Raw genomic sequence first — 223,953 nt, forward strand, 5'->3', positions numbered from 1 at the left:
AAAAACGTATCAACTAAAAAGAATCGAAGGAAATATTAATTACTATGCTTGCTTTACTTCAAAGGAGATCTTCATAAAACATGAAAAGGAATATATACTTTGCTCGACTCCCTTGGATTATAAAATTAAGTAGATCTTTTTATTTTTTTTTCACTTTACAAGTTTTTACATGGCCTACCATATACCAATCCAAGTTTACAAGTTTACATTTACTTTTGTGGTATCTTTAGCATATTAGTATGAAATAAACACATGTGTCCAAAAAAAAAAAAAAATTATTAGAAGCATCTTGCCATCTTTTTATTTTTTTCACTTTACAAGTTTTTACATGGCAAACCAACTACCAATCCAAGTTTACAAGTTTACATTTACTTTTGTGGCATCTTTAGCATATTATGAAATAAACACGTGTGTCCAAAAAAAAAAAAAAAAAAAAAGAAGCATCTTGCCATCTTTTTATTTTTTCACTTTACATGGCCTACCATACTATCAATCCAAGTTTACAAGTTTACATTTACTATTTGTGGTATTTTTAGCATATTATGAAATAAACACATGTAAAAAAAAATGCTACTTTGTTAGGCGCCTACGCCATGTATGTACTAACTTAAAGATCAATTAATCCATCACACCATCATTATATTTGTGTATAGAAATAAATGTGTACTGTGGAATGGAGTAATTTAAAACAAAATTTCATGATTCCATTTTTATTTATCAAAACAACATTTCATGATTCCATTTTTATTTATCAAAACAACATTTCATGATTCCACTTACCTCCCTTATATTCCTTGCCAATGATAGATACTTTTTACAAAAGAAGACCTGGCCTCAAAACAAATTTATTTCATGAAATAAATAATACCTCTTCCATTTATCTAATACTTCCTACTATATTAACTTTGGACATTATTCACACTATCCACTTATAACCTTCTTTAATCAAATAATTTGACAGCATATACTAATTTATAGTATGAAAATCATATTCATGCGATGAAAACTTTGTAATTAAGTACGAGTACATTTTAAAATATATCATGCATGGGGTACCTTTACAACACGAGGTCACTAAGAATCTAATTAAGACGGTATATAGTATTATCTTCATCTGATATAAGCTTAACTTAAATAATATTATATTTTTGAAAACACAAAGTTTTTTATGTGGTTGGCTTGATCGTATGACCGAGATTACTTGATTAGGAGTTACTCGTCAATCGATCAAGGTTACTTGGTCAAGGGGCTTCCAAAAATTAAATTATCTTTTTGGCAAATTGTCACTTTGTGTCATTTAATTTTGGTGTTGTCTAAGTGATAATTTACTTCTATTTTTTATAATTTTGGCTCTTAATTTAATTTAAGCATATTTATCAATTTGCATTTTAATATGGAGCTGTCATCGGCTTATAAAAATGCAAGAAATATTAATTTAGTATGATTCCCTTTTCACTAATAAGAGTATTTAGGTTTTTACAATATTATCTTACAATTATATAGATCTCGAATTTTAATTTCTTAATATATTATTTTTCTAAAGATTGAAATATTATAATTGTTTATTTGCATAGGAAAATAGACAAAAAATAAATGTGACAAATAATATATATATATATATATATATATATATATATATATATATATATATATATATATATATATATATATATATATATATATATATAAAATACAAGAACAGCAGTAAACATTATTTAGAAAAGGAAAAAGAAAGGAATATTTAATGATAATAAAACTCAAGCAAAGCATTATTCTTTGAGAAAAGAAGAAAATAAAGTATCCATGACTAGAAAATGTTGAGTGAGCAAAACAATTATAAAAAGCATATTCCATGTCCTACATTCTACTTTAACGTTTTTGAAATTCAAGAACCTCCCTCTGCCTTATATATATACCAAGTACTTCTTATATCCCTTACATTTACACACGAATACATTACAAAATTTACAATACTATTGAATAAACAAAACTTACTACTACACTTCATAATAAACAAAAAAAAAAAGAGAGATGGATGTGTCAGGAGGCCTTTCTTTGGTGCAAACTGTCGTTGAGAAACTGGGTTCTCCCATTTGGACAGAGATCGTTGGTATTTTGGGTGTGAAGACCCAGCTTGAGAAGCTCAAGGATACCATGTTCTTCATCAACAACGTCCTTCTTGATGCTGAAGAAGAAGAGCGGCAGCAGCAAGGTCGTCGCAGCCATGTTGAACGTGGTAGACTTGAGAAGCTTAAGGAAGCTCTTTACCAAGCTGATGATTTGTTTGATGAGGTTACCACTCTTGCTAATCGCAAGAACATCATGCCCGGCAACAAATTGAGAAAAGAGGTATGCCTTTTCTTCTCTCGTTTTAATCAGCTTCGTTTTGCTTTCTATTGGTCTCATGAGATCAAGACTATTAGAGAGAGGTTGGATGATATTGTCAAAGATCATCAACTTGCTGCTGGCAACCGCCAAATTGTTCCCGAGTACAGTTGGGTAAGAAGTAATCCTAGGGAGACTCACTCTAATTATGGCCAGGAGAATGATGATAAGATTGTTGGGAGAGATGATGATAAGGGGATTGTGATTCGTATGTTAGTAGACGACAATAATGTTAAGGAGAATGTTTCTGTTGTGAGCATTGTTGGGATTGGAGGGTTGGGGAAAACTACTCTTGCCCAACTTGTCTTTAATGATAAAAAGGTTCAGCAAGAGTTTCCTTTGAGGATGTGGGTTTGTGTATCGGATGATTTTAATGTCAAAGCGCTTGCTGGACAAATCCTTGCAGCTGCAACCAACCAGGCTAATCAAAGTGGTAGCCTAGGAATGGACCAGCTTCAGAAGAATCTTCATCAAGCACTTGATGGGAAGAAGTATCTGCTTGTTTTGGATGATGTTTGGAATGATAATAAACCTGAAGAATGGCAGAAATTGAAAGATTTGCTGGCTAAAGGCGGGAGGGGTAGCAGAATTTTGGTTACTACGCGCTCTAATGAGGTTGTTAAAGTTGTGGGAAGTTCGAAAGAATTGACACACGAATTGAAGGATCTCTCACACGATGACTGTTGGAAATTGTTTGAGAGAATTGCACATCCAGAGCAACCACAATTAATTAAAATTGGAGAACAGATAGTCAAAAAGTGTGCCAAAGTTCCACTTGTCATAAGGGTGGTTGGAAGTCTTCTTAGAGGTCAGGGAGAAAGTAGGTGGAAATATATGGAAAACGCAGACTTGGCACACGTTACACAACATGAGATCAATAGCACTGTGCCTGTGTTGAAGATCAGTTACTATGATCTTCCATTTCATTTGAAGAGCTGCTTCAGTTACTGTGCTATATTCCCCAAGGATTACAAGATTATCAAAGAGGATTTGATCTGTCTTTGGATGGCTCAAGGCTTCATTATTCCATCGGATGGGGAGAGTTTTGAAGATGCTGGTGAGGACTATTTCAAGCAGTTGCTGCAAAGGTGCTTTTTCCAAGATGTAGAACGAGCTGAAGATACTGAAGAAATTGTATCATGCAAGATGCATGATCTGATTCATGATCTTGCCAAAGAAGTAGCAGGGACAAACATATTGTCGTGCACCTACAGTCCAAAATGTTTTAACGAAAAAACACGCCATGTATACATTGATGAAAGTACCCCTGAAGATATTGTTGGTAAGTTGAGCGATATGCATAGGATGCGTACATTTCTATATAGTAGAGATGAAAGCCTTGTTGTGAAGGTATCAAAAATGAAGTACTTGAGGGTATTGTGGTTGACTGGTACTTATAGAACGGTGCCGAGTGGGATAGGTGAATTGGTGCATCTAAGGTATCTTGACCTCTCAGATAACTGGCTTATACGTGTGTTGCCCTCATCCATTACCAATCTTTATAACTTGCAAACATTAAAGTTGCGTGGGTGTCGGAATCTACAAAGGTTGCCAAGGGAGTTGAGGAAATTAGTTAATCTTAGGCACCTTGATATTTATGGTTGCTCGAGTTTAACACATATGCCTCCAGGGATGAATAGCATGACCTCTCTGCAGAAGCTGACAATGTTTGTAGTGGGTGGAACTGAGACAAGCAATGCAGCTTGGAGTTGGAGGTCAAGTGGTGGTGTTGGTCAGCTTGAAGATTTGGATGGTTTCACCAATTATACTCGCACTATGGATATTATAGTTAAAAAAGACGTGAGAAACGATGCAGTAGGAGGGGGAATGCTATTAAAAAGTCCAAAATTGTGGGAAATTATGTACAAGTGGGAAACAGAGGAGAATACTAATGCAGAAGTATTGCTGCAAGGCTTACAACCCCACTCTAATAATCTTAGAAAGTTAGAGTTGTTGAAATATCCAGGAGTGAGGCTCCCAGCCTGGATGATGACTCCCAGTTGTTGTCTCCCAAATCTTGTTCAAATTAAAATCAAGATTTGTACAAGATTAGAGCATCTCCCAATGATGAGTCGACTGCGTCATTTGAAAGTCCTTAAATTGAAAGGTTTGAGTGAAGTGGAGTATATGGAGAGTAGTAGTAGTAATATTAATAGTGGAGATGATGATGAATTGGTATTCTTTCCATCTCTTGAAAAGCTGACGCTTGAAAAGATGGCAAAGTTGAAGGGATGGTGGAAGCCATCATCATCAGAATCAGGGGAGAGTGATCGGATACCACAAGCACCACTGCTTTCTGAGCTTTATGTATCTGATTGTCCATATTTGACAACATTGTTTCTGGGCTCATCAATGAATCTCAAAAGTTGTCTCCCAAATCTTGTTGAAATTAAGATTAAAGATTGCAAAAGGTTGGAGCATCTTCCATTGATGAGTCAACTGCGTCATTTGAAAGTCCTTAAATTAGAACATTTGAATGAAGTGGAGTATATGGAGAGTAGTAGTATTAATAGTGGAGATGATAATGAGTTGGTATTCTTTCCTTCCCTTGAAGAGCTGTTGCTTACGAATATGCCAAAGTTGAAGGGATGGTGGAAGCCATCATCAGAATCAGAATCAGAGGAGAGTGAGACACCGCAAGCACCAAAACTTTCTCATCTTGAGATAACAACATGTCCAGAATTGACAACTTTTCCTTTGTGTCCGGAACTGCAACAATTGGACTTAAGAGATTTTAATGAAGAGTTGGGCCCAATTATGAAGGAGACTAGTCAGCAAAAGGAGGAATTGAGGGAAGTTATGATAGATAACTTGGCATATCTTAATTCTCTACCCATCCGATCTTTCCACCATCTTTCGAATCTCTGTATTTGCATTGACCAGAAAATGGAGGAATTGAAAACAGGAGAGGTAGGTGAGGTGTTCCGAAGCGGCCGCCTGTCCTCTCTTCGCTCCCTTGTAATTAGTAGTTGCAATAATTTGAAGAGTATAACAGGACGAGGAGTGTGGGACCATTTCACTGCCCTTGAGAGTCTTACATTGAGGTGGCTTCCTGAGTTGGAATTGGAGGATGAAGATGATGTCATCAACAACAAAAGCACAGAAGAAGGAAGTGACGCAGAGATGCCATGGAGATACCTTGCTCCCACTCTCCGTTCCTTGATATTAGTGGATCTCCCAAAGGTGGTGAAGCTGCCAAAGGGGATTGGATGCTTATCATCCCTTGAGAGTCTATCATTGAAATCCCTTCCTATGTTGAAATTGGAGGATGAAGATGATGTCATCAACAACAAAAGCACAGAAGAAGAAAGTGACGCAGAGATGCCATGGAGATACCTTGCTCCCACTCTCCGTTCCTTGATATTAGTGGATCTCCCAAAGGTGGTGAAGCTGCCAAAGGGGATTGGATGCTTATCATCCCTTGAGAGTCTATCATTGAAATCCCTTCCTATGTTGAAATTGGAGGATGAAGATGATGTCATCAACAACAAAAGCACAGAAGAAGGAAGTGACGCAGAGATGCCATGGAGATACCTTGCTCCCACTCTCCGTTCCTTGGAATTACATAATCTCCCAAAGGTGGTGAACCTGCCAAAGGGGATTGGATGCTTATCATCTCTCCATTCCCTTCAAATTTTTTACTGTGATAATTTGGAAAGCCTAACACCATCAATAGGCGGCTTATCATCTCTCCAATACCTAAAGATTATGTGGTGCGACAATTTGAAAAGCCTAACACCATCAATAGGCGGCTTATCATCTCTCCAATCCCTTTATATTGGTTGTCCAAACTTGCAAAGAATGCCAGAAGAGATGCGCCACCTCACCTCCTTAACCGAACTTCATATATGTGAATGTAGCCCAGAGTTGATGAATGAATGCAAGAACAAGAATGGTGCTAACTGGTCCAATATCCAACATATCCCCAACATTAAACTAAGTATGACAGATAAAATAGGGGTTTTTATTATTAATGTCGTCTTTTCACTGTTCTTAATTTTGCAACATTTTTGGAAAATGAATTCCTTAGTTGCTTATCATCTCTCTAACACCTTTTTCATACTTGCTTCAGATTGGTTCTAAAATCAGCGCCCGAAAGAATTCGTTTACTCAATGTTCGTTTATAAAAAACTCGACTGGTCAAAGGTAATAATGTCTACCCATATTATTCAAACTTGGATTTCAACTTTTGGGTTCATAGCATAAGATGCCTTGTCAATTATCATGTTAGTAGTTTTGGTCACGCATACTTTTACACGAAAAGTTTCATTGTTTTCACGGTTGACTATTGTAATTAATACAACCATTTTTTCATGATTAATCTTCTGAGAGAAGTGATAAATTGTATACCCTTGTACATAAAACTATGTAGATGATTAGATCGAATTAGAATATACCTTATAATTCAGACTATATTAGACCAGATTTCTTATGGTCAATTATCTGAAGTTTCATATGTATTATGAGAATCAGATATTTGGTAATTTGGATAATACACTTTTAAGACATTTAGCAGTCTCTTATGGATTTCAATATAATGAAGCTTATGCTGGCTGGTTACCATAACATGGGTTATATTATATGTGTGGGTTTTGGCTGTCTAGTTTAACTCACCATATATAGGTGTTTGTGTATATACGTGTTTATTTACAGTATGATATTGTGCAAAACAGAATATTATTTATGAAGCAAGGGAGGATGGATATTACCTCATGCTTGTTAATCTTGGCGTTAGATGGATATCTAGACACTACACAACCCTTAATATTAACTCCTTGATGAAAAGTACAAGTTGCTAATTGCTGCTGTAAGTATACTCTGATTTAACTCATTAGTAGAATCAATAGTATTGCTATTAAAAACTCCTTTCACTATGTTTTGCTTCTATGAGATGACCACATCCTATTGCATTGAAATTAAATGTCCTGGTCCGGTCCTATGGCTCAATCCATAATACATAGTTATTTTGTTCAACCTCAAAAGTAGATCCTGATGCTGCTTGCTTCATATTTCTTACTGTCATGATTTTTCTAGTTGACAGGATTCATATAATGTAGAATAGGAGTTTTGCCGAACTTTCTACTAAACCAGGATTGTTGCTTAAATTGCAATCAAAGAGTAGCTTAAATGAGATGAGAGCATAACAAGGGAAGGATGATTCTTGGATTCCAGTCACTGGGATCTCCAGTTTGTGAGATTCGGTGCTGCTATATTTAGCACTGCAGCTCTACCATTGATCCACTTATCTAGTATCTATTTCAAATGGGCTAAAAGGTTTCAAAGCAGGGAAGGAAAAGGTAACTATCTGCACTAGCTATGAAGTAATAGAGTTGAAATTATATTTTATTGTTTCTGCATTATGCAGCGTGTGAATTTTGTATTCCCACATCAATTTATAGTAAAAGGTAATGGCCTTTATGATTGCCAATTTATATCTGGCTAGTAAATTTCTTGTTACTCAGTTGTAAACCTTGACAAAGTTTCTTGCATCTATTGTTCTTTCATCAGTGCTACATGAAACATCTTAGGCCTTGTCATTTAGCTATACATGTCATTCTTTTATAGCGCATTTATTGAAGTGTTAGGAAGACAAATGAGTCTAGAGGCCTTGTGTTAATAGGTTAATGCATCCCGAAAGAGGGTCTAAAGCTGGAAATCAGGATTCATAACTGAGGCCATGCATTTGTTTTTGAAAAGTTCCATGATAAGTAGTTTGTTCCTGTTTCATTTGTACTTTCCTTTTTAGTTCTGAAGTTGCAATCTGTTAGGCATTCAAATTAAAAATTTCAAAATTGAACCATTTTAAATTTTGTCAAGCTATATGTACTGGTAAATTATGTAACATGTTTATTGTTTCTTCCTATTGTGTAAGCATTATGCGATTGCATACAGCTTGCTCTAATATAGGTGAATCTGAGAATTGATGTTAGCTGATGAAGGTTTCCTGAAGAAATGGCCACTTAATCAAGCTTCAGGTTCTCATTGTTCTATAAGATGCTTCTAGCTGGGTCATTTTTGTACACAATTACCTTCATAAACACTATAATTCCCAGTTTTGATTTAATCTCTGTCTTAAAACAGGGGAGTCGGCTTTTAAAAGGGGAAGAGTTGCTTGTAACACTACAGGGCACAGCATGAGTTAATATATTTTCCTTTCAACCATCGTTAATCAAGGATCCTTAAGGTTGGTGGAGTCAATTGTAATTCCAAAAATGCTTAAAATTTCTAGTAATTCACTTGTGCAGAAAATTTCATGATTACAAGACTGACAATATGGACAATCTATTACACTCTAGTAAAACTTATGTTGTTGCAAGTTGTAATTGTTGTATTGATTTGGTCTATTGCAATTGCTAGTCTTCTAATAGTGTCTTCAGACCAAACATGGCTGCAGCAAAGTTTTAATTTTACTGTAGTCATTCTGGTAAGCTTACATGAGTTGAATCACTGTATTTGGAAAATAACTAATGATGCAAATTTTCTATGACGTCCACTTGAGAGTTCTACACTTAGGAGTAAGAGGAAATCCATCAGATTTACAATTTACCATTCTATCAGATTATGCAATTAAAAGGACTAGATGATATGGTTCTAAATGCTGTAAGAGGAAATCCATCAGATTTACAATTTATCATTCTATCAGATTATGCAATTAAAAAGACTAAAGAAACCAACCGCTTTTACAACCTTGTCAAAGTTCTTGTTTATGTCTTTATGATATGGTTCTAATGCTGTACTATATCTTTTTTCTTTTCATTTTTTGGTCAAATACTTGTCATGCAGAAAGATTATCTCTTGAAGTATTTGACTTTAAGGAGACTCGATATAATACTCCAGATTCCAGAAGATAGCTTCGTTCAATTATTATCAGGTAGCAAGGAATCATTTCTGAATGCTATTTTTCGTTGTGTTCAGCAATTTTTAGCTTTTGCTATATCTTCCAGCTAGTACGCTATATTTAAAGTTAAATCAATGTAATTCTGGACTAAATGTTCTCTGTGGTGTTATGTCAAGATATGGAGTTGTAAATTGACTGAATGTTTTTGGTTTGTTTTTCCTTACAGTTGCCAATCTGAAGGGCTCTGAATTTAAAATTAAAAGTTGTGGTTCTCATCTTGTTGTTTTGCGTGATATATCCTGATACCAGTTGGTACCAGAGAAAGGTTTTAACGTGAAGAGGACTTCAATGCTGCTTTGATGAACTAACTATCGGAAACTCCCCGTATAACCACTCTGAAGTTAGGCAGATTTCCAATGTCAGAATATCAACATCTTTTCTTTAACTTAGCAAGGTGTGAAAGGTTTCCTTGGTGAAGGAATGCATTGGTTGGATGCTCTGGTTCCAGAAATCACATGTGGCTACAATGCTACATACACCTGGGAAATGGTTTAACAAGAGAAGGTGCTCTATCAGATCGTGTGATATGTATTGCAGCAGCTACAGGCTTTGTTGCTCTTGCTATATCTGGAAGGCTACAAATTACATGATTTTTCTGTCAAAAATTGAAGTATAAGAACAAAAGTCGACTGAATAATGTTTCAGGGAATAAACCCAAGAGAGTTGTGTTTATAGAGCCGTCTCAATTGGCTTAAGGGTATTTGAGGAGAACCCTACCTAGTAGGTGGCTACTCTTCCCTTAAGCCCTAGTATAGAGTTGTAAAAAAATTTCTCTTTGCAAATGAGTAGCCTATTTTTTATATATGTTCTCTTCAACTGTTCTAGATTCCAAAGAGAAACAAATTTTTTTTCCAGACTTCAGAAGTTATGACAGGCATCATTATTAGAATGGAGTTAGAAACCCCAAATGTATTAAGGCAAGCAATTATTATTCCATTGAATGAGGTGGACAAATTACAAACCTGAGACTTGCTCAAAGCTATTTTACACATCTTGAAAGGGAACAAAAAAAAAATGACATGATATTACAAAACATCATAGATCTTTCTCATTTTATACAAAAACGTATAAAAAGCCATCGCAGATCATTTGATGAGGTGCAACCTTACTCCAGAGTGTGAATATGAAGGGGCTTGAAGGGATCCAAAATCACTTTGCTGTATGCTATATTAGTGGGCAGAATATCTAGTCAGTTCTATAAGTTAACTGCAGTATCTGGTGAACTGGTTGTGCTGGATTTGCCATTTTCTGTCTTCGGACTAATTAGGTCTAGGCCATAGACATGACCCATCTTCTTACGCTTTGTTTCCAGATATCTCTTATTCTCACTAGTTATTGGAGTGATAAGTGGCACTCTCCCAGATACAGCAAGACCATAACCCTTCAGCCCTATATATTTTGCCGGGTTGTTTGTCATCAGCTTCATTGTTCTAACCCCCAAATCCCTTAATATCTGCATTCATGCCCAAGTTTAATTAGGTCAAATTAACATTCAAACCAAGCAAGTTACTCAGACAAATCATAACAACGTGCTTAAAAATATATTTAGTAGAGATGATATAAAAATGGCCAATCCAGCTAAATTTAGAAATTTTCCTGCTCGATAGACTAGGCAATTTTAGGAGTGCAGCCTGACTTTTGTATACCATTTTGGCCTTTACCCATAAGATTACCAGGTTTGAGCAGATTTTTAAGAGATGAAAAATGAAACATTTCTCTTGGCATCGGCGCAGCCTGACACATGGTTAGCTCTTTTTAAAGAATCTCACAAGCAGTAACACATTCATATGCCAAAAATCTATGGAATTAGTTTTATAAAAAAAATTAAAAATCAAAAATCAAGTTACCGAAATAAAATTGGGAAGGAAATAGCAGAAGTTACCTGTGCACCAATTCCATATTCTCTTGAGTCAACCGGTAATCCTAGTTCTTCATTGGCTTCAACAGTATCACGACCAGCATCCTGCAGATTATATGCACGAAGCTTATGGCCCAAACCAATTCCTCTGCCTTCATGCCCGCGAAGGTAGACCAACGCTCCCCTTCCAGCAGCCTCTATTTGCTTCATTGCAAGTGCAAGCTGGTTTCCACAGTCACATCTAGCTGAGCCAAATATATCTCCTGTAAGGCATTCTGAATGAACTCTCACTAGGATATCTTGTCCATCTCCTATTTCTCCCTAGTTATTGAAAAAAAGTAATAAAAAAAAAAAGATATCAGTTGCAGAGCAGATTATTTAGTCAAGCAAAAACCCGATGATTGTTCCCCAAGTGCTACTAGTGCTTATATTACCTAAATTCTGTAACATTCTTATCGACGTTATTATTTTCAAACCCAAGGAAACACACCGAAAGATCTTAAGGTGCAAACAAGGCCAGCAAAAGGGCAGAGCATCTAGGTTTCTTTTTTAACATTTAATTCCTTGAGTAATACTAAAATTGGAATAAGGACAAAAGAGGTTATTTACAATTGACCAAATCCAAATATAAATTAACTCACCTTAACCATTGCAATATGCTCAATGCCATCCAGGTATGACTTGTAACAATAAGCTGTGAAAGGCCCCCACATTGTAGGGATCCTTGCAGCTGAAGAACGTTCAACCAATTGGGCTCTTTTTCTCCGGTACCTGCAAATCATAACATCAACTAAATCATTTAACCAATTTTAGAGCCACCACTTTGCCTCAAAATAAGAGAGACGAAAAGAGATGCAGGTTTCATTCAAGTCCCCTAAATAAGGGAATGACCTGTTTTCTGATTTTGTGATTGACAAAAAAAAAAGGAAAAAAAAAAGTTTCCAGCAACAATCTGCTAAGTTTAGCTTTTATTTCCAAACAAGCATCCTTTTTTTCACCAGAACTGGCAGGCTTCGTACTAAATTTTGGAAGAATTATATCAACCACAACATCAAACATTAGTAGCAAAATAACAAGAAGCGAAGGCAGCTTACTTAAGGAGAAAAACTGTCTTTGACCCTTTTATCATAGATTCATAGTCGCAGAAAAACCTTTTAGAATGTATTAGAAATATAATTAAAGCTTATGGGATCAAAAAGTTGAAGAAGAGGTTTGAGAAAGAATGCAGTAGCAAGGTGACAAATAGCTTATGGGGTGAAAACCAGAAAATTAGGCTTAAAAGCATTGGGGGGAAAGAATGTATACACAAGTTATAGACTTTAGATAATGAAGATCTGGAAAAAGTAAGCTTGTGTTGGTAATACAAATGGAATTCTCACCAAGTCACCAGAATGTTGAGCTTCACCACCAAAATTATTTTTAATATATTCATCACTGTTGAGATAAGAGTAATTAAGATCTAGCCTAGTGCCCACAAATAATACACAAGTATACTGAATAAATGAGCCCCATTACTTTTCCATTTGTTTTTTCCGAATTCCAATTGAGTGAAAAATCCTGAGTCATACTAATAATCTAACAGCTATGGAGGCTGTTTCTAAACACTGTCAAATTCACCATGCGAAACAAATTTTACAACTCCAATTCCATCCCCCTGCTTAGCAGAACTTCTACCAGCTCAGAGTGTACTAGTATGTAGCTAACAATAACATTAGTAAAAGAAAATAAGATCTGAATTCCTCTAACTAACACATACAGCATGCCCTACTATGTCTGGATTCCTCATTTCTTTACAGCAATTTTATATAGGTGAAGTCTAGATACATCAATAATTCCTGTTCTGCAATTATTCTTGACAGTAGATTTATGCTTTACCTTGCACATATTTACCAACTATTGATCTCTTCTCCAGCAAATTCTAGTAAAGACAAAAGAATACTCTGTTCAGTGCTCACCAGTCACCACTACAAGGTTGTTCCTAATCTCTAACATACAATTCTACTTGGTTCTTTTGGTTTTTCTTTTTCTTTTTTTTTTTCCGCATGGGAGAAGAAGATAAAGCACAGAAAAATAAACTCAGTATTAAACTACATAGATTAGTACGAATTTCACTCATTGACCTCAGTCTCTTCTACATATGTGATATCAGTGTAATTCCACAAAGAAAATGTGAAACTGGCTAATTGGCTATAAGAGCAATGATCAAGATTAAAATTTGTGATAAAATACCTTATTAGATCTGCAATAGAGACTATTTTGAGGTTTTCCTTCTGTGCAAATTCACGAAGCCTAGGCAATCTAGCCATCGAGCCATCATCATCCACAATCTCACAGATAACTGCAATGGGATTTAATCCAGCCAACATGGCAAAATCAACAGAAGCTTCAGTGTGTCCAGCTCTCTTCAGAACACCGCCCTCTTTATACTTCAATGGAAAGATATGGCCAGGGCGGTTAAAGTCCTCAGGCTTGGAGTCCCTCGATGCCAGGGCCTTTACAGTAGTTGCCCGATCACGAGCTGACACACCAGTGGTCGTACCATGTTTTGCATCCTAAAGATTTTCATAGAAATCCAAAGAAAATCAGAAAATATGTGTTTTCCGAAACAGTATTACCCCTTCAGTGAAGCCTGCAATATCTAGCCAAAACTAAATTCTCACCAAAGGTTGTTCAAACATGTAAAACCATAATGCATAAGAGTACATACCACTGTTACTGTAAATGCTGTGCAAAGTTTGTCCTCATTATCTTTGACCATGAGAGGAAGCTGCAGTCTTGCCAGATCATCTTCTTTCATGCTGACACAAACAATCCCAGTTCCATGCTTCACAAAAAAGGCCATAGCCTCAGGTGTTGCTAACTCTGCAGCCATTATCAGATCTCCTTCATTCTCCCTGTCTTCATCATCAACAACAATCACCATCTGCAACATCACCAAGGCAACAAACACCATTCAATTAGTATGTCATACCTAAACAAGCACAAATTCTATACATATATGTTATCTACAAACCCATCTAGGGCCAAACCTTTCCTTGACGAACATCTTCAATAGCCTCGGCAATGGAAGAAAAACCTTCAGTTGGGCGATCTAAATCACACTCATCATTCTCTGCTGCAAACCCTGCAGACGTAGGTGCAGTATCCGCAGAAAGCGCCCCCAAAGATACAGTATCGGCTTGCCTCTCAATTCCAAGGGACTGATCATTGTCAAATGCATTTTGGTTCAACATACCATTGTTGTTGGAGTAAGACAATAAATCACCTTCTCCAGAAACAATAGCAGCCCTGGTTCTAAAATTTCCCTTGACTTTGCGCAATGATTTATTCCCTAAACAAACCATGGCTAAATTCGATTTCAATCCTCCAGCCAAGCTAACCTTTGTGCTATACAACCCATTCCACGATTCATAGTTTTTACTAGCTCTACATCAAGATAAAATCATCCTCATCATTTCATTATACGCAATAATTTAACACGAAAACAAATCAAGAACCTATGCTGCATTGGTCCTACAAGAGTATGTACCCATATAACTTCAAATCAAATTTATAGCAAACAATCAAAAAACTGTACATTATTGCATAAGTTTAACTAGATCATTGCTTATAAAGCTAATTTTACCTTCATCATCTAGTTCACTACCAAATAAAATTAATTCGGCAAACGAATAGAAATCTAAACCCAGAAATCTTTCACCCACCAAAAATCTCTATATCATCAACCAATTTCAGTATATATCAGCTCCTTGTACAAATTTCAACATACTCACAAATCATATTAATAACAGCAACCAGAAATTAAAATTTTCCCGGTAATTCAATCATAAAATTAACCCAGAAACAAAAAGACGAAAGATTAAAAATTAAGACAACCCCAGAAATTATTACAGCCAAAAATCAAAACCCCACAAAATTCCAATGCAAAAATCAGTTGAAAATAAGAAACCAATCACAAATCCAGATTAAAAGTGCTGAATTTTCAAGTAGCCATCAAAGGGAGGGAAGAGAAAGAGAACATACTGTGAATTGCAGAGAGCAGCAGAAGGAGGAGAGAGATAGACAGAAGCCATGATTGTTGGAAGAAGAAGCCGAAAAATTGTAGGAATATCCAATCCTAAACAAAATTGAATAAATAAAAGTTGAAAAAGATGAGTGATTTGGTGATTCAATCTTGCGGGTATATATATAAATAGGTGAATCGTGTTTGAAGAGGATTTGGTGGAGAAGATTACAGAAGAGAAGCGGAGAAAAAACAAGAGATTTTTTAATAAAAAAGAATGAAAGAAAGAAACAACAGCGAAAAAGGCATGGGTCAGAACAAGCGGCTTTTAAGTTTTGCCTGCTGCTGCTGATTGTGATGTGATCTCATGCGTCAAAATTGGATTAAAAGGTTGTGTGTGTTTTACTTACATCATGAGTTCATGACTAGTCTAGATTCTAGTCAATCCGTTGGATATAGCCATATAGCCCAAATGTGGCAAGATTTGAAACAAATGCCCACCAACCCCCTTCCATAATAAAAGACCTGAGTAGAGTACTTTTTATTTTTGAATATTCGTTGGGTTAGAACGAGGGACTTTTTATTAAGTTATGATAATTATGCGAATTAGTTTAGAGATAGTCTTAATGTTGATATCTAAATATTGTTATTCTTGAGATTAATGCATCTTGGATTTTGTTTCAATTTATTTGTAATGATGTGACATTTATTAATATTTAGATATAATTTATTTGTGAGTGGTAAATAGAGAGAGAAAAATAATACTCCATGTGATGAAGATAGAGATAAAAAGATACAATAATTAAGTAAAAAAGAAAGAACATATTTGTTACAAATAATGTTTAGTATTCATTTACGACCTAATTAATGTTGCAAATACATTAAAACTAATGTAACATAAAAAAAATTGAGGTTGTAGCTTAACTATTGAGAGATTTTGTGACTCGAAAAAAAGTCGAGTTTATTGCTAATGTTGTTACTGTGTACCAATTTTTCCATACTAACCTGAATTTGTTCAATATTATATGTTTTTTTTTAATTTCAATTTTATAAATCATGCATAGAATTGATAGCAGGTAGCAATAATTATTCATGTATATATATTTGAATACGATATCACTGACAATTTGATATGAACAACAAAAGGCATGAGCCACGAGGCACAAGTAGCCATTCCATGACCCCTCGAACCCCAGGCCCCCAACTTCCACATTTTTTTTTAGGTGTGCAATTAAATTGCCAAGCTGTCATATAGTGCCAGCAGTGATTTAACTACATTAATGTTTTGTCCAGGTACCATTTCGACTTAAAGAGGAAAATGACATGGATAAGGTTCGTTGATAATTCACTGCGTTCTATTTGAATATTTAATGATAATTTGGGTATGTATGTTGCTAGAAATAAATAAGCTTGATTCATGGTTTGCTAAACAATGCAAGTAGTATAGCTTAAAAAAAGCTTGATTCATATGGTTTCCTAAATAATGCAAGTCAATAACCTGAGTCATCAGTCCATCACTCATTGAGTCATATAGCCCCATTGCATGCGTGATTGAATCCTATTGCAATGTTGCATGAAATGCCATTGTATCATTTTGTAACTTGTAATGTTTGTATGGACTTTGTTTGGACTGATGCACCACCAACTTGGAGCAAATTTTATAGTGGAAGTATTCGTTGTTTAGGTTTGGATTGAATAATCGTCCATTGATATATGACTGTACTCTACCTATCTGAACCATGCATCATGGTCGTTATTTGAATCTCATCTATGTCAATCGCTCAATCCCACATATTTGTTTTTCTTCTATGAATTAAAGGAACAGTTAGTATATTATCCTTCATCCTACATAGTAGTACTTGTTTTTCTTTTATATATTAGGTCCTGTTCTTTAGAGTTATTCTGCTCTGCTCTGCTGAAATCTGCTCTACTCTGCCCTGCTCTGCTCTGCCCTATCCTGCTCTGCCCAGAAGCTCAAAAGAACAGGGCCTAAATTAAAGGAGCAGTTGTGTATTATCCCTCATTCCTTCTCATCCTTACCCTCTTTGTAGCAAGTTGAGGAATTGCTAATTTGCTATAAGAACTAGAGAGAAGACTTTTAATCCAAAAAAAAAAACACTTCTCTGTTAATACTGGCATATCTCATGAGTACTAAGTTACCAACTAACTTATGCATATATAGAAATTAAGCATGATTAATGCTGAAATCAAACATAATAGATTAATAGTGTCACTGTCTCATTTTGTGAAATTGTGAATGCATAAAACGTGCTTAATTTTATAGGCATCAGCTTTGGGCCTACAATCGCTGTAATGATTAGACCAATTAGAATAGCCCACACACAATTGTTCATGTAAATATAGGCCAAGCTGCATTGGGTAGAAATTATTGGCCCAAGTATATCACTCTAGTTCGGCCCAAGACTGAAAATATGACCCTTTTCGTAACATAAGTGTTTGTTTGATAGAAAAAATAAATAAATAAATAAATAAAAACTGGAACTGTAGTTTGTTTTAGGCTTTGGTTTGTTTTGATAGAAAATATTTTTGTGAAAAATGATTTTCCTTCATTTCTCCATAAGTGGAAAGTTACTTTTATGATAAAGAAAACCAATTTTCTTTTGTAAGGAAGATATGTCTTTATTTTCCTCTATTCCTCAATTCTTTGATTCCTGGCTTCTATCCATCCCCTTCCTTATACTTCCACTTTTTTTTCACTCTATGATTTCCTATTTTATATAATGAAACCAAGAAAAATCCTTTTTCACAATCATAATTCCATTGAATGTTTTTTTAGAAAAATATTTTCTATATGTGAAATATGTTTTCCTTTCATTAATACGAATTGAACATTAAAAATGAAACAACAATATGTTGACAGAAAGAAGTGAGAGTGTAAACCTCCGAGAGAATAGGAAATTTAATAACTCACTCGTCACTCCCATGATAGCTCGAAATTCTCATCAATTAGTTGTCACACAATATAATTCAAATGCCTCTAATTACTCTATGATTTAAGCCAAAAGTCTAAGACATTTCTCAAAAGAAAAAATCCACTTATTATTGTCATTTTCCTTGGGCGAAAAAAAAGTCTACAATCACTAACACTTCCTCTTATCTCCCATTATTCTTCTCTCTCATAGAATCATTCTCCATCAATGGCTCAAAACATGGAAGTATCCCAACAACATTCTTCCTTCGATAACAACAACAACAACCAACCAAATTCCATAAATACCCCTATTCTCCCAACCCGACTAATCTCCCGGTTCCGAACCCGGTTCCATTGGCATGGAGTCAAACCCATCCCTCTCCTATTCGCTCTCACAACCGGTCTAATCCTCCGGTTCGCCGTACCTAAACCGGCCAACGTCACAACTCGTGCATGGACACTCCTCTCCATCTTCCTAACCACAATCACCGGTCTAGTTTACGCTCCGTTACCGGTCGGAGCATGGGCATTTGTATGTTTAACAGTGACATTGATCACGAAAACGCTGTCGTTTGAAGAGGCTTTCAGTGCTATGACAAATGAAGTAATATGGTTGATAGTCGTAGCATTTTTCTTCTCACGTGGGTTTGTAAAAACCGGTCTAGGAGATCGAGTTGCAACGTATTTTATAAAGTGGATGGGTCGGAAGACTATCGGTTTGGCTTACGGTTTGGTGCTGAGTGAGGCTTTGGTTAGCCCGGCTATACCGAGCTCGACGGCTCGAGCCGGGGGTGTGTTTGGCCCGGTGATAAAATCGGTTTCGGTGAATAATGGAAGTATGCCATTTGATAAGAAGTCGGCTAAGAAGATCGGGTCTTATCTAAGTATGTCACAATTGCAGGTATGTACGTAAAATGAACATGTAGTGTTGTGTTGCATATTGCATTACTTTGCTGCCTCCCTTTCTATGTCATCTAGTGTACAAGTGTCGCAGTGATAATTCATAGTATAAGGTACGTACATTAACGCATGTAATGAGGGAAATCCAACAAATGGAAAATCAAAATATGATCTTTACTTTCATTATAAGCTTTAAATAATTTTTTGTATATGATGAATGTGGACTGTGGTATAAGAAAAGAGAGATATTTACAATGAAAAACTCTTTATATCAGATTCACTACATTATTATTTTAGTTAGTTTTATTCATGTAATTGTCCTGATACCTCGACTAAAAATTTCATACTACTTCGTATTACCTAACTCATACTGGTACAATTTATGTAATATGGGCTTTTCACGAACTATTTCACTCTCACACAAAAGGTTTACACAATTTGCTATCGAGGGCAATAATTTGAGAAGCAATATAGAGTATTTGAGTCAATTTGTGTTGTTACTTTGAGTTAGTGTGTGATCCCTTATTAATTTCCCCTCACGTACTCCATAGTGTATAGTGTATACTAGTACTCACTGACTATAGTTGGGTTGATCCTTGTACAGTTTCAACTCAATAGAGTTTAATTTACTTGTATTTCATATGATGAAGTAGGAATATCTTAATTTACATCAACTTGTGTATATTTATGGTATATTTTAATTTCTCTTATGCCATATTTTGATCAATGTATTTGACTATACAAAATGAGTTAAGATACTCAGTTAACGTAAGATTATTTCAGTATACAAATATACAATTGTACAGAGTTTGTTATCAAATTATATACGCCTCTATAACTTGCCTGCCTGCCATGTACAGATAGATGTACTAGTAACTAACTAACTATGTTAGCATCACCTTCAGAAGTTGGGCTGTCCATTTTATCAATGGGCTACAAAGTTAGACCCACATATCATCTGCTATTTCATCACTAGTAGTGCTTTTTTTTTGTTGTTAATATCTTCCACATAAAATTAAAATAGATAACTAGAGGTTTTCTTTTTCACTAAAAAAAATAGAGGCCGGGTTTTATTCACTAATTTGTTTTTTTTTTTTTTTTTTTTTTTTTTTTTTTTTTTTTTTAACATCACCTTCTATCTTCTCATGTCTTGTCCATCATTTCTTTCATTTCCACTTTCCTTTTTTCTCAATGATTTTTCTAGGAACACACCTACCATTCTACCAATGAAAACTTATTAGTCGTATTTTAACCATTATTGTTATTACTATCATTATTAATATACACATTCCTACAAAATCAAAATACCATGAAAATGTTATTTTAGAAACATATAACCTACATTATCAAACCAACAAGAGCAATAACTAAAATTAAAAGGTAATACACAAATTTGGCCAATAATTCAGAAAACTAACTTTCAATAACCATTGTCCAAACTCTAATACCCATATCCTCAATTTCTTAGAATATTTATGCATGGTAAAATTGCATGCACATCTTTTTTTATTACTCATATTTGTATATAAATTTGTGGACGAAACCTAACTCAGGAATCGTAACCAACTATAACCGAAACTTATGTACCTTAAATTCATGGTTTCCAAATCATTGAAATTGTCTAGTACTTCATGTGTTGTTATTGTGTGTACCTTTAAATCATACTAAAACCCCCCCCTTTGAACAACTCAAGCGTCACTATTTTTCACAACCAACAAAAATACACTTGAATAAAAACATCCCAAACATGTCCTAAATCGTCACATACCCTTCCCAACTCCACAATCCCGACACCTGGCATTCTCACATTAATCCCACTCAAATCTTTCCCAATTTTTTTTATTTTTTTTCAGTACTCGTAACATTTACGGCCTTCCATTTCTGATTTCCCTCCTTCCTCACATCGTTCCCTCCGCAACTTTCTCTCTCCTCTCCCATCACAAAAAATGGAGAGCTTATTCCTCCACCCCACTCTCTCTCTCTCCTCCACCACCACCACTAAAGCCACCGTCAAAACCACCGCATTCCTCCGCTCCACCACCGCCACCTCCCTCCACCACCGCCGACCCATCTCACTTTCTCTCTCCTCCAAACCCCTCCTCGCCATCAAACCCCTCAACGCCGCCGCATCCTCCTCATCATCCTCACCCGCACCACCACCTTCCTCCGCCGCAAAAACCACCGCACCACCGCCTCCCACCGGCGCAAAACTCATCCCCTTCATAATCTCAATCTCAATCGGACTCATCCTCCGTTTCGCAATCCCTAAACCAGCAGAACTAACCCTCCAAGCATGGCAACTCCTCGCCATTTTCCTATCCACAGTCGCCGGACTTGTCCTCAGTCCTCTCCCCGTCGGTGCTTGGGCTTTCCTCGGAGTTACCGCCTCCGTCGTCACGAAAACACTCCCATTCCCCACCGCGTTCTGCGCGTTTACCAACGAAGTGATCTGGCTTATTGTCATCTCCTTCTTCTTCGCTCGAGGATTTGTCAAAACCGGGCTTGGTGATCGCATTGCTACTTACTTTGTTAAGTGGTTGGGGAAGAGTACTTTGGGTTTGTCTTATGGACTTACTATTTCTGAAGCGCTTGTTGCTCCTGCTATGCCGTCTACTACGGCTAGAGCTGGAGGCATTTTCCTTCCGATTATTAAGTCGCTTTCGCTTTCTTCCGGGAGTTTGCCTGGTGGGGAGTCTAGGAAGAAGCTTGGGTCTTACCTTATTATGACTCAATTTCAGGTTTGATTGCTTTGGTCCACTCAATTTTATTTGGTTGAAATTCGTATTTTGTGATTGCTTGTGGATCTTGATCATTGGTGTTAAGTTTAGTGATGCCTAAGTCTTGTGAAATGGATCGCTGTTTATAATAGTGTATAGGTTGATTATTGTGGATTGATTGGTTTGATTTTGATGCAATGCTAAGCAATGTAGTTTGGGAGATTTGATATCAGCCATTGTAGAATCTATATGATTTAATTGGAGATTGCAGCTACATTGAGCTTTTTTGTGGTTTGGTTTTATTGAGTAATATGCTGAGAACAGATATGTTTATGAGATTTAAGTATGGGAAAGTAGTTGGATTGATGAAGTTTGATAAAGTTTTAGTCTTGATTAATGGTTGTTATAGAAGGTGGGTTTTGGAATTTATGTGTTATATGGTAAAATTTATTATCTGGCTTGTTTGACCGCAAGAAACGCTTTTATGCTTGCTGTTATGTTGTTTGGGTGAAGAATTAAGATTTGTTGGAGAAGTTGGATGCAGTTTTGGAAGCCTGACTCGAGCTTTATACAATGTCTATGAATGTTGACAATGAGTTTCTTTCTTAAGGAGGGATTGCTGATTTATTTTGGAGAAACTTTATGTGGTTCAATAATCCTGAATAGTGAATAGTGCTGCCTAATTTAAACATGTGAATTGGTATGTGGCTCATACATTGATACTCTTTTAAAAAGATAACTAGGAAGCAAATCTTCCAGTACCTGTTCTGCACAGAAAATAATTCCGTAATTTAGGTAACATGATCCTGAAACTAGGTAATTACAAGTATAACTTTTGGTCAGCTTTCTTTTTTTGTGCTAGACCCATCAATGTTGAGGTTCTAGAGCTCATTAGATTCTACATATGCAATTACTTAATGACAACTTTAATTGGGGTGTTCATAAGAACTCAGCTCTCCTCTGATCAACTAACATATACAGTATTATTTTTGTAATCTGAATGATAGATGATGAGTGGAAATATGAGCTTTGTTCTTGAGAGGTTTTGCTTATACATCTCTAATATGTAGCTATGCTTTCCCTGTTTGCATGTCCTGGTTCAATTGGACTATTTGTGAACAGTGGTGTTATAGGCTGTTTTTTTTATTTATTTTTAGTCCTATGTAAAGATTGGTGGTTATTAATTTGCTATATCAATACATTTAAACTGTTATATGTACATTTTCTTCTTTCTTTGTTTTCTTTTTTGTTACTGACATACATCAGATTTTTAGTTAATGTGAGTGAATCTTTTGGTTTCTCAGTGTCAATTTCCTCAATTACAATAAATATGTCCCCAATGTTGTTTCACCTCTTGTATTCTGCACACTATTATGAGATATGATACGCTTCAAGGATTACATAGCTGATCTACTTTGGTTTCCTTAGGAGTTAGAACCCCAAACATCTGCATATTCATACCTTTTCATTGTTGATGGTCATTACATAGTTGGTCTACTTTGATCTCCTTAGGAGTTGGAGCTTCGATGTTCCACCGGCTAGAAGATGACCAAAGCATTATTGGAGATGTAATATGTAAAATTGCTACTTGTTAGTAGTTGGTGGCCTTAGTGCCTTAGCTATAGAGAGAATTCTGATAATTCATAGCAGCAATTGCTTATTATATCAATGGTTGGATGTGGAGAATTCTAGGTGAAAGAAAATATTCATGTTATTTATCTGGACTCATGAAACATGACAGCATATTTTCTTCTGAAAAATCTTAATGTTGTTTTTCTTTAACTTAGCAATATAGTGTAAGGTGTGTAGCTTAATATCATCTCGTTACTATTTTTATCTCTCAAAGGAAAGTATCTAATGGAGAAACAACATTACAAAGGTTTTTAATAGGTTTCACTTTTCAAGTATTTCTATATAAATCTTATCATTTGCAACTGGATCATTTCTTGTCGGTTGTATATGAAAAAAAAAAAGAATTATGCTGTGAACATCTTCATAGCATTCAAGTGTACAGTATACACATTTAAGTTCCTGTTGTCGGTTTAAAGAATTATTTTGATGAAAACATAACTGAATTTTTGAAATTATTTTTTCTTACTGTCAAGCTGGAGCCTGTCCCCATTAGCATAAATGTATAAGCTTGAGTATTGTATTATTTTTTTTGTCAATTAACTTTCTTAACCATCTACTGTAAATTAAAATATACTTGTACATGATAGATGGGAATCATGAGATGGACATGTTATAACTATTGATTCCTTGTGTGTGCATGACAGTCTGCCGGTAACTCTAGTGCTCTTTTCCTAACTGCTGCAGCTCAAAATCTGCTGTGTCTCAAATTAGCTGAGGAACTTGGTGTGAAGATTGCATCTCCATGGGTTTTTTGGCTTAAGACTGCCAGTGTACCAGCTTTTGTCGCACTCTTGCTTACTCCACTTATTCTGTACAAGCTCTATCCTCCTGAACTTAAAGACACCCCAGAAGCCCCTGCTTTAGCTGCTGAAAAGCTCAAGAATATGGGGCCTGTCACAAGAAATGAATGGGTGATGGTTGGTACAATGCTTCTTGCAGTTTCGCTCTGGGTCTTTGGGTGAGTAATATGATCGCTTTGTTTTCTAACTTTTGCCTTTTCTTATACCACTATAGTGTGTGGTATCATTGACATGGTTGTCGCACCCTACTTTGATTCTGTATGATTAAAAATGCTACTTTGCACACAGATATTCCTGTGCGTGATGGAGACTGTATTATTGTGTGGTCATTGTTCTGTTTCTGATAACTGTTAAAACGACTTGAAGTAAAATAGTGGGAGACAAATTAGTGGTGGATTTCATTATTTTTTCTCCCTGGCGAAATTCTTGTTTTTATCTACCAGCAAAGTTTTTTGTTTTTATCCCAGCAGCACTTACAATGGTCTATAAAATTAAGTTCATGGACTCCATATGTTACTGGTTTCTGTTGGACCATTTGGACATTTTTTTTTGGTTTTGTCTGCTTGCTGTAAAAACAAACCCTCAAGTGATGATTATTTTGCTTTTTTCTTCTCTTGCAGGGAGCGAATTGGTGTTTCAAGTGTTGTTGCTGCTATGCTCGGACTGTCAGTGCTCCTGTTGTTGGGAGTATTGAATTGGGATGATTGTTTGAATGAAAAGTCGGCATGGGATACTCTTGCCTGGTTTGCTGTGCTGGTGGGTATGGCTAGCCAGTTGACCAACCTTGGTATTGTATCCTGGATGTCTGGTTGTGTTGCCAAGAGCTTGAAGACAATGAATTTGAGCTGGCCTGCTGCATTTGGTATCCTTCAGGCAGCATACTTTTTCGTCCATTACCTATTTGCTAGTCAAACTGGCCATGTTGGAGCACTGTACTCTGCCTTCTTGGCCATGAATATAGCATCTGGTGTTCCTGGTGTGTTGGCGGCTTTGGGCTTAGCATACAATACTAACTTATTTGGAGCACTTACACATTATAGCAGTGGCCAAGCAGCAGTATATTATGGAGGTGAGAGTCTTCCATTAAATCTTTGTATATTTTGTTTAAGCTACACTGGCTTTGGCTAATAATGCATTTGCTTCTAACAGCTGGCTACGTGGACCTTCCTGATGTATTTAAAATGGGTTTCATTATGGCGCTCGTAAACGCTGTCATCTGGACTGTTGTCGGGGGATTTTGGTGGAAGATAATAGGTCTCTACTAACATTACTGTTTTGTTAAGAGGTTTAATTTCCCCCATGTATAATGCCCCATTTCACAGGATACGGATGGTTACATTTGCTGGAAATACCAGCCACATTCTTTTTGAGTCTAGTCAGAGTTGGATTATAGTTTCTTGAATGGTGGAGGTTTGACAAAGATGAAGCACTCCTGATGTAGAATTTCAAATGTTATCAGTGCGGCGATTGTAATGAGAGGAGAGTTGCTTTTTCTCCCCCTACTAAATTTGCATTCGTGAATTAACTAGGCTTAAACCCTATTTACTTATAGCTCAATTCTTCCATCTTATACCTTATATTAGGATAATTTAATACAATTGTAATTAAATGAAGAAATAGCTTTCAGAATATTAGCAGTTCAAGCTCTGAAACATGAATCTCCAGCCACCCTTAAAACTGCGTTTTCTGGTGCACAAATGTCACCTGACGCCTACGATTGAAATTACATGCTTGCGCATACATTAAAAAATATGTGCTATATAGACAAGTTGAGAAAGTAGATAGCAACCTAATCACAGTCAAGACAGAAGCAAATAAACCTGCTTGATACATGTGAATGTGTGATAAAATATTCATCCATTTAAGCTCCTCACTGCAGGAAATTCATCTACCAATTTCAGTTTTTCAAGGATAAACTTTTCCTGGTTGGCATATTCAATATCTGGGTTTTCTGTGAAATTTGAATGTAAAGCATTCCCAACACTATCAACTATTGCTGAAGTAGTCATGGACGATTCTATACATAAGATAGCAGCAATGGCATCCAACTGAGTCACCTCGTTCCTGAACATTAGCCTTGCATGAGCCTGTGCTAGTCGAATCAGACTTTCTAACATTCGCACTGTGATCCTCGCCGCATTTTCTGTCCCTGATCTCCTTTGCAGTTGGTAGTAACCAGAAATTACTCTCTGCTTCCTTAGTAAGTATTGGCCTAAATTTCCCTTTAACATAACTAATATACCTCCTTAACATAGAAAGTGACCAATAATTTGTTAAATCTTCGGCATCTTTTACTCTGCCTGGTTCCTCCTCTGCAAGAATATGGGATGAAACGACTTTATCCCATTCGGGGTTTTTGGTATCCAACAGAACCAAAACTATATCAAATCTGCTCAGTAAAGGACCAGAAAGTGTAGTATTGACAGATAAAGGTTGGCTGGGATCATACTGTCCCTTTGGATTTGTCGCCCCAAAAACAATGGTTCTGGTACTAAGAGTTGTCACAAGACCAGCTTTTGCAATACTTATTGTTTGTTGTTCCATGGCTTCATGTATGGTGGCTCTGTCATGTTCCCTCATGCTGTCAAATTCATCAATGCAGCAAAGCCCTCCATCGGCTAATACAAGTGCCCCGGCTTCTAGCATCCATTCACCAGAATCTTTCACGGCAGTGACAGTCAAACCAGCACTTGTGCTTCCTAGTCCAGTAGTAATAACAGCTCTGTTGCTCAATTTAGCAGCAAATTTCAAGAATTGGGATTTTCCAGTACCAGGATCACCCACAAGAAGCAAATGGGATTCTCCTCTAACCTTTGTCCCAGAAACATCAACATGCTGCACACCGCCAATAAGGGTTAATGCAACTGCCAACTTCACAGTGAACAGACCAAAAACCTGGGGACAGATAGCCTTAAGAATTGCATTTCTCCCTTTCAAAGGGGTACCGCTGAATTTTTTCCAGAATATCTTGAATTTATTAACAATGTCATCAGGGATGTCAATCTCGGATTTTAGCTTATTGGTTTGTCTCACATGATTGGCAACCAGAATAGGCTCAAGATCACATCTGACGTCTTTCAAATCTGAAGACCATTTTGCAGTCAAAACACCAGTTATAATCACATCATCTCCAGCCTTAACAATGTCAACAAGGTCATTTTGCAAGATTACACGAATGGAACGTGGGATGGATCCAACACCCAACAGCTGGGCGCTTTCTTGGATCTTGATTTCTTGGTAATCATGGAATTTAGAGCTGTTTTCTACAAGCACAAACTTGTTGCCTTCACATTCCTGGGACTTGTCTGAGAGGCATGCCAATGGCGGCCTTATAATGCTTCCTGTTTCTAATTCAGGATAAACCGGGAAAACATTCTTGCATTTTTTACATTCATATCTCCTTTCCCCTTCAATCGTCTTAATTCCACCTGATCGTATGACAGTCCCTTTGAGTGTCAGCAGTATGTTACTATGCCGCACCCTCACCTTCCCTATGCTTGGAAAAGTCTCTACACACAAACACAACAATCAACCACCCAAACAATCAATATCAACAAAACCCCACTTTGACCCATAAAATATAAGCATATTCAAAAGGAAAAATTGAAAAGAATAATCCCACAAAAGTATGACTATACAATGCAATTTAATATATAATCTACCATCTAAATTAAAACCAGAAATTCACTGCAACACAAAACAATCAAATTGAACTTATGACTGCATAAAATACATCTATTTCGCTATCAATCATGCTCTCCATTCCAAATTTGCAACGTGTTGCTGTCCACCAAACATTATACTGTCACCTCACCTCACCATTTAAAGTTAGTAATTTGCCAGAAAACATATCCAAATGCAACAGATTGAACATAAGCCAAAAAAAAAATCGAAAGAAGGGAAAAACAAACCAGGTGATTCAAGGGGAGAGCCCAGTATATTTACACGAACATGAACATTTTCTTTAATAGTGGAAGTTGAGCCACCTTCAGAATCCTTCACAATCAACCTCTGCACAGTAAAACCCAGAATCCCAAATTAGAAATATACCTTCAAAATACAAACCCAGATAAAAATCTACCTTCCAATTGCACACCCAGATAAATAACCTCCCAAATTACAAAAATCAGCCAAATTCACGCCTTAAAGCCGATGAATTTTTCTGGGAATTCGAAGTAAATCCTTACTTGAGCAGAAACAGCGGCATAATTAAATTTGGGCAAATAATCGGTGGGTTTGGCGAAGATGAGCTGAGCAACTTGTAGATGATCGTTCATAAGCTCTGCAAAACTGGAAATGGAAGAAATTAATAGAATGAAAGAGGAGAGAGAAAAGGGGATAAGCGAGGAGAGAGAGAGAGAGTATACTCGATGAAAAGAGGGTAATGAAGGCGAGAATCAGGAGAGAGAATAAGAGAGCGAAGTTGGTCGGAGTGGTTGGAAGTAAGGAAGGTCACCATGTCTCTGTAAATTTCATCGTCGGCTGTTAACTCCGGCAAGTACATTTTCTGGAATTGTCGTATTTTTCGGGGGGGTTTTGGAAATTAAGCGGGAAACATATCGATTGCGTTGGGGAAATAGTTTATCGGGGCAAAATTAGTTTATTTGAGTAACATTAGCTTATTGATTTCTGTAGTTGTTTGTTTCATATTGATAATCTCATTTTGATTTTTATATATATTCAAAATTTTAAAATTTTGATGAAAAACTAACATTAATATATATAGTCATATGAAATATTGTTAGATTTATCTCGATGTGTAATTTTAGAATATTAGTTTTTTATATTTTTTGTTATTTGTATATAATTGGAAATTTTCATTTATTAATCTCAATTTTTGTCAATTTACTTTTAGATGCATGTTCTTTCTTCAGTCCTAAAAATCGATAACATGATAAAAGGGTTAATTTTTTTAAAAAATATCTACTTCATTGACTTATCATATTCATTTCATAGAAATTTATATGTGAAGTTTATAAGAATTCAAAATGTTCTAAATTTTCTGTGCATAAATTAGTGAAGAATTGGATGAGGTAGTGAGTATTCATATTGTTACTAATATGTTTTACTTTTAAAGGTATACCCAACAAAAGTACTTTTCCATATGAATGATCATGATAAGGAGTAAGTGCTAACGTGTACCAAATACTGATATTTTTCCATATGAATGATCATGATAATTCGAGTTAACTGTATTATAGTTTACAAATTGTAAAAAAATTGAGTATGAGGAAGATCAGATCATAATATTATAGATCAGTTGTAACTTTGAATTTATCTAGGCGCTAATTCTTATTCTATTAAACAATAGTCAATAATATAAGAGGATTTTCTCCTTATATGAACGATTACGTTATTTCAGATAAATTGTAACTTTGAATTTAGTCTACAAGTTGTGATAAGAAATCATTGAGTATGAATAATATTTCAGATCAATTGTAACTTTGAATTTAGTCAACAGACTGTAATAAGAAATCATTGAGTATGAATAATAATTTAGATCAATTGTAACTCTTAATTTTGTCTACAAATTGTGATAAAAAAAATTAATAATATTTTGTAAAATAAATTTTAGATGAATTGTTACTTTTAAGGGTATATAATGAAATATTAAGTCCATCAATGGTATAATGAAATAATGAAAATTAAGTCCATCAATCTTTTACCATAAATTAATAATATTTTGTAAAATCAATTTTATGCCTAAGTTCAATTTAGCAAAAATTAGTTTAGTTAAATTAAAATTAGTAATTTTAAACAAAAATATAATAGTAAATTACTAAATTAGTAAGAATAAATTTTAATCAATAAAAATAATTTCAAGTCAGCAAAAATACGGTGAAAAGAATATGACTTACATTATGCATAATAAAGGTATTAATGTGTTGTTCTAATAATGTGCTTAATAATTTGCCAGAAATTTTCTTTAAAAAAAATGCCAGAAATCATAATGAATAATAATGCATGTTTCAAATTCATTTTCTAAAATTTTACTTATCATTATAACATTATTAGCTTCCTTATATGAAGATTATAATTTTTTTAAGAATGGACACATGGTTCAATTCCATATGTTTTACTTTATTCATCAAAATGACAATAATATATATCTTTCCTTATTATGTATCAAATCATAAAATATTCGAATCTATTGTGACTTTGAATCATGATCTGACAGCACATAAGGATGCCAGCTAGAGATAGCTTAGTTGGATAAAGTTTCGCATTTGGCAAGACCTGGGATTGAAAATGAATTACACTTGGATCTTATTTTATTCACCTTATTTTTGTTGAATTGAAATTATTTTTTATGATTAAAACATATTTTTCACTGATTTCTTATTTATTTTGTCTTTAATTTTATTGTTTTTCACTGATTAAAAATTAATATTATTAAACTGAAATTATTTTTATTAAACTAAATTTATTTTTACCAGAGAAATAATTTTTACTAAACCAAAATGATTTTATTGACTATTATCTTTTAAGGTGAAGAGAATAAGGCTTTATTGATTTTTTTTCTTCATAAAACTAATTGAAAGTGATTTATCTGTTGAAATTAAACTAAATGATATAGTACTTAATACGATTGAACCAATTGTTGTATTTGTTAGATGAGGTAACTTATTTTTATATATTAAGTTTTAAGGTGAAGAGAATAAGGCTTTATTGATTTTTTTTCTTCATAAAACTAATTGAAAGTGATTTATCTGTTGAAATTAAACTAAATGATATAGTACTTAATACGATTGAACCAATTGTTGTATTTGTTAGATGAGGTAACTTATTTTTATATATTAAAAATACTTTTTAAATAAAATAAAATTGATTTGAAATATTTTAATTGGCTGATATTTTTTATTATATTAAATAGCGTATCAATTTTAAAAATAATGAAAACAAGGTGAAAAGCAAATGAGACTATTATGTGTGACAAAAATAACATATTAAGCTGATATAAACTTAAATAAAAAGTGAACTTTTTTCAATTAAAAAAACCACATATTTATGTGACTTAGGTTTTGTTCTCTTTGCTCGAACAAGGTATTTTGGTCTGAATTTTCTGAAGTTTGGTCTGGTATAATCTAACTGTTTAATTTAATTAAACTTTAACCTATATTGTAAATTAAAGTATAAGGAAAAAAACATTATAAAATGAAAATATGGTTTTTCAACGAATCGTTTATTTTTCAAATATTCAATTTTCATAACTTTTAGAAATGCATCATCCAAGATACATGACAAGAAGCAAACAAAATAAAGAAAATATGACCTAGTTAGGCTGAATTTTTAAAGTAAAATTTAAAACTTTAATTTCTTTGATTATATAACAGTAAAAAAATGAAAATACGGAGTAGTGTTTAAAGAACAAACGTTGCAATATTAAAAGAATGGAGAAAGTACTAATTTTAGTAATTATCGAAATACTCTGTATAAAACAAATATGGAAATAAATCATATTGATATGCCCTACACAATCTTCCATTCTTTTTATAACCCCACCTTGAGCTCTCATTTCTTCATTCATCAACCTCTTCACTTGTTATCAACTTTTTCTTCTTCTCACAATTTCCCTTCTTTCACTATGGCTAGTCAGCCTACTCCTCCAAAAAAAACTAGAGGCCGCCAAAAGATCAAAATGGAGCGTATGGAGAAGGATAGCAATCGACAAGTTACCTTCTCCAAACGCCGCTGTGGTCTTTTTAAAAAGGCTAGTGAGCTGTGCACCTTATGTGGTGTAGATGCTGCAATTATCGTCTTCTCACCAGGGAAAAAGGCCTATTCTTTTGGCCACCCTTCGGTAGAGATGGTAGCCAATCGCTACTATTTTTCAAAATTTTCTCCATCCTCATCATCCTCTGATCAGGATATCAAACCGCCCCTTGGGGTTGGGGTTGGGGTTGGGGTCCATCGCAGCAGTGCTGGTGTCTGCGATCTCAACCTGGAACTCACCTTAATCAATCGTCATATGGAGATGGAAAAGAAGAGAAACGAAGAGATGACCGAGACCATGATGGATCTTCCCATCGAGGAGCTTTCATTGGAAAATTTGGAGCGTTTCAAAGCTTCCTTAGAAGAGCTTAAGAAGCATGTTATCCAACAAGGTAATAGCCTCGTGATGATGGAGGCCGCCGCAAAAGCTCCAACTACTACTACTACTCCTCCTCCTTATCCAATGCCTTTTATGGGGGTTAATTATCCTGTGTTTGATACAAAGGATGGTGCCTTGGTTGGATATCGACAGGATTATTACTAGCTTTGCATTGCATGGGAGTATTTAATTTGCTGAGGAATTGAAGGAAAACCATACATTAAATTTCATATTTAACGTATGATGCAGTTAATCTATCGCTTGTTTCACATTTAATTTGATTGTCAAAAAAAAAAAAAAAAAAAAAAAAAAATTGAAGTTGTTGCACCAAAAAATAAAAACATTTGTCTTTATTTCGTTAAGTAGATTATTATGTGTGTTTTTTTTTATTATTATTGTCATGGAGCCGCAGTTATTTTCAGAAAGTGTTATGGAATCAAAGTTGAAATAAATAAAATTTTATGTTATTTAAAAAATTATGTGCAAGTCTCAAATACATTATGTTTTCCTTCCATTATTCTTTAATCTACACCCTATGCTTATAAGGGATAACTTCGAAATGTCTTGTAAAAGACAAGAAGTTTTGTTGAAAATATTCTCCACTTTCTTATTTGAAACACAATTTTTTTGGCATGTAATTTGGCAAAAAATGTCTTAATGTCTTTTTTTGTCATGTAATTTCGCAAAAAAGACTTAGAACAATGAACCTAATAAAAATACTTAACCCAGGCCATAATCTTTTTTTTTTTTGACAGTAACCCAGGCCATAATCACATTCTCTTTTTCAACAAAATGCAAATTTGATCTTGAGAACAATTATATGACTCAATTATTATTTTCTTCCAAAAAAATATATATTTATTTTGTTGATATACTTCGTATCTCTCAGGGATGCATGATATACAACCCTAATATGATTGTTCAACAACTAATCTATATTGTTTAAATCGCATGTTCAAATTCTTTTTCTCCCAGTTGTAATTTAATGCCCTAATATAATGACTCATTGCATTAAAAAAATGCTGAATGTTCTCATATTAAGAAGTATTTTAAATGGATTGAGTTCAGGTATTGTTTTTTTTTTTTTTTTTTTTTTTTTTTTTTTTTTTGACGGCTGAACTATTGCCAAGACTAGGAATTATGCACTTAATCCTATTATATATATTGCCGGGTCGCGTAGCTCTCTCTTAATTAATCACACAAAAATAGATGATAAATAAACAATTACCATAATGGAAGCTTTTTAAACAATTATCAAATTTGATCTTTTTTTTTTTTTTTTTTGGAGGAAATATCAAATTTGATCTTAAGAGCAATTATATGGCTCAATTATTATCAATACCATATTTTGTTGATTTGTTTCTCTTTTTGTTTCCACTGTCTATTCTTTTTCCACGTCTTGTGCTTTGATCATAGAAAGTAAAATGCTTAAAGTAAGGCCCCGTTCACTTCATCTTATTTTTGTTGAAGTTAAATTATTTTTACTGAAATAAAATTATATTTATTGAACATAAATTATTTTTACTGAACCTTAAATTAATTTTACTGAATTGAAATTATTTTTACTGATTTTCTATTATAATTCTTTTTTAAGAAAACTAAACTTTACTGAACTGAACTTATTTTTACTAAACTGAAATTATTTTTACTAAAGTGGACTTATTTTTTACTGAACTGAAATTATTTTTTACTTAATATTATTATTTAAGGTGAAGGCCTAAATATCATTAATGATTTTATTATTAGGGGCATTATTGGTTGGTAAAATCTTTTTGCAATCCTAATGAAAAGATTTACTTCCTTAATTATTAGAGGCACTTATTGGTTGTGTATCTCTATAAACCCAAAAAGAATTAATTATTGCTTTGAATTCTTTTTTTCTTTGGTAAATTCTATAATTAATTTAACATTTCCCTTTTCGTATAGATCAACTTATTTTTACTTATTTCAGAAAAAAATAAGTTCAGATCAGATCACATCATAAAAAAATAAGTTTAAATCAAATCATCGTAAGTGCGGTATTTTTATAGCTAAATAAATATCTTTAATTAGAGCGATTTCCGTAGATAATGCTAAAATAAAAAATAATTCCGTGTATAGGTTGCTGTAAAAAATATTTCCCACCATACCGTCCACGTAGGCTCGGGTTTTTGGTTCGTTTTTTGCTAGTAATAAACCGCTAATAAAGATTGCGGTTATACACAAATTAGAACCGTTAATGGTATTAGAGGTTCTTTTGTAATGGTTATTGGTTCTTTAAATAGAACCTCTAATGGTATTAGCGGTTCTATTTGAAGAACCTCTAATACAATTAGCGGTTCTATTTGAAGAACTTGTAATGGTTAAAGGTTCTTTAAATTAGAACCACTAATGGTATTAGCGGTTCTTTATAGCCTCGGATTTTACAAACCTTCACTAAGCCTATGTGTACGGTATCACGGGAAATAGTTTAAAACTCACATAGAATTAGTTTTTATTTTAGCATTATCTATGAAAATCGCTCCTTTAATTACGTATTGAAAAAAATTATAAAAATTACATCACCACATCTAACAATACCCTACTTGATATATTTTTTTTATTTTTTAGAAATTATCATTCACATAAAATAAAAATTAGATCAAATCATACCATATCAAATTAGATCAGATAATAAAAAAAAATAAGGTGAACTAAACAAGCCCTTACAACACTTCTTATTTTACGTTTGTTGATGCATTTTAACCGTTAATATCTTCATTTTCATTAAGTAATTTTTTTTTAATTAGGGTATCGTACATGACTATATTTTCCCCAAATCAAAAGTTAGGCTAAATATATGAGTAGTGGAAAAGTTAAAAAAATAATAAAAAAAATAAGGGAACTATAATATATCCACCACCCCTAAATGTAATATAATCTAATATTATTAGGGGTGTTCAAAATAGGCACGGACTGAAAAAATGGACCGGACCGGACCAAATTAACGATATGATCTCATACATTTATTTTTCCGGTCTTCGGTCTGGTCCGCTCCTAGCTAAACCTTGTAAAAACCGGTCTTCGACTGGACTGATTTTTTTGCTAAAATTATACATAAAATCTTAAAAAATGATTAAGAAAAACATTAATAAGCGTAGAAAACTTTAATCGTACGAGTAAGAATTTTTTTTAAAAAAAAACTTACAATAAAAAGACGTTAATATTTTTTTAAGTTTTCCATAAAAATATTAACAAGTTAGATTTTTTTTAAAAAAAAAATTAAATCGGTCCAAAATAGTCCGATCCAGGTTTTGAACAAGTTTTTTGATCCGATCTTCAGCTTTGGAATTTCAAATTTTCAGTCTTCAATTTGGTCCGATCTTGGACTGATGAACAACTCTGATCTTAATTGATTCTGGTTTATAAAATTGTCATAATTTATTTTTATTATGACAGTTTAAAGCTGATGTAAACTACGATGGCTTGTAAAACTATTTTTTTTTTTACGACAGTTTTTAGCCATCGTAGCTACTCCCTCTGTTTTTTTTATAAGAGGGAGTTGGGATTTTCCACTATTCATATGTTGTTGGATTGATTATAATGTCTACTTTTATAAATTGATTTTTCATAATTTTAACTAACTTTTAATTAAAAATATTAATCGTTAAAGTTATGTCTGACAAATGTGCAAATCCAATTCTAACTTATTAAAAGAAAAAAACAAAGGGAGTACTTTAATTTTGTTTTAATCGAGTTTTTGATATCTTACAACGGTTTTATTGGCAAAAAACTCCCGTAGACTTACGTTAGTTTAAAAAACTGTTATAAAATTACGATGGCTTACAAAAAGTGTGATAGCCTTATGACGGTTCTACAAATCGTTGTAGAAAAACTGTCGTAACTTTCTCGTTTTTAATATTGGTTTAGATATTTGCCTGAGGACATTGAAAAATTAAATGCTTGGAGGGAAAAAACTTACATAGACCTGATCCACAAAAAAATAACTGTGGACCTAAGGTTTATACGTATATTATTGACGTTATATTGAAAATAATGACCTTAATTTAAATATAATAACCTTAATTTTAACATGGTAACCTTTATTATAACTTGTATGACCTTTAATATTATTGTGAACTTGAAGTACGACATTATGTTTAACATAGTGACCTTTATTATTCAAATTGATCAATATATAAAAATTTTCATTTATAGCCTTTATAATGCCACTTTAACTTTAATTTAAGCATAATAACTTTTAATTTAATATGGTGACCCTTTTTTTATTAATAAAATAACTATACTGTCTCTAATGTTAGGCTTTGTTTTGTTCACCTTATTTCCACTTATTTCAGGTTTAATAAGTTCAGATAAGGGTTAATAAGTTCAGAAAAAATAAGTTCAGATAAGTTATGATGACGGTTAATCAGGACTACCCAAGTTTAAGCTATAACTAAAATAAGGGTTAATAAGTTCAGATAAGATCATATAAGTAAAAAATCAGGTGAATTAAGTGATTTACAATAAATTAGTGTGAGCCATGTCTATATAAGAGTTTGTAAAGTAAATATACTCAATAATTTAATAATTAGAGAAGCAAAATTGGTTGGTAAAATCCCTTTGCAATCCTCTTGAAAGGATTTATTTCCTTAATACTTGTGTAATGGAATCCTCTCATAGTCTCACATTAGCAGATGATCTATGTTCACATTATAACAACTGAGTTTTACCTAGATGAAATCTCACATTTTTGAAATAATTATAATGATATCTCATAAGTCATAGAGTTTATCCAAACTAGTTGTCAGTGTGAATCTGAGTTGGCTGAGATTTAGTATTACCTAAGACTAAGATGGCCAAGACTACCATTTTTAAGAAGGAAAAAAAAATAATGAAATTTGAGCTCCCTCTTTATTATTTAATTGTAATTAAGTTCTTCCAATTCACAACTCAGTCCTTAAAATTAAAATTATTAGAGAGAAAATTTATGTATAATTATTAAATATTCTTATAAATACTTATAAAGAGAAACTTGCAATTAAAACTCCCTTTTGAGATTGAAAATATAAAATGAAATAAAAAAAAATAGAGGGATCAATAAGTTATTAATTTTATTATATGACAAGGAATGGTAGTAAATTTGGGGTGCTTCAAGGCATTAGGAGAGTCCCCCCTATAAATATACTAGTACCCTACCCAAAGCCCATCACATTTCTAAAGCTAAGCCAACAAAATACACTTAAAGATACATATATTTTTTTCCTCCTCAAAAGAGTTCACATTTCTTTGTTCACCATGGCTGAGAATGAGATTGAGAGGAAAACTAGAGGAAGGCAAAAGGTGCCCATGGTGCGCATGGAAAAAGCTACTAATCGCCTAGTTACTTTTTCCAAGCGTCGTTCGGGCCTTTTTAAGAAGGCTAGTGAAATATGCACCTTATGTGATGCACAAGTTGCAGTCATTGTTTTTTCTCCTGGAAAAAAGGTCTTCTCTTTTGGCCACCCTTCGGTTGATGCTGTCATCAACCGTTATTTGATGGTCAACACTAATCTCAACAATGCTAACAATAATGCCCAAAGTTTTGGGACTTGTATTGATACAAGTCTCTTAAACTTGCAAATTACCAACAACAACAACCATGCTGATTCGGAGAGGAAGCGAGGTGAAGAAATTCTTAAAGAACGAGAGGGAAGGGAGGAAGATTTCTTGTGGATAAGCCCAATTGACGCTAATTGCATTGAAGACCTAAAAAAGATTGAAAAGTCAATAGAAAAGGTTACAAATGATGCATACGGAAAGCATCATCAATGTCTTCTAAGGGCTAAACAAGCAAGGGCTATTATGGGACTTGCCTATACTTCTCCACCAGAAATGGTGGAAGGGCAGAACCCTATCGCAACCCATTATGGGGGTCACCCTCATCGATGGTTTATGGTCCCAACTGACTTGGTTGATGGCCATAATAATGACCCTTCTCAGATGACAATGATGAGCTCATCTCCCATGGGAGGAGTTGCAAATCCATCATTAACAATTAATCACCTTAATACAAATTCTAATGTTGTTGTTAATGCTAATGTTAATGCAGGACCCTCAATGCCAAACCCCATAAGTTTGGGTTATTCTACCCCAAATTTCATGCCATCTTTCCTAGGGGAAAACAATCCCATGGAAGGTGGCCAATTTGATGGGCATCCGCCTTTGCCACCATATCCCTTGGAAGGCAATCAATTCGGTGGGCATCCTCCTTTGCCATCAATCAATCCCATGGAAGGTGGTCAATTTGGTGGGCATCCTCCGTTGCCATCAATGAATCTCATGATAGGTGGTCAGTTTGGTGGGCATCCTCCTTTGCCACCAATGAATGGCATGGAAAGCAGTCAAATTAATGGGCACCCTCTATTGCCACCAATGAATCCCTTGGAAGGTGGTCAATTTGGTGGGCGTCCTCCTTTGCCGCCGAATATGGAGGATATGGACCCTATGCCAAGTAATATCCAAACTTTCATTCCTTTGCAATTTGGGGTAGGAAGTGGCACAAATGTCCCGGTTAATTATCCGAGCAGGTTTGGATTTGGTTATGACAAGTTTCACTAGTTTCCTAGATCTACCCTTTTTTGGAAGAGGAGGGGGGGGGGGGGGGTTCAAGAGTAGCAAGGGAGAGGGGAACATGTTTTCTCTACAGTAGCTCATGCCTGGGGATGAAGCATTAACACCCACCACTATTGCAACTCTCATGGATCTTCCTATATCTTCCATGGAAGCTAGGGTAGTTCTGGACGCTTTATGTTTGTTTCATCTATCCCTGTATTGCCCATGCAGATTATATGCTAGGGCTTTATGTTTTATTTCTGTTTGTTTCTTGATGCAATGTAGTGCTTGTTGTCTTTAGTTTCTTCTAGTTTTCAAGTGCAATGTAGTGTTTGCAGATTATATGTTAGTGCAATGTAGCTCTCTCTCTATGTTTTAATGAAAGTTATGCAATTATCTTTACCAGCTATTTTAATTAGATTCGATCTAGCAATTTATCTTCTCATAATTTGCTTATTAAAATGCCAAAAAAATGGAATATATTGGCACTTTAAACTGCAGGAATTACCATCTCTGTAAATTATGAATTATAGAACAATTGTGGAGCATTATCATGGTAAACTGATTCACAAATAAATTGGCCCGGGTGTTACCTTCTTCTACCACAAGAAAACTTGATTGATGAGCAGAAATGAAGTTTTGGTGCTCTAAATACTTCTGCATGAGTTACAAAGTCTCAAAAGTTCTTTTGCATTAGAAAGTATGCCAAGAGCTCCATTCACGTTATTCTGAAACAAAAACTACTCATTGATTTCTTATACTAAGGTCAAATTTTAGGTTGATTTGCATGGTATACCTATTGTCAGACACAAAAACAGTGCGGTAAAATTAAAAAGAAAACCTGTATTATTGTTGACGCCAACGGCAGGAAAGCACCTGAAATTTTAATGAAAAAAAAACTTGGATTACTTTGCTGAACCTGACATTAAAAACTCTGAAAATAACCAAATAAAGAAGATTAACAGTTAAATGGAGTGGAAAAGGCATTAGAATCAAAAAAATTCGAGAAAGAATGAAATATTAGTTACTGCCAAACAAAGTAAAGAGGATGGAAATGAATGAGAACTATCGCAGGTAGTGGGTATACGTTATATAAACTTATAATACACAAATCTGAAAGAAATTACCCTGATAAAGATATATAGAAGGATATGCCCTGTATAGAGTGGCACCTTAGTTGCAAATCAGCCAGTGCCTATTAAGCAATGAATGAAGCACCTTATACACCTGCCGGAAGCTTATAGATTCGGTAAATATCCATTGGAAGAATTTTCACTGCTCTGATAGCATAGTGCTGAGGATCTGTTCTTACTGATGAGCAGAAAAGAGTCGACAATATCTACTCATTATGGCTTATGCCAACTCCAACGAAGTATCACGGAAAAATAAGTCTTGGAGAGTAAATACCAAATCTTCTGGCTGCAACCAGCCCAGCAGCCAGTGCTGTTCCAAACAAAGCATGCAATCGAACACAGTAGTATTTTGCCATGAAGATCTTTTCATTATCCTGATGAACATGTTAATGTATCAGAAACTCAAAATGAAAACTAACTACCCTGAGGTTCCATACTCTACCATTGTTTAAAATGACCAATTAAAGAAACTAGCACAAAGAACACATGATCTACCATCTTTAATGAGATCTCAATGTCTCATACAATAAAATAAATACAAAACTTTCAAGATAATTTCCACACAAAAATTCTGACAACTACTCATGACTTTGAGAGAGGAAACAGTAGGGATGGTAGATAAGAATTTTACAAAACCTCTCAATGACAAAAGAGGTGAACAAGCCATATGCTTTGCTCTGGAAATTATGAAAAGGCAGTCATGTGGAATGGTAAGCAATTTGGAATCACAGTATAGTAATTAATTGACTTAAAATGTTTTAGGCTTTTCCCAAGGAGGCGTGCCCACATGAGTGAGATTATTGCCAAGAAAATTTCCATACCAAGATTCAAAAAGCCGCGAGCAAATAATGTTTTCAAAAAGAAAGGAATGTATTAATTAATGATAACCCTAGTGTGAACCCTTCCATCCTCCCCCAACCCCAAAAATGTTATCTGGGGGCCTAGGACACCTACTTCTACATAATTTTAAAAAGTTGCAGCTATTTTTAAAACGCTGGAATTATAGTTAGAGCTTCAGAAGTAGCCATTGTAGTATTGTACCAAACTGTGCAACTTTATGGACCGATTGGATCTGGACCCGTGGATATGTTCCCTCCGTATCCTATAAATATTTTTGGCAAATTCTCATTAGTAGCCTTGTACCTTTGAATTTCACCATTAGAAGCAATTTTTTTCTTCTAATAATCATTGGTAGCCCTAATCTTTTAAAAACATCCAATTGAATTTAACTTATTTCAACCAAGGTTAGCTTTGTTAAATTTAAAAAGGATAGAGGCTATAAGATTTCAAATAAACTTCCCTTTAGTTCCTTTCCAGATTTTTATTAACAACTCCTGCTAGGCTGCTTTCATGTAAACCAATAATAAACTAAGGAATGAATGTCACAGGGAAGTGGTGTTCAGGGTCACATAGGTCCTCAATTCATTTAGTGGAGATCTATTCAGGCACTATTGTCCAATACATTCAAAATTTTAAATCGTCTTTTAGGCATAGATCATAGGCTTCAACTGGGGCAATTATGACTTGGCAATTATAAGTACATTGGGGCACCACTATGGCTCCGGGCCTCCAAGAGGCCTCCTACTACAGACATCCAAAAAAATATTTCAATAATGTGAATTCATAACTTTGCAAAAGGGCCTTTTTTGGGACAACTTAGCACCAGAGCATCTACATTCCCAATAGCCAATAATTCAACATGCTTGAAAGCCTCGTAGAAATACTATCTTAGAGGCATACTTTGTCGGCAAATGGTATCAACTCAACAACAACAACAATAGTTGAAGCCTTAATCCCAAATAGAGGTTCCTGCAAACCCAACTACTTCATGTCCTTAATTCTTTCCATCCAAGCCATCATTGGTCTACCCACTGCTTCTTTTGAGATCCCCTTGATCCCAACCCTCTACTTTCCTCACATGTGCATCTTCCAATCTCAGCCTGACATGCCCAAACCAACGCAACCTGTTCTCCATAATTTTATCCTTAACATCCGCAACTCTAACTTTCCTCCAAATATCTTCATTTCTAAGGTGTTTACCACACATCCATCTCAACATATGCATCTCTAAAACTCCCATCTTCCTAATACCTGAATGCCAACATACTAGCCCATATAACACTGGTCTTATAGTCATCCGATGGCACCTCTTTACCATCCAATGTTAATATATCCCCACTTGACTTCCTTGTATTGCTAAAATTACATTCATGTACTTAGTCTTGCTCCAACTTAGACTAAACCCCTGATATTCTAGATTTTACCTCCATTGCTCCAACTTAGTTTGAACCATTGCTCCTTTTGGAGGTCTAGTATAAGGGTCAACTAGGGGCAAGGCAACTTTAGCCATATATCAGTATCATCTACCCTCTGGCCACTTAAAAAAGTAGGGTAAATCGTAAAATCTCCCCTCAACTTTTATTTGAGATTTTTCACCAGCCTTCAAGGGTCTTTCAAGCAAGTCACAGGATTAGATTTGAAACAAGGTATGGTGATATATTTTAGGAACATGATTATCATGGGTACGAGTTGTAGAAAAAAGAACAGGTCACCTTGGATAGCAAATAACATTCCAAGACACAATCATAGTGCTAGACGCCATTAGACCTAGAGCCCTAGACAGTCCATAAAGTATTACTCTAGCATGACCCCCTGGTAAGTTTCCAGCATAAATAATGTTACAGGTCTATCTTATCTCAAGGCTTCATCAGACAGAAGTCACAGACCTATCAATGGTGCATATAAACTCTCCAACCACCTAGACAATTCTAAGCTAAAAGATTTTCAATGGTTAAAACACAAATTACAATCCTCCTAATCCTTCAGCACTACATCTTCCTGAACCCAACTATCCTTTTTTTTTTAAAAAAAAAAACCCCACACCTGTAACATGTAAATAGCAAAGCAACTACACGACTAAAATTGACTTTTAACTCTTGACCGTACCCATTGCAGGATATTACTTTGTCTCAATTCAACAGAGCTTAAAATTCTGCTACAAATGGCAACTACTCTGTCTAACCCATAGTAATTAAAACATAAAGAAATGAAACGAAGATTGAGAGAAAATAAGTGTGGATAGGTGTGGGAAACACTCAATGAAATAGCTTGTTATAGGTCATGCTAAGAAATGCTCTACCAATTAATCAAAGTCTTAATCCCAAAAGTGGGGTCGACTACATGAACCAAAAGTAATTATTCCGTATAATCTCCAAAAATCTTCCTCCTCCATCCCTTACGATTAAATGCCTCATTCTCACGCAAATACATATGCTTCATATCCTTCCTAACTCCTTCCAACCAAGTCATTTTCGGTCTCCCTCTCCCTCATATTTAATCTTTTCATGGTCCCACTCTTCTACCCTTCACACCGGTGCACCTTCGAATTTCCGTCTTACATTCCCAAACCAACGAAAACATTTTTTCCTTAGTTTGTCTGCAATGCCTGCAACACCCACTTTCTTACGAATAACCTATCCCACTTGTCTGAAATGCTCGACCAATAAGAAATGCTTACTCTCTAAAACTCAACTCTTTCACACCACTCCACATCAATTACTTCATGTTTTTTTTCTGGTTTTTTTTTTATTGATTTTAATTTTTTCCATAATCACCTAATTCATGAACAAAAAAAAAAAATATCTCCCTCCCCTTCATACACTTTCACTCTTTTACATAATCTATTTCAATTATTCTTTTGCATCAGAATATGTCAATATTGGTGTCTATTTGAAGCACCCAAACAATTATCACTGTTGGCATATACTAGTATACCACCTCCTCCGATTTTTTTAGTTGCACCATTTTCTTTTTTAGGAAGTTGCGTATTAATGCATTTCATACACTATTTGTTTTTGTTCACACACTAAATACTCGAACCTAACTTTACTCACATTTAATATTTACCCTTATTACCTCACATTTACTCTCTTTCTTCTGTTTATATTCACAAGGGCATTTTTGTAATTTAATTCCTATCTTAATGTTCGTACCCAACCCAAACGGTCTACAAAAATTAAAATTGGAGAAAGTATTCATTTTGGACAAAATAAATTTTTTAAAATATAGTTCCTCATTTCTTCTTACATACAACGCTTCTCACTTCACGTTTGCCAATGCATTATTTCAATCCCTAATTCTATTTACTTCCTCCGTTTCATATTATTTGAACGATTAGACATTTTTCCTCTCTACTTTATGAAAAATCGTTGCAAACAATATGAAACGGAGGTAGTATTATAGATAACTAAATCTTATATAAAATTCAATATTATGAAAGTATGAAAGAGACGAATCAAACAAGTCCACAATTCTCTTATTTTATTAAAAATAAATCATCAAAGTTATTCAAAGTAAATTATGTGAATGCGTTAAAATATAAAAATAAAATAAAATATGTGAATAGTGCATAAGTCAAAGTGTTGCAAGTAAAAAGTAACAAAGTAATTATTTATCAAAAGTGGACCCCGTTTTGCACAAATCAAACCATGAAATAGTTCAACTTATGAAATAATGATGAGCCATTTTTTTTTTTACAAAAAAATTACTACCTTTGTTTCAAATAATTTGCAACGATTGAACATTTTCTACTCATACTTTATGTCACATTGTTGCAAATACGAAATGGAGGTAGCACTTCACAAAATACTTTTAGTTAATGAATGTGAGTGCTCCAAAGAGGTATATGTCTCACTTAATATGAGAAATAGGAAATGCAACTACAAGATGCAAGATTCATTTTCATCCCACTTATACGGAAGCCTTGCCTAGCCCCCTACTCCCCCATATGAAAAGGAAAAAAATTGCTCTATCTTATTCTTTAAATTATATTAGTGCCTAGTAGCATAACAGAAAATTCCATCACAACACAGTAACACACCATTAGTTAAGGGAGATCTGAAAGGGGAGGGGCTGAGATGCAGACAACTAACTGGTCTTTAATGCTAGATAAAAATTATACTGCCCTTTGTAGTACAAAGTAGAGCAAGAAAAATACAACACACACTGTGCAAAAAAGCGAAAATAGGCATTTAATAGTTTCAAGGGTAAAAAAGGAAGAAATTAAAGAATACTGAAATTCATTTAACAGCACATACAAAATACCTATCAACACTGGTGATTTGCACTAATAGTGGGGAATTCATGATAAGCACCAACCTCAGTTTGAATTGGGAATCTTACAGGCAATGGCTTATATTCAACTGCTGAGCTTATACAGTCTACTTTAGGGAGAATAGAAGAAATCTGAAGACACATATCTTGTTGGACAAAGAGAGATATGATGCTATATTTGAGCAATGAAGCAAACAGAGGATGAAGACATTTTACTGATATGTCACTTACATGGTAATTCTTCTCCACGTAGCTTACAACCATGTTTCCCATTGGTACAGTTAAGGCACACAAAACCTGATGGCAATTTTAAGGCATTATTTATAGAAGGATAAAGAGGAGTGGGAAAAAGAAAAGCAAAACAGGAGTAAGCACCAGCAAGTAGCAACGTGCATGTCGTTGGAACACTACTCATGGCACCCAAATAGAAAATGTTTACTTACAGTGCTAGTCAGCGGAAGAGCTTTTCCAATTGATAGAACAAATAAGGCAAAGTATAGTGCCACTATTGCAATTTTGACGGTTTCTGATCCAGCTTTCTTGCCTATTTGGACCTGCATACAGACGATCACCTATTACATCACGAAAGGCCCATAATTCAAAATACAAGTTCATGACAGTCCAATCCCAATGGAATTACCAATGGTGAAAATTTACCAACTGCTCTATCACCTTCCACCTGAAATGCATAGAAGGACCTTTAAAAGTCTGTACGTATATTATTGTTAAGAGAGAAGGTAAGTAAAGAAGATTTAACCTGGTGAAAATGGCTACAGAATAAGATTAAGGTGGTGGTGCAACCAACAAGTATTGATGCAGAAAGTATGGTGCCCGTTATGGAACAGGGGTAGCTTAAGTTGCTGCCAGAAGAGTTTAGGGGTGTTAAAAGTCCTTTCTGCTCAATCTCACAGGCCATTTTACATGAAGCTAGTGAGTTTTAAATTACTTCCTCCGTTCATTATTAGTTAACACACTTGATTTTGGCACACATATTAAGGAGGTGTGAATTGTGTGATAAAGAAAAAAAAGGACAATATTACTTCTACCCATTTAATATTGGGTGGGGGTAATGTGGGATATTAAAGGTAAAGTAGGAATTGTAACAAACAAAGCTCTACCATAAAAGAAACATGACAACTAAAAAGAATTATCAAAAAAGAAATACTTGTCAACTATAAAAACAAAGGATGTATATTTACCGTGATGTAATCTGCATCATATAGAATGCTGTAGTAGCAAAGGGGCCAAATGCAGCAAAGCACAATGGCTCTCCTAATCCTTGGTAACTTAACCGAAAAGGTGGGCACTGCAATAAGAAGTAAGTTAGCAAGTATTAGATGAAGTTCCACATATTCCAGCAGTTACTTAAAATGGACATGGACTAAGAACCAGTAGCTTGTCTTGATCAGCATCTTTTATGTTTTATTAATTAATTAGCATCTAGGAAGTAAGTAATAATATCAAATATTTCTTATTCAGTAATTAAGGAATCCAGACATGCCTACCATGTGTAACAGGTCCTCATGCTGATATGCATTCTGAATGACAACAGCAATTTGAAGGAACCATCAAGGTCTAACAGATTTCTAGTCAGTTGATATCCATATCTAGCAGACATAATTGCAAGGTACTGCAGAGTATAGGCTGGTATAATGAATGACCCCAAACAGAAAACATATATTTTTTTCCAGCCAAAAATAGAGGGGGGAAAAAAGAAAAGAAAGAACGCAAGCTATATACTTAATCCCATAGAAACCTAGTCTCCAAAGTCCAAACTGCACATACTACCTGGTAGTATACCCGGGTGCCTCACAGCTCCCTGTCGTCTTGTTGTGAGGAATTGCTAGGATGGAAACAGTTGGGCCTGGGCCCCACTAATTGGCGGAGTGGGTAGGTCTTAAGGACCATACAAGCAGACAATCTTAACGAAAGGTTGAGCTACAAGCTAATTATCACTCAAAAATTCTAAAACATAATTGTAATTAGTGAAGGATCCTGTACCTGGTACACATAGCCACATATGACTGCACATAACAATAGCAATAATGAACGCACATTTCCGGCCACGGAAGCAACCCAAATCAGACCAGCAAAACCAAAAGCCAGTAGCAAATTGGCAGCAACAAGTGTCCCTGTCCGGCTACCATATCGTGAAGCAAAAAGAGTTAATTCTACCATAAGCCAATAAAAATAAGCTAAACAACAGAGATGCATACAAGTTCAAAGGTTACAAGCACAAGATATCGTCACAGAGTTACACACCTTCCAACGATGTTCACAACTGATTCTTTCTTGTTTTTATCAGCTCCTGTGTCAAAATCATACACATCGTTGCTGCCGAATTTGCATATCCAAGAAATTTGTCAACAAAATTGAGAAAGTGAAATTCTGGCAAGAAAGTAACAAAACCATAACTGTGTTGCAACATTAATGAAGGCAAGACAAATTTGCAGAAAAACGATAAACTACCCCATCAAATGATATCAATTCAATGAAAAAGGCAAGCGCAATATTTTAATTTAATTTTTTTCGATTGTGGAATAATAATTATTGTGCAGCAAATGGCTGTGCTAATGACCAATCAAAGATGAAAAACATCACATTTATGATTCGATGAAAACCAATAGCTAGAAATTAAATTTCTCAGTTGCAGCCAACAGAATCAGAAGCCCTATATAACTCCAAGACTAACTCTTCCTCATGAAATCCAATGTAGTATAAAATATATGAAAAGACCTCTGATGTTCAATTGATACTAATAAAAGCTACTATGTTGCATTGTTATAGTTGAACCGCTTAAATGTCAGATCAAAAGAAATAAATTTGCTAAAATAATCCATCATTTAAATCGTTAAGAGATAATAAAGTGTAGGTTTAAGTTTAGGGTCGCACCTACATTTAAGTTCTTTATTTAATTTTATTTAGGTGGGTGGGATAGGTTGGATGGTTGAAGAGACAGGGTACGGATCCTTGAACTCATAGAAGTCTATTCAAAAATCAAAAGATGTTGGCTTTAATGAAAGCCTACATAATTTAATAACTCTAGTCTTCCCCTCTCCAATGTCAATGTTAGTAAATAGAGAACAATGCAAGAAAATAGCAGCTAAAAACAAATGCATAGTTTTCCATTTAGCTATCTCCATTTTGCTTGTAATTTTAGGCGGGCATTAATACGTGGATTCCTAAAACGCTTATTAAACAAATACTAAATATACCCTCTTGCAGGCACAAGTGTAAATATCCTACACTACTCACTTGTTTATTTGCAAACAGATCAGTCACCTCAATGGCATTTCAAAATATAATCCTGAGTTTGATGTGCATGTATTTTTATGGTCTCTTACATACGTATTAAATTTGAAAAGCAAATGAGCATAGTCTTTTAAATTCAATGATAACAGACTTATAACTAAAAAAAGGGGGAACTAAAAAAAGGGGGGGAAATCCATATATAGGAGAAGCTAACCTTAAATTAAGCCATGTGATGATAAAAATGGACGATATCAGAAGCACAAGGTAACGCCTCACCAAAAATTTCCCTGTTTGCAAGTAAGCAGCAGCACTGGCCACCTATTTATGAGCAATTGGACATCAATAATAATTTTGGGTGATGGCAATTAGATGGAAGGCTGCGACCAATCAATCAAGAAAGAAGAGGTGTTATGAAATAAATAATTAAAAAAAGTCTTTCCCTTTGTACTGGAACATGGGAAGGTAGATAGTCTAGATACAGATCAATCTACAAACATCTTAACCTAGTTTGACTTTAAGTAAGTTATTATGAGAATCAATACTAGCTTAAGTTTCTATGAAAAAAAACGCAAGAATATATTCAATATGTAATATCGCTGACATACTATAATAGTTTGTGTTTTCCCAAAGCTTAAAAGATCAGTGACCAAGAAGAATAGAAGATCAAAGAAAACTCAGAAACAAACATTTTTAAATTTCATATAAGCTCATAGATCATCTAGAAAACTTACAGTAAGAGGAACTGCTGCGACAGAGTAAATTGGTAATTTTATGGCTCTCCATATCAAGGTAGCTTGAGATACATCTTTCCTTTCTTGGTCACGACTCTTGTTAAGATAACACTTGACGGAAACCCTACGACATCTTTGAGAGATTTTTTCTCTATATACTTGTTTGACAATCCCAGAAGAGTATCTACTCTCATCAACATCTTTTAAACTTAGATGGGAAGCATTTGGACAAGACCTGACATTAGAGTGAATGTTACAAGAGTCGGCGATAGGTAAAAAAAAAACACTCACATCTGGAAAGATAATCCCAAGATCCCAACTAATTAACTTTAAAATATTAAGCAGATACTTGTAAAATCTAGGGAAGGATTTTCACTTATAAATCTATTTTCTTTCTTCCTTTAAGATATTAATTTACACATGTTGCCCTTTCTGGATCACTGGATGTACCATTTTATTCAATATGTTCTCTTTTTAGTAAGCTTTCATCAACTTTTTCTTAAGTAGGGGTCTCACATCCGCCCACCCATTTATTCTTTTTACTGTTTCACTCTCCTAAATTTCCATGCAAATTTCCAAAGCATAGCAGTATATATGGGACAGACTACAGAGAGAGTAAGCAATTTGTAGTTTACATCTTATAACTAGGTCCACAAGAGAGCTACTAGCCATCATTCCATTCTAATATACAAAAACAGTCTTCAACATAAGAAATTTAGTATTTCATCTTTACTTAATTTCTCATGACTAGTGCAATTTATTGCACAGCTATTATAACACACCCCTATAATGAAGATCCTATTTTATTTACTCAAGGAGTTAACTTATGTGTAAGTGTGTAACACACACCAATAGTGTATGAAAATGAACGCATGAGCCTATCCGGAAGTTGCATTTTAATCTTCAACAGATACCTAATCATATGTGCATAACATAATAAAGTTTTGAAGAAGTTAGCTATGTTGGCAAGTTAGTTCTTAAGGATTATAGAAATCGTTAATTCAAAGCCCATCTTATTGATTATTATATCTTCTTTGGGAAAATATAAAAGATTAGAGGTACGAGGTAAAGCTTAAAATTTGTCCAGTTCATATCTTTCGAACCCCTTACTCAAAGCAAAGACAGGAAAAGACAAAGATACTATGTCCCAACAACATTACTTAATTGAATAATAAATGTTTAGCACCAGAATGTAGAATTTAATATCTCATCTAAAGAAAGACTTTCTCAAGTAACCTGGAAGCCTTTTACCTAGATACAATTGCAAGTGTAATAATTTCTTACTTGAGATTCCATTGTTGCCATATAAGCAATTTTAAAAAAAAAACATAGCAATATATTGAATGATCGGATGACCTAAAAATCTAAAATATCACTAAACACTCCATAGTCCCTCCGCAACAAGCATTAAGCAACAAACAAGAAAATGTGTACTGAAAACACAGCTCCGCTACTTCCAATTTTAAACAGACTCGTTGCACAAAACACTGCCAACAAATTGAACCTATTACTCATAGAAGTACCTCAACACAACATTCTAAATATTTCCTACTAGGTCACCACTGTTTGGCAGCAAACACTTGTAAAACCAGAATTTTTCCAAGAAAAGTGTCCCCAACTAAAGAACAAATTCATTAAAACAAACAGCCAGATAAGCCTATAATACATATTAATGCAATGAATTATAACTACTATTGAACAAAATAACAGCAAATTGTGAGCTACATCAATGATCAGAGAGACTAGGGGGTAAAGCACTGTTTCAATGCCGGCCGCGAAAAAAAATCACAACAACTGTCAATTTAACACCATACATTCCTTTAATCACTTGTTCCCCAGATCATTCCAAGTAAATTACATTGCAGACAAATGTATAATGTGATTTTCACCTTCGAACAGCAAAAATAGGAAATGATGAAACTTGCCCAACACCCAAAATTGGAACAACGCCGCAAATTCCAGCCATTGAATAACACCAAATTTTACTGGAAATTCACAACATGACCTACAACCCAACAAAAATTATACTTCAATCAAAAACTTACCATATAAATTGATCATTAAATGGGTTCAATTCTGCTAAAGTACATTGTATAATCGATTTTAAATACATAATTGAAGAACAATGATGAATTTGAGTAACCAAAATTTAAAACAGAATCAATATAAACCGAAAAGCTGATAAAAATAATACCTTGGTAGATTAAACTGGGTTCACAATCAGGAAACTCAGGATGTATGATTCGTAAAATGCATGTAAAAAACAAATGTAAGTGAGAATTTTAAGTAAAACTTTTGCGCAGGTGAGAGAAAATAGAGATGGGTCGGTGGAATTTTGTAGAGATAAGAATTTAGGGTGAAAATTCTTGAGACATTGACAGATTTGAGGATAGAGTTTTCAATCTGAGTCACACTGGTTGTATATCAAACTTACCTACAGAAAATAAATATAATGGGCCCTATATAGAAATAATTTATTTTTTATTTTTTGAGAAATAGAAATAATCTAATAAAGTAATAATACAATTAATTTGTTCCCTTAAAAATATAAATATACCATTAATTTGTTACCTCAAAAAAAAAACACTATTTATTTGAGTCTTGAGGATCAATGAGTGGAGGGACGATTAGTCCTTTCATTCCCCCAAGATCCGAGTGATAGGTCTTCGATCTTCATCTCCTTCTTATGATAGGAGGGAGCTACTCATATCTTATCATTTTAAAAAAAAAAAAAAACATAATACTATACACTAGGTTTACAAATCAATAATTATTAGACATTGATCCTATCTATTGTTACCTTATTTTCTCAACAATGAAAATTGTATCCATCCTTTATTCCTTTGTAAAGAAAATAATGTTTCCATTTTCGTTTTTTATCGTAATGTAAATTATGACCTTTTTTGACAAATGGATCACTTTTTTTTTCTTTATCATGGAGTTAAGCATGTAAGGTCTTGGCCATCTAGCTTTTTCCCGGAAAAGATTCATATAGTTTAATTTCTTGGATGTTTATTAGTGAAAAAGGTATGGAGCTTTTAAGTTTCAATTGTTTCTCTCAATCGAAATTTAAATAATTCGTTATGCAAATATCAGATTGGCTATGCCTAGATCAGAATCCAATCAGATTGGTAAACTCGTTCCAATGAAATTCTCTTTCCATAACGATATGGAGTTTTGAGTATTGTACTTTCACATTTTTCTGTATAAAAAAAATGTTTGTTATATATCTAAAATAAGCTACCAAGCTAAGTATTGTTTATCTTGGAATATTTTCATTTACATAGTTTACATGGGGACATATTTGAAAGTAGATTAGAAAGGTAGGGCAAGTAATGATGTTAATTAAATTAAAAGCGAAAGCTCATAAGCAGTTTCAATGGAGAAATCAACAATGGAGGAACTAGCTAGGGAAGGCTCACAAGCAAACAACAAGCACCTAACATTTGGGTACTAACTTTATTCCAAAATAACATGAGTTGAAATTAATTTCAACATAAATTGCACAAGTTGAGATTAAATTTTAAAACGAGTATGTAGACTATAAAGGACTTAAATGCATTGGTTGTTGTATCTAAAATTATAACCATACAACTCCATACTCTTATATAGTACTCCAATAACAACTCCATTCACTAAGAATCAAATTTATTTGCTCTAGTTTCTAATAGTCATGTTATACATTATGCTTCAATACAAGGTACACTTAAGACCTGAGATCGAATCCCGTCTAATAGTCAACCTGAACCACTTGCTTTTGTGATCTTCTCGTCAAGGCTCTTATCAAAGGTCTGATCTTTTCTGAAGTCTTGACAATGATTAAGAACAACAAACGGTACAAAACCACCATACCAAGTAGTATAGCAAGATCGATCCATTTAGAATAACTCTCTTCAACTTGCCATGTATTTTTGAGGATTTTAACTCCTGAAATCATACTATGTGAATGCCTTTTTTCACTACTAGGGAATTCCAACCCTATAAATTCATTCTTAAACAATCCTTGAAATGCATACTTATGAAAGGAGATGTAGTAAAGAGGGTATCGCCAAAAAACGTCCGGTAGATCGTCGGGTAACCGGAAAAATCCACCAGCTAACAACATAAAGCCTTGAACTCCAGAACCAGTGATGATTCCCATCAGAAAATTAGGGACTAAACTTGCAACTATCATCATTAGGCTTTCAACCAACAACATACAAGCAAAAAGTACTAATATGAAGTATAAAAAGTTATGGTAATTTTTTTGAAGCCCTGGTAAGAAATATGTTATTGCTCCTGGAATAAGGGCAACTAGTAGCAAGAATGGTACGGATGATAGAGTATTGCCCACCACAAATGAAGTTGTACTATAATGCCCATTTAGCCTCTCTCTTTTAAATACCTGAATTAAAATTAAACAATTAAATTTTGATAATGTTCTAATAAATCAAAATCGATTACGTTATTATTCTATGGCTCATAATAAAACAAACATTATCAAGAATCTTTAACACTCGTTGTTTACAACAGGTAGGTACTAGGTAGCTATTATATGTTTCAAATCCAAAATCTTGATTAATCGAAGAAAAAAAACGCCGTACCTTCATATCTTCAACAAAGGAAGGAAATCCACCAATTGTCGTAAAAGTCAAGTATGAAGCAACATACATAAGCAATGACCCTCTAGCCTGAAAACAAACAAATTTTGGCTTTTGTAAAATGTACACTATTGTCTCTAGCTTAGCCGCAAATAATAACAAAAACATGCAACAAAAGTGTGAAATATATTATAAATCTTACCTGTATTGAGCCATAACTATGTCCTATATCAAAGAAGAGGGTGCCTAATCCGATCCCCAATATGATGTAGATAGCAAAGCGCAACCAATAGTAACCCCAATCGCGGCACATGTTCACGAACGACCTTCTAGTTAGAACTTGGCATTGAGTAAAGAAACTAGCACGCTCTCTTCCTACCACTAACCTTTCTCCTTTCTGTGAAGCATTATTTAAGATGAAGATCAGGCGATCAATTATCATACTGTGCTCTAAAATCGCGTTTTATGATATATAGAAGCATAGTTTTTAATTTATGTACAAGTGTGACCACTTACGTACCATTTTGCATATTCCATAAATTAGATCTTGAACTTGTTGGTGACTCTCGGATGACTTGTACGAGTTCACCAATTTGTTAACGATTTCTTCTTTTGGTATCTTGGATAGGCCTTGCTCTATGTCCTAGAATTGAAGAAACCACAAAATATATATATAAATGTTAGCATAAGTATATACCATCATTTTAACCAAAAAAAAAAAACATAAAAAATAATGTTTTACCTCATTAAAGTCTTTGTTTATCATTTGAAGGAAGTGATCCGAAGGGTTTTGAAAAGTCGGACATGGAAAACCATTTACTGAAAAGAACTACATATAAATAAAAACATAAGGTAAGTTTCACAGATCTAGTATATTCAAATTCGAGGTTAAGACAGTGCGACAACTAAACTTTTCACCTCAACTGCTTCTGCTGCAGGACCAAAATATACTGTTTTACCAGCAGATAGAAGACACAGATGATCAAATAGCTCAAAAACTTGGCTACTAGGCTGGTGAATGGATGCAATGATCGTCCGCCCGTATGCCCTTTCGCCGCCTGCAATTCCCCTCATCACATAGTATGAGGCTGCACTATCAAGTCCGCTTGTAGGCTCATCAAGGAATAGAAGCTTAGGATGAGTCAATGTTTCGATGCAAATACTAAGTCTTCTCTTTTGTCCAATATTCCGTACACCGGAATATTCGTTATTTTGCAGGTGTCCGAGTCGTTGTCAGCAGAGCGTGACCAGTATCCGAGGGAATCACAAAAAACCCCGAAACATCCACCACTCAAGCCTTTAACACCCCATCCTCCTACTCTAGTGTTAACTGAATCTTGTAATCCCATCTCCTTTATGCAATCATCTGCCCTCTTTCTCTTCTCGGATTTCGACATGGATGAGGGTAATTGGAGCTCACTTGAGTAATACACTATTTCTTTAACTGTTAGGGTTGTTATTAATATATCATCTTGTGTCACGTAAGCCTATATTCACAAATCATAAAGAAATAATTTAGTCTTAGCTTAAGGATAAGTTATGATCATAGTTAATTAAAATTAAAATTTATGTATGAATTATATATAATGTGAAGACTGAATTTATATTAAGATGAAGCTAATAAGCATACCGATGTACCATAAGCAAGAGCTTGCTCGGCGCCATTAATGAGTATTTGTCCACTTTGGTTCGTGTTTAAATCCAATCTTCCTGAAATAATCCAAGTAATAACTCATCAATTTGTAGCATATTTTTTTACAAAATTGTCATATCTTGCACGATGAACTATCAATTTATCAAATTAATGTTCTAGAAAAAATAATTTTTGCACAAACAATATAACATAGAAATATTCTCCTCAAAAAAAAATATAACATAGAAATAAATAATTCATCATTATTAATTATGTATTGTACTATATATAGTATTCTCTAGCAATAATATATGTAGGAAGCTAAGATATGATGCTTGTATATATACATACCGGCTAAGGCGTCGAGGAGAGTGGACTTGCCACAGCCGGAAGGACCCATAATGGCTAAAACCTCACCAGGGCAGGCATAACCATTAACATTATGAAGTATATTTTTGGTACTTTTAGCTTCCTTATCAGAAACTGTAACACACAAGTCTTGCCATGTTATACATACACCGTCATCATCTCCGAATTTCGGGGAATTTAGTTCTCTTGTATCTCCCATTGCCATGGGACTTTGCACTTCTAGAACTGATATACGTTGAGAAGATGCCATGAAAGAGAGTGTTTGAGATTTTTTGTGTTATGTTGTGGTATGTAGTTGGCTTGATATTTATAGTAAGGAGGCCATGTATATATGTGTACGTACATAAGTACATTGTTGCCCAAATAACCAATATTTTACTACTCCCTAGCTTCAATTCGTGTTTTAATAAGTATTTCAGTTTGACCGACACATAGTTTTAGCCAATTTAATTGACTTAAATAAAATAAGAAGTAAGTGAGGTAATTGGAGTATTAAAAATTTAAAAGAAAGATAGTGGGATTAACAATTTATTGAAAAATAATGTAAGAGGAAAAATATAATAAAAAAAATAGTAATGGATTTAGGTGAGGAGTATGAGAGGAGAGAGATATAATAATTATTAAATATAGTTTTTTGTAAAAAAAAAAAAGTGTAACACTTATTAAAACACGGAGGGAGTATAATAATATGTAATATAATAATATGTAATTATGTACAAAATTTCACTTAACAAATTGTCAACGTCAACCCTAAAATTGAAAAAGGGATATTATGATTAACATGCATTTGGTGTGTTTAGGGAATTTATTTTGATTCCTCAAAAAAAAAAGGAATTTATTTTGAGGTTGATTAGTAGGGCAGGTACGAGTAGTAAGGAGTATTTAGAAGAAAACACGGCACTAGTTTTTTCGATACCATTGATATTTTTGTCTAGTCACTTCATACGTAATTACGAGTAGTAAGGACTAAGGAGTGAGAAAAACATGGCATATGTCAAATGACGATGTATATTTTTGTTTCACACGCCTAATATTGAAAAAAATACTCGTATTTGACAAGGTTTGGAAAATAAATAAATAAATAAATAATTACAAGATTAATCATATTCATTCATTAATAATAGGAGTAATTTGCATTTTATTAGTTTAATCCCACCTGTAAATATCCCACATTGACTAAAAAGAAGAGATTATTTCACTCTATACAGTAGAGGAGTTACTTCTATTATTTTCAATTAGTTTTAATTTGTAACCTCCTTAAATTTCCTACATTAAAGAAAGAAGATATGGTTTACTGTGTGGTTAGCCACGAAGAAAAAATATTAATGCTATAATCTTTCAACTTGAAAGGTTTTTTGCACTTCCTTAAAATGGGCATCTAAAATTTATTTAATTATGGAAAAAAAAATTTGCCTATGATCACAAATATTAAATCGTTTCCTTTTTCTTCCTTTCTCTTTCTAAAATTAAAAGAGCTCCGAACCACACAAATTACATAATAGATGCATTATTATTAGATGGTCAAGCCCTACTAGTCTACTACCGTATAAAATTAACACACGTAAAGGAATGAAGCCCTGAAGAAAATAGTTTCTTATCGTGGTCATCTCATCACCGTTATTGTCTAAAATAAGGTTCAAAATGTAGATTTTATTGAGGCGATGTATGTGCATAGCTAACATCATTCTGTGACATGTTTTACCGGAAAATAAACGGATGTTTACCAAACACATTAATGCTATAAAGAGGGGAAAAAAATATCAGCTAGAATGACTGGTAAGGGATGGATCAGCTCATGGATGGCGACTAATAATAATAGACCACTTATTTAATTTGAACGAAAATGTTGATACCATGCAATACGAGAAAAAACATTTAATTCATTTAGTACCACATTAAAAGTTACAGTAAAACAGTTATATAGGTAGTAGGTAGATCCGTAGATGATACATAATACGGAGTAATTTTTTTTTTTTTTACAATAAATACGGAGTATCAAGGTACTTCCAAGTTCCAACTTAATATTGCTCATACTATTCAACGTAATTAGAAACACTTGTGTAGTTGTGTGTGGAAAATGAAAAAATCATGCAATGGTCAGAGGTCACTGAAGTAAGAATTGACATAATTGTTGCATAGGCATGTGGATACAGCGATGCAGCTAGTCTGCCAGGATGCATTTTGTTTGAATTATACATAAATGTGTACTAGTTAGGATTATTTTCTTGGTTACTTTGTAAGCATATATTAAGGACATCAGTTGATTTAAGTTGACAAAAAAAATATACACCCTTGATTAATTACATAAAATAAAGATCGTTGATTTAAGTTGACAAAAAAAATATCCAAAAAAAAAAACTATTACGAAAGCCTCCATTGATTTCGCAAAGTATGTATAATCAAAGAGCCGCACTCAACATGAAATCCCTCAATTATTGCAAGAATGACTAGAGAGAGTTTTCGATTCCGTTAGTTCAACGACTAGTTTCAAGGTATTGGCATCTCCAAGGCCCGGTTACTGTCTTTCCTTATGGTAAGGAATTTTGTGTTTTGTTGTGATACTGCTGAAGATACGGATTGCCTGGATGCTAGAGGATGGGTGCACTTTAAAGGAAGGAGAAGCAGAACCATCAGAAGAATATGTACCACCACCACGAGAAGCCCCGAGCCTCCATTTCCACAACGGTCTTAGACAGGGTGATCCTCAGTCCCCGTATCTATTTGTGTTGTGTATGGAGGTGTTGTCGGACACTCTTAAGCGAGCGGAAGAACAGGCTTTGTTTTCTAGTATTCGTGTTTCTAGGGGCAGTCCTTCGATTTCTCTTCTTTTCTTTGCAGATGATTCGCTGTTATATTTCCAGGTTTTGCCCCGGGCGGGTGACAATGTCATTGCCATTCTTAAAGCCTTTTGCTCTACTTTGGGTCAGATGATTAATCTTCGGAAGTCCTTTGTCAAGTTCAGCCCGAATACTCCTCACGACTATCGTGATATTTTGGCTCGCAGTCTAAAGCGACAATCGAAGGCTTCTTTTGGTGCCTCTGGGTCTTCTTGTTGACCTTGGAAGGAGTAAAGTTTCAGAATTCAGGTTTATAATTGATAAGGTTGTTAGCCGGTTATCTACTTTTACTTCTAGCTCTTCGCTTGTCCTCTTCGCTTGTCGACAGTAGCGAAACTAGTTATCATAATTCATAATTTCGGTGTTGGTAGCATCGTTTAATCATATCTTGTCGGTTTCAAGATACTTTCTTTTGTAGCTTTTCAACTTGACAATATGCTTGCCAGTTTCTAGTGGAGATCGTCTGGTTCTTGAAAGGGTTTGGCGTTGCGCTCAACTTCTCTACTTCCCTTACCCAAAGGTTTGGGGGGTTTGGGTTTGCGTAACATTACCTGCTTTAATTCAGCCCTCCTTGCTGGTACAGGGTGGAGGATGATTTAAAATCCTCAACTTTTGGTTTCTAGGCTTATGTTTTCGAAGTACCGTACCCCTCTTTGCCTGTCACCCCAGAAGCTCGTATTTCTCAAACCTCCTGGGGTTGTTGTGGGTTATTACAGCTACTCTTTCGGCAATTTCTTCCGGTGTTCGTTGGAAAGTGGGTAAAAGTATAGGGTATGCATTACAACTGACGACTGGGCTCCTAGGGATCCAGTGTTATTCAAGGATGGTTTTTCTCAGTCAAATCTTCCGACTCATGTGTCTGATATAATTGATCCGCGTTCTAACGCGTGGGATTCCTCGAGAGTCCATCGGTTTTTTGATGGCCCAACTGTCGTCCGTAGGAACTTATGGAGGATTTTGTATACTGGAAATTTACTAAGGATGGCTCCTTTCTACAAAGTCTGACTATGCTCTCTTACTTCAGCAGACTATAAGGTGTCCTCCTTCGGGGTCCTTGCCTGCTCCCTAGTGGAGTAAATTTTGGGCGCTTCCCCTTCTTCCTAAATGGAAGATCTTTGGTTGGAAAATACTTTAGGCTGGTTCGAGGAATTTCTGTGGATTCGGTTTGCTGCTTCTATCGGATGGAGTGGAAGACGGTCAACCATTTGTTTTGAGACTGTGATTTCGTTGCTTCTTTGTGGGTTCGCAACTCGTTTCATTTCAATAGCCAGGGTCTTCTTCATCTTCCTTTTCTCCAATGGTTTTCTGTTATGGTCTCGTTGTTAGCGGCTACTAAGGACTGGGAGAACCTGGTACAATTTTTCTCCTTTAATTTCATTGGGCTATTTGGTTGTCCTGTAATAATGTACGTTTTCGGCAACAGGTTGTCTCTCCTTATGACCCTACACCGGGGTTGGATATTTGTTTGATTTGTGATGGGTCTTAGTCGTCCTCGAACAACTCAGCAGGTGCTTATTGGGTTTTTCGTGATTGTGGTTCTCCTTCAATCTATGGGGGAGGGGCTCGCGCTTCTCTCTCTTCTTCAGCCTTATAGTCTGAGTTACATGCTTGTTTCTAGGGGTTACGCAATGCCTTTTCTCGTGGTTTTTGTAGGATTCTTATTTACTCGAATTGTGAGTCTTTGTGTCTGATGTTAGATTGTTAGCTCAACAACAGAGGAACGAGGTTGCTTTATACTGGTTACTTCGGGATATTCGGGTTCTTTTGTCCACCTTTATTTGCAGCTTGTAAAATTCTTAAAGTTTCTCGGAAATGGGTGTCTCCTGCACACTAGTTGGCTGGGAAGGCTCGTGCTCGGGAGTGTCTCTTTTGGTCTTTTTAATTTGTTGCTTATGTTTTTTGTTTCTTTGTTCTCATAAAAAAAAGACTAGGGAGAGTTATGGAGAGCAAAATAGAATTATTATGAACTGTTTTTCAAAGTTAGGCAGTTTACCATTAATTGTTTGATTATAATTTAATGATTAATCTAATCCATGTTTTTTTTAACACACAATCTAATACATGTTAATTGTTCCCCATACCTATTTAATAGAGATTAAGGTTGGAGGTTGAACATTAGATACTTGGAACCTCATCAATGACAGCGACAATATGCAAGCAGTTTTTTTTTCTCCAAAATAAAGTATTTTCAAAAATTATTTTTATTTTGTTTTAATTTAAAAGTCAAATATATGAATTGACAAGATTAATCTCTAATATTTACATGGTTGAGATTGAAAGTGGTTACAAACTTACAATGGCTACATGAATAGTCATCCTATAGTACATACTCGCAATTGATATAATCCCATTCAAAGAATTCTAAAACTATAAATTAAAATACAGTGTTATCTAGGACGTAATTTTAATACAACTTATTGGGAGTATAAGCTATACTAACACCAATAAAGGAACACGTGAAGGAAATTAGTACACTCCAGAATGAAGGTTACTTGTTACATTAACCAAATAACCACTACATACAGCACAATTCATTGTTTTTTTTTTTTTTTTTTTTGACAAAAAATTCATTGTTGAGTAAATTCCACAAATTCTAGATCAAAGATTTTCTTGCCACCTATTCTATGATTGATTGAGCTTTTGATAATTAATTAGGATCTTAATTAGGGAGTTGTAATGGACTAATGATGCGTCATCTTGCTCCTTAGGTTAATATTTGCCAACTTATTCCAGTCCAACTTAATATTTGGGTTTCGACAAAAAAAAAATTAAAAAAAATCACTTAATATAAGACTTTCCGCAAAAAATAATAACTTAAAGGGTTTAATAAAACTTTGTAATATTAGGCAAATGAAGTTCAGGGGCTTCCATCAGTTTAAATAATTAGGGATGAATATGATTACAAGATATATTAATGGAGAATGCAAGTCATCCCCCATTTTACAAGACTAAGAAAGTTCCACCTCAAAATCATATGACAATGAGAAAAGTAGCTCCTTGGTATTATATAGTGGTGGTAACTCTTGAATTCTTTCAATGTGGGATTCCATTACCACTACACTCCCCTTCTAGTCTCATTAGTGTGGGACAAGAAACGCTCACATGTGGATTGTGTTCATGGACTCAACATAGTTACTTGATTTAACTTGTTCGTTTACATTGTATATCTTTATATTTTGTTTTTTAACATGTGTGTTGTTGTTAGACAAATACTCGTATTTCACTCCCCTCCTTCACATCCTTGACACATTTATAGTGATGAAATTTGTGATCAAACTCATAGTACAGAACAATATATACTCCTTCCGTTTTTAAATACTTACTCCACTTCTTTATGCGCAGAGTTTTAGGAGAAATTGGAGAAAGTAAATAAATAGGGAAGTAGTGGGGTTGGTGAAGGAATAAAAAATTGTAAAAAGTCAAAAGTAATAGAGAGAATTGAAGGAGAGAGAATATAAATTAGTATTGTTGGATCCACTTGGTGAGAGAAATTAATTAAATATTGTAAAAGCTTTTTAAATAAGGAAATGAAACAAGTATTTAAAAACGGTCAGAAAAGAAAAGTGGAGCAAATATTTAAAAACGGAGGGAGTACTACGTATACGCTAACTTTTGTGTTCACACCAAACCACCCAAAGTGCATAATACCGGGAAAAAAATTGTTCACACCAACCCACCAATTTTTCACCTTCAAAAAAAATTTATATTCTTTTTTTTTTTTTTTTTTTTGAGAAAAGACAATTTTATTAATCACAAATCAAAAAGTACACGGAGGCTACTAAGCCCCTAAGGCCTAAGCACATATGCTTGGCCCAAGCCAACTCACTAGCTCTAACTTTACAAGAAACTATACTAGTAATACTACTAATCCTGTTATATACATCAAGACAAAACCCATTAATAACAAAATCTAGTCTAAAAACTCTAGCATTCCAAACAATTTGATTCCTCTGCTGCCATATACACCAGCCCTGTACACAAGCTCTGAAGGACAGACTTCTTGAACCTGTTCTTAGCTTTCCAACACCAGGCATAACACTCTTCTAGATTACAGAAATTCAACTGATTTGCAATTCTTCCCTACAATAGATGCTTCAACTGATTACTATACTTGCACTCAAAAAATAAATGCAAGTTTGTCTCCACAGCTTCTTGACAGAGAGGGCATTGATCATCTTCAACTGCCCCAAATTTCTTCAGCTTATCCCTAGTACGCAAAATTTATATTCTTGCTTATTTGTTTTCTCAATACTCATAATTAGAGGTGTCAATTTGGATAACCGGATGGAGTTTGGGTCGGGTCAATTCGGGTCGGGTATGTTCGGATCTGATATATTCGGGTCAAATTTATTCTTTTAACTCGGATCGGGTCGGGTCAAATTCGGGTTGGATCAAATTCGGGTCATGGTCAATTGATTCCGGGACGGATATGGGTCGGGTCAACTCCAGATCGGTTCACTTTCGGTTTGGATGAATTCGGATCGGGTTCAAAACGGGTTTAACCGGGTTATTTTGGGTCGGATGGATTTGGGTCGGGTTGATTTTGGTTCGGATGATTTCGATTCGGTCAAGTTCGGTTTGATTAAGATAAGGTTGATCCGTTGATTCATTAATTCGTCAATTTCGATTTAATTCATTTATGTGTTTGGCTGAATTTTGGTCGAGTTGACCAAATTCATATCCAAATAAGGTTATTTTTAAACTAGAGTTATTATTGAGTTTTTACCTTACTATTAGGTTAATATCACAGTCGTATCATATATTTTTATCGTTTGATTATTAATTACGAATTACGAAGTTTTAGTTTTCTCATTTGATCAAGTTATGTGTAATTTTTATCTTTGAGGCAAATTGAAATTGAATAATTATCGATGACTTATCATACCTATATAAGTGAAACGATAAATTATGAGCTAGTGATATATTGACAAATGATAGTTACATATGGTGGTATATAGTATACAAATAAGAATGTCATCTTTTTAAAAATCTTCAATTGTACAATCTTCAATGTCATCTTTTAGATGAGACGAATATAAACCTTAGAAAGTAATTTTATATAATTGGTATGTACATGAAGTAAACTTGTTACTCCGGATTATTTATTTGTAGTAAAATAAGTTAACTTATTAATAATTATTAAATATAGTAGTATAAGAACTGGAATAAAAAAGTAGATAATTAATTATAGACGGGTTAAATTCGGATCGGGTAAAAATCAAATCAAGTTAAAATCGGGTCGGGTTGATATCAGTTCGGGTCAAAACAGATCGGATTAGATCGGTTATTTTTCGGATCAATTTCGGATCGGGTTGAGATCGGGTCGGGTCAAATCGGTTTGATTTAAGTTCAGGTCGGGTCAAATCGGATTCGGGTTGTGTTCAGTTCGGATCAAATCGGTGCCGGGTTAAGTTCAGATCGGGTCAAGTTCGGATTCGGGTCGAGTTCAATTTGGTTACAGATCGGGTTTGGGTCTTGATTTACTCGAATCAAATCGGATCGGTTACAATTCGAAACGAATAATTTTTTTCGGGTCGGTTCGGTTTTGACACCTCTACTCATAATGGTAAGTATTAAGGTCCATAAGGTCCATTTTACCGTAGCTAACTTCTATTATTACTCTATTTGTCCCCTTCTGTTTGTTTATATAATTCCATTTGTAATTATTAGGGCCTGTTTCGATTTATTAAAAACAACTAAACTGAACTAAACTAATTGAGGTTGAACTGAATAGAACTGAAAAGAATTGTTCATGAGACAAGGAAATTAGGAATTTAACTGAACTGAACTGATTGGAGTTGAATTGAACTAAACTGGACTGAAATTAAGCTGAACAAAACAGGCCCTTAGTTGAATGGAGTTGATAAGTGATAATGTGACATATCATCACATATATATATTCAGATTATTGTAATCAACGTATAGAAATTTAAAGGTAACAAAGTTACTTCGTATATTCTATTACATTCACTAGTCTGGTAATGCAACATATCATCACATATATATATTCAGATTGTAATCAACGTATAGAAATTTAAAGGTAACAAAGTTACTTCGTATATTCTATTACATTCACTAGTCTGGTAAGACGACCATGATGGATGCAATAAATGCATCCATTTCTCCTATCATGCATTAGTAGTAAGTTATTAGTAACTAAAAAATGGTTAAGTGCATAGAATAGAAGTTTCACCATCAAACCTTGTTGGCTAATTGTTGAATCATCAATGACGCAAAGCTGAGGAGTGAGGACCTCAATCATTTAAGGATAGAGTACGAAACTGCACCACAAAATATCGTTGTTAGCCTATCAAGTAGGGTATTACCATTCCGGGACTGGTGCAATCATCTGTTTATCACGGAGGATGGTGATCGGAGCTGCTCAATGACCAGCACATGCCGCACACCGACAGTTTCTCTAGTTGTATGGTCTAAAAAATTTACTAACATTATGTACGTATGATACAGATCCCTAAATATTGAAAACCTACCAAATAACAGCAATGTCAATGTCAATTAAAGTTGAACTCGAACTACTAGGGCTTTATGTTAAAACAAATTGGTGAAAAAAATTGTCCAATAGAGTAATAGAACTATAAATTAAGCATACTCCCATTTTTATAAGCAGAAGATCTGAGCCCAACTTAAGGAATTGAGTTGTACATCATTTTTATCTTTAACATTTTTTATTTTCTTAAGATTTAACTTCAATGGTGGGGGTCTTTAAAGACCCCCTAAATAATGTAATGGGCTTCTTCCTTTTGGAAGTACCCTTAAATATAACAGAAATATACCCACTTCATTATAGTGCAAATATAATTGCGGATGTTTATAGGGAGAAAACTTGGAAAAGGCTTAAGAACGTAATTAACTAATAACATCGAATTAATACAATAAGATCCAACACAATTTTTGAAATTAAATTTATTGCTTTAAAAATTATATAACAATGACCCAAGAACAAGATCAAATGTTCAAAATTAATGTTGCATAATCAGAAACTTAGTAATTGACTGAAAGATGAGATAAACGTTTTGCTAAACTATTCCATTTCAAGATGTACTTAAAAATAACATCAATAATCCCACATCAATTAGAAGAAATTGAAGCAAAATTTACTGACAAAGTCAAAGATGATAAAAGATGCCGACGTTTTTTTTTTTTTTTAACCGGCAAAGTCAAAGTCTTGTACGATTAATTAATGGTTGACAATTACCAGCAAACATGATACAAATCTCATAATATAGTTTCCGAAATTATACATCGATAATCCAAGAACAAGGATATCAAATTCCTTGCAAAACAAGATTAGGATAATGGTCAAAATACAGACATATATAATATACCTTCCAAATTGAAGAATCTCAATTTGTAAGTAGTGCCAACAAGATAATTAGGAGACAAACTCATTCTCCTAGAGGGATTTATTGAAGCTAAGACTGCGCTGTGCTCCCAGTCTTCGTCTACGAAGACGCTCTGCAATATTGAATGCCAGTTCTAGAGATTGGGAAGCATTGAGTCTAGGATCACAGTGTGTGTGGTAACGAGAGCCCAGATCATCGTATGTGATGGTACGTCCACCTCCTACACACTCCGTTACATTTTGACCTGTCATCTCAAGATGGACTCCTCCAGCATAGCTTCCTTCTTGATCGTGAACATCAAAAAATGCTCCAACCTCGGCCTTGTCACAAAAAGCACATACATCACTTTATCAGTTTCAATACAACTAGAAGTTTAGAATCAAGTATAGCCATAAATCACAATGTATAGGCAGTATAGCAACACTTAGCTCAAAACTTTGTTGTCATGGTTGCATAAACCATAACATAAACAAATACAAATCCTAGAAAACTTAAGATAAGTTTCATTCGAATCATGTGTGCTGACACTTAACATCTGATAAGAAGTCGAAAGTAGTCTTAGGCATTAGAATGAAAGAACAATTCAGGTGGCACAATCATGTGATTGTTTATTCTATGGTTCATTACCTTCAAAGTTAGATATATCAAGCAACTATCATGCTTTTCCACAGCTCACGGCATAGCTTTTTTAGGGATCTAGTATGCTAGTACAAAGTTCATCTTACGATTCAGAATTCCCAAAAGGGATGTACAGATTATATGATTTATAGTAGCATGATAAATACTTGTAATGGTACTTGTTCTGTGCTTCTGTCCATAATTATGTATCTAGGTAACTACAAATAGGGTCAAGCTTCACGGAGAGCATATAAGACTAGTACTACAAAAGAGTTTGCACTTATTTGAATTGCAAAAATAAAACAGTACATACCCTAATGGAATCAAAGGATCGGGTTTTGAGTCCAGAAGGAGCCTTGATGGTGTTTCCGTGCATCGGATCACTGACCCAAGTAACAATTTGACCAGCACGGCGAACTGCCCTAATAAGTTTTGGAAGCTTTACCCTCATGTTCTCAGCTCCCATCCTGGTAATCACTGTAATCCTCCCAGGCTTGTTTTGAGGGTTCAAAATGTCAATGAGCTTAACTAGCTCATTAGGATCCATCTTGTCACTCACCTGAACCATGAACAATAATTAGCATCATCAGCATGTAAAAAAAATCAAATATATTGTTCATAGAAACATAGAGATTTGTGTAATCACATCAATAAGAACAAAATTTAAGGAACAAACAAAACAAGATATGTTAACTTTATGTCAAATGTGCACAAGAACCTTGTTTGATAGGATGCCATGGCTAAAGGATGAATTAAAAAGAATTTAACGTATAGCTCCAAATACCTTAATGCCAAGAGGGTTAGCAACTCCTCTCAAAAACTCAACATGAGCACAGTCAAGTTGTCGCGTACGCTCCCCTACCCAAACCATATGAGCAGAACAATCATAGAACAAGCCAGAAGTTGAATCTTCTCTAGTAAGAGCTTGCTCATATGGCAAGAGCAAGCACTCGTGCGATGTCCAGAACTCTGTTGTTGTCATGATTGGGTGATCAAGGGGAAGTCCAGCCGCCGCCATGAAGCCAAGAGCTTCATCAACTCGATGTGCAAGTTCACGGTACCTATTGAAAATCAGCAAATGTCAGTAAAACAAATAATTGTGTTACTAGCACATCATTTCAAATAAAGTACATTGGCATACATACTCTCGTCACAAAGACAGGTCAATGCATATATACATGGAAATTCCATTTGATAAGTGAGTCATGAGTGAAATCCCAAATTAGTAGATATGGAACAACAGTGACTCAGTTAAACAATAATAATTAAGGTTTAAAAACTTAAAGTCAGACACAATACTTGTTTCAGTTATCAATCTTTGTCAGACCAGATTTTCTAAATAACATCAATAAAGATGAATAGCCAAGTTGACAAAACCTTCATGAACACAGTCAAAGCGAGCAAATACATGTAAAAGGTGATTCATTCAATATTTAAAAGTGAGGATTTCTGAAGTTTTTTAAATACCATTTTCCAACAACTAAGAGAACATGTGACATGAGCTGATGAGCAGATAAACCAAAAGCTCCTTCTTATGAAGACAACAAAGCATGAAATACTGGAAATGCAGGAGAGATTCAATATATAGCTAATGAAATTGCTCTCAAAGTAAAAACATGTGGCTATGCTGATATTTGGAAGGAGAGGGGGGGGGGGGGGGGGGGGGTTGGAGTATACCTGTCCCCTTGCTCACTGTGGTCTGTGAAATCGAGATTCCAATGTGTGACCCGTTGCATGGCAGCATACCCTCCAGTAGCAAAGGCCCTAAGAAGGTTCAAAGTTGCCACTGATTGCGTGTACGCCCTTATCATCCTATGAGGATCTGGAATCCTAGCCTTTTCCTCAAAGACATCACCATTGATGTTGTCACCCCTGTAGCTAGGCAATTTCACTCCATCCTTCTCCTCAAACCCATCTGATCTTGGCTTGGCAAATTGACCAGCCATTCTTCCCACCTAAACAAAACATCATCATCGTCAAACCTTCAATATCATTGATTCACATATAATTCCTGATGCCAATTGCAATCACCCTGCACAGCCAAGGCTGCTATATGATAAAACTCCTAATGCTAATAACCCAGACTCATCAACTCCCATGCGAAAATATAAAAGTACTCATTATTAGACTCAATAAGGTATAACAAGAACACTTAAACCATGAAACATTCACAAGAACTATATTAACTCCAACATAGAAGCAAAAGTTTTAATCCGATAGACAAAAGGTGCATGAACTTGAACAACTACACTACTTAATAATGTTAAAATTTTCCAAGCCTAAAGGCAAAAATTTTCCTAATATAGGCCAGCTAAGTATCCTACTCCATGTCCCCATTCAAAAAATATGAGGAATGTCATCTGTCATCGACAACAACCTAACGTGATGCTTTTAAGTTTGTTCTTATAAAGTATAAACTGCATCAATGCTTGGTGAGTCGGACTAAGTCTTGAAAAACTAACATCTCTTGTGTGTTATACTATACACTGCAACATGATCATAAGGTCCTTCAATAGTTCTTTATCAACTGTAATCAATATTGAAAACTCAGATAATGCAATAAGAAGACATACTCGATATTCTAAACACAACAAAAAATAAGCAAATTTCATATAGGAAGCCAAATTATCACAACAGCTTTGGGAATTTAAGTCATGCCTTTAATCATGTTAATAGCAACAGTGATCATATTGCATTAGATATTCAAAGCATGCATCTTTGGATTTAAGTATTGATATAATCTTCACTAGACCAACCTTATGCCCAAATCTTCAAATTCAACCAACAAATTCCAAAAATTTATCACTCAAATTAAAGTATCCAACTACCATAATCATTAATAGCCAAAATTTGCATCACACATTAAAAAAAATCTTTTTTCCAACCATACAATTGTTCCACCAACCCAATCAAAATCACTACCCTACATCCAATTAAACTCCAAAATAAAGTAATCAACCACTCAAACAATAATAATCAATTATTTACTCTTAATACATCCAATCATTTTTCGGCACTAGTCAAAGATATGCATTGGAGACCATAAAAACTCCGTTAGTACGGAGAATCGAGTAAAACAAAAGAAAACCAATAATAATAAGAGGGTAGTCAGAATTGATACCTTAACAACAGGCATTTGACCACCAAACATAAGAACAACACTCATCTGAAGAAGAACCCTAAAAGTATCCCTAATATTATTAGCACTAAACTCCTTAAAACTCTCAGCGCAATCTCCACCTTGTAACAAAAACGCGTTTCCCATTGCAGCTTGTCCAATCCTTTCCTCAAGACTTCGAGCTTCACCCGCGAACACAATTGGGGGAAACGATTCAAGGGTTTTGAGAACCGAATCAAGCTCATTCGGGTTCGGGTATTCGGGTTGTTGAAGGGCTTTCTTTGATTTCCAGCTTTCTAATGACCATTTTGGGTCTGGGGTTCGGGTTGTGGTGGTTGTTGAAGGAGATTTTGAGGAAGATGAGGCTTTGATTTTGAGGAGAGAGAAAGTGGGTTGATGGGGTTTTGGAGAATTGAATTGAGGGGAATTGTAAAGGAGAGATTTTGTTGTCAGAGATGATGAACTTGTTGTCAGAGCCATGTTTCTGGGTTTGGATTCCCCAGTTATTCCCCTGTTTTTCCTCTGTTTTTTAAGGTTTAGAGATTTTGTTTGAGAGGAGAAGAAGAAGGCGAGGGTTGAATTAGATAGGAGTTCTGAAGTTTGTGTTTTATGTACCCAACTTTTTATTTTACTTTTTGTAATTTTATTTTATTTCATTTTTTGTGTTACTATTTTGTTTGTACTTGCATTTTTTAGTTTATGCTATTAGTAGATGACTAGATGCTAGGAGTAGGTGGGATTATTGTATGGTTGGAAAATTGGTCAAATACTCAAATTTGCCGTCAAAAAAAGTAGGAATTATTGTGCTCCTTAATGGGAAATAATTTAATCCTAAAGTTTTTATAATCCTAGATTTTCTTTCCTAATTGAGTAAGAAGTAATTTTTTAGTTTGTTATTTAATTTCTATATTATATCACTTAATATCCTTAATGGGTCATGTTTAGGTAGTATATTTCTATTATTTTATCTATAATAAAGATTATCTTTTTATTAATTCTAAACATATCCTATTTGAACTTATAGCTCTATCCTATTCAATATAATCTAATTATTTCCCTTAAAAAAATTCCTATCTAAATTATTTAGATAAGTGAGACAAATAAGCATTAAGATGACAATTATTGTACCTATTAGGCTTTGAAAATATGATTATTTATCTTCTCCACTCTTAATGGGCCTAATATAATCCGGTAATTTGATTGGGTTGTACCATGTAAGGTCATGGCCCAATATCAATTTATTATTGAACAAAATCTTGAAATCCTCAATACCTTGGAATGAACAAGTAATCATTTAATCATTGACTATTATACACGATTGACTATGTTTCCTCTTCATTCACAATAATAACATACTTTTGTAAAAATTGTTAAAAACATCTTTAGAAAACAAATTCCAAATTTTGATACAAGACACCTTCTTCAAAGGGTAATGTTAAGTGCTACTCTAACTAGCCTATTTAGACAATTGAGTACATACCATTATACCAATGCATGTTGAATGAACCCCTAATTGGAAGATTCAACTTGAATTAATCACTTGTTTTGGTGGTCTCATTACAAAGGCTTTGATAGCAGGCTTAAGCTTCTCCGAACCCTTAATGATGATTAAGAACAACAAACGATACAAAACCACCATTCCTAGCAATATAGCAAGATTAACCCACTTTGAATAGCTTGTTTCCACTTGCCACATATCCTTGAGGATCATTGTACCAGATATCATAGGACTTGAACTCAAACTCGAACTTAATAAACCCGAATTTGTTTCTTGTTTATTAGGGATTTCTAACCCTTCAAACTCATTCTTAAACAACCCTTGATATGCATACTTAGTGAAGGATATGTAGTAAAGAGGGTATCTCCAAAATGGTTTAGGTAAATCACTTGGTAATCGAAAAAATCCTGCACCTAATATCATTAAACCTTGAACTCCTGCCCCAGTGATTATGCCCATAAGAAATGTTGGTACAATACTTGCAACTATCATCATTAAGCTCTCAACTAACATCATGCAAGAGAAGAGAATCATAGCAAAGTATATAAAATTATGGTAATCTCTCTTTAGTCCCGGTAAGTAGTATGTGATTGCTCCGGGAATGAGAGACACTAGAAGCAAGTATGGCATTGATGATAGAGTGTTTGCCACAACAAAGGATGTTGCCCCGTAATGCCCATTCAATCTTTCGCGTTTAAACACCTGTACATGTGTGTTTAACAACATGACCAAAATTAGAATGATATAATATTACTTTTCAATTTTAAATATCAATGCAATAACTAACAACTCTTTACATCTTTAAAAACACTTATACAGAAATGAATTGAGAGAGTATATTCATAGTTTTCATGTGCTTTATACCTTCATATCTTCGACAAAGGAGGGAAATCCTCCTATGGTCATGAAAGTTAAAAACGAAGACACGAACATAAGCAACCAACCTTTAGCCTGAAATATTCAAACATGTATACAAATTACATGTTTACCTTAATTGAAGCATACTATAAATTTAAAGATGCAATGCATTAATTAGGAGCAAAATTCTAACCTGGATTGAGTTGTAATTATATCCAAGATCAAAGAAGATGGTGCCTAATCCAAAAGCCAAAATGAGGTAGACCAAAAACCGCAACCAATAATAGCCTAAATCACGGTACATGTTTACAAATGACCTTCTTGTAAGAACTTCACATTGAGTAAAGAAACTAGCACGCTTTTTTCTCTCCAATTTTTCACCTTTCTGCAATTAATTTGAATATTAGTTTACTGAAATGCAAAATAATGAAAATAAAAACAAAAAATTCAACAAGAAAATATTGAGTACAATGTGATTCATGCACCTGTTCGCATACTGTTGAAATAATTCCTCTAACTCGTTTGTAATTTTCAGATGACTTGTATGATTCCAACAAGATATTGACATTTTCCTCTGTTGATCTTCTTTCGACTAACCCTTGTTCAATATCCTAATAATAAAAGTATTAGTATTTAATCTTTCACAAAAAAAATTCCAAGATTATGTACAAAAAAAAAAAAAAGGTTAGTTCATAGCGTTGTACCCAAAAAAAGCAAAATTAATTTGGATTAAGTGTTCTACCTCATCAAAGTCTTTGTTTATCAATTCAAGGAAGTGATCCGCCGGGTTTTGAAGTAAAGGGCATGGGTAACCATTGGTTGCAAAAAACTACATCAAAAATTTCAATTAGTTATACAAAGTAATTCATTTCATAACTTAAATATTCTACATCCGCCACTAGTCACACGTCTTTTAATCTTTGTGCAAATAGTCGATGTTAACTTATCATCCAGTTATCCTAATGACGGCGTAAATGATAAAACTCACCTCATTTGCTTGGTCTCCAGCAGGGCCAAAATAAACTGTTCTACCAGCAGACAAAAGACAAAGATTATCAAACAACCTAAAAACTTGACTACTTGGTTGGTGAATTGATGCAATAATAGTCCTCCCATTTCTTCTTTCATTGCCTACTATTCTACTCATAACATAGAATGAAGCTGCACTATCAAGCCCACTCGTTGGCTCGTCTAGGAAAAGCAGCTTAGGGTGTGTTAGTATCTCAATGCATATACTAAGTCTTCTCCTTTCGCCGCCACTTAAGCCTTTGATCCCCCACCCTCCTATCCTTGTGTTTATTGCTTCTTGTAATCCCATCTCCTTTATGCAATCATCTGCCCTCTTTCTCTTCTCAGATTTTGACATGGATGCCGGTAATTGGAGCTCGCTTGAGTAGTACACAGTCTCTTGTAATGTTAGGGTTGTTACCAATGCATCGTCTTGTGTTACATAAGCCTGTTTAGATGTAGCATGTCAACTATTAGTCCAACAATAATTTGATCATTATTTATAATTTACGGAGTAACAATGATCAATTTACCATTCATTGTTGTTTAATGTTTCTACTTTTAACTTCTTATTATCCATAATCCTTAGAAATATTGGCGGTTGCAACAAAATATACTAGGGTGGGGGCGGACCAACAACAGTTGAATTCACGAAAATGTACACCAAATTATGTAAATTTTACTCAACCAATGTATGAAACCTTTACTTGCAAAGATTGTCATCAACAAAGCTGAATTTTAAGCTACTTGTTATTCTCCTATCAAATTATATACAGTAGCAATCATTAATAAAAACTATTACTTCGTATATTAATTTATCTCACCCCTACCTAGGATTACGTTTAGCATTTTCCACACAGCAATATAATCTTTTTTTTTCCTTCTTCCTCTTTTTTTTTTTTTTTTTTTTTTTTTTTGCAAATGAGCCCCAGGAAAAGAAAACAAACCAAAATTAAACTAAGGAAGTACAAACCGTGACATAGCCGCACCTACTACATTAAATACAGCAATATAATCATACATCAAACTTAAAACTTAAAACTTATAACATACCAATGTGCCATAAGTAAGAGCTTGTTTGTAACCATTGACAAAAAGTTGTCCACTTTGTTTGGTGTTCATATCCAATCTTCCTACAATTAAAAACCAAATCACCAATTACATTGATAAATAAATGTACATGGTACAAACTCTCTAAAGAAAGAAGAAGAAACCAAACAACAACAAACCTGCTAAGGCATCAAGGAGAGTGGATTTGCCACACCCGGAAGGACCCATGATAGCCAAAACCTGACCAGGGCAAGCATAACCCGAGACATCTTCAAGTATATTTTTAGTACTACCTTCTCTATTAGAAACCTTAACACACAAATCTTCCCATGTTAAGTACACACCGTCATCTCTACACAACTTCGAAGGTGGGGGTGGTGGCTCCATTGCATCTCCGGCTTTAGTATTCATCGCGGCTAGAGAAGAAAGAACGAAGTCTTAACCACCACAAACGCTAGCTACTTATGTAATCGACGAGAAATGGCTATGAGGAACAATGCTATGATGCTAAATGTGACAATGAGAGGTTGGTGTTGTACAAGAAGTTGTTTTGTAACTTTTGTATGAGATTAGTGCGCAAATTATTGCATGGTTTGTACAAATATTGTGACTTTGTTAGAAGTTTGTTACATATCTTTTGATGTGCTTTCGGCCTTCAATTTAGTTGTCTGCCTTCGGAAGTTCGGCATGTAGATTGTCTGTATTATCTGACTCTGATGTTATCATTTTTCTTTTTTTCTTTTTTTTGGTAAGAGATTTTTCTTTCGTTACTCAACATGCCAGCCACAAAAGACCAAATTATTTAATGTAAACCAATAAAATTCAAATCTTAGAGGATTTTCTCCATTAATTGGATTGAAAGAGTTATTTTTTTCAAATGGAAAATAAATTTTGTATCTCTTTAACTACTTTGATTAGCCAGCCGGTAATTGAAATGTTAATTTACTGGAAAACTAATGAAGTTCTAATCGATAATGATTTAACATGGAACCGTAAATAGATTTAGGCAACATAATAAATCAAGAACAATTTATCGAAGTATGTCTACATTAAAATTAGCTTATAAAATTACACGTACTATATGTACGAAGTAGTATCATTTGTTGCCAAATAGATACTCCGTATTTTACTAATTTAATCAACTAACACTATGTAAGCATTAACGACTCATGTAGTAGGTTGTATTAATGAGCTTATATATAATATTGTAAAGAAAGATTCACGACAATGTCAATAGGTGTGGTACTTAATCCCCAAGTGCATATTTACTACCTCAAAAATGGTTGTAGACGATTATGAAAAATTCATTAACATTATTATAATTTGATGCCGTGAATCAAGCAAGCTAGTGTAGCGTATGAGTTTATTCACCCATTTGGCTATTTCCTCCAAATACGTAGAGGACAATATAGGAGTCTTGGAAAATAACAATGAACACTTTCTAGACATCTAGTACTTGATATCTCACCTAAACGACAACAGTAACGTTGACAAATCAGACATAGTCACAATTTATGATGGCTTCTTATTATATTTTGGGGTCGATCAATAACACTTTACACTTTGAAATTGAAAAAAGTTTGAAAATTAAGTTGTCTTCTCATCAGTAGATGTTTCTCTCACATTACGCTTTGAAAATTCAACTTCCATGGAAAATTCAGCATTATCAATGGCAATGATTTACTTGTGATTAATGCTAAAGACGGCGACAGCGAGTAATGATTCATTTAAGTTTATGACTGATGATTTCAGAAATCACAATTTGTATGTATTGAACTATCTTAGGACCACTATCTTAAACTCAGACTTTATCTTCCTAACAATAATTTTAAAAAATACAACCTCAAACCAAGTTTGTATATTGTAACCAATTCGATGTTCAAGTTTTACTACGGAGCATTTCTTTTGAACTTGCACCAGTACTGTGCAAACAGGCATATCCTAAACAAGAAAGCAAATCCAAATTCATAGAACGGTAGTGATAGACCCTGATAGCGTGATTGATATGTTTCAGCCTTTGGGGCTCTGTAGACCAGGCAGCGATCCCCTCCCCTTCCCCATTTTTTTCTCTTTCAAACGCAATTCTAGCTGCTTATCCTAGTAGACCCAAAAATGGAGAGAAAGAATACAAGGCAAGAAAGACCTACGCAAATTATATCATCCTCAGAAAACTCAAACACATAATTACATTGTTGATCATAAAATTCATTGTTGCTGCAATCAAAAAGTTCCTCAGAGAGTCCCCAAAAGAGTCACCAACTCTAAGGATGATTGATGACAAGAGAGCATCACGATATATATCCTCCCAATTACCATCTCAACAGTCAACAACTTATGTTCTAAACAAACTCAAGCATAATTTTACTAATAAGGACCGTAACGCATTGGCATTCTGAACCTCGGGGCTTTTCTGCAGAAAGGAAACAGAGATTGTTTGAAAACTGACAACATTCAATCTCGAAAGCTAAAATTACTCTGTATTGTAAAGGGGAGGGGGGGGGGGGGGGGTAGGGGATGCAAAGTGAAATGTGAACAAAATAAATAAAATAAAAACATTTTGTTATCTAATTATTTAAAGGAGAAATTATACAAGAGCTTTTGATCCCAAAAAAGAAAGACGAAAAAAAAAAAAAAAAAAGGTTATAAGAACTTACCCATATCCATAAGGTGAGTAGAAAAATGGTGGTGGTGGATATGCACCCCTAAAACCATAGCCTCCCATATAAGGACTGGCGACGCGCCTAGGGCGAAACTGCTTCATTCCTGGAACATTGGTTCTCTTTGCTGTCACCTTCAGTCATATCAAAGACAAATCAGAAAATGAAAAATATTAAATAAAGGAAGCCAAAGGACAATCAATTCAGAATTTCAGACAATGGTATGGCAATAGTAGTAATTCAAACTAGGGATTTCTGACCTTCAACTGGCGACCATGCAGAACAGATTCACTCAACCGAATTGCTTCTTGAACAGCCTCTGGCTCTACAAATTCCACATAAGCATATCCCTTTGGTTGTCCGAATTTGTTAGTCCGAATGGTCACCCTGTTTACAGTTCCACACGACTGAAAGTGCTGCTGCACCTCTTCAGGCGTGCAAGCATAATCAACCTGCAATGTGTCTTTAATCAGGCTACAATAATTTGACCAAAATAAGATTTTCCTGTAGAATTATGTAAGTCTCTTTACCTAGTATTGCTAATAAGAAATTCAAATACAAACGAAGTGCTTCTTTAAAATTCAATAAGAAAGCTAAATGACACTAGAACAAAAGCATTAAACTCACAAAAAGTTTGAACAGGATGGGCTTCACAATGCAGAAACTCCCGCTCAGCCTTTCATCTAAGCAATCAATCATAGAATGGGAAGAAAGCAAGGTGGGAGTCAGCTGTCACTCTGTCAGATAGGTTATCAGAAGAAAAAAAAAGTAGTAGATCCATCCCGTGCGGCTTTGTTAGCTAGATTAATCTGAGGGCTTTGATTTCACATGCTTCAGTTTTGAAACGATAAGTTAATGACCTGAGCTCAAATGTTCAAGGATCAACTGCCACAGGAGCTAGGCTGGTGCTTACAGCAATCAAACCCTAGTTGGTAAGTTGTAATGACTCCATACCAACAAATTGTATTCAAAGACTTTAAACTTCACAATGATGCTGGTGGACTCTATGTAATGAATTATCCAGTTGCTCCCTCTGCTCCATAGTCCAAAAATATAGAGATATTGGCACAGCATTTTAAAAACAGTTGTTGAATTTTAAAGAGGGTCAAGATGAATAGTTAGAGAAAGTGTTGGGGAAAAAAAAGAGAGATTGATGCAGTTGAGGAACAAAAAGAACAAGTATGGAAAGGAAGTATGAGGTTCTTTATGGAACACTCCAGAATCCAGATAGAAAAGTTTGAAGCAAATGTCAGGGTGGAAGGGGGTGTTGAGGCTTGTGAGATACTGAATATAGGGATACAAACTCTTAGGTGATAGCCAATTTCTGTCTAGCTTTTGGAAGGGGTGAAGAGACTGGATGGAAGGATGAGTCCAGCTGCAACTAAAATCGAGATGTAAAGTTGAGTGCAGATCACCCACTTCACTGAAGAAAGGTTTACCAACAGATAGACGGCGGCAAGAATTTACTTACTTGATTTGGGAAGCAAGAAATGTTGTCTCACTGTGTTTCAAACGAAAGTTGTTTCCATTTACGACACATTGGCATGACTATTGCAGCCTATATTACTGAGATATGGGTATAAGAGACGCATACAGATTACATTTAAATGTCACACATGAAAGATATAATGTCAAACAAGGAAACATTTTTTGTAATATATGGACTCAAGTGAAAGGCCAAGAAATTCAGAAAACATAAGTATTCCCATTTTAGAAAGACTTTTTGGATGTGTACAATGCGTACACACACATTTCCCATAGATTTGTTTTGTTAATTCTTGTTAAAATTAAGTTGTCCACCCACTTGTAAGCATATATAAGCAAATTCCCATAACTTCCCTTCTCCTCTCTCTATTACAACTCTCTCAATCAATTTGTGGTTCAAGATAATAGAATTTGAAGGTCTGACGTCTGAATGAAATTTGGAATTTTGGGTAAGAATTCAAGATCTTGAACGGTGTTCAGTGTCTAGCCCAGGTATGTAAAGACAAAATAAAGAATTGGAATTTCAGAAATTGCAGCCATTTGAAATGTTTTCACCTCAGATATTTTTTACAAATATATATATATAAATGGAGGAAAATCTAAGGGAATATACTGTTTCATAAGAGCAACTGAGCTTTGCTCTCAGTCAATTACCACCTAGCCTTCAGGTTCAGGTTTAACTGTTTAAGCCCTCAAAGGAATTTACCCCAATAATGCTTTCAGCGTCAAATGAAAACTTTAAAACGCTCATAAGCATAAATATTCCATCATTGCTCATTAACACCAGCCATTAACTTTGATGTGCCTAAACATCTGAAATGTTCGCATTTCTACTCCATTCCAAAGGTCTCACAAGTAAAAACAAACAAAAGTGTTCTGTTTCAGTAACCGTTGTTAAAATGAAATTATAAACACATTATTTCCATATCTATCACTATTCACTAGTTTCATCTTCCATCAACATATATTCATTAAAAAAAAAAAAAAAAAAAAAAAAAAAAAAAAAAAAAAAAACCACATCGCATCCAATCCTATTAAACCTCAAATATTACAAAAGGCCCAAGAAATGTACAACTGCTGAAAGTCTGAAACTACACCATCACATTCAGTCATTATAAGAATTGGGTTCAAGGTTTCTAGCCGCAAACCTTTTGCAATTGTCTAAGTCTATAATTCAAAAGGTTTGCAATATTGTTTTATAGAAAGAAGCCATTAGTTGGTCGAACTGGATCACACATCCATACCGACAATAATACACTATACAATCTAACAAGGTAGGATTTTGTTGTTATTGTGCCATGAGCCCATGCTACCTCTCTTTCATTTGAAAGAACAATAAAAAATGTTAAAAGGAAGCTTATGTTCTAAATCTTTGTGTTGTTTAAATACATAAACACAGCAATATTGTTTATCAATCTAGTGAATGGTCTCCAAAACAAAGAAGCTTCTTTAGGGTACACATAGAAGCATACTACTTTTAATTCAAATATCATCAGTAAACTATTAAACTGACAATAGAATTCTGATGGGCAAGAGATAAGAGTGAAATGTTTTAGATTGAAAGTTGCATGTTACAGGACAAAAAGGACTAGCAGCAGAAAATAGACGAAGAATAGTAATTGCATCAGAAACGCTCCCTATCTTTTAGCCAGAGCATCAACCATGATTGTACACAGATAGTCTATTTTTCCCAACATGTTATTTCCACTACAACTTCTACGGTTCTACCACTTAAATATATAAGTCTAATAATACTAGAATGCTATTCATAACTTGACAATGTGAACTTTCAAATCAAATATTTTTAAAAAAATATTTTCAGTTAGATTTCACAAAACTTCAGGAGCATACAACAGATGTGTCAAGTAGGATAGTATTGATTTTACATGATAATCCAACAATAAGGAAAACACAGAAGTTATTGAGCACTTATGCTAAGCTTTTTCAAGCAGAAGCAAGACTTAGCAAAATAACTAAAATCTACAAGGATTACTACAAAATACGGACCCATGTGATTAACAGCAACCTTTTTGATACCATAAAAATGGATCCTGATAATAATCATCATAGAAGTAAAATTAAAACAAAAATAAGAAAAACACATCCTTAATCATATACGAAGTATAATCATATAAATATAGCCAGTCATGTGCAAGAGTTTGACAATGAAATTCTTTGTTCTTGGCTATCATCTCCAACCCTTATATTATAAAGGAAGCATGTGGTTCTGCACTCCATGGGAAACCTCTGTTGGGAGCTTAGCCAGCTAGGTTGGCAATAGAGGACTAGAAATTATCAGCTTAGCCAGCTTGGTTGGCAATAGAGGACTAGAAATTATCACGATGCTGGATTCCTCTTCCAGCTCGGAAGGTATTATAAACTAGCTAGTCAGGCAGTCAAAACAGATTTCTGCAGATGTCATTCATAGTTGGGATGTACTGCCTAGTTGCCTATCCACCTCACGCCTCAAATAGTGAATGTGAGTTATGTGACATCCCTGATCTATGGATAAGACCTCAAATTTTCAGGAGGGGTTTGTATGGTCAGTGAGGATGTCATGAGCGCACAGAAACAATGGCAGCATATGAACATATGAATATGCTAATAACAGCACGATACAGTCAAGCACAAGTATAACATAATCAACCTAATAAGTTACAATCACATACTGTATGATTGCAAGTACAGAACGTATGCATCACAAAAGGTATATCATGAAAATGTGTCTTGATAATCTATGAAACTGGTAATAGGAAGAAAAAAAAAAACTCACATTGCCCACAAACACTGATCGAGAATCAACTTCCTCTCTGTTTGCTTGGTCAGCAGCCGAAACAGCAGGATCTGCAAGACACAAAACTCTTAAAGAACTGAAACTATTGAGTCATGAAATCAACAATAGCAGACTAGCAGCATGATTGCTTCCAAACCAATTAAAAGAAAAAATTAAATCAAATTGAAATTACACTAACGTATTTTATAATAAAGAAATTTTTAAAATATAGGAATCATTCCATACTTAACTATTCCAAAACTTAAAAAGTAAATTATTAAATAACTTCCCATTTATGTTCACAATTTCCTTTATGTATATTCTTTTAATAATAAGGTGGTGAAGCAGCCAGTAACAATGTATGTACTTGAAGCTTAACAAGTGCCCATGGGAACTCCTAAAACAAAGGGGCTGCAACAACTTCCCTTTCCTTCCTGTATTTACTGCTGAAAGATTTACATTTGACTGACATCTTTTATTCATTAAAGCCAAAATTTGAGTCAAAAGTCATGCCCTAAATTGCAAAGTTAAAGAGTCAAATGGATGTAAAAGTTTGTATATGACCACATTGCCAACAGATTTGCAGCCATGAATTTCAAAACCTCTAAAGCACCAGCTCATCACAAAAGAACAAGCTGAAATTCATCGCATAAAAGATCTATCACAACACACAACTACTTACACTTCATTACATTAGCAGGATTACATGACAAAGAAAGAAGAGTGAAAATGTAGCAAAACTGAAAAACATTTCCTGGACATGAGATATCCGACGATAAGTAACGGTCTACAATTCATACATCACGCAATAGGCTCAGTGAATACTCTGCTACACATGGAAAAAGCTCGCATGATAGTTTATTCAATCTACATATCAATCAAAAGCTTGATCAAAACAAACAAATCCAACCAAAATCATACAACAGGAGCCTCTAATTTCAACATAAGATAGCAAATTCCATGATCACAACATAAACACAATCCACACGACATTATTTTACGTTCAATTAAAATTCCACCATGATCACCAATTAGAACCCTAAATTATTCAATTCCAGCAACAAATCGTCTAAATAATCAACAACAATAATTCGAAAAAATACAGTAATTTTCACAAAAATAAATTTAAAAAAAAAGGAGAAAATACCTTGAACAGAACCCATCTCCTTCTCAACTTTGGCCTGCATCTCACGAAGAGCAGCGGCTTCATCTTCCATTTCCTTTAACCTCTTTTTCATATCTTCGACATCCTGAAATCAAATTATCACACATTTTCCGCCATGATTAGGGTTCGAAGAAAACTCATCCAACCAATAAAAATCAGAAAATTTTCAAAAAAAAAAAGGAAAAAGAGGAGAGAGAAAGTAGAAACCGCAGAAGGTTCAGCGTCGTTGATATCGGCAGCAGAAGTCATGTCGACGACTTGCTCTTCCGGCTGCTCCATTGTCGTCGTCGCTGATTTTCTCTCTCCTCTCTCTCTCTCAGCTGCCTCGAGACAGCAGCGGAGGAGCCGTTTGGTGTGTGTCAATGTGGAATTATTCTGATTTTTATTTTTTACTATTATGACTTATGAGAAATAAATCTGTTACTACTACAGTAGTACTTTTTACTATCATGTCTATCAACATTTGTTTGAGATGGGCTTCCAATTACTGCCAGTTCAGCCCATCAAATAACTTTTATAGTATGACTCTTTGATTGGTGGTGAATGAGAGAGGCTATCATGGTTCGGGTTGAGTCAGGTCAAGTTAAGCCTTTTGATATTAGCTAGGATCAGCGTTTGCACTTTTTAATTTATGGTCTTTCTGAATGAAACTAGTTGTTGTTTTGGATGAGATAAGCACAACCAGCGACTAGTGATAACATTATAGTTGTAAGTTTGCAACCCAAGATTAACTTTGTTTGACCGACTTTTCTAATTCATGACTAGTTGTGATCATTATATATATAACGTGACATCTAACATCAATGTGTTTGGGGCTTATAATAACAAATTTGAATTATTTATAAGGTATATCATTTACTGTGATCAAACACGTTTACACACTTTATCGTTCATCATTCTCCCAAAAAAAAAAAAAAAAAAAAAAAAACAAAAACTCAAATCTTACTTAAACGTTGGGCGGGCTTTCTTGACCTTGACCCCTTGTCCCCGAGGACAACTACTCACTCCCCTCAGACACCGCCAAACCATCGACTCATCTAGTCCAACCTTCCTAAGATAACAAATGCAAGCTTCAATCATCATTTTCAAATACATAATCATAAGTACTATGTATTACATCTTTATCTTTTTGTTATAAAAATAAAGAAATACAATTATAATTTCGGAAATTTTAACAATTGTTTTTTTGATTTAAAGGAATTGATTATTTAATTTCTAACGAATAGAAATAGAATAATCCCAAGAAAACTAGACAATTCAAACAAACATTAGCTCTTGCAAAGAGTGACTTTAGAGCATAGATTCTCTTACAAAGTAGAAGTATAGGTGATAAGTTAGTTTTTTTTTACCGTATCTGTTTTTTTTATTAGGTTAGACTAATTTTGTATGGACAATTATGTGCTTTCCAAAACCTCGGCACATAATGAGATTTTATCTCAAAACCAATTGCTAACAAAAGAAGTCATTTTCGAGCATTATAAAGTGATTATTTTATCTTATTATCTATAGTAATGTACTAATGTGTAACTAACTCAGATGTAAATAAGGGCAAAATAATTTCAAGACTCTTACCTAAATAACAATGATTATGATTGATCCCTAGTGATATCATGTCAAAAACAAAGTTTGGAAGATGTTGGACACAATATGTGATCATGATTAATGAAAATAAACTTATTTTTTAACAACAAAACATAAAAAATTAAATCAAAGGACACTCTAATAGTACTTTACTTAATAATTCGAGTCAGCCAACTGTACAAAATTTTATCCAAATGTTATTTATTTGTGTTTTGAACTGGTCCAAGTATAAACCACGTCCAAAAATCCAAAATAAGAAAAGAAAAGGAATAGCAAATAGTTTCCCCAATCTCCATCGTCATAATGTTGTCCTGCTTCATTATTGTTTATTGGACGTTTTTCTTGTCTTATTATTTCCTCATATTTTTGTGATTCTTGTTTCTTAAATACCAGGTGTACAAGCTAAGTATTGGCCAATAATTTCTCATGACATGCATAGAAAATGTTTTGTCACCTTTCTCTTACAAATATTTATCCTTTATAATAGGTTCAATTTTGATATTGTGTATGTCATTGTGTTCCACTCGTTCTCAAATGAAAGTCTCATTTTGCTTTTCAAATCTTGCTTTAAATCGTTTTTAATTTAGTCACTTTTAATCAACCAAACCTATTTATCTTTATAATATGACTCTTAATTATCAACCAAACTGCATTGTTTATATTCATCTTTAATTAACCAATTGACTATCTTATAAATTTATTTTGTTTACCTTCATAAAAACTAGTGCAAAAAACAATTGAGACCTTAAATTGAAGACAAAGGAAGTAATATTAACGTATTTTAGTACAATATAACTTATATAGTTGTATGCACTACGTAGGTACATGAAGAAAATATGCTTTATAATGAAGAATATATTTAGATAATGATTTTACCCTTGTTCTTTAATGATATAAGGATGTTGATATTTTAGTTTGCTTAATTTTGAGGGAGACTTTTTGTATTTTTTTTGTTGGTTTGGAAAAAGCTAAAACTTAATATATAGTGCAACAACTTAATACGCCGTAAGTCCGAAGTAGGAGTACTGATGGGTGATGGCCAACAATTATTACTATAAAAACAAACGTAATCCATGATTATCTTATGCTAATCTTATTGGGATTATGATATTGATGAACATGCAATTATGTTACAGAGTACAGACTACACTCACTACAGAGTACGATTTAGTTGATTCTTGAGTGGAACTGTGGAAGACATAAAAATCTAGAGTGATGTCCACAATCATAAACTCAATTGCTACGTTTTAGGAGAACTTTTCTACCAATGTTTAGATATGATATGAATGGATTATTTTATTTGTTGAACTTGATTAATTAGGAAAACTCAACTTTCTTCTACCAAATGGAACAAGGACAGTATGATCTTGTATTACATGAGATGGTAATGATACTTAACTACCAAATATTCCATATTGTACAATAAGTCTACTAGTGAATATAGTCTTGATTCGAGTTCATGTCACAAAGTTTTAAGTGTAACCAAATAATAGCTAATCTAAAACCTTTTTGTTATACACTTATGGTCATAAATTTGTTACATGAGTTAACATAAAATCCAAATTTCAATATCCGAACATTTACTCCATGTATTGATGATATTGGTCATTTTTGTTAAAGATAGTAGTGGTTCTTCTGACTAGTATGTATATCACCTAATTTACCTTATGTTAAAAAAATAAAGTAGACTATTCCTCCATCATTTTTTCCATAGTTCCATACAAATATAAATCTTCAAGGTACTCGTAATAAACAAAGCACAATCTTTAACTTTTTCATCATTCAACTTGTTCACTTTATCCAGAACCAAATATACATTTAATACAATTCGACAAACTACACCCCAAATTCCATAGTAGATAAGATTATCTCACTAAATTTAAAAAACTTACTGTAAAAATAACCCGAAATATCTACAAACATCTTCATTTTTCAAGTAGTTTTACGTACTCTTACAATATTCACCCCTAACCTTTTTTTTTTTAACCTTTTTCACAAAACACTTCATGTTCTTTTTCACCCCACTAAGGTAAAATCAAATAAGAGTTGAACAAGCAGAGCTTTGAGGGTCCCACATCGCCGGAAGCAAGTACTTCCTCCCATTAACCCCATTTGCATTATAACTCGCTCCGGTAACTTTATCCACGGACACTGTCCCTGGGTACCCGGGGTAAGCGCCTGCACCGAATATCCCGGTACAGGCGCTTACCGCCTCAAGCGGGGCTGTTGGCGGGCCCTGGAAGTACCCGTTTGAGAACGGGTTTGTTACAGTGCCCGCCAACAGCGTAGCCAAATTAATAATCATCCCATCAACACCAACATCCCCATTTGGGGCCACCAAGGGCGGGGTCTGTGGGCCATACATGGGCTGATAGAAAGGCCAAGCACATTGACCCGGACACTGGGTCGCAGAGTTCCCAACCCAAACATAAGCCCGTTTAGCCCGACCCGATGACCCGTGGGACCCACACCTCATACAAAACCCCTCAACAACCACATCTTGGGCCGTGAGAATAACATCAATCGAATCAACCTTATTATTAATGGGCCTTGAAGCCAGCCCAATAATATGTGAGTTTTTAAGCTTTTTTCCGAAAGGGTAGTTCTCGTGTATGATTTGATTTCCTACAACGAGGGTAGAGGCTCCTCCTCCCTTGTACTTCTCCGTAGTCCTCCACCAAGAGGCAACCGACGGATGTGGAGCGCGCGCTGTCGTTAACGACTGAATAAAATCGACAATGATGGAGCGTTGAGCTGGAGTGAACTTGCCGTACCAAATTAAATTGACGGAGAACTTCCCCTTTAAAAGAGGGCCGTTGTGGTATTTGAGTGTGAGAGGCTGCTGTTTGACTAGAGCAGCGGAGGAAGGGGTGGTGGTGAGGTGTAGAGTGAGAAAGAGGAGAGAGAAAGTGGCAAAAGCGTAAATTGGTGTCATTTTAGAGGGTAGTACGGGAATATTGTACGGAAGTGTTGGAGAAAAGGGAGTAAGAATGAGAGGAGTGTTGGAGAAGGATGGAGTGAGGGGGTTTGGTATTTATACTGGGGTTGAAATGTGACCATGCGGGTTGACAGCTGTTGGAGGGAGAGATGTCGTCATCATATGAGTCCACGTGGGATTTTGTGATTCGTGAATGTTAGATGAGGTTATTTATTTTTCAAATGTGTTTTTTCCCTCATTTGTTCTTAATGATAAGAGTCTAGTTTTGGATTTTAATGTCTTAATGATTTTGACTATTAAGTAGCAAAGCAAAGCAGATTTTAATAGAGTTGAGCAGCTTTAAAGAACAAGGTCGTAACTTCGATTCAAATTATTTGTAACAATTTGACATATAATATAAGTTAAAAAAAATATCTAATTATTGCAAATTATTTAAAACCTTCACGTAGTTTGTAGCACTTGCATCATTTATTCGTTTATGGTATAAATTTAAGTATGCTTTTCTAATTGAACATGAGACTATAATTATTTTATTGTTTTTCTTTCCTTTTAACCCTATTAATACTCCATGCTAATTTTTAATTGTCTAATACCCTCACAAACAATTTTAAAAAACTAACTAAACCAGCTTACATGTTAATTACTCCGTAATTGATTTTCATGCACCACTCATGATTCTTCTTACAATTGTGTTAAAATTAAAGTGTTGTACGAAGTACGAGTAGCCATTTAAGAACGAAATAATTATTGTTAAATAAATATGGAGCAATTATTTGAAGGTGAACAAGCTGTGAGGTTCGTAGGTGAAGTGGATTTATATAAAGTCTAGGCAGTGATGGTGACTTGTGAGGGTTGATGAGCAGTGCGTTTTGACGTGTTAAGATAGTATGATTATTTACAAATTTAGAGCATAGCCAGAGCTCGAATTTTTAGGCGTAGGACAACTTGCTACGCATATACAATCATTGTACGTAGTCGCTACATACAATCTTAATTTGTCATGTTTTTATTGGTTAGAATTATGGGTTCAAGTTTCATTTGAATTCAATTTATATTGACTTTTAATTTTCTCTCCTTTTTAATGATATGTCAAATTTCTAATGGTGTTGTATGTAGGAACCACATACAATGATCGTTTGTGTATCAGCTCTCCGAAGGAGTACTCCATAATAGACCTAAACCTAATAGTGGGAAAAAATGATTAAACCTTTAAAGTATATTTTGATCAAAAAATGTTTGAAGTTAAAAATAAAAAGCACAAGTACTTGGTATATGATCTATTCCTAATTTCCTATTAATGGTGCAACACTGCAACTAGTCCTTGTAAAAGTAAATGGCATAAGTGTAACGACAACAATGCTAGAGACTTAATCACAGTCAAGAATATGGTGCTTACTTAACATAAGATGTTTTTATCTATTGTAATCGACTGATCGTCAATATCTACACAAATGAAATTGATAATGGTTAAACAATAATACTATGTAATAGTTTAATTCATCAACATTTTGAATATATGCAAAAATGCAAACATACATGTTTTCAACATTTTTATTGCTATGAAATCCTCTATCATTACGAATCCATCTTCCTATTCATTACCATTACAATAAAACTCTCTTTGCCCCTTGGTCACGGTTTTTCCTCTACCTTTTCAGAGATATATACGAAGGCTTGTAATTTAAACTAGTAACATACTTAAATTTATGAAGGTTCGATATCAAATTAAAATGGTAACTTAAAGTTCCAACACTATTCGTATTATGTATGTTTTATTTATAGCACATTTTGATAATTGATAAAATTTGTCACAAAACACAAATTACATCCATTAAGTGTTTATATTGTTAATATCACATTAATTTCAACTTATTTTCTTGTCAAAACATTCGTACAACCATGTTAATATGATAATAGGTACGCCGAACAACTAAACAACTTTGAATTACGTAGTACGGAGTATTATCCGTACTACGGGCTTGTTATCATTTACTGAATCGAACTGAACTGAACTTATTATATCTGAACTGAACTGAACTTAAATGAATATTTTATAAGATAAAGAAATTAGGAGATGAATAGAACTGAACTGAAAATAATCGTATGAGAACAGGTCTTATCTTATTTTAAGAAAAAACATGATAATAATGTTATTCGATGTTACAAGTTACAACTTTTACAAGATACTGCAAAATTGAATGCTCACTCCTCCACCAATTCGCAATATGATGCACCAACAGTTAAATTCAAATTTAGAACAGAAAATAAGAAGAGAGCAATCAAATCAATAAACAAGAACCATTGAACCTACATACAAACATTTCCACATCATCGTAATAAATTAATCAAATCAAATGATGCACCAATTGGAGCAGAGGTGTATGATGAAAGTGTGGAGTTGCAGAACAGAGGAATAATGATTCCAAACACTCCCTGAACAATGGGGCCCACTAGAGCCCTAGTTAGCGTAAGTAGGTGATAGGCTAGGCTATTATTATTAAGTGCTACGCAGACTACTGAACCTGATTCCGTCTTTCTTATGATTGGCTTAGCCCAAAAATAAGGGCCCAATTAAATTTTAATTAAGCTATTAATCAAATTAGTATTATTGTTAGTTTCTGATTAAGTTCTACAACCAAGTGGGCTTAGGCGCCGTTATTAATGACATTATGATAATGTTTGTACTCTTATTTTAGTTATGAGAGATTATTCTTCAATCTTGCTTTAGATTTTGGGTTTTTATTCAAGTGGAGTTAGGTGATCCCAAAAGTAATATCCAAAATTAAATAAAAGTTTGATTCTAAAGTTAGCTAGCAATTTAGTGAATGCTTAGTTTTCATTGTTTCATGGGAGGGGTGGGGTGGGAGAATATGTAGATTTAATGATTGACATGAATGAATGATAATGTTGGGTTAAACAAGTTTTAAGTTGTGTTACTTTCACTTTTACAACATAAAGGTTTATGAAAAATAAATTACGCTAAGACAAATTCAAATGAGGCATACTAAGATCAATTCGATCATAACTAATTGATATAAGGTTAATTGTGTTTAAATTGAAGTTTTATCGATTTGTGGAGTGATACAACAAAGTTGCAATCAATGTTTTAACCTCATCAATTTATTATATTATTAAATTGTGTTAGAAAGACTCATAAGTCAACTTACATTTTCTCAATCATGGAATTCTTTGTCGTGAAAACCCACTCATTAACAATAAAATCATATATGTAGTTGAATAGGTAGAAAATTATATCAATTACAAGAACGTTAACATAAATATAAACTCATTTGTTATTGTGTACACGCTCTACATACTTGCGTGATTTGAATGAACTTGTATTCTTAAAAATCTCTTATATACATGATTGAATCACCCATTAATTAGGCACCATCATGACTTGAGAAGTTAAAGTTGAAAGCAAAGTAAGACTATTTCAAAGTTTGGAACCTATACCAAACATGAAAGTTGACAGCCCATTGATAATAATTTATAACAAAGATCATGAAACCATATCTACCTAAACCCATGCACAAACATTTTGATACTTCAACTCAATATTAGTAATATGCTTTTCTTGTCAAAATGGATATAAAATTCATTGATGACAAAGACTCGCAAAACAATCTACAAATAGTTTTTTTTTTCTTCTTCTAAAAATCAAAGAACCTAGACACAAATTAGATTCTCATCTTGTGAAGTAAAACTAAAGACACCACAATCAAGTTTAAGTACTAATTAACTAACAAGTCACTAATTTAGTGTATAGTTTAATAGACTATTAATCATAATCATGTTTAAAGGCTAACAGACAATTTATTAAGATAATAGTGCCATGATTCGTGGAATATAAGGTAAAGTTTTGGCATATAATGATGGATGCATGAAAACAAAACATAAGGAGGTGGTGGTGGTACGATTAGCAAAAAAATACACTTGGTGTTACTTTTTATCATAGAATTATAAATTTATGATATGAAAAATATCACATATTATAAAGTTGGAAGTTTTTAGTGGTTCTCGTATTTCACGAGTATGGGAGACACGAAAAAGTTGGCCGGCGAACAGAACTTTGGCTTGGGGGTTGACGATTTCCCATATATTGATACAATGCAATAGCATAGTGGCCTAGTGGGAAATGGTGGCTACCGACCTTGGTTTTAAATTAGTTTATGATTATAAGACTATTTATATGGATAAACCTTAATTAAATATATTTATCTTCTATTTAATGAATATAATTGGTAATAAGTTGAAGTATTTTGTTCTTTTCGAAGAGATATGAAGTTACTATATTTGTTTGTCAAGAGACACAAGTTGATGACGGCAAGTGTTTGAAACCTCTCATTTTTAAGTAGTTTAATTTACTCCATATTTATTAAACATGCCGTTTATTCATAATAATTAGGAAAAAATACTTATATTTAACATGTCGTTTACTCATATTGAAAAAAGTACCTATATCTTCAAATTTTAATTTGCAAGGCAACAATACGATGAATCATACTATATGACTAGATCATATCAACATGGTCGAAACTATGCTAGAATGAGTAAAATAATTCTATTAGTCCGTTCGAATTCTACAAATGGTTATTTAGTAAATTAGTAGCAATGATACTCATCAAATACATATTAACTATATCTCAAATCTCTACATACTTTAATTTGTTTACTTAATTGATTTGTATAACTTTACTCCATAATAAACATTATTGTGACTAGATGATTTTGCAACTGGTTTTATATGATCAATATTCAATAATTGAGTACATCCACCCCTGTTATTATTAACACTAGTCACTCAAATTACGTGATCAACTGGTTGAATTGAATGCAAAATTTACGCTGTACACATTTTTTTATATTTGATGAAGTTTACTTGAAGCAAAACAGCGTGAAGTTAGAAAATAACAAGTAAAGATTTCTTCACTTCACACAACCTTTATTCTAAGTTGTTGAAAATAAGCACTTACGTAGTTATGTACTAATCCGTACATAGTTAAAGACAATGAAAATAAGCACTTAGTACACAGTTAGACACAGTGAGTTAAGATAAGAATTCCTAGCATATGAAGTTGCATGCAAACCACTAATAAATCTATATTGCGCCAGTGCTAGTTCTAGGAGCTAAAACAGTTAAGTTGGTGTAGACATGCAATCAGACATTCATTGCAAATAAACCAAAAACATCTAATCAACTTACGTGGAACATTTATGGCCCTAGTACCAATCACCAACATGTTTTATTTAGCTAAGCTAAGCCATTATCTACCTCAGATCATATGTTTACAATTACTTCCAGGATATTTTTATTAAGCTTTAATAATACTTTCTCCATTTTTTATACTTGTAATACTTTGACTTTTACACTATTTATGTACTCCACTTTGACTGGCTTTGATGATTTATAGCTAAGAAAAAATATAGTCATGTGAGATCTTGTTAGATTCGTCTCGGTTTATACTATTTTAATATCTAAAATTTATAATTTTTACATATTGCTAATTAAAGATATGAACGATTGAAATAATGCATCGACAAGCGTGAGAAGAGAAGTGTTACAAGTATAAAAAAAAACAGATGAAGTACGAAGTATACTATATGTTCATGATGTTTTTATTAAACTATCGTTCTTTGTGTTATATACTACGGAGTAATGCTATATTACTATATAAGATGTGTAATGTAACTAATGTTAAATGGTGACTTGGTGAGCCCGAGTGTATGAAATACAAACATGTGCCAATATATACAAGTATACAACTATACAAGTTACATGTTAGTGTGTGGACATGTGGTACAAGCGTTATTGTGCATACAACATACTCGTACTATATGGGATATACTCCATGCTTTAGACGACTAGAAGTCATGTACTGATGTACGTAGTATTTTTAATTTTTAAAGTGCATGTTATTACTCAATTTATTTGTTGGGTACTTATATATATGAGTATATGATTAAATGTTATTCTAATTAAACTAAAGACACACTTCAATTAAATATTTCATACTCCTTTTTTTTTTTTAGGGAAACATATTCCTCCTTCCAATCCAGATAATTGACTAGTGTTAATCAATGCATCCTTGTACTATGACATCCTATAAACGATAATTTTTTTTTTTTTTTTTTGAATGGTCATATAAAAGATAATTTATTATGAAGTTATTTATTACAAGGATTTACACATTTTCCTACTATGTAAACTAGCAAATTGTTTTGAAAGAGAATCATTAACGTTGAAAATAATAAATTAGATGGAGGTCCTATTTATTTTGAGATACAAGTAAAACATTTTTCTAAAAATAAATTTTCTAAAAATCAATTTTCTACTATTAACGTTGAAAATAATAAATTAGAATGAAAATCAATTTTTTCAAAGGTGAAAAATAGTTAAATAAGTGAGAAATGTTTTCCTTTTAAACGGAATGGGTCACATTTTCCTTGGGCAAAGCGTTAAAGGTTGTGATTTGCGAAGTATGCGAAAGCTCACGTGTGGGTAGACTTCTTTGGACCGTCGGCATGGACAACAATTCTTTGGTCAACTTTGAGTGACTTTCCATTAATAACACCCATAATATGAGAATGAAGGCCCAATTTTCTTAGACTTTTCCATATTTCCGATCCGTACACATTTCTCTAATTCATTAATGCTCCGATCAAACCTCCGACCTCCAGATCCTTTATATAAAAGAAATTAGAATTTAAGTGGTGATTAGTAAGTAGTAACCCAAACAACCCAAATGTAGTTTGGGTTTTATCACTTGACCCAATTTTTAATTCAAATTCATCCATTTACAACATGCTTGGTGTCAAATACGGGTCTGGACCGCACCTGCAAACCAAGAGAGAGCGCTCACTTCACAAGTCTAAGGAGGTTCCATCCCAAAACCATATGACAATAGGAGGAGTAACCCCTTAACCTTATAAAGTGATTAACTCTCTCTTCTTCAACCAGTGTGGAACACTACATGTGGTGATACTTGGGAGGTTTATTGTTCAACACTTGGTTCTTTTTTTTCAATCAAAACCTTTACAACTTGTTAAAAAAAATAACAATTGATTACGTGAGATTATTTATAATAACTAATATTAAATTATGGGTTTTGTTATTGATATGTCTATTTTATATAGTGGTTTACCCCTATCCCTTGGTCATAATTGGTAGTGTTTTTGGCTCTTTAGAGCCACTTTTATTACTAATTTGTGTATTATAGTGTTTTCGTAGTTTTGGTTGAGTTTTGTAGGAAATTGCACATTTGGAGCATTTTCCCGGGATTATTTAGAGCAACTACGAGCATTGGAGGAGCACGACCACCTTTCGTAGCCCAAGGCCGGTTAGAGTCATCAAACCGGTAATTAAGGGCTCGACATATGAGATACCGATGCATTGAACCGAGTTATCAAGTCCCAAAAGAGGAAATCCGGATTGGGCTAAGGTTCGAAGCCCAATCAAGTCCAAAGAAGTGCCCAAGATAGCTTGCCCGGTTCAAGGTGCTCCGCCCGAAGGCGCGCCTGACTAGGCGGGCAGATGAAGAAGAGAAGCACTCTTCGCCCGAGTTCGCGCCCGATCGGGCGCGAGAGAAGCGTACCTGATGAAAAAGGCGCGCCCGACCGGGCGCGTGTTTTTGGAGGAAGTTTAAGCGTCGGATTAATTTGTTTAAGCTTAGGATTTTCTAGCTTAGTATAAATACGCTTTTGTTAAGCAAGTTGAGGATCTCTCTCTTTTCTACCTCTCTTTACTTCTTCTTACTTTCTTTCTTTCTCTAACTTCTTTCTCTCTATAACTTCTTTCTCTCTCCTCTTAATAAAACTCTTAGATTTATCTCTCTTTTCTTTCTCTACACACTTGGTTTATGCAATTTCATACCTCTTTCTTTTGGTACTATCTCTTCTCTCCCTTATTACTTATTTCTTGCTTTGATCTTGATCATGACTTGTTTAATTACTTTGATTAGTTTAGATTTAATTATACGTGAGTAATTTTCTTTCTAAGGTTTGTGGGGATCCATAAATAATATGAAGGGGTATGGTAATTTATTGTTGTTGGTTGTCAATGCTTGATTAATTTCCTATTGATTGATTTAATGCTATGCAATTAGATTTGCGCAGATTTAATTTGTATGAGTTTAGCAATATTGATTCGAGATTCGAGAGATGAGAATTGATGTTTAGCCTAGTTTCAATAGGCAAACTAATTTATAAATGGTTAAGTCGACATTCGAGAGATGAGTTTTAATACCGGTAGATTAACCCTGTGATTGTAATACGTAGCGAAAACCCTTTACGATTTGATTAATTGGTGCATTGATGATTGATTATTATGTTTTACCCTGGAATATTATTTATTGGTGAACCTATGCCCTAGGTCTTTTATTCATTGATTTCCTCTATTCTTAACCTTCATAATTTAGTTATTATAATTCAACAAATTGGTTACTCTAGTAATTTAGATTACTTATAATTAATTAGGATAAATTAACTTGTTTCCCTGCGGTTCGACCCTTCTTCCCTATTTGCATAGTTAGAGGACTTAGGAATTATTTTTGATAAGGTGATACGACTTTAGCCTGTCAGTTATACATAGCCCTAAGGGCTATACATAAAAAACAACAATTTCATAGAATTAATGCTCGTTTTCTTATTCCAATGGAATATACTATTATTATTGAATGTAGTGTTATTAATAAAATAAATTGTCATAACACTACATTTAATAATGCATTGAAACTATTTTTTCTTTTTTTTAATGACAGAAAATAACCACTAACATGATTTTAAATAGAAAAATTAAACATAATAAAGCTAATTATAAAGTCCTGCAACATTTCTAGCTAATATCCTACCATTGTTTTTAAAAAAATATTCTGCCTAACCATCTATTAAAAAGTATTGTACTCCGTATTACATAAAATACAATTATGTCTAATAGTCCTCCCATGTCTAGTGTCTGATCCATCTTTATCAAATCACGTTTAATAATCCTCCCATGTCTAGTGTTCAAATGATTTTTATGAACAACAAAATCATGTTGTTTAGCATACTTGTTACAAAAGACTAATGCCTCTTCTTGAGTCTCAAGGTTTGGCTAATAAAAGGTTCATCATTATTTTCCTCTTCAATCAAAGGTTTATTCAAATCAAAACCAACCATTGTACTTCGTAATATATAGAATCAAATTCTGTAAACAAAGTCATTCAACCAAGCAATAAACCTGAAAATAATTTCTACAGCATGTATTATCCCCAAATCAATCACTTTTCATCCCAATTTCATGTAGGTTTCATTGAATTGAGATTATGCAAAAGAAACAAATTAAAACAAATTTATAACTGAAACTATACAATTATGCAAAAGAAGAAAAGAAAAAAAATTGAGTTTTGGCAGAAGTAATACCTTCAGTTAAAGGGAAGCACGAGCAATGCCGAAAAATCATTGATCGAATGTTATGGGTTATTGTTTTATACTTCATATTTATTATGGTAAAGATGAATTGCAAGTTGATGATTGAGTTTTTTTCTTGGAAAATGCATTTTTATTGTAATTAATAGTATAGGTGTGAATAGTATTAATTATATGTAATTGGGTAAAAGTGTTAATCAGTTATATTCTACATTTTCTAGAAAATGTAAGAGAATAAAATCTGTAATTATATATAACACTTGCCTTAATTATTCATATATTAACAATAAATTTTGTGAGATTATTTATAATTAACAAATTACGCGAGATAATTTATAATTAATAAATTACGTGAAACTATGATTAGCAAATATTTACATAATTATTTTTTCTATGTTAAATAGTACAATTTATGTTTTTTTTTTCAATTTTTTTTTCTTTATAAACTCAAGAGCTCTCTATTTTTTTTTTCATTTTCCCTCCATTTTCTCTTCATTTCTGGAGCTCTGAGGTACGATTCACTCTTTTGATTTGTGATTTGTGATTTTGATTTCTTGATTTTGATTTTCGATGTTGACAAAAGTTCGAATTAGGTTAAATGTATTGGTTTTATTTTTAATCTAATTAGTTTAAATGTATCTCACTACTGATGTAATTTTTTTGTATTGTTTGTATTGTGTTGGTGATTATAATTTTTTAGATGTCTTAATTTTAAGACTAAGAAACGACGAAATTCTCCACTTCATTATCTCTCTTCATCTGTTTAATTGATTCTATATTTATGTAAGAATTTTTTATCTCATTTTTAGGTTCCAGTTATTCCTTAATTCCGTGAGTTTGCTACTTCGTTGAATTTATTGTTTGAAGATTGATTATGTTGATCTGCTTCGATTCTTGAAGTTTCTTGAGATATTTGATTGACATTAAATAGTTGATTACTAATAATGGCTGCACACTGATTTTTTGAGTGATCCATCCTCAGATCCTACTTCTCCTTACTATTGTCAATCAAATTTGTGTTTAGAATTATGGCTGAACAAGTTGAACCTGAACTTGGATTCGTGGAAGACCCTGATCCAGATCCCAATATTGGGAATGAGAATATACATCTGCTGTGGAGAGATGGCAATGTGTTACATTTCGTAACACATGTTGAGCGCAATTTGCTTATGGAATTCGAAGATTTTAATTGTGTAACAATGGACATAATCAACCCTATTCTCATGGAATTTGGATTTAATCCAGATTTCTTCTCAATCTCATATCAGATGCCTTTGACCGAGCTGGAACGAGTGGAAGACTTTGGTGCGGCTCCTTATATACATTCGAGGATAGTGTAGATGATGTTCGTCGCATTGTAATTGTCCAGGTTGATGTTTGAGTTGCAAACATTCCTATGAACAAGCTGTAGAAGGGTATAGTCTGATTTTGTTAGGGTATAGTCTGATTTTGTATTTTTGATTGTCCAAAAAAAAGGTGCACATATTGACTTGAAAGTGACTTGTTAGTAGGATATGGGTAGTTTTAAGTTGGAGGACTGTAGTCCACAAAGTCTCCATTCGGGTAATAGATATGGCTAGTATGGAGAAATTTGGTTCTAGTTTGCACAACTCCTGCAGCTATGACAATATATATGTCTGCAAAAGGGAAAAAGTGGTCTTTTCTTCTTTATTTTTTCCATTGGTCTTAAGAATGATTACTGATTTTTTCCGCTTCCACCCCTTCCCATCCCCTACAAGTAAATTTCTTTTCATTAGTGGTTGGTTTTGCTTGGTTGATGTATCTTCAAGCCGTTTATATATGTTTCTCTCAAGTTGGAAGTTGGTTGCTCGTCTTTCCAAATGAAAGAGTGCTTGTTGCCTTTTATGCTACCTAATGTTTGTCTCTCTGCATTTTGCTGCTGATGCGAGATTATGGACATTACTTTTGGGCTATATTGACTAATGTTGACATGATCAAGATCGGAAAAATTTGAGCTCGATTTGAATTATATAGATGATTTTCCTTGTATGTGGGATGTGACTTAGGTTGTATTTATTCCAGTTATTATCTTGTAATTAATCCTAGCCTTTCGTTTTGTATGGTTTAGATTTAACTAGTTTAGTCCCTTGCGTTGCACGGATTAATTAGATACAGAGTATTATTTGTTGAGAATAGTTCTCAACAATATTCTATATTCGAAAAAGTGTAATCATAATCTCTTTTTGATTAATTTTGAAAGAATTAGTCTTATAACTAGGAGGAAAAAAATAAAGAACATAAAAATGATGATGTCAAAAATAGTTTTGGTGGGAAAAAATTTCATAAGAAGTTCACACGTGTCCCTTAATAATGTCAGCATGTTGGTTTAGGGTTTTATTTCATGTACTAGTGCCTCCCTATAAAATGAATTACTTTATGATGTAAAAAAGGAGACTTGTTTTGAATATTAAAATTATGAGAGTTTTTCTCTTCTTTGAGTTCTTTGTGATCTCTCCTTCGTGGTAAAATCTCAATCTTTATCAAACTTTGTGGTTGATTAGATTGAAACCCTTGTTTCTCTAGACTGTGTGACTAGTGAATCAAGTGTTTTTGCTAGATCTTACTTGGTGTTGATTATTTTAGCTTAGATTTTGATCCAAGATCACATCTTTATTTATCTTGCACTCAAAAACTCACAAAAATTCCTCAAAAATATATCTTTGTTCTTCTTTTCTTATCGAATGGTATCAGAGCCAAAGGTTATTAACCTTTTGATCCAGCCAAATTTTTTTTCTAAAAAAAAAAATACTTCGTATATATGTGATTCAATATGAACTTCAAAATTTGTAGCATAAACCAAATGACACGAATACTATGTAGAAGTATATATCAAAATATTTGATTTAATTCCAACTTCAACGTGTGTTTCCTTTACAAATCTCAAGTTAGGCCCGAACCAAGAAATGGCTTAATTTTAAAGCTTTGTCCGACCCAGCCCGCCCATTGATTAGGTCTAACATCTATCATCACTAATTCCTTATTTACCATCCAAGATTTTTTTATATCATAAATAAATACTTTTGTTTTTTTTGAAAGATCATAAATAACAATTTTTTTTTATTATTCATAATTTTTTTTGGTGTTTAGAGAACCATAAGGACGGGTGAGAATCGATCCCAAAATCTCCTGGAACCGGAAGAGAAGCTCTAACCACTTGAGCTATGCCTCACTCTCTTTATTATTCATAAATAAATGTAGTACTTAGGCCCCGTTCTCTTCACCTTATTTTTCCCGAACTGAAATTATTTTTATTGAAACAAAATTATATTTGTTGAACTGAAATTATTTTTGCTGAACTGAAATTATTTTTACTGAACTGAACTTAATTTTATTGAACTAAACTTATTTTTACTGAACTGAAATTATTTTTACTTAATACTTCTTCCGTTTCTATTTACTTGACCCATAGTCTTGGGCATAATATTTAAGAAGAGGAGAGAGAAATTGTAGGTTTGTGGCCCATGTTGCACATGACTTACCTTATTACCCCTAAAAGTTACCCATGTGCACTTTTTAAGGGTAAATTAGAGAATTTATCCATCAAAGGCTTACCACATATAGTATGAGTCAAGTTATATGACATTTCCATTTAAGTAATATTAGTCAAATAAATAGAAACGAGAAAATATTATTTTTTTTAACGTGAAGAAAATAAGGCCTTAATAGTGTTAGTACCTATTAGTGTTTTGTAATAAATTATATAAAAAAAAACTTAGTAAAAAACAGGAACAATGGAAAATTCTGAGCTTTGCGCCCGCCATCTGCAATCAAATGCAATTTACAAAGGAAAAATACACTTTAATAATCCCAACTATGAGCGATTTACTTCTAACAATCCCAACTACAGTTTATTTTTTAACAATCCCAACTATGGGGTCAGTTTTCCTCCAACAGTCCCAATTACTGGTGACCTGCTAAACAAGTTTTTTTTTTTAACTTTTTTTTAATCGCCACATGTCAACACGTGAATGGTCAGAAATTAAAATTTAAAAAAACATTTAAAACAAAATAACTAAAAATAAAAATAAAAAAAATATTAACCAAAGTTTCGGCCACCCTTAATTTCCCCACCCCCTAACCTCGCCGGAACCCTAACCCCATCCCCTAACCTCGCCGGAAATCGGTCGTCCAACACTTCTTCACCACTGAAATTAGCGGCCGGCCTCTACTACCTATCTCCGACCCCCATAACCACCCAGCCAGCCCTCCTCGACCCCCAAAACCACCATGAAAATCCCCTTAATCTCATTGAGCTCATGAAGAGATTAGATCGAAATTGGGGTCTGATTGAGGGTGGCTTGCGGCTGGAGTTGCAAGCTGAGTCGCAGCTGTCGTTGCTCTGTTGTTGCTGTGATGAGAAGTCGGTGGATCGGAGATGGCTAGTTGCAGGAATTCGTATGGCAAGGCTGAGGAATTCGTGGCGAAAGTTGTGAGAATTCGTGGTTGGAGTGCGTGAATTCGTGGTGAGAGGTAGAGGTGGCTGGTTGCACGAATTGGTGGCTGGGGTTGCACGAATTGGTGGTTAGAGTTGTGAGAAATGGTGGCTGGAGTTGTGGAACCGGTGGCGAGAGGTGGAGATGGCCGGTGCTTGGTGGTGTGAATAGGTGGCGTGAGGGAGGAGGAACGCTGGTACTATTTGGTGGCGAGAAGTGTGTGTGGTGAGCAGGGAGGAGGTAGGTGGTGGACTGCAAAGATGGTGAACGGTGGAGCAGGTGACTGGTAGGGGGTGAAGAGAGGGTAGCTGAATTTTTTTTATTTTTTTATGGGTTTATTTTTTTTTCAATATTTTGGACCACTAACGTGTTGACACGTGTCATAGTCACCTGTTATAACAGGTTATTGACTTGTCGTTGACCGGTTGGGACTGTTGGAGGAAAACTGACCCCATAGTTGGGATTGTTAAAAAATAAACTGTAGTTGGGATTGTTAGAAGTAAATCACCCATAGTTGGGATTATTCAAGTGTATTTTTCCATTTACAAAATGGATTTCTCTTTCCTTTGCTTACGTCCTCGCTTACACACACATCCAATTTTCGAATTTTTTGAACCCCACCATTTTTATGGTGATAAAGAGGAAAACTTTCACAGAAGAAATAGGTAAAAACAAATGGGGTGGAATGGAATTCTGGGTTTTGACTATGGAATTGTGCAGGCCCCACTCGGTCCCGACATTTCTGGTCCAGAACTTGTTGCTGCGGTTGCTAATGCTGGTGCAATTGGCCTTCTTCGAGCCCCTGATTGGGTTTGATTTCTTCCCAATTTTTTCCAGTCAATTATTTAATTTATGGCTGATTATTTGTTTCTGGGTTTTTAAGGGTATTAATCATAATTGGTGATTTGATGATTATACGTAGTTCTTAATTTAACCATAAAAAACCTCCAAGGAGGCAATTTCTGGAGTATATGTTATAGATAGTGATCAAAATCAAGTGTAATTTAGTTTCTACTTGATTTGACTCTTTATTTTTTTTTTCTGGTGTTTGAGAAAAATCAGAAATTTGCTTTTGGGTATTTGTAGTTGATGTTGATTTATTAACTGTAAATCTCATGATTGATAGCTAGATGGATGAGTTTGTTTTATTTAACTGTTTTTCTCAATATAGATAGATGGATGGGAATCATAGGATGGATGCTTTGTTTGAAGTTTGATTTATGTAAATGATTTAAGTTATGTTTTTGATTGATTTAATTAAGATTGATTGGTTGGATGGATACATAGTTTGAAGTTGATCACTTTGCTCACCTTTCGCTTATTAGTGGTCATGTTAATTATTGCATTATGATGTTAATTTAGGGATGATAATGATGTGTGTTGTTGCATTATGTAGGGTGACTTGTTAGAGCTATAATAATGAAAGTGTATTAGGGAGTTTGAACATAAGATCTAAGAATATGTATTGGGTAAGAGGAGACTAAGGCTTATATGAACAACTAAAATTGAATTATTCAATTTGACCCACTTCCAAACTCATGGCTGCCTGATAAATTTGTATGGATTCGACTCCTTGAAATCCCTAAGTGAGTTTGAGCCTTTAGATGTAAAATTGTAAGCGATTTTCAATAATCAAGGACTAATACTGAGGGTGAGAAGTTGATATGAATTATGAATTGATACCTTTATATATTTTAAAAAAGGTAATCATCAAATTTTATGAATTTGTATGACTACTATGTGAGTATGTGTTTCCCAGTTCCCAGTTCCCAGTTCCCAGTTCCCAGTTGTAAATTACAATCAGATTCCTTACCTTATAGGATGATAAGTCAAAGTGAAGCAAGAAAGCTGTCATCCTCATATTGGATATTTATTTGGGCTGGTGTGCAGGGGAGAGTAGGGCTTGAATTATCGAAATATCTACCATATTTTGTAAGCTAGGAGAAGGCAAAAAGTTTTTGCTCATCTTCATAGAGCTTCCAACTAGCATTATATTAAATTTGGTTCAAGCTGGAATCTTGAGTTTTAGCAACTTGTTATCTGGTTAGAGCAAGTCTATGTTTCCTTTAGATAGTTGCTATTCCAAGTTTCATTTTCATATTTGTATGTTTCTTTATCTCTATCATGTTGTATTTAAGCTGAGAATAATAAAAATGAAATTAGTCTGGCCTTCCCTTATTAGTATAGGCCAAAATAATTTTTCTTGTTGACATCACCATGGTGGATTTTCTCTATCAGTTTCTATATACTGATGTGTTTCCCAGATATATAATAACCACGCTAACCACCTATGTTTAGAAAGATCATTTTGTTACAGAAACTCAGGAAAAAAAAGGATTTTTTTTTTTTTGTAGAGAGAAAGAGATGATAAGTGGAATTAAATAAACAATGTGAACATATATTTCCCTCAAAAAAAAAATATTTCCCTTTTTTTTTCCCCTGATGTTAACTATAATGTTACATAGAAATAATGGTCATTACTCCATGCAGACTTAGTTGACACTCTTGACAGTTTAGTATGATCATTTTTGGCAGGAATGCCCAGATTATGTAAGGGGGATGATAAGGAAGACTCGGACCTTGACTGACAAACCCTTTGGCATTGGTGTTATTTTGGCATTTCCTCATGAAGAAAATGTGAAAGCTATACTTGAGGAGAAAGTGGCTGTACTGCAGTTATATTGGGGTGAAGTATCTGAAGAGCTTGTTCATAGATCTCATGGCGCTGGTGTCAAAGTTGTTCCCCAAGTAAGTTTAGATGTTCTTTTTTTTTTTTTTTTTTTTTGTTTTTTTTTGCATATTTTGGTATGCAGAGTTGTTTTTGGATATTGTCATATATTTAAATTTATTGTGCTGATCCTCAAAAGCTATAGAAACACATTAAAATTTGTTGGATCAAGTAGTCAGTGAGAATAGATGCAAGTACTTTTCCTGGTGACCTATTGGTAGTCAATTTAGTTCGACAATATCAATGTATAGTTGGCTTAGCTGCATCCTAATTATACCTAAAAAACATAGACTGGCTGAATTGCAATACCACCCAATACCGTTATCAGTGATAGGAACCTGATATGTCAGATGTACACCAGTAGATCTTGGCTATGCGTAAGGAAGTTACTCACAAGTCACAACCTACAATGGGGATGGAGGGTCTTTGGGTGGTTTCATGGGGTTTTCTTTTAATTTGCTCTCAGATATTAGGTTAGACCAATGTATTGACAGCCATTTGCAAGAGAAAATAATAAAGATTATTATTTATTTAGACAGCCCCTCAGATGTATACACATGAAGTCAAGGGTAGCCAATTCAGGTCGCCTGAATCTTCCCATCACCTCGTCCCTATTGCATGTTAGGTCTCTTGGAGGCCTTAATTAACTCTTTTGAAGTTTTGAGAGCTTAACGTATACTGTTCAACCTCCTGCATGGGCTGCATCCAATTTTCTAAAATTTGTATGCTATGGTATATTGCTAGAAGGTCCTCGAAACACATAAACTAGTGATTTGTGTCTTACCCAATGCTGGAGCTCTCAGATTGAAACATTTGGGTCGCTCATAGATTTCTTAGAGTGTCCTTTAATGGTATGCAGGCGATGTTTCTATCTACTCATTTACTACAGAATTCTCCAATTTCATCTCTGGATCGTTCCTTTTTGTTTTTCTTTGATAAGAATCCCTTTGTCATTCTAATTCTTTTGCTTTGTTTTCTATATGTTTTTTTCTTGTTTTTGTGAAAACTAGCCTCCTGGACCTTTGCTGGTTTAGAAACATGGCTTCATGAATTGGGATTTGCTACATATGCTTTGTTTGCATTTATTTATGTGGAGGTACTTGCTGAGCTATGATCATGTGGTAGTGCAGTGATTTGATGAGTTAGTTGATTCAGTTGTCATACTCTGATTTTAGACTTTGAAGGTTCATGTTCTGAACTTCTGATCTTTTAAATTTTGCCACTTCCAAAGATCCACAACTCTGAGATTTAACCTGTATAGTCCAAGTTCTGTAGCTCTAGGTCCAAGAGTCTTGTCTTGTGAATTATTTTCATGACAAAGATAACTGGGTATATTTTGCTCCCATAATTATGTCTTGGATTTAATTTGCCATCTGTACTCACTTTCGTGCATACCCCATCCTCCTTTACTTGGATGTAGACAGCCGGACTGATTAATCCAGAGGATTTCTCTGATGATTGACTGTCGAGCTGCTTGTGTGAACAAGGTTGGGAGTATTGAAGCAGCAAAAAAGGCCATTGATGTCGGAGTAGATGCAATCATTGTTCAAGGACGTGAAGCAGGTGGGCATGTGATAGATCAGGTAACTACACGTGCTTTGAAGTTTAGCTACTTGTTGGATTGAAGGTCAATTAAAATAGCGCCTCTGTCATTATAGATGAGGTTATGTATTTCACTTCCCAGTTCCCATATCCTGTTCAAGGTGAGGATTTTTAGAGGCATTGGGGAAACATTGATTTCAAATTGTCATTGTAGTTTTTGGCCCTGTATTGTAGAAAATTATTTGTGTGACCATTTCTGAGTTCTGACCTCTGTTTTTGCTTATGGTAGAAAAGAAGCAACATAGCATGTCTAATTATTTGCTTGCCTTTAGCATTTCAATTATCGTGTTGTCTTATAGATGATGTTTAGAAGTGGTAATAATTACAGTTTGTGAACATTTATAATGGTTTAATGCTATACAAGTTGTTGACTCCTTCATACGTTCCAACTTTCATGTTGATGCTGTTGTACTCTCTGATGCGTCCCATTCCCATATTAATAATCTGATTCTTTCTACGTCTAGTTTTCAGCAAAATCTTCTTTTTCAATTTTGTTTTTTTACAGGAAGGGTTAATTGCTTTGGTGCCTAGAGTAGTTGACCTGATCGGGGAACGAGATATTTCAGTTATTGCTGCAGGTGGCATTGTGGACGCGCGTGGTTATGTTGCTGCTTTGGCCCTTGGGGCACGAGGTGTTTCCCTTGGCACTAGGTATGAAATAATTGGTATTTTTAGTAAAGCAGAAAGACTTACTTTTAAGGAGTCTATTGGGTTTCAGAAATACAAAGACTTCAAACTTAGTTCACCGAACTAGTCAATAAATATTAATGAAATTTTTTCAGATTGCAAGTACGGATTATCATTGATCACTATGTGAACTGGTTGATTGAACAAACAATGTTATCACCTCCTGAAAGCTTATGTTCTTTATCATTTTTTATCTTGTCTGATGAAACTAATATCATCTGCATGGTATAGGTTTCTTGCAACTGAAGAAAGTTATGCTCATCCTGTGTACAAGAGGAAATTAATTGAATGTTCCAAAACAGAGTATACTAATGTATATGGCCGTGCAAGATGGCCTGGAGCACCACAACGCGTCTTATTAACTCCATTCTTCAGTGACTGGAGATCTCTTCCTGAGATTGAAGATGAGACAAACCAGCCTGTCATTGGGCGCTCAACAATACATGGAGTGGTAAGAATATTTCCCACCTCCCTCACTAGTCACTCCTACAACTGCTATTAGGAAGTGTGAAAAGGAAAGAAGGAATTTAGATTAATACAAAGGGATTTAACTTCAGCTGACATGTAACAATCTGAGCTGCTGTCTAGTTCTTCTAAGTTGACAGGTTCCCTTGCCATTTGCAGGAAAAGGAGGTAAGGCGTTTTGCAGGAACTGTGCCTAACAAAACAACAACAGGTGATATCGAGAGTATGGGGATGTATGCAGGGCAAGGCGTCGGCCTCATCAAGGAAATTCTACCTGCTGGGGAAGTGGTGAAGAAGCTTGTTGAAGAAGCTCGGTTGTTGATACAACAGAAGTTTAAGGATGTTTAAGTTTCAAGTGGGAGAAAGAAAAGGTGAGGGGTTAAGCAGATCATTGTCTGAGTGATGAGGTTAGAAATCTCAAATTTCAGGCTGTTTTTAGTAAGAATTGAATCTCAAATCTCGTTAAATCTACTCCAAACCAGAACGGATTGAAGTGTAATTAAACTTGAGAAAAAAAAAGGTTTTAAAGAAATTCCTTTAACTCCAATAATTGAAAGTTCAGCATGATCTTTGGCTCCTTTTGTTTATAACGTGACTTGTTATATTGTTAATGCCATTTATGGGTTACGGAGTAATTATAATTTTATTGAATGGTGACCTTCATATTCAAGATATATATTAGAATAAATTCTTATTTTCCTTCTTATTTATTACTTGGTAGCTATATCTGTTGAATTGTTCATGATTGACTTGCGATCACATTCATAAAATTTGTGTGCGGTTACACCTAGATAGATCTACAATTTAAGTATTTATAATTACCACCTATATGAAATGCATATAATTTGTACTTCTAATATTTGGCCCTCACAATAAAGTGTAACTAGTGGCAAAATGCACGTTTTTATTAATACTATTATTCCGTATATATATTTGGAGTATACCAATAAGCCAATAATATATAGGTCCTTACAATAACCCATATAAACGTTGCAACTTGCAACTTGCAACTTGCAACTTGCTAGTCGCTATAAAATCCAAAGCCAAAAGCCAAGCATTAACAAAAGCTAGCCTGAGAAAAAATGAGTAAAAGAGGGCATGCAATATGTGTTCCTTACCCAGCACAAGGCCACATTACTCCTATGCTTCAATTTGCCATGCTACTCCACTCCAATGGCTTTCATATCACCTTTGTTAATACCATCTACAACCACAATCGCTTCCTCCACTCTCGCGGCCCTCATTCTCTAGATGGCCTTCCTAGCTTCCGTTTTGAGTCCATCCCGGATGGCCTCCCTCTGCCTTCTGAAGGCAGCGTGGAGGCCACCCAGGATATCCCCGAGCTATGTAGGTCCACTAGTAAGACTTGCCTCAGCCCATTCCGGGACCTTATTACAAAACTCAATAAGGAAGGCGGTCCACGTGTGACGTGCATCGTGGCTGATGGTTGTATGTCCTTCACAATGAAGGCTGCTGAGGAGTTTGGGATACCAGAAGTGGCGTTTTGGACAACGAGTGGTTGTGGGTACTTGGCTTACGTCCACTATCGGACATTAGCTGATAGAGGATTGACTCCTTTGAAAGGTACATTACACACTTGCATATATTATTGTTGCTACTCAACGTTTTACTATTGGAAAATTTGCATATTATAGCCATTTAAAGTTCGTATTTTGCAAATTGCAGCCATTATAAAAAAATTTTGCAAATTGCAGCCCCAAAGTACGTATAAATTGTAAATTACAGTCCAATTCAACTTTTTCATCGGTTTACATGTCGAAAAATTTTCGGTTAAGGTTTTAGGGGCCATTTTAGCCCTTAGGGGTCCGAACTGAGTTCGTAATTAGCAAAAAAATAACTCAAGTGCCTCGTTTTGCGTAACAAAAATGTATCGATTTGTGGGAAACTGTAAAAATGAGACACGCTATTTTTTTTGCTAATTCCGAGCTCAATTCGGACCCTTAAGAGCTAAATAGGCCCCTAAAACCTTAACCGAAAATTTTTCGACATGTAAACCGATGAAAAAGTTGAATTGGGCTGCAATTTACAATTTATACGAACTTTTGGGCTGCAATTTGCAATTTATTTTTAAATAGCTGCAATTTGCAAAATACAAACTTTAAATGGCTGCAATTTGCAAATTTTCCATATTATCATATGAAGTACGGAGTAAATTATACGGAGTATTAATTATTGGTAGGCCTACTTGCCTCAAAATATTAGACCACGTACTCTTAAATTGAGATTTAGAGAGGAAAGATCTCCATTAATTACAAGGTAGATAGGAATTATTATTATTATTATTATTATTATTATTATTATTATTATTATTATTATTATTATTATTATTATTATTATTATTATTATTATTATTATTATTATTATTATTATTATTATTATTATTATTATTATTATTATTATTATTATTATTATTATTATTATTATTATTATTATTATTATTAAAGGCATTAACCAATTCTATAGTTAGGTTTTGTCATATTTGTGATTAAATTAAATTTAATCAAAATATTCAATTTAAAATATGTGTTATTAAATAAAATTTAAATAAAAAATATTCTATAGTTAGGTTTTGGCATATTGTTTTACGAAGTAATTTAAACTATAGCTCAATAATCTACTAGTAAATTGTTAAAATACCTTTTTAAAATGACGGATATACATGTAAAACTAATACTGAACTGATTACTAGCTACTTGACTTCATGTCAAATAACTATTAAAATATCTTTCAAGAGAAAATTACAACCTTATATTTATTTATTTTTGTTTGTTTAAAGAAAATTTATATGGAGTATAAATAAGTTTCTTTCAAAAAAAAAAAAAAAAAAAGTTGACGTCCCTGACCCAAGTCATCCAACCGATCAAATTATTTACTGTTCATCACAAATATTTAGTACTCTGTACTAACAATTGCTATACCAAATTTAAGTTAGTAATGAAAAATTTGTAAAGGAAACACAGGTTGAAGTTGGAATTAAATCAAATATATTGATATATAATACTTGTACATAGTTTTCGTGTTATTGAGTTTATGTTACAAATTTTGAAGTTCAAATTGAATCACATATATATAGTTTAGCTAGTGTTATTTAGGTTATCTTACAAATTTACACATCATACTAATTATTGTCGTTATCAATTTATCACCATATACAACTATCTTGGACACCGCCTATTAATCGAACTTTAAATGTAAAGTTTGACTTGATAGTAAAGTAAATAAGTACGTAGAAGAAGTTTTTCGTTGTGGTAGTTGAATTTCTTTATTGTATTATTAAAAAGTTGTTTAATATGGAATACTCCGTATTCATTAATAATAAAATTGTACTCTTACTTCTCTATGAAAAGTCTCGTAAAAAAATCTCTATGAAAAGATTATGATTTTATGAATGCCAAAATCAAAATAATTACGGATTCTTTCAATTAATTATAATAAATTGATATTACTAATTGTTTGGTTTGTATTTCAAATTTTTTGAGTTGTGTAGTCCTATACATATTAATTAGGAGTACTATTCTTGACCTAGCTCCATAAATTGTTATACTGTCTCGAAAAATTAAAGTTAATTGGCAACGTATGTGATACGATCATAATTTAAAAGCAAAGTAAAAAATAATTACTCCTATATATATATTTAACCTCTAATGAATTTTAAAGGTTTTTAAAAGCAAAGTAAAAAATTAAAGGTTTTTCTATAATTAATAATATTCGACTGTTATATTTAACCTCTAATGAATTTTATATGGTTTCGGCACTGATTAGATGAACGTTGCATAACGAATGGGTACTTGGACACTGAAGTAAAGATACCAGGAATGAAGAACATTCGATTAAAAGACTTACCTAGCTTCATTAGAACAACCGATCCAGATGATATTATGTTCAATTTCTTCGTTAATTCCGTGGAAGAATCTTCTAAGGCTTCGGCTATAATCATGAACACCTTCGAGTCCTTAGAACAACAAGTCTTGGATTCTCTACGTTCCATGCAACACTTACCACCTATTTATTCAATTGGCTCTCTTGAACTCCTCATTGATCAAATGATTCCCGAACACGACGCAATAAGATCCATCAATTCAAGCCTATGGAAAGAAGAACTCGGGTGCATTGAATGGTTGAACAAGAAAGAGCCTAATTCTGTTGTGTATGTCAACTTTGGAAGCATTGCTAAAATAACACAAAACCAACTAATAGAATTTGCATGGGGGTTAGCAAATAGCAAGAAGCAATTCCTTTGGATTATAAGGCCGGATATTGTTGTAGATGAGAATAGCCCTACATTACCTCGTGATTTTGTGGTTGAAACTAAGGAAAGAGGTATGTTGGCTAGTTGGTGCTCTCAAAAGGATGTTCTTAAGCACAAGGCGGTTGGAGGGTTTTTGACTCATAGTGGGTGGAACTCGACTCTTGAGACTATTTGCGGAGGTGTGCCAGTGATAAGTTGGCCTTTTTTCGCTGAGCAACAGACTAATTGTAGATATAGTTGTGTCGAGTGGAAGATAGGGATGGAGATAGGGAGTGAAGTGAAGAGAGACGAGGTTGAGAAGTTGGTGACTGAATTGATGGAGGGAAAGAAGGGTAAGGAGATGAAAAAGAGGGCAATGGAGTGGAAGATAAAGGCTGAAGAGGCTGCTAAAAAGCCTAGTGGTTCCTCATACAAGAACTTGGGCAGGTTAATAGAGGATGTGCTTTTGCCACAAAATTAGATGGTTAAAGCTATAAAATTTCCTTTCATGTATGTGTTGTAATAGAATTTGATGCATTCTTTACCCAATAAAAGTTACTTCCTCCGTTCTTTTTTACTAGATCCGCTTTGACTTTTACACTATTCACCACCCTTTCTTTGACCATCTTTTGTGAATTACATGTAAGTAAAAACATATTCGTGTGAGATCTTATTAGATTCATCTCAATAAGTACTATCATAATATATAATTTCTATAATTTTTGCTTATGAGGAATTAAGGTTATTGGTCGTTAAAGTTTTGCATTGGCAAACGTGATAAAAGAAACAGGTCAAATAAAAGGGAACGCAGGAAGTAGTTGTTTGGAAATAAGGTAATACTGGATGCTTATTTCTTTGAACTTGGAAGCTTTTATACCCTTGTATAATTCAATCGTGCCCTATTACTCAATTGATATTTTTAATGAATCAAAATGGATTATTACTGTACTATCAAAACAGCATTGTATAAGTTAAACATAGTTCGACTTCTCACTTGATTATAGTCCTAGCTAATTAATACGAACATGTATACTCCATTTGTTTTTTTTAGAGTGGTACACTTTTTTGGCAAATAAACTAAATTCCGTATTATATTTCTCTCCGTTAATGGTTATTACTCAGAGCTACTACTATGGATTAGAGTAGGACAGTAGGTTAATTGTGACACGGTCACTACTCATTAGTCTCACTATTAAAATTGATCTTTTACTCAAACACTCAAAACTCAAGAAGAGAGAGTTAAACAATGGCACTACGATCGATCTTCACCGCCGTCACCCGCAAATCCTCCGCCGCATTCACCACCTCTCACTCTCTCTCCGCCACCGCGCGCAACCTGACCTCAGCCGCCTCAGCACCCCCTCAACACTAAATAATCTACCCACATCTGAAATGCGGTAGCGATACCTTCTTCGCAATCGGCTACGGAGAAGCTAAAGAAGACCATTACGAGCTGATGATGCGGGTCAAGAAAACGGGTTCAAGGTTTGGGCCGAGAGCAACGAGGTGGTTGGATTCTATGGAAAACAAAGCTCAAAGCATAGATTCGAGAGTCGGTTGACCGCTAATCGGGTGTACAAGGGCTGGCTTGGTGTTAACCCGGAGACGCACGACACGGGCCGTGTGGAAGCTAAGATTGTACACGGGGTGCTCGTGATGAAGGTTCCTCGCCGTGTGCCGGGGCCGTGTAGTCGGGGTGACTGGTTTGTATTGAAATATGGTAAGTATAAGATTAAACATGTATTACGAGATTGGGATGATATTAACCCAGGGGAGAAGTATAGCTTAGTTGAGAGTAGAGAGGTTGAGACTGATGAAGATTATTCGGATTAAAAGGGTTTCAGGTTGAATTATATTTTGGAATTTGGATGTTGATAATAGTATTTTGGAATTGACATGTTTTGGGGTAGAATTGTTTATGGGGTAATGAAATTGACAACATAATTTAGATGTTTGAATTATGTAATGAAATTAGAAAGTTTAATGAAATGAACAGTGAGTAGAAGTTTGTTTATTACAATTTCTTTGAATTACTACACTTTTAGTTCAAAAAACCAAAGCTTAAACTAGCCTAGTTGTATAAATTGCAAATATTCTACTTGTATCAGATGAGTGATAATACATGGAATTACTAGTATAACCTATTTCTGTCAATGTTTTTGGGATTTCTTATGGACCAAAAACAAAGTAATACAACTCCCTCACAAGTCACAACTGTCGCTCTTCTTTTTTGTAATGAAAGTTGGGTGCTTCCTATAGTGGTTGAATTTTAGATCAAACCACCACCTTATTAGAGGAAAAGTCGAAGCAGCAGGCAACATAACGTTGATCATTCCATAGAGAATGCTTCTGGCAAGACCATAGAAGATGCAGCAACAACGAACACAAGAGATTCAATTTGCAACAATACTTGTCAACATCAATAGGCTACAGCTTCGGGTTCATCAAGTAGCCAAGGCATAATGAAAGGAACTAAATACCATAGTATAATCAACCACACATTCATATTGAATAGCTACAATGTACATAAAAGGGACTAACAATTGATCACTGAATCCTCTAGCTCAAATACGATAAATTAGTCACAACCTACAAATAAGTCAGCTTATCGCCATAAATTACCTATTCTACATAAAAATTTGCTTAGTATGAGAGCAATTGATTTATTCCCTCATCATCCTAGAAACACTAATGTACAACATTGGACTTCTATGTCAGTTGCTCATAACTTACAGTTCTTCCCTTCTGAGCTGGGAGTAAGGTGTGCATTCAAGATCATGCTCCTTCTTTAGAGCATATATTTGCTTTAACAGCTGCAATAAGTGATTCTGCAGAAGAGCATAATCCTTTTTTGCCCACTAACCGCAAATCAAACTTCTCATTCAACAAATTTAGCCTATCCAAATCAGTTTCCACATTGTTCAGCTCAAGTGCTTGACACCTTGAAAGCAGACCATACAGAAACAGAGCAGTAGTTTCTAATTTCTCGCCCCGAAACTCAACCCTCAAAAGTGATTGAGATTCAGGATCATCTGATCTTGGATCAAACAAAACAGAGAAGCTCCCAAATTGCATGTCTGGTTTCAAAAATATTTGACTCAGATCCTCAATATTCTCTGAACTACTATTTTCTGCCTTGTCAGCTGGAATCAATGACCTTCTTTTGGCAGCCTTCAGTATATTGGCAGCCTCCCTCATCCCACTAAGGAAAGCACCATGCATAGTAGCGGGATACTGCCTATTGGTCGCCTCTCCAGCAAAGAAAACCCTCCCATTCCCTATACTTTCTGCAAGAATATCATAATCATCACCAGATGCCCCAATAGCAACATAAGAATAAGAACCATAAGTGAACCTGTCTTGACCCCATCGGGTGCAAACTGCCTGAACCGGGTCTGGAACATCCACTCCTTTTGGGTAAAATATCCCCCTCAATATATCCATAACCCTCCCCACTGATTCCATAGGAGATACCTTCTCAAATTCAATGGCTGCCTCCCCTGCAACAAGGGCCACCAGAAGAGGCCCACCTGAAACTGAAGAATAGCTATAAAACAAGAAGAACTCACCCCTCCTAGAAGGGTCCTCCGACAAATGTCCAAAAGTATCGATTTCAGCACCCCAAAAATTATACGGGAACAACATTGCAACCTTATTCAACAGCCCAAATCCTAACCTATCAATAGCATCCCTCTTTTTTTGAGGTAGGGGAGGCACAAACTCAATATCCCCCCTCTTCAAAACTCCTAATGGCATAGTACAGAGAACCATATCTGCCCGAAACTCCTGCCCACCTGCATAAACCAACACCCCATCATCCCCATACCTAATGCTCTCCACCGTGCGATTGTAAAAAATAGGCAAATCCTCTGCCAAGGCTCGAATAAACCTCTCATTCCCACCCGGAATAAAACAATGATCCCCACCCATCTCATAAGGGTCATCTTGATCCCAAAACGCCATTGACAAATTCGACATTAATGAAGCATTGGCATATTCTAAATTAGCCAAATGCCAATTCAACAACATTTTCTCCTGGGGATCATCAGCAACATTAACAACCTTCCTAAATGCCTCTAATGCAGTTCCAAGTGAAACATCTATACTTCTCATTTCTTCCAACATAACCTGCCTAAGCTTACAAACCCTATCTAACAATTTATTAAATGCAGCTTCTACTCTAGAATCAACTTCAGAATCAACAGCTTTTCCATTAGGCAAATAAAGAGGACAAATATCTCTCACCTTATGAAGCGGAAAACCCAATTGCCGCGCCAAAACTCCGAGCGGATTCCCATTGATTCCGGTCAGCACGCTCCCACCTAAATCCGCAGCACCCACAACACTCCCTTCCTCTCCACACATCTTCCTCGTGCGTACCCTTCCCCCGGGCCGTGCCCGCCCTTCTAAAACCACAACCTTAAATCCCATACCCCGGAGCTGGCGGGCCGCACAAAGTCCCGCCAGCCCCGCGCCGACGACAACAATGTTGGCCTCCCCTACAACACCATCACCATTGTTGTCGCACGGCTTCTTCTCCTTAATCTCAGGAGCAAGCCCAAAATTAACATACCCACGATTAACCAAAAACCCAAGTGCAGCATCAACAAGATGACGATGCTCCGGCTTCGCAGACTCCATCACATGATCACGCGTGATGAGAGAGGAAACATTCGACCTCCACTTAGACAGTATAAGGTTCCTCACACTAATATACTGAGATTGATCGGCACTTCCAAGAGTAGGAATCACAGCATCATCGATTTCTTCTTCAGTGAGAGAATCAACCGGAAACCCAACTGAGATTGCGATGAGAGCATCAACATCGAGGGGTGGAGGGTCCTTGGAGAGGTCGGCGATGCGGCGGCGGCGGCGAGGAAGAGAGAGGGACAGTGAGTCAAGGAGAGAAGAGGAAGAGCGAGAAGAAGAATGAGGACGAAGGACCATGGAAATTGTGCCTTGGTAATGTTTGCGTTTGCGGCGGCGCTTTGGGATGATGGGTACTTCGGAGGTGGTGGTGGTGGTGTCGTCGTCGGGTGGTGGTGGTGAGAGGGGGTTTGATGGGGTGGAAACATCGTCGGAGGTTGCATTGTTGTTGTCGTCGTTGTTGTTGTTGTTGGTGTTGTTGTCGTCGTTGTTGATTGTGGTTGTGGTGTTTGCGACGGGGTTGATTTCTTCAGCGGTGGTATTTGCGGCGGGGATGGGGTTGGTTTCTTCCGCGGAGGTGTGTACGGCGGGAGTGGTTTCTGCGGCGGTGGGAGCTGGCGGAGAAGGAGGATTGGTGGTGGTGGTGGAGGTGTTCATTGAATGTAAGAGTAGAATAATTTGAGTTTCAGAGTGAGAAAGTTATTTCATTGAGCTCGGGTTCTCCTGTTCAATGTAGTTGAAACTTGAAATTAGGGTTCTTCTTGATTGTTTTTATCTTTCAATCCTTTTCCCTTTTTCTTTCAATACTTTTCCCTTTTTCCTATTGATTGGGTGTTACGGGAGTATTTCGTATTACAAAGTACGGACTATGGAGTATAATCTAGCGGAGTATAATCTAGAAAATACTCGGTATAAAAGTTACTTAAAAAAATATGTAGTAGGTAAATTTTGATTAGGAAAAAGTGAATTTTGATTCAATGATAATCAAATGTAAACCAAAAAAAGTTATTTTTTGTGACAAGTGAAAACCATGATTTTAAAGCTACATAGTACAAGCCTACAATAAATACCACATTAGTGAAACATTGGCATACTTATAACAAGCGCTCTCTCTCTAAATCTAGCCACCCACCCCACAAAAACCAAAAAGTTTGGGGGCTGCCATGAATGGAAAATTCCATGGTAAGCCCAAAATCTCCTTGTTAATTTATTGTTTATGCATCTTCTGAGGGTTTGTTGTGTTTTGTCTTTATGGCAGTTTTATTTTTGTGGTACTGTTTCTTTTTATAGGGTTAAAGTAGTAGGAAAGATGATGATGGTTCAAGAATGTATAATTTATGGTACAATTTCTCCGTTCAATGCAGTTATAGCACAGGTTGTGAATATCTCCGCCCGTAAAGATGCACATACATCGATGTTAATGAGGATTTTCATCTTTGAATCCATCCTCTAGGAGTTGCGCTCGAGTATGTTTTCATTTAGTTGTATTGGATGTGAATCTTGTTTCCATATTTTAGATCTTATTCATTTATGTACTCATATCCAATGTAGATGTCGTATGGCTTCTTATTAATGAAATCCATCCTCCTTGTCAAAAAAAAATAAAAATAAATAAAGACCACGTTAGTTGTGTTACATGATAATAACCTTTTATTTACATATGATTACACCTGATTAACCTTAAAATGCGATTTTTTTAAGGTGAAAGAATGAATATAACCCAAGTGCTAACCAATTCTAAAATATAATACAACTTGTTCATCGATCATCATGCACATTAGTGTAACTAAAAGTCTAAAACCCCATTCAAACCAATTGATCACAAAAGAATATTTGAGCTAAGTAAACAAACATATCTATTGTTTTTCTTTTAATAAATTGATTTTTATATTAATGGGTTAATCTATCTAACTATAACGAATACTGAATAACAACTGCTGATATCATCTTATTTCAAAATTGTACAAGTGGCGCTATTTCATGATAAGATTTCCCACTCAAATGCTACTCAAATTTCTAAAACAAAATGCTAATTAATTTTAAATAGACAGTAGCTATTATCTAGGTAATTAATTTAAAATAAGTGCCTATTACTTTGGTGATTTATGATGATATTAGTTGTTGGAGTATTTATAGGAGTTGTTAGCATAGTTCAGGTCAATTAAATTAAACTTACGAATATTTTGAACTCAATTTTTTTTAACAAAAATCCAAAGATAAATTATTGGTAAAACGGTTGCTAACCTAGTACATAATATAAAAGTGTTCAGGGCCAATTAATTGGTGAATCCTTATCGTCATTAAGTTACAATTTCAAAGTTTTTATCTTTCTTTTTCGTATAACAATACTCCATAGAAATTTACCGATAAGATTTGATCCCTATATCTAAAAGAATACGAGGTAAAGCAATGTCACTACTCCATTACCTCAACCTCTTCTGTTTAAAGAACAATCCAAACATTATCCAACACAAATTTAGTACTTCGTATTTTATATTTCATATTTTATACTCCGTACTTTGTATTACAGACCAAGATTTATTAGTGACCAAGATTAGTTTCTAATCTTCAACCTTCCAATCTAAAATATGAAACGCACAACAAAGGACCTTATTTCTTACCAAGATAGTTTGCCACAAAAAAGTGACCTTTCTCAAATATTTCGACCTAAATTAGCCTAGGTAGTTGAGACTTGAGAGTTGAGAGTGCAGTTCTGCAAAATTGTTTAATAATCCTATTTCTCTCAACTCGTACAAGATTAACATAGATATTCAATCTCATAGCTGTCTTTGGTGGAATTTCGCAACCAGTGAGTTCATCTTCCTCTACTTATTTTTTCCCATTTCTTTGATTTTTCTTCCGCTCAATATTCTCCTTTAAATATATAATTGTTTTGGCTTTGAATTCACTAATTATTTAGAATATGCATATATTGTGGGTTTTGATTTCATTTGGGACATTTATATGATGTGGGTACTTGCTACTTTTAATGGAAATGGTTCATCTTTCAATTGAAACTGAAAATATAAGGAATTAGGGTGAATATTTCTGATAATCTTGAGAAATTTGCGGCTTATGAAACAAAGTGTTTGGTTTTTGAGGCATATTTTGTGAGTAATGAGCTTGAGATCGAACTGCCAGGTAAAGTTTTGACTTTTTTTGGTGAAATGGGCAAGAAACAAAACTACAGTAACATATTTGAAGAATTTGTAGTGATTTATGTTTGAGGATTTTAGTTAAGGTAATTATACTAGTTGAGATTGTTGAGGTGGACCAGGATGTGTATACGGCCGCGAGGAGAAAGGTATTTTAACAAACTTAGAACGTTCCATGGTTGTGATAAAAGCACAAAGTGCTGAGAATGATGGAAATTGACTTATGTTTTAATGATATCATATATTGATGCACCTATATGAGTATGCAGCAATGGAAGATTTTCAAATGGTGATGAGTAGAGTTCAAAAGTCAAAAGTCGGTTTGGGGTATAAAATGGGTTAAGAGGCTAGTAGCATTATGCTATAATGAATCATTCCAAAAGCTCCTTCAATCAATCAATCAAAGCCTTAATCCCAAAAGTGGGGTCGGCTAACATGAACCAAATTTGATTATTCCGTGTAGTCATCAACATAAATCTTTCTCCTCCATCCCTTACGATCCAAAACTTCATCCTCACGTAAATCCATGCACTTCATATCCTTCCTCACTCCTTCCAACCAAGTCATCTTTGGTCTCCCTCTTCCTCGTTTAATCCCTCCATGGTCCCACTCTTCCACTCTTCGCACCGGTGCACCCTCGGGTCTCCGTCTTACATGTCCAAACCAACGCAGACGATTTTCCCTTAATTTATCTACAATGCCCGCCACACCTACTTTCTTGCGAATAACCTCATTTCTGATTCTATCTCTTAAAGTGTTTCCACACATCCACCTTAACATGCGCATTTCCGTAACCTCCATCTTTTTAATATGCTCTTTCTTAGAAGCCCAACATTCTGTACCATAGAGCAACACTGGTCTTATGGCAGTCCTGTAGAATTTTCCCTTCAACTTTAAGGGAATGCTGCGGTCGCATAACACTCCCGTGGCCGCTCTCCATTTAAGCCACCCTGACTTAATCCTGTGGGTCACGTCTTGATCAATGTCACCATTCTTCTGGATGATCGACCCTAGGTACTTAAAACATTCACTCATGGTCAAATCCTTTCCATCCAAACTCACCACTTCATTGCTTGTCCCCCTCTGAGTGCCAAAACGACATACCAAATATTCAGTCTTACTCCGACTTAGCTTAAACCCTCTAGATTCCAACCTTTGCCTCCATTGCTCCAACTTGACATTAACCCCATCCTTAGTCTCATCCACCAAAACGATATCATCTGCGAACAGCATACACCATGGAACCTCATCTTGAATTGGTCTAGTTAATTCATCTAGAACCGTTGCAAAAAGAAAAGGGCTTAATGCAGACCCTTGATGCAATCCGATTGTAATAGGGAAATCTTTTGTCAACCCTCCGCATGTCCTCACATTTGTTGACACATCCCGATACATATCCTTAACTAGGTCTACATACCTTCGTGGGATACCTTTCTTCAACATTGCCCACCAAAGTATCTCTCTTGGCACCTTGTCATATGCCTTCTCTAAATCAATAAAGACCATATGAAGATCTTTCTTCTTTACCCTATAAAACTCCATCATTTGTCTTATCAAATGGATTGCCTCCATAGTAGATCTCCCAGGCATAAAACCAAATTGGTTATCTGAAATGCTTGTGCATGCCCTCAACCTTTGTTCAATCACCCTTTCCCACAACTTCATAGTATGGCTCATAAGCTTAATTCCTCGATAGTTAGAACAATCTTGAGCGTCTCCTTTGTTTTTATAAACCGGGACCAAGGTGCTCTTCCTCCAATCTTGTGGGATCCTTGTAGCCGTCCATATCTTGTTGAAAAGGTTTGTTAACCAATCAATACCAATCTTACCCAAACACCTCCACACCTCTATCGGTACCCCATCAGGGCCAACCGCCTTCTTAGGTTTCATCTTCCTCAGTGCAATCTCCACCTCTACTCTCCTAATCCTTCGCACATACTCCATGTTGATTTCTTCATCACTCATAGAGGTATCTCCTATCACAACTCCATTACTTCCATTAAATAATTCATCGAAGTACCCCTTCCACCTGTCCTTGATGCCCTCCTCTTGCACTAGGACCATTTGGTTCTTATCTTTGACACACTTCACCATGCCAATATCCTTCCTTGCCTCTTGTCTTCTCTTTGCCATCTTATAAATGATCCTTTCTCCCTCCTTGGAATCAAGCTTTTCATAAACCTCCTGATATGCCTTTTCTTTTGCTTGGCGAACAGCTGCCTTTGCCTTACTCTTAGCCTCCTTATACGCTGCAAAGGTTTCATCACTCCTACATTTTCCTAAGGCTTGATAGCATTCCCTTTTTTGCTTAATTACTGCTTTCACCTCTTCATTCCACCACGAAGTATCTCTCTGTACCGAAGTTCTTCCCCTTACTTCCCCTAAGACCTCTTTGGCCACTCTTAGGAAACAGTTCTTCATTCGTAACCAAGTCATGTCCGGATCCACCTCTCCATCCCAATCCGCTTCTTCAATTACCTTTTCTGTAAAAACCTTAGCTTTTGCATCCCTTAGGGTCCACCATCTTATCCTTAAGTCTTCTTGTCTAACTTTTTTCTTCGCCTTCTCTTTCAGACGAATAGTCATTACCAATAGCCGGTGTTGGGTGACCACACTCTCCCCTGGGATAACCTTACAGTTTATGCAACTTTGTCTATCTATGCTCCTTGTGAGCAGGAAGTCTATTTGAGTTGCATTTGCTCCATTCCGAAAAGTTATCAAGTGTGAATCCCTCTTCTTAAACCAAGTATTAGCCAAAATTAAATCATATGATTGGGCAAAATCCATAATAGCTTCACCACCGGCGTCCCTCTGCCCATACCCAAAGCCTCCATGGACACTCTCATAGCCATCTCGGCTCGCCCCAACGTGCCCATTTAGATCCCCTCCAATATATAACTTCTCTGAGTGGTGGACACCCTGCACCACCTCGTCTAGGTCCTCCCAAAATTGTCGTTTCTCTTCTGCATCTAAACCCACTTGGGGAGCATAAGCACTGATAACATTCACAATCTCCTTGCCACATAGCAACTTCAGCCTTATCAACCTATCGTTCTTCCGATAGACCTCGATCACCTCTTTTGCCAACCTCTCATCGAGAACCACACCAACTCCGTTCCTAGCTCCACCATTCCTTGTTCTGTGGCTCGTTTCTTGCCCAACATACCATACCTTATACCCCAAAACCAAGCCTCGAGCTCCTTCTCCTGTCCATCTTGTCTCTTGGAGGCACATGATGTTCACGCGTCGTCTTTTCATTACTTCTACCAATTCTGCTGATTTTCCCGTAAGAGACCCCACATTCCAAGAACCAATCCGCAAACTAAATTCTTTTCTCCCACGCTCCCCCCTGATCCCAACTCCAAGCCCTTGATTATTTGACACCACAATTGGGCAATATGGCGCGTCGCTTCTGGGCGACGACCTAGCAACCCTTACATACTTATCACTGCACCCGGGTCTGGGAAGTGCAGCGCGTCGCTCAGTAGGGAACGCCCCAATGGCACGCCCTTGCTCATTTGACACCACACTCGGGCAATGTGGCGCGTCGCTTCTGGGCGACGACCTAGCAACCCTTGCATACTTATCACTACACCCGGGTCTAGGAAGTGCAGCGCGTCGCTGAGTAGGGAACGCCCCCACGAAAATATCTGTTTGGCTCATGTCATGGGATGTGACGAAGTTTTATACTGGCTGTCACTGGCCTACCGTAACCCTCCTCCTTTATCCAGGCTTGGGACTGGCAGCGGGAAACCCACTGGCGGAGTTATTCCAAAAGCTCCTTGATGCTGATTTTTTCCCACATTCAGATTTTCTGAGTTTTATGCAGATCAATTTACTGTACTTTCAGTTATGGTTTTTGCTAGTTTAAGACTTATCCTCATATTCCTCAACTTTAGTGAAAATTATTTTCTGTGAAAAACTTACGTTTGTACTCCATATAATTTAGTGATGTTTATGAAGGTCATCAGGGAATAAATTAAATCTTTCATGCACGAGGTAACTGCATTCTTTATATAACATATGTAAATAGTCTCATTATGATCGAGCATTTCAATTTTGATTTTGATGATATTTGTGTGTTTGTGCTTCAAAATGGTGTCTTATATTTGTACAATTTGTTTGATTAAACTGATTCTAACTCTGATAGTCACTACAAATAAAATCTTTCTTTTCTAATACAGGTGTTTGTACATGGCGACCATGCCATGTGGAGCGTTTGTGCCTTATTGTGGCTTGCAGAGTCAAATACCTGGAATGTATAGTACTCCAAGCTTTAATTTGTTTTCTTCACATTGGTAAGCACCATCTTTTGTCCTAGAAGGTTTATGTCTGTTGGTATCTTCCGTTCTCTAGTTCATCTTTGTGCATAATTTTGAATTTTTCTTTTTTTTTAGTTGTACCATATTGACTATAAAAATCATATGAAGTATCTTTAATCATATCTAGGTTAAAACTTAAAACTATAGAAATTTGATATCTTGAAAATATGTATTGAACAATTCTAACAAGATCCCACTCGGTTATGCTTTTTCTTGCATAATAAATACGTAGTAATTGAAGATGGTCAAAGCCCGATTATGTAAGTAGTGCAAAAAGTAAATATGCTACAACTTATAGTGCCTGAGGATGAAAGTGACAATGGACTCATGGTAAACATGTATCTGTATATTTATTACAAACTGATAAGGATGTTACTTTTTCTGAACATTTGTTAAATCTTCTGTTTACTTTTAACTGAAAAATTGCAGTTGCACAAGCAAGGGGATGTTGGCTTCATCTTGCTCAACCATATTTTCTCCAGACTGTTCTCACACATTTTGGAGCTCAAGGCCACATAAGGACTTGTATCATTTCAAGCAATCCCATTCCCACCTCATTGTCAGAGCTCAGATGGTCAGATCAGATGTCTTCTGCTATGTAGTTGCTTTATTTCCTTGCAATAATATTACAGCATTGCACTATTGTTTTCAGTTGGCAGGCATATTCTGACCATGATTGTTTTTGCAGAATTACTACTCTGTCCTTGGTATTGCAGAAGATGCTAAAAAGCCTGAAATAAAAAGTGGTGAGTACCTCTTCTAAGTAAGGTAGTATCTTTGCGTTCTGATACAACATCAACTAAACCTGTTTATCTTGATTTTTAGGCTGCTTTTATGTTGCCCTGATAATGCTGCCTTAGTCTCCTTTCACCTCTTTTTTTCCATCACATTGGTCTTTGTGTAGGTAGCCTCTGCATTTCAGTGGAAAGTATTGCATGCCTAGAACATTTAATATTTGCAGCTTGTGGTGCCTTATTGTGTCTTTCATATCTTTTCCTGGTTTGTTTTTTACTAGTAAATTGCTCCATAGTTTGGCCTGCAAATTAAGATCTCCTCTGTATGCTTGTGTTTCTAAATATTGAAATCTGTTTTCTGAACTTTGTTTTTCTCCCAAGAGCAACTGATTAATCATAGAGTTAAACTCTCATACATGCAGCTTATAAGAAGCTTGCGCGGACTTACCATCCTGATGTAAACAAGTAAGTTGAAATTCAGCCTTCATAATGATGCATACTGATATACCTATGTAATAACTCATATGTTTCTGTAGCAAGATCTCTAAATAATTATGTGATTTTACACATTTTAGCCAATCCTCAACTTTAAATCTGAAAATTTTATAAGTTCCGGTCCGATTTAGTCATGATGGAAGCATTAGGCCTTAGTGCAGACCTTCGACATTCTCAAATATAGCAATTTTTAGAAGATTATTGCTGCTTCAATTTTGTGATATTGATTTGGGCATCTTGGCATAAAAAACGTCCACCCCCTTGTAATTTAATTTATGTTGGTTCTTATTGGAGTTGTCGAAATTGTTTAGCTCTTAGGATTATGCAGATTATATTTAAGTATTCACTTTACTGTTGTAACAATATTGTGCGAGTAGCTATAGTTGGTTTGATCGTTTGAAGTCCAACTCCCCATCTGAGCTCTCCAAAGTCTTAGAATGAATTGATTTTCTAAAACATCTAAATTGCCAGCTTTCTTTAATCTTAACTGCATTATGGTGAAGGTGATATTGACCATTTTCACCAGCTCTCTTTTCTGTCATGGGGTGTGGATTGCAGATCAGCAAGTATAGAATTGTGGCATCATAATCACCTTACCTCTTTGGATTTATTAGGGTGTGCCAATGTAATTTGTGCATTACTTTGTGACATAGTATCTGAAAATATAGTGGATCATGTCTTGGGGTTGTTATTGCATCAGTAAACTTCAGACTAGTGGGGGCTTTAACCACTATAAGATGTTTCCTGATAATAAGCTGTCATAGATTGCGATGTGCTCATTTGGTTTGGGTTCCCTTTAGAAGTAACAAAGACTTTCTATGGGTAATTGGGTATGTATACTTTTCATGGAAGGTTGTGAGGAGTGGAAGGGGTGGTAAGCAAAATGATAAATCTTCACCATGCTCAAGGAAGGTAGTTTGTTTACTATTGTAGGTTTGCAGCTTTGAAACATTTGGGTTGTATTGAAGAGAAAGGGTTATCTAGATGTCAATCTCTTTAAAAGTTATCATATGGTTGTGGCATGTCACGACTCACAAGATATGTGTATTATCATATGGTTATCTAGATGATTAGATGTCAATCTGTTCAAATGTTTGTTGTTTCTGTCGTTCTTTGTTTGGCAATCCCTTTCCTGTGTGTAGTTGAAATTATAAGTTTTTTTTCTCCATCCCTCCATGTTGCAGAGATCCAGGAGCAGAACAAAAGTTCAAGGAAATTAGTAATGCCTATGAGGTAAGTTTCCACTCTATGCGCAGTCCCTACTCTAGCTGATCTGTCTGATATACCTGTCAGATTTGGGTATCCATTTGTGTAACAAATCTAACAATTGTCTACTGATAACATTTTTCAACCACAGGTCTTGTCAGATGATGAGAAGCGTTCCATGTATGATAGATATGGAGAGGATGGTCTTAAAGGTGGCCCAAGCATGGGGGTAAGTTTCTCCTTTTAGTTATCTTTGTAAATTATCCATCCTGATAATGCTGGAAAAAGGCTGACCCTACTCTAACGTTCAACCAAAATTAACTTTTATTTAGTTTATACACGGATTTATGACCTGAAACTGCAAACAGAAAATCCCAAAACAGTATAACTAACTAAAAGCTGGTGAATTTTGCAATAAAAATAAAAATAATAAATTAAAAATTGTATTGGGTAACCAAAATGATCCGAGTCTGAAGCATACCTGTCTGACCTACTTCACTTGTCTCCTACCTAGAGTTTTTAGTTATTCTGGCATCTCATTTTTGCAGGGCTTCAGCAAGCATCTTTGACGAATTACTCAATAACTTTGATGGCATGGGTATGGGGGGAAACTTTCGAAACGGATTTTCAGAGGGTGAGGACCTGGCTTACAGTCTTAGGCTTGATTTCAAAGAGGCAGTGTTTGGGATAGATAAGGATATCGAGATAAATAGGCTGGAAGATTGTCCCACTTGTGAAGCCTCGGGTGCCAAGCCAGGTTCCAAGTCTTATGTTTGCAGGACATGCAATGGCCATGGACAGCTTATCTCATCAATAAGGACACCTTTTGGTATAGTTCAGCAAGCACTCTCCTGCCCTGATTGTGATGGAATGGGCGAGAGTAGTACCCCCTGCAATAAATGTCGCGGTGAAGGAAGAGTGAAAAAATCAAAGAAAATTAATGTAAAAGTTCCTGCTGGAGTAGATACTGGGAACAAAATAAGGTTTGAATGTGAGGGCAATTCTGGGAAAAAAGGTGGCCCCCCTGGTGATCTGTTTGTTGTATTCGAAGTTCGTGCGGATCCCGTTTTGAGAAGGGATGGAAATAATATTCTCTACACTTGCAAGGTTTCCTACCTTGATGCAATTTTGGGGACAGTAAAAAAAGTTCCTACAGTTGATGGAATGTCTGATCTCAAGATCCCTCCTGGTACCCAACCTAATGTGACGTTGATGATGGCAAAAAAGGGAGTTCCTTTTGTAAATAAAAAGAGTAAAGAGGGGACCAGCTGGTGAAAGTACAAGTTGAGATTCCAAAAAAGCTGAATGTTGAAGAGAAGAAGCTCATTGAAGAGCTTGTCAACATTGACAAGGCCAAAGTCCCAAGCAGCTAAAGATAGGTTCTCTTCTTGGGTCTGCATTCTGGGTTTGTATGGCAAGATATTGGAATCATACAGAGATACAGTACATACGAATTTTTAATCTGTCGACCTGAAGACAAGTTAAGTCCTTAAAATTTCTTCAGCTCGCATGTAAATGTGATTTGGATGCTGAGATATGCAGTGATGATAGGGGTTCATTTGGTGTTCCTCCATCATCCATATCTCAATTCATGAAATTTTGTTGTGAGATGTTAGACATTTGTGTGTATACACTATACAGTATGCTTATAAAATGCTGCACCACTTCGAAATTGGTAGTATATGTGGGGTGACTATGATCAGGAGGCATATACTGAGAACACTGAATTCTAATCCAACTTTCAGAACAGATTTTGAAGACTTCAGATCACCAGATGCTTTTAAAGGTGTCCTTGTTGGAGAAAGGGTAAAATGGTAATCCTCCACATTAGCTCGTCTAAACTGGTACTCAAGTATTTTTAATTTATTTATTTTTTTAATTTTTTGTTGTATGAAGAGAAAAGATCCCTCAGTCATCTTGAATTACATTCAATTTGAAAATATTCTGAATAAATGAATCCCATTTGTTGGACAACATCATGTGTGCACATATTCTTTCCGAAACACTAATTATATATGTTGCTGTTGTGGTGCCTCACCCCTTAGGCCTTAACGCTTAGAGTGGTGCCTAAGACAGAAACACTTAGGTTGCTCTTAGTATGTAATCCCTCAGCCTGTGTTAGCTGACAACTGATTTCTCAATTCTCAGACTTTTTGTTATCTGTTGTCAACATTACCCCTCATTGCAGTTCTTGGCAGATATCAGTAAGCGCAAGATTAGTTAACTTTTGATCCCTAGAATTTTTGTTGAATAATCAGTCCTGAATGCCCCAATATTATAGCAGGGTTTGGGCTGCAATTTTAATAGCTTGGGCAGGGGAGGATGCTACAGGACAGTGTATTCACCTGGTGAGGACATGAATATCTGTCACACAATTCATTCAAAGGACTATTTGTTGGGCAATCTCTCCGGCAATCTGGTTGTAAAGTTTGAGGTCTGTGGTGGTGACCCTGATTGGTAAGGGATAGTAACGATATCTAGTACTCGTATTCTACATGCCTGCAAGATTGCAGTAACAGATGCAGTAGTGAAAGCTTAACGGTAAGGTAATAGAATGACTGGTCTTAAAGGATTCTTCGTATATTCAACCCAATACTACACTAAGTAGTGTGGAATATAGAAGTTCCCCAAGGGAATTTGAGATCCCCCAAAGACTCAGGAAGAAGTTCCTAGTCAAGCTAATGTCTGGTCTGCTTCGTGAGCGTGCTGTAACACCTATAAACCTAGCATACCATACCATAGTGAAGGATCATCCGGCCAGTTCATAGTCGTAAAATGCATATCACGGGTTATTTTGGAGATCTTGGGACTACTAAAGGGCATTTTGGGGATTAAAAATCAATAAAGCGACATTTTCGGGATATTCGTAAATGTAAAATAACAAAGTTATAAACTTGGATTTTCTGGTAATCTTTGCTGGTTTTATAAAATGCCACTGTCCCGTTACTTTCAAAAAAAAAAAAACTTGGATTTTCTGCGTAGACTAGGGAATCGGCCTGATAAAGAAATTTGGATTTCCTTATCCTTTTGTCAGCAAAATCCAGCTGAGCAACATTAGCTAGCCACTCTTTTTTTTCTGGTTCATTTAAAGCATAAACATCAAGCGAAGGGTACCATACATTCAGTTTTCATCAAGCGAAAGGTACATCCATACTTAGGGCCTGTTCTCATACGTTTATATTCAGTTCAGTTCAGTTCAGTTCAGCTCCAATCAGTTCAGTTCAGTTCAGTTCAGCTGAGTTCAGTTTATGTCTAATGATATTGCTAATGATATAAAGCCAGATTTCATTCTTTTACGCTCTTATTACAACGACGACAATAATAATAATAATAATAATAATAATAATAATAATAATAATAACATTTAATAATAATAATAATAATAACATTTAATAATAATAATAATAATAATAATAATAATAATATTTAATAATAATAATAATAATAATATTTAATAGTAATAGTAATAATAATAATAATAATAATAATATTTAATAGTAATAATAATAATAATAATAATAATAATAATAATAACATTTAATAATAATAATAATAATAATAATAACATTTAATAATAATAATAATAATAATAATAATAATATTGATACAATTCATTGTTCCTATTTATTATTATACACATATGTATAATAATAAATAATCAAAGATCACTAATCCGTAGTTAAAAATCAATAATTAATAAGTTCAGTTCAGTTCAGTTCAGCTCAGTTCAGTTCAGTTCAGTTCAGCTCAGTTCAGTTCAGTTCAGTTCAGTCTATGAGAACAGGCCCTTAGTGTGTGGACTATCCTAGTTTGTCAATACATAATAATGGTCCAAAAATTTAAATCATATGTTTTGATTCTAAAAGCAGAAAATGGACATGTAGCGAAATAAATTATTGACAACGGAGGGAGTAAATTTTAAAGTATACTCTCCGGTTTGTTTTGAAATAAATTGTAATATAGAGTACTTATTTTCACAACTTAATTAACATAATTTAAACTTTTTATACTCAATAAGTTCAATTTCGAATAGATTTTATTAATCAGAATTGTAGATTGACTAATGTATCAACTCAATTGTTGCGACTATTCTGAAATAAATGGAATAACATTTGAGATTTCTAATCATATACTTGTATTTGAAAAAACATGGTCTATTTCTAACATAAATTGCTTAATCAATGTATATACGGATACTTCCTCAACAAACAACTGCCTTACATAAATATCGTACTTATAAAATAGTAACATAAACTTGCACTTCAACAATCACCACATTTTACAACAAAGCTATAGTATTCATTCCCTTCTAAGATAGAAGTGTGAGTGTGAGTCTAATGGCAACCAATAAACCTCATGTTGTTTGTGTACCTGTTCCATACCAAGGCCACATAAACCCCATGTTCAAATTAGCGAAACTCCTTCATTCGAGGGGTGTTTACATCACAATGGTGCTGACTGAGTTCAATATGGCTAGATTAGCTAACTCATCCACCGCGGAATCACCCTTTCTTGAAGGCTATAATGATTTTAGCGTTGAAGTTATTCCGGATGGCTTGCCACCAGATAATAAGCGTAGCGTATTCAACCTCCATGAGATATGTTATTCCTTTCGAGACGATCAAGGGGAGCCAAAGATGGCCACTAGAAGTCTCCTAATGAGGCTTCTTGAATCTCCTGATATTCCTCTTATCACTAGTGTGATTTCGGATGCTATGATGATCTTTGTACCTCAAGTTTGCATAGAATTGGGCATCCCTGTGTTTCATTTTTTTACTACAAGTGCTTGTGGCATGCTTGGGTACATGCAATTTGATGAACTTGTCAAAAGAGGTGATTTCCCTTTAAAAGGTAATTGTACAAATCTTCATCCATAGAATTATACTTAATATATACTACTCTAGTCGTATGCTTTCATATTATTTGTAATTTGAAATTCTATTGTGTCTATTAAATTTAGGCAGAGAGAGTATATAAGTTTCAAAGGGAAAAAAAAAAAACTTTACGAGTAATAAGCTAAGGAAAAATTATCAAAAATAATTCTAATTTTGCTCCGTTTGTTCAAAATAATTCCAACTTTTGATTATTTTTTAATAATTCCAACTTTATACTCCATCCGTTCAAAACAATCCCAAGTGACTAGTGACTTAATAAACATGTTTTTTTTTTTTAAAGTTTAACGTACACATGTGTATCACGTGATTGGTTAAAAATATTAATATTAATATTAATTTAATATTAGTATTATTATTAACTAATTAATTTAAAATAAACATAATAAATTAAAAAAAACCACCACATCCCATAGCACCGCCCCAGACCCTCTGGCCGGCGCCACCCCTCCCCATTCCCTTGCCGACGCCGAGCCCATAAACCCACGGAAGGCGCTGCCCCTTCCCCTTTCTTGACCGTCAGCCCTTCCCCTTCCCATTAAACTACCATCTCCCCAACCCAAAACCCCACAAAACAACCTAAAAAACCCTCCCCACACCGACCACCCTTCCACCCTCCCTCGAAACCCTAGCCGTACTCTTACCTCGAAAGAGGAAGGGCTGACGACGACGGAACCGACCTAAATGGATCTTCATCTTCCGGCTAATGTATTGGGGACGGGTTTTGGGTGAGAAACAAATCCAAAAGGCGAAGTTGGAGAAGTCGAGGAAGTGATTAAACAAACTCAGAAGGGAGAGCGTGGTAGGGGACGGCGCCGGCACCGAGGGAGGAAGGGTGTCTGGGCGGCGGCCGGCGCCTAGGAGGCAAGGGTTAGGTTGGGTTGGGTTGGGCTAGGCGTTGTTTGGCAATGGGGTTGGCTGGGTTGAAGAGCCAGTAATTTTCTTTTTTTTTTTTCTTTTTTTAAAATTTTTTTTAAACCAATCATAGAATGACATGAGTCCGGTAACTTGTAATAACAAGTGGGATGACCGTTTGGGATTGTTTTGGGCGAATGAGTATAAAGTTGGAATTATTAAAAAATAATCGAAAGTTGGGATTATTTTGGACAGACGGAGCAAAGTTGGGATTATTTTTAACAATTTTTCCAAAAGCTAAAGAGTAGTCCTACTTCAGTGCACCGTTAGAACTTTTTTACTATACATACATTCTTTTTTACTATCATTTGTATATTATGCATGAGGAAAATATAACATGAGGAAAATATAAAAGTCAAGGATCGATTTATATACTCTAACACGCCCCTTCATATGAGAGCCTTTTGAGCTTAAAGTGTAGATGCGACATGGACCCTCCTCATACCCTACGCAAAATATTCAACTTGAAAGTAGAGGATAGATGAGATTTAAACTCGTGACCTTTGTGTCACACTAGCTCTGATATCGTGTTAATAGGTCAACTCAATTAAAAATTTAAGCTGATGGTTGAAGTCTAGGTCGATTTATATACACTATCAAATATGTCTTGATTTGCTTTCCAAATATAGAGTATTGGAATTTTAGAATTTTTTTTTTTAAGAATTTTATGTAAAAGTAAATTTAAGATATAAATAGTCATAGTTTTGCATTTACAATAAATAGTGCAATTATAAAAAAAAAAATCAGTGGAAGTGTGGAGCAGAGGAAGTATTATCAAACGCTTCCAAATCTAATCCATCCTCCTTTTACATGTGATTTGGCAGATGAAAGTTGCCTCACAAATGGGTATCTTGACACAACGATTGAGTGGGCTCCAGGATTCATCAAAGAGGCTAGAATGAAGCACCTTCCCACATTCCTTCGAACGACAGATCCAAATGAGATCATGTTCAACTACTTGGCAGAGACAGCGAGAAATGCAAAAGTTTCCGCAGGCTTAATTCTGAATACATTTGATGATTTAGAAGGCCAAGTTTTGAAAGAAATCGAGAAGGTGATGACGAATATATACACCATTGGCCCTCTCACGAAGCTTGTCCAACGAATGAACGAACAAGAACTGCTCCCTCTTAGTGGGAGTTTATGGAAGGAAGACAATAATTGCTTAGAATGGTTGGACAAAAGGAGTCCAAAATCAGTGATTTATGTTAATTTTGGGAGCATAGCTATATTAACTCCGGAGCAATTGAAGGAGTTTGCATGGGGATTAGCAAACAGTAAGCACCCTTTCTTATGGGTTATTCGATCTGACCTTGTTGTAGGAGAATCGAGCATCATAACTGAAGAACATTACATGGAGGAGATCAAAGATAGAGGGCTGATAACGAGCTGGTGCCTGCAAGAGAAGGTGCTTCAACATCCTTCAGTTGCTGTATTTTTGAGTCATTGTGGGTGGAATTCTACCTTAGAAAGCATAGGTGAAGGGGTGCCCATGATATGCTGGCCGTTTTTCGCTGAGCAACAAATGAATAGCCTATATGCTTGCCATGAATGGAGGGTTGGGGTGGAGATGGAGGAAGGCAGTGTTCGGAGAAAAGGAGTTGAAGGACTAGTGAGAGAGATGATGGATGGCGAGAAAGGGAAGGAATTGATGGAAAAAGCCATGGAATGGAAGAAGAAAGCGGAGGAGGCTACAAGACCTGGAGGTTCATCTTACAATAATTTTGATAAGTTAGTGAGAAACCTTGCGGGATAGGAAAATCATTGTTAGCCTACTCAAAACCCAAGAAACCCTTTTAAGGTCCCCTAAATTCTTGATTCTCTTGTTAGTTGTGACCCTCCCATCAGTAATAGATAGGTGGTGCCATAGTGCCAAAGAATTGTACTTGCATTAATTTTCTTTCATAATTGCCAATGTATTTTTCCAATTACTTTTACTTATCATTATCAATAAGTGAAAATTATAATAAGTAGATATTTTGAAAGTATACATTGTGATGAATCTAACCAAATCACATATTAAAATACATTTTTCCTAAGATAAAAATCATCAAAACTACTAAAAGTCATTTGAATATATAATAACACCCGTCAAAGTGATGCACGTAAAAAAAAATTAAAGAATAAAAATAAGGAAAATTTGTGAGAAAAGTTCTTTAAGTAGTCTTTTGTAAAGGTCCTTTTATTAAAAAAAAAGGTGACACAAAAAGTCCTTTTATCGCACTTAGGTTGTGGAGGGTCCTTTAACCGAATCCTGGCAATTGACTTTTTTTCCAACCAAAAAAAGTCACATGCCTTGCACGAAAATCTATTACCCCTTTTCCTTAAATTTAACCCTAATTTCTTCATTATCAACCTCAACACAAACCCTCCCTTCAAAAAAAAAAAAAAAAAACTCAACACGAACCCTGCTTTAAGAAAAAAAATCATCAAACTTCGATTCTAGTCCCTCACGTTAAATTTGAAAGCAATTGAAGACAAACTAAGCAAGATATAAGGGGGAAAAGTAGGGAAAAAGGGGAAAAAAAAAAGGATTTTAAGTGGTCATGTGCAACACACGTGACTTTTTTTGGCCGGAAAAAAAAGTTAATGGTCGAAATTCGGTCAAAGGACCCTCGCCACAACCTAGGTGCGATAAAAGGACCTTTTGTGCCACTTTTTTTTATAAAAGGACCTTTACAACAAAAAGACTTACTTAAAAGGACCTTTCTCACAAATTTTCCTAAAAATAAAATGGAAATATTAATAGGATACTGTAATGCTTGGGAAAACAATGTTGTGTTCGAGAGAGAGCAACGGAGAGTAATTTCGTCGTAAGAGCTCGTGGAACTGGAAATGGAATGCAGAGGAGGTTACAAGGCCTGGAGGTTTCATCTTAAAATAATTTCAGTAGTTAGTGAGAGGCTCAGAGGCCTAATGGAAAAGAGCCATTGTCAGTCTACTTAAAATGTACCCAAAATATTTTTCCTCTTAATAGCTTCCCTCGTTTAGAATTTATTCTGTATGTTCCAAAATAAAGCTTCTAAAATGACTACTTATTCGACTTACCTACATTTCCATCATAATCTAACTCCATGTTACTGCAAATTGTTGGTGGTGGTGGGGGACTGGGGGGGGGGGGGGGGGGGGGGGGGGGAGAGAGAGAGAAGGGTGGGGCAGGGGGGCAAGTATTCGTGATATACACAATAGCATTCCTGCTGAAGAGTTACTTCTGAAATTGAAGTCTTAAGGAATATATCACTAATAAATTACAACACTTTTTAGGGTTTTGTTTGAGAGAACGGACAGGAAAGGATAAACAGAATAGTTACACAGTATGAACGTAAGACCCCTAGTACAATAAGGAAATACACATCAGTTAATGTCACAATAAGGAGATACAAGGTAGAAGCAACATACTTGTATATGAAACTATGCCTAGAGCAGCAGATGTCTACCTCACTGATCTCAGTCCCACTCTATACTGTCAGAGTCACTGTCAGTATCTTCAGATGAAGCTTCCGAAACCTTCAAAACAGATTGAGAAACATTGACTCAGTCCACTATTTGATTATCATAGTATGCAGCACCATATACTCTGTTTCTTATTTTCATAGCGGAGATCAAAGATGGCTCCACATGTGAGAAAATAGGTACTACAAAAATTTAGAAAAACAAACATAAAGACAAATAGGGAGAATGACCCTATTAGTATCCCATTAAAACAAATCAAATCAGTGATATATGATGTTAACATGAAACAGTTGAATATTGGAGAACAGAATACATATAAGCTCTCAAAGCACACAAATATTTAATTTTTGAGGTGTCTACAAATATCAGTGAACTGAATTTGTCTGTATGTATTAAGCTACCTACAAACAGCTACACAGGGCATCCTAAATCTTTACAAGCACAAACAAGATTAGCATATTTGTCATGCTTCATTAGATTTTCTTAGAAGACATCCAACACCACCCAAAACAGCAGAATGTAAAATAAAAAAAGGGGAAAAAAATCATAGCCCGCAGATGGACAAGAAAACTCATTTCAAAATTCAAAGTAATATCATAATTCTTTCAAACAGGAAGCATGAAAGGCATCCTTCACAAACTGTCAACTAAAAACACCTGATCGCACATTACAGCATCGTTATGCCCACTAGAAAACAGCTGACACATTGGTTGAAATCAATGGGGTAATTGTTTATATGAAGACTACATATATAATAGATATCTTGAATTATGTAGAAGTAAAACACGCATGAAAGAATTAATTATGACTGAACTGGTATTAAAGAAATTCCATGGACACTGGGATATAACGAGGAATGAAAATAAACTATAGGCGTAAATAACACCCACTTTTAACTAATATCTCGGCCTGGAGGGACACCTAGTACTAGGATGGTATGTGGGTATGATTAATTAAGTGGATTCCACACACCCTAGTTGGGGCAAGTATGGCTGTATAGGTATGAGAGTATGAATGGTTGGTAGTGTAGGTGTGCATGTTAAAAGTAGGAAATTTTGTCAAAAAACACCCACTAAAAACACTTTTGTTGTGAAAAACCACCCACAATAAACGTTGTAAAACACCACCCAAACTAAAAAAAATGTTGCAAAAAGCCACCAACGGCTAGAAACAGGTCGTTGACCGTCCTCCCCCGACATTGACCATACTCCCCACCCCTAGAAAACCCCTATAATTCACCAGAAAAGTCTGGCCGCCCCTCCCCCAACCCCTCGAAAACCCCTAACATTCACTCCCCCTTGAAAACCCCTAATATTCACTCCACCTCCACCTCAAAAATCACTCCAACCACATTTTCCGATGGTGGTATGGGGTTTTTCATTGATTTCGAGTGAAATTTAGGGATTTTTGATGGGGGTGGGGAGGGGGAAGGGCGGCCGGACGTTTTCCAGTGAATTCTAGGTGGTCAACGCCAAGGGAGTGCGGTCAACGCCGACAAATATGGTCAACAACCTGTTCTTGGCAGTTGGTGGCTTTTTGCAACATTTTTTTTTAGTTTGGGTGTTTTTTTATAACAATTTTTATCGTGGGTGGTTTTTCACAAAAAAGTGTTTTTAGTGGGTGTTTTTTGACAAAATTTCCTTAAAAGAAATACACTCGTAGCCGCCATGGGTAGTAAGTGGTGGAATTTAAATCTTGCCCACCCAACATCCACCTGCCCTACCCATACATTTAAAACAATTATATTATCAAGTATAATGTTAGATATATACTTCTTTTTTTTTGAATTGCAATTCATCCAGAACAGAACCAGAAACACCCCGGTCTTAATTTCATGTAGTGGATGGATAATAGGTGATTATCCACTTTTTGAGGGGGCAGATTAAATGGGCAGTGGATATCCAATTAAGCAGTGGAGTGGGTATGGATGATGAATTTGTACCTGTCATGGGTGGTGGGTATGGGTGACGAAACTGTACCCCTCATGGGTTAGTGAGTAGGTGGTGGATATAGGTATGGGGAAGGGGGTATTCGCATCCAACCGCCTGATTACTGTCCCTAGTTCCCTACCTATTAATCACCAAGGATACCAAAATGAGTCAACTAGTATATTAACCCACTCAAGTTAGGATGGACAGAAGATGGATCATAAATAACTGTGACCATCACTATCTTTTTTTGAAGAAAGTGACCATCACTATCTACTCCCAAAAAAAAACATGACAACATTGTTGTAAGGATCAACAGGGACCTTTCAAGGTATAAAAAAAATGTCAGCATACTTCCTACTTGTGAACATAATCCTTGTAGCACACTTCAGCAGAATACCATTGGTTAAATTTTAGTAGTGTAATTTCAAAGGGGTCCTATTCCAAATTCCTAAGGTAATATACAGGTTACAGCATAAAAAAGAGAGTATAGGACTAATAGAATTATTTACTGCATAAAGTGAACATTTCAAGCCAAAGGCACATGGAACATGTATCAACTTAAGTCCTAATATTGTAGATAGTCAAGGGAAGATGAGAATTCGTGCAAAATCCATGATAAATGTGGGTGTTCTAGAGCTAGATACACCCTCAATGCCTTTCCTTTTCTTTTTTTTTTTTTTTTTTTTTTTAATAGAACAGAAAATTGCCTAATGTTTACTATCAGAAATTTTATACCTCCAGCTCTCTTTATATTATCCATTCAGCTCATCTGCATTCTGAACAGCTTAGGAAAACTGGCAGCTACCTAACCATCTAACCATCTCTCTTTGATTTCCCTTGCTCTCTATCATTCAATTTATCTTTTTAAATTTAGATTGAGTAATATCGACTAACATTTACATTACCTCTTAAACCTAATTCAGGAGTAACCAAGGAAGATGATAGTGCAGTTCAAGGACATGTAAGAATCCCAACATAACTAGATCAGAAACAAGTCAAGCAACCTCTGTAAATGTTCAAATTGGTTAGGGTAAGCTACACATGTTTGAGAACATCTTACAATCCTGTCCAAAACAGAATTCAATTGGGTTGTAAAGCACAAGCCAAAGAAGGGCCTAATTTCTCTTTGGCCCTGCCCAAAGCAGGATTCGATTGGGTTTTAAGCATATGCCAAAGAGGGGCCTGATTCCTCATCAATGAAGTACTCTTCCCTTCTCTACCACGCCTGCTAGGATTTTACCTCCCAGAAAACCTAAGTCTAAGCTCCACTCATTCACACTAGTTTCTATTAGCAGTTGAAGAAACTTGCAACCGAAAGTAACAAAATAAACATTTTGGTTGATTCAACTTTACCAACTTTCATTAACACAATGACTTCTAAAGATATGAGTTTCCCTTCAAACAATTACTTAAAATCTATAAAATCTAACTAGAAGGATAGGTTGGGAATACATAAGAAACCAAGAAAGATACAGTACCTGATTTGCTTATATGCAATTAATCAAAGTGGAACATACAGATAAAATAAAGCTAAAAGCTATATACCTGTGCATTCATGGTACTGGGGCCTTGACGAAAAACCCCTCTGCGTGTAGGATCATTTTGTGGATTGTTCAGCATCACTCCAAACTTGGTCAGCAAAGAAGTTACTTGTTGAAGTTGAAATTGCAATCCTTCCATCTGCTTGGACTGCATTTGCAACTGCTGGGATTGCATTTTCAACTGCTGAGACTGCATCTGAATTCGGGCTTGCATAACTTCATTGGTCTCATTCATAGCTTCCATCGCAAAGTTCAACCTCTCCACTTCTTTTGAAGTATCTAATGTAGAGTAATTATTTCTCTTTGGCTCTGCTCCAATACCAAATAGCTTATTTCGGGAGCCACTCCCAACTTCTGTGGAAGTACCCGATGCCAGATATCCTCTTTTTCTCAACTCTCTACCAACCCCAAACAATTTATTCCTATTGACTCCAAACCCATATCCAATAGGTCGCTGACATCTCTCGTCGTCATCGGAGTACATGAGCTCATTAAAAACCTGATTCTCAATGGCAATACGCTCGGCAGGAGAAGAGGTGGAACCACGTTGAGCAACCAGCGCTGCAGCAGCATCCTATTAAAACAGTAAAATAATTACATAAAAGCTTGTACATTTAAGCTTGGAGTTGGAGTAGCAATCCCAGAATAGGTATTTCACTTGTCACTTAAAAAAAAAACAAAATTATATAAAAACAAAAATTTTAAAAAAGGAAAGAAAAGAAAGCTCTTTACTAGGTACTAGGTAGTATAAAAATTGGTTAAACCTCTATGTTATGAGCCTAGTTACAATCATGATAATCTATATTAATATATTAAAGTGTTCCTAAGAGAGTTTATGTGTCATGTGGCACCCTCCTCTTAGGCAAAGGCTTCAAATCATGTCAAACCTTCACTTTAAAAAGTAAACATTGTTGTTGATAGGAATTGAACATGTGACCATTTAAATGTAAAGTAAGATTTTAACCATCATTCCAATATGACATCATTGATTAATATTTCATTATAAAAGGTAAAAAAGACTTACAAATGTATTTCTCTTTACAAACGTATTTCTTTAAAAGCGTTAGACAAGTAGTAATCTCTCCAACGCCTTTAAGTTGGAATACATATTACTTTGCAAAAAGCAATATTATACCTCAATTCATTACAAAAATTTTAATAATATAAACTATTTTTTAATCCAAAGCTTTAAAGAGATTTTCCTTCATATATCAAGCAATTATTAAAAAAAAAAAAATAGTGCATCGCCCGAGACACTCACTAGTCAAATTGGTTCCAGAAAACAATTTCCAGCCATTGACTTCATCAAGACAACCTGATGAGCCAAACTCAAATACCCCAACATCATATCATGATAAAGATACTCAGGTCATAAAAATGAGTCTAAGACTGCTATGAGCCTCCGAGGATGTGGAGAGCCAAAAACTTCAAAAAAAAAAAAAAGTACGCATCAGCATTTCATGTTTGATGTTGATTATTAATGCCACCCAAATCACTCACACCTTAATCAACTTCCATGCACCTCTACAGGATAATTTCTATGCAATTTGGCTAGCAGCCACTTTGAAATTCACCCTCCCAAGTCCCAACATAGGGCAATATGAGCTAAATTAACAGAAGTGACACTAACCACGACTCACGAACAGAGTCAATATAGAAAACGCAGCAGAACCAATCTTATGATATGGATAATGGTAAACAAGAAGAAAGCATGACAAAAAAAAATAAAAACTATAGCTACCCAATCAATGTTAATGACAAGTCTAGTTCCCCTGACTAAATTTCCTTTTGTCAGTTGGCAGCTCCTCTTCATACTGACCACGCTCCACTAACCCCCCCCCCCCCCCCCCACCCCACCCCCCCCCCCCCCCCCCCCAAGTTGACAGCTCCAGTTTCTACAACCAAGAAAGTAACTTTTTTGTTCAAATCTGCACTATAAATCATTAGCAGATTCATACCAAGAATTCTTTGGAAGAGTCCTCAACATAAGTTCCGTCTTTTCTCAGATGAGTTTGAGCGAACCATTCCAACGCTCCTGGCTCTCTTCCGTGTGTCTTCTCCTATGCACCAATAAGGCAGTAAGTTAAAAACGAGAATAACTAAACAATTATAATATGTTGCTTCCTTATACATGTTTCAGATAATATATAAAACTTACAAATTCATCTCTCTTCCGAGCAAAGCTTTTGCCACCTGTAGTGTGAAGATGGGATTGAAGAGCCCGTGCTTCCTTTCCCTTGGCAGATAAGAACTGTGAAAAAGAAACTAGTAACAATCCATATGCATAAAATAGACCTTAACACATACTTTATAGGTACCATAACCAACTGGATACCAAAATTCAGCTCACACACAACAATAACTGAGATAAAATGAATACACGCTTAGCAAGAAAAAAAAAACACAAAGGTGAGGACAAAGAAATATAAGTGGTACCTGACATTTCTCTGAAAACCAGTATTGTACAAGTTTAAACCACTGGGTAGAATCCACTCCTTTTGGCACAATGCTGGCCACTTGTTCCTGTGTTCTGTCAGGTTTTTTAAATTGCACCTTAAGCTCATGTCTATAAGCCCTCCATTTCTTTCCCACATGTTTAAGAATGCTTTTGTCAATTTCGTCTCGGTCAGGAAGCACGAACTTTTCCTAAAACACCAACTCAATCAAAGGCAATACAGTGAGATAATAAAATCAATATGGATGCTTTACAGAAGAACAGAAAAATAAGAGTCATATTCTAATATCACAAGCCTACCCGAATCAAGTTTATAATGTTGGCCTTACAATTTTTATCCACCTTATGCCAGTTCACTTCACCAATAGGACATAGTTCACCATTCCTTGCTACATCCCCTAGGAACTTGACAAGCACATGACCCCCCTTCCTCACTGGTTGGTCAAATGCATTAACAGGGACCACAAACCTCACACCAGGTTGAAGAGACCAAACATGCCGAGGAAGAATTCTTCCTCCCTTCTTTCCACGCCTCCCTTCCAGATCTGTTTAAATTAGATTAATCTGAGTTATAACTAGCAAGATAAGTTTTTTTTAAAAAAGGCAAAAAACTCTTCTAGCATATATCAAGCTTACAAACAGCAATATCCTGTATTTATATCCACATAGAATCACATAACCAAACACATGTACCAAAATTAGAACACCACATACAAGCTCCAATTGTCCAGCTAGAACAATAGTGAGTTAGGTTTCCTTTTATGGGGTTTTTTTTTTTTTATTTTGTACTAGTTATTGAGGATCTAATAATAATCATATCAAGGAGTATAGTAGACTGGAATTTTGGGCAGGCAATTTAAGGAAGAAGATGGACATTTGCATTAAATGCTTTGTCAGAGGCTTGTTCTCTGCCAAAGTGTAAAATAAAGCTTAAAAAAGCACTCAGTAATACTCACCATGCTCATTCTCACTGGTTTCCTCTATACATTGAATTTCTCAGTTCAACTCACCGGCTTCCTTCCTCTTCAAGCAAATTCTAGCAGCCATTTATGCATTGCCCACACTACTCCTACCCATTAGTCTAGTCTATTACATGTGATTTGTTGAGGTCCCCATAAGAAAATGCTTCATTGTCTCCTTTCATAGATGTGGAATTATGATATTTCTTGTCTGAATCAAAGGAATAGACTGGTGAATTTCTACACCAAAAAAAGACTGTTTGCAAGCAAAAATTTACATTTTCAGAAAATATGATTGACAATGCTCATGAAGTCACACAGAAGTGCTGTGATGGACTCGGGTGGCCCAAGCCCACCAGCACCACCTATCCAAACATATACAAAAGGCATAAGCTGCCGCAAGACAGAGACCACCAGGGAGTGCAAACCCTTGTAGGGATGTGAAAACAAGAGTCATTAATGTTCCTCGAAGTGAAGCAGCAACAAGAGGCAACAAAAACAAACCTGAAGTTCTAATGGCTTGATCCTTTTGTCAGTAAAAGACAAATAGCAATCAAGAGAGAAATGCTTTTTGTAGTAAGCTTGTAATATATGAAGTATTACCTCTGTTAAATGTTATGTGCAACTTTGGGATATTATTTGTGAGATATAAAATATTCCAAAGTTGCACATAACATTTAACAAAGGTAGTATAAGAAAGAGGAGGAGGGGGGGGGGGGGGGGGGGGGGGGGGGGGAGGTTATTCTTTTTGGTGAGTTTAGACTTGTTTAGAGCTTGGTAGCCTCAGGTTACCCTTTTGAGAGTAACAGCCTCAAGCTATTGACTTATCTTGTAAGCTTTTATCTTTCAAACAATCATCAAACCTTAAATCTAATTACTGTCCATTTAGCTACAAATATTGAAACAGAAAATCAGTCCATTACATGTGCAAATTCCAAAATTTAGCAATAACATCAAATGCATGACATCATAAGGATTAGTACTATAACCTTAAATAATAAAGGAGAATTGATCCAAAACTTTTGTGTTGTATAAGATAAAAAATGTTGTAGCTTGTAAGGAAGTTTTTTGTGAAAGTTTTCTTCTAATCATATCCACTAAAAGAAAGTTAAAAAAAAAAATCAATTATAACAATAATAGAACAGTACACTGACTATGATACAAAATGAGAGCCAAGCATATAAATGTCAAGACTCAAGCTCCAAGATGACACTACATTATTCAAGTTGAGAAAACACAGTAAGGGAGGCAGGTATTTGAAAAGATTAAATCATAAAAACCTAATAGAATTATGTTTAAAGAGTCAATCAGGGAAGACATGCATTATAAGATATGCGATACTCAATGATATACCTGCAAGACCATTCATGGGGCAGAGGAAGTAAAAGTTTAAGGGAACTAGATACAACCTAAATATTTTCATAAAAGAAGAGGGCAAACCTACTAGGAAGGAGTAATATAATTTAGTAAGATGACATGTTTTCTGCCTTATAAGCTCTAATACACAAACAAAAGCATCACCCAAACACATTAGTAGAGTATTAACACTGACCAACCACGTACTGAATCTATTATACAAAGTAATAAACTAAGGCACAAAGAAAACATATAGGCACAGTGAAAATCTTAGCAACTAAACGAGAACAAAACAAAAAAGAGAGGTTGCAAATTAAACTATCGACACGAATACTCTGCAAAATTGCCAATTATCTATTAAAAAGTTTTAGGAAACAAAGTATTACCCCTCATCTCGACCTCCTCCATTTCATCAAATTCTATATCATCACTCCATTTAGCTGGTTTTGGGCGCCTCCCTTGTGACAACCCTTGCTGGAACGGCTCGTCATCATCTTCCTGGACCCAAAATGACTGCCTCTTTGAGGCTCTAAGTTGGCTAGGAGAATCAGCAGGAAGCGGTTGACTTGGCGGAGGTGTATGGAACTGTCTTTCAGCAACACTTCTCTTGCTAGGCCTGACATCATCTGTAGTTGTAGCTTGTCTGGGCTCAGTCATTGAAGGATCATCTATCCATGTGTTGCAGCTTGAACTAAGCTGGGTCTCGAGACCTTGAGCTCCTCTTGGAGCATCACCATGGTTTGGCTGAACACCATTATCTTTAGCACGTATGGATCGCCTGCGTCCAGCTCTAAAACGGGAAGATGGGTCAGTGGAAGATGGTTGGCTTGGAGAAGGTGCAAGGGACTCTCTTGCGGATGTTTTTCGCAAGTTGGCTCTAACATCATCTTCCTGAGTATACGTAGCTTGAGATGGCTGGTTCATTGCAGCTTGGTCTGTCCTCTGGTTGCAACTGCGTAGGGTCTCCTCATCTTGCGCTTCTGCAGCAGCAACATCCTGGACTACCTGTGCAACAACATCTTCAACTGATGGAATCTTTGTGTCTTTGACTTTGGGAGTAGCCGCAATTCTTGTTCTTTTACTTCGATAACTCATTATATTATCAGGTACATTAAGCTTCTGCTGAAACAATCATCTGAAGTTTACAGCCAAACTGTTAATGCAGCTCTATTAAAATAGGTTGAAAAAAGGAAATACCACAAATAAGCAAATTCCTATACTAAAGCAGTAATGTAACTATAAGAATGCAGATTGCTTGATATCTCAGGTAGCATCAATCATCATTGTATGACTAGTGATACTAATAATTGCTGATGCATTAATATTAATAAGTGGTCCGTACTCAAAGTGCAATCACAAACTGTTGTTAATAGTACAAACCTCGAACCCCTGCAGCTGCTGCAATTGCTACTATTACTGTACATATTAGCAGTATTTCACAACTTTGCCAATTCACATGTCAACAGATAATTTCCAACAAGAACATCCAGCTAAAAACAAAGGTAGACAATTCTCAAGCCTCATTATAAAACCACTACATGTCATGATACTATGAGTCTATGACAATGCTAACACGCACTACCTTCAATCGGATTTAATTGTCACCTTACTAGTCTAACTTACCCTATCATAGCATTTATTTGCAAACTAAGGAAGCATACTTGTTTCCTTTTCATGTTCATCACATTCTGCTGATATAATATGTAAAACATCTTGCTCAGCCCTAAATTTCATGCTCATTGCATGATAAAACTAATATATTGCAGCCTATATTACCTTCCAGACTTCAACAAATTTTCTGAGTTCAAAGCTAATCCCATACAGTGCTACAAAATACTAGCAATACACAAAATACCACTCCTTGTGATCTAGAATATCACTTTTTTTTTGGTGTTTAGAGAGCCACAAGGGCGGGGGTGAGAATCGAGCCCAAGACCTCCTAGAATCGGGAGGGAAACTCTAACCACTTGAGCTATCCCTCACTCTCACTTGATTATCACTGTATTGTCTGTATTACTCACAATGCCATAATTCACTCAAAATTCGTAATCGCTAATTCGATTCCCACTTCACTAGTCACTATAAACCCTAATCAGTAATAACCTACATTTCAAAAAATTTAACAACAATTAAGCTCATAAAAATCATGTTTTTAACTTTCAAAATCCCTCAATTCCTTCAATTTGCTCACAGGATCAGGTCTATAATTAGCTAGTATCATCTCCTAATGTAATCACAAAAGTTTCTAATCCCTTCAATGAGCACACTTACCTTTATACCAACTTTTAACCTAATTATAACACAAAATCCATAGAAAATACACCAAAAATTTCAGCAGAAAAAAAAAAAAAAACAAAACCCTAGAAATTGAAAATTAGAGAGAGAAGAAAATTACCAATTTGAGGAAATCTGCAGCAAGTGATTCGACGAATCGGCGATTGAAGGAGAAATTTGCAGAATTTCAATCTCCTATTGTGAAAAATCGACTTAATTTGTTAAAAGTGAAAGTGGGGTAAAAAAGTGTCGCCGTTGAACGGCAAAGTGACGAAAACCGATAGCTTAGTCGTATTTCGTCGTTTTTAATATTTTATCCTTTTTTTGGAACGTCGTTTTATCCTTTTAGCGGGTAATATATTTTTGGATGCTATGAAAAAATTTGTATTAGTGCGGTCATTTTTGGAATAAAATGATATGGATATGGATATGATAATGAAATTTTGTTGATTGGAAATTATTTTGTATCGTAATTGTAAAATGGGTAATGACATATACTTATATAGTCAATTCTAAGAATTGCATATAAATCATTATATAAGGACATGTTCACTTCAGCTAATTTCAATTCATTTCAGTTCAGCTCCAATCAGTTTAGTTCAGTTACGCTCTTAATTTCCTTCTCTCATAAAATATTCATTTCAGTTTTATTCAGTTTAGTTCAGCTCCAATCAGTTCAGTTCAGTAAATGTGAACAAGCCCTAAAAATGCGTGGGTTCGAGATTCATCATAATTTTTTGGGTGTGTCAAAGAATATTACTTAACCTATATCAAATTAGTAAATTGCAAGTATTCAATTAATCGAAAGGTATTTCTTTGATGACATATGTATTCTAGTTTCACAATCAACGCATAACATATGAATAGTTGTGATATTCATGCACTTGTGGAATTAACGATGGAAAAATTGATATATATATATATATATATAATTAGCTATAATCATTTACATATATAATTATCTGTATCTAGTCACAAACTTGAATTAATTCCTTAATTGAATTGTAATTTCTCAGTAAATTCTTATTAATTGTTAGAATTCCATAATTTTTTTTTCAAATAATAAAAAAAAATCCATAATTTGTGATTCATTGATTGTGTCTTTTTAATTAAAATTCCTTATTGATGGCAATTCTTTGAATAATAAGTGCCAAATTTTACCTTGCCAAATGTGACTAATTTGTCAAAGTAGTATCATTTATTCATCTTTCCATCTAAGCTAATTGAATTGCTAGGAGGACACCAAAGTCACCCCCCTACACTTACATAATACTACTTTGCAGATTAAATGAATTCACTAAAATATAGTATAAAATTTAAAAGTTGCGATAAAAACACGTTAATCAATGTAACAAAAATTTATTTATTCTTATGTAATATATTTTGTGAATTGCTAAATTTGCGTCCGGCATTTACCAAGTAACGCCCGTATTTTACATGACATTACAAACATGCCCCCTTTTAATTTTACCCTAATCTACTTTTACCCCTTGTAAATTTACCCTATTTTATTTTTACCCCACCAAACAACCATCACCACCAGACATCCACCACTCCACGTCATAATTTTTAAAAAAAAAAAAACTTTAGTCAACAACGATTTACACAAGCGGTGAATGGACGAATTTGCAAAATTGATGACGCCACCGGAGAGGTCGCCTATGCGGACGGATTCAGTGAGTGTTCTGAATTTTTGTCGATTTTTTTTATTTCTTAATCGCCAGTGGAACGCTTGAAATTTTAGGATTCTAACGTGGAACATTCTAAAATTTCAGGCGTTCCTCGCATTGCATTTTCTAATGTTCGTGGAAACGTCTGAAAATTTTGAATGTACCATGGGACATTCTAAAATTTTAGGCAAACCATGGTAGGAACACTTGAAATTTTAGAATGTTCCACAGTAGATCCTAAAATTTCAAGCGTTTCTTCCATGGTACATTCAAAATTTTTAGGCGTTTCTAGCCTGGAGATACCAGATCTCTAGGCGTTCCTCAAAGTCGACGAAAAATATAAAAAAAAAGTCGACTCACCTGCTCGTCGATGACGACTCCCTTGCCTTTGCAATTCCCCGACCCCCTTGTAGCGTCGACGCCGTAATTAAAAAAAAAGTTTTCTTGGTGGTTGAATTTGGATGTAACTGGAGGTTGTGGTTGATTTTGGGGGTTGAATTTGGGGGAAAGAGAAAGGTAGGTGAAAAAAGTGAAGAGAGTGAAAGGTAAAAGTTAACAAAAAAGTTTTGATGGGTTATTACGGGATGGGCATATTAGTATGTTCATTTTAAAATACGGGCATTACCTGGTAAATACTGGACGTGATTTAGTATACATTTGGTCAGATTGTATTCGGTTGCTTGTCTCGTGTGGTAAAGCTAGGCATGTCTACTATAAGAATCATAAATGCTATTGTACATTGTACTTCGTATATTTTTTTTTTGGTATTTAGAGAGCCACAAGGGCGGCGGAGGTGAAAATCGATCCTAGGATTTCCTAGAATCACGAGGGAAGATCTAACCACTTGAGTTATCCCTCACTCTCGCGTTGTATTTCGTATATATACTAGATGCAACATAACACTGATGAGATGCATATGGGTTTTGGAAGTGAACACCCTAAATTAAAAAATTATATTCTTTAATCCTTTATTATTTGTTATATATTTACTTCGTAGGTCAATAGTTCAATACAATTTCTTGTTTTTCCTCCAAAAATTGTTGAACTTTAAAAAGTACATTAGAATAAATTTAAAAAGCTACCCACTTTGTTAGTTTTCTCTTTCCCGGGCATTCATTATTCCTTCACTCATAGACTAGTTAGTCATTAGGGTAAACATTGAATATAGAACACTGCACAACTGTAATTGTTCCATAAAAATCCAAAAAAAAAGCTTGTGTCCTCAATGTTCATCTATGTCCCGTTCATATATTGTATCCATATATATTAATATGGTTTCCTCGATCTTAAATGAAAGAGAACATGTAAACAAGAAACTTTATGAAATACTCTGTATTATTGAAAATGTCAATTCAAATGTTAATCACTTTATATATTGTTCTTCATATCATCTTGCTACGGAGGTTGAATCAACAATTCACCTTATTGGTTCTTTTAAAAAAATAAAATAAAACTTGTTTTATGAATGTCTTTACTTACAAAACTTTGTAAAAACAAATTTTCTTAAATATTATAGCACCAGCTTTATTTTCACATTAAATTATTTCTTTTCATTTTCTCATACTTTTCTCAATGTAACTCATTGGTGTCAAATCATCATCAACTAATTATCAATTCAAGTGATTTTTTTGGTTAATTGATTCACGCAATCTTGGATTGAAAAATATTTATCATGCATGAAAAATGGATGGATATAAGATCAAGTAAGCACCAAAGATACATAAATCAAAACACAAAGTTTATCACATAGCTAGCTTGTAGGTAATTGATATATGTGTCGTGGTGAAAATAATTGTGACAAGCAGTTTAAATTATCTTTAATTAGACTATGAAACTCCCCCTTTTTAGTACTCACTCTAACCGTCAAAGCTTAAGCAACATGTTTTAAGAGACTTGCCAAATTAGATGATTGCAGCATTAAAATGAAACATATTAACGATATTAACTTTGTAGTAAGCATGCATGTAAATTAAATACGAGTATTTACTTTGTTAGACAATATCCTCATTACACGTGCAAAAGACTAAGATACAATACGTATAAATCCAAAATCATAGCATAATATACGTCTATTCAATCCTATTTAAGATTTTTTTTTTGTCTGCAAGCAAAAGATTAAAATACAGTAAATTTGATCTTTCATAGACATTTCAGATCTTATAACGGAAATCATTTGCAATCTGATTTCACAAATGTTATCTAACCTTAATTCATGCATGAACTCATAATTTTTACGTCCTCTGAAACATTCACACAAACCGGAAAAAGACAAAGGTATCACGATAAAGATGAGCAATTGTCAATTTGTCATTACATGGGAAATCATGCATGGTGTATGTCATGAATTTTTGCTCATTTGGTTATCAACATAATTAAAGATACAATTTAGTGTATAATGGACATTTTAAGGGATTTGAGAGAGACTATAATTGAGATGCTATTCAAAGTAACCTTGACTTTAGGTGTAGATTAAGGGCATGTTTTCTTCAGCTTAATTTCAGTTTAGTTCAACTCCAATCAGTTATGTTCAATTCAGTTCAACTCCTAATTTCCTTCTCTCATAAACAATTCATTTCAATTCAGTTCAGTTCAGCTCAGTTCAGTAAAATTGAACAGGCCCTAAAACAGTTGAAAACGTGGGTACTATATATAATGGGATGAGGGTGATCTAGGAGACCGTTAATATATCATAAGTTAGAAATATCATGCAAAAAGTTTTACTGAAGCTGCAAAGATCATGACTATAAAGTTATACTAATTTGTTTATAATTGGAGCCTTGAACACTTTTTACATTATACAATTAACACTATGATTAAAAAAATAAATTAAATAGATTAGGTTAAGATTGAAATATCACTTAAAAGAAACTCCAAGCGTAGTCACAACGAAGATAGTGAAAAGCATAAAGTAGCATAAGGTGGATGTCGTAAGTCGGAAATATCATGGTCTACTCTTTTGGCTATTACCAGCGATTTAATTTGGATACACCTGTATGCATAATTCATGTGTCGGGTTGAGAGAAACAGAGTTATTTGGTTGTTACCGGTGATTCAAATACACCCGAATGTTTAACATATGTAACAGAGCGAGTCGATTATTACCGGTGACTCAAATACACCCGAATATATATTTTACATGTCAAATTCGAGAGAAACATAGTGAGTCAGTTATTACTGACAGTTCAAATACACCCAAGTAGAGTATACGACTACATTAAAAAAAGAGAAAGAAACAGAGTACGTCGGCTATTGTCGGTGTTCCACAAGATACAAATTTACACAACACGTTTCAAAAGACACATAGTGAGCCAATTATTACCGGCGATCTAGATACACCTGAATGTATAATCTACTCTGACACACACTTCATATCTTTCTAGTAAACCAGTTATTAATCGACAATTTAGACACACCCGAATGTATAACCTCCACTACTCCGGAAATTAAAGAAAAAGTAAAACAGAGTGAGTCGGGAATTCGGGATAGAGGTGCGGGAGACCAGGGGTGTTACAATTCAGACACAAGAAATAACGCTGAGAATGATCTGACAATTTTCAACACTCTACTCTTACCATCTTTCTCTCTATAAAAGCCCCTTTCAAGCATCAACATCCAGGTGTCCACTGTCGTCTCCCACCTGGACTGCACACTGCACAACACACTTTTTCTCTCTCCTCCACCGCCGTCTCCGGCAATGGAGGTAACCACCGAACAAGGTGGCAACCACCATTTCATCATCCCACCAATTCCCATTGACATGTCATCCCTAACTCACTCAGAACTCCACTCTCTCTCTCTCCTCTCCTCTTCAACCCCATCAAACGACACCGTTTCCAATTCCGCCGCTAAATTCTACATCAACCCATCTCAAAGCACCTACCAACAAACCTACTCTCTCTCTCCTCACCCTCGCCGCCACCGTTTCTCTCTCCTCAACAAGGAACGTTTCGAATCCAACATGATCGTTTCCTGCCTTAAGAAACGCCTCCAATTTGACGATTCTGCCCCTGATGATGGGCCCCACAAGAGGAGGAAGGAGAATGAGAATGCGACGGTTGAGATTGTTAATAGAAATGGGGAGGTGGTCGACTTGGCGGCGCTTGAGGAGAGAGAAAATGACGGCGGGCCATTTGCGGAGGAGTTGAGGAAGATGGCGGAAGGAAGAGTTAAACAGGAGGAATTGTTGGAGGTTTTGGGTGCCATTGAAGGTGATTGGTGTAGTAGAAGGAAGAAAAGAAGGGTGGTTGACGCTTCTTTGTTAGGCGACGCTTTGCCTGTTGGTTGGAAAATTATCGTCGCTTTGCGTCGCAAGGGTGGTCAATTTTTCCCTTATTGTCGTCGTTACCTCAGGTAATGTTCTCTCTCTTTCTTTTGTATTATTTTATTTTATTTTTATCATTTCCAATTTCCTGAATTTTCGGTTGTAATATTGTTTAGAAATTTATGTGGTTTTAAGTGAATTTTTGCGGAAAATTGACATGCATAAATTGTACATTAATCTGCTATTTTTTTTTGAATGCATTATTATCTGATTTGTGTGTGTACTTGTAAGGGTGGTACGGTGGTACCAATTAAGGGATCGAATTTTGTCTGTATCATTGTTGCTCTATTGTGGCAAATTAAATAAATTTGATGAAATTTTGATTAATTGGCTTATAATTTGCTGAATTATGTTAAAAAGATGTTACTCCGTACATTTTTTGGGTAGTTGCCTTAAGAGTGAAGGGAGAAGTTATCCCTTGATTTTTGCTAGTGAGTGTTGTTATATAGAGTAGTAATTCATTTATCAATCTATATAGCTGCTTGGTTTTTACTGTTGATATATTAATTGGAATACGGGGTGAGGTGAAGATTGCATTAGTAATTTTGCATTGGTGTGAACTCTCTTTCATTGTTTTCTAAAATTTACTTTGATTTATCAAAGAATTGTAAAAAGTGGCATAACGAGCAAGTTGGGGTTGTGTGTGTGTGTGTGTTTTGGGGGGGGGGGGGGGGGGTGTTATTTACACTCGGTTTCTCGGTGAACCAAGGGTATTTTTTGCTCATTATAATGACTAGTGCTCATTTAATCATCAAATGAGTAAACCGGGTGTATATAAGAGTTTAAAGGGACTGATTATTGATAATGCGGCTTGAATCACTGTCTGATTCTCATCAATGTCATGAAGTCTACAGGCATGCTTTATATGGTCATTTCAAGCAAGTTTAATTGATAAAATGATCTAGTCCATCACATTGTTTGGATTAGTTGGATATTGATCCTATTTAGAAGAAGATTGTTGTTTTTTATTTTTCACTATTATCTTATTGCAGTCCAACAGGAGAACAACTTTCATCTTGCAAGGAGGTATCATCGTATCTACAATCTTACTTTGGGATAAATGATGCTAAACTTGTGAGGGACATTAGGGTTGAATCTCAGCAACTTCAAACAGTAGATTCAGTCAATGTAAGTTCTAATCTTCTGCAAGTTTGATGTTATATATATGTTGCTTGTCAGAATTAATTGAGTATGCTTCTATCCAACAGCATATGTGCATGATCTCTGAGGATGGCAACTCCATGATGGACCTTTCAAATTCACCTCTACATAGTGCATGTTTACCTATTGAACATGAGACGGATGCTTTACTTTTGGGCATTGAGAATCTACCAGATGTTCGGATATGTGACTTATATGAATGTCGCTCATGTAATGTAAGTTTTGATGAAAGGGATAAATATAAGCAGCACATGTTCATGCTTCACCAAAAGACAACAAAGAGATACAGTGTCGATATACATCTGGAAGATAAAGTAGTAAAAGATGGAAAAACTGAATGCCAGCATCTGGACAATAAAGTAATTGTTAAAGATGGAAAAACCAACTGCCAGCATGTGGATGATAAAGTTATTGTAAAAGATGCAAAAAGTGACTGCAAGAAGAAGAGGAGACGTAAACTTGGATTATCCATGTCAGATGGAGTAATAATGAAAGATGGAAAATATGGGTGCCAATTTTGTCCTAAAGTATTTGAAGAAAGGCGCCGCTATCTAGGCCATGTAGGAAATCATGTTAAGGGCTCTATCGAAACACCCAAGGATTTACTTATTCATTTGAATGGCCATGCAAGGGCTCCTTGCATGGAGAGTTTTCCCTCCGGCATCAGCAACCCAAGAGTGGATGCTTTGGTTGAGATTACTCAAAGTTCAAATCAGCCCAACAATGGTCCGGTGTTTGTGAAAGAGCATTCCAGTGTAAATAATGTTGATCAGTTTATTGTGGCTTACAATATGCAACATACTGATCAAATGTCTAAAAGCAACTCTTGCCATGATGAAGTAACTATGGGAAAACGCTGCAGTAAAGGAAAATCTTTTACTGGAGAGTTGTATCGCCGCTGTAAGATGGTGAGTGGCAAGTCAAGTGCTTGTCCTAATGATACCGTAAGGGGAAATGGTTCTGATGAAGGTAAACTGTCATCCAAAGAATTGCATCCATCATGCAATAGAGTTTGTGAGATGTCAGTGACTGATGCAAATGCCAATCACTTAGATTTTTCGATAGGTGGTCATGAAGGGGAGGACATTGGTGAAGACAAAATTTTGTCTTTAGAGTTGAATCCACAGGGTAAGATGGGAGAAATACCTAGGGCTGATGTAGATATCAACGTTCCAGCAACTTGTCCTGATGAACGTGAAATAGAAAAGGCTGTAAAAAAAGATGAAACTTTGTCTATGAAGATAAATCCACTTGCTAAGATGAGCAAGATATCCATTGTCGACGGAGAGATAAAGCGTCAGCCTTTTATCCGCAATATAGTATCTTCTGAGAAGAATTCTTGCTTTGAAACAACAATGACACCTGCTGCTGAAAGTGGCATTGCTGAAAAAGTCAGTTGCAATGGTAGATGCAATAATACCGCTGCTGACGATGAGGATTTGCCTAATATCCATCCTTTATGGTGCAATGAGAAATCTTCTGATTATGATTCTTCTGGCAAAAAGACTCAGCTGGGTGTACATATGACCGAGCCCAAACATGCACAAAATTATGACAGTGATCTTGTTACTATTTCTGGTAAAAATCATGAGTCGAACTGTACAGTGCCTCAAGTACTAGCGAATTCTTCATCAACATTTGACGAGATATTTGAAAAGGTAATAATCCTGATTATTGATGTCTGTGATCTCCAGCTAATTCTGATGTCTCAATCTTCCTAGCCTTGGAAAATGTTAGACTTGCATTGCTGGGTGTATTGTCTATCTAGACTTCCTTTTTGTGTTGCATACCTAATGTCCAGCTGCTTCGTATTTGCATTTGAGGGATTTTGGATCAATCATGAAATGGGTTCAACCAGTAATTGGTCTGAGACTCTGGAGTCTGGGTTATTTATGTTCTAAATGTAATTATTTTGGTCTTTGACATGCATTACTTTTTCCGTTATGCAATTTTACTTGCTGTGATGAGCTCTTCTCTTCCTGTGGATACGTCATCGTGATAAATGCTTGCATTGCTTTTTGTTTAGAAAAAGAGACTAATTGTGTGTTTTTGTTCTTACCAGCAGGCTGGACAAGATATATGCAGTCTTGATCAGAATCTTGAAAGTGTGCATGGGCTTGAGTACTTGAAGTTGGATGTCATAGAACCTCAGATGTACAAGTACAATGATATGAGCCGAGAAGATTCCATTTCCTTCTATGATGTATCTATGGATCTGGGAAATAATATAGGTTTAGGACTAGGACTTGATGACCCTCTAAAATCTCAATCAGAATTTCCTCAAGAATTGGCTCGCAGTTGTCTGACTACAACTGTTTGTGTCTGGTGCGGGGTAGAGTTCTCTCATGAGATCGCTGACATTGAGCCACAGCCGGACTCAGTTGGTTTCATGTGTCCATCTTGCAGGGCTAAGATCTCGAAGCAATTCAATGATTTGGAAAATAACTTCTCTTTGAGCCCTCAGCTGTTTTAACTGATCGTCCCTTAGTCTAGACCTTTTTTTTTTTCTTTGGTAAACATTGTTGTACAGGTAGTTTCTGTTATAGGCAAGAAACTCTTGATGCTGTTTAGCAAATAAGTTAGCAAGTGCTTTGTAATTGTGTTAGGAATTGTTTTGGAGGTTGACCTATTGGAAACAATCACCTCATGACTCCTTTATAAGAGTATAAGTTGATGTTCTAGTTCATGCCCTGCTATTTGGTCCATCTTGAATCAAGCTGCAAATGCAATTTTACTTGCTATGATGTATCCATGGACCTGGGAAATGATATAGGTTTAGGACTAGGACTTGATGACCCTCTAAAATCTCAATCAGAATTTCCTCAAGAATTGGCTCGCAGTTGTCTGACTACAACTGTTTGTGTCTGGTGCGGGGTAGAGTTCTCTCATGAGATCGCTGACATTGAATCACAGCCAGACTCAGTTGGTTTCATGTGTCCATCTTGCAGGGCTAAGATCTCGAAGCAATTCAATGAATTGGAAAATAACTTCTCCTTGAGTCCTCAGCTGTTTTTCACTGTTCATCCTTTAATCTAGACCCCTTTTTTTTCTTTGGTTAACATTGTTGTACAGGTAGTTTCTGTTAAGGCAAGAAACTCTGATTGCTGTTTAGCAAATAAGTTAGCAAGTGCTTTGTAATTGTGTTAGCAAGTGCTTTGTAATTGGAAGGCAACTTCTTATCAAATCAAATCCAGGAGAAGTTATCAAGCCTGGTTAGTATCATTTTGGACATGTTCAAGTTAATTAGACCTTTTATCAAGGAAGATATTGAAAAATGAATTATAGTATATTTACAATTAGTCTCAAATTCTGAGCATCCCAAATCACTACTGTCATCTTTAATTGTTGGTACCTGTGAGCAGATCAATGCAAGGCAATTGATGATGAGGGCATTGCCAATTTTACAGGAGGCCATTCAGGGCAAGATGTACATCCATTTCACAGTGGAGTTCCCCGATTCTTTGAACCCTGATCAAGTTACAGCATTGGAAGCGATCCTTTCTCTTAAGCAGACACAGGCACAGCAGGAGGCATACGATGAAGATGACAAACCTGCCGGTGGCCATAGGGTCCAGTGTGCTCGACAGTGATCTTATTGCTCTGATGGCTACCATTGCATGACTTTGAGTCAATAAATATGTCTCTGAATTTAGTGTTGCTCTTGGAAAACCTATGTCTTAACTTTGTCACGATCTATCATCCTCTATCCGTGGGAACTTTGAGTTTATTGCTTGGTGTACTGTAGCTGCTGCTTAGGAATTTAGAATACAAGTATGTACTTTAAACAAGTTAATATAGAACTTCAAAGAAATTAAATTTAATCTTTCTCTCTTCCAGTGCTAAAATTTCCAACTTCTTAATGAACCTAAGCTGCATCTGGAACTGCTGGTGGCCTCAAGCTACTCCACATATTATGATTGCCTTGTGTAAATGATATCCTTTACTCAGTTGCAATAATGTTTCTCACATTCACATAAATAACATGCACTATTTCTCTTGGTTGTAAATACTGTTTGTCTATTTTCTATTAGTGAAGTTTTTTTTTTTGGAAAAATTGACATTTACTACCATTCAAAGCACCATATATCAGATTTACTACCCATTTAAAAAATAATTTATTTTACTACCACTCAAAATCACATAATTAAAATTTCACTACCACTTAACGAAATCCGTTAAGGTTCCGTTAAGTTTATTAAAAAAAAAATAAAAAAAAAAAAAAAAGATTTTTCAAAAAAAAAAGTAACCCAGCCACCCCTCCCCTCAACTGCCACCCCTTCTCTCTCTCCCCCCCCCTCGCCCAGAGCTTCGGCCGGCACCGGCGCGAACCTACTCCCCTCCCTCTCCCCCACCCCTACGTAGCCAACGAACCCCCCTTCTCTTTCCCCGTTCTCGCTGCCCCGACCCCCACCCCGAATTGAATTACTTCCATTAATTCCATTAATTCTGGCGTTTTCGACCTCGGTTCCTAGCACTGAAGCGTCGAAAATGGAACGAAGAGCCATTGAAGTGATTTGATAGAAGATTTTGATTGAAATTAAATCACAATTGAAGCAATTAGGGTTTTGAAAAGGGGGAAAATTTATCTTGCATCACAAATTGAAGCAATTTACGGTTGAAGGAGATGGAGTCCAAGCATTATCTTGCATCAATGGGGGCATTCATCTTGTATCAATAGCAGCGACGTGTATTCAGCTTCAATTGATGGTGGTGCGGAGCTGCTGGTGGAACGAAGCTTCTTGCGGTGGTGCTCGTTGTAGTGTTGCGGTGGGGGTTGAAGTGTGGGCTGAGCTTGGTGATGTTGGAGAGAGCAGGGGATCGGAGTTGTGGTGGTTCAGCGTTGTGGGTGACGGTGTGAATGGAGGGGTCGGGGCAGCAAGTACGGGAAAAGGGAGGGGGTTGGTTGCGCAGGTGGGGGAAAGGGAGGGGGTGGGGTCGCGCCGGCTAGGGGAGGGGGTGGGGTCGCGCCGGCGCCGGCAGGGGGGAGGGGGTGGCAGTTGAGGGGACGGGTGGCAGTGAAGTGGAGGGGTGGCCGCAAGGTCGTTGAACGGTGGCTAAACCCAACTAACGGAAACAGTTAGTCTTTGATAGTGAAATATATATTTTAGGATTTGTGTGGTAGCAAAATAAAATATTTTTTTAAATGGGTAGTAAATCTGATATAGGGTGCTTTCGGTGGTAGTAAATGTCAATTTTTTTATCACTCTTTCTCAAAGAATACGAGAAACTGTGTAGCTTGTTGCTATGATTCGTAATTCACCATTAAAACACGAGTTGCAAAATAGCACATGCATATAGGCATATAGCCATATATTGATATAAGTTTCAGAAATCTACAATGATTAAATTTATTTCTTAAAAAAAAAGAAAAAAAATGATTAAATTTATATTTAGGGCAATAAAAGACAAACTTTAGACCATGTTCCATTTATCTTAAAAATAAAATTTTCAGTAAGAAGTAAGTCCATTTCAGTTAAAATAAGTTTAGTTTGGTAAAATTAATTTCATTTCAATATAAATCGGTAATTTTAAAGATGAAATATAGTAGAAGATCAATAAAAATAAGCTAAATTCAGTAAAAATTAAGTTCGATCAATAAATTAAAGTTCACTTCAGTAAAAATAAAATCAATTCAATAAAATTAAGTTAAAAGAGTAGGTCCCTCCATCCCTCCTTACTCCTTAGTCAGTTGCCTCAACATAGTCACAATTCCAAATTCTTACAAAAAAAAAAAAAAAAAACAAAAAAAAATCCAAATAATGAAATCACTCTCGGTAATTTTTTTAATCCTCTAATTTCCTTATATATATAACCCTTTTCCCTCTCATTTCATTTCCCCTCTCATTTCAAATTTCTTTTGATTTTCTCTCTTCCTGAAGCTCAACAATGGATGCTTAATTGGAGCAATATTCTGCTACGGTACTCTCTCTTCCATTTCTCGATTTTCAATTTGATTTCATGCTATTCTTTTTAACCTAGTTTAATTTTGATGCTGGATTAGTTTGTGATTCTCTTATTTGCGTAGCAATTGCAATTTTTCACTTTAAATCAGATTAGCTTAAATAATTTCTAGGTTTAATTTTGCTGCTTATTAGTTTGCAATTCTTATATTTTTTTGTAGCAATTAAGAATTTTCATTTAAAATCAAATTAGGTTAACTAATTTTAAGGTGAATCATATCTGTGTTTTGTCGATTGTCGAATGTAATTGATTTTAGCATGTCTTTTACCTTTTAAGTTGTTGATCATCTATGCTTTACAATTAAGCTTGTTTACTGATATTCAAACCTTTGTTTAGCTCTGTAATTTTTCATATTCACTACTGTATTTGATTTTTAGTTAAAATCAAATTAGGTATGTTTCGGGTAAAAACAATGGGACCTTGCCGAAGGTCCAGTAAGGTGGTGAAGACTGGGCTCGATCCAAGTGATGATGGACCGAGGGTTTCCTGCACAACAAACACACGTAAACTAGCCTCAGGGGTGTTGCCGAGGAAGGCCCCTCCGATGCTAAAGTTAGTACAATGTGTAGAGAGAGAAAGCTATGCAAGAGAATTAATTGCTTGAGGCTTTGTGTGTTGTCTGTACAAATGTAATATTGATGGCTTTTATACCTTGGCATATATGGGAGAAATGGGCTTGGGCCCAATTGACTTGCCTTGTGGACTGATCTTGACTTTAGCATTATTTGGAGAGTTGAACCTTGACCTTGGGCTTTTAATTGGATCATTTAGTGACTTGGCCCAATTGGACTAAATTGGACCCAAACAAGATACAATGAATTTTAGGTTAAATGTATTTGATTTTCAATTGATTGTCCATTAATACTAATGTGTTCGTATTTTATCAGTTCCTCCATAATATTTTGAATAATATGCAGTTTACTGTGATGTATTGTTTTTTACTTTTTTGCAAATATGATTTTTGTAATGGCTTAATCTTGGCTGGATATGCACTTTTGATGATTTTAAATTAATTATTAAACCTATAACTATCTTGTTTCAGTTTTCAATCATGGCGGAAGACGATCTTCGTGAGATTGATTTCCAGAAGTCACCCGAACGGCCAAAAGTCCATGGTCCTTTTCGAGGCCCTGTTTTCGGTCGTATTGTTGATGCTAGCTATGAGATCCGAGATTTTATTCCTGTTTTTCTTGGAGAGAGTCAGGATGAAGACGTACTAGATATTGTGGCATACCTTCATAGAGGGGATCTTGAGCTGTATGACAACCTCAATGAGTTCACTCTGTTACACGTTAACCCCGTCATTGATGAGTTGGGCTATAATCAAAATGATGTGTTGGTTCAGTATGAGATTGGTCTCAGTGCAGCTCAAGGTAGAAGAAGATATTTGACCGTCACTAGGAACTTCAAAGAATTCATGACATCTATCTCAAGGATTTTGTTGATAACCAATTAAGGTGCATAGGTGATGAGTGTTAATTTGGGGGTGACAAGACTGATTGATAACAACTCAAGGTTTTAGTATTACGATATACATACAAGTAAATAATGTGACAGAGCACCAAGCACATACGTGTATATGTTTAGCAGCTATAGTGTATATGGAGTAATATAGTACAGTATGTAGTAGTTTTGGACCAGAAATGTCGGACCAAATGGGCAAGAAAAATTCCTTTCCAACCCATTTGTTCTTAGGAATTGTTTTTAATTTGGGCCCTTGATTTTAGGGCTTTTTTGTAACCAACCCAAAATTGGCATTGGTCCTTAACTTTTTCTTTCTTTAATTTTTTTTTTGTGTTTGACGGAGCCATTGGCCCCTAACATAACCCTAAGAAGTTATGGAAAATCTGTGATCTATAATTCTATAAATAAGAGCCAAATATATTAGGTTTTCGTTATACATCCTCCCAAAAAAAAAAAAGCCGTAGATCGTTATTTAGGAGCGATCGAGTTTCCCATGGAAAACCTTAACCCGAAGAAAAAGGGTAACAATGAATCACCAATGGCAGATTTACATGATACACTATTGATTGAGATATTTGTCCGACTTGCGTGTTATAAAACTGTCATCACATGCAAATTTGTATCGAAACGTTGGTTATCTCTACTGTCGAACCCTAAGTTCGTGATCGAATACGTTGACCACAAGAGGAAAAGGGGGCAGAGAATCCTTCCTTGGACCTTTTTATCGTTGACGGGGTTGAAATTAATCAATGATCTTGATGATGGTGACAACGACGACAAGACGGGTCGGAATCGATCATTTAATATTGACATCCACAATAAGGTATTTTATAGCTCTCCTATGAATATTCTTCCAAGGGGGTCGTCGTTTGAGATTGTTGCCTTATTCAAAGACTTAATCTTATACATTGATGATATTAGCCGCAAGCATTACTACATATGCAATCCTGTAACCAAGCGTTGGGTTGACGTACCCCCTACCCCATCTCCATCTACGCGGCGTTGTTGGTCTTGTTTGATTTGCCGAGATCCCTTCACTAATAACAATAATAATAATATTGATGATTACAAGTTTAGGATTGTGGTGGTTTGTTTCCCCACTAATTTCAAAGCAGGACCTAATATGAATCCTTTTGCTCTGAAAATTCTCAATGGATAGATATTGATGTTAGGTTTCCACTCTATCCGGATACATCTGAGCCTGTACGATCCTTAAAGGGTGTGGTTTGTAACGGTATGGTATGCCTTTGCTATTATAAATACTTCGGGATGTTCAATCCGTTCGACGTTACTCCGATGACAACCAGGGCCACTACTCTTGAAGCCAGAATGTTGCCAATACCATTAGTTTTTGCTAGATCAAAACTATTGGAATGCGGAGGCAGATTGATTGCAGTCCGTCCCAGTGCTTTGTGTCCTACTTACCATGAGGACAAAGAGGGTAACTTACTAGTGGATTATAGTGCGGGTATTAGTGTTAGAATATATTACCAAGAGCTTGATCTCAATCAAGTTGTTGACACTAATAATAATAATAATGTTGAGGTTAATTGGAAGGGGCGTAAGGTCTGTATATGCATCGACAAGACTGGAAGATCGCGTTCAGTATTTTCTGGAATTCGTATGATCAATGTACACCCGACTAACAAACGATTGCTTTATATCTTAACTGCTGCATATGAACTGCTTTTGTGTGATACAAGGTCATATGCCTTGAAAACTTTGGGTCGACTTGAACAGCTCCCGGATCAGGATCATTCACAGTCTTCCAAGTTTACAGCATATGAGGAATTCAAGCATATACAGTCGTCTTCCAACCACTTACAAGTTAAGCTCCAACACTGGCCTACGCCTCTTCCTACTATCCGCCCATCCTAATCATTCTACTTTGCAATTCCTTTAATTTATGTTTAACTAGATGAAAGCCCGTGCAATGCACGGTAACTTATACATAAATCTGAAAAGATTATTTTCTTAATTTAACCCCTATAATTTTATGCAACTTATGATGCGACCTTAGTTCACTGATATTTATGAAAATTGAATACTTTATATAATAAAAAAAATTATAAGTAGGATAGATATTAGAATAAAATATTTAATATAATGTTAAAAGATGTTTTTATTATAAAATTTAATTTTAAATAACTATTCGTAGATTTTTGTTTGACATTTGAAATTACATTTAAAAGTATATATATCAAGAGTGTTGCATTACTGAAATTAATCTAATTGAATAAAATTAAATCTTTACAATGAAATTCATTATCATATATATGTCCTGAATAATAGAGGTATGTCGTACATGTATACACTACTACAATGATTTTTACAATAATAATACATAGACACCTTTTACCATCGTTAATTTTTTCCCCTTCTATTGTAACATTATAGTTGCATACCTACTTTTCCAATCCATACTTTTCTCTTTTGGATTTATAAGTGTTTGACGAAATTTCCTTCAATTGGCACATGAACATATTTCCTTCAAATACAGAAGTTGTTTAACAAAATTTAATGCGATAAGTAGTAACACAATTAGATTAGGTAAAATAAAACAAAACATACATCTTAGAAAATAATGAATAACAATCAATTTATTTTGTTTACCATCAATTAGCCTTAATATACTTACATCTTTTTTCCCAATATTTTGTTGTAAATGAACGAATTAAACCAATCACACCATGAAATAGAATAGATAAATAATATTTACATGTTTGCGTTTTTGTATGATATAATTTTAATAAATTAATGCTCGAATATATAAGTGTGGTGGATTGGTTGTGCGTGTGTAGTATATATAGTGTCTATTTATAATTGAAAAAAAAATTATATTTTTGAAATGATGTATACAAATATTTAATATCATCCTATCTTATATATATGTGGAGTAGCAAATAAATCTCTTATAACTTTTTTTTATCTAATCAAGATAATTTTTTTTTTGTATTTTGAGGAATCAATCAAAGATAAAAATTGAACATTACTGTTTCAATTTTTAATTTTTATTTTTTTAACAATATTGGTTAATTATTAATAATTTTATTTTTCTTTTAAAATGATTTTTTTTAAAACAATTGTTTTGAACGTTTTTTTTTTGTTTATATTGCTCATGTTACTCCAACACTCCCAAATGAAGCTCCAAAGAATCCAATCAATGACCCCACTACAGTTCTCCAATCAAATTACATGTCATGTGACATTCAATCATACAAATTCACTCATTCATTCAATCCCAATTAAGTAAAATCAATTTATATACCCCCAAATAATTAAAAAAATTAACTTACCGGCCAAACATGTCTATACAAATCGTTTTTTTTATCTGCCACCTATTTTTTCTATTTTCAAATATTTTTTAACGTGTTGTGTATAATACTTATATAATTAATACTCTGTAGTTTTTTTTTATTTTGAATTTAAATCCTAATATCAAAAGATCATCTTTTAAAAAATAATTAATACTCCGTAGTTTTTTTTATTTTTAATTTGAATCCTAATATCAAAAGATCATTTTTAAAAAAAGATAAATTTTAGTTTTAAAATAATTCAAATCTTAATAAATCACAATTCGTCGTTTTTATCTACGTGTTAAAAAATTTAAATCTCATTCGTCACTTTTTCATACGTGGCGAGTGAATTTTTTAATTCTATAATTTTATTTTTCTTTTAAAATGATTTTTTTAAAAACAATTGTTTTGAACGTTCTTTTTGTTTATATTGCTCATGTTACTCCAACACTCCCAAATGAAGCTCCAAAGAATCCAATCAATGACCCCACTACAGTTCTCCAATCAAATTACATGTCCTGTGACATTCAATCATATAAATTCACTCATTCATTCAATCCCAATTCAAGTAAAATCAATTTATAAACCCCCAAATAATTAAAAAAAAATTAACTTATCGGCCAAACATGTCTATACAAATCGTTTTTTATTTGCCACCTATTTTTTCTATTTTCAAATATTTTTTAACGTGTTTGTGTATAATACTTGTATAATTAATACTCCGTCGTTTTTTTATTATAAATTTAAATCCTAATATCAAAAGATCATCTTTTAAAAAATAATTAATACTCCATAGTTTTTTTTATTTTTAATTAAATCCTAATATCAAAATATCATCTTTTAAATAAAGATAAATTTTAGTTTTAAAATAATTCAAATCTTAATAAATCACAATTCGTCGTTTTTATCTACGTGGCAAAAAATTTAAATCTCATTCGTCACTTTTTCTTACGTGGCGAGTGAATTTTTTAATTCTAAAATAAAATACAAATCTTATTTTTAATTGGTCGAAATAATACATTTGCTTACGTGGCGCTCCATATACTCTCGAAAAATGCCTACTTTATTTATATATATTAGATTACTGTCTTGCTACTCTTATATCATTCATAAAAAGATTTAATTTCTGGGTTTCTGATTTTGAGCTGAGCTTGTTGAAATACTTTGTTTTGAATATTTTCAGATTTAATTTGGCTTTGTGAAATTTTGTGTGTTTGACTGCTTACAGTGATATAATTCACTGGGTTTTAACATCAATTATGTTAAGCTTTTCAATCTATACATAATTTTTTTTGAACATAAGCTCTATGAACAAGCTCTTCAGATACTTCAAGGTCATTAGAACAGTATTTGAACATAAGTTACCATCAAATGTGCCGCATAATTTGCAGGTGGAGAGGTTAAATAAGGCAGCCTTAAAAAGTTGTGCCTGTTTTATTCATCAGAGTGAGACCATCTCTTGGCTTTTGTTCGTCAAAAGGACGGGTAAACCATTGTGAATAAAAAGCGTTGAACATTTTCTTTTGGCACTGATACATATATTGCAGGTGCCACAATATGAATTAACAGCAAGCAAACAATCAGAGCTAAAATTTGATGGATATATAACTTCCAATTACACAAAGCTAAGTTTAGGAGGAGCTGTTACTATTTTTTAACTAATATCATGCTAGTATAACTTTCACCTGGCAGATCATTGCAAAAGGAAATAAACCTTCTGGACACTAGAATTGTAGGATGACAAACTCAACCATACCATGGACTTAAATGGTAATTTCTACTGTTACTACAGATACCAATCTTGGTATCAACAGAAATTCCAGGAAGCAAAGCAAAAATAACATGGTATGGTAGATTCTGGAATATGTTTGTGAGGCGGCATAAATCATACAACGTATCGATATGTGACATATCTTCCGGCTGTTTCACTAGGGCGAATAATCTTCACAACTTGTCCACGCTTAAGTCCATAGTATCTTGCAACTGGATCATTCATCTGAATTCTTGGTAGCTGAACTCAGGAGCCAAAACACAAGGCAAAGTAAAAAAATCAGAAGCTACTTCATAACTGAACAAAGGTGAAAATTAGAATACCCAAGCAAGCAAGGCTTTATAGAAACAACAGGGAGAAGGAAAACAATATGGGGTATATTGAAACACTAATATTGTTTCAGAAATGCAGGCTTCATAAAAAACATAAATACTAGCAATATAAAATTCCAGTTATCTTATACTAAGTGAGACCAACCAGTTCATGGGTCCTCAAGATGAACTCTTTTACAGATATATTCATCTCGAAATATGAAATTGTGATACAAGTGAGTCCATGTATTGAGCTTCATGATTGTAATTTACAAATCTTGAAGTTGAAGGCCAGTAAAAAGTTTTGATTCCTCAGCCCAAAATTGTCACTCTCAATCTTAAATTCAAATTATTAATCTAGATTTACGTATTTTTATTGTCATGCTGTAATTATATAAAGAATCAACAATTACGCCAACATATATACTTTAGGACTAAAACAATAAAGAAATATGCAATATATATCACACAGAGTTAAAATTTGTGAATGCTTTACTCACATGCATTTCATGCAAGATTTAAGTTCACAGTTTTGCACCATAGCAGCAGCCCAGGAGATAAAAATAGAAAAAAAAATATACTGGCATGCAATGTACTGACCTGAGTTTCCTTGACGGTGTACCTTTGGAGCAGGGTCTTCTTTTCTTCATCATTTAGCAATTGATGCTCAGGAACAAGAACATGCTCCTTGATGTTAACCAACATCTCTGCCTCCTGAAGCAGAAACATACATGTTACGAAATACAGACAAACCGATTTCATATATTTAGCCCAAACATGAAATCAACAGAAAACTCCACTAGCAGCTTAGTCTCCATAGTGTAACAACTAACAACATAAGGATCATCAGATAATCACAGAATGGGTAGATAAAAAGATACATCCTTACAAGCTATATATTAAAATGTTATGGCCTTTTAGCATCACAGATAGGACAAAATAAGACATTGTAAACAATGATCCATGCTATCATTCAACAGTCAGCAACAATGTGCAGCATCGTGTATAGTCCTGACTCGACCACTATGAAATTAGCAACAGGTGAGCACATGACTACTTCAGTACAGACAACAGAGCTCGATAAAATTGGAAAAAGTAGAAAGATGCATTTCATTTATAGATTATTCAAGTACGAACTAAACCAACAAAAGGGTTATATTAACCTGAAAAACCTCCAGGTGGAATTTTGAAGACATTTCACTTATGCAAGTCTTGGCAAAAGGAGTCAGGTTCTGTTGGACCACCAGAATTGCTCTTGGAACATTTTCATTTTTCATAATATTGGCGTAATTCTTTATTGTTTTAACACCAACCTTAGGCTCCTCAGGGAAGAAAACATATATCTGCAAAAGAATAAAATCGTCAACTGATAGTTTTTGGATAAAGGCAGATCAAAGAGAATGTCCATATGCAAGACATATTTGTCATGTAAAAATTATCAGTGGACAATTTGAGGAATACCTGGTCGGAGCTATCATTACGTTTGCTTTTTTGGATAGAAAGAGCATCCCTCTTCAAAAACTCACCATATCTACTAATGAACTGCTGCTTTGACATGTTGAGCTCATGATCAGCCACAATATAACCTCTGTCATTCAGCATTTGCATTATTGTCCTCTGAATTCTGTATAATCTAGTTATCTCTTCATCGGAGGAAGCCATTATATTGATATCTGCAAGAAAGCAACTCTTGATATCATTTTCAATCACTTAAGGAACAAAAAAAAAGGCGGAATAAGTAACTTTATCAAAATCTCATATCAATCAATTCGACACACGAAAGTTCTTAGTAGTTAGTACCCCTACTGCCGGAGAGCATTCAATTACATACAAAGTCCAACTATTGACCCAAGAGGTCAAAATTCATAATACTCCGTAATCTAATTAGTCTGGCAAGAATACTGATGACTTTTATTTTAGATGATAAATTTACAGTTCAGAGCATGAACTCCTGGAAACTACATTGTATAGCCGTTGTTTTTATTCAATGAACATCGGAAAACACGAAAAAAAATCAAAGAATACTATCCTCAGTTTAAGGAATTCAGCTTGAGCTCAAACATTGCTTGTTGAACTCATAGTGAAAAACAAAACATGAACAGGACTCAAAACCAGGCTCGGCCCTGAGCCCAGGGAGAAGAGGTCTAATTTCATAGTTAATCCTAAAATTAAAGGTTCCAAATTAGGTTCGGTTATCAAATAAGGCTCGAAAATACACATTTTAGGGATATTTGATTCAATTATCAATTAGGTTCATAATTTGATCTTTCATAATCAAAATCTTAGTAATTAGAACCAATAGTTAAGATTTTCGATAAACCCTAAACTTATTACACAGACAATTAAATTAAATTGAATCAAAGATAAACCCTAGATTGTGAAATTGATATGATAATTACAAAAAGAAACAGAAATTTACCTTAGAAGCTGCTTCAATGGGGAATACAAGTATTAGAAGGCGCCTCAATGAAGAACGTCAAGTGCGCTTCAATGGAGACAAGAGAGAGAGGAAGGATGAGGAGTAGGATTTTTTTTTTCTTATTGACAATTAGAGCAATTTAATAGGTTGGAGCCCAATTAAAAACCCTGGTACACCCTAATTATAAATGGGTCAGATCCGTCTAATAAATGAATTAAGGCGGGTCTTTATAGAGTCGTCCCATTATAAATCCTTCATGGGGAGAGGAAGACCCTATAAGGGTTGTTAACGGGTTATTTTGACCAATAATATCTTTAATTTGCAATAAGGTTATATAAAAATTTGATATTTGGTACTATACATTAAGACGAGTCTAAACATTACACACATCACTATATTTAATCTTGTGGATAAAGCATAAACATTGGTCAAAGTGGTGCACATGAATAATGCAAAAGTAAACAAGAGGGCACTTATTAACAAATAGAAGGAGTATCATCTAATTGGAAGATTATACGGCTCTTCCATATTACCTAGCCTGCTAACCCGGGTTAAAATGACTTAATATAGGTTTTGACTCAATAGGGACTTTAATTTACTAAAAAAAAAAATTATACATATTGTATAAAAAAACAAATTAAGACACTAAGGGTCCATTTGGTATAGCGTTTTCTATTTTTTGGTTTTTAATTTTTCAAAATCATACGATATGATATACGGAGTATATCATACGAAGTATAATAATGAATTAAAAACAGGTGAAATATATAAAAATCTAATAATTTTAAAATTTGACAATTAAAAAGTAAAAGTAGCTATTTGTCAGAATACTAAAAACAAAAACGATGCTAATATATTTAGTATTTTTGTTTCTTATTATTTGCAACAAATAAATATTTTATGTCTAACAAAATACGGTTTTCCTTAAAAAAAATACGGTTTTGTTGAAGACTTGCAGTAAATAAGAAACAGGATATATAAATAAAAAAAAAAAACGGAAAACTTGTTAAGTCGGTATGTCCGAGTGGTTAAGGAGACAGACTTGAAATCTGTTGGGTTTCGCCCGCGCAGGTTAAATCCTGCTGCCGACGAATTTTTATTAACTTCGAATTATTTTTGTTCATTTTCCCTTAAATATTCCAAACCACTGCAATCTGCTGAAATTGAAATTGACAATGTCGAACCCAGAATTAAAACTTTTGATGATTTCACTTCATCGCATCTCTTGGGTCGCCGTCAGGTAGATTTTTTCATGCTCAATTTTTTATAAAAATTCACATGTTTATTTCGTATATTTTACTAATTTTAGCATACTTTATTTCTGTGTATGAATATATGGGGGAAAAGTGATGTAATTATGGGTCTTTTTTTCTAAAGTTTGATTCTTAATTAATGGTTGCTAGCAGGAAGAATCGTACTATGTGTGTTTGAAAAGAAAATTAATCAGTTTTTTCTGAAACCCAAAAGTCAGAAAAGAAATTATTGATTCTTTGATTCTGATTTTTGAAATTTTAGGCTTTTAATAACTGTGAACTTTGAATTTGCTATTTTTGGAATTTAAAGTGATTTATTTTCAGTTTGTGGGTCTAATTTTAAGTTAAAAATTACTGGGGTCTTAAATTTTGAAGGTAATTAAGATTAATTGATACTGATGGTATAAAAGTAAACTTGAATTAGTTAAAAAATATCACCCTTTTTATTTGTACTGATATTCTGTGTACTCTGATGCATATTCTGGTTAGGCCAGGGGTAAGGCTATGTACATTTGATCAATTTGGATCTTGAAAGATGCTGCTAGTAAAGCGCGTTGTAGTTGTAATTTGTAATACAGCAGTGTGTTGAATCTGGTGATAGCTATGCAACAATTTTAGCTTGTTAATGCTGACATTTTTCTGGCTGATCATATCGTAGTGGGTTATTATATGTATATTTGTTTCACAATGTAGCAATCTGCTAGTGGTAGCTCTACCCTTTCTGCTCATTATCCTTCTGACTGGATTTTATTATGTAAATGAATAATTTATAGGCTGCAGACATTTCATGGTTCAATGAGAAAAACTATCGTGAGGTTGTCAGCATTGATCATAGTTCCTATATGAGAGCCTTTTTTTTTTCCCGGGTTAGGAACTAGGAAGGGGCAAGTGAAGGGGCGGGGGGGGGGGGGGGGGGGGGGGGGGGCGCGGGAGGAGATGGTTGAGAGAGTATAGTAAGTTGGCAGAGCTTGAATTATGATTAGCTGATGATGGCAATTTTTGAAGTTGATTGTTGTCAGTAGTTGACAGTTTTACTTAAAGTAAATCTTGGAAGTGTATTATGCCTGGTAATTTGTGTTCCAATGTTCAAAAACTGCCCTTCTATTGCTGTTGCACTGTATATAGCCAGTGCAGTGGAATTTTGATGGAATAGAATTTTGTTTCAATTTCTGTAAATGCTTGCATGATTATAATTTACTTGCATTCTGTTTGTGCAATGTTGCACATGATTGGTGCCAAAAGGTTCTTTACTACTATTTGAAAGTATCAAGTGAGATCTGGGGGGCCAGGAAAATATAACATGCCTCTTTACTTTGATTAGGTTTCTTTTAAACATTGCATTGTTTCTTTATGCTGCAGGTCTTTCTATAAGTGGGTATCAAAGACCTTAGAACTGGAAACCTCCATGGGCTGGAGACAGAGTGGAGCATCTGATTCGAGCGACTTTATAAAGTACTGCTCCTTCATTAGAATACCTGCAGAACAAAAAGTATGGTGGTGGAACGAATCGAATTTTGCTGCCATTTTCCATGTTATGTGTAAAATGAGCAAGGAAAAGAGTGGGATATAACATCTAATCATGTATATTTTGACTACATGGCTATCCAAATTTCCGAGTAAAGCATAATGCCAGAGGTATGCCAAGCTATGATTGGCTTTGAAGTTAAGATTCGATAATAGTTCCTCACTTTTGTTCTTCAGATCATATGGCATATGGCATATCTTGGCCATCATTAGTCATTGATTGTGCTTCCTAGCTAAAAATGAACAGCATAATCCAATGTGGATATTGTAGGCTAGAACATTTTACCACCAAAAGGGCTGGTATTGTTTGTTGCTCAAGATGCCATACCGTAATTCCTATACAAACGTGTGAAGTCACAAACTATACTAATATTCTGAAGAACAGAACTTGGAAAGATCCTCAGCTGCAAAACATCAAAAGTTCTAGTCTGCACCTTGGCACTTATAGAAATAGCAACCTTGGAAGCACTTCAGGACCATCTGAATATAAGGCTCTAGCAAGCCAATGGCCAAAAGCTTCTTTTACAATATTAAATGCATGCCCTAGAGCTATCTCTGCAGCAAGGATTGGGAAACGAGCATTAATCTGTGGCGTGAGCTACAAGAAGCAGAAATACAAGCTGAGAGGAACTCTCACTGATGTCTACAATATAAAGCAGCTTCTTTTGAATCGATATCATTTTCCCGAGAATTCAATTAGAGTCCTTACAGGTAATTTGAAATTATTGCTCCATAATATTGTTCACGAAAGGCTTACTCTTTCAGGAAACACTCTCAGATAGAAACAACGAATTATTGCCTTGTTTGATGCTATATTATAAGAATCAGTTAACAACATAGTATATGCAGATATTTGATCGAAGGAACAGGTAAGCTATTCAATTTCATTTTCATTTTAGGTTGGTTGTTTTGGGGGGTGGGGGTGGTGGTGGTGGGAGTTGAAGTATCAACCTGAAAATGTGAAGAGGATGTGACGACAAAATCTGTGGGTATGAAAAATAATTGTAATGGTATCTACTCATGTGATTTTTACATTTGGTTTTAAAGCTTTAACACCATGTTTTGATTCAATTTCATTTTTCGGTTTCCCTTGTCTTACTTATACACCACAATAAGGATTATATTATGAAACATGCATGTGCATTGCTCTAGATGTTTTAGTCAGTGAGAATGTTTTTTCCCTGTACAAAATGCATACGGGGTACATTAAAAGAAGTTACAGACCTAGAGGGTTCTTACTTATGATTTTCTGGTTAAAAGCATAGCTTTAATTGAATAACTGACTGATTATTGGTGTTATCATTATATTAGAGGAAAGTGATCTTGATCGAGTGCCTACTAAAGCAAACATGGAAGAAAGCTTGAGATGGCTTGTTGAAGGAAGCAAACCAGGGGATTCACTGGTATTTTATTTCTCTGGACATGGTTTGCGTCAACGTGATTTTGACAATGATGAGCTTGATGGATTTGATGAAACACTGTGCCCTGTTGACTTCAAGACTGAAGGAATGATCTTTGACAATGATATCAACACCATGATAGTTAAACCTCTAATCAAGGGGGTAACACTCCATGCAATCGTTGATGCTTGTCATAGTGGAACCATCCTTGATCTCGAGTACTTGTATGATCTGACTGGGTAAGAATAACATCTACTCCCAAGTCCCACCTCTGATGATGCTTTTGTTAAGCTTACCACATATACAGTAGTGTATATACTTGTGCTCAGCTTTGGAGTTTGTACCACATATTTGAACTTCCAAGGTAAAGGAAATGCTTTGAGAGCAAATTCAATTTGCAAAATAACTTACGGTTTCAGCTGATTGCTGATCCATGTCTAAGGTTTAGATAGAAATAATGTAATTTGATAATTAAGTTGTGTAATATCTAACACCATTTTCCTTGGCTGCCCCTTGCATATAAACAGGAGGAAGTGGTTGCACAATAGACCTCCTTCTGGAGCTAAGAAGTGTACAAGGGGAGGTCGTGCCATCTGTTTTAGTGCCTGTCGTGATGATGAAATGGCTACTGACAGCAACGTAAGGATGAGATCATTCCTTCTTTTTTTTTTTTTTTTTTTTTTTTTTTTTTTTTTTTTTTTTTTTTTTTTTTTCTATTCAAGTTTGATGCTCTTGTTGAAAATTTGTGCAGCAACTTATTCGAATTCTCTTTCATAATGTTTCTGATTACTGAATTACCGTTGTGATGTGCTGGTAATTCTTGTAATGAATGGTAGGTTGGATCATATTTAAATGATATAAACTATACGATATGTCAGTTTCACCTTAATGCACTGTTTCCTTAGCTTTTCTTTCTGTACATTGCTTCTTGCTATGGATGTCTCTCGAGACTCGCACAGTCCAGCTTCCACCCTGAACTGTTTGTATATTGAACTCGGAATCAGTTCAGTTTATGTTACCTTTCTATTACTATTTACAAGTTTTTGGTTATGAATGCAGGCTTTTACTAAAAAGGGCATGAGCGGTGTCATGACGTATTGTTTCATCCAAGCTATTCTTAATAAACCAAAGTTGACATACTCTGAACTCTTATATTCTGTGCGTAAGTCTATTCTGGAGACCTTTGCATCAAGATGCATCAGTTCAAAGCTCATTGATAAGTTGTTACACCGCGAATTATCACAGGTAGGTTTTTGTTTCTTTTGAATTCCTCCTTTCATTTTTGATACTTTACCCTTATATAACAGGCCTTAGATTGAAAATGTATCATCCTGCTTACTTATTTTAATAGATTAGCAAAGGAACTCAATTTAGTAAGACATCTGAATTTACTCCATTATAACTCAAAGATAATAATTGTTCAGTAGTGCTATTATTTTGGATTTCAGTCAAACCAATTACATGATAGTTCGTAATTCAGTTGTGGATATATAGCAGTTTCATGTTGCTATTAAAGGTTTGATGTTATGAAGATCTCAATATCAGCTATGTATTGTGATCTCACACAACAGTACGATTTATGATGAAGGGAATATGATTTATGATAATTAATGCTGGAAGTTTGACACTATATGAGTTCTTTCAGACTCTACTCTTGGCTTGATTTGAACGTTGTTTTTTTTTTTTTTTTTTTTTTTTTTTTTTTTTTTTTTTTTTTTTTAATATATGGTTCCTCCTAGTCTACTTTGAAATTTATTGATTTTTTTTCAGTTTTTGTCTGCAGGAGCCACAACTGTCTTCTTCTGAAATATTCGATGTTGAAAATACAAAGTTCACCTTGTGATCACCGCAATGAGAAAGTAAGCTTTGAACAAGCTCTCTGCTATTCTTTGTGACAAGAAACCTCTACTTGTTGGAAACATTCTGTATTATGCTTTGATTGCTTTCTTATTGTGCATAATCATTGTCACATGTTCATTGTATCATGTTGAAGTTACCAACTAATTATTCATTATTCATAATTCTGTCAAAAAAAAAACTAATTATTCATTATTCATAATTCTGTCAAAAAAAAAACTAATTATTCATTATTCATAATTCTGTCAAAAAAAAAAAAAAAAAAAAACTAATAATTCATTATTCTTACTAAATAACAGTAATACTATTTTTCACTTTTCTTTGCCGGGTTACACCATGAGAAATTGCAACTACCTTTAGATTTAACTGCTGGAATGGTCTTCAAAAAATAAAATACTGCTTCTGGGGGATTAATAAGCTGAGTTATAATTGACTTGAAGATCTAATATTAGAACTAGAAAAAACAATATTAAGCTAGAGTTTTGAATGCCTAACAATCTAACATACTCCTAGACTCCTAGTACACATTGCTGTAGAGTTTCTATATCACAATTTACATCAATGCACTTTCATTTGTTCTGCTGTGAGCAAAAGCTTGCGAGATATGTCACACCACCTTAAGTAGGAGCCATAGAGGTTAGGCCAATCTGAGGAGGAACACTGAGTGAAATGGTGGAGCCACAAAGACAATACTTTCTCCCGGTTTTCTTCTTCCTCGATCATGTCTATTATTTCTTCCAGTGCACTCTCAATCTCTCCTCGTTCACTGGTGCTAAGGGTTGGTGCATCAGTCCCGTTGCTGGCTTGACACAGTAAAGGAAGCCATGTTGTTAACATCTTCATTTTAGTTTGCATTTGCTGCTCTGTTTTGCCTCCTTCAGTTTGTTGCTCTTTACCCATATCCTTGGCATGCTTGATCAAGAATGCTGCAGAAGTACAGATTTTAAAAGTCTTGAGGAATACGGATTGCAGGAATAATTTTTATCTAAAGTTCCTCTTTTCTGCCATACTATTAAGAATCTTTTAGTCATTAATGTGTGTTAGATTATGTTATTCTGTGTTTGTTTGAGCAGAACTTCGTTGTGCTATTCCACAATGAGCTAATCTAATCTTGTTTAGAAAAGTGAACCAAACTCAAGAAAACTGAAACCATTTATTGTCTAGCAAAGTAAACCAAACTCAAGAAAATTGAAGCCAATCAATGTAAACCACATAAAACTTGGACCAAAATTTCAACCAAGAAACAATAAGAGAGGATATTCTTTGGAAGAGAACCGTATTTAGGGGAAAAATATTCCTCAAGTAATTCATTCATACCTGTGAGCTTGACCAATGAAGCTTGAACCCTTGGCTCAGTTGTTAAAGCTAACCATCCCAACCTTCTAACCCAAGCCCATTTCTCCACCACCACCTCTCCGCCACCACTTTCCTCTATCTTATGGGCTAACCATAACAACTCGGCTGCCATCTTTTCCATGGCGGGCTCATCATCGTCCTCTTTCACTTGATACCATCCCTTGGCTGCCCTTACAACTCTACCGAGCCCAAAATCACCTTTCCCTAGACCAAGGGAAAACTTATTCTGTTGGTCCAACAAGGTGGCTTCTAGTTGGGAAAGTGTCTTGTCAAATACATCAGATAGAACAAGACAGTTGACCTGTCTTAGGGCTTCAGACCCTTCCTTAAGGTTCTCGTTGATCAGCCTCTCAGCCAAGGAACGTACAACTTCATACTTCCTTGAGCTAGTGGGGATGTTGTTTACAAGAGAGAGCAGCTGGTAGATAGCCCGAGCAATGGCTGTGTCACCACCTCGGCCAGTAGCAGTGCTGCTGCTGCTATCTACCAGCTGCTGCTCATATTTACTATGTTTAACTAAAATCCTAGAGGAGAAGGGGAGATAACTCAAAGGAAGAGAATGGACAAGGTGGAGGATAAAAAGGAAGACGAAGGCAAAAAAACAACGTACGATTCGGACAAGTTTTGTTTTATGGAAGGGAAACATGAAAGATTTGTCTGCTGACAAAAACAGCGGAGCCACAACGAGGTTGCGAAGCAGTATGAGAGGGGTTGATGAGCTCTCCATAACCACCCTTGTGTCTTAATTTGCTTACCTTTTCTTTGGTTATGGTGTAAATTTTGTATGAAGATAGGAAGAATGGAGGGAAATTAAAGAGAGGTTAGCTGATAAATTGGGTGATCTGAAATAGAGGACAAATAATAATGAATAAAGCTGGAATTATGATATGTACTAGATTAGTTGTTTAAACCGTTGAATTTTTATTACGTGTATATGGTTCCAAATCTTCCAATATAGTATGTAGCTTTCAATCTAAGTCTAACAACGTTGATGTTTATAAAGTTTCTTGTTTAGCATTGAAGGATTGTATTGTCTAAATATTTCTTGACTTCTTGTGTAGTTGTATATAGCATAATCTTACCCTATACTTCGAGTATGTTGGTAAATTAATCTCTTTGGTCCGATATCTTGTTTAATTTTCGAGGTGGTATATGTAAATTGCAATATTTATTATGCTTATAGATCAATGGATGATTAATTTAGTTCAATGAAGTGCATGTATATTAGTAATTTAGTATGGGTGATATGTTAATTATGGCTTGCACTTGAGACCAGGATACAATTGAACAAATGTTGTGCTTTTATTTGAACATTTACTTATGAATATTTAGCTAATACACAATTTCACATACTGCATTTGTCTCTTTTTGTTTGACCTAATTTCTTTTTCGAGCCATTCCTTAAAGATTGCTCCATACTAAAAATGTATATGCGGACCATTACTTTATTTTCACAAACATTACTTTGATCCCACCACTTTTCTCTTTCATCAATTTCACTCAACCAAAACTTAATAAAGTAATTTTTATTTATGAGGCGAACAATTGGTAGAGAGGGAGTATTATGTACATCTAACCTTGAAAAGTTAATATAGGTGAAGGAGGTTGAGTACAAAGACTTTGTAACTTGGAAAGTCTGATGCTCAACTCTAGCTACTGTTATGTACAAAGATTATCAATTTTTATTGCTATTGTTCGAGGGTAGGATCCTAAGGAAGGATCATATGAGACTCATTTAGAAATGTTTTCAAATGCTTTAAAAACTCCCTTGATTTCTCTAAGTTCACAGCATGCCCTGCTTCCTTGATCACCACTAGCTGAGCATTACTTCCTAAGTGCCTGTATGTACACAAATTCAATTGCAATCAAACAAGCAAAAATGTCAAATGCGTAGTATTTAAAAATAGAGGGAGTACAACACAAGTCATTGAAGGTTCGATGATAAAAATAAAATCGCTTGTATTGGTTTAAAACCAGTGATTATGTAGGGATGGATAATACGAAGTAAACTAAATATGTTGCATTTAACTTAAGCATCAGTGTTATATAAAAAAATCAAGCATTAAGTAAGAAGTATTGAAGCATACCGTTGTAATCGATATCCTAACTCTATAGGGAAAATTTGATCTTGCTCTCCCCATACTATCATTGTGGGCTGCATTCAACATTGAATTTATTTGTCAGAAAATTTAGAGGTCGTTTGGTTGATAAGGAAAATAACTTTCCATAGGAATTGACAAATTATGAGAATTAACTTCCCACATTAGAAATCCCATTAATTGTTTAAAGTTGTTTGTTATTCATGGAGGAATTAGCAAATCATGGGATTTTCAAGTTACCAAGGGGACACTTGGTAATTTAATTCCCATGTTTTGTGGTCAACCAAACAAAACCCCAATATCTAAATTCCCATGGTTTTCTATATCTCCCATTTCTTTTGTGCAACCAAACGACACCTTAATGGAAATGAACTACAATATTGTTACTCCTAATGAACACCCAACTGAGGCTAACATACTACTAACTCAAAACTTGTGAAAATGTGATAAAAAACACACTTTGTTAGAATCCAAAACATGGGTATTAAGCTTAATTTTGGCATTTTTGTTTTTCTAAAAATATTTCATGGAAATGAACTGCTACACATTATTGTTACTCCTGGGGTGCTGGTTTTTTTGGGTTTGGGGCATCTTATGAGACGAGAACGGAGCAAGGTGATTGTGATAGACCTAGTGTTGTTCCAAACCAATCAACTTTATAAACCTGTTGGTAATGGTAGACCTATTATAGTTTCAAACCAATTAACTTGTATGACACTGGGGGGAACACGTTCTGCATTCTTCCTAATTTGTCCGAAAACGTGGATTATTCTTCACTTTTGGTCAAGTTTTTACTTTTTTGACTTGAAAATAAAAGAGGTTGAGGTGCTTTCCATGAACCCCATAAAATCATGGGAGGCTATTTTTGTGATTGGAATTGTCTACTTAAGGCCCCATGGGCCTTTATGTTATTGGATATTGCTATATTGGCCATATTTGGCTCCAATCAACATTATATAATGGTATGACCCTAAAATAATGCATCCCCTATCATTATTTGAGTTTTCGACATCATGTCTCAAAATCTCTAAAGATGGTCCGATCTTGTGTATTATTGGCTTCAAATTTAGCTTCCTGGAAACATTTTCGGAATTGACAAGGTTATGTGTTGTGATAGTTCCTGGAGTTCCCAAAAGGCCTAGGGAGGCCTACTTGATAGCCCAAACCATTCATACCTTAGTGTACATCGGTGATCCATTTGCATATTTCATTTTACGTAACTAAAAAATAAAATAAAAAGGGTTATGCATAATACATGCATGGCAAGCAGAAAGATTAAAGCGGTTTATCACTTACATGACAGATCTTTGGCAATTTTGAGAGTTGCCTATCCTTGAGTATTTCTTCAATCAATTCTCTCTTCTCGTTCACATAATTTTTACACATAACCTGCATAATCATTTAGACATTTACATAAGTCATTAACGCCCGGTCGATCACAAACACCATGTGCCTATTGTATGAGCATACATTGTTCTTGTTCCTTTGGTATTGTATGTCAAAATATTAAGTGTATATCATTCTTTTAATCAGTCTATTAACTCATATATGTAAGTTGCGTAAAAAGGTAGTGATTTCTATTGGTAACGGGTATTCGGGTAACCACAAAATAAGTGACACACGAAAGTGGACATAGGTACCATAACTCGGATTTGGGGACTCACATTAATGAAGTCGGTCAAGAGCCAATCTGGCACTCCCTTGGGAGGTTTAACAAAGGAGAGTCTCATCAACTCCCTCAACTTATCAGCATTTTGAGGCATTAAGATCTTGCCAGCTTCATCCAAGTCTTGAACTTTAAACAAACCCTCCTTCAAGTCCTTCTCTTCAATACAAACCCCGGTGCAACACAACACTGCCTTCTCTACTGCCTCCGGAAATTGGCATGCCATGCTATACCCTACAAAACCGCCATAGCTAATACCTACAAAGCTCACTTTTTGTACTCCATGTATGTGCATTAGCTTCATCAAGCACCTAGCTTGAAAACTTTCTGACCTTTCCTTTTGGGTTGTGTATGACCTCCCAAAGAATATGAGGTCTGGTACATATACCTGTAAAAATAATGTAATGAGTGCAAATTATATATACTAATATACTTATAAAGATAGATTAGCAATGGTAATAAAGAAATGAGTTTTGATGCTAAGAATTATTACATTGTATTTGGGGATGAAATGATCAATTGTATCAGAATATTGCCACATAGCATTGGCACCAAACCCATGAACCAACAGAAGGTTTGGCTTAGATTGCTTGTACACCTTAGGAACCCAACAATGCATGGTGGTTCCGTCGCCAAGATCTGACGACACGGATCGGAGACCAGCATGGGAGAAGGTAAGCCGGTACCACCAGTCCCTTGAAGCCGTGAAGCTTAAGGATCTAATAATTGTGGGGTTAAACATTGTTTCAATAAAAATTAAGCCAATTAGAACCCAGAAGTTCTAATCATATGGCCTAAAGTTTTAATTAGGTTGATACTTGATTAATCATAATAATCAGGATTATTAAGATTGGACTGAGGTAAAATATTCCACATAATAAGGAATCAAGGATTAATAACCAAATTTAGCCTTTAAATTAACAGCTGTTACATTTGTTTACAACCAAGGAAAGAGTATTTTCACAAGGAATATTATTAAGTTACCAGATAAACTTCTATAGCTTATCATATCTTTCCACTAGAACAAAAGATTGGCCACATTTGAAAATGAATCAATTCACTGAACACATTTTCATTTCTTCAATCAACATGTACATAAGACTGATAAGAGTATGTCCATTAATTTTGAAAGCAGCTAAACAAGTATCCTACCTCTCAAAAATTAATATTTCGCCGCAAAACTTGTGCAAGAATGTTGCATCATTCATCACAATGCCAAAATTTCTATACACAGATTAAAAGAAAAGAAAATATATCTATGATCTAAATGTATAAACGCCATGCTCTTCCTCTTTTACTAGCCTTTATTTCTCATTATTGTTTTGCCTTCCGCTGGAAGTAGAATTAGCAAAAATCAACTTGTGAAATCCTGTTTTAACTCATGAGCTTCTTCAACCTCTTCTCTCCAAGATTGGCGACCTTGTTATGCGGCTCAAGAACATGTGCATGCTTGTAGTCTGTAAACACAACAATGATTGTGAGAGTAGAATATACACTTAGCATTGATCAGTAATGTTATAATAAGTTATATAACAGTGAAATTAAAGTTCAGTGTTCAGATAATTTTCGTTTAGAGGATACTAGAGGAAAACTTAACAATATGATTAAAGAAGGGGAATTTGGGAAGAATAAGGACTAACTAGAGCCATATGATTACATCAATCTCGTTAATTAGCAATAGATGATGACAGCAACAATTATGATGATGATGCAGTATCAACCAATTGTCGTAATCTAGCATTTACCCAATTGGTTATCCCAAGAAAATCCAACTAAATTGTTACAGGGTACTCACCCTAAAAGTAACTGAAGAGGGGAAAGTAAGAAAGAAATTATACTTGTACTAGTGATTTAGGCTTGGAAATCACAACAGACGGCAGCTACACCCAATGTAATTAAGAATCATAAAGAAGGTCGGTGGTTAAATACATAAAGGAAAAATAACATTCAACGAAGGAAGATCCAGTCCCTCCACTCACTAAGATTAAATGAATATATTAGCAGCATTTAATAGATAGAAAAGTAGAACAAGAATTCAAGCACTACCTTCAGCAGCTTCCTTATATCGAAGAAGTGACTCTCTAGCAGTCCCTCTTCTTAAATATGCCTTCACATTCTGCAACATAAATTATAAATCAAAAGTTATCCACAAAACCAATATACAAATGGAGATAAAGTCGCTTTCAGAATGATACCAATTTGCAATAATGTGACAGCTTGCCTTACCGAAAGATTTTTCCCACAAGTTAAGCTCTCATACTTTTTTTTTTTTGAAGAAAGTTAAGCTCTTACACTATTTATACCTTATGTTTTAATATATCTCGGAACACTAAATGCAGCACCAAAACAATGCAGAAGCAGATTATGAGGAAAAAAAAAACAGCAACTTGTGATTAAACTAAAGAGCGGAGTCTTTTGTAATTTAGGGAGAAAGATTTCTCACCTTTTTACTAAGTGATATAGCTTTTGTGCAATCTTCCTCGGCTTACTGAAAGCTACACAAACAGAAAATTGATTTAATTACATCACATTTTTTTTTTTTTTTTTTGGGTGGGGGGTGATTAAGTGGATTTCCTTATATTCATGAAACTCTCAGAAGTTGATTACTCAAATATTGGATATACAAAACACAGTGCATCAAAGGGAAGGCTGAAATGAATCTATCATTGTAATAAAGAAATCAACATTGTCAGAGAAACCGAATAAAAAGAAAAAACATTTACCATCCCAGCTCCAAGTATGCAGCTGCTCGATTGCAATAGTACGTTGCATTAATCCCATTCAGCTTTACAGCTTCAGTGTAATAGTTGACAGCCTTACTCCACTGTTTCCCCTTGTATGCAGCATTACCCTGGAGAAAGATTGGACAGTGAGACAGTATATCTCTAAACAATTAGAAAATCATCAAAAAGAAGCTCCAACATAAGAAAGAAAAAACAATGAAGTCCAACAATCACGAGCTAATAATTGTTTCTCACGACTCAAGTTTGGCTATTCTAATGAGTAATAACCCAACTACTAAAAACTTTTAATTCAACATTGTAGCAACCGGCACTAAACTTGATATCAAGGGAAGATATATGCTAGAAACTTAGACTTTACAGATTTCACGATTTTTATAACCTGACAACAGCATTACTAACCTCAATAAGTCACAGCCCAACCAATAGATAGATAGCAAGGAAATCTAAATCGCTTTCTTAGTGAATTGTGATTACCCAAGGGGAATGGAAACACAAAGATAGTACTGCTATTTTGGGTGGCAGGGACCAGAAGTACTCAATATTAGGATGCACCTGCTCTTAGAGTGAAGTGATAAATCACAATTCATACTAGAATATTTTATACAAGTAATTCAACCTGATTAGTATCTAGTTAAAGACCCAATTAATGAAGAATCACAGTCGTCACACAAATACTTCAATAGTGTCGGTTAAGGAATAAAAAAGGAAAGGATGACAATGTTTTATGGTAAGTATGGAGCGACTGGCATCTCCAAACTCAAGTCCAAACCCTGTTAGATTATAGAGGAAGTAGCATCTTCCTTATCCAAGGTACTGTACATTTGGCCTCTCACACAATCTCAAACACTCTAAATTTTTTTACTTATTTCTTCCGTTTTTTTTTTTAATGCAGCGCTTTCTAAAAAGGGAAGTTTCAATTTAAGTGAACCACTTTCCATTTTAGTCAATATTATCTCTCTATCTCTCTCCTATCACATGGGTCCAGTCTTGTCTTTCTCTCTATCCCTCTCATCTCCTAAAATTGCCTAGGAGTCCACAAATTTTTAAAGTGCAACTAAAGAAACGGAGGAAGTATGTTTTACTGATACCAAGTAAAACTAACATTCCTGAATCAAATGAGAGCAGTAATTTACAGAAAGCTCTCACTATGAGGTCCAGCCTTTTCAATTTCATAAGGCATATGCAAACAAATACAATCTCTTCTGCAATCAGAAACACCTATTCCAGCTCTGGAATAGTGTTGCAAGGAAAGGGATCAATCATTGCTTTGCTTTGGTATGAACACAATTGAGCTTTCACAAACCTAACATTACCAGCATTTTTCAACAAACTAACCTTCTCTTTCAGCAGTTCAGAAGCATCCAAGTGACCATTGGTATCTGGCAATGGCTTGGACTCGAATGCAAGTCTCACTTGTTCTTTAAGTGTTGAATAGCAATCCAACACAGTATCGAGCAGAAACTTATCAGATCCATGAAATGCGATCAATGAAATAGAAGTTGGAAGACCATCATGCTCTCCCAGTGGAACAGTAACCTGGCAGCAGAACAGCATGTGACTTCTACAAGAATAAGCAGATAAACCCCCATAAATTAACCCCCAAAACTCAGCCTGATTGTTCAATACCTGACAGCACCCGGACATGCTTGATATGCTGGATAAGAATAGTGCCCGATCATTAAACTCAGAAGACAGACCTTTTCTTGAGTTGCGTTTTATTGGAGGATCAATTATTGTTGGAAGAACAAGAATTCCATCTACCTGAGGGGGAAAAAAAAATTAGAAGATTTAACTCAATAGATACAGCTTTACCAAGAAACCCCCCACCCCACACACACACACACACGCACTGAATGAGAGAGGAAAAAAGAAAGAAAAATCTAAGGGTACACCACCTACAGATCTAGCGCACATAATCAGAGTAGAATAATATACTAGCCAACAAACTAGATATGGTCCAACTTCTTCAACTCCAACAGAACCACAGGTAGAACATGAACATAAGTTTACCAAGAACTGCAGATGAACAGTATTTACTGAAATTGAAATCCTAAAAATGGATGCAAAACTTATTCCTAATCATAATAATCAGCTCAACCTTGAATGTTCAATCCATACATCCACTAGCTATGGCATATTTATTTTCCAATTTCATTCTGAAATTAACATTAGAATTGCCCAGATTAAGAAGAAGCATAATATCTGCACAGAAGCTTGAAGAAAACAATCTCTGTTATGGTCATTGTCCAACCTAAATGTTCATTACTAATGTTGGCTTGCACACTTTTTATCAAGCAGTCATTACTCCCAAGTACCCGATCACACAAGGATATATCCAATAACTGGACAAGAAAATCCAAAAATTCAGATTAAGATGCCTCAATCTAAGATGACTATAAGGAAGAAACCTATGCTGCTACTTCCTCTAAATTTATACTCCATACCTTTTAAGCAAGCATAATTGTTTTCCTTTTAAAATCTCTAACATTAAAATTGTGTTACAACACCATGGAGTGATCAAACATGCACCTTCTCAAACTTCTAATACATCCCAATATCTCATTACTGAAGACCTAAAAGAAGTCCCCCCCCCCCCCCCCCCCCCAAAAAAAAAAAAAAAAAACAAAAAAACTGTACTTCAAAACAAGCTGCACAAAATTACATCTGATTAGGTACATCTTCAGGTGGCCTGCAGCGGCAGTTCTGATACATGGAACAAGCAGGAATAAAAGTACTGTTCGTCCTCATACAGACCTGGAAAATGGGTCATTTAAGTCGCGCATTCAACACAACTTAAACATCATAATTTTAAAAGCAAGCAGGGAATAAGGGAAAACAGGACTATTCATCCTTATAGACTTGGAACCTGGATCATTTAAGTCACCATTATTTTTCACACATGCAGGGAATAAGGGGAAAAAGGATTGTTCATCCTTATATAGCCCTGGAAAATGGGTCATTTAAGTCACATTCAACACAACTTAATGAACAGCTGAATATACCTTTAGAAGGTCCTGCAACACAGCACGCAATTCGGCCCTCACTTTATACAAAACTTTTACATCCTCAGACATTGAATCGATTGCTGTACGAACACGTCCAGATACATTAGCCCCCAACTTTGGTTTCACTGATGTGATCCATTCTCCATGATTTGTTTTGAACTCATATCTGATAAGCATTTTAAATGCTGGTCAGAACAAAATACAAAAATCAAGAACACATCATAAATACAGCACCTACAAGCCATGAGAAACAAATCACCAAAGAAACCATAACAATCTAGTGTGAATGTAATCACCTTTATTTTCCAAACATGCAAGAAAAAAGGGGAAAGGTACAATTAACAGGTGAAAAACAAGCTTAATTCAGCAGACCAAGATTTTAAAGCGAAGTGAACTCATATCTGGTTTATTTAATGTGCATTTCATCAGTATTCTGCAGGCTAAAAAAAGCAAGAAAGATACAGAGAAAGATACATATTTTAACATTAGGCAAAGTCTCTAGAATTGAATTCAGCAATTTATAGAAGCTAGACTAAAAAGAAAGAGCAATTATGATAGCCAAATTTAATAACCAAAAGCATATACTCCATGAAAGATTGGGGAAAAAAAAGACAATACCATTGCACAAAATAAACTCCTTTGCTGTAAAACAAATCTGGAAACCATCAAATACAACTTGCTTCATAGGGTCGCTCCATCCCATTCATATAAATTTCATAATAAGTCTTTATTTTTCTTTTCAATACTCTTTAAACCACATTAAATTACACCAACCTCGCAGTTTAGAAAGCAAGTGGTATCAGTGGTGCTCAATAGTGCTAGGAGAGTATTCACCAAATAAAGCAAATGAAAGGCACGGAATTAAATTCTTTTTTGTATGTATTAGTATACACTCTTATATTCGTTACTCGTTAGAAAAAAAAAAAAAAACGAGAAGAAGGTATCACTCGTACACAAAAGGGAATATTACATTAGGAATTCCCCTGGTGAGCCAAGGGCTTCAATGGTCTGAATTTCATGCCCTCAGCTTATTTATACTCCCTTTGTCCCAACTCCCAACTCCCAAACATTAGTAAATTAAAGAAGAGCTTTCCAAGAAGATACCTATTAAGTAAAACCATAACCGACGAAAGAGCTTTGAGAGCTCCTACTCCACTTTGAACAATTGAAGACTCTTCACAAAAGGCTTTCAAACTTGCAACATTTGAGGCAATAAATTGGCCAATATTTACATGCTTGGGGCTCTGGTCTGCACAGTCAATGAAATAGAGCCATAATTACAATAACAAAATATAATAATAAACTCCTTTTATTTTGACATGGAACCAGTGCACCACCAATACATCAAATCATCACTCAAGTATTCCCATATACATTATACCAATGGCATTCAAACTTAACCCAGTACAGAAGAAGAAAGCTTTACATGTTGGGTTGCAACCCAACTACTAGCCACACATCCACACGTGTATGTCAATATTATTATTTGACATTAAATTAGAAACCTTGGAGTACATAGGTACTTGGCAGAAATGTAGGATGGTAGGAAGTCAATGACTAGGATACTTTGTTTAGGAGTTTTGGTAGGAAGTATATTTACATTTTTTCCTAATTAATTTATGTGTTATGAAGTTTACATATTTAGTAAGATTGGGAGATCTTGTAATTTCTACGTTTATAGAAAGATATAGAGGTATTTCTATGCAGTTCTTTAGGAAGAAAAAATCATTGTATGTGTTGTTTTTAAGTAGAGAAGAGATGGAGAAAACCACCATGACACAAAAAAAATTGGGTTGGCAATGCTGTATTCGCAGTGTAGTTCCTAATATTCCGAACATTATTTAAAAAACATACAATGAGGCTTACATCCAGATAGCTTTTCTGTCATCTGCTTCACAAAATGTGATGTCTTAGGCTTTGAAGCTTCTGAAAGTTCAAAGAGATCATCTGCAACTACGAAGCGCCTTGACCTCCTGGGCTCAGTCTTTAACTGGAGCAAAACATGTCCAACACGATGTAAAACAGAGGGATCCCTAGCAAACCATCCTGAATAATAGCATTAGCCAAGATTTACACTATAAGGATTGTTGAAACAAAGGGAGGAAGGGAGGGGGCAAGGGGTATAGTAAATTGATTTAGTGCAGAGTAGTTCATTACCGATAGTATCTAGACTTTGAGAATTTGGCAGGACTCCATCCATAGATACAGCCCCATGAGATGGGCGAAATCCAAACACACCACACAGTGACGCTGGAATTCTTATACACCCAATTGTATCAGTACCTGAACCATTAGATTTGTCAGATCATTGAGAAGATATCCAACTTAATATTATACTTCCTCCGTTTTTTTTAGTTGCAATATTTTTATTTTCACGGTCTCCTAGGCAATTTTTGAAGAGGAGAGATATAGGAGAAAAATAAGAGGGACCCATGTGGGTAGGAGAGAGATAGAGAGAAAGAAATGTTAAAAATGAAAAGTATTGCAAGTAATTAACAATTTCCAAAATAGGAAAATGTTGCAACTAAAAAGAAACAAAGGAAGTAGAAAAAGTACTACTTTGCTGAATTACTTGATTGATCACAAATTCACAATAACCAGCAATTAGCTGTTTCTAGAGAAAAGCAAATTATATGATCATATTAAATGCTTCACAAAACTCAATTATACTCCACTGACTCCACAATCCACACCAAAAGTTACTGAGAATCTAAGTAAACCGCAAAGGCAACCACACATAGTGAATGTGCCTCTATAGATATGGATCAATGAATGTGACAACACCTGCTCAAAATGCACAATATATGTCCAGAGAGAAGAAAAGATCAATAAGTAGTTGCGGAACAAACTATAAATTTGCCATTTTGATGCCTTCATAAATCTTTCACAGCTATATTTTCAAAACTTAGAAGACACCTCAGTTATGGGGCATAACCATCTTTCCAATTATATACAGTAATATAGCTTTATAAATACATGGTGAGTGAAAAGGCCACGTACCAAGAGAAAAATCAACAAGCTGTGCAGCAACCGCTACAGCTGAGCCACTAGAAGACCCCCCAGGAATATGATGTGGTGTCGACGGATTGATTGGAGTTCCATAATGCACATTTTCGCCAGTTATCCTGAAAAGAAAACACTGCTTTACCTCAACAAACTTTTTCCCATCAGTAAGAGAAAAGTACCAAAGTCAGAAACAAATCAAATGATGGCATTTGAAGAGCTACATTATGAACAATGATCACTGGGCTACAAATGTTAGTGTCCAACTGACTAATTTCATTAATAAACCATTAACCTGACCAGGAATCTAAACCACGCAAGAGTTTCATCCAATAATTTGGCAAACCAATTACCACCAATGACATGCACGGATATTTAGAACCTACTGCACGGTGAAGCCAATACTGCATTTAGAATAGAACCCAAAAACCCAAGCAACCAAACAAGACCCAAGAGTCCAATATTCTTCCTCTGTCACAAATTATTAGCCACATTTATAATTATACAGAAATAACAGGACACAGTCAAATAGAGTTAAACGATCTCACATTACCCTTAACTGAAAACTCTGACACCATTAGGCTTGATGGATAATCATGCTATTTTCACTCCATTCCTTACACCCCTAATCAAATGTGGCCATTATTTAGGAACGACGAAAGTATCAAATCACTTCTCACTAAAACAAATACAGTTCAACAATGACTCACAATGCCCCCTAAGTATGATCAATGATTCACTGCTCTCATGTATAGTATTCAATATTTCGATTATTAAACCAAACTCGCAGTTAAATTCTACTCTCAAATACAAGACAATGTATGCAAATTAACCCCAAAAATGACAAACCCATCAACCAGATCATAGCATAATACAACAATTTAAACCCAAATTTCCAAACAAAAGTCCAAGAAACAAAAATTCAAATGAAGACAGAAGAATAAGATAGATAGAGTACCCAAATGAGAGTTCATCCAAAACAGTGGACCCCACACAAGTAGCACCCTTCTTCAACAAGTTAGTAATCACAATTGCTGTCTTCTCTCCTTCATCATGCGTTTTCTTCCAATCTGGGTTTCCAAACCCCGTTATTCGCCCCTTTATCTCAAATCTGCACCATCACAAACACAATCACACCCTTCAAAACAAACCCATTTCAACAAAAAAAAATTAAAAAAAAAATTGCAAAATGAGAAATGACGAACATGTCCTTGACGGCGAAGGTGAGGCCATGAAGAGGCAGAGGAGCAGCAGGAGGCGGCGGTTGAGGAGAAGGAAGAAGCTCAAAACGCTCAACAAAAGCGCCAAAATCCTCTCTTTCTAGAAACTTCTTCTCTCTCCTCCTAATTCTCTCTCTAGAAACAACTACTGCGATCCCTGCAACACCAATACCGATCAAAATCCAAACTTTAGGGTTATTTGATAAGCTGGTTTTAAGGGAATCCGCCATTGTTAGGGTTTAATTTGATTGAAGATCTTAAATTTTTCTGGGGTTTTGGGGGGGGGAGGAAGATGGAGGGGGTTTGAACTTAGAAGTCGTAGGGGTTGATTGTTGTTCAAGGTTTAACAAGGGTTTTAGGAGAGAGAAATGGGAAGGTTTGGTGAGTGAGGGCTGAGGGGTTTACAGCGGTAGGATGAAGATGGTTGGTGGGGCCAGTTGGTTTGGACGGTGGATGTAAGAGTTGAGAGGAGGAGGTATTGATATCACGAGAACGTGGAAGATGTGGGGTGTGTTCTATTCTGAATTTAACTAATACGGAGTACGTAGTATGAACTTATATTAACTTAATACTCTCTCTATTTTTAAATACTTGTTCCATTTTTTCATATGCGGAGTTTTAGGAGAAATTAGAGAAAGTAATAATAAAATACGGAGGTAGTGGGATATGTGGAATAATAAAAAATTGTAAAAAGCAAAAGTAGTGGTGAGAGAATATGAAAATAATAAAATATGATCACGGTTGGTCCATTAAATATGAGAAATTAATTTAATATTGTAAAAGTTTTCCAAATAAGGAAATAGAGCAAGTATTTAAAAACGGCCGAAAAAGGAAAGTGGAGCAAGTATTTAAAAACCGATGGAATAAAACTTACTCTGTATTTTAGTTGTAATTTGACCTTGGGCAGCCTTTATTCGAACTTATTTTTTCTAAATAAAACTCAACTTATCTTAAATTATTTAAACTTAGTAAAGCTGAAATAAGTGAAAATAAGGTGAACAAAACATACCCGTAGTCATGTAGGTGATTCTATGTACCAATGCTTGAAAATTTTTACATTACTTCGATTTTATAATTATGTGCGGTGGCTGGGTTTTCGGGTGGTATGGGTAGGTAGCAGGAGGAGGGTGGTGGTTAGGAGGGGAATCAACTTGAAGAATTTGGGGAATGTAGAGAGCAAGGAAAATAGAAAAAAAATATGTCTAACAAATAATAACAAAGAGAATAAGGACGATTGACTTCCTTTTTCTTTTTGATGAATACCCCAACTAAACGGCCTATTAGTTTTTCCAATATTCACTGACTACGTATTAATGTTAACTATTTCTTTTTTTTTTACAACCAATGTTAACTAGTTTTTACAAATCTACTTAAAGCAGAAGTTCAATTGAATAAACAGGATTTTAACTAAATTGTGATGGACATAAAATTAAAAAGTGATGATTAATTTGTGAAAAATGAAATAATTTTGCATCTATCACCAAAGGTTTTAGTGATCAATATTGCTTCTTATAAATTATGAAAAAAACTACTTTTGTTATACTCTCTCTGTTCCTATTTTTTTTGCCCCATTTTATTTTTCATATTCAAGACACGTTTTAAACGTACATAACTTCAATTCTATAAGTATATTATAAAAACTTTATATTAATAAAATATACAATAAAATGAATCTAACAAAACCCTATACAATTATATTATCTCTTATTGATTAATAAGAATTTATGGTCAAAGGTTTTAAAGTTTAAATAATTATTTGCAGTGGGGCAAAGAAAAATGAGAACAAAGGAAGTATATCTAAGGCCTAAGGGTTTAGATCGGCTCATTATTCTCACTTTAACATTAGATTCTCATCTCTTCTCTCTATCCTCCCTTATTTCAAAACAAGGCCTAAACTTTTATTTGCATTAACGAACACCGCTATCACATAAAGGTGTGCCGAAATCACTTCCTCAATTTAACCTATTTTGGTACTTTATACAGCTACATCAAATTAAACATACGTATCTAGGTACTCGTACTACTTACTCGTATTAGAATTCTTCGAATGTAAAATTTTTGTAGTGCATTTAGGGCTTTTTTGGTTCACTTTATTTTTGCTTATTTCATATGATCTGCTCTGATCTAATTGTTTGATTTGACCAAACTTTGACCTTAAATGTACAACAATCAATAAGGAAAAAATATATCAAGTGGGATCTTGTTAGATTCGTAATAATGTGCATTTTATTAATATGTAGTTTTCATAATTTTTATTTATTACGAAATTAAAGAAATTTAGCGATAAAAAACTGCACATAAAACGATGATCCGATCTGAATTTATTTTTCTGATCTGATCTGATCTAAACTTATTTTTGACAATCTTTTTAAAAAATCAGATGTACAAAAAAATATTGTATATCCATTATAAAGTTACCCTAAAATAAGCCAAAGTTACTTTAATATGAATAAAAGTTACCCTAACATAAATTAAAATTACAAAGTATTTATGTTTATTGATAAAAGTTACCCAAAAAATTATAAAAGTGACCCTAAATTTGATAAAAGTAACCCCCGATATACAGTAAATTATTATATAACGGTCGACGGATGTATACCAAGTAATTTTTTTTTTTTTGAAACAAGTTATTCCTTATCTTTTAACTATACAGTACATTGAATATTTACAAGAGTTACTTCTTATCTTTTCTGAGATAAGTAAAAATAAACTGAACCAAACAAGATTTTACTCGTATTAGAATTCTCCTAATGTAAAATTTTTGTAGTGCATTTAGTATTTGTGAATTTTTAAACACAAATGTTCAAAAAAATCGGATGTACAATAATGCTATTGTAAATCAATAGCACGTGAGCCTCTTCATTACCTTTTTTTTATCAGTTTTTCTCTCTCTCCTCACTTATTTTTCACTTACCACCACCGCCACCACCGCCGTCAAGATTCGCGCCGAAGAATGCTAGGGTTCAGCCGAAGACGAAAATGGAGGCGAAGAACTCTGGTAATGGAGGCGAAAATGGAGGCGAAGAACTCTGGTAATGGAGGCGAAAATGGAGGTTGATAGTGTGGAGCTTAAAGAAGAGGTAATGGAGGAGAGAGAAATTCCAGAAACTTCCAATTCTATGGAGGAAGATGTTGAGGAAGATTTTGATACTCGTTTTGCAATTTGCATATGTAGCTTAATTACTTTTGTGATAAAAAGGGTCACTTTTGTTAAAAAAAAGGGTCACTTATGTAAAAAAGGGTCACTTTTGTAAAAGTATGGGTCACTTTTGTAATAAAAAGGGTCACTTTTGTAAAGAAAAAGGGTCACTTTTCGCAAAAATGTTGAATGCACAGTAAAATTATTGTAAACTGGGGGCATGCAAAAGTTTTTGATTTTTAAATATCCAACTCCTACCATGTATCTCCTCGACTCCTAAGGGATAAAAACGGGCAAATGCAAATGAGGCGCATCGTGGGAGAAAGAGGGTACCCGCCTACCCGTACTACCTGGTAGCCGCACTATGGCTGTCCGCCTGCCCATTGCTTCTTCCGTTGTCGCGCATCAACAAACTAATAGATAGAAGAATGGTGGTCAAGTGAGAGGGGAGAAGATAGAATTGTGGTGCGCGGTGCAATAATTTTGGACTCAAGTAATTGATTGAAGAAGACGAAGTAACTTTCCATAACTTTCTAATCATGTTCATGGGTGATTTTTCATAATGGGGTTTTCAATCAAAGGCAAGTTATCTTCTATTTCAAATAATTATTGCATTTGCTTAAATTGGTTTGTATTTCCTTGATTTTGAAGTACATTGTCAAATTTTCATTGGGTTATTGTTTTTATGATGTTTAAACTGTAATTGGCTTTGTATTTTGGTATAATGATGCTGAAATTGAGTTTGGTAATCTGGGTGTTCCCATCTGGATTTTTATTGATAAGTAAGTGTATTTAGATTGATTTTAGCTGTTGTTGGTTGTGTATGATGTAAGGAAGAATTAGTTTTCATGGTGATTTTGGAGTAATTCTACTTAATTTGAATCCCATTATGATTATGGGAATTCTATTATATAAATGGGTGGACCTAAAGAACGTATCCAAGGTACCGTGTGACAGTATGTCACATACAAGTGTACACGCTGTTATGTTAATGAATTGTCGATCGATTTGTAAACCATTGTGTTGTAGTGATATGGGGTATATTTTTGGTTATGCGTCAGGACAATAGTCAAATAGCATAAGATGTTAAGTTGTGGATGTAGGGTGATAGGTGATTAGTATAATCGGTCAAAAAAATAAGCTTACATTGTGAGTATAGAAACAAACTATTAAATGCAAACCACTTATTCTAGGAAGGTACTTATGTGGGGGTTTAGGGTGGGAATGGGCTTATAATCTCAATTGCAGAAAAATCTCATGTTTGTTTCTAGGGAATTTCATATTTGTTTCTATGGTCTGGGATTAAAGGTGGGGGAGTGGGATTGGGATTGGGATTTGATTATATTCCTCCGTCTCCGACAAATTATTACCAAGGGGGGCAAGTATTATGGATGGGAATTGAAAAGAGATGGGAGATGACTAAAATGCCGTCAATGATTAAATTAGAGAAGAAACTTGAATGATGATGTTTTTGTAAATTTATAATGCATTCTTACCTATTATTCGTATCATTTACACTAAACAAGACATTGGTCTTATTTTTATGAATTCTTAACAACAAATTCCCATTTCCGCAAACAAACGCCCCCTTAGGAATTTAAAGGAAGAGTCTTCACTATAACCTTTTTTTTTTTTAATAATAAATTTGGATAGACAATCTATAGGAACCACTTATCTTAGGAATGTACTTAGGAATTTAGGGGAAGAGTCTTCTCAATGACGTTGTGGGAAAGAATGAATATTATTTTGATTTTTTTAGACAATCCATAGATACCACTTATTTTAGGGATGTAATTAGGAATCTAGAGGAAGAGTCTTCTCAATGACATCGTGGGAAAGAAGGAATAGTATTATGATTGCTAAACAATTTGGACAATTTGGTAGATAATAGACGGATTAGGTAGGTGCTTTGTCACAACACAAAGGGTAGATAAAGGAAATCATTGGTATCATCAACATGAAAAATTAGAAATTAATAGCCTAATATTCTAATAATTGGTAACTTAAGGATGATGCATTTGTGCATCGAAGGGTACTAAATACTAATCCTTCCGTCTTTAAATGTTCTTTCTGTTTTCATAGTAATATTCTCAAATTTGGAGAACGTTATGGATGAAGATGGACAATAAATCTACCAGTAATGTGGAAAGTGAAGGTTAGGAGTATATTGCATTTACCCGATTGAGAAAGCATTGAAATTTAAAAAAAAAAAAAAAGATGCATGGATCCAAAAGCTTGAAAGTAAAGCAGAAATAGTGCAATGTGTAGACGTGTAATACTCCGTACCTGGGTGCAAGATGTGGTTAAATAATTGAATTTAAGGCCTAGATTATGATGGATGGTAATGGTTGGGAAAATACCTTAGAGATAATATTAGCAACATGCTTGGACGGGTGGAAGTTGTATGTATGATTGTATGATAGGTTTGAGCAAAGCGCCAAGACCAAGGGACGCTCCTGATTATGGTGTAAATTGCACTAATGGTTAGTTGCTAATTTAAAGGTAGATGTGTTGCTAGTAACAGCCAATTTATCTTATGGACTAAAGTTGTAATAGTCATTTTGGCTTTGCTCACTAATATATAAAATTGTTGCTCCCCAAATATTTTTTATGTGAAGGAACTACTGCTACATGTTATGTTAAAAACTATTTTTTTGCACAGGGCGGGGTGTCGCTTGTTATGTGAAGGTGCTACTGCTACATGTTATGTATGCTATTTGTTGCACAGGGTGAGGTGTGGAAATACTCTTTTGACTGAACTCTAGGTATGTATGCAGCATGCTTATAAGTGATGTGTGAGTGCAAGTGTATAGTAGCATCATATAGTTTGCTTGTAACGCACTTACTTGTTAGTGAACTACTAGATAGACTGTGAGTATGATGATATGATGATTGATGAGTACCACTCTGCTTCCATTGTGAAACCCTAATCTACATTTCACCATTGAATATTGATATATGCCTGTGGGGTTCTGAGGTTTGGCAAAGAATAGACATCTTGTAAAACGCAAGGAGAAAATTCTTAAATGTTTTAGGATTAGGATATGACTTGTAAGCTCCACACTCACTTTCAAAACCCTTTCGGCCCATATGCTAGGTGGCCATTAATGATGGCAATGGGAATGAATTTATATGTAAATTTGTAAGGAAAGTCAGGTTCATTCTTAATGGTAATTCTAGCTCCCCTCAAATTGACCATTTTTTTTAAATTAATTTTTTCCCCCACCTAATACCTCCTTCTAAATGGTAATAGATGATAATAAAAAACATAAAGAAAACATATCCTTGAGGATGAAATTGCATTACCATGGGGAATACAATTTTAATTTCCCTCCTAATTTACCTTTAAACTTCACTCTCATAACTAGTGTTACCCTCATTTATTGCGCGCTACCAAACAGGCCGCTTGTGTTTTACAGGTTTGAAGACTTCTAGTAGGATGGGGTAAGTTTGGAGCAAGGCTTGAACCGATTAAGCCTCTGAGGTTTTAAGCGAGAAATCAGTAGTATGTACATGTCCTGTTTTTGTGTACAGACTACAGAGTGTTTTGATTCAATTCAATGCTATTAACTGCTGAGTGTAAGTAGTAAAGAAATAGTGAGGTAAGTATTGCGCGTGGGAAGCTGAACTAAGGTAGTTAATTGTAGAAATTTCCATGAAGAAGTTAATTGACAATGTTTTGGCTTACTTGTTAAGTGTTTGGGGGATACATAGATGCACTAGTGGTTGTTTATGGAGAGTTTATCGGTATTTCTATTTGAAAGGCAGGTGCTGCTGCTCAACTCCACTTGATTAGTTATCAGAGTACATTCTAATTTTTGTTAGTGCACAATTAGCATTGTGGGATATCTTCCGGACATCTATAGACTGGATTACATCAATAGACTTTGTACGCGCTAACGTACTCAAATACTCAATAAGAGTGAATTGTTTTTTTTGTATGATCATTGACCAATCATGTTTTGCCAAAAATTGATAAATCCACACTGTCCCACAACTTGAATACCGTGTTGATTGGAAGGGTTTTTCCACTTCTAGGAAGACTTGTGACTGTTTAGTTTGATTAGTATGATGTCATTGAAATGTACTGTGGTAAAAGGTTTTCGTAAGTAATTTTTCTTTGGCTTGTCTACTTATTCTTTATTTTTCATATGCTACTCTGTAATACTCTTGTTTTTCTGACGATATTAATTCACTCAGTGTAATAATATTTTCTTAAGTTGCTGTTTTTATTTTTTATTTTTTTTTTATTGTTAAATTTAGCAAACACTAGCGTTAATTATAAAGGAAATTAATTGTTTGAAAACAAAAGTAATATGGGGAAAATGCAGTAGAAAATCCCTTGGCAAATGGCCGAAGTATTTCCATAGACAGGTCATATACTCCGCAATTGATTAATCAGAGAAAAATCTAGACATCAATGTCAAGTTGAACCAATTTATGGGGAGAAGTGGCGTGAGAAATTGGGTACACTTTTTGTTTCACTCAGTAGCCAATAATTCTCTGGAAGTAGTATCATTTTAGAATGTCCGAAAATTAATTATCACTTTTACTAAAATGTATTTCGTACTCCGTATTTCATAATGCTTTATGATTTATTTTTCAATTTTTCATACTTATACTTTGTATAGTGTCATTAAGACTAAATGCGAGGATATTCCAACTATTATAAAAGGTTTACAATAAAATTGTGTTATATGTTTAATTACGAGAGTTAAGGGTAACGTACGGGCTTGCCTAGCAGTTTTGGATGGACGGTATATTAGTTACGGAGTAGTTGGATAGCTCCCAAATGATCCTATTAGGTGTCATCTCTATTTAATATTCGTATTTATTTTTACATGGATAGTTTCCATTAATAATGACAAATCATTTATGTCTCTATATGTCTACAATGTGAAAATAAGACCTTAGGTACATTAGTTTTGGAGGTGTACAAAGTCTTTGGCTTGAAGTTAAAAAGACTTTCAAGACCAAGTCTAGTTTCGTTCGTCCACTAGCTCCTGTGAAGATGGTTTTGTTCCTTTCTTTGTGATTCCTGATTACCGTACAGTACAGCATGTTACTATATTAGCATGCTAATAGCACTACATTTTTATGGTTAATAATAATGCATGAATTTCTGTAAATAGATACAAAATTTTGCCATTTTTCGTGTCCAAGAAATACATTTCCCATACAAAAAAATGGCTTCCTGTTTCTTTCTTCAACAGTTTTTCTATTTATCCTTCATCATCTTCTTAGCTATTCCACTCTCAAATGGCGAGTACGCACCATATACGGCATGTTCTGTTCCATACTCATGTGGGAATATGCAAGACGTAAGGTACCCGTTTTGGGGAGAAAATAGGCCCAAGTTCTGTGGGATTCCAGACTTGAAGCTCCTTTGCGATAAGAATCATTCAAGTTCTGTCACATCTGTGAAAGTATTAAACAACGAATTTGGATACTTTAAAGTGCTCCATATCAATAAATCTTCCAAAACCATGGTTTTATCCATAGATTATAAGGTGTTACGAAATTGTAAATGGAAAAATTTTAAACCGAGTAGTGTGTCCCTACTTTCCACTTTCAAACTAGATGCCAGTTATGAGAATATAAGCTTGGGTTATGGTTGCAACAGTACATGTAACTCCAGCAGATACCACTCCAAGTCTTTTAGCTGCTCCTATGATTCTGATGATCCAAAAACTGGTTCTGTTTATTACTTCTATAACATATCGAGCATCAACAACATTCCAAAGTCGTGCTCCTGCAACAACAGCATTCCTTTTCCGGTGGATAAGAAAGTGTTAGACAAAATCAGAAGGACAAAAGTCTCGCTATTGTCTCTCTTAACAGAGAGTTCTATTAAGATAATGTATGAGGCGAACCTCACAGCTTGTTCTAATTGTGAGAAGTCTGGTGGTAAATGCGGATCATCAGATAATAATCAGTTTGTGTGTCACTGCCAAGACGGACCTCAGACACTAGGGTGTATGAATAGTACGTTTCCTTTTCCTTTTTATTTGTTTATTACTTCTTATTTGAACTGAACCATATATTTTCATTACACCATTTTGGGCATTTTCATACTGATATGAGCATATTTTGCTCAAGATATATGCAATTTTATATTTTGTCATTCTTAGTGAACGGAAATACAGACCACCTTTTTTCAAAAATTTTGAAAAATATAGGATAAAATGTCAAAAATATAAAAGTATTAATTTAAGTGAAGAATTATTTTTTCGTAGAAGTATAAGTTAATTGAATACTTAGTTTAGACAAGGGGGAAGAGGGAAGACGGAAGAGGGGGGGGGGGGGGGGGGTGATAGAATGCTTCTTATTGTGCAGGGATTATAATTTTGCTTTTAGGCCCTATTTGTTTTGATGTAAAATATTTTTATGGAAAATGATTTTTCCATTTTCTTTTATTAGGTTTGCGAAGGGGTGAAAAATAATTTTTCCAACCATGGAAAACATTGCTTTCTTGTTACTTTTATCCATTTTACATTTTCACTCCTATTTCTTATTTCTCAATGAACCAAACAAAGGAAAATTAATTTGCAATGGTGGTTTTTCTTGAAAATATGTTTTCCATGAAAACTAATTTTTTATTGAGAATGTTTTACATCAAACTAAATAGGGCCTTAATTAAGGATAAGGGGATAAGAGAGTGAGAGTGAGAGTGAGAGTGAGAGTGATACATGACATAAAGAATTCATGTTTTAATATATGCCATATAATATTGATATTTGATTTGTTGACAACAATGGTTTATAGAATGATGCAGATTATATATTGTTAGATTTCAAATATTCATTTTTTTTTTTTTTCTGGGTATTGTTTAAATGACAAATTAAAGCGAATACAAAAATCTTAGACCACAACTAAGGTTGTGTTTTCTTCATATTATTTTGATTTATCTGAATTCATCGATATATTTAATTTTGGTGTAAAAAAAAATATTTATATTTAATTTATCTAAGGAAAAATTGACATTTGCTACCAGCAAAAGAACTGTGTGTTATATTTGCTACCTGTTTTTTTTTTTTTTTTTTTTTTTTTTTTTTTTTTTTTTTTTTTTGCTACCACCCAAATCCCTAAATTATTTATTTCACTACCAAATGATTTATGCCGTTACTATTTCCGTTAGTTGGGTTTAGCCACCGTTCAACCACCTTGCAACCACCCCTCCCCTCAACTGCCACCCCTTCCCCCCTTGCCGGCGCGAACCCACCCCCTCCCTTTCCCCTACCCTACGCAGCCAACCCCACTTCCCTTTCCCCGTTCTTGCTGCCCCGACCCCCACCCCGAACCAAAACCACCCCCTTTTCCTCTTCCCCCCATCGAAATCGGCCTTTCAGCCCCGTTCCCCCCACCAAAATCGACCCCCCTCCCCTTCCCTTACCCTTTTCGGCCATCCCTAACTAAACCACCCTAAACGAATTTTAGGGTTTCAGTTATGGTGGTTTAGGGGTTAGGGATGGCCGAAAAGGGTAGGGGAAGTGGAAGAGGGGTCGATTTCCGGTGGGGGGAAGGGAAAGGGGGTGGTTTTCGGTTCGGGGTGGAAGTCGGGGCAGCAAGAAGGGAAAAAGGGAAGGGAGGTTGGCTGCTTAGGGTGGGGGAAGGGGAGAAGGTGGGTTCGCGCCGGCACCGACTTAAGCTTTGGGGGCCGGCCGCCGACGGGGGGGAGGGGTAGCAGTGAGGTGGAGGGGTGGCAGTGAGGGTGGCTGGGTTATTTTATTTATTTATTTATTTTTTTAATTTTAATTTTTTTTTTTTTGAATAAACTTAACGGATTCCGTTAAATTGTAGTGAAATTTTAATTATTTGATTTTAGGTGGTAGCAAAATAAAATGAAAAATTAAACGGGTAGCAAATGTAACACAATGTACTTTCGATGGTAGTAAATGTCAATTTTTTCTTTATCTAAACTAATTTTGTCAAAATTTCAATTTTCCTTGTATTTGGAAGTCCTTATCAAATGAACCTGGTTCACACTAATTTATTGTGGACCACTAACATTAGAGACAATATGATTGTTTTATTAATAAAAAAAAGGTCACTATATTAAAATAAAAGTTATTATGTTGAAATAAAAGTTAGTGTGACATTATAAAAGCTATAAGAGGTTAATTTTTTTTGATGAAATTTTTAATATAATGGTCAATCTGAATAATAAAGATCACTATGTTAAAATTAGGTCATTGTTCACATAATGTCGTATTTTAAGTTCATAATAACATTAAAGGTCACATAAGTTTTAAAAAAGGTTATTATGTTAAAAATAAGGTTACTATAATAATATAATGGGTCACTATGTTGAATATAATGCCAGTTACGTGTGTATAAACCTTAGGTATATAATAATATTATTGTGAACTAGGTCCACGCAAGATTTTGTTGAGAGACATTTAATTCACTTGAATCAAATTGTGATTAAAGAAGTTTCAGTTTTGTCCATAGGGCACAATTAAGCATGTCAGATTTTGAATAAGTAGTTGCAAGATTTTTAAATTTGGGAATTCTGTCCAATAATATGAGACGTGCTTCCTCTAAAATAATTGTGTAACTTAACTCTTTGGGTTAAGTTTAACAAAATTTGACTTCAAATTAATAAAAAAAAAAAAAAAATCATTTAAATGCATTTTTAAAGAGTAACATTAAAATTAGGCAAAATTGGCCTCAACACTTTGAACTATGGCTTGGGTGGAAAGCATACTTAAGTGAGTTTTCCGGCCACCATTCTCGCCGAAGCCGCGAATAAATTTTTATTTTTCGATTTGCGTGTCAAAAAACGTCCGGTCAAGGTTTCAAGGGTCATTTTGGCTCTTAAGGGTCCAAATTGAGCTCGTAATAAACAAAACAAAATAACATAGATGATACAATTTGGCTTAAAAAACAATTAAAGGGACATTTTTTGGCATGCAAATCAAAGAATTAAAATTTAATTTACCGGCTCTGGCGAAAATGGTGGCCGAAAAACTCAATAAAAGTACGCTTTGCACCCAAGTCATTAGTTTGTGGTGTTTTGGCTACTATGCAAAGTATAGGGTGCTCGGTGCACTTATGCAATAGCTCGGTGCATTAAAATTATTATCAGAAGTTCTGCAATGACAGTATAAAATGTACTGTATGAAGTAAACTTTAGATGATCGAAAGTTATAGCTCGAAGATTTTACGAAAGTGAGCACAATTCTGCTATTAGTACCATATATTGGGGATCTTAGGTACGGGGAAAAGCCATGGTCAAAATTCCTCCCTGTATCGAAGTATTTCTTGTGTTCATTATTTAGTCAGCTCATGCACCTTCGTACAGCAGGATCATGGCATTCAGAGCACTTGCAATGGGACTACTTTACCCCCATTTTTCTTCAATTTGGGAGGATCCTCCCATTGTGGGCCATTTTCCCAAAGTACTCCATACTTGAATATTTGGAAACATACTCCAAATGTGGAGTAGTACTCTTCACTTTCTAACTGGGAGAACTGCAATTAAGCAGCAGAAATAAGCATATTTGTGTAGCAAACTGACAGTTCATTTGGCTTTTTGCAGAAACGAATAAGTTGGGACTAATACTGGGACTAGGTAATGTTAATTTACTCATTCGACTAAATTCTTCTGGTTGAATTGCTTACGCTGGGCCTAAAGAATATGTATTGTTAGCCTGTAAATTAACCTATGATCTTTGTCATCATCAGGCATTGGAGGAACTTTACTTGTGCTGGTAGTCTTAGGCTTCTGGCACCGTAAGAAGCTAAAAGTTATAACCTGTAGTGCTTCCCTCAATGATAGTGTGTCAGAACTTGAAAAGGAAATCATATCCTTTACCATACCACTCTTCTCTTACTGTGAACTTGTAGAAGCCACTTCCAATTTTGATCAATCTAAAGAACTTGGCAGTGGTGGCTTTGGAGTCGTTTATTATGGTAAGCTTTGAGCTTGCATCTCTCTATTCTTAAACAAAACATTTCTAAACTAATTAATTTAAGGTTTGCATCTTAGGAAAACTAAAAGATGGAAGAGAAGTCGCAGTAAAACGCCTATATGAGAAGAGCTACAAGAGATTGAAACAGTTTATGAACGAAATTCAAATACTGACCCGATTGAGACACCAAAACCTTGTTTCACTCTATGGTTGCACTTCCCTGCATTGCAGAGAACTCCTCCTCGTATACGAGTATGTGAACAATGGCACAGTAGCTGATCATTTGTATGGCAAATGTACAAAATCTGTTCTACTTCCATGGCCTGTTCGTCTGAGAATTGCAATAGAAACAGCCTCAGCACTCTCTTACCTCCATGCTTCTGATATCATTCACCGTGATGTCAAAACTAACAACATTCTCCTTGACTGCAACTTCAGTGTCAAAGTTGCTGATTTCGGGCTTTGTAGACTCTTCCCAACTGATGTAACTCATGTGTCAACAGCCCCACAGGGAACTCCAGGGTACCTAGACCCTGAGTATAGCCAGTGTTATCAGCTGACAGATAAAAGTGATGTTTACAGCTTTGGGGTAGTCCTCATTGAGCTCATTTCTTCTTTGCCAGCAATTGACATGGACAGGCCTAAACATGAGATCAACTTGTTCAACTATGCCATGAACCGGATTCAACGTTGTGCATTTGATGAGTTAGTGGACCCATTACTTGGGTTCGCGCTAGATTTCAAGGTTAGGAGAATGACTGTATCGGTGGCAGAGCTTGCGTTCCAGTGCCTGCAACATGACAAGGAACTCAGGCCGTCAATGGATGAGGTTTTAGAGGTTCTCAAGAGTATTGAAGGCGCTGATTATGAAGCACTGCAGGCAGAAGAAATGGCAAATTATGTTGGCTTCGTGGATGATAAAGCATCACCAGCTGAAGAGATGGCTGATACTAATGTTGAAGTTTGTGAAGCGTCGAAAGCAGAAGAGAAGGCTAAGATTGCTGCTCAGAATAGTGATCCAGAACATACAGCCATGGAGGATGATTATGCACAACTGTTAAACAATAATCATCGGGCATATTCATCTTCCCCGATTTCTGTGATGGTTAAATGGGTTGGTAGTTCCACTACATCTAGCTCCAGCAAGTAAGCTGAACATTTTGTTTCCTTTCCTCATAATATATCAAGCTACTATTATGGTGGTTGTTATTGTAAATTGATGGAATTGGTTTCTATGCAACTCTGGTAGTCTGGTGTACTAAATAGTATATACAAACATGTTGTACAGATCGAGCCTATTTTGTTTCTGTTTTACTTGAATTACATGGAATTTGATTCAATTTTTCAAGTTATATTAACTGACATAGATATTATCCCATCCGTTTCCAAATAAAAGTCTCATTACTTAAAATTCTACATCTTTTTTTCATATTCACCTTTAATCAACCAAACCCCACTATCTTATTCGCATTTAACCAATAAAAGTCTTTTATTCGGTTAATTAGTCAAACCTCAATTAGTCATGTAACCTCAAACAAAACACGTCATCAGATTCATCAGTCACATAATATTTTGTTTGAGTTCGGTTCCAGTCGAGTTAATTCACACACTAGTCCATTCGGGTTTGTATAATATGGATTTCCAGCTCTATCAATTTGAAAAGGAAACAACAAAAAGACAGGGCTTGAAACATAACCAAAAGTCCAGTCTCACTCTCTTCCTTCACACTATCTCAGCCGCCGTCGGTCAGTCGTCCGGAACCACCGTCCGGAGCCGGAGATTGTAGTTTCTCTATCTTCAAAGTGGGTTCTACGATTATGTTCACAAGAACCCATTTCAGGGGATACTTCACAAGAATAGCCAATTCTACTGCTGATTTGCTCGAATCTCCAGTTATAAAAACGCAAATTAATCCATCAATACAATCAAATAAGATCCCAGATGTGTTAGAATGTAATTTCCAGATTAAAGAGTTAGTGAAAACTGGTCGTTTGGAAGATGCACGCAAACTGTTCGACGAAATGCCGCAAAGAGATGTGGTTTCTTGGACCAACGTGATATCTGGGTATGTCAATGCATCGAACTATGACGAGGGTTTGAATTTGTTTTCAAGAATGTGGGTTGACCCGTGTATTAGAATGGACCCCTTTGTACTTAGTTTAGCTCTGAAAGCTTGTGGACTTAATAATAGTTTAACTAATGGGAGATTGTTGCATGGGGTTTGTGTTAAGAATGGTCTTGTTAATTCTGTGTTTGTGGGGAGTTCACTTCTGGACATGTATGCTAAGTCTGGCTACATTTCAGGGAGTTGTCAGGTTTTCGATGAGATGCCCGAGAAGAATGTAGTTTCATGGACTGCTATTATAACAGGACTGGTTAAGGCTGGTTATTGTAAGGAAGGGTTGCTGTATTTTTCTGAAATGTGGCGCTCCGGTTTGCACTGTGATGCATATAGTTTTGCCATTGCATTGAAGGCTTGTGCTGATATATGTGATCTGGAACATGGCAAGGAAATTCATACACAAGCATTAAAGAAGGGTTTTGATTTAGGCTCTTATGTGGTGAATACTCTTGCTACAATGTACAATAAATGTGGGAAGTTGGATTATGGTATGTGCTTGTTTGGAAGAATGACTATCCCTGATGTGGTTGGATGGACTTCAGTCATTACTTCCTATGTTCAGATGGGTAAAGAAGAGATTGCTGTTCAACAGTTTAAGCGATTGAGAGATTCCGAGGTGAGGCCTAATGAATACACATTTGCTGCAGTTATTACTGCTTGTGCCCATCTTGGTAGAATTATCTGGGGTGAACAATTACATGCTCATGTAATGAGAGCTGGTTCCTTAAATGCTCTATCGGTTGCAAATTCAGTCATGACATTGTATTCGAGATGTGGGCAGTTAAAATCAGCATCTTTGGTTTTTGAATCTATGACTAGCAAAGATATTGTTTCATGGAGCAGCATAATTACAGGATATTCTCAAGCTGGATATGGCAATGAAGCATTTGATTATTTCTCATGGATGAGGAGGGAAGGGCCAAAACCTACAGAATTTGCTTTTGCTAGTATGCTGAGCGTCTCTGGTAGTATGGCAATACTTGAGCAAGGTAGACAAGTACATGCTCATATATTGAAAGTTGGATTAAAACATACATCTTTGATACAAAGTGCGCTGATTACTATGTATTCCAAATGTGGAAGCATAAAGGACGCCTCAGAGATATACAATGGAACGAGCAAGGATGATGTTGTGTCATGGACTTCCATGGTAAATGGATTTGCTGAACATGGTGACAGTCTAGAAGCTTTAGATTTGTTCGATAAAATGCTGCAAGCTGGTTTGAGGCCAGATGCTGTGACATACATTGGAGTTCTTTCTGCTTGTAGCCATGCAGGACTTGTGGATCTGGGTTATTCCTATTTTAATTCTATGAGCCAGAAGTTTCAGATAAGTCCCTCTAAAGAACATTATGGCTGCATGGTTGACCTCTTATGCAGAGCTGGAAGGCTAACAGAAGCTGAGAACATGATAAATACCATGTCATATGAAGTAGATGATGTTATCTGGTCAACCTTTCTGAGAGCATGTAAAATTCATGGTGATATTGAGCGTGCCAGACATGCTGCCGAAAGGATTCTTGAACACAATCCCAGTTGTGCTGGGACACTTACTACTTTAGCTAACATTTACTCTGCAAAGGGAAGGTGGAGAGAGGCAGCGGATATCAGAAAGCTGATGAGATCTAAAGGGGTAGTGAAAGATGCAGGATCATCATGGATTAAGGTTAAAGACGAGGTCTCTACATTTGTTTCTGGGGATAAATCACATCCAGGTGGTGATCATATTTACAATGTCCTGGATTTGCTGATGTCTGGTGTAGATGTGCTCGATCAGGAGGATGATTCCCTTCTGCAAGCCACATAAATTTTAAAGGGAGTTAATCTTGGTTTGATCACTTGAAAAATTCCAATTGAGAACATGAGATGCATGTTCTTGTAGACTTGCAGTCACTCTTGGGTCATAACAAGGTTCCCCGAGGCACAAGCGCATCATAGTTGAATAACCTACTGTTAAATCAGGGGTCTGTGTGCAGGGTGTTGGATTGGAAGCAATTCTAATCATATTGTCTGGCCAAGAAAGAGACGTTTGGAAGATTTATGCCATTCTAGAACAGCAGTACATCACTGACAATTTTGGTAATACTGTATTTATTTTACTGTTCTGTGGAAATCTATGATTTGTGATTCTTTTGAAGTTGACATGCATCTTTTCTGCACTAGGATTTTCAGCCAGTTTCCAAGCATACTTGTAGAAGAGTTGGGACTCCTGAAGACGTGTGCAACCCATGCCCCTTTGCTTCCCCAGTTTCTCTGCCGGCTTTATTCTTCCAATTTTGTACTTATCAAGGAATGAAGATGATGATGAAGATGAGAAAAGGATAAAAGCTGAAGACAAGCTTCCTTTATGTCAGGTTCTCTCATTGCTGCCATTATAATTCCATCTGATTTTATCCCTCAGCATATAACAATGAGAACTTCAGTACCGGTGGCTGCAGGGCTTGTTTCACTCACAATTGCCAATCAGAAATTTCTTTAAATAACCCTCTGTGCAGATGCAAAAATAAATTTAGTCCTAATCCCTACGGTTGAAATTATGTTCTGGGATCATCAAACTAAAAATTTTGGGTATAATTTTGAATTCTTATGAGGTTTATAAGTCGATTGGGTTATAATTTGAACTTTTTATTTGACTTTTACGAACTTGAGACTGAAATAGACGAACATAAGCTTGCAAATTTCTGGGTTTGTAGTAATTTTGATAATTCTTTAATAAGGCAACTCTGATTGCTAAATAATTTGTGCAGAAATTGTTCCTTTTCACTTAACATGTAGTATGCTTCACTATTTGAAAATGTTAATACAAATTCTTCAGTTTTTATATACTGCACATCAAGGGGTGCCCTGAGACCATTCTTATTTTTATTGCATTTTGCTCTACTGTTGAAGGTTTTAGAATGTGCAAACCACCTCCCATGTCTCAAGCAGTCGGCAGGATTTGACATAATGACATTTGAGTGCCTTGTCGTCTGAGACTATGAATTACCAATTTTCGATCATCATGATTATCAACCTTTGCCTATTTTTATTTTATTTTATTTTATTTCCGGAATTGGAGGCTTGGAACTATTGGACCTGTATTATGATGCTGTACAGAACAGATCAGTGATTTGAGATATGGAGTAGTATCACTTCCTGAACTTGGTAACTTGCTTATATCTGTTTTAGAAAGAGATCTGTTAGGCAATATAATATGTATAGCTACTCTAATGGGCCGTAGTTATGTTACGAGCCCTAATCTCTCTAGGTGTATATATATACTTGTGCATATGCTAATACAAACACACCACTCTATTCTCTCTAATCTCTCTATTATTGACATGGTATCGGAGCCAAAACAATTCTAAAACCCTAAAAACTCTAAAAAAAATTTCTTCTTCTCTAATCAACAATGGTGGACGACTCAAAGATTGATCCTTCCTCTCCCTACTACCGTGGTGCTGGCGATCAGCCAGGCAACCAAATCACTAATGTCATCCTCAAGGGTGATAATTTTCTACCTTGGTCTCGTGCTATTTCTCTATCACTGAAATCCAAGCGCAAGTACGGCTTTATTGACGGCACTATCACTAAACCCTCTGATTCAACGAAATTGCTTGATTGGGACACTGTTAATTCCATGTTAATTTCATGGATCACTATTGACCCTAAGACTGCTGCTTCCATCCCTTACTTTGAGGAAGCAAGGAAGCTCTGGGTTTATTTAGACCAACGCTTTTGCGAGGTTAGTGGTCCGCGTATTCAACAGTTGCGGGCTGCGATTACCAACTGTAAACAATCCAAAACTCAGTTCTTCTAAATAAGGGAAAACTTGACCATCTCTATGTTCATTTTCATTGGTAAGGACTTCAGGTTGCTTTAACATGTTTCGTCCTTTCTTTTTCCTTATACACTGAAAATTTGTATCCAAAACTTCTGAGATCTGAATTCCTCAGGATTAATTCAACTGTAACTGTTGAAATACTCAAATACTTCAATACTATTGGAAGCAGCAATGGTACTCCGTATGTGAGGTTGAGGTTTTCAGGTTCTCTTTCCTTTCCATTAAAGAATTAAAAACAAAACCTTTCAATCAAGGCTGTTGAGTTGAATTACTCAAAACTCGATTTGAAAACCACAAGAAACTCGTTAAATCCATCATCAACTACTATTAAAAGCAAAACGTCTATATAAAACACTCAACTCGAACTTATTTGAAAATATTAAATAGTCAAATTTAGATACTCAAACTTATCTCACATAATTAGCACAATAGCACCCCCAATTTCAATACGGAGTAGTTATCAATGTTTTTATATACGAGTAGCATGTGACCGTGTAACAGCATTTTCTTCTTGATTTCAGTATAGCAGACATGAAATGAAGGAACAAAATTAAATATAAAGACAAAATATACAACAAGCACCAGTGGTCTAGTGGTAGAATAGTACCCTGCCACGGTACAGACCCGGGTTCGATTCCCGGCTGGTGCACATCCTAATTAATCAGGCAGTGATGAACTCTGCGTTCTCTGTGGCAGCTGGGTCCGCCACAATTCATCTGACTCCAGATTGAATAAGTTCGCATCTGAGCTTTGGTTAATTTTTCTCTTTTAATTTTATTTTTTGAAAAATGGTTGAATAATTTGGATTGGTTCTTTATTGATAAAGAATTGCTTTTGATTTTTCCATCTGAGACTTATTGGTTGTATAAAAAGTGTATTCTTTATACTTGTTGAATATTTTATTTTGCGGCTATTTCACCAAATGTCACTGAGTAATTTAAAAATTTACCAAATGCCATCGGACTTTTCAGAATTCACCAAATGCCACCCAGTTTTTAAAAATTCACCGAGTGTCATTAATGACCAACGGCCGTTAACTCTGTTAGTCATTAGGGGTTAATCATGACACATGTCATGATATAATTGGTCAATTTATCTTAATTCATAAAAATTAAAAAAAAAAACAAAAAATAAAAATAAAAATAAAAGCAAAACCCCAAAATTTTCCCAGCCACCCTCACCACCACCAAACCCTAGCCCCACCCTTATCTCGCCGGAAAACGGCCGGCCACCACCTTATCATACACCACCCTACATATTAACCTCCACCACACCAGCCCAACACCACGCAAACCACCTACCACAATCCCCTGCTCCCACCAGCACACCACCACAGCCCAAACCAGCCATTAATAAGCCCACACTGCTGCTTCACCCCATCAACAACACCAACAGCAGCGACTAGGGCTGTGCACCGGTCCAAAACCGGACCGGACCGGACCGGGACCGGAATGGACCGGAACCCGGAATGAGCATTTTTTAAGGACCGGAGACCGGACCGTAATCTGCCGGTCCGGTCCCGGTCTGGACCTGTTTAATACGGTCCGTTCCGGTTTTGGACCGGTTGGGACCGACTTTATGCTGTTTTTTTTTTCCCCCTGCATTTTAACAGCACTGCTTCGTGCTTCCTGCTATTTTTTAACCTGTTTTTTGACAGCGCGGTGTCTAATTTTTTCCAAAAAATATATAAATCACAATATTAAAAAAAAAAAAAAAAGAGCAAAAAACAACACACTCAATGACTCAATACATCCGATTTATCCGAATACAAACCAAAACAAGTCCCAAGTTAAATGACTGATTTATCCGAATACAAACCAAAAAAAAAAAAAATTATACATTTTTCCCGGGTTTCCGGTCCAGCCCGGAATTTACCGGGTTTTACCCGGACCGGACCGGGAACCCGGAATGACTGATTTCAAAGGACCGAGGACCGACCCGGAAGGCTACGGTCCGGTCCGGTCCGGTCCGGTCCCGGTCGGTCCCGGTCGGTTTTACGGTCCAGGTCTAAAAGTGCACAGCCCTAGCAGCGACAACAACCATCAACAACAGCAATTGCAACCACCAGCTCCACCTACAACCTTCACGCAACCACCACCAGCCACAACAACAATAACGATAACAGCAACATCAACAACAACTTCCATCAGCCAACGCCAACAACACAAACTCCCACGCACTCCACCCCTGCTTTCCTTGCAACCACCCCGCAGCAACCAAACCAAACAACACCTCCCAACTCCAATCTCTCATCTTCTCACGCATCCACCAACACCAACAGCCACCTAGCAGCCAACAATTGCAACCCACATTCATAACCCCTAACAAAATTCGAGCCACCCTAACCCCTATCCCATGAAAACCGACCACCCCAACCCCCTCTCCCATGAAAAACCGACCACCCTAATCCCCAAATCGACCACCCTAACCCCTTCCCCTACAAAATCCGACCATCCCTCCTCGTCCCTTGCAAAATTCGACCACCCCCTCTCCCATGAATTAATTTGTGTAAAGTTTGTTTTTTTTTTTTGTTGAAATTGGATTAAAACCCAAGTAAATGGCTAATTTTGGGTGTTACGGGTTTCAACAAAAGGGGATAGGATGGGTTACGGTTTTCAAGCGGAATGGGGAATGCGATTTCAGGTGGTGGTCGAGGTGGAGAAAGAGTCGGGACAGGGAGGGGTTGGGGGCCAGTTTAGGGTCGCCGGCGATTAGGATTTGGCGGTGGGTAGCGTTGCGCGCAGGGGAAGGGGATTGGGATTGGGATTTAACCACCACCTTGTGTGGGTGGTTTTGGGGGTCGGCGGTGGGTCAGGTGGGGCGCTTAAGTGTCGGCCGGCCGATTTTTGATGGTTAAGGTGGTGGCCGGCCGTTTTCCGACGAGATAAGTGTGGGGCTAGGGTTTGGTGGTGGTGAGGGTGGCTGGGAAAATTTTGGGGTTTTGTTTTTTTTTTTTTTTAATTTTTTGTTTTTTTTTTTAATTTTTATGAATTAAGATAAATTGACCAATTATATCATGACATGTGTCATGATTAACCCCTAATGACTAACGGAGTTAACGGCCGTTGGTCATTAATGGCACTCGGTGAATTTTTTAAAAACTGGGTGGCATTTGGTGAATTCTGAAAAGTCCGATGGCATTTGGTGAATTTTTAAATTACTCAGTGGCATTTGGTGAAATAGCCATTTATTTTGTCAACATACCATTAAATACTTTTGTTTCTTGACATTCGGAAAATAAGATGATATTTTTTCATCATTTCTTACAAATTAATTGGGATTGAACCTTTATTTATAAAGAACTAATTTTGTTTTTTCCATCTGAGACTCTTACTGGCTGTATAAAAAGTGTACTCTTAAACTTTATAGAATATTTATTTTGTCAACATATCATTACATACTTTTGTTTGATATTTTCATCATTTCTTTGTTCTTCTTGTGTAAGACTAATATTTTCAGGAATTTATTCCAATAGGCTATAGTTTATAGTTTATACCTCTAGCACCCAAACTTAAGGGCTTCTAAAGCTGAAACAAAAAAACTTCTTACTATCAAATAACGTGTAATATTATTTAAAATTGTAAGTATTTGGTCCGAGCAATGCCATAATTTATTACAAAGGGTTGGCTAGTATCAGTGGTGCCACATCCACATACAATGAGGACACTCATATTTTAGATTGAGAGTTCTTTATATATGTATATAGGATGACTAAAGTAAAATTGCATCAATAGAAACCTAAAAGAAATCCAGAACCACCTATACATTATTTATTGTCCGTTATATTCAGAAAATATAATTTCATAACTATAAAGTGATTTCTCGTGTATTACTATGAAGTTTCAAAATATTTAATTGATCGTATCAAGTAAAATTTTATAAAAATATATTTTTATAGAATATATTTTTATTATCAACCAAATAAACATTTACAAAATACTTGTATAGCAAAATTTAGCATGATACCAAAATAATGGTCGGTGGAACTGTGGAAGAACTGAAGAAGCCCACGTATTAATGGGATACCAAAATATGTGATGGAAAAAGAGTAGGATGTTATCCTCTGGTCAAAGAATTGACTATTTGGAAAAAAAAAAAAGAGATTCGACTAAGAAAATGAGGAAAAGTTAGCGTAAAATACTGGGTTGACTTTATTGATATGTTTTGGGCCAAGGTCAATAGATAGTACTTTAGTATAATATAATATGTCAATAACTCAATATTAGTACTCGTACTATCTAAAAATTGAACCTTGAATTGTGTGATGTATGGTACAGTAGAAAATATTGTATCTTTTAATTTTGAAATTAGAAGTTCAACTAAATATATTTTAAGGATGAGGATTCATACTATATGATTGAGGTTCGATCATGATCATTCGATGGACTTATAAAAGGGACACTATAATATCGTGGGAAATTGGTCATCAATAAATGTTTTATTTCGTAGTAACTATTTAATTTATTTCGTTTTTTATATATAAATAAATTTGGCAAATTTCTTTTCAATTACCTAGCCAAACTAATTGCATTTTTAAGCTTTAATGGTCAAACTAATAGATAGGAATTCCAAGCAAGTATCCATCTACAAGTGTACAATTATTAGAGTTGCTCTAATATGAATAATTTGCTACAAGATCCTAATAAAAAAAAATAAAAAAATGCAATTTTCAAAAATGTGACGAGAATATACGCCATATTTTCTAAGCCATACAATAGTGTGAACATCGGTTATCAAGGGCGGCGCTCAAAGTTTTGGGCTTGAACGTTGAAAGACTTGAGAAAGCAAGTCTCGTCTCAAAGTCAGCTCTTGTCTAGCACGTTAAAGAATAATAATGACATTCAATACTTGATGGTTCAATTATACGCATGAATGTATGTTAGTATATACTCAAGAATCTCATAAATTTATTTTTAAAGAAAAATGGCTTCCTATTTCTTCTTCTTACACTTTCCCTTGATAACTTTGATCATTTTCTTAGCCCTTTCATCGTCAAATGGCGAAAATGATAAATATATGGCATGTTCATCAGATTTATCTTATTCATGCGGGCATATCCAAAACATTAGGTACCCGTTTTGGGGAGATTTTAGGCCTGAGTTTTGTGGGATCTCGGACTTGAAGCTCAGTTGTCGGGAGGCTTATAATGTCACTATGATATATGGATTTCATAATGGATTGTCAAGATTAAATGTGGCAAGTATTAATACGTCGTCACACACCATGGTTATCAATATTTCCCTAATATTTGACCAGTGTTATACGAATTACACGAGCAATCTAACTTGGGTTTCGATTCTGAAACCAAGCGTTGATTATAGGAACATCAGCATATATTATAATTGTTCCAAATCTAATAGCTGCTCCACATATCTTTCAAAGTCTTGTAAGTGCCCGAAATATGGCTCATCTTATAATTGTTACTTAAACAGCTCGTCAGATATCAGCAGTGGAAGTCATCAGGCGTGCTCTTGTAAGAATAAGGCTACTTTTCCGGTAGTTAAGAGAGAGTTTGATGAGCTGATGATTGAGATGAAGTACAACGCCAACTTCACAGCCTGTTCTAAGTGTGAGGAGTCTGGTGGCAGATGCGGATCATTAAATCAAACTTCAGATCAGTTTGTGTGTTATTGCCGAGATAGACCTCATCAAATCCAGTGCTCTCAATCAGGTCAGTTTCAAAACATCCTGCCACCCTGAATATGTTGTAAGTATGCATTACTGATAAAAATTGGTACTAACCAATCTGCAATAAGAATATCATTGTAATTGTACTGCAATTTTAGAGTCTGAACAATGATCTAAGCCTTTACCAAATTTATATGCTCCCTCTGTTTTTTTATTATTTATTTATTATTATTATTAGCATTAGCATTACACTTGCACATAATTTTAGACAATTTAGTTGACTCGTAGTGGTGGGTTTGAGTGGGGAATTAGTACAGTATGTCTTGCTTTCACACTTGTATACTTGCATATGTTTGCCGTATCCCAAGCCAGGTTATATGATTAATATGAGGACATCAATGAAGTTATACTACTTATACCAGCACTTCCCTTCCCCTTTTTTTTTCATGTTTGTATTCATTTAGCAATACATTATTCATAGCTCAATATAACCACCACATTGACATTCCATTTGCTTTTTTGCAGAGAAGAAAAGGCTGGAAATTGGTATAGGTAATTCAATATTTTCTCCGTATTAGGACAATTCCATTTTTTCTATTTAATACCTTGATAAGAATTTAGCTGCTGGATCCTATAAATTAACTGACATAACCTTACTAACCAATGATCAGGCATTGGAGGAGTTTTACTTGTTCTTGTAATTATATGCATAGCCATCTGGTACCGGAAGAAGAAGTCTGGTCACTCGATTTTCAGAAACCGGAGTACCTCTCTTGACAGTAGTGAATCAGACCTTGAATATGGAAGCAAATTCTATGGTGTGACACTCTTCTCCTATACTCAACTTGTAAAGGCCACTGGAAATTTTGATCAAGCTAACGAACTTGGCAGTGGTGGCTTTGGAACTGTTTATTATGGTAAGCATTAATTTACATCAGTTGTGCCAAACAAAACATCCTTAACTTTTCGTTCATTTCACCAAAGAACTATTGTCTGAATCTATTAGCCCTTGTTTAAACATATATAACATAAAACTTGTTTTTCCTTGTTTGAATTTATTTTTCTTGTAACTCGTGTTTTTAAGGTGAAAAGAACTGGCTCTTAAGTATATACTACAATGAAATTTTTGCATGTAGGGAAGCTAAATGATGGAAGAGAAGTAGCAGTAAAACGCCTTTATGAGAAGAACTACAAAAGATTAGAACAGTTCATGAATGAAATTCAAATACTTACTCGTTTGAGAAACAATAACCTTGTAGTATTCCACGGCTGCACTTCCCATCAAAGCAGGGAACTCCTCCTTGTATACGAGTACGTGGAAAATGGGACAGTAGCTGATCACTTGTACGGTGAAAACACAAAATCAGGATTTCTTCCATGGCCTTTTCGACTGAGAATAGCCATCGAAACAGCCACTGCACTCTCCTACCTCCATGCTACAGACATCATACACCGCGATGTTAAGACAAACAACATTCTCCTAGACAGCAACTTCAGTGTCAAAGTTGCTGATTTCGGACTTTCTAGACTCTTCCCAACTGATAAAACTCATGTGTCAACAGCACCACAGGGGACTCCAGGGTACTTAGACCCGGAGTACCACCAGTGTTATCAGCTGACAAATAAGAGTGATGTTTACAGCTTCGGAGTAGTCCTCATTGAACTAGTATCTTCTCTGCCTGCAATTGATATGGACAGGCATAGACTCGAGATCAACTTGTCTAACTACGCAATGAACAGAATCCAACGCTGTGCATTCGATGAGTTAGTAGACCCACAGCTTGGGTTTGCATCAGATTTCAAGGTTAGAAGGATGACTATTTTGGTAGCAGAGCTCGCGTTCCAGTGTCTGCAGCATGATAAAGAATTCAGGCCTTCGATGGATGAGGTTTTAGAGGCTCTCAAGAAGATTGAAAGCGCGGATTATGAAGCATTGCAGGCAGAAGAAATGGTACATAATGCTGCAGAGGAAGTTGTGAAAATGCATATTGGTAACACACCATTGCCTTCCCCTACAGAAGACGATCATGCAAAGCTGTTAAGCAATCATCAGTTAATTCTGTCTTCGCCGATCTCTGTGATAGATAAATGGATCAGTGGATCTACTATATCAAACAGCAGCAAGTAAATTGTTAGTTTTTTTTTTTTACTCATATTTTATTTTTTTGTGAAAAACTGATCAACTATATCTTGGGTGCAGAAAACTGCTCAAACTAATATGATGGTATAGAAATTGGTGCGCATAATGACATATCGCCTTAACTTTTGCTAAAATGTGGTGAATCTTTGTAGTTTTTGGCGACGAAATCGCAATTTAAGGGAGTCAGAAGAGAAATGATAGGTTTTTGAAGGTCTTTGGATTGGATAGGCAGAGTTAGAGTATAAAGGCTAAGATAGATTTTTATACGTAGTAATGTAGTATATAGAGAATTTTGTCAAGAGCACCACGGTAAGTGTAATTTTTTTAGTAAAATATAGTCATATAAAACACAAATTTTGTCACAAATCACCACGGTAAGGGTAATTTTTTCAGTAAAAAATAGTTATATATAAAAAAAAATAAAAGTGATTCTTTAAAGTATTTTAGCAAAATCTAATATTACCTGTTTATCAGACAATTAAAAAGAAGTTGGAATAACATTTAGGTAAATGTTTTTTTTTTTTTTTTTAAGGAAAAAGGGAATTCGAATTACAAATCATCACAAAGAGTTCAAGGAAGCCGAAATAGCAGCTCCAAAATAAAACCATACAAGTGCAAATGAAATGAACAGTTATGCTAACAATCCACCAAGTTCTATTACATAAGCCCAGAAACAAAGTCAGAAGATCCAAATGCCTAGATGCAGCTTTCCACCATGTCGTTTTCATACGCATTCTTTGCAATCAAAGGGACATTGTTGTGCTTGATAATTTCACCCTCCATGTCAATTGCCAACTGAGCCAGGTTGTGAGCAGTTTCATTGGCTTCTCTACGAACGAATCTAAAATCAAATTTGCAAGAGCCCTTGAGAAGCTCTCCAATATCACTTAGGATAGCTGTCAGCTCATGAGTTCCTTGTTTTCCAATATTTTCCAGAGTGTTTTTGAGAGACTGTGCATCTGTTTCAACCGTCACCTTCCTTAGCTTCTCATTAATTGCAAGTTCCATTCCTCCCTTTATTGCTAAACGCTCGGCTTCTGCTGGGTTTCTGGCTTTGATTTTCCACGATCCACCAGTCATCCAGCATCCATAGAGATCCCTGATAGCAGCACCTGCTCCCGTAGTGTCTTCATTTCTCCAAGCCCCATCCACGTTGAGCTTAGCTGATCCACTTGCAGGCCTATCCCAGTGAATGTTATGAGTGTTTTCTTTCGGCTTCTTGCCTTTGCCCTGGATATCATCAGAAATAGCCACCAAGTCTACCATGAACCTGTTATACATAGTAATTGGGTGCACCATTGCAAGTTGAAACACAACCTGGTTCCTTACTCTCCACATATGCCACATAGCAACAACAAAAATTGTTTTCCAGTTTTCACTAAGTTGCAGATTATATTGAATCCATTCAGCCCAACTTGCATTATAGAAAGTATAACAACAGAAGTTTTTATCCAACCTATTTCCTTTGAGAATACGAGACCACAACACTTTTGAGTTAATGCAATCTCTAAAAATGTGTAAGTGGGTTTCATTATCAAGCTCGCACCTAGTACATATGTTGATGTATAAAGGTTTTGATGATGAGGAACTTAAACTGAAGCAAACTCATCTAATAAAGGTTTTCAAGTGTTTGTTTAGCTTAGGTGAAATTGATCTTGGAGATGAAAGAAGTAGCTGATGCTAGGAAGCCTTGAAGAAGTTCTTTATTCAGAAAGTTATTCAATAAGAAGAAGAGTTCCCTTACAGGAGCTAAGTTCCCTAACAGGAACGTTCCCTAACAGGAATCTGAAGATGAAGGACTAAGTTCTTTGGAGGAACTTAGTAAAACGTGGAGCCCAAGTAATCCTACCAGATCAAGAGCACGGCGCAGCAATAGTTTAGTTAAGATTTTATCTTCTAGATTTATTGTTAAATATGTTAAGTAGGATGTGCATGGAATTTATTAGAAGCGTGACAAGATAGCTTGGCAAATTAATTATTTCCGGAAAATATAAAAGATAGAATTCGAAAAAGATTTTTAACTTAAAAGCTAATTTCCTAAAATCTGTTTGTTAAAAAGATATTATGCTTTTTAACTAATTATTTCTATCTTATTTTCTGAAAAGATTTTCTTCACAAAGATTTACTTAAAACCGTATTTTAGGATAAGTTAAGTTTAACTTATTTATCTTTTTGAAAACCTACTTTCTATACAAGTCTTGCTTGTATAAATAGTAGAGGTCGAATTGAGTTTAGGTTTTGTGAGTTTTATGCGTGAAGAATTACAGAGCTTAAATTGTGTAAGTTTGTCAAGCTTATAAACTTGTCATATTAGTTTCGGGTTTCATGCATAGCTTGCCTATCATATACTAGGTGTTTATTATTTGTATTTGGTTTGAATTAACTGGGTAGTAAGAGGTTTGTTAATTTTGTTTATTGTGTGAGCTTCTGGTGAGAAGGGGAGATTTGTACTTGGGGAGTACGAGTGAGTCTAAGTGTGGGACTTAGACAGAGTAGAACAGGGTAGAACATGGTGCTGTTCTGTAGTGAGTTCTGTTAGGAACTTGAGAGTAGAGTCTTTATTATACTAGGTTGTAACTTGGTGTTTGCCCTATTATAGTGAAGTGTTTGTGTTTGAAATCCCTAAGGAAGGGTCGAGGTTTTACTTCTAGTTGGGCACTAGAAGGTTTCCTCGTAAAATACTGTGTGCTTTACAAGTTCCTGCTTTATTCTGTTTTGTTATGTTTTATTCCGCAAAAATAGTCACTAGGAACTCATCTACAATTCACCCCCCCTCTTATAGAGTTCGTCTCAACTAACAATTGGTATCAGAGCAAGGTTCTCAAGTGTTTGCAGATAACTTTGCTGAGTAAGTTCCTGGAGAGATGAATTACAAGGAGAAACTAGAAGAAGGGTACTCAACCCAACGTCCACCCATGTTCAATGGTAAGTTCTATGCATACTGGAAGAACAGGATGGAGATCTTCATCAAGGCTGAAAATTACCAGGTTTGGCGTGTTATTGAAACTGGTGATTTTGAAATAACTCAAACCAATGACAAACATGAGGTAGTGTCTAAATCCATTTCTGATTATGATAAGGAAGATTATCAAAAACTTGAATTGAATGCTTTAGCTATAAAGTATTTACACTGTGGACTTGGACCTCATGAACATAATCGTATCATGGGGTGTAAGTCTGCAAAACAGATATGGGATTTGCTACAGGTAACTCATGAAGGTACCAATGAGGTAAAACGTTCCAAAATTGATTTATTAATGTCTAGATATGAAAGGTTTGAAATGCAATCTAAGGAAACCATAGAGGAGATGTTTACTAGATTTAATGATATAATTAATGAACTGAACTCCCTTGGCAGACATATTCCTATTGATGAACAGGCTAGGAAAATTCTAAGAAGTCTTCCTCAAGATGAACGATGGAGATCCAAGGTGACTGCCATGCAGGAAGCTAAGGATTTCACAAAGTTCAACATGGAACAATTAGCTGGATCATTGATGACTCATGAACTTCATTTGAGCTCCAACACTGAAAATTCAAGAAATAAGAGTTTGGCACTCAAGGCTCAAGACTGTGAAGAATCAGAAGTTGATGAGGAAGAGATGGCTATGCTAGTCAGGAAGTTTAAGAAAATGATGAACAATAGGAAGTTTGATGGGAACAAAAAGTTTACAAGTTCCAGAAACACAACGTGCTTTAAATGTGGATCAAAAGATCACTTTATCAAAGACTGTCCTGTTCAGGATGGAGAGAAAGGAAAGACTAAAGGCAAGGAGTAATCCAAAGAGTCAAGAGTCTACAAGCCTTACTTCACCAAGGACAATTCAAGAAAGCCATGTTAGCTGCCTGGGGAGATACAGATTCAGAGGAAGAGGAGGACTAACCTTTAGAAGAAACGACTCATCTGTGTTTAATGGCAAAAACTGATGAAGCTGCCAAATTGAAGGAGCCAGAATCTGAGGTATGGTACTCTTACAATAATTTAAAACATCTGTCTAAAGAGAATCTAATAAATGCTGTTCTGGAAATTCAGGAAGATTTAAAGGAATTATATAGATCAAAACAGCAAAGTGATAAAGCTTTAGAAACTTACAAAGAGAACAGTGAGTGGGTTGATAACATGAAGTTTGATATTCAATATAGGTTTTTTAGTCTGTTTGATGATAATAAAAGTTTAAAAGAGACTGTAGAAAACCTGAAACATGATAATATACTTCTAAATGTGGAATTATCTTTACTAAAGCTCAGTGTAGATACTCCTAACTCTGAAGTTCCTCCACTTACGGAATATCCAAATTTTGAAAAATTAAAATATGATTTGGAAGTTCTAAAAACGGATAAAGCACGTCTTGAGGGGGAACTTGAGAGAGTTAGGAAAGGTAAACAGCCAATAGAGTACAGAGTTCCTGACTGGATCACTAAAGCTCAGACCAAGAGAACTGAAGGCTTAGGTTATAAGAAGAAGTTCCAGAAAGAAAAGAAGTATGTTAATTTGCCCAGTAGCATTGTTTGTTATTTCTGTGGCAATACTGGACATAAGCAGGTTAAATGTCCTAAGAAAGAAAAATGCACTCAGAAGAATGTCAAACATGTAGAACAAGTCTGGGTTAAGAAAAATGAATCAACTCCTGTTGAACAGGAACCCAAGGAAACCTGGGTTCCTAACTCTAACGTTTAATTCTTCTTGCAGGTTCCAGTGAGGGGGGACAACACTTGGTACCTCGACAGTGGTTGTTCTAAGCACATGACTGGAGATAAAACTAGATTTCTCTCACTGGATGCCTACTATGGAGGAACCGTGACCTTTGGAGATAACATGAAAGGAGATATAATTGCTATTGGTAAAATAGGAAGGTCACGTTCCCATACTATTGAAAATGTATTCTTAGTCGAGGGTCTCAAACACAACTTGTTAAGTATTTCACAATTTTGTGACAAAGGTAACTCTGTTAGCTTTACTTCTAATAAATGCAGAATCATCCACAATGACACTGGGAACATTATTTTAGAAGGAACTCGAAAAGGGAACACATATGTTGTGGATCTCAATGAGGTTCCTAATAGCAGTTTAACATGTCTTAGTGTTATTGAGGATGATCCTCTTCTATGGCACAAAAGATTTTGCCATGCAAGCTTTTCTTTACTTGATAAATTAAGATCTAAGAACTTAGTAGAAGGACTTCCTTGCATTAAGTTTTTATATGACAAAGTGTGTGAAGCTTGTGTTAAAGGAAAACAGACTCGAATTTCCTTCAAGTCCAAAAAGATGGTAAGTACCAAAAGGCCTTTGGAACTCATTCATATGGATCTCTGTGGTCCAATGAGAATCCAAAGCAGAAGTGGTAAGAAATATGTAATGGTTATTGTTGATGATTTTTCTAGGTTTACTTGGGTTTTCTTTCTGGTAAGCAAGGATGAAACGTTTGATGAGTTTGTTGCTTTTGTGAAGAAAGAACAGAGAAGAACAGGAAATAACTTGATACATCTAAGATCAGATCATGGAACAGAATTTGAAAATTCCAAATTTGATGAATTCTGTAATGAGTATGGTATGGATCACAACTTCTCTGCCCCAAGAACTCCACAACAAAATGGAGTGGTGGAACGCAAGAATAGGAGTCTTGAAGACATGGCAAGAACAATGCTGATATCTAGCAGACTGCCTAGGAACTGTTATATACTCAATAAAGTATCTGTTAGAGCCATCACTAACAAAACTCCTTATGAACTTATGAAAGGGAGAAAACCTAATATTTCTTACTTTAGATCTTTTGGTTGTAAATGTTTTGTCCATAATAATGGCAAGAGGAACTTGGGAAAGTTTGATGAACGAAGTGATGAGGCTGTATTCCTAGGATATGCTTCAAATAGTAAAGCCTACAGAGTCTATAATAAAAGGACTATGTGTGTTGAGGAGTCTGTACATATTATATTTGATGAAACTGAACAATTGATTGATGTACAGGATTGTGATGATGATTTTGAGATTGGACTTGTGCGCAAGCAAAATCCAGATGAGGAACCAGCATCACTGCAGAAGCAGCAAGTGGAAACTGCTGAAGTAACGAACCCTGAAGCAAATGCTGAACCAGAATTGGAGAATGCACCAGGAATTCCACATCAAGAACCAAACAAAAATCATAATGAAGAACATCAAGTGGAAACTCCTGAGGAAGTTCAACCTGAGATCCAGAATGAAGTTCCTACAAAAGAACCAGTCAATAATAATGAAGAAAGATTGTATCCAATCAAAGATTTCACTCCAAGGCCCTGGAAACATCAGAAATCTCATCCAGTAGATGCAATCATGAGTGATATAACCCAAGGAACTCAAACCAGATCTCAGCTTAGAAACTTCTGTGCATTCAATGCATTCCTCTCTTCTATGGAACCTAAAAATTATGTTGAGGCTTTAACTGACGCTGACTGGATTAATGCTATGCAGGCTGAACTAAATGAATTTGAAAGAAATAAAGTTTGGCATCTGGAACCTAGACCAAAAGACAAGAAGTCAATTGGACTAAAATGGGTGTTCAGAAACAAACTAGATGAACATGGTATTATTGTCAGGAACAAAGCAAGACTAGTTGTACAGGGTTTCAATCAGCAAGAAGGAATAGACTATGAAGAAACATTTGCTCCAGTAGCCAGGTTAGAAGCTATTCGTTTACTTATTGCTTTTGCTGCTTACATGGGATTTAGGCTGTACCAGATGGATGTAAAATGTGCATTCTTAAATGGATATTTAAATGAAGAAGTCTATGTGGAACAGCCTCCTAGATTTGAAAATCCAGAGTTCCCAAACCATGTCTATAAGCTTGACAAGGCTCTATATGGGCTTAAGCAAGCTCCTAGAGCATGGTATGAAAGGTTATCAAAGTTCCTCTTGGCTAATGAATTTAAACGTGGTAAAATTGATAAAACTTTGTTTTTAAAGTCAAATGGAACTGATATCCTAGTTGTACAAATCTATGTTGATGATATTTTATTTGGTGCAACTAATGAGTCTTTATGCAAGTACTTTGCTGACCTTATGAGTGGAGAATTTGAAATGAGCATGACTGGAGAATTAAATTTCTTTCTTGGTTTACAAATTAAGCAAACTGAAGAGGGAATTATGATTCATCAGCAAAAATATATTAAGGAACTGATCAAGAAATACAAGTTGGAAAATGCCAAAACCAACAATACTCCAATGGGAATTGCTACTAGATTGGATGAAGATCCATCTGGAACTTGTATAGATCAATCTATGTATCGAGGTATGATAGGCTCACTACTTTACTTAACTGCAAGTAGACCTGACATATCTTTTAGTGTAGGTTTGTGTGCCAGGTTCCAAGCAAATCCAAAGGAGTCTCACCTTACAGCAGTAAAAAGAATCCTTAGATACTTGAAAGGAACTGATGATTTGAGTCTCTTCTATCCTAGAAGTGATTATTTTGATTTGAATAGTTTTACTGACGCTGACTATGCAGGTGATTTGGTGAATAGGAAAAGCACTTCAAGTATGGTACAATTTTTAGGACCCTGTTTAGTTTCTTGGGGTTCCAAGAAGCAAAACACAGTTGCTTTATCAACAGCTGAAGCTGAGTATGTGGCAGCAGCTGCTTGCTGTTCACAAGTTCTATGGATAAAACAACAGGTTAGAGTCTTTTGGTATTACTTTTAAATGTGTACCTATTTACTGTGATAACACAAGTGCTATATGTATTTCTAAAGATCCAGTTCAACACTCTAAGGTAAAACATATCCACATTAGGCATCACTTTTTAAAAGATAATGTGGAGCAAGGGAATATCAAGTTAGAATTTTGCCAAACTGAATATCAAATTGCAGATATTCTAACCAAGCCCTTGAACAGAGAAAGATTTGAGAAATTGAGACTGGAACTTGGGATGATCAAGCTGAAGTACTAGCCTCTGAAGTTCCAAGATATGGCAGAGTCAAAAATAATGTAAATAAAGGAAAAAGAGCATTTATCACAACTTTGGTGTGATAAACATAGCTGAAGTGTCACCGTTGTTAATTACTGAAGGTAAGTTCATTAAAACACTCAATTAATTTTGCTAGTAGTAATGTACAGTGTATATGTGTAGAAAGCGTGTTCCAATTGCGTATTTGTGAATAGTGACAGTGCTTTGAAAGTTAAATGAATTTGGAAACAAAATTATTTTTGGTAAATACATCTTGCGTGTTTTGATTTTGGAAAATTAATTGAATTTGTTCAATTAATGACTGCTCAGTAAACCCATTAACTTCCTTACACCGCTTCATTAATTATAAAAGCCACCCACAACCACTTTTCATCACTTCGCTGTCAAAAACATTTACTCCACTGTAAAAATCCTTCTACACTATTCTACATCACTGAAGAAGAAAACCATGGCCATAATCACCTCACTAAGCTCATCTGAAAATTCCCAAAACAACCAAACCTCTGAACAAGAGGAAGTTTCGTCACTTCCGATTGCCTCAAACTCCGAAACCCAAATCATAAATCCACCTTCTTCAACCATGCAAAACCCTAACCCCGAACAAATGGAAAACATCACCAAGTCAGTTCTTGAAAAATTGAGAGAATGGAAGGCAAAGAAGGGTCAAGAAAAGTCTTTGGAGGATCACATTGAGGAAGTTGAGGAGTTCGCTCGTAATTTGGAAGAGGAAGATTCGGAAAAAGAAAAATCAGAGGAGGAGGAAGAAATTGATCAAGCTGAGCTTGAAGTGCAATCTCATAGGTATGTTGTTGGTTATCGTATTGATTTAGACTGGTGTAGGAGTGCTAGGTTTCTTGAATTTATGGATTTGATTAAGTTCCAAGGCTGGGAGTATCTGTTGGTAAAAGTCTCTAATAATGTGATGTATCCAAGTGCCATGACTGAATTCTGTGAGAATTTTGATGCAAAATTGGGAATTATATCAAGCAAAATAGGAAAAATTAATATTGAGCTAAATGTGGAAACCCTAAGCAAAATTCTGAGAACACCTATGGAAGGGTATGAGACTTACATTAAGGGTAAGTCTAGTGTTAAAGTCGGAAATTACTTAAGTGGTGACATAGTTGAAGCCCTAGGAGGAAAAAGGGGGAAGAATGTTATGAGTCATAATGATCTTAGTCCCTTGAACAAACTACTGTTCAATCTTGTTAAGAAAACCATCTTGCCAAGAGTTGCAAAGAAGGGTGAGGCCTGTTTGATGGACATGGCAGTTATTTTCTGTCTGTCAAAGAGAA

The 223,953-nt window shown here is 35.3% G+C and overlaps 21 protein-coding genes, 1 long non-coding RNA gene, 3 other non-coding genes and 4 pseudogenes across 31 annotated transcripts; 15 read left to right on the forward strand and 14 right to left on the reverse strand.

The window, feature by feature from the left end:
* The first annotated feature begins 6,463 nt into the window (after positions 1-6,463).
* On the forward strand, positions 6,464-9,957 carry LOC145588284 (uncharacterized). Its single transcript, XR_014101570.1, has 6 exons — positions 6,464-6,531; positions 7,059-7,192; positions 7,420-8,360; positions 8,467-8,569; positions 9,169-9,256; positions 9,450-9,957. It is a non-coding gene; the product is annotated as an uncharacterized LOC145588284 (long non-coding RNA).
* Positions 9,958-10,163: 206 nt separating this feature from the next.
* LOC145589985 (bifunctional riboflavin biosynthesis protein RIBA 1, chloroplastic-like) lies at positions 10,164-15,422 on the reverse strand. The gene is made up of 7 exons (XM_081646714.1): positions 15,165-15,422; positions 14,171-14,567; positions 13,849-14,064; positions 13,371-13,693; positions 11,783-11,912; positions 11,166-11,462; positions 10,164-10,736 (listed from the first exon to the last, which is right to left on the reverse strand). Exons 1-7 carry the CDS (start codon positions 15,212-15,214, stop codon positions 10,479-10,481), a joined length of 1,671 nt encoding a protein of 556 aa, XP_081502840.1. The 5' UTR covers positions 15,215-15,422; the 3' UTR covers positions 10,164-10,478.
* Positions 15,423-20,857: 5,435 nt separating this feature from the next.
* LOC145588285 (dicarboxylate transporter 2, chloroplastic-like) lies at positions 20,858-25,527 on the forward strand. Its single transcript, XM_081644925.1, has 4 exons — positions 20,858-21,714; positions 23,970-24,283; positions 24,746-25,194; positions 25,275-25,527. The coding sequence occupies exons 1-4, from the start codon at positions 20,923-20,925 to the stop codon at positions 25,388-25,390; spliced, it is 1,671 nt and encodes a 556-aa protein (XP_081501051.1). The 5' UTR covers positions 20,858-20,922; the 3' UTR covers positions 25,391-25,527.
* Positions 25,528-25,801: 274 nt separating this feature from the next.
* Positions 25,802-28,629, reverse strand: LOC145588286 (putative DNA helicase MCM9; annotated as a pseudogene).
* Positions 28,630-31,764: 3,135 nt separating this feature from the next.
* Positions 31,765-32,382, forward strand: LOC145589199 (agamous-like MADS-box protein AGL61). Its single transcript, XM_081645747.1, has one exon. It carries the CDS (start codon positions 31,765-31,767, stop codon positions 32,380-32,382), a length of 618 nt encoding a protein of 205 aa, XP_081501873.1.
* A 7,024-nt stretch (positions 32,383-39,406) lies between these two features.
* On the reverse strand, positions 39,407-51,391 carry LOC145588287 (2-carboxy-1,4-naphthoquinone phytyltransferase, chloroplastic-like). Of its 5 annotated transcripts, none has more exons than XM_081644929.1 (14): positions 51,192-51,391; positions 50,887-51,002; positions 48,998-49,232; positions 48,481-48,584; positions 47,277-47,348; positions 47,016-47,154; positions 46,214-46,320; positions 45,772-45,874; positions 45,655-45,693; positions 45,458-45,568; positions 45,246-45,311; positions 39,942-40,276; positions 39,611-39,645; positions 39,436-39,497 (listed from the first exon to the last, which is right to left on the reverse strand). In XM_081644929.1, exons 2-12 carry the CDS (start codon positions 50,961-50,963, stop codon positions 40,145-40,147), a joined length of 1,185 nt encoding a protein of 394 aa, XP_081501055.1. In that variant the 5' UTR covers positions 50,964-51,002; positions 51,192-51,391; the 3' UTR covers positions 39,436-39,497; positions 39,611-39,645; positions 39,942-40,144. The 5 variants fall into 5 exon arrangements, with proteins under 5 accessions (XP_081501054.1, XP_081501052.1, XP_081501056.1 ...); XM_081644927.1 differs by having other exon boundaries at positions 39,897-40,276; XM_081644928.1 differs by having other exon boundaries at positions 39,407-39,645.
* A 1,122-nt stretch (positions 51,392-52,513) lies between these two features.
* LOC145588289 (ABC transporter G family member 1-like) lies at positions 52,514-55,829 on the reverse strand. The gene is made up of 9 exons (XM_081644931.1): positions 55,562-55,829; positions 55,208-55,287; positions 54,865-55,064; positions 54,496-54,760; positions 54,320-54,406; positions 54,098-54,220; positions 53,780-53,974; positions 53,581-53,667; positions 52,514-53,381 (listed from the first exon to the last, which is right to left on the reverse strand). Exons 1-9 carry the CDS (start codon positions 55,827-55,829, stop codon positions 52,728-52,730), a joined length of 1,959 nt encoding a protein of 652 aa, XP_081501057.1. The 3' UTR covers positions 52,514-52,727.
* A 9,612-nt stretch (positions 55,830-65,441) lies between these two features.
* Positions 65,442-70,095, reverse strand: LOC145589987 (phospho-2-dehydro-3-deoxyheptonate aldolase 2, chloroplastic-like). Its single transcript, XM_081646716.1, has 5 exons — positions 69,520-70,095; positions 68,076-68,353; positions 67,183-67,459; positions 66,712-66,957; positions 65,442-66,100 (listed from the first exon to the last, which is right to left on the reverse strand). Exons 1-5 carry the CDS (start codon positions 69,994-69,996, stop codon positions 65,831-65,833), a joined length of 1,548 nt encoding a protein of 515 aa, XP_081502842.1. The 5' UTR covers positions 69,997-70,095; the 3' UTR covers positions 65,442-65,830.
* Positions 70,096-70,813: 718 nt separating this feature from the next.
* LOC145589986 (ABC transporter G family member 1-like) lies at positions 70,814-74,454 on the reverse strand. The gene is made up of 8 exons (XM_081646715.1): positions 74,110-74,454; positions 73,934-74,013; positions 72,861-73,328; positions 72,615-72,701; positions 72,358-72,483; positions 72,066-72,257; positions 71,879-71,965; positions 70,814-71,716 (listed from the first exon to the last, which is right to left on the reverse strand). Exons 1-8 carry the CDS (start codon positions 74,339-74,341, stop codon positions 71,039-71,041), a joined length of 1,950 nt encoding a protein of 649 aa, XP_081502841.1. The 5' UTR covers positions 74,342-74,454; the 3' UTR covers positions 70,814-71,038.
* Positions 74,455-76,062: 1,608 nt separating this feature from the next.
* Positions 76,063-82,394, reverse strand: LOC145588290 (polyadenylate-binding protein 2-like). The gene is made up of 6 exons (XM_081644932.1): positions 82,218-82,394; positions 81,993-82,095; positions 80,846-80,916; positions 76,848-77,039; positions 76,585-76,721; positions 76,063-76,340 (listed from the first exon to the last, which is right to left on the reverse strand). The coding sequence occupies exons 1-6, from the start codon at positions 82,287-82,289 to the stop codon at positions 76,295-76,297; spliced, it is 621 nt and encodes a 206-aa protein (XP_081501058.1). The 5' UTR covers positions 82,290-82,394; the 3' UTR covers positions 76,063-76,294.
* Positions 82,395-85,340: 2,946 nt separating this feature from the next.
* Positions 85,341-86,554, reverse strand: LOC145588291 (protein EXORDIUM-like 2 pseudogene; annotated as a pseudogene).
* A 14,432-nt stretch (positions 86,555-100,986) lies between these two features.
* On the forward strand, positions 100,987-106,460 carry LOC145589991 (uncharacterized). The gene is made up of 6 exons (XM_081646718.1): positions 100,987-101,198; positions 102,924-103,136; positions 104,604-104,699; positions 105,224-105,369; positions 105,637-105,856; positions 106,030-106,460. The coding sequence occupies exons 1-6, from the start codon at positions 101,064-101,066 to the stop codon at positions 106,216-106,218; spliced, it is 999 nt and encodes a 332-aa protein (XP_081502844.1). The 5' UTR covers positions 100,987-101,063; the 3' UTR covers positions 106,219-106,460.
* Positions 106,461-106,920: 460 nt separating this feature from the next.
* On the forward strand, positions 106,921-110,696 carry LOC145589990 ((R)-mandelonitrile beta-glucosyltransferase-like). Its single transcript, XM_081646717.1, has 2 exons — positions 106,921-107,454; positions 109,654-110,696. Exons 1-2 carry the CDS (start codon positions 106,953-106,955, stop codon positions 110,598-110,600), a joined length of 1,449 nt encoding a protein of 482 aa, XP_081502843.1. The 5' UTR covers positions 106,921-106,952; the 3' UTR covers positions 110,601-110,696.
* A 1,922-nt stretch (positions 110,697-112,618) lies between these two features.
* On the reverse strand, positions 112,619-115,558 carry LOC145589988 (lysine-specific histone demethylase 1 homolog 1 pseudogene; annotated as a pseudogene).
* A 1,900-nt stretch (positions 115,559-117,458) lies between these two features.
* Positions 117,459-126,678, forward strand: LOC145588292 (chaperone protein dnaJ A6, chloroplastic-like; annotated as a pseudogene). The gene is made up of 8 exons (XR_014101573.1): positions 117,459-117,575; positions 122,106-122,219; positions 122,673-122,817; positions 122,932-122,989; positions 123,400-123,442; positions 124,657-124,705; positions 124,830-124,911; positions 125,235-126,678. The product of XR_014101573.1 is annotated as a chaperone protein dnaJ A6, chloroplastic-like (transcript).
* A 2,303-nt stretch (positions 126,679-128,981) lies between these two features.
* On the forward strand, positions 128,982-132,351 carry LOC145588293 (7-deoxyloganetin glucosyltransferase-like). The gene is made up of 2 exons (XM_081644933.1): positions 128,982-129,529; positions 131,310-132,351. The coding sequence occupies exons 1-2, from the start codon at positions 129,016-129,018 to the stop codon at positions 132,239-132,241; spliced, it is 1,446 nt and encodes a 481-aa protein (XP_081501059.1). The 5' UTR covers positions 128,982-129,015; the 3' UTR covers positions 132,242-132,351.
* Positions 132,352-133,664: 1,313 nt separating this feature from the next.
* Positions 133,665-144,699, reverse strand: LOC145588294 (uncharacterized). 2 transcript variants are annotated; one of them, XM_081644934.1, is made up of 8 exons: positions 144,576-144,699; positions 142,567-143,315; positions 140,166-140,410; positions 139,847-140,056; positions 139,569-139,661; positions 139,369-139,470; positions 137,415-137,984; positions 133,665-133,992 (listed from the first exon to the last, which is right to left on the reverse strand). In XM_081644934.1, exons 2-8 carry the CDS (start codon positions 143,273-143,275, stop codon positions 133,933-133,935), a joined length of 1,989 nt encoding a protein of 662 aa, XP_081501060.1. In that variant the 5' UTR covers positions 143,276-143,315; positions 144,576-144,699; the 3' UTR covers positions 133,665-133,932. The 2 variants fall into 2 exon arrangements, with proteins under 2 accessions (XP_081501060.1, XP_081501062.1); XM_081644936.1 differs by lacking the exon at positions 144,576-144,699 and having other exon boundaries at positions 142,567-143,333.
* Positions 144,700-149,818: 5,119 nt separating this feature from the next.
* On the forward strand, positions 149,819-154,079 carry LOC145589200 (uncharacterized). Its single transcript, XM_081645748.1, has 4 exons — positions 149,819-150,474; positions 151,438-151,573; positions 151,654-153,264; positions 153,633-154,079. Exons 1-4 carry the CDS (start codon positions 149,819-149,821, stop codon positions 154,077-154,079), a joined length of 2,850 nt encoding a protein of 949 aa, XP_081501874.1.
* A 9,828-nt stretch (positions 154,080-163,907) lies between these two features.
* LOC145588295 (DNA-directed RNA polymerases II and IV subunit 5A-like) lies at positions 163,908-166,949 on the reverse strand. Its single transcript, XM_081644937.1, has 5 exons — positions 166,829-166,949; positions 165,871-166,082; positions 165,573-165,752; positions 165,010-165,123; positions 163,908-164,338 (listed from the first exon to the last, which is right to left on the reverse strand). The coding sequence occupies exons 2-5, from the start codon at positions 166,069-166,071 to the stop codon at positions 164,213-164,215; spliced, it is 621 nt and encodes a 206-aa protein (XP_081501063.1). The 5' UTR covers positions 166,072-166,082; positions 166,829-166,949; the 3' UTR covers positions 163,908-164,212.
* Positions 166,950-167,838: 889 nt separating this feature from the next.
* Positions 167,839-167,919, forward strand: TRNAS-UGA (transfer RNA serine (anticodon UGA)). The gene has a single exon. It is a non-coding gene; the product is annotated as a tRNA-Ser (tRNA).
* A 1,745-nt stretch (positions 167,920-169,664) lies between these two features.
* Positions 169,665-173,033, forward strand: LOC145589993 (metacaspase-1-like). Its single transcript, XM_081646721.1, has 5 exons — positions 169,665-170,316; positions 170,917-171,244; positions 171,533-171,644; positions 172,065-172,250; positions 172,789-173,033. The coding sequence occupies exons 1-5, from the start codon at positions 169,845-169,847 to the stop codon at positions 172,846-172,848; spliced, it is 1,158 nt and encodes a 385-aa protein (XP_081502847.1). The 5' UTR covers positions 169,665-169,844; the 3' UTR covers positions 172,849-173,033.
* A 178-nt stretch (positions 173,034-173,211) lies between these two features.
* LOC145589994 (uncharacterized) lies at positions 173,212-175,017 on the reverse strand. Its single transcript, XM_081646722.1, has 2 exons — positions 174,180-175,017; positions 173,212-173,788 (listed from the first exon to the last, which is right to left on the reverse strand). The coding sequence occupies exons 1-2, from the start codon at positions 174,943-174,945 to the stop codon at positions 173,421-173,423; spliced, it is 1,134 nt and encodes a 377-aa protein (XP_081502848.1). The 5' UTR covers positions 174,946-175,017; the 3' UTR covers positions 173,212-173,420.
* Positions 175,018-175,895: 878 nt separating this feature from the next.
* LOC145589995 (uncharacterized) lies at positions 175,896-178,725 on the reverse strand. The gene is made up of 5 exons (XM_081646723.1): positions 178,477-178,725; positions 177,982-178,371; positions 177,614-177,706; positions 176,306-176,373; positions 175,896-176,057 (listed from the first exon to the last, which is right to left on the reverse strand). The coding sequence occupies exons 1-5, from the start codon at positions 178,723-178,725 to the stop codon at positions 175,928-175,930; spliced, it is 930 nt and encodes a 309-aa protein (XP_081502849.1). The 3' UTR covers positions 175,896-175,927.
* Positions 178,726-179,028: 303 nt separating this feature from the next.
* Positions 179,029-188,232, reverse strand: LOC145589992 (outer envelope protein 64, mitochondrial-like). The gene is made up of 13 exons (XM_081646719.1): positions 187,941-188,232; positions 187,694-187,846; positions 186,733-186,857; positions 185,890-186,015; positions 185,587-185,778; positions 184,837-184,981; positions 183,730-183,898; positions 182,354-182,488; positions 182,063-182,263; positions 180,707-180,834; positions 180,427-180,478; positions 180,030-180,099; positions 179,029-179,440 (listed from the first exon to the last, which is right to left on the reverse strand). Exons 1-11 carry the CDS (start codon positions 188,183-188,185, stop codon positions 180,469-180,471), a joined length of 1,629 nt encoding a protein of 542 aa, XP_081502845.1. The 5' UTR covers positions 188,186-188,232; the 3' UTR covers positions 179,029-179,440; positions 180,030-180,099; positions 180,427-180,468.
* A 7,973-nt stretch (positions 188,233-196,205) lies between these two features.
* On the forward strand, positions 196,206-202,348 carry LOC145589996 (LEAF RUST 10 DISEASE-RESISTANCE LOCUS RECEPTOR-LIKE PROTEIN KINASE-like 1.1). The gene is made up of 4 exons (XM_081646724.1): positions 196,206-197,079; positions 200,636-200,668; positions 200,782-201,009; positions 201,086-202,348. Exons 1-4 carry the CDS (start codon positions 196,281-196,283, stop codon positions 202,156-202,158), a joined length of 2,133 nt encoding a protein of 710 aa, XP_081502850.1. The 5' UTR covers positions 196,206-196,280; the 3' UTR covers positions 202,159-202,348.
* A 380-nt stretch (positions 202,349-202,728) lies between these two features.
* LOC145589997 (putative pentatricopeptide repeat-containing protein At3g47840) lies at positions 202,729-205,805 on the forward strand. The gene is made up of 2 exons (XM_081646725.1): positions 202,729-205,209; positions 205,294-205,805. The coding sequence occupies exon 1, from the start codon at positions 202,826-202,828 to the stop codon at positions 204,935-204,937; it is 2,112 nt and encodes a 703-aa protein (XP_081502851.1). The 5' UTR covers positions 202,729-202,825; the 3' UTR covers positions 204,938-205,209; positions 205,294-205,805.
* A 1,726-nt stretch (positions 205,806-207,531) lies between these two features.
* On the forward strand, positions 207,532-207,602 carry TRNAG-GCC (transfer RNA glycine (anticodon GCC)). Its single transcript has one exon. It is a non-coding gene; the product is annotated as a tRNA-Gly (tRNA).
* Positions 207,603-207,616: 14 nt separating this feature from the next.
* LOC145590468 (small nucleolar RNA snoR114) lies at positions 207,617-207,704 on the forward strand. Its single transcript, XR_014102062.1, has one exon. It is a non-coding gene; the product is annotated as a small nucleolar RNA snoR114 (small nucleolar RNA).
* A 4,146-nt stretch (positions 207,705-211,850) lies between these two features.
* On the forward strand, positions 211,851-214,798 carry LOC145589999 (LEAF RUST 10 DISEASE-RESISTANCE LOCUS RECEPTOR-LIKE PROTEIN KINASE-like 1.1). The gene is made up of 4 exons (XM_081646726.1): positions 211,851-212,624; positions 213,107-213,133; positions 213,253-213,498; positions 213,718-214,798. Exons 1-4 carry the CDS (start codon positions 211,877-211,879, stop codon positions 214,707-214,709), a joined length of 2,013 nt encoding a protein of 670 aa, XP_081502852.1. The 5' UTR covers positions 211,851-211,876; the 3' UTR covers positions 214,710-214,798.
* The last annotated feature ends 9,155 nt before the right edge of the window (positions 214,799-223,953 follow it).

Source organism: Chenopodium album, chromosome 17 (genome assembly GCF_948465745.1).
Source record: "Chenopodium album chromosome 17, dcCheAlbu1.1, whole genome shotgun sequence".
Classification (NCBI taxonomy): domain Eukaryota; kingdom Viridiplantae; phylum Streptophyta; class Magnoliopsida; order Caryophyllales; family Amaranthaceae; genus Chenopodium; species Chenopodium album.

What these genes read in the sequence shown, in the direction of transcription:
- LOC145589985 (XM_081646714.1), bottom strand. Translation starts at nt 15,214, where the DNA reads ATGGCTTCTGTCTATCTCTCTCCTCCTTCTGCTGCTCTCTGCAATTCA. An exon ending in AAGATGTTCGTCAAGGAAAG is followed by an intron (nt 14,065 to 14,170) that starts GTTTGGCCCTAG and finishes GTGATGTTGCAG; the next exon opens with ATGGTGATTGTTGTTGATGA. An exon ending in AATATGGAATTGGTGCACAG is followed by an intron (nt 10,737 to 11,165) that starts GTAACTTCTGCT and finishes GCATGAATGCAG; the next exon opens with ATATTAAGGGATTTGGGGGT.
- LOC145588285 (XM_081644925.1), top strand. Translation starts at nt 20,923, where the DNA reads ATGGAGAGCTTATTCCTCCACCCCACTCTCTCTCTCTCCTCCACCACC. An exon ending in TTATTATGACTCAATTTCAG is followed by an intron (nt 21,715 to 23,969) that starts GTTTGATTGCTT and finishes TGTGCATGACAG; the next exon opens with TCTGCCGGTAACTCTAGTGC. An exon ending in GTTTCGCTCTGGGTCTTTGG is followed by an intron (nt 24,284 to 24,745) that starts GTGAGTAATATG and finishes CTTCTCTTGCAG; the next exon opens with GGAGCGAATTGGTGTTTCAA.
- LOC145589199 (XM_081645747.1), top strand. Translation starts at nt 31,765, where the DNA reads ATGGAGCGTATGGAGAAGGATAGCAATCGACAAGTTACCTTCTCCAAA.
- LOC145588287 (XM_081644928.1), bottom strand. Translation starts at nt 50,963, where the DNA reads ATGGCTGGAATTTGCGGCGTTGTTCCAATTTTGGGTGTTGGGCAAGTT. An exon ending in ATGATGCAGATTACATCACG is followed by an intron (nt 45,875 to 46,213) that starts GTAAATATACAT and finishes CTCTTCTGGCAG; the next exon opens with CAACTTAAGCTACCCCTGTT. An exon ending in CTCTTCCGCTGACTAGCACT is followed by an intron (nt 45,312 to 45,457) that starts GTAAGTAAACAT and finishes AATTGCCATCAG; the next exon opens with GTTTTGTGTGCCTTAACTGT.
- LOC145588289 (XM_081644931.1), bottom strand. Translation starts at nt 55,829, where the DNA reads ATGGCATCTTCTCAACGTATATCAGTTCTAGAAGTGCAAAGTCCCATG. An exon ending in TCTCCTCGACGCCTTAGCCG is followed by an intron (nt 55,288 to 55,561) that starts GTATGTATATAT and finishes GGATTATTTCAG; the next exon opens with GAAGATTGGATTTAAACACG. An exon ending in TAAACAAAGACTTTAATGAG is followed by an intron (nt 54,221 to 54,319) that starts GTAAAACATTAT and finishes CTTCAATTCTAG; the next exon opens with GACATAGAGCAAGGCCTATC.
- LOC145589987 (XM_081646716.1), bottom strand. Translation starts at nt 69,996, where the DNA reads ATGGCTCTGACAACAAGTTCATCATCTCTGACAACAAAATCTCTCCTT. An exon ending in CACAGTGAGCAAGGGGACAG is followed by an intron (nt 67,460 to 68,075) that starts GTATACTCCAAC and finishes GATTTTCAATAG; the next exon opens with GTACCGTGAACTTGCACATC. An exon ending in GATCCTTTGATTCCATTAGG is followed by an intron (nt 66,101 to 66,711) that starts GTATGTACTGTT and finishes TTTTGTGACAAG; the next exon opens with GCCGAGGTTGGAGCATTTTT.
- LOC145589986 (XM_081646715.1), bottom strand. Translation starts at nt 74,341, where the DNA reads ATGAATACTAAAGCCGGAGATGCAATGGAGCCACCACCCCCACCTTCG. An exon ending in CTCTTACTTATGGCACATTG is followed by an intron (nt 73,329 to 73,933) that starts GTATGTTATAAG and finishes ACATCTAAACAG; the next exon opens with GCTTATGTAACACAAGACGA. An exon ending in TTTCAACAGTATGCGAACAG is followed by an intron (nt 72,258 to 72,357) that starts GTGCATGAATCA and finishes AATTAATTGCAG; the next exon opens with AAAGGTGAAAAATTGGAGAG.
- LOC145588290 (XM_081644932.1), bottom strand. Translation starts at nt 82,289, where the DNA reads ATGGAGCAGCCGGAAGAGCAAGTCGTCGACATGACTTCTGCTGCCGAT. An exon ending in ACGACGCTGAACCTTCTGCG is followed by an intron (nt 82,096 to 82,217) that starts GTTTCTACTTTC and finishes ATTTGATTTCAG; the next exon opens with GATGTCGAAGATATGAAAAA. An exon ending in GGAGATGGGTTCTGTTCAAG is followed by an intron (nt 80,917 to 81,992) that starts GTATTTTCTCCT and finishes TGTGTCTTGCAG; the next exon opens with ATCCTGCTGTTTCGGCTGCT.
- LOC145589991 (XM_081646718.1), top strand. Translation starts at nt 101,064, where the DNA reads ATGGGGTGGAATGGAATTCTGGGTTTTGACTATGGAATTGTGCAGGCC. An exon ending in GTGGGCATGTGATAGATCAG is followed by an intron (nt 104,700 to 105,223) that starts GTAACTACACGT and finishes GTTTTTTTACAG; the next exon opens with GAAGGGTTAATTGCTTTGGT. An exon ending in GGTGTTTCCCTTGGCACTAG is followed by an intron (nt 105,370 to 105,636) that starts GTATGAAATAAT and finishes TGCATGGTATAG; the next exon opens with GTTTCTTGCAACTGAAGAAA.
- LOC145589990 (XM_081646717.1), top strand. Translation starts at nt 106,953, where the DNA reads ATGAGTAAAAGAGGGCATGCAATATGTGTTCCTTACCCAGCACAAGGC. An exon ending in AGGATTGACTCCTTTGAAAG is followed by an intron (nt 107,455 to 109,653) that starts GTACATTACACA and finishes GGCACTGATTAG; the next exon opens with ATGAACGTTGCATAACGAAT.
- LOC145588293 (XM_081644933.1), top strand. Translation starts at nt 129,016, where the DNA reads ATGGCAACCAATAAACCTCATGTTGTTTGTGTACCTGTTCCATACCAA. An exon ending in AGGTGATTTCCCTTTAAAAG is followed by an intron (nt 129,530 to 131,309) that starts GTAATTGTACAA and finishes GTGATTTGGCAG; the next exon opens with ATGAAAGTTGCCTCACAAAT.
- LOC145588294 (XM_081644934.1), bottom strand. Translation starts at nt 143,275, where the DNA reads ATGAGTTATCGAAGTAAAAGAACAAGAATTGCGGCTACTCCCAAAGTC. An exon ending in ACATTATAAACTTGATTCGG is followed by an intron (nt 140,057 to 140,165) that starts GTAGGCTTGTGA and finishes TTGGTGTTTTAG; the next exon opens with GAAAAGTTCGTGCTTCCTGA. An exon ending in ACTCTTCCAAAGAATTCTTG is followed by an intron (nt 137,985 to 139,368) that starts GTATGAATCTGC and finishes CTGTTTTAATAG; the next exon opens with GATGCTGCTGCAGCGCTGGT.
- LOC145589200 (XM_081645748.1), top strand. Translation starts at nt 149,819, where the DNA reads ATGGAGGTAACCACCGAACAAGGTGGCAACCACCATTTCATCATCCCA. An exon ending in AAACAGTAGATTCAGTCAAT is followed by an intron (nt 151,574 to 151,653) that starts GTAAGTTCTAAT and finishes TCTATCCAACAG; the next exon opens with CATATGTGCATGATCTCTGA. An exon ending in TTGACGAGATATTTGAAAAG is followed by an intron (nt 153,265 to 153,632) that starts GTAATAATCCTG and finishes CTTTTTGTTTAG; the next exon opens with AAAAAGAGACTAATTGTGTG.
- LOC145588295 (XM_081644937.1), bottom strand. Translation starts at nt 166,071, where the DNA reads ATGGCTTCCTCCGATGAAGAGATAACTAGATTATACAGAATTCAGAGG. An exon ending in GTAATGATAGCTCCGACCAG is followed by an intron (nt 165,753 to 165,870) that starts GTATTCCTCAAA and finishes ATTCTTTTGCAG; the next exon opens with ATATATGTTTTCTTCCCTGA. An exon ending in TCCACCTGGAGGTTTTTCAG is followed by an intron (nt 165,124 to 165,572) that starts GTTAATATAACC and finishes TTTCTGCTTCAG; the next exon opens with GAGGCAGAGATGTTGGTTAA.
- LOC145589993 (XM_081646721.1), top strand. Translation starts at nt 169,845, where the DNA reads ATGAACAGCATAATCCAATGTGGATATTGTAGGCTAGAACATTTTACC. An exon ending in TTCAATTAGAGTCCTTACAG is followed by an intron (nt 170,317 to 170,916) that starts GTAATTTGAAAT and finishes TCATTATATTAG; the next exon opens with AGGAAAGTGATCTTGATCGA. An exon ending in AAATGGCTACTGACAGCAAC is followed by an intron (nt 171,645 to 172,064) that starts GTAAGGATGAGA and finishes TTATGAATGCAG; the next exon opens with GCTTTTACTAAAAAGGGCAT.
- LOC145589994 (XM_081646722.1), bottom strand. Translation starts at nt 174,945, where the DNA reads ATGGAGAGCTCATCAACCCCTCTCATACTGCTTCGCAACCTCGTTGTG. An exon ending in TTCATTGGTCAAGCTCACAG is followed by an intron (nt 173,789 to 174,179) that starts GTATGAATGAAT and finishes GTACTTCTGCAG; the next exon opens with CATTCTTGATCAAGCATGCC.
- LOC145589995 (XM_081646723.1), bottom strand. Translation starts at nt 178,725, where the DNA reads ATGTTTAACCCCACAATTATTAGATCCTTAAGCTTCACGGCTTCAAGG. An exon ending in ATTTCATCCCCAAATACAAT is followed by an intron (nt 178,372 to 178,476) that starts GTAATAATTCTT and finishes TTATTTTTACAG; the next exon opens with GTATATGTACCAGACCTCAT. An exon ending in TTAGGATATCGATTACAACG is followed by an intron (nt 176,058 to 176,305) that starts GTATGCTTCAAT and finishes GTGTACATACAG; the next exon opens with GCACTTAGGAAGTAATGCTC.
- LOC145589992 (XM_081646719.1), bottom strand. Translation starts at nt 188,185, where the DNA reads ATGGCGGATTCCCTTAAAACCAGCTTATCAAATAACCCTAAAGTTTGG. An exon ending in ATCTGGATGTAAGCCTCATT is followed by an intron (nt 184,982 to 185,586) that starts GTATGTTTTTTA and finishes TTGACTGTGCAG; the next exon opens with ACCAGAGCCCCAAGCATGTA. An exon ending in TGTTGCAGGACCTTCTAAAG is followed by an intron (nt 182,489 to 183,729) that starts GTATATTCAGCT and finishes TTTCCCCCTCAG; the next exon opens with GTAGATGGAATTCTTGTTCT.
- LOC145589996 (XM_081646724.1), top strand. Translation starts at nt 196,281, where the DNA reads ATGGCTTCCTGTTTCTTTCTTCAACAGTTTTTCTATTTATCCTTCATC. An exon ending in GACACTAGGGTGTATGAATA is followed by an intron (nt 197,080 to 200,635) that starts GTACGTTTCCTT and finishes GGCTTTTTGCAG; the next exon opens with AAACGAATAAGTTGGGACTA. An exon ending in CTTTGGAGTCGTTTATTATG is followed by an intron (nt 201,010 to 201,085) that starts GTAAGCTTTGAG and finishes TTTGCATCTTAG; the next exon opens with GAAAACTAAAAGATGGAAGA.
- LOC145589997 (XM_081646725.1), top strand. Translation starts at nt 202,826, where the DNA reads ATGTTCACAAGAACCCATTTCAGGGGATACTTCACAAGAATAGCCAAT.
- LOC145589999 (XM_081646726.1), top strand. Translation starts at nt 211,877, where the DNA reads ATGGCTTCCTATTTCTTCTTCTTACACTTTCCCTTGATAACTTTGATC. An exon ending in AAGGCTGGAAATTGGTATAG is followed by an intron (nt 213,134 to 213,252) that starts GTAATTCAATAT and finishes ACCAATGATCAG; the next exon opens with GCATTGGAGGAGTTTTACTT. An exon ending in CTTTGGAACTGTTTATTATG is followed by an intron (nt 213,499 to 213,717) that starts GTAAGCATTAAT and finishes TTTTGCATGTAG; the next exon opens with GGAAGCTAAATGATGGAAGA.